Below are 270,214 nucleotides of genomic sequence, written 5' to 3' on the forward strand. Positions count from 1 at the left end.
CGTGTTGTACATGGCTCTCGAAGTTCCCCAACAGAAAAATAAGTTCCAGTTCCCCACAGAGGTACTGGCTTAACACCCGTTCTTGCTCTAGCTGGTTGGCTGAGTGGTTAGAGCATCAGCCTGTGGACTGAAGGGTCCCGGATTTGATTCTGGCCAAGGGCACGTACCTCGGTTGCAGGCTCAGTCCCTGGCCCAGGTTGGGGCACATGCGGGAGGCAATCAATAGATGTGTCTCTCACATCGATGTTTCTCTCCCACTCTCTGAAAAGCAATGAAAATAATAACTAAGAAAATAACACCCTTTCTTGATTGCTTTCCTTTTCCTGTGTTACTTCCTCCTCCCCTACCAATGCACGCCTTTTCCAAATAATCTCAAATCCTTGCCTCAGCCTCTGCTTCTGGAAAAACCCGCACTAAGAAGAGCTCTACAGCCTGGCTGGTGTGGCTCAGCGGTTGAACATCGACCTATGATCCAGGAGATCACGGTTCAGTTCCTGGTCAGGGCACATGCCAGGGTTGTGGACTTGATCCCCAGCGGGGGATGTGCAGGAGGCAGCCGATCAATGACTCATCATTGATGTTTCTATCCCTCCCTCTCCCTTCCTGTCTCTGAAATCAATAAAGACATTATATATATATATATTTAAATCAAAGAATAGATCCACAATGTCCTCTTACGCCTGTCTCACAGCCTCTGCTCTGGCCTCCATCCCAATTTCATCACCAAAGAGCACCCACCCCAGATAGCCTTTTTTAAAATTAAATTTATTGAGGTGACATTGATTAATAGCAGTATGTAAGTCTCAAGTGTACAATTCTATAATCATCTGTAAATTACATTGTGTGCTCACCACCCAAAGTCTAGTCTCCCTCCGTCACCATATAGGGTGGGGCAAAAGTAGGTTTACAATTGTTCACATAGAAAATAATAGTCATTAATAAATCATCCTACAAGAATAAATCATTTTGCGTACTCACAACTATCAGCCTACTTTTGCCCCACCCTGTGTATTTGGACCTCTTACCCTCTTCATCCTGCCCCTAAACCCCTTCCCCTCTGGTGACTTTCATATTGCCATCTGTGTCTATGAGTTTGTTTGTTTTATTTGTTCGTCTCTTGCTTTCTGATTTATATCCCCCATGAGGAAATCCTGTGGTTCTTGTTTCCATCTGTCCGTTGGACTTATTTCACTTTGCGCGATATTCAAGATCCATCCATGTTGTCACAAACGTCAGTATTTCATCTTTTCTTACGGTGGAGTAGTGTTCCGTATATGTGTACCACAGCTTTGCCCAGTTGTTCATCAAAGGACACTTCTTAGGTTGTCTCCATGTCTCGGCCGCTATAAATAATGCTGCAGTGAACATAGGGGTACATATATCTTTATGAAAAAAATGCTTTCAATTTTTTTGGTAGATATCCAGAAGAGCAATTGCTGGGTCATATGTTAACTGTAATTAATTTTTTGAGGAACCTCCATACTGGTTTCCACAGTGGCTGCACCAGTTTACATTCCCAACAGCAGTGAATGAGGGTTCCTTTTCCCCACAACCTCCCCAGCACTTGTTATTACCTGTCTTGTTGATAATAGCCATTCTAATGGGTGTGAGGTGGTATCTCATTGTGGTTTTGATTTGCATTTCCCTTATAGCTAGTGAAGTTGAGCATGTTTTCATATATCTGTTGGCCATTTGTCTTCTTGGGAAAAGTGTTTAGATCCTCTGCCCATTTTATTTATTGTTGACTCTGTTACAGATGTCCCCCATTCCCCCCCTTCTTTGCCTCCCTCCACCCAGCCTCTGCTCTTTCTAGGCCTTCACCACATTATTGTCCGTGTCCATGGGCTATGCATATATGTTTATATATACTTGAGTTGATCTCTTCCCATCCTCACCATCCCCCTCTCCTCTGACCCCTGTCAGTCGATTCCATGTATCCATGCTTCTGGTCCTATTTTGTGTTTATTTTGTTCATTAGATTCCACACATAAGTGAGATCACGTGATATATGTCTTTCTTTGCCTGGCTTATTTCGCTTAGCATAATAACCTCCAGACCCCACCATGCCATCCCAAAGGGTAAGAGATCCTTCTTCTTCACAGCTGCATAGTATTCCATGGTGTAAATGCCCCACAGGTTTTTTTATCCACTCATCTACTGATGGGTGCTTGGACTGTTTCCAGGTCTTAGCTATTGTAAATTGCGCTGCTGTAACATACGGGTGCATATATTTTTTCTGATTAGTGTTTCTTAGGGTATATACCCAGAAGTGGGGTTGATGGGCCAACAGGCAGTTCCATTTTTAATTTTTTGAGGAAACTCCACACTGTTTTCCATAGTGGCTGCACCAGTTTGCATTCCCACCCAACAATGCACTAGGGTTCCCTTTTCTCCACATCCCCGCCAGTACTTGTTGTTTGTTGATTTATTGATGTAGCTGTTCTGACAGACGTGAGGTGATACCTCATTGTAGTTTTAATTTGCATCTCTCTGATGATTAGTGACATTGAACATTTTTTTTCTTTTTTCTTTAATCCTCACCAGAGGATATTTTTTCCATTGCTTTTCAGAGAGTAGAAGGAAGAGAGAGAGAGAGAGAAACATTGATGTGAGACACATCTATTAGTTGCCTCCCGCACTCACCCCTACCGGGGCCAGGGATGAAACCTGCTACTGAGGTACGTGCCCTTGGCTGAAATCAAACCCGGGATCCTTCAGTCCTAGGCTGACGTTCTAACCACTGAGCCAAACCAGCCAGGGCTGTCCATTGAATTTTTATCCTGCAACTTTTACTGTATTTGTTTATTGTTTCTAATAGATCTTTGGTGAAGTCTTTAGGGTTTTCTGTATATAGAATCATGTCGTGTGCCATAAGGACGATTTTACTTTGTCAATCCCAATGTGGATGCCTTTTATCTCTTTCTCTTGCCTGATTGCTCTGACAGTCAGGGGCGAGAGCGGGCATCCTTGTTTTGTTCCTAATCTTAGAGGAAAAGCTTTCAGTTTCCCACCCATGAGTGTGATATTAGCTGAGGGTTTGTCCATATATGGCCTTCATTATGTTGAGGCACTTTCCTCCTATACCCATTCTGTTGACTGTTTTCAGCATCAATAGGTGTACCTTGTCAAATGCTTTTTCTGCATCTATTGATATGATCATATGACTTTATCTTTCATTTTGTTGATGTGACGTGTCATGTTGACCTGCAAATATTAAACCATTCTCGAACCCCTGGAATGAACCCCCTGTGACCACAAAGCATCATCTTTTACACGTATTCGATTTGCTAGTCTTATGTTTCGGATTTGCATCCGTATGCAGCAGAGATACTATTGGTCTTTAGGTCTTTACTGTGTGTGTGTGTGTGTGTGTGTGTGTGTGTGTGTGTGTGTGTGTGGTCCTTGCCAAGTTTTGGTATCAGGGTGCTACTGGCCTAATAAAGTGAGTTAGGAAGTATTGCCTCTTCTTCCATTTTTGGAAAGAGTTTGAGGTCAGGTATTGCCTTCTTTGAATGTTTGGTAGATTCATTTGTGAAGCCATCTGGTCCTGGATGTTTACTTTTGGGGAGGTTTTTAATGACTGTTTCCTTTCTGCAGCTCAGTCTACTTAGATTTTTCAGTTCTTCGTGAATGAGTCTAGGGAGGTTATATGTTTTCTAAGCGCTTGTCCATTTCTTCCATGTGATCTAATTTGGCGGCACATAGCCTTTTAGAGTACTCTTACGTAGTCCTTTGCATTTCTGTTTTTCTTTGTAACTTTCATTTCTGCTTTTGTTTGGGTCCTTTCTCTCTTTGCCTTAGTCTAGCCAAACAAATGTCAATTTTATTAATCTTTTCAAGAACCAATTCTTTCTTGCTTTAATTTTTCTATCGTTTCTTTGTTCTCTATATTAATTCTGCTTTGATTTTCATGGTTTTCTTTCTTCTACGGACTTTGGGCTTTGTTCATTCTTATTTTCCTAAGGTGAAATGTTAGGTTATTTTTAAAAGATTTTGTTGTTGTTGTTTATTGAGGCAGACCTGTAAACTTTCCTCTTATTATTGCTTTTGCTGCATTCCAAAGACTTTGATATGTCATAATGTCATTCTCATTGACCCAGTAGTGTTTCAGTAGCATGTTGTTTAATCTCCACATATTTGCATTTTTTCCAGCTTGCTTTTTGCAGTTGACTTTCAGTTTCAAAACCCTGTGGTCAGAGACTATGCTTTCAATCTTTTTGAATTTGTTGAGACTAGCTTTGTGCTCCAAAATATGGTCTCTCCTTGAGAATATGTCGTGTGCACTAGAGAAAAATGTATATTCTGGTGTTTAGGGATGAAAAGCTCTGTAAATATCAATTATGTCCACTTGGTCTAATATGTCATTGGAGGCTGATATTTCTTTATTGATTTTCTGTTTGGATGATGTACTTGTTGCTGTCAATGAGGTATTTAGCTTCCCTACTATAATTGTATTTTTGTCAGTTTCTTCCTTTAATTCTGTTAATAATTGCTTTATGTATTTTGGTGCTCTCAGGTTGAGTGCATATATATTAATAAGTGTTATGTCGTCTTGATGTATTGTTCCCCTTTATCATTAAAAAATGCCCATCCTTGTCTCTTGTTACCTTCTTTATCTTGAAATCTATATTTTCTGATATAAGTGTGGCTACATCTGCTTTTCTCTGGATGCCATTTGCTTGAAGAATCATTTTCAAACCTTCATGTTGAGTCTACATTTGTCTTTGCAGCTGAGATGGGTCTCCTGAAGGCAGCATATAGTTGGGTTGTTTTTTTAAAAAATCCAATCTGCTACTCTGTGCCTTTTAATGGTGAGTTCAGCCCATTTAAATTTAGGGTGGTTATTGATGTATGAGGATTTCCTATAGCCATTTGGTCTTTTATTTTCTGGTAGCTCTGTGTCTCCATTGTTTCTTTTCCCTTGTATTTCTATAATTTTAGTTTGGTGGTATTCTATGACTTTTCCCCCTTCCGTTTCCTCTTTTTTTATGTTATGTGTCTCAGTTCTAGATTTTAGGTTTATGTACAGTAGTCCTTTTTATTCCGATTGCATCTTATTTCCATTTACCTGTGCAAAGTTTAGTCTCCCTCCTTTTATGTTTTTGTTGTCACAAATTATTCCCTTTTATACCCAATCAGAACAGAAAAAAAAAAAATCCAAAAAATGAGGGTAATGTAAGGAGCCTCTGGGACAACTTCAAGCATACCAACATTCACACCATTTCAGAAGAAGAAGAGAAAGAACAAAGGATTGAAAACCTATGTAAAATAATAATGATGGAAAACTTCCCTAACCTGGTGAAGAAACTACAAGTCCAGGAAGCACAGAGTCCCAATCAAGATGAACCCAAAGACGCCCACAGCAAGACACACCATAAGTAAAATGGCAAAGGTTAAAGACAAAGAGAGAATCTTAAAAGCAGCAAGAGAAAGACAGTTACCAACAAGGGAGTTCCCATAAGACTGTCAGCTGATTTCTAAAGAGTAACATTTCATGCCAGAAGGGTTTGGCACAATATATTCAAAATGATGAGAAGCAAGGACCAACAACCAAGATTACTCGACCTAGCAAAGCTCTCATTTAGAATTGAAGGACATATAAAAAGATTCCCAGACAAGAAAAAGCTAGTGGAGTTCATCACCACCAAACCAGTGTTACATAAAATGTTAAAGGGTCTCCTTTAAGAAGAAGAAAAAAAGATAAGAAATATGAACAATAGTCCTGGCCAGGTGGCTCAGTTGGTTGGAGTGTTGTCCCGTACAGCTAGGCACATATGTAGGCTGCAGGTTCGATTCCCAGTTGGGATGCGTATGGGAGGCAACCGATCAATGTTTCTCACACTGATGTTTCTCTCTCTCTCTCCCTTCCTCTCTCTGTAAGCTCAATAAAAACATATCCTCAGGTGAGGATTAAAAAAATATATATATGAACAACAAAATGGCAATAAAAACATATCTATCAACAATTGAATCTAAAAAACAAAATAAATGAACAAGCAGGACAGAAACAGACTCAAGGATACAGAGAACGTTTTGATGGTTGCCAGGTGGGAGGGGGTTGGGGAAATCGGTAAAAAAGGTGAAGTGATTAAGAAGTACAAATTGGTCCTGGCCGGTTTGGCTCAGGCATTAGAGCGTCGCCCTGTGCACCGAAGGGTCAAGGCTTTGATTCCCAGTCAAGGGCACATACCTCGGTTGCAAGTTCCCCGTCCAGGTGTGTGTGTGTGTGTGGGGGGGGGGGGGGGGGGGCGTGCGGGAGGCAGCCAATCGATGTGTCTCTCTCACATCGATGTTTCTCTCTCTCTCTCTCTCTCTCTCTCTCTTTCCCCCTCCTCCTTCCCTTCTACTCTTTCTAGAAGTCAGTGGAAAACATCCTTGGGTGAGGATTAAAAAAAAGAGAGAAAGTACAAATTGGTAGTTACAGAATAGTCACGGGGATGTAAAGTACAGCATAGGGAATATAGTCAATCATATTGTAATGACTATGTGTGGTGTCAGATGGGTACGAGATCTATCAGGATGATCACTTAGTAAGTTATATAGTGTCTAACCACTGGGGTGTACACCTGAAACTAATATAATATTGTATGTCAACTGTAATTGAAAAAAAAAGTTTTAAAAAAGGAGATTGAGATACCATAGGAGCTCTGGCCTGCCAACTTCCAGATTTCTTTTATGTAAGAAAATAACCATCAAAAAAAGAAATTTATTTAAGTATTTCACTCAACTATTTAGGAGGTTAATAAATAGAAGTTTCTTTTGTTTTCCAGTAGGTGGTGCTGAAGCACAAGTTTTTATTTGCTCTTACCTGCACCAGTGGGGCTTCTGAGATATCTGTGGGGTGGTGTCACCTCTGCCATGGAAAACGTTCATATTTTCCAAGGAGGTGAGCATCTCCTTCACAACCCCATCACCTAGGTCTCAGGGCACCACTCTGTGGCGGGATGTGGCCCTCTATGGATCTCCCAGCCTCCCTGTAGTCAGAAGCCTCTGGCAGAGCTACTCTGTCTGAAGGACCCAGCTGTTTCCACCAGGCTCCTTGCGATGAGTAGGGGAGGGGTAGGCGGGGGAAGCGGTTCAAGTGTCTGCAGCTCTGATTTTTTCAGTGGGTTTTGCCACAATAGTACAGACCACTTACTGTGGAAAGTTTTCTTTGTCTTTTCACAATCTGCTGAGTGAGAATTTTACTGCGACAAACCCATAGGAGGATGGGTGGCTTCCCACATCTGCAGCTTCCTTTGTCCAGTGATGGCAGGTTGTGGAACCCTGCCACCCTTTGCACCACTTCTCTGCCCCTGACCTTGGGCCCAGCCTCAATGTGTGCCGGCCACCCAGGCCTGATTGCTCTCTGCCCCTTCAGTTTTCTCAGTGAGGGCTGTGCCCCAAGCCTTCACTGCTATCACACCTGCTGGCTGCAGCCAGTGCCAGACTGTGTCTGCAGCTCCTGCCTCTGTCCTTCCTTCGTCCTGTCTCTCCTGTTCACTCCCATGTGCCTCCCTTCAGATGTCTCAATGCATGAATCCCTCAGGCATGTTTGTGTGTTCGGCAGGGGATTCTTTATAGAATTATAGTTGTCCAACTTGTAACTTCAAGGGGAGAGACTTAGAGACCCCCTCACACCACCAGGCTGCTAATGTCACTCCCCAGAAAGCCTTTGACCCACCGTAGCCTCCCACTGCTTAGAGCCTCTCATGGACAACAAACCCAGCCCACATGTACCAGTGTCTCCACCCCAAACTTGATGCTTAAAATAACCACCACTTATCATGCATGATTCTGCAGTCTGGGCTGAGCTCACCTGGGCAGTCCCATTATCTTGCTTTGGTCACTCATGTGGCTTGGAACAGTCCCAAAAGGGAGTGTTCCAAGAGAACAAGCCCTTGCTTGCATCAAGCATGCTGACATCCTATTGGTCAACGTGTCACATGGCCAAGCCCAGAATTAATGGGGACAGAGGCACTACACAAGGGCATGGATACTAGGAGGTGGGATCAGGGGCTGCCAGCGTAAGTTTCCTACATCAGCTGCCCTGCACCAGCATACAAGTGCTCTTCTGAGTACTCATATAGTGGCAGCTGACCCATGAATTCCTAAGAATATGTTGTATTTCATTGATTCTAAGAACTTAATTGGAATTCATCTTACAATCAGTCATGTGGCATAGTTTAAATTTTACATTTTTCCCTTTGTGGTACATAAAATAATGGTATTTCCTATCGCTGATGGCACCTTAGATTCTGTTGACATATAAGATGCATATCCCAACATGTATGAACACACACACCACTAACATGATAAAATGTCTAAGAAATTTTGTGTTATTAAAAACAGAACTTATCAAATTATTTCAATGGGAAAATACGAGTGGCTTAGAGGAACAAGAACATCAAATGAGCAATAGCAAAATTATTTTTCCTGATGGAATTACAATAAAATATTTTTAAATTAATTATTCTAAGAATTGCTATTAAAATGTAAACACAACTAAGGAATCGGGCACTGAGCATATTGAGCAAAATGGCCTTTCATTTCCTATCCCACCTAATTAGAGCTCCTTACCTGCTGTTTGCCCATTGCTCATCCTTGCTGTCCAACCACAAAGGCAGCTTTTCCCGCTGCTTGTGGTGCTAGTCACAGGCTTCTGCTAGAGTTGTCGAAGTATAACTGAAGGAATAACCAGCATCAGAACAATACTGCAAACTGGTTCTCTAATGAAGCTGTGGAACTGTATCCAACTTGCATCGTGTAGGCGTCTTCCTTCCAATACCCACCAGGTTTATATTTAATATACAGGACTGGTATTTATATGTGTATATTATGAGCTCATAGGTCCTTTGGGATAATTAGAAATAGGTGTTCCTTCCCTAAGCCATCCGTCAGAAAAGCGTGATGCTGACATTAGAACATGGCACATTACTGCCACCTGCTGGTAAGTTGTGGTAAAATGCAAATCTACAACGTCTAGGAGGTGAGTGGTATCAAGTGGAATTTTACAGCGCACCACCTGAATACCATACCGAACCCAGTGGGGTAGCAAAATGGCCAAGAGTATGGGTGCTAAAGCCAGGTTGATGGGATTGGATTCCTAGCTCCAACCTTTCTTAGATGGTGACCTTAGAAAAGTGACGTAACTTCTTGCCTCTATTTCCTTCTCTATAGATGAGGATTGTCATAGTACCTGCTTCATGGGTATAGGTAATTATGAAGCGTGCCAATGCATATAAAGTCCTTAGAGCAATGCCTGGCACAGGGCGAGTGCCATATGAGTGTTTGTTGCCATACCGTTTTAAAATTTATTCAACAAATACTTGCAAGTGGCAGGCATAGTTCTAATGTCTCCACAATTAACCCTTTTAATGCTCATAGCAACCCTCTTGCGACAGGTAACAACATATGTAGAGGGATGACTATAACATTTCGCAAAGTAGGCACTTGCAGACACCACATAACCCTCTCTGGGACATGACTGAAATTCCCACAGCCCAGGAGAATTCCTATCATCTCCCCAAGAAGACATGAAGACTTGGAAATGGAAAGAGTGGTTCAAGATTCTCAGGCCCTCATCAGGCTTGTGGGGTGCAGGTGGAGGTGGTGTGAGTGATTGTGTATGAGAGAGGGTAGGAGGCAGGAAAACTTGCCAGAACCCAGCCTCCTGAGTTCACCCAGGACCCAGCAGAGAGGTCTAGAAGTACTGGCCCACTCAGCGCCAAGGAAAGCTCTTGGGTGGGCACAAAGTCCTATCCTAGGACTCTGGGTCCTCCCCCCCTCCATCCTCTCCCACCCCCCACCCCCCGCCTTTCCCAGATTTAAAGATCCCTGAGTAGGGATTCACAACAGCGTTCAGAGCTGTGATTACTCATTGGTTCCCCCACAGAGATGCAGGATGGCCTGATGGGGAAGAGAACTTTATTGGGATGTTAGTGGGCAACACGTGGGAAGGTGAATTCCAGGGACCAAGCTGGTGGTCACTTAAAGAACAATAAATTAACTTACAAAATAAATTAAGGTGAGGTGGTCCCAAAGCAAGGAGGCAGCTGGGAATACCTGGGATTTCTTAGGGATAGTATTTGGAACTGGAAAGAGAATTGGAAATGAGAATTTCCAGCCCCCTCATGAGGGTATGAAATTAACTTTTTTGAGACCCTTTATCCAGTCTGGGAGTTGGGGTTCTGGGGTTCCAGGAAGAGGAAGGGTCTGGGTTCAATCAAAGGGGTGAAGGAGGAGAGGTCAGGGTCGTTCCTCCAGGAAGCGGTAAGTGGGGTTCTCATAGCCATGACGCTGCAGCTCACGCAGCTGCTGCTCCTCCAGGGTCAGCATGGGGTCCACCTGCAACAGGGCAAGGGAGGGAGAGTGGGGTGTAGCGACCTGACCACAGATCTTATAGCCCCTCCATGCCCAAGCTCTGGAACTCGTCCCCGAACCACGTCTTTGTGTCTCACCTCCACCACGCCGTGGCTGATAGCCCCATAGGGCTCCTTCCTGCGCAAGAGCAGCATGGAGAGGACGATCAGGGAGCCCCCACCTGCTATAATCAGCAAACCGGACACAGCCTCTCGCGACACTCCTGTCCCAGCTGGTGCCTGCGGGGAGAGGAGATGGGCCAGGGGTCATCTCCAGGCTCACCAGGACCCAGTGTGGCTTTGGAAGTCACAGCTTAGCCACTGACCTCTGACCTTTCCCCCTAGATACCCAAAATATTTCTCCTCTTACCAGCTCATCTCTCTGAATCTCCGACGAGTGGGAAGGAAAACCCCTTGGAACAGACACATTCACCTGGGGGAGCAGAAGTGTCAGGGATCCAGGCATGTGGGCCCCCCTCTCCTCCCCTTGTGCCAGAGAGGGCATCTCCTAGCCCTCTACTTCCCTAGAATCCTGAGGACCATGTCCTCAGTTACCTCTTCCCTTAGTCAAGGAATCCAAACCCCTGGCACCCTCCTCCTTCAGACCTCTGAGTCCAGGCCCCATCCCCAGGCCTCCCTCAGGAGCCCACAGGGCTGACTAGCTTACCTTCCGCTCATACTGTTCCAGGAGGGACAGCTTCTCTTTCCCAGGGGGTACAGCATCTTGTTCTGTGGACCCTACCCCCCAAGTCCTAGCTCATTCCTGAGAGTCCAGAGTGGTACTGCCCCTGCCTGGGGACGGGGTCAGAGGGGCACCAGACTCCACCCCAGGAGGTTTGGGGTTCCCAATATATGGACCCTTTTCCATTTTGAGCTTGGAGACTCAGTAGGATTTGGTGGCTGGGGTCTACTCTGTGAGATAGCTTTTGGAGGGGCCATGGGGGTATCTGCTGGCAGCCAGAGGAGGGGGAACAGTGAGGAGAGGAGGGCTTCATTGGAGAAAGGGTGGAGAAACACCCTCCCAGGGTCCAAAGCAGGAGGGTCAAGGATCCTACAGAGGCCTCCACAACCTTAGACATTGCTCTCCAATCTCTCCCACTCACTGTGGTAGCTGAGGCACCCCCAGACTTTGGGAGATTATAAATTAGGTTGAGGGCTTGTCTCCCAAAGTCTGAGGTTATATGTGGGTTATCTCACCATCCTTGGAATCCAGAGGCTGCAGCCCACCCTTGTCCTCGCTGCTGCTCCCAGGGACAGGGACTTCCAAGTCATTGGGACTCAGGTGTTCAGAGCGAAGGAGTTCCTCTGAGGGGAACATGCAGAAAGGTGGTTGAGGCTGTGAGCATAGGGACTCCACAAAAACTCCCCCAAAAAACACTGTATGAATGGATGGCACCTTAGCAGTGAAGTGATTGGGGGTTGCCGTGTGATCCGGGAAAGAGGGGAGCTGACTGGAGGCAACCCTGGCAGGGAAGATAGAGGCTGAAGTTGCAATGGCCTTAAAGAGCAGGAGAATGGGGGTTAGGTGTGGGACATGCACAGGAAGTCACAAGAGATCTGGGGACTGTGACAAGTCACACTTTCCGGTATTCATGCCACTGTATAGGCTCCTCCCCTTGGATCTGGACTGGGATTGTGACTTGCTTTAACCAATAGAACATGGGCCCCTGTCTTAAGAAGACTGGGAAGCTTCCACTTTCATGTTTGGGGAGCCTGGACCACCATGTGGGAAGTCTAGGCACCCTGTGGAGAGAAGATATGAAGGGTCTTTCTGGAGAAGAGAGGCCTTGAGCCTACATGGAGAGGTTGAGAGGCCCCAAAGTCCCAGCCCCTAGCAGATCTGCTAGCTGAATGTAGCTACATGATGAATGGATGGCATGTAGCTTGACTACTGAAAAGACCAGCAGAAGAAGCACCCAGCAGAACCCAGACTAGATGGCAGAATTATGAGCAAAGAAGATGGCTGATTTAAGTTCTGCTGTTTGTGACAGACGAATAGATAACTAAAGTGTGTGTGGGGGGGGATGTCAAAGACGGGGTCAGGATCTGCCCTTCGAGATCTGGATTAGGAAGCAAGGGTCACATATACTCACGGATCTGGGGCCGCAGCTCCTGAGCCAGGCGCGGGTTCTGGTCGAGCAGCGCCAGGCTCTGGTTCATTCTTTCCTCGATTACTTGCAGGTGTGTCTGCACCTGTGGGGGAGTGATTATGAAGGATGAGCTGGGCAATGTAGGCTAGAGATGGGGAAACTGAGGTCGGGGGAAGGAGGGTATGGGAAGGGCAGCGGGGTTCAAGGAAAAAGCAGCACATTCAGTGGACAGGAAGCAGGGTACAACGGCCAGGAACTGGGCCACAGGAGGAAGGAAATCGAAGGAGGAAAAGCAGAATACAAAGAAAAGGGAAAGGTACAGAAGGCAGGAAGTGAGGGGCTTGGGAAAGGAAGTAAGGCAGAAGGGAGAGGAGTAGTTGCATAGACACACGGTACGTACAGGGTGCCAGGAGCATGGTACAGGGGATAGGAAATGGAGGCAAGTGGGTTGGAGGGGCAGAAAGCAGGATCTGAGGAATAGAAAGTGAGGTTTGAGGGGGTTCCAGAAAAGGAAGCAGGACTGGAGTATCATACAGAAATGATGAGGTTCAAGGGCAAGACTTGGCACTCAAGAGCAGGAAGAGAACATCCAAGAAAAGAGGAATTAGGATCTGAAGGCACAGAACAGGGGTTCCAGGGCAAACAAGTAGGGTCAGGGAGAAAGAGGAATCGAGGACAGGAACAGGGTCCAAGGCACAGGAGGGGGGTTCTGAGAAAGGAAGAAGAAACTCAAGGGACAGAAGGAAGGGCAGTGTTCCAGGGTTAGGAATAAGGGACCCAAGGGACTGGAAAGGGTCCCAAGGCACAAAAGAGGGATTTCGGAGAGAGGAAGACTGTCCAAGAGACAGAAAGAGGGCCTGAGGGAGAAGAAAAGTGTCTGAGGTATGGGGTCTGAGGGGTAGCAGGGTATTTGAGAGCTGGAAGAGTCTGAGCACCTGGAAGCTCATCTGCTGGGCCTTCTCGGGCTCCATGGCAGCCACGTGCTGGTAGTGTCGCAGTGTGTGCCTTTGCTCCTTCTGCTCTGCACGCAGGTAGCGCCGCAGGGCCAGCAGGACACGCTCTGGCTGTGGAAGGGATGGAGGCTGCCTAGGCCCGCCCCAGCCCATCTCATCCTCTGCCCTCTGCCCTCTGCCCCCACGGCCCCCATACCTGAGGTGGATCTCCCTGCAGTGCTGCCAGGAAACCTTCCAAGGCAGCCCGGCGCTGGTCGTTGATAAGGGCGATGACTCGGGTGGCATGGGTCTCCACCAGGCGCTGTCGCTCGCCAGACACCTGTTCCTCCAGGGTCTGCAGAATGGACTGGAAGTGCTATCAAGGAGTGGGCACAAGATCAGGAGAGGTGAAGATGGGTGAAAGCCTAGGTCAGTGGTCTTCTGGAAAGGCAGGGCTATAGGGCCAAGCAGGGTGGGTGCAGTGGATCTAGGTCTGGGCAAAGTCAACCTGGGGGTGGGACTACATTGCAGGATACTTTACTGGAAGGAGTGGGGATACAGGGTAGGACTAGGCCTACTGGGAGCCAAGCTGTACTGGGTAGGGACAATCTAGAAACAGAGTTGGCCTGTGTTAAGGTAAAAGGGAGCAAGTATTGTAATAAAGAGAGAGCTCTAGGTCTGGGCAGGGTAAACTGGAGACAGATTGTGCCTAAATGAGACTAAGGCGGGGGCGGGGATGGGGGTGGGGGGAGCAAAAGTCAGGGAATGGGGCTAACCTGAGTGGGGACTACAGGGGGTAGGGCTGTACCAAGGTGAAGCTGAAAGATGTGAAGACGTGGGATGGAGAAACATGAGGCTGGGCCTACTGAGGAGGGATTGAGTAAAAGTGAGATTAGAGGGGCAGGACCAAAGCCAGGGGCGTGGCCTAACAGGGACAGGAATGCATCAAAGAGGCTGGGAAGGACCTGGCTGTATCTGCAGGAGGCCCGGCTTGGGAGAGGACCCCAGAGCCAGTCCTGGGGTAAGAATGAAGTTAAGACAGGGCAAAACATGGCCAATCTGAGGAGAGCAAGGTCAGATCTGATTTAGGCCAGGAGGGGTGGAGCTAAACAGAGGGGTGGGGCCAAGGGAGGCTGATATAAGTAAGAAGGGGTAGAACTGGAGGCTGGGATGAGGCCTGAGCAAGGCTGAGGCTGGATGTGCCCCAGGTAGTGGACAGGCATGAGTGAGTAGATCTGCTGGAGGCTGTCCTACCTCGTTCAGGGCCTGTCTGTCAGCTTTAGGCAGATTCTTGGACTGGTTGTCCGCCATGGCCCATTCACGCATCACCTGGGGGCAAGGGAACTTCAGGATTCTAAAATCCACCCTGCTCCACCCAGTGAGTTCCCCAATCCTTCTTCAAGACTTTGGAGGCTCCAGATAGATCCCTTAAGTCCCACTGGTTCTTGGGTTCCCAAGAGAGGACTCAGAAGAAATTTAAGGTGGAAGAGAACCATGCACCTGAGTTTCCTTAGAATCTGGTGGTATTTCAATGCGAGTCTATGGGTTACGGATCCCTGGTCATTTTAGGGGTGGCACTGAGGGCTAGAGATTGATAGGGGATTTGGAGAGCTTTTGGAGGTAGTCCCAACTTGTCCCTGAGGAGTTTTCTTATATTTAGGGAGCTCTACATTGTGGGTGATCCTGGGACCCCTACTATCATCACCTCGTTAATCTGGCGCATCCTTCGCTCCTCCAGGTCCATCTTGGCCCGCAGGAAACCCTCGTGCTCACTGATTTCTCCAGGCATGCCAAAGTACACATCCACACCATCTGTGGGCCTTGGAGTGGGAGTCACTGCAACGCCAGGAATCAGGGGGTCAGCCTGAAGCCCATCTCCAGGAAACCTTTCCTACCTGGAGAACTACATTTCCTAGAGTGCACTGGAAACCACCATGTGTCCACTTTAGCCATCGCTGCTGCCTAGCATCATGGAAAATATAGTTCTGGACTAGGCCTGTTCTTGCAAAGCTTAGGAATCTATTATACCATCCTCTAACCCAGGGGTGGGGAATGTCCAGCCTGTGAAATCATTTGGTCCAGCCCAGATGAGGCAACTGCAGGCGGGACTTGAAATTCATTAAATAGGAGCTTGTTTCATAGCTAATTTTTAAGTTGATAATTTTGTATGGCCCACAAATGATGTTATAAATATCCAAATGGCCCTTGCAGAAAAAAGGGTCCCCACCCCTGAAACCCAAAATAATCCTTAGGACCTACCAAATGGCTCCTCCACTTCCAGGTACCCCCAACCACCCTTTTCACTCTTCATAGGCCAGGCCTTCCACCTGTACTTTATCCCAAACTGCTCTCATTTCTTCCGCTCCCTCCAATCAGACATCTCCCCCATAGGTCTCCCTCCCAAAGATGTTCCTCCACCAAGACTCCACAAATCATCCTCCCTCTAGGGTGGAGGAGACTAGGGATTCAGAAATGATCTCACCTTTGCTGGCCCCTGCAGGGGGGTGGGGGCTTGAAGGTGGGACTCCTGCCTCTTCTTCCTCTTCGGCCTTCATGGGCTCCACAAAGTAATCATCTACTGGCTGGAGGAAGAACTCCTCCTCTTTCTCTTCCTCATCTCCCTCTACTCTGCCCCCCAGGGGCCAGGACCGGGTGGAGGGGTCACTGAGGGAGCAGAAGACACAAAGCAATAAAAACCCAGGTCCAGGCCCCCAGGCTTCCACTTCCTCAGAAGCCTTGGGATGGGCATGGAAGATCCCCTCCCACTCACCCAATTTCTGTCCCAGATGGGTCGGGGGTCACTGGAGGGGGGCAGCACACATACTCCACACCTCGGAACCGATCCATGCCACAGGGCAAAAGCATGCCCGAGCCATGCAGGATGAGGCCCTGGGAGCTGCAGGCCTGTAGGAAGAGTGGGTCCAGATGCCAGGACTGTGGGATAGGAGAAGGTAAAGGGGAGGGGCCTGGATGCCTGAGTCTAGGAGGCTGGGAGCCTGGATTCCTGGATCTGTCCCGGTGGGAAGAGGGGGCTGAGGCCCAGACTCTTGGGTTCTGCAGGACGGGGGTGTTTGGGGACTGGAGTCCTGGGTTCTGGGGGTGAGGATAGATGGGCCAGGATTCTGACCTCCTGTGCTTCCTGATGCCTCCGAGTTGAACTCTCACACTGGTCCATGCGCTCCTGGTGCAAGAACCGGCAGCCTTCCGGCACCAGCAGGGCCTCACTCACGAATTCACCCGCTGGGAATGGGGGCACCAGAGTGAGACCATCCCATAGCCACTAGTCTCACCCTCTTCAGAATCCAGGTCTTTTATCCTCAGAGGCTTCTCTGCTCCACTCAGGACCCATGCATCGAGCTTCCCTAATGTGAGCCTCGAAACCAGGGCCCAGAATCTCACCCCCAGAGACCCCCACCTCCATTTCCCTCCCCCAGCCTGTGACTCACGCAGGCATCGGAAAGGCACAACTTGGTGGTGAGGGTGGGCACAGCGGCCACCCTGGGCACCCTCGCACCAGCGCTCCATGGGGATGGCCTGAGTCGCCTGTTCCACACGTGCAATCTGCAGCTCGGGGTACATCTGGGGGGCAGGTGGGGCGATCAATCCACTGTTCCGCTCCTACCAGCCGGGCTTCTCTTCTGGCCATGTCCCTTTTCAAGGCTCCAGTGTTCATAAGGCACTCTCCTCCTTAGGCCCTGCTTCTCCATAGAACCGGTCTTAGATCTCTAAGTCCCATAGGTCCATCGGCCACGACTCCTAGTAACTCTCCCTTACCACGCCCCCACCCCCGCCTCCACCCCCACCTCCGCCCACTACCCTTAGGCCCCTCCTGGGGCCTTTCCATAAACCCATACTCTCAGTTCTTCTAAGCCCACTTCTCTTCTGGTCACCTTGCCCCCTTCTCCAATCAGGTTCATCTCTCTGTAGGTCCTACCAACCTTTAAGTCCCGCCTCTTTCCCCGTTTGGCCAGTAAGTGTCGCCCCTCTCAGTATTAGAGCTCCCTTTCCACAGCCACGCCTCCTAGCCCTCCACTCGCGCACTGGGCTCCGCCCCTTTCCCTACCGTTTCCTACCGTCTTTTTGTCATTGGCTGCCTGCTCCTTTGGCCACGCCCCCTACACGCCTACTTTTTGGGGAGCCACCACTTGAAGGCGCGGATACCTTCCTTAGCCGGTCTTTGCACAGCTCTTTCCTGACCTAGTTTCTCTCTTTCTTTTCTCTCTCTCTCTCTCTTTTTTTTTGGTTCTTTTTTGTTTTGTTTTGTGACCTTTTGTCAGAAACAGGTCCCGCCCGCCCTGTCCTAGCTTCGCCTCTGGCCACGCCCCTGGCGTCCCAGCCTTCTTAGGTCCCGGTCTCCCCGCCTGCCGAGCACCCGGCTTCCCCGCGCCGCGGCCGGCGCGGCCGGGCCTGGGCGCCGCGCGGGGCACGCCCACCTGTCTGCAGTACTCCAGCACGCGCTGCGGGTCCCGGAGGCAGCGCTGCGAGCGCTGAGCGTCTGGTTCCCAGCGGCCCGTGCGCAGGTCCCGATGAAGGGTTAGAAGCCCGCATAGTCCAGCCACCTGAGCCGACCCCCGGGCCTGGGGGTGTGGGCGAAGGGGTCAGTGAGGGCCCGGGAGGCCCCAGAACCAGCCCCCTCTACCAAGTACCGAGCACCCGCCTGGGGAGAGGTACGGTTTCCCCGGATACAGCTCCTACTGGGCGGGGCGCCCTAGCCCTCCTGTTGCTATGGCGACTCGGGTCCCCCAGGATTCTCCAGGCCTTGTTGTGGGCAGGACGAGCTCCACGCCCACCCCAGCGCAGCCGCGCCAGCGTGGAAGGGGTTAAACCCGAATCGCGGGGGAGGAGGTCGGAACCCAGGCGCTCTGGCCCCTCCTCCCTCCATCCCTAGCTCGGGCTCCCATTCTTGGGTGCAAAGATGACAGACGAGGCCTGCTTCAGGCCCTGCAGGCCTGCACGCCAAGCCTTTGAGGGCCGGAGAGCTACCTCCTGGGTCGGGGGGCGGTGGCTGGAGGCCTAAACTCCTGGGTGCTGGGAGGCTGCGGGGCCCTCATATGGGTCCAGAGGATGGAAAGGGACCCAGATTCCTGGAGCTAAGTGTCTTACTGGGTCCTAGGTCCAGGTGGGGAGGGGCTGGGACTGAGTCACTTAGGTCGAGAGGGTCTGAGGAGGCTGGATTTCTGGGACCAGAAGCTCTGGAAAAGCCAGTTCCTATGCTGGGGGCGGGAGGTGGCTGGGACGACACATGATGGGGAGCTGGGGCCTGGACTCCTGGGTCTGTGAATGCCTAGTGCCGTTAGGGGCGCCTGGGGGCCGGCCACCTGGCTGGAAAGGCCGCACGTTCCGCGCCGGGGTCCAGAGGCCGGGTCCCGCCCCTTCCCCCATCCCCCAGGACCCGGCCGGGCCTCACCTCGGCCGCGCCGGGGCTCCCACCGGCCAGGCTCCCGACGGCGAGCTGCGCGCGCAGAAGCAGCAGCAATAGTGGCAGCGACAGCGGCAGCGGCGGCGGGGCCCGGCGGCGGCCCAGACCGCGAGCGGCGGGGCTGATGTGCCCCATGTCTGGGCTCCCGCGCCCTCACGTCCCCTGCGCTCCCGCCCAGCCCGACCCGGCCCCAGCGGTGACAGGAGCTCCCGGCGCCACAGCCTCTGCCTCCTCCTCCCGCCGCCCCCCGGCTGCGCCGGCGCCGCCAGCCCCGCCCCACGCCGGCCCCGCCTTCGCGGCAGGACAATAGCGGGCCCGCTCCGCGCGCCCAGCGCCTCCCGAACGCCGCGCGGGGCCTGCGTCAAGCCCCCGCCCCCTAAGGCGCCAGGTGCCCACCCTGCTCGGGCCTAGCCGGGGTCTGGGTCACGGGCCCGGGGTTGGGGTTTCGTGTCCTTCCTCGGACCCAGACACTCACAGGTCGGCTCCCTCCTCTTCCAGGGATTGTCAGCATTGGAGACAACACCCGCCCCGCCCCCTACCCCCAACAGCATTTCTTCTCTTGAGTTGCCAGGGTACACAGGCCTCTTAAATGTCCCCAATCAAGAGCACAGCAGTTGCGACCCAGTTCTCCCTCCGATCCAGGAGTCTGGGACCCAGGCCCCTTTCCTAGGAGGACCAGAGGCCAAGCCCCCAGCTTTTCCCCCCTAAGGCCCACGAGTCCCAGCCTTCTTCTCTGCTTCTCAAGGGCCTCAGGTGTCTGGAACTTTAATTCCTAGCTCGAAGGTCCATGACAGGAAGTTCCCAGCCTCCCCCCCCCCCCCCCCTTTCTAACCCTTACCCGAGGACAAATTTTCTCCATTGCTTTTCGTAGAGAGTGGAAGGGGAGGGGGGAGAAACATCCATGTGAGAGAGACGCACTGATTGGTTGCCTCCCACACATGCCCCGACTGGGCCTCCAGGATCCAGCCTGCACTGAGGTATGTGCCCTTGGCTAGGATCGAACCTGGGACTCTTCAGCCTGTGGGCTGACGCTCTAACCACTGCGCCACACTGGCCAGGGCTCAGGCTCCCTTTACAAAATGGCCCAATTCAGGTACCCAGCCCTTCAGGACAAGGGTCTGGATCCTCGTCTTTGCTCTAAGGACCAGGGAATTTCTATTTCCTCACCTCTAGCCTCTCCCTCCCAGCCTCCCCTCCAGGGCTTACTGCTTTGTCTCCTCCAACGACCGTGTAGAATTCTGTCTTCCCCAAGCCCAGTGGAGGAGCCCTGTCATGTGTGAGCATGTATGTTTGTGTAGATGTATATTAAAGAGCCTGGAGCACTAAACAGGTAGCAAGGGGCTTGGTTTTGCTCCTACACTCACTTCATAGCCTAGGGTAGATAGAGGAAGGGCCTTGGGGCAGCCTGGATGGATACCTTCATTGATGGAGGGTAATAATGCCAAGAGAATCCTGAAGACAATTTTAATTTTTAAAATTAAACATATATCTTCTCACCCCCAGAGTCCACACCCACCTTCTCCAGTGACAGATCTCACCCTGTCCTCACTCCTTGGACCCAGTTCTACCAGGACCTTTAAGGAAGGTGGAAGTAATGAAGATGGTGGCTCTCTTGGGTTCCCAAGGAGTGAACTGCCATCTCGGCTTCACTTCCGTTGGCCAAGCAAAGGGCGCCTCAGGGAGAGCCGGACAGGGCCTGGCCTGGCCTCCATCTTTATCTGCCCTATGTTACCTTTCTTCTCAATGCAAGTGGTCATCTTGAAATATCTTCCTTCAGTGTCTGGAAACAACTTCTATATCTGCCTCTAACTCCCGTCACCCCCTGTCTCTATTCCTCTGTAAAGGGACCATTTGGCATCTTGAGTCTCTTTTATACAGGGGAATAGGTGGACATAGTGGCCATTTTGCTCCCACTTGGGGCATCTCTTTTGGCTGAGCAAACTGTTCATCAATAACCCAGGCAATAGTAATGCTCTGTCCCTCCCCTCAATGTTTAGTTTTGGAGGAGTAAGGTCGCTAACTTGTTCTAGTTCTTTAGAAATCAGGACAATCAATCCATTATGACAAGTTGAAGATCCCAGCACTTTTCAGTTGGACAGATGCTACACATGAGTTTGGAGACGAGAGTGGCTGGGTGTGGGGAAGGCAGCATAAGGGAAGGGGGGGTCCCTGGGGGCCAGATCTGGGGGCCCAAAGGATGTGGGCTTGATGTAGCTGGTAAAAGCTCGAGAATGGGGTGTGGTGAGATAACCTGCCTGGGCTCTATACAGTTTGCAGGGGGGAGGCATGCCCAGGTGTGAGTTGAAGTCATAGAAAGGAGAGGTTCCCAGAGGTCCAAGGGGGGAGGGGGGTGGTAGGAAGAGGCTTTCTCCGGGGGTATTGCCAAGGCTCAGGCTCACACTGACTCCTCGGACCTTGTAGTAACCGTTGGTTGGGTCCTGAGGAGACAAATGGGATTTGTATGTAAGGTGGGGGGGGGGAGGACCACAGATGGAGATCAAGCCAGACCTAGTGAGAGAAAAAAGACAGAACAGGAGCAGGCAGAGACAGAGAGAGATAGACATATAGACTGGAAGGATGACAAAGTAAGAAAAAACAGAACACAACAGTGACAAAAGACAAAGGAACAGAAGGAGATGGGCAGAAAAAGAGACAGAAGGATATAGGCCTGCTGAGGGGTGGTGGTGTGGAAGGAGGTGCAGAGGGAGAAAGAGAGAGAGAGATTGAGGCCAAGATATTTATTCATACATCTGCCCAACAGCCCCATGGCTTTGATTTTGTGTCATGCCTTGTGCTGCTGCTGCATAGACCTCACCAGACTAGCCCCACCTTTAGGGTCTTTTCTCTCTCTCCTCTGTACCTAGGACATGCTACTCTGCTCTTCTCTTGGCCTAAAACACTCCTGCCTTCCTTCCCATACCTACCTAATGCTCTCCTTCAATTCCAGGCCAAAGGGGAATGACAGATCACCAAACAGAGCCCAGAGGGGCCAGCACTGTAGTGGAGGAAGTACAGGCAGAGTGGCTGGGATTGTGATGATGGGACTTTATGGGGAAGCACAGGCAAGACAACCGGGGCTGTGATGGGGAGGCCTTCAGCACAGTGATCAGGCTCTGCTGGAGAAGCCCAGCTCAGAGTGGTCCTGGCTGTGACAGGCGAAACATGGACAGAATGATGAGAGCTGTGAGCTGGGAAGCATGGGCTTTCTAGAACAAGAAGTGTTTGAGCTGAGACTAGAGGAATTGAAGGAGAGCATTAGGTAGGTATGGGAAGGAAGGCAGGAGTGTTTTAGGCCAAGAGAAGAGCAGAATAGCACGTCCTAGGTACAGAGGAGAGAGAGAAAAGACCCTAAAGGTGGGGCTAGTCTGGGGAGATGTAAGGCCGGTGTGGAACCTGCTAAGTGAGAGAGGCCTAGGGGAGGCAAGCAGGGTGCGGTATCCAGGAGGCCTGAAACATGAGTGTGCTGGGGAAAGCACAGGCAGACTGAACCCTGATCTGGGGCTCAACATGGAGTCCAAGGATAGGACATACATGTGGGCAGAGCCAGCAGATACGCAAACTGAGGGTGTAAGGATGGGTGAGACAGCCCAGGTGGCAGGACAAAGAGGAAAGGGGGCTGGGTCCCTGCTCTTTGGGCAACAGAGTAAAAAAGGAGGGGACAGAAGCAGGGAAAGAGTCGGAGACACAGAGAAGGCAGCCCTTCCCCTTCCAACACTCACCTTGGTCTCCAGAGCCCCCTCCTCATCCAGAACCAGGTCACTGTGCATGATGGGGCCCTGGAGTAGGGTGATTAGTGAGAGGGGGTGGTCAGAGGATCCTTCTGCCCCAGTGCTTGATCCCAAGTGCCCTCAACTGAACAGTGGAGGCCAGGCAGAAGGGAGCTGGGGTAAAGACGCAGGAAAACAAAGGGCCCTGGGGACATATTGGATCTAGGGAATAATTTGCTCAGGGCATATTTGGATTTGGGGGACATTTGGGTCTGGGGTCAATGTTGGGACTAGGGCCCAGTTCGAGTCTAGGGGCCCTGTTGGGATTAGGCTACTATTTGGGTCTAGAGGTACAATTAGGTCTGGGGACCCTGGCTTCCTACCTGGTCCTCACTGCTGCCTGTCTCCTCTTCCTCGGGACCCCGCAAACTGGAACCATTGCTGCCTGGAATTCGCACCAGGTTCTTTTGCTTGGAGAAAGAGGCTGAGGCCAAGGGCAGTGGGTGGGGTGGGGGGAAGGGTGCAGAGGTAAGCGATGTAGCAGGGTCACAGTTTGTGAAGACCAATGAGCAGGAAGAGAGAGGATGGTGTGTGTGTGTGTGTGTGTGCGCGTGTGTGTGTCTATGTGTGTGGTTAGGAGGCTAGGAACCAATGAGAGCCCTGGTTTGGGAGGGCAAGGAGTGTGACCTTGAGGAAGTGGAGTTAGGGCTTCAGGGAGGAACCAGGGCCTAAGCTGAGCCAAGTCCCACCAGGGCCTGGAGAGGCAGCACTGGGGCTAGGTCCGAGGCCAGGCCTGTCAGTGAGCAGGGCGAGTGTGTGCTTGTGGGGGGGAGCATTGGGGTAGGGCCCCGGTACTGACCCTTGCCTTGGCACCAGCAGCAGAGGGCCACCCCAGTGATGATCATGAGGAGAGTCATGGCCGAGGAGGCCACTCCAGCCACAATCCGCACAGTAGGCAGCAAGTCTGCAGGGACAAGAGAGGATGGTCTGAGGAAGCTGAGTGGACAGCTGAGGAGGAACTGGGGAATGGGGGGCTTGGGGCTTGGGTTGGGATCTCTGGGTTCAAAAAGTCACCAGGTTTGGGGATACCCAAGGTATGTAGTACCCTGGGCTTAAGGGCTCATGAAATTGGGGTTCCACGGGTAAACTGCCTGGCTTTAGGGAGTCTTAGAACTTGAGGAAATTTTACTTTGAAGATTCCCATCTTTGGGGCACCGGAATGTGAGGGGTGTCTCAGTTTAGGGTTCTGTATTTGAGGGAATTTATTTTTGGGGGGGTCTCAAGATTCAAGGTACTTATAGTTTTGAGGTTCCCAAGGTTTAGGGGTCTCTGCATTTGGAGGTTCTCGGTTTGTGGGTTGTGGCCTTTTGGGGGTTGGGGGCCTCAGATTTGGGGATCTGCAGGCTCCAGGTCTCACCTCTACGGCCCAGGCTGACCCAGGTACCTCCCTCACCCAACCGGTTACGGGCACTGCAGTTGAAGCCCCGGCTAAAGTCAGACTCCTGGGTTCCCGAAATGTGTAGCACAGAGATCAGGCCTGGACCCTGTCCATCTCGGCCCTCCGGGGCTGGGAACGTCTCCACCAGGAACCGACCCCGCGACCCCTTCTCCAGGAAGCCTTCATCCCAGGACCAGACCTTGGGGCACAAAAGAAGGAGGTCGGAGGAGACTGGGGAGGGAGGGAGGAGGCGGGCAAGCTGTCGGGCAAGTCAGAGATAGTCACGCAGTTTGGGGAGTCCTGCTGGGAAGTCCGGGATCACGGCTGGATGGGTCACGGGAGCAGGGGCATTTCCTTACCACGGTTTCTGGGGCCGGGGAGGCGAAGACTAGACACTGGAGGCGGGCGGGGCCCCTCAGGAAGGCGGGCGCGGAGTGCAGGGCGGTCACTACGGGGGGAGCTGGTTTGGAGATTGCGGTTCAATGAGAGGAGAGGCCCCGCTCTCCCAACCAAAGCCCGTTATCAATGAGGCCGGGCCAGGCGCTCCTCACTAACCCCAACCAACTAGGCCACGCCCCTCAAAAACTGGAACCCCCCGGGAGGCTCCGGGCTCGCCTTCACTAGGTCCCGCTAGCGTCCCCCGGCCCCGCCTCCACGAAGCTTCCACTCTCAAGGCCACGCCCACTCCCTCGGACGTCCGCCCCCCCCCCCCCCCCCCCCCCGCCGCGCATCCCTGCCCCAGGACCTGAGCCGCCGTCTAGGAAGCGCCGGTTTCTCACCGTTCACAGTCAACCTGGCCTCTGCGGCGCCGCCCCCTCGGCCGGGGAGCCCCGGCTCGGCCCTGCACACGTAGTCGCCCGCATCCTCGGGCGCCACCGACGGGAGGCGCAGCGTGGGCCCGTAGCCTAGCACCTGGGGCAGGAAGGGGCGTCAGGGGCAGAGCCTGGGGAGGAAGCTCCGTCCACTGCCCCCCACCAGCGCGAGCCCCAGAGGCAGCGTTACCTGCGCGCCTCCGCGGCGCGTCCAGGTTACCCGGGGGAGCGGGTTCCCGCGCCAGGCACAGCTGAAGGAAGCGTCTTCCCCCAGATCTACAGACATGGGCTCCGGCTTTGCCTGCAGAATCGGCCCGACTAGAGGAAGGGCAGGGTCCAGTGACCGGGGAGAGCTGTAAATTCTGACCCAGAAAAGGCGCCCTCAAGGGCCCAGGTACCCCCGAGTCCGCAACTATGCTCACACCCCCTGGCCCCGCCCTCGCCCCGCCCCTGCTCCACTTTGGCGTCGACCCAGCACAGCCAAACTCCGCCTACATCCTATGCCCGGCCCCCCCCCCCCCCCAGCCCGTCGTGGCCGCGCCCCACTCAATCCCCGCGCGGCCGCCCTTGCCAGCAGGTCCCACTGCCCACACCCACCGCCGCCCCGGCTCACACTGTACATCCAACGCGGTGCTGCGGTTGGCGCTACCCACGGCGTTGCTGACTTCGCAGGACACTGGCGCAGTTAGGAAAGAGGCGTCGGCCACCACCTCCAACATTGGCCCTCGGGCCCCCAGCACTGGGGAGCCCCCCTTTGCCCACCTGCGGAGGTGGTGGGGCTGTAAGTGTCGCCTCAGCTCCCCAGGCACACCTACTTATGTCCCAGCCCCAGCCCTTCCCAAGCCAGCGCTTCTGTGCTTCGAGCTTGGGAGAGGTGATCGTGGTCCTCACCGGTAACCCGTGACAGGAGGCTGGGCCCTGGCCTGGCATAGGAAAGTGACCTTCTCTCCCTCCTGCACAGTCTGTGGTTCTGCAGACAGAGTCACCACTGGGGAGTCTGTGAAGGTGGGCCAATAATCAGCGGTGGTCTGGGGGACCTGGAGTGCCTCCATTGATGACCTAGGAGGCTGATTCACAGCCCCTCCACCCCAGGACTGTGGATCTCCAGTTCCCTCTTCCCTGTGAGCTAGGACTCAGGCAGGCCTCCAGCTTTGTAATCCCTCAGGAGCCACAGGTCCACAGCCCCCTCCTCCCTCACACCCTGGAGTCCAGGTCCCAGGCCCCTGTCCAACTGCACTTACACTGCAGGGTCAGTGTGACAGCTGTGTCCTTTCCTGCAGGCAGGGCCTGGCTCCGGGCCCGGCAGACTAAAGTGGCTCCATCATCATGGCTGGAAGGGGTCAAGGATAAGATGCTCTCCACTGACTCAGTGGCCCCTTTCTTCAGCAGGGTCTGGGGGTTATGAATAATAATAATGATTCATCTCCCCCTACTATATGCTCTGTGTGTCAGGCTCTCTTCCAGGCACTGAAGTATTGCTGTATTTAATCCTCACCATTACCCTATGAGGGGCACGCTGCTATTACCCTCGTTGTACAGAAAAGAAAACCGAGGGACCGAAGAGGCTAAGTTCTTTACTCAAGATCAGTCAGCTAACGAGTGACTGAGCCAGGTAGTATGGACCTAGAGTCCTCACCCTTAATTACACCCCAAAGGTCCCAACCCTTGAGTCCCTGCCCTCCCATGTCCTTATCTTCTCTGGATGAGCCTGTGGTCTGAGTGAATCCCCACATTTCCCTGAACGAGCAAGGGCTGGCAAAGGGGCTTGCATCTGACCTGGTAGAAGGTGGCCCCATCCAGCTGGACCCCATCTCGAAACCACAGCAGCTCAGGGGTGGGCCGGGCATCCCCACGGCTCCGACAGGTCAGATTTGCAGGAACCCCAGCAACCAGAGACACAGAGGGGCCACCAAGCACCTGAGGGGCTTCTGGGGGCACTGTGGGTGGATCTGGGGTCAGAGCTGGATCCTGGGCCCAGAGACCCTGATCTTCCCAGCTCTAAATGACCACCCCTCTGTGCTCCCTGGACTCTGATACTCCCAGCTAGGACTGGCTGTCCCTCTGGGCACCCCTGGGAAGATGAACAGGCTGGACACTCACCCAGCACGTGCAACTGGGCTGGTCGAGAGCGGAGGCCCGCCTGTGTAGCCTGACACTCATAAGATGCTTGATCTTCTAGTTCCACAGGTCTAATGTGGAGGTCGTGCTGGCCACTGGCTGCATTCCCTGACAGCCAGTACCTGGGCCACCCTGAAATCAAGAAAGAGGCAGTCACACCAGAGTTCTGAGTTCCTGGCCCCATCCCAAAAGTGGGTGATGGGCCAGGGAGACACTAACGCTCTCCTGATCCAGAGTCACTTCAAACTTGGTGGTGACAAATTCAGAAAGAAAAAAAAAAAAAAAAGCCAGAAAGCAATTGCCATAAAGGTGAGACTAGATGCTACCTCTGGGGTAAAGAGGGAGGGAGCTATGAGAGGGGAAAGCAATAAGAAAGGCTTCTGGACCCCAGTAGTGGTTTCGTGGGTGCCTACTTTACAGATATTTGTCAAATCTCCCATTTATGTTTCATGCGGTTTTCTGCATTTATGTCATATTTTACAATAAAAATTAAAACCTCAAAACTTATGGGTCACCCCCAAAGCATAAACTAAAAATTCAGGATAGCCCTGGCCAGCGTGGCTCAGTGGTTAGAGTATCCGGCTGCGTGCTGAAAGGTCCAAGGTCAAGGGCAAGCGCACCTGGGTTGCAGGTTTGACCCACTGCTCAGGTAGGGGCTGGCGCGGGAGGCAACCAATGCTGTGTCTCTTTCACATCGATCTCTCTCTCTCTCTTTCTCCCCCCTCCGTCCCTCCCACTCTCTCTAAAAATCAATGGAAGATGTTTAACAGCACCAACCTTTTAGGACCCCCACTTGTTTACCTGAGCCCATTCATTTCCCAGACTCGCAAACGTCAAAATAGATGCTTCAGTTACAGCCGAAGCCCACCACCCAGGAGCTGAGGCCAGCCCCTCCCTGAGTACTGAGAACAGCCTCACCTGGCAGGTCCCTTTCAACCCCCAGAGCCAGCCCATCCTTAGTCCACTGAACCAGCCCCGAGTACGTGCCCAGGGCACAGGGCAGCCGGGCCTCATGCCCTAGCAGTACCACCAGGTCCTTCGGCTGTTGCAGGAAGTGGGGTGATGGGCCTAGGAGAATGGAGGGAGAGCAGAGCTGAGCTTAGCGCATTCAAGAGCGCCCTCGCTCAGGACCCAGGAGTTCAGTCCCCAAGCCCCTCTTCCCTCAGACCCAGAAGCCCAGGCTCCCAGACTCCTGCTCCCTCAGAGCCAGGAGTGCGAGCCCTCAGCCCCGATCAGCCCAGAAAACCGGGAGCTGGCAAACCACCCTCCCCCATAGTTACCGCCTCCCTCGCCCTTCGCGGTACCTGCGCGCCCTCCGAGGCACAGTAAGAGGAGGAGAGCAGGGGCCAGCATCCTGGGGGTGTGTGCCCCAAGATCCGGCAGACTGCGGTCGCTCTGGCTTCCCTGCCAACTGCTTCCTCGACAGCACACCTCCCACCACGCTGGCCTGGAGCCCTCTTTGCGCCCAACTCTTCACCCCAGAATAGAGGAGCCCCTGTCCCTGCCTGGAGTTTCCCAAGTCTGCTCAGCCGCTGGCTCCGACGCTCTGAACCGCCGGCGAATTCCGCGCGCTGCGTCTCCGAGAGGTCCCCGCAGGGTCGGGTCGCATTCGCCCGCGCCCCGCCCCCTGGGGGACCCGCCCGCTTTCCATTGAGAAACTCCCGCGGCCGCAGCGCCAGTGAATGGGGACAAGCGGGCGGGGCTCTCCTCTCGGGCCGGCGCCCCAGCCCAACTGGGATCTGGGAGCCCGAACACCTGGATCGAAGGAGGGGGTCTCGGCTGGGTTGGACACCTGCACCCTGCCGGGGTTGCGGGGACACGGGGGTGAGGGGGAAGGAGGGGAGGGAGTGGAAGAAACTTGCTCAGCCCAGGTCCTGGAGGGACCGCGCTGAGTGGAAACCGAGCTATAAATGGGAATCCCTGGGGCCTCGCTAGTTTCCGCGCCCTGGGGAGGCGGGGCCCTGGGCGGCTCTGAGCCTGCGGGTCAGGAAGAGGGCTCCGGGGTGGCTGGGGGCAGCTAGCACCCCCGAGAAGAGGATGGTTCTGCTCTCCCCGCCTCAAAACCCCTCCTCAAAATATCCCCCTGCCTGTCTAGTTAGCCTCGCAAACCGTAGCACGTCCTAAGATCCAGGAACCCAGGGCCCCGGCCCCTCCTTTCCCAAGACCCCGCCGTCCGGGCTCAGCCCCTCGCCCCCACTCGGCTGTGGTTGCCGGGCGACAGCTGGGAGGCGGCGGTGCCCGGGCTGGGGCTGGCAGGGAGGCTGGGAACCTCGCAGCTTGTCCTGACGGCTGCATGCGTCCCAGCTGGGGCGTTCCCACGCTGCAAGCGGGCGGGTGCGCTGCGCAGCTGCTGGGGCAGGTGGGCGGGACCCCCAGCATGCTGAGGGGCGACCGTGGGCTCGCGACCCTGCTTCTGACATTCCTGAGCTTGTTGGGACTGAGGGTCCACACTCAAGTTGTCCATTGTTCCTGAGCTCAGATTCTCGAGTCCCTCCCTAAGTGGCAGGGACTTGGACTTCCAGAAGGCGAGCAGACCTCTGTTGACTGAGAAGCTCCGAGTTTCCCCGAGGAGCTGGGGACTCAACTAGGTCTTCTGCCTGCAGCAGATGCAGTTGGGAGAGGATGACATGGGGTCAGAAAATCTGATCTTAGGTCTTAGAGTCAGTGGATTTAAGCACCAGTCTCTCTCCCACTCCCTACACATGCCCAGGAGGATTTGAAAATCAACAGACAGTGAACATATGCCCAAGTTCGGGGGTGGGGGGTGGGAGTGTGTGTTGGTGGTGGTGGTGGTGGTGGGGGCTGATCTCTTGGGAATTTGGGAGAAGGGGCTGCAGCCCTATACTGAGTCTGAGAGGGGTGGATCCTTGGGGCCCAGACTTGTGGGTCTTGGTAGCCCAGACTTCTGGGTCTGGGGGCCTGAACTCCTGGCTTCTGTTTTGGGGATCCAGCACCTGGATTTTGAAATAATATGAGCTTGAGGCCAGCATTCCTGAAGCCTGGGGAGGAAGTCAGGCAGTAAGGCTGTTTTTCTAGACACCCGATATCACTTCCCTTTCCTGGCTCTCTGGGGCCAAAGATGGAGAGTCTGAGGTCCCAGGAGAATCCAGAGAAGGAAAACAGCCAAAGTGGAAGGTGGAAGATTTGTGCTAATTAAAGGCCCCAGCAACTGACAGCTATATACCCTGGTGCTGATGGACACCATCTGGTGAGGGCCCCTATGACAGAACCTCCTGCTCTGCATCCAGCCCATTCCCCAGGAGGTGTGGAGGGCAGTTGGGAGAGAAAATGTGGGAGGAGTGCAAGGAGTCAATATGGGAGAAAGAAAGACTAGAGGCAGCATCAAGAATGGAGCTGTGGGGGTTCAGGCCAGATGTCTCATTTTGTTCCTGGAGAAGGACCAGATAGGGGAGTCACGGTATCTGTGTAGGGGGTGGGGGTGGGGCAAGCAGTTCCAATTCCTGCCGGAGATAAGCAGGCTGAAGAAGCTTACCCTGGGTGAGCGTGTATGAGCACAGGGGCCGGGGAGGGCAGGCCAACCAGCATATGCTTATAAAACCCAAAGATGTGGCAATCAGGAGAAACAAGTAAAAGAAAGAGGTATAGTTAAGGGACGACTGAAAACAAATATTTATGGAGCTCCTTGTGTTTGTGAGAGTATGGGGTTGGGGGCAGGGGGAGAGGGAGATGAGAACAGAGACAGAAACAGAAAAGCAGACACACGTAGATGCATAGAGAGGGAGACAATGGCATAGTTAAAGGTTGACTGAGATGTATGTAGCCACCTAATGGAGGGAGATAAGAGGAGAAAAAGACATGGAGGCAGGAGAAACTCAGAGATGGAGGAGTAAAGATAAATCGAGCCCTGGCCAGTGTGGCTCAGTTGGTTGTACATTGTCCTGTGCACCAAAAAGTGGCAGGTTCAGTTCCAGGTCAGGGCACATGCCCAGGTTATGGGCTCGATTCCCGGCAGGGGGCTTGCAGGAGGCAGCCTATCCGATGTTTCACTCTCACATCAATGTTTCTCTCTTCCTCTCCCTTTCTCTCTCTCTAAAAAAGAAAAAAAAAAATCAATAAAAAAAGATAAATTGAGATGGCTGGATGGAGGGAGAGAGACAGACACAGAAGAGACAGGGAGAAACAAGGAAGCTATGTGAACTACTCAGAACTCACAAGGCCCTTGCTGAAGGGTTCCTAGCTGGGTGCAATGCTACACCCACACTTAGTGCTGGGGGTCTTAGACACTACCTTTCACTCCCACCCACTCTGACTGCCTTGCCTCCTGCACACATACACCTTAGACACTCATATACACTCACACACCCTGCAAATGCTTTCACAGATCACAATTCACTCTCACCTCCCCACGCTCACACAAATGCTCACTCACATGCACTTCACACACACATGCACACAGATATCTGCACTCTCCCAGTCTCTCATACACACTCCCCAGCAGACTCAGGGAAGGAAGAGACTTGCCAAGGTCATGTACCAGAGCAAGGAAGAGCTGAGGAGTCAGTCCTAACCCCATGCCAGGCCCAGCCCTCTGCTCTCCATGCTGAGCTGGGATTGCCTGGGTCCAACCTGCATCCCCTCATGCCTGGCCCAAGCCAGGCCCTTGGGGTCATGGGGGCTGGGGAGGCACCGAGGAATATGCCTGGCATGTGCTGACAGGGGATTTCATGCTCCAGCTGGGCTGGGAGGAGCCTGCTGGGCAGAAGTCTGGAGGAAGAGACTTCAGAAGGTGCCTCAGGGAGGTAGCAGTGCAAGGACAAGGCCAGGCTGGATCCCAGAACGAGGCTCGACTCTGCCACTGAACATATCGGCCTCATTGCTCTCCTTGGCTGGTGGGGCCTGCTGGCCTCGGGTCTTCCTTGAGGGGCTGTGAGTGGTGAGAGGAAAGCAGGGGTTGGTGTGGCAGGAGAGAAGAAAGACAAATAGAGACTTATGGGGAGGGGGAGAGAGACTCGGCGAGAACAAGGGTGCACCTGAGGGAGAGAGACAGAGAGAGGGAGAGACAGGAGGAGGTAGAGTGGAAGGGACTGAGGGACAGGGAAAGAGACAGAAAGGCTGACGGGGAAAGAGGGAGAGAGAGTGGGGGAGAGACAGGCTCATGGGAAGAAAGAAAAAGAGAGGAAGGGAAGGAAACAGAAGGCAAAAAAGAGACAAAGAGAAAAGCAAGAGACAGAGACGTAGGGAGAGGGACCCAGAGAAAGCCAGTGGCAGATGCAAGAGGCAGACCATGGGCGCTGCAGGAGCCATAGGCAGAGGACGTGGATCGGCCCCGAGGATCCCCATCCGGGCTTCCCTGCTCCTCATGGGGCTGCTGACCACAGGTGAGTGGGATCCTGGCCTTGTGACCCAGTGTTAAGAGGCCCTCGTTTCCCTCTCGCAGTCTCCAGACAGACACTCTGCCCTCTCCTGCTGACTGTTTTGTGTCCTCAGGCCTGGCTCAGTTGCAGATCCCTGCCTCAGCCTCCAGAGGCTTCTGGGCTCTGCCTGAAAACACGACGGTGGTGGAGGGGACTGCTGCTGAGCTGCAGTGTGGGGTCACTGCCCCTGGCAGTGCAGTGCAATGGGCCAAAGATGGACTACTTCTAGGCCCTGACCCTAGGATCCCCAGCTTCCCGCGGTACCACCTGGCAGGCGACCCTACTAGAGGTAAGGGAGCAAAGCCTGAGACCCTGAGCCACCAGCAGAAGCTGACAGTGGCCCTGACCTGGAGTCTTACCTGCAGGTGAATTCCACCTGCATATTGAAGCATGTGACCTCAGTGACGATGCAGAGTATGAGTGCCAGGTCGGCCGCTCAGAGACAGGGCCTGAGCTCGTGTCTCCCAGAGTGATCCTCTCCGTTCTAGGTATGGGTGAGAGACCCCCCACTCCAGGAACCATGAGCCTGGACTTCTAGCCCTCTCCTACCTCAGATCCAGGGTGCAGAACTCATTTCATGAGCATTGAGGCTCAAAGCCCAAGTCTTCATATCTTCCATGGTGGTGGCCGCTTACCCCAGATCTTTTCTCACCAGTGCCCCCCAAGATGCTTCAGCTGACCCCTGAGGCGGGGAGCACAGTCACGTGGGTAGCTGGGCAGGAGTATGAGGTCATCTGTGTGTCTGGGGATGCAAAGCCAGCACCTGACATCACCTTCCTTCAGAGTGAGTGTGGGTAACCTGCTGGGGGCAGTGTGAGGCCCCTGGAGTTGAAGATCGTGTCCCTGTCCAGTGCCCTCTTAGGGGTCCCAGAAAATATTACATTCCTGAGATGGGGACACAGGTTTGGGGAGATGCTGAGGCCAGCATGGAATCTGGTGGATGGGAGGAGGCACCCAGGGAAGGCACCAAGGAGATCCCAGGGCTGCTGGTCTGGGACTCAGGGAAGAGGCTGAGGCTCCAGATAGAGATACTAAGTGATAAGTGTGGGTGACACACCCAATGAGGAGGGGAGAGGAGGGGAGGGGAGGGGAGGGGAGGGGAGGGGAGGGGAGGGGAGGGGAGGGGAGGGGAGGGGAGGGGAGGGGAGGGGAGGGGAGGGGAGGGGAGGGGAGGGGAGGGGAGGGGAGGGGAGGGTCCAGGCCCAGCCCTGAGGATTCTGGGATTTAGGAAGTCCTGAGTGTGGGGGGGAATGGAGCTAGTGTTTTTCCTCCAGAACCAGGAGAGAGGACAGTATGTGCACCCTGAGGGCTCCCAGCTGTGATCCCCAGGATCCACTTTGGGGAGAACTTGGCACCCTTTCTGCCCTCTTGTTACCCCAAGGTGGACAAATAGTTTCCGACGTCACTGCTAATGTGAATGAGGGATCCCAGGAGAAACTCTTCACCACAGAGGCCACAGCCAGGTATGGGAGGCCACAGTCAGGCCACAACCAGGCCCTACCCTTAGCCTAACACCCAAATTTCTCCATGAAAACCCATGTCCCAGGGATTCAAGCCTGGACACTTGGGTCAGGTATGAATATCTGGGACCCAGTTCTTCACCCTGACACTCCACAACTTCTTCATGGGAACCGCAGTTCCAGAATATCAAGTATGAAGAAATTGGCCAAGTGTGGGCCTCTGGGACCCCAATTCTCATTACTGATCCCCCAAATAAAATCTCTTCCATGGGACTCCAGATCCCAGAGGAAATCAGCATGGAGACTTAGACCAGGTGTGGGGACCTCTTCATCCTAAATCCCCAAATTTCAGATGACTCTGAGTTTAGAACTCCAACTCCCCTCCCCCAGGGTGACACCCCAGAGCTCGGATAATGGGCAGTTACTGGTCTGTGAGGGGTCCAGCCCAGCTTTGGAGACCCCTATCAAGGCCTCAGTCACCATGAATGTTCTGTGTAAGTGGGGAGCTGAGTGATTATGGGCACTGGGGATAGGGCGCAAGAATTGGGGGTCCTGGGAGAACACAGGGATTATGAATGGCTCTGGCTTTCAAAGGGAAACATGAGAGTTCAGAGGCAGATTGTGGAGCCTGGAAAGAGTGGATGGGCTCCCCAGGCCCATCGAGTGACCACTGCTCTCCAGTCCCCCCAGGACCCCCTGTGATTGAGTGGCCAGGTCTGGATGAGGGGCACGTGCGGGCAGGGCAGAGCTTGGAGCTGCTGTGCATGGCCCGAGGAGGGAACCCGCCAGCCACACTGCAGTGGATGAAGGTAAGGGCAGAGGCGGGCAGGAAGGTGGGCAGCAGGGCGGGGACCAGGAACTGGCCCTGAACTGGTCTAGGCCTGTTTCTGTCTCCAGAATGGCCAGCCCCTGTCCACAGCATGGGGCACGGAGCACACTCAGGCAGTGGCCCGAAGCATACTAGCAATGGTCGTCCAGCCAGAAGACCATGGGGCGAGGCTCAGCTGTGAGGCCCACAACAGCGTATCCAAAGGGATCCAGGAACACGGGGTCACGCTGCAGGTTACCTGTGAGTCCTGGTGCTAGCTGCCCATCTGTCAGTTCGTTCACCAGCAAACAATCTGTGTGTGTTCCCAAGTCATGCCTGTCTAATGCTAAAGACATCATCTGTCCCCAGTTCCCTGTCTCTCTGGGCTGGTCTGAGAGGCAACCAGCCCAGTTTAGTGTAACTCCTCTGCCTATCGTTCCCCTGCAGTTCCCCCCAGTGCCATTACTATCCTGGGATCTGCATCCCAGTCTGAGAACAAGAACATGACGCTCTCCTGCATCACCAAGTCCAGTCGCCCAAAGGTCCTGCTGCGGTGGTGGCTGGGCTGGCGGCAACTGCTGCCCACAGAGGAAACGGTCATGGATGTGAGGCAGGGGCCAGGCTCCTGGGTCTGGGGGAGGAGGGAGCTGGGAGAGAACGCCTTGGTCCTTGGGGCACATGAACTGGGGCCTGGGCCTCCTGGGTCCCTGCTGGGTATAGTGTGGACTCAGGCCTCTAGTCCGTGGATGAGGGTCTCTAGTCCCCAGTTCTGAAGCTCTTCCCTGCCAGGGCCTTCATGGTGGCCACATCTCCATGTCCAACCTGACGTTCCTGGCACGACGGGAGGACAATGGTCTGACCCTCACCTGTGAGGCCTTTAGTGAGGCCTTCACCAAGGAGACCTTCAAGAAGTCACTCACTCTGAATGTGAAATGTGAGCTCCCATCCTCGCCCCGGGGGGTGGCAGCGCCCCCTGACTTAGAGACCCTACCCTAAGGCCTAGCCCAGAGAGAAAGGCACTCTTCCTGTCTCAGATCCTGCCCAGAAGCTGTGGATTGAGGGGGCCCCTGAGGGACAGTTCCTGCGGGCTGGAACCCGGGTGAGGCTGGTGTGTTTGGCGATTGGAGGCAACCCAGACCCCTCCCTCACCTGGTACAAGGTCAGTGCCAAGCAAGTGGGGGTGGCCAGGAATGTGGGGAAGGGACGAAGCCCTGTCTCTCTTCCAGAGTCTTGGGAAATCTTGGAAAAAGCTGAGCTTCTTGAAAAATACTGTAGATTTTGAGTTTTGGCAGGGAATTGGAAGAGATACAAATGCCATAAGAATTAAATGGAACTCCAGGAACAGCCTGGGAATTCTGGGAAATCAGTGAGAATCGTAGCTTAAATGGAGTTCTGGGTAAGGATTGGGTATTCTAGAGAAAAGGCAATTATGAAAGGAAGCTCTGGTGAAATCTCAGCATTCAGGGGAGGCGAAATGGCAGAGGTCGTAGGGAAAGACTAAGAATTCCAGGAACAAAGACAGTGATGGGCGGAGGCTAGACATTTGGGGAAAGACTAGTAATTCCACAGAGCATTGAAAATCCATTAATTAACATTAAATTGAATTCTTAGGATGTGGGGGGTAAGTGAATGAAATCCTGGTAAATGAAAAGAAATTCTAACCGAATTCTGGGAAGATCTTGGAAAGGTAGGGAGCCAGTGGAAATTCTAGGGATGAAATGGAACCTCATTTAATCGGGTGGTATTCTGGGGAAATACCAAGACTTTGGGCCACACAGAGGATTCTAGTAAATGACGGGATCATATAAGAATATCGGGGAAGGATTCAGAAATCGGTGGAAAGACAATTGAATTAAGGGAATGATCAAAGGAAATTTTTGAAGAAAGTGAAAATTTTAAGAAAAAGAACTACGAACAGGGAAAAAAAAAGAAAAGAAGGAATTCTGGGAAAGGCTTGGGAATTCCAAGGGAGTTTCCTGGAGTTGGGAGTTTGGTAGCGGGCCTGAGGGTGGGTGGGAGACACCAAGGTTCGCCGGCCGCGGGAAGCAGAGCCGGCGGGCGTGGGTGGGCCCGGAGCCGGCGGAGGGATCCGACGGCAGGGCCGCGGGACGCGGCGCCGGGCCCGAGGGCGGTCGATTCCAGTCTCCTCCTCCGCCCCAGCAAGGTGCCGGCGGAAGGGGGCGCCTTTCCCTCATCCCACAAAGGCCTTATCGGGGCTAGTGGCTGCCAACCCAGCGGGGGCGTCTGGGGGGGGGGAGGCAGGGCGACCGCCGCGCCCTAGTCAGTCTCGCCCGCAGGACTCCCGCACCGTGACCGAGCCGCGGCAGTCCCAGGAGCAGCGGCAGCCCCAGGAACCGCGGAGGGTGCAGCTGGGAAATGTGGAGAAGTCGGGGAACACCTTCTCCCGAGAGCTGGCGCTGGTCACCGGCCCGTCGGACAACCAGGCCAAGTTCACGTGCAAGGCGGGCCAGCTCAGCGCGTCCACGCAGCTCGTGGTGCAGTGTGAGGGCCCCGACGGCCGGGCTGGGCGGGAGGGCTTGGCCGCGGCGGGGTCACGGAGCCAGAGCCGGTGGGGCCACAGTGGATGTCGCAGGACCAGGACTGGCGCAGGGCCTGCCAAGGGACGCGGGGGCTGGGCCGGGCCTGAGGTCAAGGCCCCGGCCGCCTCTTCACCCCTGAGCCTCACTCCTCTGACCCGTTCTCGAAGTTCCTCCAACTAACGTGACGATCCTGGCCAACGCGTCAACGCTGCGCCCCGGGGATGCCTTGAACCTGACGTGCGTCAGCGTTAGCAGCAACCCTCCGGTCAACCTGTCCTGGGACAAGGAAGGCGAGAAGTGAGAGTGCGAGAGGCCCCGCCCTCCCGTGGTCTGGCCCCGCCCCTTCCCTTCGGGGCCCCGCCTGCAGTCCCGCCCAGTACCCACCGCATCTCTGGCTGCGCTCCCACCCCCGCGCCAGCCGGACAGGACCCCGCCACCCCCTGCCCTGTCCGCAGGCTGGAAGGCGTAACCTCATGGCCCCGGAGCGCCCCATTCAAAGGCTCTGCCGCCGTCAGGAGCATCCTTCTGAGAATGTCATCTGGTGACCACGGCCACCGTGTGACCTGCCGCGCCCACAGCCCCGAGCTACGGGAGACCGTGAGCGCCTTCTACCGACTCAACGTGCTGTGTATGTGCGCTGGCCTGGAACCCCTGGATTCCCTCCTGACCTTATATCACTCGGGGTTCACTTTGGCACTGTCCTTGACCTCCATCCTAAACCTTAAACTTTCCTGGCCTTTATCCTGACCCCAGCCTTGCACCAACTCCTATCCTGCCCAAACCCCATCTTGCCTTTGTCCTCTGTCTTAACTCCTGACCATGACCCCCATCCTGAACACTCTCTCCATCCTCAAACCTGGCCCTGGCCTCTACCCCTCTCCTAAATTGGATCCTAACCACTATCCTGAACCTAACCCCCAAGCTCAATTCTGTACTTAACTGTTACCTGGTCCACACCTTGAATCTAGTTCAACCCCGACTTTAAGCCTGCATACCTGTACCTGATCGCAAATGGTCCTGGTCCCCAACCTTAACCACAATCCTGACTCCCCATGGCGCCCCCTCCGCAGACCCTCCAGAGTTCCTGGGGGAGCAGGTGCTTGTGGTGACTGCAGTGGAGCGGGGCGAAGCGCTGCTGCCCGTGTTGGTGTCTGCCAACCCCGCCCCGGAGGCCTTCAACTGGACCTTCCGCGGTTACCGCCTCAGCCCAGGTGCGGGAGTGCGCTCGGAGAGGGGCGCAGGCCTTTGGAAAGGAGCGCCCGCAAACCCCTCTCTCGACTCCCCCAGCTGGCGGGCCCCGGCATCGCATCCTGTCTGGCGGAGCTCTGCAGCTGTGGAACGTGACCCGCGCTGACGACGGCCTCTACCAGCTGCACTGCCAGAACTCAGAAGGCACTGCTGAAGCTCTAGTGCGGCTGGATGTGCACTGTGAGCCCCCTTCATGGCCCGAGGGAGCTAGGCAGCTCTGGGAGCCCCGCCCATCATGGAAACCCCACCCACCCGGGAACCTTGCCCACTGTGGAGTCTCCTTATTGTGGAAGCGCTGCCCACCCAGGCATATTCACCCATCCTGGAAACCTCTCACTCTGGCAGCCCCAACCGTAATGGAACCATGCCCAGTTTGGCTACACTGCCCACTAGAGAGATCCTACAAGGAATCTGCCCAGACTGGGGATCCACTTACATGGGAGTTACTCACATCAAGCCCACTGTGGGAGCCCCACCTCCATGCACGTCTGGAATCCCACCCAACCTACTCTTGTCACCACAGAGGCACAGTACAGAGTGGGACAACCCCGCTAACCCTAGGAATTACCCCAAGTGCTCCACATAGAGGGCAGATTGTGTCATACCCATAACTTCCCTGGACACCTCTATGATACCTCTTCCACCTGGGAACCTCTCTCACCATGGCCTGTCTGGGTCCAAGTGCCTCCCCAAGCCCCTGCCTCCTTCTCCAGATTCTCCCACCATCCGAACTCTCCAGGACCCCACTGAGGTGGATATTGGGGGTTCTACAGACATAGTCTGCACCGTTGATGCCAATCCCATCCTTCCGGGGATGTTCAGCTGGGAGAGACTGGTGAGGATCCAACCTTTGTAAATGGAGGTAGGGCTGGGCAGTGTGGTTTCTTAATTGTCAGCTCCTTGGGAAGAAGGGTCGCATCTATGTGCCATGTATAACTGTACACATGGCAGGGCATTCTCCAAGAACTAACTGTTGAATGGCAGATGAATGGATGGACGAGTGGATAGATAACCAGGTGAGTGGGTGGGCAGGTGGATAGATACGTAGATTGATAGGTAAATGGGTCAATGGCCAGGTGGATGGATGAATAAGTAGATAGAATAATAGATAAACAAATGGACACGTGAATGAATGGATAAAAGGATAAATGGATGGCTAGAGAAATGGTAGACAAATGGGTTAGATTAGAAAGTAGATGGATGGACAGATACTCCATCAGTGTAAAGATGTCTATGGAAGGATGATGGATCAGTGGGTGGAGAGATGGAAAGATGGATGAATTGGTGGACAGATGCATGTACTTATGAGTGTGTACATGTATGAGTGAATAGATAGGACAGATGGGTGGAGACAGGAAAGGGCAAGCAGATGGAAGGATATAAGGAAGACAAATGGTTGGATGAGTGAATGGGTAAATGTATGGATGGATGGAAGGAGAGGTAGATGGGTGGGTAGATAAGTGGGTGAATGGGTGCATGATTAAGTAGATGGATAGGTGGGCAAATGTCTCCATGAATGAATGGTTGGATAAATGGATGGATGGATGGGTGGATGGATGGATGACAGGGGATTTTTTTTCTTTGCTAGCTCTGTGAAGGGTGATTGTGGCTAAGAGAATGAGGCTACAGAAGGGACCAGTTTGGGGGATAATGGAGCTGGGGAAAAACTGGGGGCCATCTCCCTGAGTCTTGGGCATCCAGGGAGAAGATGAAGAGGACCAGAGCCTGGATGACATGGAGGAGATATCAAAGGGATCCACTGGGCGTCTTCATATTCACCACGCCCAGCTGGCTCAAGCGGGTGCTTACCAGTGCATCGTGGACAATGGGGTGGCACCTCCAGCCCGAGGGCTGGTCCGTCTTGTCGTCAGATGTGAGTAACACCCATACCCCTGACTTCAAGGCCTGCTGCTAAAACTACAGCTCTCATGTCCTTCCAAATACCTCATGCTGACCTCCAACCCCTCCTAGTTGCCCCCCAGGTAGAACACCCCACTCCCCTAACTAAGGTGGCTGCAGCTGGAGACAGCACCAGTTCTGCCACCCTCCACTGTCGTGCCCGAGGTGTCCCCAACATTGTCTTCACTTGGACTAAAAATGGAGTCCCTCTGGATCTCCAGGATCCCAGGTGAGCCCATGCCCAGCCAGATAGCACTCCAGCCCCAACTCTGCTCCCCCAGCCCCAGTCACCCTCCCTGAGTTCCTGCCATACCTCCTCTCCAGGTACACAGAGCACACATACCACCAGGGTGTAGTCCATAGCAGCCTCCTGACGATTGCCAACGTTTCTGCAGCCCAGGATTATGCTCTCTTCACATGCACAGCCAGCAACCCCCTCGGCTCAGACCACACCAACATTCAACTTGTCAGCATCAGTATGGTGGGAGAGGGCTGGGAGGGTGTCGGGAGGGTGCTTTCTGGGTCAAGCCCCAAGTCTAGTTGGCCGCATACTGGCAGTGTTTCTGAAACCTGAGAAGTGTTTGAGTAAGAATGGAGTTTTTGCCTGACCTGAAAATTCTAATAGAGACTGGGTCTACAGGGGAACCCACAAAAAATACAAAAAATAAAAGGAGGAGGGGATTTATTGGCCCAAGTAACTTAAAAGTAGCTATTCAGGAGTCACTGGATCTAGGTGCATCTGTCACCAGGAGCTCTTTGCCTATCAGGCCTGCTTTTCTCTGGTTGGCTTTAGTCGAAGGCTTCTCATAGTGGGCTGTTAGACTTCCCAGGGGAAACAGAAAATATCATCCTAACAGTGGTATGAAAGTACTAGAATTAGACTTATTGGCTCTACTTGGCTCCCAGCCCTGAACTAATCATGTGGTCAGGGGAAAGTGACACTCTGGTTGTCCAAGCCCTGTCACATGTGCATCCTATAAGGAGTGGAGTCACTTCTATCAGAAGCATGTGGCCTGAGAATGTGGGCAAATGTTCCTCCAAAGGATACTCAGGGTCCTGTAACCAGAAGAAATAAGGGGAACGGATATGAGATAAGCGCACAAAAAATTCACTACAAGAAACATATACAGTTGGTCCAGTCATCCAGGGCGCTGTACAGACTGGGTGAGAAGTGTGAGTCCCCCAGTGAGCACACGCTCAGCCAGGTAGAACAAAGCCACAGTCTCCCCTCTTGTTTCAGCCCTCGTATGTCAATAAGTGTCCTTTTCGAGGTCTATTAGGTGCCACGTACTTTGTGCTCTTTGTTAGTGGTTTGCTATTTACAATGGCCTCCAAGCATAGCGCTGAGGTGCCATCTGCTGTCCTAAGTGCAAGAAGGCTGTGATGGGCCATATGAGAAAATGCTTCTGCTGTAAAAACTTCTTTCAGGCCTGGGTTAGAGCTGTTGGCTATGAATTCAGTGCTAATGAATCAACAAAAATATATTAAATAAGGTGGAACCTCTCAACAGAAAAAACACATTAAACAAGATCATGTAGTGGCTGTTTAATTAAAACACTCTAGTGTGACTAGAGTCTTGTAGGAACCTAACCTTGCATTTCTCCTAGAAACAATGGTTTGGTATTTGCTAATTCAGCGTTCACAGTAACTTTATAGAACATAACCACCACAAATAATGAGAATGGACTATATATTTTAAATCATTCTTAGGAAGATTCTGGAAGGAATCTTCCAGAATCCTCTTGTATCCTCTGACTACTTTTCCCATCCGTTTCCTTAAAGGCCGCCCTGATCCTCCATCTGGGTTAAAGGTTGTGAGCATGTCCCCACACTCAGTGGGACTGGAGTGGAAGCCTGGCTTCGATGGGGGCTTGCCACAGAGGTTCCAAATCAGGTGGGTCCCGGTTATTAAGGCAGGAAGGGTGGGAGCCAACAGGGCTGGGGCACCCCCTTGAGCGACTCACCTCCCTCTCATGCAGATATGAGGCCCTGGAGACCCCAGGGTTCCTCTACATGGATGTCCTACCACCCCAGGCCACCACCTTCACACTGACTGGGCTGCAGCCTTCTACTCGATACAGGGTCTGGCTGCTGGCCAGCAATGCTCTGGGGGACAGCGGACTAGCTGACAAAGGATCCCACATCTCTGTCACCACCCCAGGTCAGAAGGGACAGTCTTGGGCAGGTCACAGAGTTCCTCAGAGGACTTAAAGGGTGGTATAATGAAGTCAGTACTATTGCTCCCCTTTTACAGATGAAGAAACTGAGGCCCAGGGAGATGAAGCATGTTATCGAAGGTCACACAGCTGAGAGGAGGTAGAGATGAGATTGAAACTCAGGCAGATGATCTCCAGAGACTAGATTTTAGTCACTGAATTAGACTGCCTGAATGCGATTAATGACACAGGGAAACTGGAAAAGAGTTTGAATTGAATAAAAATGAAAACATATGGAAATGGTGGGGTGCAGCTAAAGCAGTGCTTAGCAGGAAATGTATAGCATTAAGTGCTCATATTAGACTGAAAAAAAGTGGCCTCAAGTTGACATTGCAAGTTCCCACCTTAAGAAACTAGAGAAAGAAGAGCATATTAAACACAAAGTAAACAGAAGGAAGGAAATAGTAAAGGTAAGAACAGAAATTTGTGAACTCAAAACCAGAAAACAATAAAGAAAATCAATGAAACCAAAAGCTGCTTCTTTGAAAAGATCAGTAACATTTATAAAGTTAATCAAGGCAAAAGAGAGAAGACACACGTTAAGCAATATCAGGAATGAAAGAGGGGACATTACATTAAGGAGATAACAAGGAAGTATTACGAACAAGTTTAGGCCAAAAAATTCAGCAACTTTGATGAAATGGACAAGTTCTTTCGATACGACAAATGAGAACAATTTGCCCCTGACCAGCCGATAAGTAGTGTCACGGTTAATCACAGAGTCTTATTCAGACAAGCCTGGGCTCAAGTTCCAGCTCTGCCGAGTCCTGGTTGTGAGACCTTAGGTGAGTTACTTGACCTCTTTGAGCCTCAGTTAAACCTCAGTTTCTAAAAATAAGGTATGCCTTAGTTTCTGAGAGTAAGGTTTATCTCAGACGGTTGTGAGGATTAAGTGAATTAATATATCTAAAGTGTTTAAAACAGGGCCCTGTACAAAGTAAGTGCTGTGTAAATGCTGATTTTTAAGAAATTCCCCCTCTCACCTTCTTTGACTTTGCCCCACTACAGCACCCTCTTTCTGCCTTCCCTTTTCCCACAGAGCAGCCTTTTACTCGTGGGTGGAAGGACACTTCCCCATCTCTAAAATATCCCCTTCTCTCTTTTTCCACCCATTCCAGTCTTCCCTTTAAGAACTAAAGCATAAGTCAGCCGGGTGTGGCTCTGTAGTTGAGCATCGACCTATGACCCAGGAGATCTGGGTTCAATTCCTGGTCAGGACACAAGCCTGGGTTGCGGGCCCGATCCCCAGCAGGGGGTGTGTGGGAGGCAGCCGATTGATGACTCTCATCACTGATGTTTCTCTCTCTCCCTCTCCTTTCTTCTCTCTGAAATCAATAAAGATATATTAAAAAAAGAACTAAAGCATAAAGTACAACACTCACCTCCCTTGCTCTAGAATTTATACCTCTATTAAGGGATCCTGAGAGCAAGCATCTTTTTTAGTTAACCTGAAAAATTGACAATTCAGGTTAAAAGAACCTTGCACACCATAAAACACTCATCAACAATTACTATTATTATAGGCATTGGCATGGCTATTGAGAGTATTATCATTCTTATCAGCAATTTCCAGCTCTTCCTGAAATATTCCTAAGAAGCCATAAACCAGTTCCCACGAGTCTCAGAATGGGATGAAAAGCTTAGTAGGAGACTGAGAAATATTTAAGGCTTATCCCAGATTTTTGGTGTTAATTCACAATCTCTTTATCCACCCCCCAGGTCTAGACCAGCCTTCTGGAGAATCTGACTACCAACTGCCCACAGAGCAGCCTGCAGGTGAGCTTTCAATCCCCTGCAAATCCCTCTCTCCCCTGAGAATAGAACTTTCTGGCCTCTAACCCTGTCTCCTCTGCCTCACGGACAGAGTCCATAAGGGACACAGTCCCTTAGTTCTGTTCCTGTAGGCCCTAACCCATTTCCTTAGTTCTTACTTTTCCCTGAAAGAATTAGCTGATTTTATACCCCAGGTAGCCCCTGTATCAGTTGGCTTTTGCTGCATAACAAACCACCCTAAACATGGGCACTTATAGCAACAAACATTATTTCTCATGAATCTATGAGCGGCTGAACAGTTCTGCTCTGGGCTACAGGCAGCTGGCAGCTCAGCTGGGACTGCTCGGTCCAGGCTGGACTCCCCTTTATATGCCTGACGATATGGCTCTTGGTTGGGACAGTGGAGATAACTGGGCCACATAGCTCTCCTTGGCTTGTTCACATGGTGGTCCCAGGAGTCCCAAGAGCAGCAAGAGAGGGCAAGCTCTGATTTACAAGCACCTTTCAAGTTTCTGATTCTGTCCCGTTTGCTATTGTCTCAGTGGCCAAGGCAAGTGACCTGGCTTAACTCCAAGTCATTATGGAAGGGGACTGCTCAGGAGCATGCATACAGGGAGAAAATTGTGACCATTTTGTGAACAATCCCCTTCAGAGCCTGAGGAAAAGGTTGCAAATGACAGAAGTTTGGCTGTTCTTGGCAATAAAAGGAATTGCTTGGCTCAGGAAATTAAAAATTCCAAGTCTGGCTGGATTTTCACCCTCTCTCAACTTTGCCTTCATCTCTGATGGTTTTTTCCTTCTCAGGTTCTTTCATCAAGGGTACAAAGGAGTCCTACACACACTTCCATTGTTCATTCCACTTCTTAGCAGTCTGCAGAGGAGAACACTTTTGCTAGAAAATGTTCTAGCAAAAATCTGCCTTGGGTCAAATGCTGGTCTCTGAACCAATCACTATGAAAAGAGGGATGGGTGCTGGGCCATGTGTCCTTCCATGAGTCCCGCAGAGCCATACAGATTGAGAGCAGGGGAGTGGCTGTTTCCTGAAAGGAAAATGAGAGCTGTTAGCAGAGGATGGGGAATGAATCCTGAACAGATGTCTACTTAGAGGGACTTAGTCTTGTCCTCAGAGATATAGCAGAGGAGTCTGATATTGCCTGGGATATAAAATTGTGCAAAGAGGAAATCATTTAGGATGGAGTTGGAAGGGTGAATGGGAGTTGAGAAGAAAGGACATTTAAGGGCAGACGCTTGACTGTTCCAAAGCTTAGGGGTGTAGGTTTGCCTCAGTGATTCTGCGAAGAGCATTGTTTGTGTCGCTGGAGGGTCTAATACCAGGGTCTATGTTTGGTGGGCAAGGCTGGAGGTGTTGTAAGAGGCCAGATCACAGCAAGTCTTGAATACCCAGCTAAGGAACTGAAGCTCCTGTCTGAGTTCCTACATGGGGCTCAGGCAAAAGTAGGACCCCCTGCTAGTGGCTTGACTTGAGAAAGGAGCCACCTGCCCTGGGGTGGCAAGGACTGGACATGGAAACCCCTGTCCACCTGCTTCCCTGACCTATGAAGAGAGGCTTTGCCTGGTCAGGGATGACCTTTCTCAGAGAACCCTGCTCTGGAGCTACAGCCAGTTGTTTCGAGTTCACTGAGGGGGTGCCTTCTGCCCTCAGGCTCCTTAGAGCTGCCCCTGATGCCTGTGCTGTTCGCTGTTGGGGGTCTTCTGCTGCTTTCTAATGCCTCTTGTGTTGGGGGGTTCCTCTGGCAGAGGAGACTGAGGCATCTTGCTGAAGGTGAGGAGACCCTTGCCCTGCTGGGGTTGAGGCCCAAGGGTGATGGGGAGCCCTGGGGCTACATTGAAGGTCTTCCAGGACCAGGTGGGCTTGGGGGATGTCTCTGACCCCTTTTTTCCTACGTCCCTCAGGCATCTCAGAGAAGATAGAGGCAGAGTAAGTGGGGATACTTTTCTGTAAAAAAGGCTCTGAGGGAGGAGGTTTGGGGGTGATGGGTGTCCGAGGGTCAACACCCACCTGCCCTCCATACCTCCATCCTGGAAGGTCGGAGGAGAGCCCAATCGGGAATGAATATGAAGAGAGTCAGCAGACTGGAGACCTGAACAATCAAAGCTCCACGGTGAGTGGGGGCACCCCTGACAGCCCCACTGACAAGGAACTGGCAGAGACTAAAATTCCATTAGCTTCAGGTTAATTATTGACCTATCCAGGGAGTCAGACTATGAAAAGACTTTATCTTGTTTGGGGGGTGTTGACAGGTTACCACAACAGATGTAGAGCCATATTATCACTCCATGAAGGATTTCAGCACCCAGCTGCCACCAACACTGGAGGAGGTATCTTATCCCAGAGGTGAGTTATGACCACATGAGAACTCCCGGCCTCATACATACTCTGACATCTGGACTGGGTGCCCTGATCATTCCTTCTTTTCACTCCAACTCCAGGTTTCACAGGCTTTGGAGAGGAGAATATGGCCTTTCCTGAGAACCTATATGATGAGGTAGAAAGACTGTATGCCCCATCTGGGGCCTGGGGACCCCTCTATGATGAAGTACCAATGGTGAGGAGATTTGTATCTGCAGAAGTCTTTCTTGGCTAGTGTCAGAAATCCACATCTTACTACTTATATTAATTAGGGTAAGCTAGCTGTGCTATAACAAGCAGGCCTGGCTATAACCCAGTGGCCTAAAGAAGACAGTCTATTTTTTTCTCACACAATAGTCAGGGATGAGTGGCCCTGCTGCACGTGGTTATTACAGAATCCAAGTTCTTTCCATTATGGTCCCCTGCCATCCCTTGGCACATCATCTGAGTTTGCATGGGTGGGCCAATTCATGGGGGGTTTCAACCAGTGGAAGAAGGAAAAAGAGAGTGTGATGGAGGTACAACTCTGCCTTATAGTCAGGCCCAGAAGTTACATGCTCTACTCAACCTCCTGGTGAGAAGAAGGTCGCATGGCCGCATCTAACTGCAAAAGAGGCTGAGAAATGTAGTCTAGCTGGGCAGCTATATGCCTTATGGCATCTATATTCCAGTGGAAGGAAGAGGCATGCATTTTCTTGGATAGTTAGCCTCTCCACTACGTTGGTTAATCAGAGGGATACAGAGAAAAAAATTGTAACTCATTCAATTGCAAAGTCAAGGCACAGAACTGTCTTCAGACCCATACAGCTGGACCAAGAACTTCCTCCTTAGTGATGTCCCCAGAAAATCCAGGTTTGAATCCTATGAGATTGGAAACCTTCAAAGAGAAAGAGTGCCTCTTTCCCAATAACTCCAAAGCCCCGAAGTTGACACTTCTTGGTCTAGCTTGGGTCACATAATTATCACTGAACCACTGAGGCAGGGGATGAAATATGCTAATTAGACAGGCCAGGATCAGTGCCCACTCATGGCATGAGGGAGCAGGAGCCAGCCCCCCTCAGCCGACTGGATTGAGTGGGAGAGGGACAGAGAGCACAGAGAGAGTGAACATGGTGGCAGGACAGGAAAAACAACAGACATTTGACCCTCAACTAACCCCAACCAACTGTCTCAGGGGGGTGGGGCAACACCTGACTTTTGGTGTGGCCTTGGCTAATGCCGGCACCTCTGGGCCAGCGACTTCCCTCTGTAATGTTGTCCCAGATGGGGCACTGTTCTCCCTACCAGGGTGGACAAAACTAGTATAAAATGCTGTCCATGGTGCTGAACCACTTTTTCTGTAAAGGACCAGATAGTAGATATTTTCACTTTGCAGGACCTACTGCCCCCAAAACTACTAAACTCCTCCATTGTAGTGTAAAAGTGGCCATAGATAATACATAGATGAGTGAGGGTGGCTAAGTTCCAATAAAACTTTTTTGGGGGAGACGCTGAATTTGAATTTTGTATGTCACAAATATTCTTCTTCTTTTGATACTTTCCCAGCCATCAAAAAATGTAAAACTGTTCTTAGCTTTTGAACAGTATAAAAGCAGGTAGCAGGCCATATTTTGGCCCATGGAAAATGTGCTGTAAAGTTTGCTGAGCTGCAGCAACCATTTTCTCCCAATCTTAGGGCAAAGCACATCCCCAGTAAGGACCACCCTACGTGGTCTTGTTTCTTTTCTATTTCCACTGATTTTCAGAAAGAGTGGGAGGAAGAGAGAGAGAAAAACGTTGATGTGAGGACACATTGATTTGTTGCCTCTTGCACGTACCCCAACCGGGGCCAGGGGTGGAGCCTGCAACCAAGGTATGTACCTTTGGCTGGAATCGAACCTGGGACCCTCCAGTCTGCAGGCTGATGCTCTAACCACTGAGCCAAACCAGCCAGGCTTCTTTTCTATTTTGATGGGGAAATGTGTTGGCAGTTCATAGCACTAACAGAATCATGACTCACAGTCCACAATTGCCATAGTCGATATCATGGGCTTTTAAGTTTCAGATATCTGACACTTAGATTCTTTTTTTGAATGGAAATCATGAGATATCTTGGACTTGCTTAAAAATAATACAGTTAGTGGAGGTAGAAGATGAGAATATAGAAATATAGATAAATCAAGATTGACCATGTGTTGATATTATCGAAGCTAGGTAATGGTTGCATGGGATCATGATAGGAGTTCATTATAATCACTCTCTTCTTTTTATATGTTGGAATCCCCCTCCCCTGCATAATTAGAAGGAGAAACATTTTTTTCTCTGGAAAGTTGAGTATGAGTGTGTACCCTCCAGAGCTGCAATGATGATCCACAGGGCTTCTCTCTATGGTTCTAACTCCACCTTCATTTGTCAGGGCCCCTCTGACCTCAGCTGGTCTGAGGACAAATATGAGGATTCAAGAGGAATCTATGATCAAGTGGCGGGAGACTTGGACTCTATGGAACCTGATTCTCTACCCTTTGAGCTGAGGGGACATCTGGTGTGACAGGTTTCTCAACACCCTTTTCCTACACCTGCAGGACATAACATTTCAGGGGTACTTTTCATTCCAGCCTGGGCTGAACTTGTTAAGTGAGCTCCATAAGACACAAAGGGACTGGATTTTTTCAGGAGAGGACATGGAGGGGTGTGTCAGTGACAAAAAAGGATCCAAGCTGGTGTCAAAGTATAAACAAAGCTCCTCCTGGAATAACTTTTCATCACAATAATGAAAAGTTATTCTGAGGGTTTTTATGCTTTTTCAGAAGTGGAAAAAGACATATTAAAAACTCAGCTCACTTCGAGTTTAACTGCACCTGAAATAGGTAATAATAAGTGGAATTTATGAACTACTGTTGTGTCCTAATTGTTTTATTATTTTCACAGTTATCGAAAACTTGATGTATAAACAATACATACATGCAAACATAAGTAGACTATAGAAAATAAAATAGACTGTCAAAACAACCTAGATATAAATGAATACATACTGTGTGATTTCACTTACAGAAATTGTAAAATTAGGCCAAGTTAACCTACAGTGAGAAGATCAGTGGCTGTCTTGGGCTATGAAAAGGGAATTGGCTGTAAAGGGCATGGGGGAATTGGGGGGGGGACGTGTGTGATGGAAATGTTCCCCCTCGTGATTGTAGTGGTGGTTACATGGATGTGTAGATTTGTCAAAGAGCATTGAACTGTACAGTTAAGATGAGTGCATTTTGTGGTACATAAATTATGCCTCAATAAAGGTGACTTTAAAAACAGGCTCCATAATATAGCAGCACAGCAAGATAATTCTTATTCTTTATATGGAATAGCAGGAAAAGATAACAGAAATCAATTTCCATGAGAACAGAGTATAGTTAGGTATAATCTTCCTTTAGGTCTCCACTCCTATGTTATTGATAATATTATCAAAACTGTTCTGTTCAAATGCTTGTCCATATATTATTTTTATCACTACAGACCTAAAATAAGTTTTCGATCACAGCACTTGAATACAGAAATACAGTAAAGTTCAAGCGATTTCCCTTCCATTAAAAAATGATTCCATTCCTAAGAGTAGAGTTTTTCCAATCACGCATTTTTCTAAGAAGAAAGCTACAACATTTGTTTCTGCAATAGCTAAGCAGGAACGGTGTATTTATTGGCTTTTCTAGCTGACATTCTTAGGGGAGTGTTAACTTCAAACGCTACTGGGTCCAGTATTGAAGCAAAGCCACGAGAGTCAATCTCTCTGTCTCTTGGCTCTGTTTTCCTCTGTGTTGATTTCATTCTCAGGTAGACTTCATTTGGAAGACGAAGGTGACCATTTCCAGTTCTAGGCTAGCATTCCGCAAGCTCAGTAGCCACAGTGCCTCTTTTGCCAATAGTTTTGGGAAATCCCGGGGCTGTCTTTCATCAGCCTGGCTTGGGTCTTATGCCCATCTCTGAACCAATCATTGTAGCCAGAGAACAAAACATGCTGATAACCCAGGTCCTGGGTTGCTCCACACCACATACACCGTTCGGGCAAGGTTCTCCCAAGGAACCTCACGCTGCGACTGGATCTCTTGATGTACTTCCTACTTCTTCTTTGCCGTTTTCTGAATCAATGTAGCAAATATCTATTGCTCTGTCTGCCCAGGATCTAGTCCCTCTTGATTTATATGGATATTGTTGAATGAGACAAGTTCCTGGTTACAACAAGCCCCTGGATCCAGCTGAACCTGAACTCAGAGCTACTCTTGGGCTATAAATTCCCATCCCACTGAAGTCCATCTGAATGAAGCCTTCAGTTAGTTGCAATCATAAATAACCCTCTTCCTTCTGCCAGTTTGAATGGGGTTTTTAGTTAATTGATACAAACAACTTTTATTCTACTTATATCAGTTTCATTTAAGAAAAAACCAGCATATTTTCATTCATACCAAAATTTTTCATGCGTATATATGTTATATTATTCATTTCAGATCATTATAAAACAATGTTTACCCACATGAGTGCCTTCAGGGACACTTTCCCGTTGTCCAGGTTGCGGACACAGTGTCCAGCATTTCTGGTCCCTGACCTCTAAATGTCTGTAGCGCCCGCCTATCAGTGTGGCAGCCGACGTTTGTGCAAACTGCCCAACTCCCACCAGGGGACGGGACCGCCCCGTTTGAGAAGAGCCCGTCTAGCCTGAGACTCTAAGTAAGCTGCTGTGTATTGGAGCCCAGAGTTCTGAGGAAGGGCCGTGCTGCAGATAAATACTCGGTGGAGCCCGGCCAGCAGGCTCAGTGGGAGCGCCCACCCATGAACCAGGAGGCCCCTGTTCGATTCCCGGTCAGGGCACGTGCCCGGGTTTCCAGCTCCAGCTCCAGTTGGGGGGCGTGCAGGAGGCAGCCGATCGTTGATGTTTCTCTCTCATCATCCATGTTTCTATCTCTCTATCTCCCTCCCTGCCTCTCTCTAAAATTAATTTTTTTAAAACATGTTTAAAAAACAACAACACTGCCCGGCCGGGCGTGGCTCAGCGGTTGAGCATCGACCTGGGATCCAGGAGATCAGGGTTCGATTCCCGGTCAGGGCACATGCCCGGGTTGCGGGCTAGGCAGCTGATCAATGGCTCTCTCATCATTGATGTTTCTATCTCTCTCTCACCCTCCTTTCCTCTCTCTGAAATCAATAAAGATATATTTAAAAAATAAAAAATAAAAAATAAATAAAAAACAACTTGGTGGTGGCGGAAGTGTCCTCTGCCCGTTAAGTGGTCACCAAGCCCCAATAGTAAAGGCCAAGCAGCTGTGGGGGATACGGAGGCAAAGAGGGCTGGAGGGGCGCAAAGTGCAGAGGGATCGCCCCAAATCGTCCCCGGGAAATATGGGTCAAGGCAGGAATGGAGGCCAGTGCTATGGGCAACAATAAATCACGAAGGTCACCTTAGGGCATTTCTCCTTAGCTATGGCTGATAGCAGGCCGCTGAATACTTAACAACCGGCAGACAGCATTTGTGAGCTGTTTCCACATGCCAGTCCCTATTCTAGGTTCTTCCCCTTAAGTGTTTTTTATTGATTTTAGAGAGAGAGGAAAGGAGAGGGGTAGAGATATGGAAAGGTCCATGAGGGAGGACCATCGATTGGCTGCCTCCTGCGCATCCCAGACTGGGGACAGAGCCAGCAACGGGGCAAGTGCCCTGACAGCGAATCAATCCGGGACTTTCTGGTGCGTGGGACGGTGCTCAACCAGAGCCACACCAGCCAGGCCTAAGTTCTTTTTCTGTGTTCTCTCCTGGAACCATCAGAATCGCTCACTAGCCCTGTGGTTCTGCCACCCAGTGTCCATTCACCGCTTTCCATGGTGACTCTCGCAGGAGGCCCTGCTTAGCCCCCACCTCAGCCCGGCTTTCTGTGTTCTAAGTTGCCCGCTCTTCTCGGGGCTCCATGAAAGGGGCATCACCCGGACCTGGCCGGAGTACCTTCTTCTCCAGCCCCAGGGATTGACTCATGGTCATCAGGTGACCCACTCAGACCGATGAGAGGACTCTGACCCCACAGCTGTTCTTCCACTTACAACTGTGCCTCTCGCCACAAAATGTGTGACAACCCACAGAGGGACCATCTGGGAACATTTGTCAAGAAACTTCCATGGCCATAGCTAGTTTGGCTCAGTGGTTAGAGCCTTGGCCTGAGACTGAAATGTCCCGGGTTCAATTCTGGCCAAGGGCACATACCTGGGTTGCAGATTCGATTCCCAGCCCCAGTTGGGGCTCCTGAGGGAGGCAACCAATCGATGTGCCCTCCTCACATCGATGTCTCTCTCTCTCCCCCCCTTCCACTCTCTCTGAAAAGCAATGGAAAAAATATCCCCTAGTGAGGATTAAAAAATGATAATAAAACAAAATAAAAAGAAAGAAACTTCCATGGCTGCTGCTGAGCAGCACACTGTGTTCTGCCTATTCTGCCGGGCACTCAACACTCCCCACCTAGGCCGTCCCCTTCCCACACTGTCTTCTTCAGCTTCGCTTCCCCCCAGTTCTAGTTTTGTGCTTCTGGGAGGTTAGAATAAATGCTTTTCTTCTCTATGAGCCAGTTATTTCTACCTCCTTGCCTTTACTTTGTCTGTGATGATCAACCATTCTTTTCATTAAGAATTTGTGGGGAGTCTAGTCCATGCTATTGTTTAAAAATGAGTAAAGAAGCCCTAGCCCGTTTGGGCATAGAGGGCCTGTGGACTGAAGGGTCCTGGGTTCGATTTCGGTCAAGGGCATGTACTTCGGCTGCAGGCTCAATCCCTGGCCTGCCCAGCCCAGGCTCGTGCGGGAGGCAACCAATCTGTGTGTCTCTCTCACAACGATGCTCCCCCCCTCCCTCTCTCCCTCTCTCCCTCTCTCCCTCCCTCTCTCCCTCTCTCCCTCTCTCCCTCTCTCCCTCTCTCCCTCTCTCCCTCTCTCCCTCTCTCCCTCTTTCCTTCTCTCCCTCTTTCCTTCCACTCTCTCTGAGAAGCAATGGAAAAATATCTTTGGGTGAGGATTTTTTTAAAAATCAATAAAGAAAAAGGAAGAGACATAGAAAATACCTGATTGACTGGGCCACACAGTCAACTTTGTTTGGAACGAGGCGGCCTAAAGTTGGCTTGCTTGGCGCTGGGGGGCTGGCGACTGAATACACTGCGCTCCTGGTCACAGCGTTTACAGGGACATGCAAGTTAACTAAGTTTTGTTTTGCTGAGATGGCACCCCAGGCAGAGCGGCTCCTTCTTGGGCCTAGAAATTTATTTCAATACTGTACTCCAGATGATGCAGAGATAGAGAATAGCTCCAGTTACTGCCAATGTTATACAATTTCATTTTGATGTGTTTAGTCATGAATTTCTTTTATTTCTCTAGTTTAGGATATGCTTGTTTCTTGGGACTATGGATTTATGTTTTTCATCAGTTTGAGAAAATTTTCAGTCATTATTATTTCAAAGATTGCCTTTCCTGCATTCCCTCTAATTTCTGTTTGGAAGACTTTCGTTTGATATTCAATGTATCTTAACCTCTCACACATTCATCTACTTGGCTCTCTGTGCTGTGTAATTTCTTCTGATGTATCTCAATAATTCTGTCTTCAGTTATGTCTAAATGCACTGAGTTTTTCATTTTAATTTTAAGAATTATAATTATTAGAGTTTTCATCTCCAGAAGTTTCATCTTTTGTTTTATTTTTTTCAAATAAACTTTTTTTATTCCTGACACTCTTGTTGTTTGCTTATATTTGTGATTGTGTATTTTATTTTTTTAAACATTTTACAAAGGGCTAGTTTATAGTCTGATTTTGAGAATTCCAATATCTGATACTCTTTCAGGTCTTAATTTATTGTGACAGATTGTATTTTTCAAAAATGACCACAACAAGATTTGCTCCTCTTACAATGTGACTTGACACTATCCACTGAAAGATAAAATAGGAACTATGTTCCTACTTTGATCTGAGCAGGTTTTTGACTGTGGCAGAAATGACGCTGTGTGACTTCCAAGACTAGGTCATAAAAGGCAACACAACTTCATATTTCCCTTAGGATGCTCAGTCTCAGAACTCAACCACCAGGTTGTAAAGAAGCCCAAGTATCTTATAGAGAGGAACTGAGGCCCCCAGCCTGCAGCCTTGACTGAGATTCCAGCCAACTAGCCAGCATCAGGTTGTCAGACGTGCATATAGCAACTTGAAAGTGCACCCTCCGGCCTCAAGTTGAGCTGCTCCTGCTCATAGTACATGGAGCAGAAATAAGATAGCTAGACTGAGTCCTGCACAAATTGCCAATTTGTAAGCAAAATAAAATATTGCAGTTGTTTTAAGCCACCAAGATTATGGATAGTTTATTTTGCAACAGTAAATAACTGGAACAATAGCCTTTTTAATTTAATTTAATTTTTGTTTTTGAGAGAGAGAGTGGAAGGGAAGGAGGGTGGGGGAGAAACATCAGTGTGAGAGATACACGTCGATTGGTTGCCTCTGCTTGGTAGCTTCCTGCACCAGGACCAGGGATTGAACCTGCAACCCAGGTACGCGCCCTTGACCGGGAATGGAACCGGTGACCGTTCAGTGAGAGGGCCCATGCTCTAAACACTGAGCAACACCAGCCAGGGCAGGAGTTCTTATCTTGATTGCAGTGGTGTGTGTGTGTGTACATAAAATCTATACATGTTAAAATTATAAAAAATATTTTTATTGTATAATAATTTTAATAATAAAATTAAAATCTCCCTAGGTGATCTCAATGTGCATCCAAGGTTGAAACATTGATGGGACTTGTAAACCATTTAAAGTTCTTTCTTTTTTCTCAGAAAAATGGGGGCAAGGGTGAGGTGTCCTTGAGATGGGAACCATGCAGGAGGATTCATACATTGAGATTGGTCCAGGGAGTCAAATGCTCATTCGCCTGGAGGTGTCAGAGGGGTGAGACATCACTCTTAGTCTGTTTCATACATTCATTCAACAAATAGTTATAACACCTAATGTGTGCTGCTTGTCCCTGGGGACTGCGGCCTATTAGGAAACCAAACCTGCAGGGAATGGGGAAGGGGTAGTTCAGAGGTTGCAAGGGGAAACCTTGGATGGGCTCAGAAGCAGATGACTCTGAGCCCCGCACTTGACCATAATCTCTGTGCTTGATTCCCTGAACTTGGGGTTCTCATGGGAAAGTTTTGGGGGGTCAGGGTGAGGGGACAGTGTCACTCAGATGCTGCATCTGATCAAAGTCTCCATGTCTGTCACCCTTGGGACTTAGGGTTACCATCACTGATCCACATGGCCTCCTGCGTATCTTTCCCCTCTCCCAGCCCCACTCAGGTTCAGCTTCATCCTTGCACCCTTGTCCCTGCCTCAGCCTCAGCCTCAGCCTCCTCTTTGGCTTCTAGCCTCAGTCTCCTTCTCTGATCTCCTCTCCACTCAGCAGCCAGGGGATCTTCGGAAAGCTTAAATCTGAGAGTCTCTCTTCCCTACCCAAAATCTTCCATGGCTCTCCAGTACACTCGAAGTAAAATCAGCCCTTCATCCCCCAAATGCTCAAGAGATATAACAACCAAATGCAAAGCATGAACCTGGATTGACTCTGTTTTTTTTAAAAAACAACTATAAAAGCCATTTCAGAGACAATTGGGGAAATCTGAACATGAATGAAATATCAGATACTAAGATATTATTGACACTTCTTACATGTGAGAATGGTGGTGTGGAGGGAAATGTTGTTAAGGCATGTGTGCTTATATGTCTGTCATAAGGCCTTTAACTTACTTTCAAATGTTTGGGGGAAACACTGATATTAAAAGACAGTGAAAGCCCGGCCAGGCGTGGCTCAGCGGTTGAGCGTCGACCTAGGATCCAGGCGATTGGGGTTCGATTCCCGGTCAGGGCACATGTGCTGGTTGCGGGCTCGATCCCCAGTCAGGGCTGTGCAGGAGGCAGCTGATCAATGTTTTTCTCTCTTTCCCTCTCCCTCTCTCTCTCACAATCAATAAACTATTTTTAAAAAAAAGAAATCACCAATATCAAGAATAAAAAAGTTATCATTATAAATGCTATAGTCATTAAAAGGACATAAAAAGAATATCATGAATTGTGCCAACAGATTTGACAATTTGATTAAATGACAAGTCTTTGGGAAACAAAAAAAAGTATGAAAGCTGATACAAAATGAAATAGAAAATATAAGGAGCTCCATATTTATTAAAGAAATTGAATTCATGATTAAATACCTCCCCACAAAGAAAACTGCAGGTCCAAATGGCTTTACTGGTGAATTTTATCAAAGATTAAATACTGTAGAATCTTTCAAATTTGAGACAGAAATAAGAGGCATATAAGTTCTAAGATGGGAATTATCTTTCAAAAAGCATTGTTAAGTAAAAAAAAAATTAATGTGCAAAATTATAAGTAATATTTTCTTATGTATATAATAAATAAATGATATGTATAGGTTCATTTTTATGCACAGACTATCTTTGTAAGAATACCCCATTACCTTAAAGGGAGGAAATTGAGAGACTGACATTCAGGAGTGGGAGAAAGACTCATTTGTCACTTTGCCTCCTTTTGTGTTCCTTTATTTTTAAAATAAGAGCTGTGCATGTAATTTTTTAAAAGTTTAAAGACTTTAGCTCAGGTTTTGCTGGATTTATCATCTGAGTCCAGTCACTCAGTTTTGTGAATTGGGTACTAAAGAAAAAACTGTAGAAAGGGGTGGCTAAACTCTTCAGGCCTGGGGTCTAGGAGACAAGGTCATTCAAACCACACTTGGCCACCAGCTCGCTGTGTGACTTCAGGCAGATATCTCTACCTCTCTGAGCCTCTGCTTATAACATCTGTGGTTGGGGGAGGGGGGTTGCTCAGTAAAGGATTAATTTTGCCCAGCTCCTGGGAGGTAACCTCTAAGCCCCTGGAATACCCTGCTCCATGAGTGTCCTGGTTGACCTGGGGGCCTTGCTCTGTGCAGTATCAGCGTGTCCTCTGGAGGGGCTGGAGGCTAAGTTCAGTCATGTGGGAGATCAGCCAAGCCTATGTGACTGACTTCAGTAAAATGCCTGGACACCGAGGCTCATGTGAGCATCCCTGGCTGCAGTGCTCTATGTATGTTGTCACTGTCGCTGAGAGAACCGGGTACTAGTCACTTGATTCTACAGGGAAAGGACAGCTAGACTCTCGTGCCTGGCGTCTCCTGGACCATATGCTCCTCCTTCCTTTTGATACGTTCAATCTGTATCCGTTCAGTGTAATTCACCATAACTGTGAGTAAAAAGCTTTTCTGAGTTCTGTGAGTCCCTCTAGTGAATCATTGAACCTGAGGTGGATTTTGGATCCCCAGACACAGGGATGATTAATGGTATATCCCTCCCAGGGGCACAGGAACCAGTGGGGTTGTGCGTGCCCAGCACGCACTGATCGCAGGCAGCCCTCACTGAGCTCATACTGTGGGCCAGTTTGCGTGAGCCCATGAACTCGAATCTTCCTGACAACTCCGTGAGACCAATAGGTGCTTTTTTTATTCCTACCCTCACCCATGATTAATTTTTTACTTTTTATTGTGAAGTGTATTTTACACTCAGGAGTATAAAATATAGATGTATGGCTTTAACGAATACTTATGCGAGCAACCGTGAATCACCATCACCCTAAGAATAAAGAACATAGCCCGGCATGCGGGGCTCAGGGGCTGAGCATTGACCTAGGATCCAGGAGATCGGGGTTCGATTCCCGGTCAGGCCGGGTTGGGGCTCGATCCCCAGCAGGGAGCGTGCAGGAGGCAGCCGGTCAATGACTCTCATCATTGATGTTTCTATCTCTCTCTTCCTCTCTCTGAAGTCAATGAAAAAAATAAAGGACATAGAAGCCCCCATAAACCCCTACCCAGTGACAGCTCCTCCCACCACCCAAGGTAATCATTTTCTTGCTTTGTCTTCTCTTTATAGCTGGACCACCCATGTATGTGTCCCTAACACTTCATTGCTTCATTTTATTTTCCCTGCTTTCAAGTTTATCGAATGGAACAACAAAGCACGTCCTCTTTGGTGTCTGGCTTCTTTCACTTAACATACGTGTGTGAGATTTACACATGTGGCTGTGTGTGTCACGAGTCTGTTCTTTTCACTGCTGTATAGTATTCCGTTGTATGGATATACCACCATGTATTGATCACTCTGTAGTTGATAGAAGTTGGGTGATTCCCATTCGGAGCTATTGCACACAGTGCTGCTATGAACTTTCCTTCCTGCGCGTATTTCCTGATGCCCATGTTCAAGTTCTCTAGGAACTTGAAACAGCTGGGTTACAGGTTGTATGCTCTTTCAAATTTATTCAATAACGCTGCACTCTTTTTCATTTTAAGATAAAGCGATTGCAACAAGAGATGTCAAGTAACTTGCCCAAGATCTCAAAGCCAAACTGCCTTGAGCCCAGAGATCTTTGCTCCCAGAGCCGAGCTCTCACTCAGGACCCACTGGCATATAGACACCGAATAATTGTGAGCTATTATGCTGAGGGGTTTGAGGGTTGCTATTCGAGGTTTTCCTTTTCCGTCCATGTTATTTTGAACTCTGTCCCCATCAGTTAATAATTAACTGCCCCCCAAGGAGCCTGTGATCCTGAAGATTTGCCTTTCCCTGCCTACTGTCTGGTTAATCAGTCACTGTCCCCAGCTGGTAGCACAGCTGCCTCCAAAGCCCCTTTACCTGGTTGGAAGTGGTGAGGGATTCATGATGTTCCGGACCTGTCCAGTCCTCTACTCCCAGGCTGGCTCCCCAACCCAAGGCTGGCAGCCCCTGAGCTTTGATGGTGGGGCCTTCCACCTCAAGGGCACAGGGGAACTGACGCGGGCATTGCTGGTGCTACGGCTGTGTGCCTGGCCCCCTCTGGTCACCCATGGCCTGGCGGTGAGCAGTGACCTTGGGCACGGGCCTAAGGGCTCCCCAGGGTCTGGCTTTGAGCCCTGGCTCCCTGTCACCCCAGCTCCAGGCCTGGTCTCAGCGACTCCTGGGTTCCCGGTTCTCAGGCGCACTTCTCCGAGCATCCATCTATGGACAGTTTGTGGCTGGTGAGACGGCAGAGGAGGTGAGGGGCTGCGTCCAGCAACTCCAGACCCTAAGCCTCCGGCCCCTGCTGGCAGTGCCCACAGAGGAGGAGCCAGACTCAGCTGTCAAGACTGGGTGAGTGAGCACAGCCACTTCATGGGCAATCACAGTCCACAAGTGCCTAGTCCCTGGCTTGTCATGGGAGTTAGATTAAAAATAAAATTTTAAAAAAGACTGGTTGAGTAGGGGGCCAGGGCCCAGGGAGGCTGGGAGGACGGTGGAAAGGGGTCCGCAGGCTTCGGGACCTGATGCCTGCTGGTTGGGCAGCGAGGCCTGGTATGAGGGGAACCTCAGAGCTATGCTGCGGTGTGTGGACCTGTCACGGAGCCTCCTGGAGACCACTGGCCCAACTGGGAATGTCCTCATGCAGCTGAAGGTGACGGCGCTGACCAGCACTCGGCTCTGTGTAAGGGACTGGCAGGATGTGGGGGGAAGGCGTGGCTGCCCACCGTGTCCCCCTCACCACCCCACCCACATCCCATTCCAGAAGGAGCTAACTTCATGGGTCAGAAGGCCAGAGGCTTCCGTGGAGCTGAGCCCTGAGAGGCTGGCAGAAGCCATGGACTCTGGAAAGGTAAGGACCTCAGGCTGCTGGAAAAATAAATGGCTGCTGGGGAATGTCAGGAGCAGAGTCCCCTGGACTTGGAGGCAGCAGACACCTGCAAGTGGGATGTTCCAACTATTTAACTACCACTACTTTCCAGGTTCAGCACAATTACGATAAATGTGGCTGTAGCCCTGGGGCATGGTTGGAATGGATGGAATAGGGCTCACCTGGGGGCCTAGGAGAGGGGTCTAGGGGAGCTCCTCTGAGCTCTGAGGAGTGATCGAGACAACAGCTTTCTATCAACCAGAAGAAAGTATATCAATATTTTATCAATCGATTCAGTTATGCTAGTGTGTGCTAGCGTGTGAAGTTGTGATTAGACTAATGGGGTTTGATTTAATCATCTGTCCATCCATCCATCCATCCATCCATCCATCCATCCATCCATCCATCCATCCATTCCTTCCTTCATTCCTTTTTATTTTCACATCCTATTTCTGCCTTGCTTACCATTGGCACCCATTCTATCCTGTATAATGTATATCTTTATTATTGTGATATTTTTTTGCCAAGTATGTACTGTTTGGGGGCATATTTTCCCAACATTTCATTATAAAAATTTTCAAACATCGAAAAGTTGAAATAATTTTACAGTGGACACCAATATACCTGCCATTGTTAACATCGAACTATACCTGCTTTAAATCATCTGTCCCTGGCCCGGCCGGTGTGGTTCAGCAGTTGAGCATCGACCTATGATCCAGGAGATCGAGGTTTGATTCCCACTCAGGGCACGTGCCTGGGTTGCGGGCTCGATCCCCAGCTGTGTGATTCATCTCTCCTGGGATGGACACCCTGGTGGCCTCTAAGTCTCTACCACCCTAACCAGTGCTGCAAGGGGCATGTTGATGTTTCCCTTTTGAAACCCTATAACAAGATTGAGTTAGAGGCAGTTACAATTTCCAAGTTACAATTGTATTAATTCCCTAAATGCTTCCAGGTGCTGTGCTAGGGGTGGAGGAGCCGTGACCAAGACAAACAAACTGCCTGCCTTCGAGGCACTCACTTGCTAGGGGGCGGGGAAGGGGGGGTAAGAAACAATAATGAAGACCAATGCCAATATGTAACAACTGAAGGGGGAAATAAGGCTGAGGAAGGGGAAAGGAAAGCCCCAGAGAGGGAGTTGCAAATTTAAACCAGAGAAAAGCTCGTTGAGAAGGGGATATTGGAAGAGATCTGGAGGAGAGGTAAGCGGGCCTCTGCAGGAAGTGTTCCAGGCAGAAGGAACAGCCAGAGCAAAGGCTCAGAGGTGGGAAGGTACCTGGCATGTTCAATAGCAGGGAGGCCAGTGTGCTTGGAGGGCAGAGAGCAAGGCAGAGAGTGGGAGGGGCCAGCCCAGAGGAGCCTAGTGGGCTGCAGTGAGGCCTTGGTATCTGAGGAGGAAACTGAGGTCCTAAGAGACTAATAGGAGGAAACACTATGATGTTTATTGTGAGCTCGCCACTGCTTGGTGAATCCCAGGTCACTTCTCTCTCCGAGCTTCGGTTTCCTCACTGAAAATGGGGCTTGGAATAACGCCTGTCTACTGGGATCATTGTGGAAAGTAAATGAACAAGATAGCATGTGCAGTCACCTACGATCATAATGAAGTAACACCTGTCGAGTAGGATCATTGTACTGGGTGCTTGTTATGTGCTGGCACTGTCCTGCTCTTGTTATGTCCAGGCACATCCCACTTAATAAACCATTTTTATCCACATAACTCCATGAGGAAGCTACTACTATCATCTCCATTTTACAGAGGAGAAAATTGAGGCCCAGAGAGGTTATATGACTTGCTCAAGGCCACACAGTAAGTGGTAAAACCAGGATTCAGACTCAGATTCTGGGCTCTTAACCATTATATTACACTTCAGTAAATTGTATATATGTGATAAAGCAACTTTTCAGATTTCTAAACATTTCTAAACATGTTTCCCTTCCTGGTGGCGGGGGAGAGGAGACAGGCCCTGGAAGAGTGTCCTGAGCTGCTCTCGCCTTCCCTGCTGCCTTCCCCCAGGACTTCCAGGTCTCTGGCCTCAGCACCGAGCAAAACCAGCATCTCCAGGCCTCTCTGAGCCGCTTGCAGCGGGTGGTACAGGTAATGCCTTGCGCCGTGGCCTGGCTGCGCTGCACCTGCTGGGCACCCCTGGGCTCTGACCGTAGCCTCTCTCACCCTCAGCATGCCCGGGCCCAACGCGTGAGGCTCCTGGTGGATGCTGAGTACACCTCGCTGAATCCTGCTCTCTCTCTGCTGGTGGCTTCCCTGGCCTTGCTCTGGAACAGCTCCAGGGAGGGCGGGCCCTGGGTGTGGAACACCTACCAGGCCTATCTGAAGGTGTGTGGTGGGTTCCGGGGAGTTGGCTGGGGTTCCAGCACCCTGACCTGAAGCTGCGCGTGTGCCCTGGCAGGACACCCATGAGCGGCTGAGGCGGGATGCCGAGGCTGCGGATAGGGCCGGCCTGGCCTTCGGAGTGAAGCTGGTACGAGGGGCCTATCTGGACAAGGAGAGGGAGAGGGCTCGGCTTCAAGGGACTGAAGATCCCACTCAGCCCGACTATGAGGCTACCAGTCGGAGGTAGGAATGGGCCAGGCCCTCCTCTGAGACAAATAATAATAACATCTACCGTTAGCGCTCACTGCCCATGATGCTGAGCATCCTGTATGTGTCTACACATCACTCCCTCTTCCTAGGACACCGCCACTTCCCACCTCTGTCCCCTCTTCCCAGTCAGTTCCCCACAAGCAGCCAGTGGGGAACCCAAGTCAAATCATGTCCCTTCTCAGTTTAAAATCCTTCCATGGAGCCCACTGCATCCTCAGAAAACCCCAAATTCTTACAGCAGCCCGCAAGGCCCCATAGGACCTGGTCACTGTCACCTCTCTAACTTTTCTTTCCACTCTTCCCTCACTCACTGCACTCCTTGATGCTCCCAAGCCTTTGCACTCCCTGTCCCACTGCCTAGAATGTTCTCCCTCCGGACAGCCGCATGGCTCAGTCCCTCACCTCCTTCAGTCTTTGTGTGTGGGCACCCTCTCAGGGGACCTTCCCTGACCTACCAATCAAAAGCTAGAACACCTCCTCACCCACCTCTTCCGCGGTATTTTTTTCTCTTTAGCACTTACCAGTAGTTGAGTATAGTTTCATATTAAGTTGCTCACTCTCTGTCTCCCCCACTGGTGTGTGGGCCCAGGAGGGCAGGGGTTTCTGATTTGTTCGGTGCTGAACCTTCAGCGCTTAAAATTGTGCCTGTTGTATGGCCGTGCTCACTCAGTACAGATCTGCTGAATGAATCAACAAACAGCTCCGAGCAGTAGGTACAATGAGGATCATCCCCATTACACACAGGGTGAAACTGAGGCACTGAGAAGTGGAATCACTTATCCAAGGTCACATACCTAGTAAGTGGGAGGGCCAAGATTTGAGCCCAGGCAGACTCACTGTAGAACCTGCACTCTTACCCACCGCAAATCACCCCGTGCTGGGGCAAGAAGTGAGTGAGCTCCTTGGAGCCCCACCCCATCCATGGCTCTGGGAGGAAGGAATTTGTTTCTTTAACACATACTTGCCAACCACCTGATTTAGATCAGGCTGGGTTTTAGACCCTGGTTGCAGTAGCAACCAAGGTGGCCCTAGGTCCTTTCCTCAAGGAGCTTTCAAAGTCTGACTCCATTTCACAGTGGTTCAAGGAGAGGTTTGTACAGCTGCAATGACTTACCCAAGATATCAGGGCAAGTGGTCAAGCCGTGGCTGGAACCTAGGGTTACATCCAAGGCCATGGAGTGTTTCTAGGCAAGTACCATATAATTCACATACCATAAAATTCACCATTTAAAAGTGTACAATTAACTCAGTAGATTTTTTTTTTTTAATTTTAAATATGTCTTTATTGATTCAGAGAGAGGGAGAGAGAGAAACATCAATGAGAAGAGAGTCATTTATCGGCTGCCCCCTGCACGCCCCCTACTGGGGATCGAGCCCACAACAAGGGCATGTGCCCTGACCAGGAATCCAACCACAATCTCCTAGGTCATAGGTCGATGTTCAACCGCTGAGCCACACCAGCCGGGCCATGTACACATTTTTGTGTAAAAATACATTTTCAATTCTCCTGAAAGTTCAATTATCTGGGAGTGGGATTGCAGGGTCACCTGGTAACTTCGTGTTTAAACTTCTGAAGACCTGCCAGATGGTGTTTCAGAGACCTGCACCATTTTTCATTCTTACCAGCACTGTTCCAATTTCTGCACCTCCTCTCTGGCATGGTATTGCTTATATTTTAATATAGATTTTGAAAAATTAATAAACTCACATGGTTCAAAAATCAAAATGATATGAAAATGATTACACTGATATGAAAATGAATACACTGACATATCTCATTTTGACCCAAATCTCCATCTAATCATGAGTCTCCTTGGCCCCGCAGGTAACCCCTTTTGTTAGTTTCTTCCATGTGTTTCCTAAGTTCCTTTACGCACAGAGAGGCCAACACAAAGGCTTTGTATTTGCAAAAGGCATCGTGTCTACATACTGCTCCTTGCTTTTCCACTCAACTGCGTATCTCAAAGGTAAAACAGTCTGGTAATAACGAGCCCAGGCCTTGGAGCATCAGACAGCCGGGGTTCAAATCCCAGCTAGGCCACTTCTAGCTCTGTGGCCTGGGGTCAAGAGGCTTAACCTCTTTCAGCTTCAATCTCTCCCTCTGTAAAATGGGGTAATCAGAACGTCCACCTCACAGGTTGACTTGAGAGTGAGATGAGTGAATATGCGTGTCAGGTGGGGTAAAGGAGACTTAGCGAAGGGACTAAATGATTAGAGTGCGGGCAAGGTCCGAAGAACCCACAGGGGATGTGGGTTCCCAGGAACCCACAAAAGTGGGAAGCTGTTATGACCCTTGTGCTATAGGTGAGGAGGGAGGGCCACACTGAAGAAGGTGTGGCCACACATAGGACAGTCAGGGTGGACCAGGGAGGGGACTAAGGGACAAAACACCTGAGCTACCTTTCCTTCTGATCTCTCACCTCCTGATCTCCTGCCCATGACTCCATGGGTGACACAGGACATAAAAGCAAAGCTCAGGTCTGGAGGGCAATGGAAAATAACCCGCATAGCCTGTGAAGGCCGTAGGCTGGCACCTGGCCTATGGCGGCTGAGGAAACGTTTGCCAGGCTTTTTACCTTTCTGTGTCTGTACCCAGAGCGTCCGTGTTCTTTTTACAGCTGCATGGCCCTCCACTGTCCTCCATGTGCCATCGGTCATCTAGCCAGTCCCCTACTTACAGACGTGTGGGTTGTGGCTAATCTTGTTCTGTAGACGATGCTGCAGTGAATGACCCTGAGAAAGTGTCATCTGCGCGTGGTGTGGCCCTTTGTCGTGAGACTGCCACTGTGCAAAGGCTCCCCGTACATCTTCATCTCACTCACCCTCTCAGTGTCACTGTTCGGTGAACTCGCATTGTTACAAGGCGGGAAAGAGGCTCAGAGAAGGGATGCTCCTTGCAGTGGGTCCGGGTAGAAGTGGGATATTTTATGACCAGAATCCTTGCCCTTAGGCACCCCAAGTCCCAAGGACAGAAATGCCCAGTCCCTGAGGCCTGACCCTTGCTCACCAGGTACCATAGCTGAACGGATCAACTGTCTTCAGTTACAGACGCTGTCTGGAGCTGATGCTGACCCATGTGTCCCACCGTGGCCCCATGTGCCACCTCATGGTGGCTTCCCACAATGAGGAATCTGTTCACCAGGCAACCAAACGGTATGAGGTGGGGACCTCCCTTCCTCTCCCTCACTCACATGCCAGGGATGGGTAGAGGGTGGTAGACATGGAACAAGGGGAGGAGCAGTTTGGAGAAAGGAGGTTCAGAGGAATTCTGGGAAGGGTATTAAAAACATTTAACCCCTGCTATATGTGTAGGTCTGTAGGCCCCAGCTGAATGAGGCATCACCCCTTATTTGTTGGGGCATGGGGAAGTCTGAGGGTGTCAGGAAAGGAGTTGGGACTCACTGGGGAGCTTTCAGGGACCTCAGAGCTGTGGTATTTATCATTAAGTTGAGAAGTATTTCGATATTTAAATAACTGGAATAACCCAATGGGTACCTAATGGCTGACTTTCAGCCCTGGATCCCGCCATTGTCTGGATTGGTGATGTGGCCTTTTCTGCAGCATGTGGGAGCTGGGCATTCCTCCGGACGGGCCTGTCTGTTTTGGACAACTTCTGGGAATGTGTGACCACGTCTCCCTGGCATTGGGTATGGCCCAATCCCCCGCCGCCACCACCATGCCCATCCAGCCCTGGGCCTCCTTCCTTCTCCGCCAGGTCCCCTCTCACATTTTCAACCAATGCCCGGCCATGCTCCTGTCTAGAACCTGCAGGCGGCCCAGTCTCCAGACCCTTCTAGAGAGACCTGTTGCTCCAGTGTCTAAAGGCCTTGCAGGCCCTGGTCTCTGCGCCTGCTGTCTGCTGTTTTGCTGTCCTATTTCCTATGTGCTTCGTTACCTTTCCCGCATTGCTCCCCAGGGACTGAGTCCAGAAAGTTTATGTTTTCCTCTGCCATTGTACCCTAAATTCATAGCTTTAGGTATCTTGAGACATCCCAGGTATGCAAATTTAGACTGCAAATATGTAAGGGACTTACTCACGGCCACAGCCTCTCAGGGATGGATTTTTCTGATGATTTACCTGCTCTGCTATGATCAAGGCCACTCCCTGGGAGTGGGGGACTCCTACTCTGAGGGTGTACACTTTTGCGTTCCAACTTAATGTGGGGGCGTTCTTCTTTACACCTCCACCCCACTCAGACTCTGGGCCTCATTTTCTGTAGCCCCTGGGCTCTGTGAAGTCATCAACTAGCAGCTCAATTTTGCCTTCAGGGCAGAGGAGCTTCTTGTGCATCCCTCCCTCTCTGGTTCTCACTGTCTCTTAATTCTTGGATTAGTAAATTCTTTATTCTCTTGGCAGTATTTTAATAACTTGAAGATTTTTTAGATGTAGACTCCAGAATTTTCAGTTTTCCAGCCGGAAATTTTGTCTAACCCTCTAGTCTGCCATGTTCTCAGAACTGGAAATCCCTTTTCCCGATGGGGCCTAGGGGAACCTCTCTCCGCGCATGAGCCCACATCCTGCCAACACTCTCCCTACAGGGCAGGCCGGCTATGCTGTGTATAAGTCAATCCCCTACGGCTCCCTGGAGGAAGTGATCCCCTACCTGATCCGGAGGGCCCAGGAGAACCGGAGTGTGCTGCGGGGTTCCCGCAGGGAATGGGAGCTGCTCAGTCAAGAACTTCGGAGGAGGCTACTGGGGCGGAGCCTGAGGGGACCCTATTAGCATCCCCAGGGGTTATGTGGTCAATAAAGGTCCTGAGCTATCGCCTAAGCCGCTGCCTTGCTCTGAAGCTGCCTCTTTGGAGAAGGGCTAATCTGAACCTCAGCCAGCCCAGCTAGGGTGCTCTGCAGCTTGGGAGGCCTTTAGGTAATCCTGGAGCAGAGCAAGGGCATTGATCAGAGACTAATGAAACTTCCCCTACCCTGAGCAGTCTATCCTGCGATGCGCCTGGAACTTCCTTCACTGCAGTGGATGCCCGGATGAAGAGCAGACACTGGGGCACTAAAGTCAAGAGGCTGGGCTAAGGCCACAAGTGCAGGAAGAGACGGGGGAAGGGGCAAACCACTTTCTCACTTGATGCCATTTTCTGAGGCGCCTTCTGAGCTAGACTGTGAGGTGAACAAAGCTGGGGACACAACAGAGCCAAAGACAACCCCAGGCCTGGCCTCACAGGGCTCTTAGTCCAGTAGGGGTAGACAGACTCATCTTCAGATGGCGACAGCCCAGAGTGGTCAGGCTGTGATGGGGAAGCCCACGCAGGACATCAGGGTGATGCTGAGGGAAGCTGTAAAAAGCCAGCAGAGACACCCGATAATAAAGAGAGCTTCCCAGAGTACGCATAAGAATAGCCAGGTGAACATTGAGAAGAGCATTCAGAGGCAAGGGCGTGTGCACACGGAGCTGTGAAACAGACGGGGCAGTGGAGACGCGGACGGAGGGTGGGCAGGGCCAGATGATGCAGTTTTAGACGCCAGGCTGCAGGGCTTAGACCTGGCCCCAAGGGCACTGGGGAGTCAGAAGCTTTTCAAATGGGAGGGACAGTCAGGCTTGGCTTTAAAAAAATCCCCTTGGCTGTCATGTGCTGGGTGGACCAGGGTGGGGAGATAAGCTGGGAGCCCAGGGGAACCTGGAATAGGGAATCCCCCCCAGGACTGGGCCAGGGGAAAGAGGGAGGGACATGGGACTGCTAGGCTGGATGGGAAGGAGATGCTCAGGGCAAGGCCTAGGGTTCCAGCTTGAAGAGGGAACAGTGGGGTCAATCCTGAGATAGGGATCCAGGAGGAAATGCAGTTTGGGGAAGATACTGAGGCCAGCGTGTGACCTGGTGAGTATGAAGGCCCAGGGGCTGTCCAGGAGGAGGAGTCTAGGACACCATGGGGCCCCAGCCTTGGGGCAAAGAGGAGAGGCTGAGGCAGGGGCAGGAGAGGAAACAGCCCATGGGGGTGGGTGAGAAGTATGCAAAGAAGACAATCAGGGACCAGGAAGGCCAGCCACCCAAACAAGTCCTGAAGCCCTGGGTTGAGGCGGTAAGAAGGGCTAACTGTAGGGAGCGGCTGACAGCCCTGGGGCAGACACCAGCCTCTTCTCTGTGGCCACCTCAGAGCCCTAGGGGGAGGGAAGCCTCTCACTGCAGAGAGCCTACTGCACAAGCGCAAACGTGGCAGGAAGCCACTGTGCCTAGGGCTCCTGCCCAAATCGCCAGAGCTGGTGCTCCAAGGTCGCGTGGCAGTCACGTGGTGATCAGTGTTGGAGCCCAAAAGTAGGTGCTAAGCCTGCTGGACCCCGGTCTGGGCCCCAGAACCCTCTTAGAGCTTACTGGGTCCTCAGCTCCCCACCAGCCCCTGCTCCTGGCCTGCTGACCCTGTCCTCAGGCCGCCCCTTTCCTCCTCACCCCTCCTGCTGTCCTCGCTGCCCCTCAGCTGTCTAGGCAGATGGGGAGAACCCTGCTGGGAAGACGGGGCTCTTCCTCTCAGCGCTGCTGGGCCCCAGCTCTGCTGGCCTTTGGGGCGACCCAAGCCGGTGAGCGAACAGGTGGTGAAGCCCCACACTCCCAGGGCCCTGAGCCTGAGCCCCAGAGAGCCAGGGCTTTCTTTCCCAGAGGCTTCTCTCCCTCACAACCCCTCCCATTCCCTGATGACCCTCCTGCCCCCGGTGACCCCTCTTGTCCTCTCACTTAACCCCCTCTTGTCCTCCGTGACTATTCCCATTGTCCTGGTCCTCCCATGCTCACATCCTCCTCCCATCCTCTCCAAGACCCCACTGTGTCCCCAGCTATCCCTCCTGTCCCGACACCCACCTCCCACGTTCCCAGTGACGCCTTTCCCGCGCAGTGCTCCCACCCTGCCACCTCTTGCCTCTGTCTCGTCTTTCCTAAGCCGTTCCTGCTCTCCTTGTTCTGCTGCAGCTGCTGCCTTGATGGCGGCGCAGCTGTACTCGCAGATGCCTTCTTGGGCCGCAGCCTGGTGGCGCTGCACCTGCTGCAGGTGGGGAGTGACCAGTGTCTGCATGACCAGCAGCGTCACGCTCCTTGGGACTGGCAGAGCAGGGTGGTGCCAAGCAGAGCCAAGAGGTAAACATCGGCCACCTTCACCCTACCTCCCCCCACATGCCCCTCCTCCAGGTGCTGGAGCTGTTCCAACAATGCTGTGCCCACATATCAGCACTAGGGCACTGCTGGCAGTTGGCACTCACTGCATCCCTGGGCCAACTGCAGGCCTGCTCTGGACATAGCCTATGTGGCTCCCTGTCCTTGCTGCAGCTGGTGCAGGCAGACAGGTAACTGTCCACACTGTGAAGCCCACCCACCCACCGCTCCCAGCTACCCCAGACTTACCCTCAGATTGGTCCTCTACCCCAAGGTAGTAAGGCCAGAGCAGATCAGGGAGCACCCCAAATCCCAGCCTTCAGGTTCAGCCAGGTAAGCTGGAGAGGTTGGGGAACAGGAAGCACCCCTGTCCTCTTCATGCCTCATAGCTCTGTTCCCTTCCCCAGGTGAGCAGCCTGAGGCCACTGGGGCTGGTAGCAGGCATAGCCCTCTGGACCCCAAGGAGCTGCTGCCAGCCTAAATCAGGGGAGCCCTACTGTACCCACGAGAGCAGCTCTCACACACTATGGTCAAGTGAGAGACAGCCCCTCTCACCCCTGCCTGGCTGTCCAGCAGAGAGCTCTGGGAGAGTCCAGATCTCTGCTCCCCTCGCTGGGAAAACCCCTTTGTCTCAGATGTAGGCTCTCTCCCCTCCCCACCTCCGGCCTCCTGTGGAGGGGCCATCAGTCACCCTGTGGCAGCCTAAGGCTCCTGATCCTCAGCACTGTAGGTATGCCACCTCACCCTTCTCCCCAGGCCAGCCTGGTCTCCTGCCTGCCCCCAACTCAAGTATTTATACACAGAAGACCAGGGAGTGTGGCAATGGCCATGGCTACAGTCTTCACCTTGGATCAACACCTGGCATGGAGCCCTCTTACTGAAGTGACCCCCACCACTGAATAGTGAGCACCCAGTTCTGTGTGTTGTGTCTCGTAGGCTGCAGAGAGGAGGTGGGTGTACCACGAACAGGGTGCAAACTGGGTGCTGGCTCTCTGGCAGCCAGGCTGCTTCTCTCCTGACAGTCGCTGGTATAGATCAGCAGCCCCTGGCACATGGTGATCTGTGCCCAGGGGCGGCCTCTACCCCATGCAGATTGGGGCCCCTTTGTGAGTGGCTTGCTTTCCTCCCACCGAGCACCCTGTGCCACCTCGACCTGCTGCTGCTGAGGCACCAAGCCCCTCAGCAGACCTGTTGGGGCTGCACCTTCTCTTCCATACCATGTGGCTGGGCTCCCTGCATGTGGTTCTGCACCCCCAGAGACCGCCGAGAGGCAGCCCTGCCCTGTGCCAGGCCTGCTGCCCACCCACCTGCTGCTGCAGGGACTGGAGGCCCTGTTGCTTCTGCAGGTCCCTTGGCATGTCATGGCCTCTCGGCTTGCAGGCTGTGCAGCTGGTGCGGCCAGGCCTGGCCCAAGCAGGCAGCCTGGAGCATGGGTGCCCACTGCACCAGTGCTGGCTGCAGCCCAGGTGAGTACCTGTCTACCTGCCTGCCCAGTGTCTCTGTCTAGTGACCAATAGCTTAGCAGGCCCTTCAGCCTCCGCAGGTCTCAGCAGGACTACCCCTGGGGAAGCTTAGGCCCAAGGCTGCCCCCACCTCCCAAACTGTACCCATGGCTGCCACTTGAGCTCATCGGCAGTGATTGCCTGCCACCACCTCAGATCTCTACAGCTTCTGCATCCTAACCCAGGAGGTCTTCACTGGTCAGTGACCCTGCACCCTCCCCTATTGAGTTACCCTGCCTGTCTGGTTCCTCTAATCATGCTTCCTCACAGGAGAGCTGCCCTGGGCTGGAAAAGAGGAGCCTGAGGTAAAGGCTAAACTGGAGGCAGGCAAGAGAGCCTGGCCTCAGAACCCCCCATGCCAGCCCCCTGCAAGGCCTTGGTTCGGGCTGGGCTGAGCCAAGAGCCTGCTGACCGCTGGGCAGCCTGCCGAATACCTGACACCTGCTGTGGGAGGCCACGGCCCAAGTACAAGGGCAGGTTGGCAGGGGTGGGCAGTAGCCAGGGAACCTTAGGCAGGGCTCATGTCTCCATAGGCAGCTTCCTTTCCACAGGACTTGGCTCTTTAGCTCTCCAGTGGGTTGGATCACACTGTGCCCTGCACCCCACGGTTCCCCCCAGGTGAGAGGCAAGGAGGGGTGGCAGCAGGTGCTGGGCATAGCTCAGCTGTACTGCCCCAATTCCAACCAACTGGTTTGTACCCCTAGTGACACTGTACTATGAGCTGGCTCCCAGAGGCAAGACTACACCCAGGCCTGTGCCCCCTGTGATGTCCCAAGGTCCCTTCCCATCCCGGGTAGGAGCCAGGGCAGAGATGTGGGAAATCAAGGGAGCTGTGGGGCCACCCATGCCAACTCCCTGCCATCGCTCTCTGCAGGCCCTGGAGACCCCTGAGGTCACAGGCCACAGCAGAGTCCAGAGGGGCTCAGCCTGGGACGCAGGCAGGAGCTTGACTCTAAGCAGCAACCAGGCCACAGCCCCACAGTCAGGGTCAGCCTGCACCACTGCCTGGAACCTGGCTCAACAGTGTGGATATCCCCAAAGCCCTGTGTGACCATTCAATCCCTAACTTGTGACCCTTCCCCCCAGTTGTCACCAACCCGTTTCTCTGGCTGCCTCTCCTTTGAAAAGGGACCCCTTCCTGGGACTCCCAACTGTCCCCTCACTGACCTGTGAGCCCTGACCAACCTTGCTTCCCTCAGGGCTCTGCCCTGCTCTCCAGCCTTCAGAACTCAGCCTTCCTGCTTGGGGAGCCAGGACTCTGTGGTGTAGCTTGAGAGGAAGCTCTCGGCTAAAATCCCAGTTCCGCAGGGGCTTTGGCAGCACGGGACTGCCCTGCTGGACTCCCAGCCCTGGGAGCCCACCCCCTGCCTGCTGACCCACAGGGAGGCTTCCCATACCCTGGAGGCTGCTGGCAGAGGCCACCAGGGCAGGTGAAGCAGGAGACCCTGCGACCATGCCTTGCTTCCCTCACCCGACGCCCACCCCCAGGCCTACCCTGAGCTCCATGGCTACTGGGTGGCAGCTCCAGTCTTTTTCCCTACAGGTGGCCAGCCCTGAGTGGAGAGGAGGTCCCTTCTCCAGCCTGCAGAAGTGAGAAATGGGCCCTGGTGGGAGGGCCCCTTCCTCATACCTGGGTAATCCTCAGGCCATCCTTACCCCACTGCTCCACAGGATGGATCTACTGGAGATTATAGCAGAGCTTCAAGTTGGCATCCAAACTAAGACAGGCCCAGCTTCAACCCCACTTCTGACAGATTCTTAGGACATCCATGGCCCCCTCTGCAGTTAGTGCCCCTAAGAGCTCTCAGGAGGGACTCTCCATTCAGTGCCCGCAGAAGTGAAATGATAAAACAGCCCATTGCCTCTTTATTCACTGAGCGTAGTCCCAGCATGGCACGAGCAGCCACATTTTCACCATTTTTATTCATTAATTTTGTCAGATGGTTTAGTGGGGCATGTGGGAGATGGGCAGGAGCTGTCCCCCCACCCCTGTGCACAGGTGAGGACATGCTGGGGGCTCCTGGAAGGAGAGGGAGGACAGTGTCAGCCTAGCCCTCAGGTTTGTGTGAGAGCCCCGGTGGAGGTTGATGGGGGGATAGGTGGGCTCTTCAGCCTGGGGTAGGGAAACCATACAGGTTAGGGACCCACATCAGAAGCAAGTTACAAAGTTAGAAACCTGGGATAGGGGTTGGGAGCTCAAGAAAATACAAAACAAGGGATCAGGTTGGGCCAAGATCAATGAGGCAGAAGGGAAGGGAGAAATGTCTCAGCTCTGGCTCAGCAGTAGCTCCGGGTCTGGCCCTCAGAGTGGAGCGACCAGCTGGGAGTGGGGTAAGGGGGTGGGGGACCAGCCCCCTCCCTTCCTTGGCCCCCATTCCTATACAAGGACCCTCGGTGGAGCTCACCTCCCCGCCCATAGACTGGTGGGGCTGCCCTATAGAACAGGAGAGGCTCAGGAGGGCCCCAGGGCCCAGGCACCCTGTGAGGGGTGTGGGGTTCCCAGGAGGCCCTCTGTTTCTGGGGGAGGCGGGGAGCTGCAGGGCCAGGATCTGAACGGCTATGAGGATGGGCAGGAGGGGAAGAGGAGCTGGAAGAGGTGGATGAGGGGCCCCTGGGACCTAAGGCTAGGTTGACATAGAGGGGCTCGGGCCGAGTGGGGCATCGGGCAGGGTGCCGAAGGGCTGAATAGCCCAGGTGGTTATGGGGAAAGCAGGAGGGGGGCGGGTAGCTGAGTAGGAAGTTGGGAGACCTGTGGAGCGGTGGTGACTGGCCGAGCAGGCCGTAAGAGGCGTGGAGCCTGTCTGGGGGCATGGAGTGAAAGGGGCTCCAGGACTGGGTGGGGCCAGAGTAAGGGGCCCCCTCCCCAGGCTCAATCTCATAGTACAGGTTCTCTCCCCTGTCAAGTGGTGCAGGGGGACCCAGGGGGCTCCTCCAGACTGGGGTTGGGGAGCTGGGCTGGAAAGATGAGGATGCCAGTGGGTACAAGCCTGGTTTGGGGACCCCAAGAAAGGGTGGCACACACTCCTGGGGAGCCGAGGAGAAACAGCTGGGCGTTCTCACAGAAGAAAGAACCTGTGAGGAGACAGAACATGGGAACTGGGCGGGGGTCCCTGGCACACCCCTGAAGGCCCCACCCATCCCGAGCTGGGCACTGACCTGGGCAGAGCCTCTGCGTCCCCTCCTTGAGATCCCCATGGGCCGCTGGCTCCTCACCAGGCTCCCAACACTTTGTTGCCTTGGCAGGGAGGGTGGGGGCCCTGGAGCCCAGACACCAGGGTGGGCTAGGGAGGGGGGGCGTGGCCCACTCCCTGAGGTCCCTAGGGGCTCACCGCCCACCTCCAGGGACAGTGAGCAGTAGAAAGGGGAGTGGGGAGCAGACGGGGTGCTCCCATGTTCCTGTTGGCTCTGTCTCTGGGCCACCTGCTGAGCCCGCTCAGCCAGGGCCAGGGCCATGAGGCGTGCTGGGTTCTTGGGGGGTGGAGGTGGGGCCCCCCCAGGGCGCAGGAGGGACAGGGGTGGGGGCAGCAGCGGTGAATCCGTGACAGGCCCTACACAGAGAGGAATGGGAAGGGTGTCAGCCAGGTCTTGGCGCAGCCTCAGGGTGTGTTTGGGTGTTGGATGGGTTAAGTAGGACTCACCACGCTGCCCTTGGGCTTCCCGGGGACCAGGTGGTGTCAGGTTGCTGCAGACCTCCTGTTGGCAGGTGTCACTCAGCTGGGCCTCAGCTCCATGTGGCAGCAGGGGGATGAGATGGGGGCCCAGGCCAGGGCTGGGGCTGAGTGCTGTTGTTTGGGTGACCGAGGCAGGTTTTCCCCCAGCCCCCAGCAGCTCCAGGACAGCAGGTGGCACTGATACAGCCAAGGGCTCTGAGATGTCCAGGGCAGCGGATGAGGCAGGGCTGGTGGGCCCATGGGACGAAAGGGCCTCAGGGGTTGCCCTGGGTGGGAAGGCAGAAGCAGGGGCTGGGGGTGCCGGGCTGGCAGGAGGTGCAGGGTCCCCTGGGGTAGGGCTGCTGCAGCGAAAGGTAAGGGGATCAAAGTCGAGTCCTCGGAGCCCCTCCAGGCAGTGGGGTGGGCTGAAGTCCAGATCATCACCGTCATCTAGCCAGGCAGAGGTTCGGTGAGAGGGGGAACCGGAGAGTGGCCCGAGCCCAGCTGCTGAGGAGGAGGAGGGTGAGGAGGAAGAGGAGGAGGCGGACTCGGAGGATGACAGGCTCTCGCAGGAGCCAGCAGGTGCTGGGCCCACGGGGAAAGCGTCGCTGCTGGAGTGGGGTCGCCGCAGCCGGTTCAGCCTCTGGAGGCCTGGAAGGGTGGGGGGTGGGGGGCAGTTAGGGGTCAGGACTCAAAACTTTACACACCCATACGTCAATGAGAACAGGGCAGGCAGCCCAGGAAGCTGGGGAAGCAACAGGCAGAGGCACTCCCCTGGACAGGGCCGCAACGGCTGTGAATCCGGGGAGAGCTGCTCAGACTCACTGTGACAAAGGAAATTAATGGCAAGTCCCTGAGGGGAACCATCCCAGACCCAAAGGCCAGCATAAAGTCTGATAACCCCACGGGCTGTGGGCACGAGACCAACAGGATCCTAAACAAGGCTGCTGGGAGCACAGGCTGGGGCGACTACGCTGGGAAACAACTGGGCCTTTTCTTGTTCAGTTGAACACAAGTGTACCCTAGAGTATGCACCTGCATGGGATAAAACCTTAAAAACGAGGCTGGTGACCATGGAATTTAGAGGATGCCTCTGGTGGGGAGGCAGCAGGCAGGAGAGGGGAGGAGCTTGCAGGTAAGGCAGGGGGCTCTTTTAGTTCTGGCCAGTGGGTACATGGGTGTTCATCATATTGTTTACATTTTTTTCCAAAGGAATGAGTCAGACTGTTTGAAAGGACCCCGTATGGACCAATGATCACAGTGTGTCATGAACTGAGAGTGATGCTTTATCCAGCTCATAATATGCAATGTCCAAATTAAAACTAAAAAACCCCAAGACCCCCCAAACTGAAGGACAGCATTTGGAGGCCAACTCGGGGCCTCAGTTCCTCCCAGCTCCACCCAGCACGGGCCAGGCCACCCTGAGCTCACCAGCCCCGCTGGCCTGCGATGACAGAGACTCCTCGCTCTTGGCAGATCTCAGTGTGACTGTGTCAGGTCGGCTGCCTGCAAGGAGAGTAGCAGGGTCTCAGGGGCGCTCCAGAGTGCCTCTCCCACCACCATGGTGACCGCCCGACCTCTGACCTGAAGGCTGCGGTGGGGCGCGCGTGCCCCCCAGCCAGGGAAGAGGCTTCTTTCGGGGGATGCTAGGGCCCCGGCCCAGTGCAAAGAAAGTCTTCCAGCTGCTACCCCCTGGCTTCCGCTGTTTCTCGCCTCTTTCCCCTTTCCTCCTGGGGTTCAGGTGAGACACAGGAGGCAGTCTGAGTAGCTGGGACCTCGAGGCTAGCCCCTCCTCTCCCAGGCATCCCGCGCACCTTTCCACAGGTGAAGCTGAGGCCTTGGGAGCTGTGGATTCAGTGGGTGTCCCCAGTCGGCCCTGGGTGCGAGCCTGGGCTTCCTCCAGCGTCAGCAGGCGGGTGGAGGGGCCACTGCCCGCAAGGGACTTGGGCCTGGGGAGGAGGCAGCGGCCTGGGGAGTTGGGAAAGTGGGCAGCTATCAGCCCAGGGGACATTCAAGGCCACAGGCAAAGCCAAGCGCTACTGCCCAAGCCCCGACCCCAAAGCGTGCCCCCCAACCCCGGGCTGGCAAGGCAGGGGACTAGAGAGGACCAGGCGGGAATGGGCGGGCAGCAGGCAGGTGAGCAGAAATGAGGCAGAACCAGCTGATGAGGCAGCTCCCAGCAGCCAGCGAAGGCAGTGGCTCTGGCTTCAGTTACCTCGGGCCAGAGGGCCCTCCGATGTGCTGAATCCTGATTGGGCTGGGGTCCGGGGCAGGGTGGGGAGTCTGGGTGGGGCCTGGGCAGGGTCAAGTCTGGGGACCTCCCACCTCCTCCCAGGTGGACCCCTGGCGCCTAGCACCCCCAGGAGCTACAGGGGGTGAAGGAAGAACGATGTCCAGGCCAAGAAGTGGGGATCCTGAGCGTAGGAGCTGAAATGAGAAGGGTGGGGAGGGGAGGGAGAGGCCGGGGCGGGGTCCTCAAGGAGCCAGGAGGGAGGTCCAGCTTCAGTGGGTAGGGACAGGGCTGGGAGCCCACCTACCCTCCCACTGCAGCCCTGACAATAAGGCAGTAGCCAGGACATCAGGAGATGGGACGAGCATACCTGCAGGGTCGAGGCCAGCAGAAGTGAAGGTGTCACTGAACAGGACATCCACGTGGGTGAGCAGGAATTCCACCACCACCGACTGCACCCGCACCTCCCGGAAGGCTGCTGCCCCACCCAGCCCCACTGACTCCAGCTCCATGGACCTGAATGGGAGGAGGGAGAGGGAGGTCAGGTGCCCTGAGCCACAGCGGGGGTGGGGGGTGTTTAGGTGGAAAGCCCAAGGAAGCAATGACCATCATTCAACACCTCTGACTTCATCAAACTGATCACATCTAGAACTGGATTCACAACCTTTCCCCAAACCTGCTCCCTCATCACCTTCCCCATCTCAGTCAACGCAGTTCTTCAGTGGTTCAGGCAAGATACCTTGGAACTGTCCTTGGCTTCTCTCTTTCCCTTACACCCACATCCAATCTGCTCCACCCACAAAATCTGTCCAGAATCTAAACTCTTCTCCCCCTCCACTGCCCCATCCTGGCCCAGCCCCCATCTCTCCCTCCTGGACATCACAGCCACCTCCTCCCTGGTCTCCTGCTCCCATCCCCACCCCCACAGTCTGCTTCTCATGCACAGCTGGAGGGAGCTGTGAGCACCTGAGTCATATCAGGGCCCTCCTGGCTCAGAGTCCTCTCCTGGCTGCACCTCACTCCTGGTGAAAAGCAAAGTCCTCATGTGACAGAACCCATAAGTAACTCCTTCTTTCTCTGGTCTCCCCATCACCTAGCTGACCTCATCATCTCCCCCTCAACCCCTTAGTCACTCACTCACTCAGCTCCAGCCACAATGGCCTCGCTACTGTTCCTCCTGACCTAGCCCCAGGACCTTTGCACTTACTGTTCCTGCTGCCTAGTTTGCTATTCCCCAGAAATTCACATGGCTCCATCTCTCACCTACAGATCTTGACTCATATGTTACCTTCGAAGAGGAGCCTTCCTCATCCACCTTGTTAAAAACTGTAAACCATCTCTATTCCGGGTCTGTCTTTGTTTCTTCCCCCCCTAGTTCTTACACTCACCATCTGATGGACCACCTATTTTATTTAGGACAGAGAGCTTGCCTATTTCAGTCACCATCAAGTCCTCTGGGGCATACTGTGCTGCTGGCTACAGAAGACTTTTTACTGAAGCCTTCCCTGACAATGCACATTCCAAAATGCCACGGCTGTGCATGCCCTTCCTCGCTTCATCATCTTTCTCCTTGCCACTCATACCATCAGACCACGCTCTGTATTTTCTTCTTGCCAGTTCAGTGTCCATCTCCCCCAGAGAATGTGAGCCCAGGAGCGCAAGGCCTTGCTCACTACTCTGTCCCCAGTGCTGAGAATAGGAGCTGGCACACTGAAGATACTTAATAAATATATGTTAAATGAAATGAACAAGAGAACCAAAGTTGGGTAGGGGAGACTTGGGGCTCAGCCCATGGGAAGGAGCTGTGAGTGACAAGCTGGTGAGCTGCCAGCTTACCGTAGCAGGTTGGGCGCCCAGACAATGGCCAGGTTGCGGGCATGCATGCTGGTGTTGGCACTGTGTCTTGCCATGCGGGCCAAGTGCCTCAGCAGGTACTCCAGGGTCCTGGGGATGGGAGTGGAGGGGGACGTCTGAGCCTCAACTCCTTTGTGAGCCACCAAAGCCCCTCCCTACCCTTCCTGGTTTACCTATAATGTGGCGGGGGCAGCTGCTGGATCACATCGTGGACACGCACCAGGCGTTCCTCCTCCCCAGGCACTGACATGGCCTCCTGAGATTGTGCACAGGCATGATGGGGGCTGGGCCCGATGCACCCCAGCACCCTCCAACCTCACCATCTCCTTTACTCACGCTGAACTTCCCGTAGAGCTGATATGTGAGCAGGGGGTTGGGCAGCTCTCGGAAGTAGAGCTTGCAGAGAGAAGACACACTGTGGATGTCCTGTAGGAAGGTGGGGCCAGACAGCTCAGGGATCCTCTCACTGTCAAACTCATGCCTGAGGCCACCAGGTCAAAGAGGAGAAAGACTCTGTCAGAGCTGGCCTACCTGGCGGTGCGCCCCGCACCCCCGCACTGTCCACAGATGGATGCAACCCTCTTCCTGCACTGTGCTCTTCAAAGGCAGACTTACTTCATCTGCAATACCCCTGTGTGCTCCGTTTCACAGAGGACGACACTGGGGCTCAGGTGGGAGGTGTCCCTGCCTGTAGCTACCCAAGGCTATCCGATTCCAGAGCATGACCAACTTATGCCCTTCTCCTGGCTTCAAGAGGTCACTGGAAAATTGGCTGAAATCCTGGTAGCCCCTGCTCACAGCTGTCTGGTGGTGTCCCACTGCTCGAGGCTGAAAGCTCAATGCACGTGAACTTGTGCCGCGTCTCTCACACCCCTGGCTCCATACCCTCACTTCCTGGCCTCGGGTCGGTGTCTACACTGTGCCTCACTGCTTGCCACCTCTTAGACTGTCTGCGTGCTGTCTCCCCTCAGTTCAGAACCCGCCAGTGTAAAAGCCAAAATCCAAAGAGTTGTCAAAAGGCCCTGCACACTCTGCCCCTAATTACCTCTCAGACATCATCTCCTGCTACCTTCCCTTTTGGACTGGCTGTTCCCTCCACCGTGAATGCTTTTCCCGGGATATCCACAGGGCTGGCTCACTCTCTCCCACCCTCCAAAAGGAGCTCTCCCCCAGGAGGTCTTCTCTGCCCACCTTATTTAAAACTGCGCTATCCTCCCCAGATTTATTACGATGATCCCCCTTAGCCCCAATCTCGTTTTCCATAGCACTTGTCACCTACTAGTAAGCTCTCTCATTTCCTTGTTTTTCTCTGCCTCTGGCATGTGAGGCCCACGAGGGTGGGAGTCTCTGGTTGTCTCATGGACCACTGTGTCCCCATGCCTAGTGCTTGGCATGTAGCAAGTACTCAATGAAGGTGATTTCTCTACTTCCAGTATTTATCCTACTCTCACCTTTCAGGCCTCAGCTGGGGCGTCACTTCCTCAAAGAAGCCCTCCCTGCCTCCAGTCCTGATCCAACCCATTAGATGCCCTCTCAACTCCCGAGAATTCTGTGTCCCCAGCACATGGCATAGGTCCTAGACTAGAGACAATGCTCAGTAAATGTTTGTTGGGGGGGGGGAGTGGAGGGAAGGGGTCGGTGGAGGGCCCTCACCGTAGCCTCTGGATATTGGATGACACGCCCGAGAGCCGGTAGATTCCATCCACCACCCCATGGGCCTCGATAAACTCAGAGCAGCAGCGAAGCACCTGGGGCACTGGGAGAAAGCAGTGGGGTCAGGGCTGGGCGGCTCAGATCCTGCGTGGGAGGGGTGGGTGAGGCAGGTGGGCCCGGGCCTCAGGGCCTCACCATCCTGGCCTGAGTTGCTGAGGTGCTCTCCGAGGTCGCAGCCAAACACTCTCTGCCGTAGGATACCCCGCTGTCGCAGCCGCTGCCGAGAGGGGCGGGAGCGCATGAAGGTGCGCAAGAGGCCAGCCAGCTTCCCACGTGGCCGGGGCACAGCTGTGAGGGCAAAGGGAAGCCACACGGGGTCAGCGCAGTTACTAGTCCGGTGGGAGGGGGGCAGGGGCCTGGCCTCTTGCTTCCATTACCTGAGGTCAAAGAGGAGACACCCTGGGGAGCCGGAACACCACACAGGGGACCATCGGCATCTGTGGGGCAAATGATGGGTGGACAGGATGGATGGCAGGCAAAGGCTGCAGAAAGGACTCCCCACTTTGCCCCTGGAACTTACCCCCCTTGAGTCCTGGACAGGGCCGCTCTGTGAATAGCTCCACACACTCGCTCGGGAAGAAACCGACCTGAGCAGGGTTCAGGGTCAGTGCCTGGGCCACCCCAGCTAGCACGGTGCCCTAGCCCCACCAGTCTACCCCAACCCAGGCTCACCTGGAAGCCTCGCTTGCCCCGCCACCAGCTCCGATCCTCTGTGGGTGGCATGTCGATCACTGAGACAATGTCTCCCACCTAAGAGTGGGCAGACGAGATGAGGGAGGGTCAGAAGTGGCCGGGAAGTGGGGAGTCTCACTGGAGTCTGCCCCCTCCCAAAGCCTCACCTCGAAGGACAGCTCGTCTGGTGCCTGGGCTGTGTACCGTTTCACCACGTGGGCAGCAGCCACCGCAGGGATATTGAGGGAGGCCTCCTCGCTGAGGAGCAGTCGTCTGCCATGGTTGTCCAGCTGAGGTGGAGGTTAGATGTGGCAGAGAGAGGCCAGAAGGTAATAAATAATTAAGGCAGAGAAGGTTCTTCCATGTCCAGTGGAGGCCACCACTTGCTCCCTATCTAAGAGCCCCAATCACTCAGGGCTATTGGTCAAACACCTAAATTCATGACCCTTCAAAAACAAGGCCTCTTTCTTCCCCTCACATGTCCCAGGACTCCTCTGCCCTGAAACCCACCTGACACACCCCTGAGCCCTCACCCTCCATAGCAGATACTGCACATCTGCTATCTAAAAAGCTACTGGTTGCCCAGCCGGTGTGGCTCAGTGTTTGAGCACCTGCTATCCAAAAAGCTACTGGTTGCCCAGCTGGTGTGGCTCAGTGTTTGAGCACCTGCTATCCAAAAAACTGCTGATTGCCCAGCTGGTGTGGCTCAGTGGTTGAGCATCAGGCGGTGAACCAAGAGGTCACCAGTTGGATTCCTGGTCAGGGCACATGGCCGGGGTTATGGGCTTGATCCCCACTACAGGACATGCAGGAGGCAGCAGTTTCTATCTCTCTATCCCTCCCCCTTCCTCTCTCTCTAAAAATTAATAAAAAACACATTTAAAACAAACCAAAAATTTTTGAAAGTGCAAATTTGAGCACTCAACCTTTTAAAAAATAAATAAATAAAAAGCTGCTGGCTTAAGCGACTCTTAGCCAGGTGTTCTGTGAGTTACAGCCAGAAAACTATTTCTGATATACCTTGAAATTCTCATGTCCCCACAGCCCAACACCTGCTAAATCACACACACACACACACACACACACTCATTCTCTCTCACAGACATACACCCAGACACTGAAATGCCAGTGCCTCCTCCTGTGCCCACACACACTGCCAGGCTGGTTCTCACTCCGCAGACACCCTCACTCACTCCCAACTCCAAGCCCTGCTGCCCAGGCCCACCTCCATCCAGGTGAGCACAGGCCCACAGTTGAGGTTGCTGTCCACCAGTCCTGACAGGGTCTCCAGGTATTGCAGCAGCAGCGGCACCAGCATCTGTGGTCAGGGTGGGCTCTTGTGAGGAGACCCCGAGAGAGCCCATTGACTACTATACTGCCTTAGCTTGCCTCTAAGCAGGACAGAAGTTCAGCCTCAATGCATGGGTGCCACTCCACTGTTAAGTACTAAAATATTGTTGTATTAGTTTGGTAAACAGGCTACACCGAGCTCTTGTGTGCTTCCATTGGTCTGGCCACATTGACCCTTCCATGGGAACCCCTAGAACTCCCCATGATGCTAAAACTAAACCTCCAGAACCCTGCTACTGTCCTAGGGCCTCTCCATTCTGATTGGTTGGGACTCGGGTCATGCCTATGTTTAAATATTTATCAATCCCTCCTGCCTTGATGGTTTCACACATCAATGATGAGGACCACCATGGCTGAGGCAGGGGCGGGATAGCAGTTTACCTGGGCAGCCCTGTCACCTTCTGGGGGTGGGGGAAGCTCTGGGAGGCAGGAAAATCTCCGATCAAATATGCACCGGTGCAGGTGGGCATCCAGGGAGCGGAAGTCATCGTAACTGCGAAGAACTGGCCAAGAACGGCCCTGTGGGAGAGGAGAGACAAAAAGGTGCGGTGGTCCCAGTTCATGGCAACCAGTCTGACAGCCTAGATGAGAGGCAGGGGTGGCCTTACCTGACAGGTCACCTGCACCCCAAACACCAGCTCGTTCTCCCCAGAGTAGCTAGAGCCATCACGCTCTGGAGACAGTAGGAGCTGTAGAGGGAAAGAAAGGCCCAGGAGAGGGCATCACTTTTGTTCCAGCCTTAACCTCTCCAGGTTGGCACTATCTAGGGATGGGGCTGTGTTTCCCAAGGGCAGGGCCTGGTGATGTTTCAATCAGAGTATAGGGGCCTGGCACAGAGCATACACCTAACAAAAAGTTGTTGCTGCCCAGTGGCTGTGGCTCAGCGGTTTATCATCGACCTAGGATCCAGGAGATCTCGGTTCGATTCCTGGTCAGGGCACATGCCTGGGTTGCAGGCTCGATCCCCAGTAGGGGGGTTGCAGGGGGCAGCCGATCAATGACTCTCTCAACATTGATGTTTCTCTCTCTCTCTCCCTCTCCCTTCCTCTCTCTGAAATCAATAAAGATATGTTTTAAAAAGTTGCTGCTGAAGGAATAAAGGAACGAATGAATGATGAACAGCTCTCCCCTCCCCGCCTGCAACTCCTGCCACTGACTGCTCAGATGGGTGGAGCAGCCAGTCCCAGAGACAGGTCTCAGGGGTAGGGTGGCTGACATTGCTTCATGGTTGGGTGGGATCTCATCTTTCCACCTGGGTGCAAACCCTCATACCTGAATGTGGCCAAAGTCAACATTCTCATAGTGGAAATGGGCACAGTCAGCCAGCCGGGGAAAGGGACCTCGAGGAGCTGAGAGCCTGGGGGACAAGTGACACATTATTAGTGGCCCCTGTGCTTGGCCCTCTCCTAAGCTGAGCCTCTCCCTCACCTCTCACCTCTTCCCAGGCTTCCCCTTCACACTGGGCCCCCCAGTCGGGGGCAGAGGCTGCACTGAGCCGTCCCCTGGGCCATCCAGGCTGTCAGTGCTGCGAGCCTGTAGAGCAGAAAGAAGAATCAGAGGTCCCCGGAGATGGGAGCAGGAAGACAACAGGAGCATTGTTATCTGCCAACGTGAGTCTAGAGGCCTGAATCACTCCATACACTGCCCTGTAGGTCAGGGGGAGGTGCAGGCCGGGTGAGGGTAGGCCTTCATCTTCCTGTGTGGTCAGGGGTGGGAGGCTGGAGGAGCAGGGGCCAAGGGCGAGGCAGTGAGAGAGCATGCTGGTACCATCTCTCTGGCTTTAAACTCTTCCTGTAGCCCCTGTAGAGGATAGTCATCTTCCAGTTGTGCCTCTGCCCACCTCTCGTTGCTGTCTGGACAACTACAGCTCCCATTTTGTCAGTCTCCCTGCTTCCAACCTCTCCCCTTCTACCAGCAGTTTCACAGCAAGCACCAGTATAATTTTCACACAACACAAATCTGCCTCTGTCTCTCCATAGATCATGAACCTTCAATGGCTCCCTGTTGTCTTCAAGATAATTCTCTGGTTTCTGTTTACCTCTCCACCCTTATCTCTTCCCATTGCCTCCACTCTCAGAGCTCTCAAATTTCTAAGAGTCCAACAAAAGCACCATCTTCTCACTTCCTTCTAGGCCTTTGCAAAGGCTGTTCCCTCTGCATGGAACTCTCATTATTTCACTAGGCTCACTCTTCCTCACCCTTCAGGTCTCAACTCTCCAAGTTTCCTCCTCTTGGAAGTTCTCCCTGACCCTTCAGGCTGTAACAGTCACCTCTTCTGGACTCTTCCATCCCCTGGGGTTCCCCCATCCTAGGCTTGATGACTCTGCCTGGGCTTCCCCCACCATAGCCCTGAGCGCTCTGAGACGTCACTATCTGGTGACAAGTCCATCTCCCCCAGTGACCTTCCAGGATCAGAGCCTGGGGCTAAGCACCCCAGCTCCCCAGCGTTGCCCAGCATAGAGGTGGGCACAGAATTGGTTCACCTCACAGGTAAGGTTGTGCCTGATTCCTCACCGGGTCCCAATACCCAGTGTCAGCCCAGCTGCCAGCAGGGACCGGGTAAAATCCGAAGAATAAATTAACCAGCTGCCAGATGGGTACTCCTCAGGCTGGGCTCTAGCTTCCTTCTAGTTCATCCTGGGGTCTCACCCTGGGACCTGTCCCTCTCCAACCCATGAAACTCCCCAGGCAGGATGGGGTCTGACTGCCTGGAGCATGGGCGCGGGGAGGGCTCAGTGAATGTCTGCCAAGCGAGCGAGCGAGGGCGTGGACGCAGGGCAGGGGCAGCCCGTGGGAGGGGCACGGGGCCGGCACCGAGAGGACCGGAGGATCGCCCGGCCGGAGGTGGGCAGGAGTACGGGGAGGGGAGCAGCCGGAGAGGCCGAGGCAAAGGTTCGGGTGATGCGGGCAGAGGAGCGTTGGCAGAGAGGAGCTGGGATGGGGTGAGCGTCACGAGAGAGAGAAGAAAAGGGTTAGCGGCGGATGGAGCTGCGTGGGGGTGGGGCTCGGCTACGAGAAAGGGGCTGGTGGTAGGAGAGGGCGCGGGCCAGTCCTGCGAGGGGCGGAGGCTGCGATGGGGTCCGCGGAGAGGCTGCGGAACGGGGACTGGCGAGGACCAGGAGCTCCAGCAGGCCCCTGCGGGGGCCACCTCGGGGATGCCGGGTCCCCCCTGGACCAGCCCCTCCTCCCCCCGAGTCGAAGCCTCCCGCCACAGTCACCCCACCCGGGGCGTGGAAGGAGATGCGCGAGAGGGCGGGGCCGGGGTGAGGGCTGGGGACCCAGACCCGGCCCGGGGACCAGAGGACCCGAGACGGGGGGGGGGGGGGATGCGCAGGCCTGGGGCTCGGGCGGGGCCGGGGGCGGGGCGCGCGGGGCGGGGCCGTGCATGGACAGACTGCCGCGCGGGCGGACTGACGGCCGCGTGGGCCCCTCACCACCATGGTCGCGTGGCCTCCTCAGGCGCTGGCGGCGCCAGACCCCTCGGTCGTCGTCTTCGTCGCCGATGCCGCCGCCATGGCGACACAAAGGGGAGGGCGCGAGCCGCGCGCGGGCGGCTGCAGGCTCCGCCTCTAACCGCTGCCCGGAGCTCGCGCTCTGCCCCACGGGGGCGGGGACCGTGGGTAGGACGCCCCACCCACCCGGCGGCTTCTCATTGGCTTCGGCTTGAGTACCATTCCCGGCTGGAGCTCTTCGGCCCCGCCCGAGAAGTTTGACAGCGCCACGCCCGCGATTGCTCCCGCCGCCTGTCACTCCCCTCGGGAGACGCCCTCCCCGGGTTCTGGCAGCTTCGCTGCTCTTAGCGCACCCTCAGCCGCCGCTCGCGCGGCTCTCCCACGGGCTCGGGGCTTTTCTCCATCCCCAAGCAGCTTTTCAAAGTTCAGTCCTCTAGGCCCCACCTTGTCAGTCTAGACCCCAACCCTGTTCACAGAATACTGAGGACATGGGCCGTGGACAGTTTCTGCTGGCCCAGATGCCCTGCCTGGGACATAATCCTGGGCACTCTGCAGCTTGGCCCTGCCCACTGGATATTCCCCTTGCCTTCCCTACTGCTTATTACAGGCTGGCATCCAGCCTTGAATCCTTTTTCCTAGGAATAAGTTTAGCCCAAAATGCCAGAACATAGCCATCCTTCCGTAAAGCCAATCCCAATCGTTCCTGCTGCTCACTGTACCGGGTTCAGGAAACACTAACAATGCTCTTTCCAAGAAACCCCTCTCATTGTTCGTGCCCTCAACAAGGTTCTCACCTAAGAAGGTACATCCTTGACCCATCTACTCATTCATTCCAAAACTCCCATCACTTATCTAATTTGTGGACACACCAGTAAACAAAACTGGAAAATATACCCTGCCCACATGAAACTCAAAAGCTAGTGGGAGAAAACAATGAACAAAATAAATATTTAAAAATACAGAATATTAGGAGGTGGTAAGTTCTACGGGTAAAAGTTAAGCAGGGATTGGGGAAAGGGAACGCTGGGGGAGGGGCCAACTTACAGTTACTTCAATTTATTAAATTTGCAGACCTCGCTCCCATCACAGATACCTCCCATGTGATGTTCCCACTACCTGGAATAGTCCTCTCTCCCCATCAACCTCTGGTGGCTCCAAATTCTTTTGACACTTCTCTCATGAAAAGGTAGAGTGTGCATCCCCCCCCCCCCCTTGAATCTGAGCAGAATTGTGACAACTTCAACTCATAGAGAATGTGACTTCGAAGGCTAGGTAGTAAGATGCATTGCAGCTGCCTCCTTGTCTACTGGAGTGACTAGCTCTAGGCTTGTTGAGCATGTGGGAAATGTGATTATCCTGAGGTAGTTATGTTTGTTGTTGCTGTGTGTGTGTTTTTAGTGTTGGCAGAGCCAGCTGAGGCTTTATTTGGGGGGGGGGGAACTCACTTGATTTGGCTTTTAGTTGGGGATATGGGAAAGAGGTGGTCCCCCAGGCAGTAAGCTCCCCCACCCCAAGAGTGAGCTAAGAACTGGGGCTGAGCCTCAGGCAGGTCTCCTGGGCCTGCCATTCCCCTCCACAGCTCCTTTCCCACAGGCTTGGAGGACAGGGGGAACCACAGTAGTCATTCACTTGGGCAAGACATCAGATGACTCAGACACCAGCATCCATCAAGGATCTCAATCTTCTTCATAACTACCATCTTGGAGGAGCTGATGCGGCTGAAGGAGCCAGAGCTCCTGCCAGAGCCCAAGTTGGCCTGGAAGCCCAGACCATAGCTGAGGTTCCCATAAGATGGGTTCAGCACACCTGAGTAGCTGCTGGTGGTCTTGGTGTGGATACTCATGTTCTACATCCCAGAATCCAGCCAGTTCTCCTCGCCCTCAAGCAGCTTTCCGTAGGTGGCGATCTCCACGTCCAGGACCAGCTTGATGTTCATGAGTTCCTGGTACCCATGCAGCTGCCAGGCCATGTCCTGCCTGACGTTTTACAGAGCACCTTCTAGCTCAGCCACCTTGGCCTGAGCATCCTTGATAGCCAGCTCCCCACAGGGCTCAGCATCAGCAGTGGTGGCCTCCAGGAAAGCTCTCTGGCCTTTAAACCCTCCATCTCAGCCTGATGTTCTGGTTTTGGTTCATCTCAGCTGATGTTCTGGTTTTGGTTCATCTCAGAAGTCTGTATTCATGTGATGGAGGTCATCCCCATGCTTCCCAGCCAACGTCTGTAGCTCCTAATACTTTATCTGGTACATGGTCTCAGTGTCAGCCTGGCTTCAGTTGGCAATCTCCTTGTATTGGGCCTTGACCTCGGTGATGATGCCATTCAGGTCCAGGGAATGGTTGTTGTCTGTGGACAGAACCACGGATGTGTTGGAGATCTGGGACTGCAGTTCACAAATCTCCCCTTCATACAGCTGCCTGTAGAATCAGTCTCATCAGTCAACCCTTCCAGGCGGGACTCCAGCTCTACCTTTGTTCATGTAAGTTTCAGCCACATCCTTGTGGCAAATTCATTCTCCATCTCTGAATGCTTGTTGATCTCATCCATGTACTGATTCTTCAAGTCCTCCACCACTCCCTGCATGTTGCCAAATTCTGCCCCCAGCCTCACTTTCTCCTGGGCCAGTGTGTCCAGCTGCCGCCAAAGATTGTTGATATAGCTCTTGAGCATGTTGTCCCTGTTACTTTGAGTCACCTGCTGCTGCTGCAGGAGGTTCCATTTGGTCTCCAGAACCTTATTTTGCTGTTCCAGGCTCAGCACCTTATCGATGAAGGAAGCAAATTTGTTGCTGTGGGTCTTGATAGTCTCCTCTTTCTGGTTGCACATGGCCTGGATGTTAGGGTCCACCTCCAGCTTCAGGGGGCTCAGCGGGCTCTGGTTCACTTGGAGAGCTGTGATGCTCCCCATGCTCCCAACCCTGCCGAACCCCCCAGCCAGACTCTTGTTGGTGCCCAGGCCACCCCAGTAGCTGCTGCCCACCTGAAAAAAGGACAAGGAGCTGGGTGCCAGGGCCACTTGGGTACAAGTGGCTGCTGAAGGCCCAGGGGCCCAAGGTGGACACCTTTTAGGTCTTCTGGGTCACCCTTGTGGATATGGTGGAGGCTGGAGTGGAGGCAAAGAGGCTGAACCAGACGAGATTTGAGAAAGAGCCAAAAAGCTGCTTCTTTTGTTTGGTTTTGGGGTTTTTTTTGAGGCAGTCATGTTTTGAGGAAGCCCAAGCCACATGGAAATCATGTGTAGGTACTATAGCCCATAGTTCCAGCTCATCATCTGAGACCTGGTGCCAGATTGTTTTATGTCACTAAGCTTTGGGAGTGGTTTGTAACCTAGCAATAGTAATTGAAATGGCACTTTGTCAACTAGTTAATTTCTACCTGTCTCAGTTTAAATGTAACTTCTTCAGGAATCCTTTTAGGCCCTACTCACCCTGCAGCTAGATCAGGTTCTTCTACTATAAACATCTTTTATTTCTTCTTATATCTAAACTTCTATTTTCTTCTTGTGGGTTTAATTTAAATTTGTGGTTTGTTCAAAAAGGCTAAAAACAAATATTTATCATGTCTCTGATGTACAGAAGCTACTTTTTATAGAAATCTATTTCACCCTCCCTTTTTAAAATAGATGTCAATTACCCTGATTATATATTCTTCAACATTTTATTATGAAAAGTTTCTAACATACAGCACAGTTGAACAATTTACAATGGACACTCAAATATCCACCACTTAGATCTTACATTAACATTTTACTGTTTGCTTTATCTCACATCCACCTATTACTCTATTCATCCATTAATCTAATTTTTAAATGTATTTCAAAATAAAATAGACATTGGTATACTGTCCCCTAAATACTTCAGTATGCATATCTTTAACTAGAGTTCAATATTTGTTTTTCTTGAGGTAAACTTTACATACAATGAAATTCAAAAATTTCGCTGCATTTTGACAATGTGCACACACCTGTATAACACAAATCCCTACCCCGCATGGGACTTTTTATATGGCAGCCCAGGGCTCCAAAGAGAAAGGGAGAGAAACAGGTGGAAATTGTATCATCTTTTCTAATCCAGTTTAGAAATTTAAAGCAGTATCACTTCCTCTGCATTCTGTTTATGGAGGCGGTCGAAGTCCTACCCAATTTCAAGAAGAAGAAACCTAGATTCTACCTTTTGATAGGAAATGTTTCAAAGAGCTCACAGAGAAAACAATTGGTTTTTAATAGTCCAGATGGATAATGATAGCCTAGACTAGGGTGAAGGCCATGAAAAGGGCAGAAGGGGTTAAAATCTGGATAGATTTTAAAGGCAGGCGTGACGGGACTTGCTGGCCAACTGACTGTGGGTGCGAGGAAAAGGGAGGAGTCGAGGATGACCATGAGGCTTTTGGACTGAGCAGGAAGAATGAAGCTGAGGAGAGTGTGGGAGGGGCAGGTTTAGGGGAAGACTGGGAGCTCAGTTTAAGACCTGTGTAGTTTAAGACATCCCTTAGACCTTTGAGTGAGGACAGTGAGCTACAGGTAGCAGGATATAGAGGCCTGACGTTTAGTGGCCAGGACTAGGCTAAAGATAGAAATTTAGGGACTATCAGAACAGAGATAGGGTTTAGAGCCATGAAGCTACAACAGCACCTGGGGATGAGTGTAGATGGAGAAGTCAAGGCCTGAGCCCTGGGACACGCCAAAGTGACAGGTTGCTGATGTTAGAAGCAGGGAAGGAAATGCTTCAAGGGGGAAGGGATCCATGCACCAAATGCTGCTGCTGGTTCAAGTAGGATGTGGACTGAGGACAACCATCGTCCAACACTCTGATAACCCCATTAGCTTCATGCCAAGAGGACAGTCCTTCTGTCTCATCTGAGACAGGAGGATCCATTCTTGAGTCAAGGCGAGTCCCAGTCTTGCCTGAAGTCTTGCCTAGATCCTCTCCCCTGCCTTGCCCTCAAAGAGGGTGAAATCAGAGGAGATTCTGTGTCACAGATCAGTGACTAGGGTGGGGGTAGGGCAGGACCCGGGGAGGAGCAGGGAGGAGTCATTTTCCTAAATTAGCATGACTCTTGGCCTTTCCAGAACTCTTTTCTCAGACACAACTTGTAACTTGAAAAGAGCATTTCATTGAGAAAAACAATTTGTACACTTCAAAGTCTTCTGGCCTCAAGTGAGGCTCCTTCCCTCCTCAGCCGCATCTTTGGGGATCTGGGGGATGATGTAGCTGGAGGAGACCAAGACCCTGGGTCTTCAGTATAGCCCAGCAGGAGGGATAATTGGGCATCCACTTTCCTGGAAAAAAGAAGCCAGGCAGTAGAGGCTGAGGTATGTGCTCAGGAATGGGGTCTGGAGCTGTGGACGGCTCTGGGAAAGGGGTTCAAGAGATGTGGGTGCCCAGCCGGGTATGGCTCAGCAGTTGAGCATCGATCTAAGATCCAGGAGATTTAGGTTTGATTCCCAGTCTGGACACATGCTGAGGTTGCGGGCTGGATCCCCAGTCGGGGCGTGCAGGAAGCAGCCGATCAATGACTCTCTCCATCATTGATGTTTCTCTCTCTCTCTCCCTTCCTCTCTCTGAAATAAATATCTATTTTTTTAAAAAAGAGAGAGACAGGTGGGCACTCGACTGTAGTCTCAGAAGATTCAAGGGCCTGGTGTCGTAAATCCTGGAGATAGTCACCTTTTCTGCCGCCGCAGCTCCGCCCTCTGAACCCTTAGCACCTGCAGTACAGGGTCCTCCTGGAACTCGCTGCCGTCGGAGTCTGGGGGGAAAAGAGCGAGCTCCCGGGGGCTGGCCTCACAGCGTGAGGGGCAGCCGTCGGGACCCCAGCAGCCTCGCCTCCGCTCACCTTCAGCAGCCTGCAGCAGCCGGGCGGCCTGCAGGAGCAGGTCCTCCGGGGGGGCGTGGCCAGCAGCCGGGGAGGAGGTGACCGCAGGCTCCGGAGACCCTGCCTCGAGCAGAGGGGGCGGGGCCTCGACCCGTGTGGAAGCAACTTCAGCCGGAGGGGGCGGGGCCTTGCGCTGAGGCTGCGGGCCTTCCCGGCAAAGGGCCGGCCCCGCTGCGGGGGGCGTGGCCTGGGCACCCCGAGGCTCAGCCTCAGGCCCACAGGGTGGGGTCTCCGCCGCAGGAAACCGTGAATTAGATGGAGCGGAGGCGACTTCAGAGCAAGGGGGCATAACCTTGGTTTGGGGGTGTGCGGTCTTGATTTTCGGAGATTCAGCCAGGGGTGGAGGCAGGTCCTTGAGGGGAGGGGGCGTGTCCTCCAGGCCGTCGGGAAAGAGCCGAGCGGTCACTACTTGACCTAGAGGGCCTTGGAGCTGCGGGCCAGGCCCCTGGTCAGCCACCCTGACTGGCCCAGAAGATTCTGGACGCCGGGCTCTACCCTTCCGAGGCCTGGGGCTCTGCTTCTGGAGCGGGGCGGGGCTGCACTGCGCAGGGGTAGGCAGGGCCTGAGGGGCGGTAGGGGGAGCAGGAGTAGAGACCCAGGGCGCGGGGGGGATGCCCCCAAAAGGTACCCAGGGTGCGGTCTGTGGGGCCCAGAAAAACCCATGGGGGTAGGGGCCCTGAAAGATGTGTGGAAAGAACCCTGGGGGGATGGGCGGCCTCTCTGCACAGATGGCTTCCTGGGGACCAGGCCGGGCCACACTGCCCCAAAGTGGGATGCAGTTAGGCTGTGTTCCCAGGGAACCAAGGGTCTCCACAGGGGCAGGTGAGTTCTGCTGACAGATGGGGACAGGGACCTGAGGGGGAGAGAGAGTGTCCTCAGTCCCACTCAGGCCCCCCTTCCTCCAACTTCCCTTAGGATCCCCCTCAGCCCCTCAGGTGCCTCCCTCCCCCAGCTCACCGGAGTAGTGAGGGCAGAGGTCCCTGGCGGCACCCAGGTTCCGTCACCCTGACCTCCTCGAGCCTGTTCAAGCTTCCGCCGCTGCCGCCACTGGTACAGAATGTCATCCTCTGGCCGCAGGGGTGCCTGGGAGGAGACCAGGGCTGGAGCAGGAATGAGGGCTGGTGCCGGAGTTGCTGTGCGGTAAGTAGAGGGAAGAATGGGTAAGACGGGAGCCGGGGGATGAGAAACCAGGTGACAGCCTATGCACACACCCTTCAACTGTGCCAGTATTCACACAGGCTCTCCGGATAACGTCCCAACTCCCGTCTGGAGTGGAAGTGGGGAAGGGGTAGAGTCAGAGGAGAGAGGACTCATGGACTTTCCACCTTGTCATCATTCAATTCTTCCTTCATCAACAAATGCTTATGAACTCTTACTGTTGAGCCAGGCAGTGTTCTGGCTCAGGACAGGGCCACTGGCTTCCTCAGTCCAGGAGGGCAAAAGGACATCTTTCCCATTACCCAGAGCATTATTTCTACAGCGATGATCAGTAGGGCTACCACTGTCTTTCAGAGAAGCCTGACCATGTGGTGCTGCACAGAGAAGGGGGCATCATCTCGGACCTCTCTCTCCTCACCTCACCTCTATATCCCCCAAAAACATGTGTGAAGAGAATCCTGTGATTCTACTTCCCACTTCCCTTTACTCTGCTCCTCAGGCTCTGGCCCAAGCCAAACTATCAGCATCTCTCACTGGCATTGATAGCAGCCAGGGGGTTTGTTAACACTCAAGGAAGATCATGTACCGTCCCCGCTCAGAAAGCTCTCGTGGCTCCCTAGTCCTAAAATAATGGCCAAATGCCTCCCCAGGCCTACATGGCCCAATGTAATCTGACCCCTGCCAATCCTTCCCTCATCCCATACTACTCTCACCTCTGGCTCTTGCCTTTTCTCGTTCATTGTCTGCACCACGCTTCCTCCCACTTCAGGTCCTCTGTTCATCCTAGAGGGCTCTTGTCCCCACCTTCATCATTCAGGTCTCCACTTAGATAGCATCTCTCTTGGGAAGGCCTTCTCTGAATTCCCAGCATCACAATCCTCTCCTGCTTACATTTCACATTTGTTTGTGGGGTTATGGAGCTTCTCTCTGCCCTACACTCACTATGCTGTGAGAAGCCTGAAGATAAGACTAGGAATGGTTGGTTCACTGTGGAATCTAACCCTGCTCACAGGGCCTCATACACAGTAGGCAGCATACACATGATTGAATGAATAAATTTGACCTGCAAAAAACATCATGAAGTAGGTGCTAGTTTTATCCCCATTTTACAGAAGAGAAAACTGAGGCTCCGAAAGGAAAGGTGAAGCTTAGATGCAAGGAAGAATCAGACAGGCAAGTGCTTGAGCAGGATCACACAACATGCATGAACACCTCTCTGGTTACTTGTGCTTGCCTGTCCCCACTCATGGGAGCCCTATGAGACACACAGAGCACCTGTCCTGTGCTCCACTGCATCCCAGGACCTGGGCACAGAGTAAAAGTGACAACAATGATGGCAGTAATAGTAAGCCAGGTCCTTAATCTTATCTCGGAAATCTTGGGGGCAGATATTTGTGAGTTCAACAGTTTGCATGTTTTAGCAAAATTGCATGGTATGCACAGTGCAGACAGGGGTCTGATGCAGTACACCTGACTCAAACACACTGGTATTTGGTTGAACAATATGCAATTGCCAATATTTAATCATTTTTTACTTACAAAGGCAAAATTTCATATGGTTCAATGTAATATATCCATAGCAAAAAGTATGAAGTTGCCCAAAATGATAGGTAGATAGGTAGGTAGATAGACAGACAGACAGACAGATAGATTATAAATATCCTTCTTATTGTTGAGATCAGATTTTGCTGTCAAATCAAGCCTGGTGCCAAATTTGCAAAAAGCCTTCTGATTTTGGAGCTTTGAGTTCAGAGAGGCAGAGAGGATAGAGAGAACCTGTCATATTAATGATCGCTACTATTAGCAGAGTGGTGCTAGGAACTCCTTGTATTCACCAACTAATTTAACCTTCACAGCACCCAAAGCAGAAGAGTACAATTATTATCCCTGTTTTAAAGTTGGGGACACAAGGAAGGCCCAGAGAGGCCCAAGGTCACATGGCTGGTTAGTGGCAGAAGTGGGATTCACACTGACTGCCCTCAATCCTTGCTCTCCAGAACTCACCATGTGCCGTGCAGTCAGAGCCCTTGCTGGAGTCAGGGGTGACGGTCATAGAGGAGGGAGAAAGACCATCAGAGCTGTCAGGGAATAAGGAATTGCTGGAATTGCTGGGGCTGCGGGAGGAGGAGGAGACCGAGGCCTTGCTGTAGGAAGAAGACAGAAGTGAGGCAACAGGGGTCTCAGAGGCAGTGGGTGGGGCCTGGAGTTGTAGGAGTGGGAGGGTGATGGGGGCAGGGAAAGCACCTGTGTTTCAGCAGCCTGGCAGCTCTGCTTTGCAGGCTCAGCATCTCCAGGTCCAGCAGGGATGAGTTCCATGTGTTGAGGCTCTGTGAGGTGAGAGGGTCAGAGGCCAGCCGCCATCCGAAGGCTGCTCACAAAAGGGCTCCAGACAGAGGGCCTGGAGCACACATCTGCACTCCACCTGGTACCCTCACATGCTGGCTTAGAATCTGCTCTTCCTCCTCAGGGAAGTGTGACACCGTTTTCCTCTGTGGATCCACCTCCCTCCCCTAATGCAATTATTGTCGTAGGAGAAGGGTTGGCCCTACCTTCCTGATCAGGCATGGCTAATCACAACATTCTATCCTCTGTTTTACAGTGACTGTGAGCCAATGAGAGTAAGCCCTAGGGCTTTGGATGGAGCTAATGGAAAAGTCTCCTCTTTCCTAAGGACTAAATAAGTTAGAAGACTAAAACTACTGGGGCCATCTTAGCTACTTTGAGGGGAAAGCCTGCCTGAGACTGAGCCCAACAAAAAAGAACAGAAAGCCAAAACAGCTGAGTTCTTCCCAATAGTGTTCAAACACCTGGATCCAGCCATGCCTGAAAGCACCTACTTTTGGACTTTTTAATTGCATTAGCAAAAAAATCCTCTTTTTTGTTTTTGTTGTTGTTTTTTGTTTGTTTATGCTTCCTTGAATTGGGGATTGACTCTAATTCTATCCCAGGGCTGGTGCTGTCAGTTCAGGTAACACAGGGGAAGGAGGAGATGGGGATGTCACCTGCTTTATTTCCTGAAGGGGGGCCATAGCCTTAGCCTGTGATGCACTGGAAACCTTGGCAAAAGTTGGGACTGCTGTGTTGAGTCTTCCTTCTGGTTTACTGGCTCCTGCTGAGAAGCCCCAATTGACTTAGGAAGACCAGGAGGAGTGGCTACTGAGAGCACTGAACAAGGAAGGTTTTAAGCCAGGAGGTGGATGGGACTGAAGCAAATACCTGCTGCAAGTTGGCTACTAGGGTCTGGACATTCAGGCCGCAGCCACCAAAAGTCAGCTGGGGTTGGGCCTGCAGGCTGGCGTTCCTCTCGGCTTGTGGGCTGAGCCTGGCGGAACCGGTTTATGAACCTGTGGGCATCAGAGAATGGGAGGCAGGTGGGGTAAGGAGAGTCAAATAATAATAACAATAATAATCACAATAGCCAATGCTTACTGAACACCATGGCAGCACCTGATAGTTGTCCCTCAATATCCATTCTCTTTTCTTATATAGTAATACAATATTAGGTAAGACTTGTAGTGGACACACAGCCACTCTTCCATAGATACATTTACCAGGTGCCCTTGTAGCTTTATGGCCATGTAACTGGGTTCTTGACTAACAGGGTATAAAGAGATGTGATTCTGAATAATGGATGTTGGGAGCCATTTTGGTCCATGAAGGAAAGGGCAACAGCCTGAGGGTTGGAGGGCAACAAGATAGAAGGAAACCATTTCTGACACCTCAACTAGGGGCTGTCATATCAACCCTGGTTGCTTCTGCCTGTTAGGTGAGGGAGAAATAAATACTATCTTGTTTAAGCCACAATTAATTTTGGACTCTTTGTTATGGCAGCTGAACTTGTGTCTTACAAATCCAAGTGCTCACTATGTGACAAGCATTGTTGTTTTTTTAAATATATCTTTATTGATTTCAGAGAGAGGAAAGGAGGGGGAGAGAGAGAGGCAGAAACATCAACGATGAGAGAGTCATTGATCAAGCCCACAACCGGGCATGTGCCCTGACCGGGAATCGAACCCCGATCGCCTGGATCCTAGGTCGACGCTCAACCGCTGAGCCACGCCTGGCCGGGCTGTGACAAGCATTGTTATAGAAGCTTTACAGACAGTAAGGAACTCACCGAAAACTTAAACAGCCCTAGGGGAAATGTTATTCATATCCCCAATTTACAGTCAAAAAAACTTAAGCCAAGATCATACAGAGAATGAAAGAGCTGGGATTTGAACCTAGGCAGCCTAGCTCCAGAGCTCTTAACACACATGAAGTATGGTCCTGAAAATGCTATATAAATAGCATTGGCTGTGGTGATTATTACAGGATGCCTCCCCCCACCCTCCAACCTTTCTTGCCCTCAGGGCTGATGGTACTTACTTGGCCACCACAGAGTCACCAGTGTCAATCAGGGTGGGTGGTGGGGAGGCACCCATCTGTTCCTCAGTGGTGCTGGGTGGGGATGGGGTCCCTGAGCTGGATGGCCAGGACTTCTCAAACAGCTCATGGGAGTTGGGATCCGTGGCCAGAGCCTTGGAAGTTTCTGGGATCCTGGATCTCTGGGACCTGGATGGGCTCAGGATCTAAGATAGGAGAAGTGGGGAGAAGAAAAGGTGACATCCCTGTAGGGAACAAAGACATACATGAAGTCTTAGTCCAGAGGGGAGGAAATGCATCTCACAATGGTAACAACTCAGAGTAAATGAGGCTGTGATGGTGGTAGAGGACTGGATAAGGGAGGGCCACGGGGAGGGGAGGAGGGAGTGTCCCTTAATCTCTTACCCGCATCTCTTATCACAGATCTTCACTCCCTTGCTACTGGGCTGGCACACAGGACTCTCCGTGGGGTGTCCTCACCTTGGGGTACCACGTCTAGCTTTGACCCAGGGGAGCATCCCCAAAGGGGCAGTCTTGAGTGGAGAAAGCTGGGAGGCTGCAAGGGGAGAGTGAGATCAGCCCGGGAGGAGTAGGAGGTGGGGGGTGTAGAGGGTGCATCAGGGTGGGAGGATAGGAAGAGGAGAGCAGAACAGACTACAGTTCCCATGGATTCCTGGAAGAGATGGACTATAATTCCCACGAAGCACCGCTGCACGTTCAAGATAATGATACTGGAGGCAGGATTCCCACTAGCCCTCGGAGCAGTCTCAAAAGAGAACCCAGGAACTGCTAACCGGTGGTTCTCAACACCGGATCCAGCCTAGTTGTCTTTGAAAAAACAAACAAACAAAAAACAGATGCATGGTCCTCACCCCAGACCAAAAGAATAAGAATTATCTGGAAGCAGGAGCTAGGCATCTGTATCTTTTTCGTAGCTAAACCCAAGGGTCGTACATTTCCCATAAGTCCTGGGGACACTAAAGAAAAAAAGGTAGATGGACTACAATCCCCATCAGCCACTGGGCTCTGCTTAAGCAAGAAAGTCAGAAAACAACACCCATGAGAGTCTGGGGGAAACTTCAAAATTAAGAAACTTAATTCCTAAGATACCCATGAACACTCTTAGAAGAAAAAAAAAACAAAAACAAACCCTTGAGGCCACTAAGAGGGCTGGACGGTAAGACGCTATCGGACCCCCGGGATGGTGAAGTCTAAGACTGGAGCAGCCAAAGCTGCGGAACAGCTTGGGAGTTGTAGTTCCTCGCGACTGAGGAGCCACTCCGGACCCCGGCAAACCTGACCGAGGTTGTGTTGCTCTCACCCTGGTCTTACCCAGGCCTGCTGTGGTCCCCGGAAGAGGGATCGGACTCACCTGCGGTTCATCCCGCAGCTGCCTCAGCGTTTCCGCCTGCTCCCCTCCGGCAGCGTGCGGCTCTCGGTCGCTTAGCAAAGCCTCTCCGTCGCTTAGCAATGCTCTACCAGCCCCGCCCCTCCCCGCCGGTGCCCTCGCGGGAAGATCGCAGCCTCCAAAGCAACCAATGATAAAAATCGGAAAGCGGCCAAAGGGAGGGTGTCTCACAATTGGCTGTACCGCCAGCCTGACTGAGAGAGCGTGTTTGATTGGAGAACCATCCAGAGCAGCGGTAATTGGCAAGCCTGTGGACCAATGGAAAGAATGAGAAACTGTGCTCGAGGTTAGGCGGGGCTTCTAAAAGTACTGCTTCCAGGCAGCCTGGTCTTCCAGCCACGCCCCCTCTTGCTGCGGGAATTTCGTACAGACTCCATTCCAACAGCCGTTTTTCCCGTTGCAGGGAGAATCGGGGAGACTCTCTGTCCCCTCTAACGGACGTCCCTCCATCAGTCGGACCCGCAGGCCCGTCCCGCCCGGTCACCTAACTACTTCCGTCTTGCTGCAGGAGCAGCTGGTTGCGCCAAGTGCCAGGTCTGGGCTCCTGGCCAGGTGGCGGGATCAAAACGAGCTATTTCGGGCCAGGCGCGCGGCCCCCGGGGGGTCAGCCTGGACTCTTCTTGTCCACGTCCTCTGGCCGCTGCTCACCTGGCAGACCCCGCTACCCCGCGCATCCGAGGCTGAGTCAGAGGCACAGAATTAGGCCCGGCTTGCCGGGGGTGGGGCTGGAAATAGGGTCTGTCCTCTGTCCTCCTGACAGTTTGGCTGGTCCACCGCATTCCCTGTACCCAGGATTCTGCTCTTAAGACTGCCATCTGCGTCATCTCCAGAGCTGCCTGCGGGGCGGGGGTGGAGTAAAGGGACTGGGAGCTCTGCAGAGGGTTTCTCCGGCCCTGGGTCCCAAATGCCGCGCGGTACTCCCCATTCCGGCAAGGCTCCGCCTCCTCAGCCTTAGTTTCCCCTTTGGGAAATAGGAGAATCTTGATACCTCTCTGGCATCCAGCAGGAGCTTAATAAATGGCCAAGTCATTGTTGGCTTTCTAAATAAGGCTCTGTTAGTGGCTGGGCTGGCCGCGGTCCGAGTGTCCCCGGGCGGCCCGCTGAGGGGCGGACACCGGGCATGCTATAAAGCAGCGGCGGCGCACGCGGGAGCACCGCAGAGCTAGAGCGGAGGAGGAGTAGGATGGAGATCCCCGTGCCCGTGCAGCCGTCTTGGCTGCGCCGCGCCTCGGCCCCGCTGCCCGGGTTTTCGGCGCCCGGGCGCCTCTTCGACCAGCGCTTCGGCGAGGGACTGCTGGAGGCGGAGCTCGCTGCGCTCTGCCCCGCGGCGCTGGCGCCCTACTACCTGCGCGCCCCCAGCGTGGCGCTGCCTGCCGCCCAGGTGCCAGGCCTGGGGAGGGGCTCTAACCCGACCACTTCCAAGGCTTGGGGTCGTGGTCACCCGGAGGGCGGTGAGGGAATGCCCTTGGCTTTAGGAGGGATGAAAAGTCCGGCCACTCAGAGGGGCTTCCGGAGTTCCCCGAGTACGGAATCTTAGAGGCCAGATTAGAGGGGTCGGAGGTCCCCGTCGGTCTGAGGAGGGCCTCAGTTCTAAAGGGACTGATAGGGTGAGGTGGTCACTCTGAGGGAGGTGTTTTGGAGACTTTGAAGGAGGCTAGTAATCCAGGGAATCTGGAGTGGGGGGCCGGGAATGGGAGCCCAGTCATTTTGAAGGGCGGGCGTAGGGGCTCCCAGTGACTCCTGCGGGGAGGAAATGTTTTGTTCTTGGGGATGAGAGTTTGGAGACTGTATGGGGTGACCCCATGTATCCTGGAGAGGCAGAGGGGAGGGTCTTATGACTTGAGAAAGGGGGAGGTGGCTGGCCACTCTGAGAAGTGGGGGAGGAGTACTAGTAACTGCTGTGGTCCCGTGACTCGAGTGGGAGGTTATGACTCTGGCGTTGGGAGAAGCATCTTGTCATTTTCTGGAGAGGGGGCGGAGCGTGTGTGGCTGTAAGGGCCTCAGGGGCTCTAAGATAAAAGGACTTGAGGAGTCAGTGTCCACGACTATGGTGTCCTTGACACTGGGGGTGGCGCTCACTTTGTGAGGGCGGAGGTCCCTGACCTGGCAGGTAAAGGGTGCCTCATTCCTCTGGGTAAGAGGATGATGAGACTAGTTATTTGGGATCAGGATGAGGCCATCCACAGCTACGAGTAGGAAAGGGGGCTCCCCAGTTTCGGAGGCCAGGGTAAGCTGCACTAGAACCTACAGGGGAGAGGCCTTGCTTGGGTCCTGGGAGCCCTGCCCCGCTCCGTGACAATGGGGCTGTGCGCAGGTGCCCACCGACCCCGGGCATTTCTCGGTGCTGCTGGATGTCAAGCACTTCTCGCCGGAGGAAATCGCCGTCAAGGTGGTTGGTGAACACGTGGAGGTGCACGCTCGCCATGAGGAGCGCCCGGTGAGCCCGCTGCTACTGGCCGGGGCAGAGCCAGAACCCGGGACAGGACCTGCTGGCCTAAAGGAGGGGGGTAGCAATAGGGAAGGGCTGGACATTCAAGCCTCTCTGCTTCCAGGATGAGCACGGATATGTGGCTCGAGAGTTCCACCGCCGCTATCGTTTGCCGCCTGGAGTGGACCCTGCTGCCGTGACGTCAGCGTTGTCCCCTGAGGGCGTTCTGTCCATCCAGGCCGCACCAGTGCCCGCCCAGGCCCCACTGCCGCAGACACCCGCTGCTGCCAAATAGGGGTCTGGGTACGCCTGAACCCTGGGATCCACCTCAAGCCACCTCTTTTAAAGCCGACCTGACTCCGCCCAACCAGATATCCCCAGCTCGCCAAGACTACCCCCCACACACCCAATCTGGGATCCAGCGCAGACCCTTCCAAGCTAGACTCAGCCCTGGTAACCTAGGCCTTCCCACTGACCTCCTCTCACACCCCCTTGTTTTCAAACCCCAACACCACCTTCCTAGCTTCCAGACCCTACAAGCACAACCCCTCAGCCTAGTCTCCCATCCTCACTAACCCCTTTCATGGCATATAAACCCACTCAAAACTCCGTTTCCTTCTCACTCGTCTATGAAAACATCTCCACTCTGACACCACTTTATGATATAGACAGCCCTGTCCCCACCCTAGGCCAGTCAAGCACAGTCCCCCCACTCCCAAAGTCCCAGACTGTAGACTTCCAACACCAGACCATCCAGGCCTGGTCTTCCCCTCATTCCAACCAGACACTCCATTCCTTGCCCCCCACCCCCCACCCCCATCTTCTGACTTGAAACCTCAGCCAGCCACCTTCAGACTCCTGAATCTTTTCTGACCTTCACCCTTGGAAACCTATTCTAGGCCAACCAGGACCCTCAACCTCAAAATGTAGATACCCTGCCCATCTCCCCAGACTCTACAATGTCCTAACCGCCATCTCTAACTTTACCAAAGACACCCCAGTCTTGACCCCTAAGTCTCTAAACACAGGCAATCCACCTTCCACACGCCTCCTCTTATTTTTCCAACACCCAGCCCAGCAGCCACTTTCTTTGATTCCCCACAATCTTTCTTTCTCTGCGAATTCCCTACTGCCCCATCTACTCACTCCCCCAATAAATATGCTAGAGCTGTGCCAACTGCTTTATGTCTGGGCTGGGAAGGATGGGCTGGAGCAATCAGAGGACAGCGAGAAGAGGGGAAATGTTTATTGGAGTGGGGTGGGGTCAGGGGAACATCACTGTCGCTCATACATCTCCCGTAGGATCTTCATGCTTTCTGAGTAACGAAGCTGGTTCCGATGAGATGCCTCCTTCCACCTGCAGTGGGAGAGGGGAACCAGAGGGAGGACTCAGCAATTGGGGCAGAAGCCACAGAGGAACAAGCAGGCTGGGGATGCTCACCTCTGGCGGATGCGTTTCCAGCGCTGCATGTTGCGGTAGATGAGTGTGGAGGGTGAGGGCTCAGGCTCAGAGGGCTGTGTGGACAGACAAATTAGGCTGGGTGGCCATGCCCAAGCCCCACAACATATGTCCCATAGCCCCAGGCAAGCCTTGCAGACCCACCTCATCATCAGGGGTACTCTGTGTCTCGGGCTGCAGTGGGGATGGAATTCGGGATCTGCAGGCATCTCCTGGTGACCCAGGGGCTGTGGGAGGAGGCAACTTGTACACGTCACGACTCTTGCTGTTGGTGACTTCTGAACCCTGGGGACACAAGAGCCCCATACCAGGCCCCAAAGAGTCAGAGCCCAGGGCCAGGGGTATACATTTTACCCCTCCTGCCTGTGACAACAAACATAAGGGTCTCACCAGGGTCCTGTACTTAGGAGTCACGTCTGAAGGATGGGGACCTTACCCAGCTTGGGGGTCAGGTTTGTCTGCCCCAGGGATCCCTGTCTTCTCATGTCCAGCCCAGGGATCCCCATCCACCCCTGCCCAGCCACACCACAGACTCCCATCTATGCTTGCATAGCCCAGGACATCCCCATCTGCTCCCTTAGATCAGGTGGCTACACCTGTTTACTCTAAAGACCCCTCTCCAGCCCCCCAGCTCTTGGGGATCCCGATCTCAGAGGTCACACATATCTGCCCAGGTGAATTCTGTCCCTTTTTCTCCCAGAACAGTTAACCATGTCTGTCTGCTCTGGTGAGCTCTATCTATACCCTCAGTCTAAGGGTTCATATCTGTGTGTCTCACTGGATCCAGGAGACATTTAAGGGACACACAAATCTGTGCCTGTCTATCCTACAAGGAGGATACCGTGTGACCATCTACCCACTCCCTCCCTGGTTGTTGGGCAGGGGCCTACCACCCATCCCACCTCCTCATCCTCAGGCAGTGGGGGCAGCGGTGAGCTGGGTGAGCGTTCGCGCTCACGCACTGTGGGGCTGTTGCGCATCCAGGCACGGCAGATTGGGTACAGCGGTGTGTTCTCACTGAACTGAGCCAAGTCCACACTCCGGTCAAACAGCTTAATCACATACGTGTCTAGGGTGGTGGGAGCGGGAGGTATGTGAACATGCTTACATAGCCCCCTATCGCTGACCGCCCTCTAGGGCTACCACCTACTCACTAGATCGCTGTGGCCCTCCTTCAGCCAGCCCATCATCCATCTCCCTCCTCTTCTTCCTCCGCTGGTGTGGGAAGCGGGCTGATGGCCTGTGTGGGTTGGGAGAACATCAGGACCAGAGCTGGGGACCTCTCGTCACCTGGCTGAAACCCCTGCCACCTTACCGTTTGCCGGTGGCCACAATGGAGCAATCCCTGTGGGGAGAGACAGGCTATCAGCAGGCTGACCCTGGAACAAGTGCTTGCTCAAAACTCCCCAAAGGACACCATAGGGCTACTGAGATCAAGCCTGAAATGCTCACATGGACCCCACTAACCCTGTAGGCTTTGTGTCCCACCCACACCCCTGGGGCTCTATTTGCCAACCATGAGGGGACCTAAGTTTCTGCTGCCCCAGGGTTTCATACACATAGAGCGGTTAAAACTGTGGTGGAGGAAGTACAGGGCAGAGCGGTCAGTGCTTGGTTGAGTGAAGCCATTCACTACAAGCCCTCAGATACGGATTCCACCAACAAAACTTACTTGCTGTGGGTGTCTGAGGGGGTCTTCCTGGCTTCCTCATCCAGACGCTCCCTGGTAGCAGAAGAGAACTGTGGGCTTAGGGTTCCAAGGGCCCAAAGTGGGAAGGCAATGAGTGGCCTCTCCGTTGGGCTCCTTCCTCCCTAAGCCAGGTTCTGGGGTCCCACCCAGATCTACCCAGGACCAGAGGGCCCAACCTGCCAGGGTCCCCAACCCTCTCTGGCCCCATGCCGGTCCAGGTCCCAACCTGTCCATGTGACTCTTCTCCAGTAAACACTGCAGAACAGCATCCAGTTGGTTCCGGGCCTTGGCCATCTCCAACTCTGGGGAAGAGGGTACCAAGCAGGAGTCAGTTCCCAGGCCCAAGCAGGTGGGCAGCCAACTGGGCTGTGGAACGGCATGCACAGCCAATCCTATGGCCAGGCCCAGGCATGCTAAGAATGCAGTGGGCAGACTACTGAAGCAATGAGCAAGAGCTCTGGGTTCCTGGGCTGTTCCACCTAACGCAAGTCACCTTACCTCACTGAGCCCATTTCCTCATCTTGAAAAATGGGTCTCCAAATGACACCTATTTGCTAGGGCTGCTCTGATATTTAAATAAACCTATGTTGTATGTGAATCTCTTAGCAAAATGCAATAATAAGTAACATGCACACAGTGCTTATTATGTGCCAAGCATTGTTCCGAGCATATCACACATATTAACCCACTGAATTCTCACAATAACACTGGTAGGTACATATGATTTTTATCGCCATTTTATAGATCATGAAACTGAGGCACAGAGATGTCAGGTAGCTGCCCAAAGTCACACAGCTAGGAAATTTCAGGGCTAAGGACTTGCACCCAGGCCAGCTGGCTCCACAGCTGAAATTAAAAGGCAGGGACTCCAACTGGGTGCAGAATCTAGGCCCCAGATATGCTTCGTTTGGATAAGGCAGTGGTGTTACTTTAAATCCAAATTAAATCTGAATCAGCTCACAACATTTAATTGGGAGACTTCACCCCAAATACCCATTTTTGGCTTTTTCCCCCCACACGGGAAATAAAATCTGGGCCCACTTTCCTGATCAATGAGGTAAGGTGACTTGTCTTAGGTGGGACAGCTCAGGAACCCAGAGCTCTTGCTCACTGCTTCAGTAGTCTGCCCACTGTCACATGCCTGCAGCCTATGTATTTGCCTCCCATCATCACAGAACTTAAGGAGTTAATGATGTTATAAATATTCTCCTCTCACCCTGGGAGGTGTTTGCTCTCCTCTTCCAACTAGTATGTGCTCTGGCTCAGTGCTCAGAGCCTGGAAGGACACTTGGGGATATGCTTTGACCAGCCCTGGGACTTCCTGAGGAGACCAGAAGATGCAGGGATTCCTGACATCACTCAGAGGAGAGACAGGGTAGGGGGGTGGGAGCAGCTGGGATTCTAGCAAAAAGCCTTGTTCAGGAGCCAAGGTATGGATCATGCCCACATCTCTTTCCCTACCCTCCACTTCTCTCCTGAACCTCAGACCTTGGGATCCCATGGACTCCTGGACACCTCCTCCTGGATGCTGCACAAGCTCCTTCCTCCTACTGGGTCCCACACTGGCCTCAGTGTTTCTCTAAACTTACCCTCTTTCCTGCCCCCATCTCAGGGTAGCCCCACTGTCCCCCAGTCCCTTCCTGGGACTCAACATGGACACCCCCTCCCTCCTCCTTTCCAACCCATCAACCCCTGTCCACCTAGCCTCCTGAGTTTTTCTCCCACCTATCCCAACCCTCCCCTCCCCACCCTGGTCCTTTTCCTTCCTTCTTCCCCTGGGCTCCTAACCTCAGTCTCCCCTTCTGATCCACCCTCCACAAGGTGGCCAGTGAAATCTTCCTAAAACCAACCCTGATCCTGATCCTGCCCTTAGAACCCTTCATGACTCCACAGCATCCCCAGGACAGAGCCTGAGCTCTTCAGCCTGGTGTTCACAAGCCTCCATGACCGACCTACCCACACCATCATCGTGGTCAGGACCCCTATACTTTTCCACCCACAATTTTTTTTTTCCCATTTGAGAGGCATCTTTATTAACTCACGCCTCAGTTCAAAACCCTCCCTTGGCTTCCCATTTCCCTCAGAGCAAAAGCCAAAGTTCTAACCAGGGCCCACAAGATCTGTTCCTCTCCCCTCCCCTCTTTGCCTCTATCTCCTCACACTCTCTACCTCACTCACTCTGTTCCAGCCACACTGGCCTCCTGGCTGGTCCTGGAACAGGCCAGACAAGGCTTCCACCTCAGGGCTTTTTCAAAGCTATTTCCTTTGTCTCACTTGCTGTTCACTCACATATTCTCATGGCTCTCTCCCTCACCTTGCCTCACTCCAGATCTCACGTTTTCTCTCCTGCTTCATTTTATTACCACTTATACCACCTAACATCCTACACCATTTTATTATATTTTGCCTGTATCCTGTGCCTCTCCCACCGCCCTAACATGCCAGTCCTGGGTTCCCATGAGCTCAGCCCCAAACCAAAATGACTTCCTCTCTCTCAGCTTCTGTTTCCCCATCTACCACATTTCCGATTTCTAGGATTCTTGGGATACAGTGACTGCGAGGAGTAAAAACTTCCTTGTACTTCAGGCACTGAGTACAATGCTTGACTCATAACCACCGCTGGCAATGTAAAAACTGAGGTACAGCCAAGAAAAGAGTCCTTCTCAGAGTCACTGGGCTTGGAATCCCATGTCTTACCGCACCACACTGCCCAAGCCACCACCATTCAATCTCAAAGCTATCTTGAGCAAAGACCGGAAAGGTATGCAGGTGGCAGAAATCGCTCGATGCCCGACACTGCGATAGTCAGAAGCGCTGCAAGGAGAAGTCGAGTCGCAACAACCCTGTCTATCGGGACTCCCATACCCTGATCAGTCCCGTGCTCCTCTACGGGCCCCTGATCTCGGAGTCCTCACCTGATTTCTCCACTTTCACCTTCACCGGGAACATGGTTCGGGTCTGGGGTCTGGCTAGCTGGGTCAGAGGAGCCCAAAAGGGCCTAGGGTCACAAGTCTAGGCCGGAGGCAGACGGAGATTGGTCTAAAGACAAGCTTCGTGTGCCCGAGGTTTTCCGCCCTGAGCAGCATCGGACCGGGACTGCCGCCGCAGCCACCACCTCTAGTTCCCCTCTGGTGCTCCGCCCCCACCGGCAGTCGCTTGTCCCCATTAGTCAGTGCAACCGTCGATCTTAAACCCTGACCAATTGACAGCTACCGCCATCTGCTCTTAGCTCTAAGCCCCACCTTGCTGAGGACCCGTTTCCGGAAACAAACCAACGACATCCCGGAACGCTTTCTGGGAGATGTAGTTCTCAGGAGACTCAGCCGGAGTAACAGCGCCTGCGCCGCGCGAGGCACGGTGGGAGACACAGGATCCGCGCATCGCGAGGACTCACGGAACTTGTAGCTCTGAATAAAACCCACTTAGGTATTAACGGTACTTATTTAACTGTGGAAGTACCTCTTGCTCCGAATTGGAAGACAAGTCTGGAGTTAGGCTTCGTTCCCTCTGAGCACTCGCTAGGTGCCAGCTACCTATTAATCTCTTTTCAGGCACAACTTCATTCACTTAGCAAATATTAGTGTGCGAGTAACTCTTACAGGCATTGGGGACCAGCAGTGTACAAAATAAACAAAAATATTTGTCCTAATAGAGTTTACGTTTTGAGGATGGGTTAAACAATAAAACCCTGAAATTTTAAATAGTTTGGTTTAAGGAAGCTTTCTCTAATAAAGCAGACATCTCCTTCAGAAAATGGGAAACTTCATTTTACCGCGTATGTCTTGACCCAGATAAACTCCAGGCAGTAGCACTGTGGTCCACTATGCAGATGAGAATACTTAGGCCAAATGGGAAAGTAATGTTTTCAAACTCACATACTACCAGTACAGGATAGCAGCCCCTAGTAATAGAAACATTATTCCTTTCTTACAGATTTCCCATCTGTAAAATAGGTTTCCAAAGCAGAATAGTTCCTATTTCAGGGGGTTCTGAGTAGCAGTCAGTGAAAAAATGCACATAACATGTGAAGCACTAACCCTGGAACAAAGTAAGCATTCAATGAATGTTTCTGACTATTAATAATCATTTTCTGTTTCAATGTCCAAAAGATCCCAGGAAGTCAACATAGAGAATTAGGGTCATTTATTGGGGGATGTCAACAGTATATAGGAGACAGGAACAGTATTAGGGGCTTGAGATTGGGCTCAGAGTAGAGGAGTCCATCCTGGGAGAATTTGATCAGGTCCCAAGCCTGTGCTGAAGAAGTTGTCATGGGGTACCCAGGGGTATGGTGAAGGAGAGGTAGTCCCCAAGAGCGCCCCAACGGGGCCGGTAGATCTGGAATATGGTGATCCAGGTGGTGAGTATAATCACCCAGAAGAGGAAGCCCACAGCTGAGCGCCAGACATCTGTAAGAGGTAACAGGAGTGGGGAACGTTGGCTTCCACCTGCTCTCTGGTCACCTCCGGACCAGTTTTCTCTTCTCTTCCACAGACCCTTGGAATTCTGGAACTTCCATCATCCCATCCTACCAAAGCTCCACATCGCCCCCCTCCCCAGTGGCCGCCTTTCAACAGTGCCCTGGACTCACAGCCTTTGATTTGGCTCTGCTCTGTGTATGCCGGGACAAGGAAGGCCTCTCGGAAGAACCAGAAGATGTTGACCAGCCAGAGAAAAGGGAGGAAAGCAAACCCACCTAAAGAGAAAAAAACCAAACTGGGACATAAGGCAATGAGTATTCTCCCCAACGCCCACCTAGAGGACTTATTTGGAAGATCCTCTCCCACACCCAAGTTCAAATTGAGATCTCTGCTATTAGGGACTTAGGTATTGAAGCTCCTCCCTGGGATCCAGGAATCTGATTCCTCAGCCAACTTTCTCAGGATCCAGGAGTCCAGTCCCCAACTCCCCCTCCTCTCTTGGGACCAAGAAGCTCTTAAGGCCCAGCCTTCTCCTTCCTCAGGACCCAGGCCCTTCCCTCAGAACCAGCGCTCCCAGCCGCTTCATCCCTTAGATCCAAGAATCCAGCACCCCAGACCTTATTCCCGTCCCCTCTCGTCTCCTGGGACCCTAGGAGACGCCCTTACCCAGGTAGTACTTCCGGCACAGGTTCAACTTCTCCTCGTTGGACACCCGCTCCAAGTTCATAGTTGCGCTGGGGCCGGGTCGTCCCGAGGGTCTGAGGGGCAAGACCCAAGTCTTCACACTGTGAGATGCAAGGATCGCGAAACACGCCCCTTTTACGACAAAACAGAGATAAATTGAAGGGTGCGTTTGCTGAAAGTAAGGCACCCCCGCCCACACCAGCAAGCTGATTGCGTTGAGACGCTCTTTACGTTTATAGGGGTACGTGAAACGTCCCCCATCTCACCAGTGGAGTTTACTTCCGAGGGGTGGATGCCTTTGCCGCTTTCAACTACGGAAGTTTGCGTGAGATGCCGCAAGTATCTCTGGAGTTTGTAGTCTTTTTTGATAGGCAGCGATGCACGCATGCGCTTTCAGGGAATTTCGATCGGTGATTTTGCGGATAAGGCGCAGGCCTCCAGCGCGCAAGCGCACTAGGGGGGTTTCTGAGCGCGTGCCGAAGGCAGCGAAGAACTACGCTTCCCAATGCTCTTAAGCAACGGAAGTGACTTAGGGCCCACCGAGTTGGAGGATTCGGGCAAAAATGGCTGAATATTTAGCTTCGATATTCGAGACTGAGAAAGACAAGTGAGAACGGGCCCATCGGGGTTGCTGGGCCGCGTGGCACGGTGTTTCTGGGGTATCCCGCCCTCGGTTCACCTATGTCTTTGCACCTCTTCCAGGGTTAACTGCTCTTTTTACTTTAAGATCGGGGCCTGCCGGCATGGGGACCGCTGCTCCCGGCTGCACAACAAACCAACTTTCAGCCAGGTGAGCCTTGGCACGGCGCCTGAGGGGTTAACGCCTCCCTGCCGTTCCCCTCTGTTGTCCACCGTCACGAGGTCCCGCCTTTTCCGGATTTCTTAGGCCCACCCCACCCTGCCGCCCGGCTTTTCCCTAGTCGGACCTTTGCAAGTTCCTCCCCCGGTCTACACCCCTGGGTTGTCTTTCACTTCTCGGTCTTCCCTCTTCTTGGTTTCCTTAGGGACAAGCCTGGCTGATGCACTCCAGAGGCTTCCCCAACTCCTTTGTACATAGCCCTGCCCTCTTTGCTCAGGCCCTGCCCCTCTTAACTCTATTCAGACCCTAGTGCTGCTCAACCTGCATAGGAGTCCTCGGAACACCGCCCAAACTGCAAAGGGATTGCTCTGTGAGGGACCGTTTGTTGGAGGCAAGCCGGACAGCCCTCATCAGGCCACTCTCTGATTCCACCCTACCCCCTCAGGTCATGTGAGCGACGTGGAGGTGCAAGAACATTATGATAACTTTGAGGTGAGGGTTGGCAGAGGTGGGCTGAGTTTTTTGTCGTCCAGGAACTCAGCTGAACACCTCCTGGTCTTCGCAGGAGGTGTTCATGGAACTGCAGAAGTATGGGGATATTGAAAAGATGAACTTAGGGGACCACCCCGTGGGCAATGTCTATGTCAAGGTGCCTGCTTTCCTCCCATTAGAGCCCAGAGGTAGAGGCATTTCAATACCTAAAGGTCACCACTGAAGCCTCATAGCTTGAGGTCCATCACTAAATCCAGTGTAGCCCCAGAGCTGCTAACTAATCCCCTGAGGTTTCTGAATCTGAATGCTGACCCTTACCGACTTCCCCCTCAGTTTCCGAGTGAAGAGGATGCTGATCGGGCAGTAGATGAACTCAATAACTGCTGGTTCAATGGGCAGACTGCATGCTGAGCTGTCTCCTGTCACCGGCATCCAGGAGTCATGCTATCTGCAGTATGAAATGGGGTATGGCAGTAAAGGGGCGGGATAGGCACCTGAAGTCCCAGACTCCTGTGTGTGTGTGTGTTGGTGGGCTGTCAGTGATAATGGCCCCCTCCATTCATCTATCCTCAGCCCAGAGAATGTACCCACGGTGGCTTCTGCAACTTCATGCACCTGCAACCCATCTCCGGGAACCTCCCGTGGCCGCTCTGTGGGTGGGAACCCAGGTGCAGGTATCTCAGGACCAGCCTGCCAAGACTTCTCATACCCTAAGGCTCCTATATCCTGAGATGAACCTGATCCTTTGCGTCAATAACAGTATCTCAAACCTTTGGTATCCTAAGACTAACACTGAGCCCCGTTCCAGGACCAGCATCTAAGTCCCAACCCCCAAACCACCCTGAATCCCAAACCCAAGACCAGCTTGGATCTCTTAATCTTGAGGTCGGCCCCTGAGCACCTATCCTAGACCACCCCCAGGAACTCTAGTTACTTCATCACCTGCTCTGCCCCATGCCTCTAACCCACCTCTCCCCACTCCTATCCCCATACCCGGCACCATTCCCAAGGAAGAAACCCACGACATCCCCTAGACCACCAGCATGGCCAATTCTGAGATCCTGGCCCTCTTGCCCTCCACCCCTAATGGGTAGAAGTGTTCCTGGCCAGGACCTCTTCTCAAAGCTCCCCCAACTCCACAGGGCCATCTTCCACAGCCTCTGGGGTCTACCACCCCACCCTGAATAAAGTTCTGTATTGCAGATTTTAAGCTTTGAGCGTAGCTTGGGTTGGAGTTTCCTTCCACCCCCACATCTGACGAAAAGGGGAAGTAGGTGGGGCTCTAGCCACAACTACAGCCGAAGAACTTAAATTTTATCAGACTCAGAGTCCAACGCCCTAGAAACCCCCAAGTGGGACTGTTGGGGGTGGGGGCGCCTTCGTGCTGGAAACTTCAGTACATCCATCTGAGGCTTTTCAAGGGGAAGACGCCTGGTTGTGGCAGATTGGAGGAATCCCAGTACAGAAGAGATTGGGGTTAGAAGTTAAGGTAAGGTTGCTCGAAGTTGAGTGGGAATCTTCAGTAGATGAGGGCTGGGTCCTCCATCCCCAGTTCCCTGAAATAGGAGTCAGTAATACCTAATACTTAAGCTTACCATATGCCAGGTCCTGTCCTAAGGAGCTTCATTTCTAGTAAGGATTTTTTTTTTAATCATTTTTTACTTTTCAGTTACAGTTGACTCTAGTAAGAGTTTTAATTCTCCACAATAACCCTATCAGACAGGTGGTATTCTCCTACTATATGGATGGAACATGGCAGAGATGGGATATGAAATCCAGGCAGTCTGGCTTCAGAGCCCTTGTTCCAGCAATCTTAAGGCCTTGTGGCCTCTGATAATGGTCCAGGAGCTGGACTGGGAGCTTGGGGTAGATTCCTGGCTTTTGCAGGAGCCTGGGGGTCCTATGCCCCCACATCCACTGTTTCCTTCTCCCTGGTTTCCTGTTAAAGTGGCAAAGGTGCTTGGCCGGAAACCCTGTGGTCGTGGTCCCCCAGGCTGCCTGCTGGGATGGGGCCCCAACGCCTCCTGTCTGCTGTGCTGTTCCTGGCCCAGGTGGTGCCTCAGGAAGCCTCCCAGCACTGCAGCCGGCTCGAGTACTGGAACCCTGACAACCTGTGCTGTGGAAGCTGCCTGCAGCGCTTTGGGCCACCCCCGTGCCCAGGTGAGAAGGGACAGGGTATATATCCATGTTTGGGCGGAGTAGGGGGTGGTAGGAAGCTGGTGAAGGAGCAAGGTTTGGGGGGCCTGCTTCGGAGTTGGGGTGATGATAAGGCAGGTATGGAGGCTGAGCCTGTGAAAAAGGGTTACATGAGGGCCACCGAAGGGTTGTGGCCTGTTAGGTGGGATCCAGGCAGTGAGGAAGGGGTGAGCTATACAGATCAATCCCAACATGGGCAGAGTGTGGAAGCAGATGGGGTGTGAAGGGTACAGAGCCTATGGAGAGGGTTTTTTGTTTTTTTTTAATATATCTTTATTGATTTCAGTGAGAGGAAGGGAGAGAGAAACATCAGTGATGAATCATTGATCAGCTGCCTCCTGCACACCCCCGACTGGGGATCAAGCCCATGATCGGGGCATGTGCCCTGACCGGGAATCGAACCTGGATCTCCTGGATCCTAGGTCGATGCTCTATCGCTGAGCCATGCCCGGTGGTGCTGCAGAGGAGGTTTTGAGAGAGACTGGCAGGGCTAGTGTAGGGATGGGAGAATGGAGGGGTGAGCACTTCCCACTGATGGGTGGGATGAGAAGTTCTGGGATAGGACAAAAGGGGAAAGGTCCTGTTAGAGGAGGTGGGGCTTGGAAGCCACTTATAAGACCCTGTCTCCAACTAGACTATGAGTTTTCGGAAAATTGCGGGCTCAATGACCTTGGTGATCACGTAACGCACTACTTCAAAAAGTGTCCTCCTGGGCAGTGCAACCCCCACAACGAAGAGCTATGTAGCCTCTGTGGCGGAGGAGCCAGGGCCCCCATTCCAGCGAGAACCCAGCCGCGCTGCAGAGAGGTGCTGGTCCGGGGTCGGGCTGCTTGGGCAAGGGTTCAGCCTGCCAGAGGTGGGGTGGGGTGTGGAGGGCATGGTTTGGGATTGGGTGGGCAGAGTCTGGGTCAAAGGTGGTGGTATAGCCCCACTGAAGAGGATAGAGGTGGGGGCATTGTATCTGGGGGTGACAGCTAGGATTATAGTAGTATGGGGGTCTGGATCAGGTGGGGATGTGGCTCTATGGAGGGCTTATAAGGATGGGAGATTTGGGCAGAGGGGGCAGGAGCAGGGTTTGCCTCCTGCTTTACTCCAACCCCCTATTCCCAGAGGCCGGCCCCTGCTAAGGAGACCTGCCTTCTGAAGCCTGAAACAACCAGCATCCTAAGCTCCCAGGAGCCCAGCTCACCAGCAATTTCCATCCCCTCACCGACATCTGAGCACACCGTGCAGTGGCAGGCCCTGCTGACCTTTACCCTGCCTCTGGTGTTGGTTCTGCTCATGACCTCAGCAGCCATCCTTCTGTTCGCCCTGCAGAGGCGCAGCCCCTACCACCCCTATCCTGGCTTGCTTTGCAGTGACTCCAACACCTCTCAAGGCCCTCTGGAGACATCAAAGACAGGTGACTCATGGAAGGTTTCTCTGCTTCCACTCCTGGGGGGGTTAGTCCCCGACATGCCAAGGGGAAGGACTGGAAGCCCCTAATTCTCCCCCTCACTCCTCTGTCTCCTAGAGCTGCCAAATCTGGCATCACAGCCCCTGTCCCGTCTCCTGGATGAACTGGAGGTGCTGGAGGAACTGATTGTGCTGCTGGACCCTGAGCCTGGACCAGGTGGGCCACTGTCCTGTGGTACCACTCGACACCTGGCTGCAAGATATGGACTGCCTGCTGCCTGGTCCACCTTTGCCTACTCACTGCGACCTAGTCACTCGCCTCTGCGTGCCCTGATTGAGATGGTGGTGGCAAGGGAGCCCTCCGCTTCTCTGGGCCAGCTTGGCGCACACCTGGCTCAGCTAGGACGGGCAGATGCCCTGCAGGTGCTGTCCAAGCTTGCCTGACCTGGGGCTCACCCAGCCTAGTTCTCTACAGTAAAGGTTCCCTTGAAATAAGTGCCTGCTGTGTCCTAGACTCATTATGAGCCCTCTTGAAATAGTCTTAATTGGGCCAAGACTCAACAGACATCCTCAACCCCACCCCCCGAAACGGGCCCATTCTGTCCCACACAAGACCAGGTGTGGGAGAGCTGGCTTCATGTGCCTCTGGGCAACCCAAGAGACTTCATCCACAGACACCCAGCTGGATTCTAATTTATAATATGTAGAACATTTGTTGCTCTGAAGCCTCGACAGACCCCATAATTTACTTCTGATTCAAATAATGGCCTCTCACCCACCTGTTGGGGCTGATGGGCTTCCTTGGCTCAGAATGGGTGTGGGGCACAGAGAAATAAGAGCTCCTACATGCCCCCAGTACCATACAAACTAAGACCACCTCTCCAAACATTGACAGACTTTATTGTGGGGGGGTTCCCACCCGGGATCCCACCTCTTAAATAAAAAAGTGCATAGAAAAGAAGGGATTTAGAAACCTTTGTACAATATCTACATTCTGGGCCCCCAGGGCAAGGAGGGGGCAATTGCTGAGTGGGCTGGAGGGGTGGGGACAGGGCCCTGGCCACCTGCACACCCACATCCACCCTGAACATGAGGGTGGGGGTGAGATGCTCTGGGAGGGACAAGGGAGCCCCCAGACCAGGGGCAAGATGGCAGCAGGGGGGCGTGGGCAGCCACAGCTTCAGTTAAGGAACCGACGGCAGCGCTTGGCGCCACAGTTGCAGGGCAGCTTGTTGCTGGCATCCTCGATGGGGAACTTATAGTCATAGGTGAGCTCCTCACCACGCAGGATGCGGCGCAGGGCGAAGATGACGATGTGCTTCTGGCCCTCCACGTGAATGACTCGAGAGAAGCAGTTGGGCTCACACGAGTGGTTGATGAAGCGGGCAGCGTTGCCATGCATTGTGGCATCCACCACGTCGAAGTCATCCATGCGGAACATGTAGCACCCAATACCCTACAGGGACAAAGTGGGGGCAGTTAGGTGCCCTGTTCCCATGGGTAGGCCCTGCTTCACCCACCTCATTCCCATGACCTGGCAAAGCCCACCTTCCCATCGTAGAACTTCTCCCGCTTGTCAGTCAGCACAGAGCGAATGACAATACCAGAGTACTCAATGACCATCTCGCCAGCATCGATGTTGCGCTTACAGAACAGGCCCCGCCCATGGATGGCAGATCTGCAGGGTAGGATGGGCAAGGGGAGCTCAGGGGGCAGGGGGACAGAAACCAAGGCAGCCCCACACCAGGGCACCTGTCATCCACCCAAGGGGCATCTTCCCCCCAACCCCACTAACCTGTAGACACCCACAGCCTCTTTGGATGTCTTCTTGAGGTGGCGAAAGCGCATAGCCATGGGCAGCTCCAGGCTGGTGGCACGTCTGATAGGGGGCAACAGTGTTACACAGGCTGGTACCCAGAAATGATCTCTTCTGCCTCCGGTCAGCCTCTTTAGGGGCCTTCCAGACCACCCCTGCGCCCTGGCCTGGCCCCCATACCTGGTTGACCTGAGCTGCACCTCATCCTCTTCCTCATCGCAGGTGGCCCCCTCAGGGAGCACCCTGTGCTGGGAGGCCAGGAAGTTGAACATGTCAAAGGTGCACTTCCTGCAGAGGAAGAGAAGGGAGGGAGGTTCAGAGCCATTCCTTCGAGGTGCTACCCCCTATTCTTGGCCTGGGCCTGCTGCTGGCAGAGTGGGAGGAAAACCACTGCAATGGAGACAAAGCAAAAGGGCACTAAAAGGTTAATTCTGAGATGAACTGTAGTAATTCCGGGAATGGCCTAGTATCTCTTCCCCGGCCTGTTTCCCACCTGTGCAGACTTAATTTTTACCCTTGAGACTGTCCATAGGGTTCCCCCAACCCAGGCGTCATACCCCAGACCTCTCACCGAAGATAGACCTCGGCACGGGCTGCCCCATGGGGATTCAGGGGTGGCTCCTCCTGGCCTTCTCCCTGCTGGTGGTAGCGGAACTTATAGTGCTGGCAGTGCTGGGCCCCAGGCAGCTGCTCTGCCAGGAAGATGACAGCGTCATGGTGGATGCCCAGGAGCCTTGCCCCACTCATTCCTGAAGAAAATCAAAGGTCATGTCAGTGGCCCACCTTGCCCTCAGGAAGTGATCCCAGCCCCCTGGGCCCCTGTGGATCCCCCACTTACCACTAAAGGAGAGATGTCTGAGCCGGGCATGCCCTCGGGCCTCTTGCACCTTCTCAATCAGAGTTCTCCATGCCCCTAAGGAGAGGGCGGAGCCACAGCAGAGTCAGGATGGTATTTTATGAGACACCTTCCCTCCCTGCCACCACTACTCCAAACTCACCCTCCAAGCTCTCTGCCTCCACGCTGAACCCATCCTCACTGCTGATCTCAAACCGCAGATGCGGGCCAGCCCGTCTCGGAGCGTGGTTCTCTTTATCCTCTGGAGATGGAGGCTCTTCCTCAGAGCTTGAAGCCTCACCTGGTCCCAGGGAGCAGGTCAGAGTAGGTAAGAATCACCCCTCCTGGAGTCAAAACCTCCAGGTTCCCGACCGCCCTCCCTCCCTGGGCACAAGCACATACTCTGGATCTAAATGCCCAGTGAAGGCTAGATGAGCAGTTCCACGGAAGCTTGGAGTGTTTTGGCCCCACAAGACACACTATGGCTTACCCAAACACCCAATCTACCATAAACACCCACCCCTCATTCTTTTGTCTCATATAAAATTAAAAATACTGAAAAACTATATTTTGCACGTGAATATTTTTATATGCAGCATATTTCTGTATTACAAATATGTTATTAATATATAGGACCATACAGAATCAAACACATGTACATTACGAGCTATTTAAGAGATTTCTCATGGGCTAAAGATTTTAAAGATACAGCAGAAAGGACTTACTGATGCAAGAGATATAGATGTAAGAAAGGGAGGTGGGGGTGACGGTCGAGGAAAACTCTGAGGTTTGGGGCCCGAATAATTGGAAGGATAGTGACAGTGAGGGTGCAGGAGAAAGCAGTTTGGGGAAAAGGTTGAAAGTTCAGTTTGGAACTTGTTGAGTCTGAGATTCCCCTTAGAAAACTTCCCTGCAACTTGCTGGTGGAGATGGAGAGCAGGCACCAGGATAAAGGAGTGTGGCTAGCAACTTGGGGGCTATCAGAATTAGAAATGGGATTTAGGGCTATGAAATTAGATGAGAGCACCCTGGACACGCCAAAGTTGACAGGTTGGGGCACTGAGGAGGCACAACTAGAGAGGTCAGGAGAGGGTGGGCTTCCGGAAGCCAGGAAAGAGAGTGCTTCAAAGAGGGGAGGGATCAGCACACCGAAAGCTGCTGGTTCAAGCAGGATATGGACTGAGGACTGACCATTATATCTGGCGGAGTGGGGGTAACGTAAGTTTCAGTGCACCATACTTTAAAGAGAGGCAGGACTCACAAGGTCACTATTTCCCCACATCACTTCTCTGGGCCAACCTACCCACATGTTCTCCCAGTCCTAACAATTCTAAACTGGACTTGCTGTGTGACTCACATCACCTCTAGGCCTCAGTGCCCCTGGGTCCACCTCTGATAACTTCTCCCACCTCTTCTTAGCCCTCCCATCCTCACCTCCGTTCTGTTCTCTGAACACACTAGGGTAATGTACATGTTTGTTTCCTCTACCAAAGTGTGGTACGCTCCCTAAGGGCAGTCAGGGACCTGCCTGTCATGGTCACTGCCATATTCTCATGCCCTCTCTGACCCCATAAGTAGTCTTTCAGTTAAGCAGTCTCACTCTACCTCACTCCACTTCCGTGCTCAGCAGCTGCGTTCTACACAATGAGAAAATCCACATATCAGAACAGGACTGGGGCCACTGAAAATTCCAAACCTCAGGCTGCTAATTACCAACTTGCTTGGCTGCAGCCCCCTCTCTGCCCTCCCCGAACTACAGAGTACTTATCTTCTGGCTTCACTGAGATTTCAGCCAAACGATTCCAAGTGCCCTCATCCTGTATACTGATGTCTACAGATACAACTAATCTCCCCTTTCCTCCATCTCAGGGGTCTCCTATTCAACCTGACCACATGCCTCCTCTCACCCCCTTTGCCTTCACCCTTGGCTTTGCTGTCTCAGCCCTCACACCAAACCCCTCTAAGCTGTTGGCCCACCTCCTCCTCCCAGACTCTTAGCTGAGCTTTTTGGCAAAGCGCCTAGGTGCTGTTCTGGCTTCCTCACTAACCACCGTCTTTGATTCTGGACTCCGACACAGCATCCTCCCAACCTGTGCCACTGGCCTACATGGTACACACCAATCCTAGACCCTGCATGCCTGGGGCCCTCCATGGCAGTTGGGACTACTGACTACTCCCTTCCTTGGGCCTCTAGGACACTGCTCTCCTCTGATGTCCTTCCTACTGTTCCTGACCCTCCTCTGGATCCATCCTCTCTGGATAATCCCCTGAACTTCATCTTCAGCTTTACTAGGTACCTGACCCTCTGACCCTGGCAGACTAGGCTCTGAAGCTCTCCCTGGGGCTCTTGGCATGCTGGGCAAGGCACTTTTAGAGACCCTCTCACATCGAGCTAAAACTTCTTATCTCTGTCTATTTCTGTCACAGGCCATAAACTCCTTGCGGGCATCTCTATAACTCTAATGCTGAGCCTTAGGCCTGTTCCCAGATCGGTGTGCAATGTGCAACACCCAGTAGGTGTCTTTTGAAGTGTACCAATTCTCCACTGTACCTGTCAGTCATTCAGCTGAGCAAGCACAGGAAAGAACGTGGTGAGAAGAAAAGGCTGGTCCCTACCTGAGTAGTGGTGCCACTGGGATTCAAGCAGAAGGTCAGGGGGACCATCAAGACCCTGGGGAGGACCACCTTCTGGAAGTGGCAGCAGAGGGGACTGGTCCTGGAGGGGCCTGTGAGGAGAGACCTGTCAGAAGAGGGAAGGGACAAAGATCCCAGAGCTTCCAGGGAAAAGGGACTGGCCACTCACCTCAGGCTTTCCTCCCCAGTGGGCTCCCCAGAATCATCCATGTTGAGAACTCCACGCACTGTAGGCGTTTTCATCCTCACTCGGCTAAACCTGGTAGGGGGCGGGGGGTGAGGGAAACCACAAGAAGCCTGAGCTGCCTTCTCCTGCCCAACTCTCTTGCCCACCTCTAACCTCAGCATACTCACTCACCCGCTGCTACTAAGCCCTGGACCCTGGGTGGGATCCTCCAAGGCCTCTCCATCTTCCTCCAGCCGGGGTGTCTTGCTCGGGGGAGGCACTGGTGGGGAACGGCCAGAGAAGGTGGACACCCTTTTGACACGGATGGCCTGGCGGGGCGGGCTGGAGGGCCCACTGCTCAACACTAGTGTCAATGGAGGGGGGGGTGGAGGCGGTGCAGGACGGACCACCCCCACCACTGGCAACACACCCAGCAGGGGTCCTGAGGGCAGAGTCCAGGAAGTGGGGGCTGTGGGGGGGATGGGAGGAGGAAGAGGCAGCTGCTTCACTGCTGGGGAGACAGGCTCACCCTCCCCAGCCATCTTCACAAACACTTGCCCCAGCTTGTTGACAAGGATGATTTTGGATGTGGCAGGTTTGGGGGGCTCAGGGGCAGGGCCCAGGCTCAATACTCGAACCCCTGGAGCCCCAGGGAGCCAGGCAAATGTCCGAGTGGGATCAGCAGGGCTAGGGGGCAAGCCCTGGGGGGGTTGGCTGCCATTGGCCAGGGGAGGCGCTGGGGGGAGTGGCTCCTCTCTGGGCCCAGTACCCCCGTCCCCAGGCCCCCCTAAGTTCTTCAACACAAAATCCACAATTTCTGATGGCAAGTCCTCAGGAGGTCGGGCCCTGTCCCCTGCAGCCCCGATGACCCCAGCGCGGCCTGCCCCTGGCCCCGAAGGAGTCTCCTGACCCCGAGGCTGCTGGACTGCCTCAGCCTCGCTGTCTGTGCCATCATCCACTCCGTCCAGCTGTTCGATGCGAGGGGCTCCAGGGAGAGTGCCAGGGGCCAAGGGAGGGCCAGACACCACAGTCACAGGGAAGTGGATATAGTGGGGGATAGGGCTGGCTTCCTCCTCTGAGCTGTCCCCTGGGCCCCCATGGCTGCTCCCCACTGTCCCTGCAGCCACAATCTCTTCCTGAAAGGGCTCAGTCCCCAGCAGGCTGGCCGCAAAGTCCAGGTCAGCAGCACTCAGTCCTGACACCACTTCCATGTCCTCAAAGTCTGGGCCCAGGTCTTCAGGGGGTAGTGGAGATGAGGCAGGGCCAGGGGGAGCCAGCTCCCCTGAGGTAGGTGTAAGGGCTCTAAGGAATGAGGTAGGAGGGGGCACCCTGAGCTGAGGAGAGGTTCTGAGAGGGGAGGAGGCCCGCCGTGATGGTGGCAGCCTGGGAGTCAGGGGGCTGGGACGACGGGAGCGTCTGGGGGGAGCTGGGAAGTCCGGGTCTCCCACTGTAGGAATGTGGTGGGTCAGAGAAGATGGACTTCCTGTGGGAGGAAGAGTCATTGTCAGCCAGGTGCTCCTGCCTCACCTGCCCCATCCCTCCCCTGAATACTCCCAAGTACTCACCAGGGGAGGGCAGGGGTCCAAAGGAGACACCCCCCAAGGGCCTCCGGGATGGTGAGTAGTTGGGCACTTTGATTCGAGCCCCCGAAAAGGAGCGGGGAGCCGGAGGAGGGGCGCTGCTTGGATCTGGCCGAAGAGTGGGGTCCAAGTTCTGAATAGGTGAGTGGTGCTCAGGAGCTCCAGGGATAAGGGCATCTGTATCTGGTGGGGGGTTGACATGATCTGGGGGCTCTAAAGAGGCAAGAAAATGGCATCAGGGGTGGCGAGAGCTCTTTATTAAAGCCTTTCCTCACATGTCCTTCCTTCTTTTGGGCCAACTGCATCTTCTCCATCCCTGCCCCTGCTCCAGTCACAATGGGCACTGGTCCCCAGTCGTCAGTCAGACTGCAACCCTCTGCATAGCTTCTGTAAAGCCTCCACATGCACCGGGACCAGGGCCCCTTTGTGACCCTTCCTCAGCCATCCTTTGCCATCTCCCCACATGGCTATCTATGGCTCTGATTCAGGCCCTACATGCATGAGTGGCACTGCTCTCTCTCCAGCCCAGCCAGTCCTACCACTTTCTTACCTGCTCTGTGCATCCCTGCCACATCAAACGCATCCGCCCCATCCTGGCACTTTTGGCTCCCCATTACTTGGTTCCACCCAACCTGTGCAAGCTGATCTCTGCCGCCTCCTCCCAACATTCCCTTGTTTCCATCCAGGACAGATGTACCCTCCTCCCCTCTCTACTTCATGTCAGACTCTAACCTGGAACAAACTCCTTACCTGCAAACACAATCCCAATCTCTTCCTCCTCCCATTCAGCCCCCAATGGCCTCTCCCTTTACCAATCTCCAAGCCCATTCTTTGCTCTGTGCCATCCAGTCCTCAGCTACATCCCTCAGTGCCAACGTGGCTGTGAAGGTGCCAGATTGGGAATTGAGCAGATCAGGTTAGAATCCTGGCTCCACCACTATGTTACTATGGAGAGCGACTACCCTTTTGAGCTGCAGTACAGCGGAGCTTGTACCTTCCTCAGAGAGCTGTAGGGAGCATTATATAAGCATGGAGCCCCGAGTCAGGTGGCCCTAAAGGCTCCTTACATTTGACAGAAGTTGTCACCACCTCCCCCCACCCCAAAGCAGGAAGCACGGTACTCTCCCCTCAATTCCTGTGAAATCTGTGAAATGCTGGCATATAATGCGCAGTCATTAAGTTATGTTATTGCCATTACAATGAGAAAAGAACAAGCAATCTGGAATTTCTTTAGGAGAGAGGAGGATAAAAATGAGAGGGTGGCACTCAGGAAAGAAAATGTAGTTCTAAGGCCATACCAGTGGAAGGGGTGGGGCTGTGCACAATGGTCTGGTTCTCCTCCGCTGCCTCCAGGTGAACTGGCTCTTCCCTTGGCCCCCATGGCCGATACTCAAGAATTCGGCACCGATACCAGCAGCGCCGCCTAGCATCCACCGTGCTCCAGTACAGACGGGAGCACCTGTTGGGTGGGCATGTAGGACATAGGGTCAGGACAACTTGGGAAATGAGATCTAGTCCTGGAGTCCCGAACCCCACCAACTTCCCCTGGGCTGCTCACTGGTAGCCAACGGGGAAGAGCCGTCCCTCGCAGTCCGAGAGATCAGAGAGAGTACCCAAGGAGTCAATTCGAATGGAGCCTATGGGCAGAGGAGAGATCAGGAGGGTGGGGCCAGGCAAGGTCAGGAAGAGCACAGTAGAGAGCAAGCAGCTTACCAATGAGCACATTGATGGCATCAGGTTCGAGCCCTGTCAAGAACTTCCGCTTGAAGTTGATGCCCTCAAAGTCCACATAGACTCGGCGGAGAACATCAAAACCATCGGGAGTCACGATCTCCTGGGAAGTGGGTGGCAAGTGGGGTTGCTGGACTGGAGGGGTGTGAGAGGGATGCAAGGGACGTCTCCGTAGGCAGGGACTTGTAGGCAGGAGGCTTGACTAAAGGGCTCAAGGAGAGCGAGGAGACACTGAGAGGCAGGCAGGGACTGGGCCTGAGGGGCTGTGGGGGTCCCTAAGTGGAAGGGGGAAGAGAGCAGTGGGGAGGTGTCTCCCCCACGGTAATGGCCCACCTTGCCATCCAGCAGATCTGTATGTTTCTGACAGAAAACTTTCTTGTCATCCTGGAAGATGCAGTAGCTGGCCCGGGCACACATGAAGTGGAAGTTGCTGAGGCAGGAGGAAAGGCAGCAGCCCACCGTGGCTCCAGGCTTTAGGCAGAGTTCACAGCGCTGTGGGTGGAAGGGGTTGCTGAGGGGAGAAGCCAGCAACCAGGGCCAGGGCCTGACACTCAGCATCACTGTCCTTTAGATTCTGCTTGGCCCCGTCTAGCCCAGCACTTCACAAAGGGCACTCATGGAACATAATCTCTTACCTAGCTGCATCGAGGGCCAAGTTCACATCAAAGCTATTTCAGATTTTCTGAAGCAGAATGTTGCAGTAGAAAAAAATAACAGCTAATATTGCTGAGTGGCATTTACCATATTTCTCACGTGAGTCTAACATAGAACCTGTGTCATTTCACTTAATATTCACATGTGCCCCCCACAGCAGGTACCTCTATCATTCCATTTCCTGACAATGAGCTGATTCTAACCCAGGCAACACCTCACCTCACAGGGATGCATTAAAAGATAAGTGCCAAGTTGTATGGAAAGCACTCAGCACAGGATCAATCAAAAGGAGGTCTTTTAACCTTTAGTCTCCCAGGCCAGAGGGCTCTAAAAAGGGGAAAAAAGCCACTATGTCTCCTGCACCAGAGTCCTAGGTACCAAAAAAGACACTGAAACAAGAGCTGTATCCACTGAAGGAGGGGCCCCCGAGACCCCGAAAGCTGCCCACCTCTCCAGGCCCGTGCCCTCACCATCTGCCTCCCTCGAGCCACAGCAGCGTGCACATTCTTGAGGGAACCATCATTTTCCTCAAATACTTCGGCTGACCAAATGGCACAGTTAACGTGTGTCCACTCATTCTGCCCGATGTACAGGAGCCGCCCTGCCTCCTAGGTGCAGAGGAGTGATGTGAGGAGAGGCCTCAGGGACTAGGCCCCACAACCTGGGGCTTCATGCAGTAGTCCTCACCTTAGAATCTGCATCCCCATATTTGAGGCAGAGCGCACACTGACGAGGGTCCTCCAAGTGCGAGAAAGCAACTGGATCCTTGCCCTGGAAAGCTGGAGGGAGTGTGGGAAGGGAGGTCTAAGAATTAGGACGGGATCACCGACTCAGGGGCTCTAGTTTCCAGTTCCCACTTCCCAGTACCTGCTGAGGGGTCCCCTGGAGGTTGCCCTGATTCTGGGGTCTCTGGTTCCTGTTGCCTCCACTGAGCGTAGACATGGTCCAAGGATGGGGGTAACACAGCATTGGGAAGGACTCCGCTGTGGATAGGCTGGGTCAGTATCTGACACATCTAGCAGGATGGCTGGACTAGAGCCCACCCACAATCTCAGCTTAAATATTCCATGACACCCTTTGTCCTCTTGCCATGTGGCATTTCTCTCAGTCTCCCAAATAACCAGGCCCACCTTTGGCACATGAAATGCTTGTTGTTCCTCATGCCTGGAATATTCTTCCTTCACATCTCATCCCTTGGGCTTCCTCATCGCCACTCTGACTGTCTGGGTCATCAGTGCCTACCCAACCCCTCCAACACAGCTCACTGCTGTCCCCAACAATGGCTTGCATGAAATAGAAACAAAGTAAGAGCTAACTCCACAGTCTGAATCTTTGCTAGTCTACAACCACTAGGGACTGTCATCCTGGTTCTGCCACCCTCCAGACCCTAACTCTGCTCATCTATTCTCAGCCCAGTTGGAACCTGAATTCCCCTCAGGTGCCCTTGGCCTTTGCCCTCATTCCCTGGTTCCCCTTCTGCTACCCAGCCTTGCTCACTTCGGCAGCCGGGTACTCCGTCGCCAGTACTTGGGGTCATGGGCGTCGAACCAGCCGAACGTAGACTCTAGCAGCTGGGGAGTGGGTAACAGGATGAGAAGAACTGGCTTCCCCAGGAGAAATGGAAGGGAGTGGGTCTAAAGGACCCACTCTCTCCTCCCCACTACCACTGAAGCCACCCTATAATAAATACCCCCAAAGAGCTCACCTTTAGTAGGAGCCCCTTCATTTGGCCTCCAACACGATGCTCTGAGGTCTCTCCTTCTTCCGAGTGCCTCATCAGGATGCTCACCACGTCCTCCATGAAGCTGTGCTGTAAGGGGTTTTGTCAGGACCCAAGCCCCTGCCCAACCCCAGCCTCCTGGCATCCACCTGTTCCTCTCAGTGTCCCACTCACCACAGACTTGTAGTGGCCTTCCTCAAAGCGCTGACTCACAGCTTGCAGGTTGCAGGGCCCTGGGTGCAGCTGCTTTCCATCTTGGCCACACTGCAAAGAGGGAAGTCAGCAAGGCTAGTGCTAGTCTGGCCCCACCCCATCCTGACCCCCGAGCCCTCCAGACCTGGGTGCACAGCAGCAGTGGGACCGCCACCTTGGAGCTCAATAGGCCCTGGAGCACCTGTCGCAAGCCACCCTGCAAGGCCCCACTCAAGGCCTCTCGCCAGCGGGGGTGCGTGGCCCCAGCACACGGTCCACAGGTGTACAACACTGAGTCTGGCAGCCCCGAAAGAATCTCATAGTCTTCATCTAGAACAGCCAGGGCGAGAAACGAGAAAATGTTTGGGGGCTCTCAGCAGCCCCTAGGTCACTAAGAACATTTAGCCCACCTGTCCTCTGAGGGCTTGAGGTGGGGGACAGGACAGGGATCCCCAAAGGGCTGAGGTCACACCCTGGTACTCCACCCACTCACCTGAGAGCCCCTCACACTTGGCATGCACCCAGTGATCACACTGTGCACACTGCATCATCTTGCTCTCATAGTCGTTGTCTTCATAGCAGCGCGTACAGATTGGGCAGTAGTTTCCTGAAGGAAGAGGAAAGAAGAGGGCAAGTCAGAGTTTCTGTCGCGGGGGTGGGAGTGCCATCCCTTGACTGCTACATGGGCTGCCTCCGTTATGCTCCAGTTGGGTCCCTAGCATTCCCAAACAGCTGGCTGAAGAAAAGCCTCTTTTCTAACCCTGCAGTCCCAATGCTTCACTAGGAATAGGGTCTTGCTAAACACGATGACTAAATAAATGAGAAAAGGCCAGGTTTTCAAAGTGCTCAGTGGAGATCAAGGTTCCAGGAAGCATCTCAGGGAACACATGAGGGTGGGGTCCCAAGCCCTCCACTTCCATTGCCCTCAGAAGCTGTGTCCCTGCTTCGTGTACCGGATAAGCCTCTGTGGAAGAGTACCCTAAACAGAAGGAAAGAGTCCACGGCGAAGAGAGGGTGGAAAGCCACTAGAAAAGAGCATCTGTTCTAATTGCCCTTGCAGGAGACTGGCCCACTCCCCGGTGGACCCCCAGGACCCAGGGCCCAGGGCCCCTGCCAAGTCCCCACCTTTCTCATAGAGCTGGGTGCACCTGGGGCAGAGGCTGTAATCTCCAGACCACTCGACGTCCCAGTTCTTGCCTGGAGTCGCCCCACAGCTTTTACAGCGAACACAGGCTGAGCAGATCTGGGGGGCAGGGCAAGATTAGGGGTACAGCCAGACACCAGGCTAGAGTAGTGCAAGGGGAGGATGAACAAAGAGGAGTGAACAGTAGGCAGGAGACAGGTAAGGAAGGCAGGCAGGCAGGGTAAGAGGAGAACAGGAAAGGAACGAGGTGGAGAGACTGGTGATGGGGAAACTGAGCGGAGTAGAGGTTAGGCTAGAGCAAGGGATGATATGAGCCTGGGACTGTGGAATCCATGAGCCTCTAAATCATTACACCTAATTTCTTGTCTATGTGAAATTCCTGAAGAAAAAATGTTATATTTATCAAACTCTCAAAAGAACCTTCAACCTTCAACCTTCCCCTCCTCATGAGAGCCCTGGCCTACAGCAAGGCTGGGGCGGGGGCAGCATTAATTGGAACTCCAAAGCAAGGGGTTTGGGCCTCATCTCTCACCCAGTGGCGCCTTTTGCGTGTGGCCCGGGTTGGATAGCTGGGCCCCAGGCAGGCTGGGTGGTAAGCATGGCGGCAGCGCTCACACTCCAGGAGATGCTGTTGGATATTGGAGAAAAACAGCAATGGCAGGACCTACTGCCATAGGGACACCCCTCTCCTTCATTCCTCCACCCACCCCATGGCTCCAGTGCCTAAACCTTGGATCCCCGGCCTTTTCGCCCACAGACATGGCAGAACTTGCAGCGGCGGCAGCACCAGGTGTCATGATGTTGGGGCAAGGGCCGCTCGGCTTCCTCCAGGCAGAATGGGTGGAAAGGATCACAGCAGACTTGGCAGAACACCAGCTGGGGGTGGGAGAGTGAAGGATGAACACAGGGTGAGCCAGGAGGCCAGGGCATGAGACCCAGCTGAGAGGGCCCAAGAAATCAATAAGAGCTAATGGAGACTTCAGGAGTTGTGAAAAAAGGTGGGGATCCAACCTCATGCAGGCCTTTGCTGGCACATAGCAAGCACACCATAGGTGGGCCCCCCGGCACAGAGGTGAGCACACTCAGGCCTCCCATCAGCCATACATTCTCCAGGTCACAATCCTCCTGAGGCAAGAGAGAACAAAGGGTTTAGAGAGCAGTCAGGGACTTAAGTCAGATCCATCCATCTTAAAGCCCTGGCTTCTCAGACACAATCAGTAACTTTCTTCCAACCACAGTCCTTGCCATCCTCCCCCTCAAAGCCATACCTTAAAATCCACACGGACCCGGTGCACACCATCAGGGGACTTCTGTTTTCCAGTCCAGCCATTGGGAAAAGAAGCAAAGGGACCAGGGGCCAAAGTATCCTAGGGAGGGACAGTGATGGTCAGAAGGTGGCGCACCCCATCTCTGCAGGCTTCTCTCCTAGCTGCCCTCTCCCCCAGTTTGCCAGACCCTGTTTTGCCCAGATCCTCTGCTTTCCAGAGGATAGGCTGTCTCACCCATCAGGGTCTGTTTTCCAGTGTGGATACACCACGGAACTCAGGTGAGCCCGTTACCCTGACTTGCCAGGAAGCTCCTGGAGGGCGGGAGCCATGCCTTCCACAGAGCTCAGGGTTCTTGGTGTGGGGCCATGCTGACCTTGTCCAGGCGCCTTCGGGCCTTGAGCTGCAACACAGGCTGCAGGGTGGGTTTGCGGGGCCGGCTCTGCTCCTCAGGTTCTGGCACTGGTAGCTCTAGGCAGGATACATGAGCGGTGAGGTTCCCTCCTCTTGCCTGTCCCACTGCCCCTCTTTTACAACTCCCAAATGTTACCTGGATCCCCAGGGCATTCTTCAACCAACCAAGGTCTGCTAGGGTGATCCTTAGTTAGGACTTGCTCAATAAGCTACTAAATACCTCACACACCAGTTTCCCCATCCACCTGAGACTACCTCCTTCTCTGGACACTGCTACTCTCTGTCACACAGAACCCTGGGGTCAGAGCCCCATCACTTCCACACAAAAGACACAAGGCTGACTGACCGACAGGCAAAGCAACAAGCAATTCGTACCATTCTCTCGGGGAGTCCGACGCCGGGGAGCAGGGGGACCCCCAGGCTCTGAGTCATCCGAGTCCTCGAAGATATCATAGGAGGGTCGCTGTTTGACGCAGCGCCTGGCTGACTTGCGCTGCAGTAGGAGGGAGTCCTGCTCCTCGGGCCCTGGTGGGGCCACCACCTCCTCCCGGGGCCCCCCAGCTCCCGCCCCCCGGCGTGGGCCTGGAGGACCAGGGGAGGCCTCAGGAGATTCATCGGAATCCCAGGGCAACAGCGTCTTCACTATCGTCCGGCCTGTGGGAACAGGGGACTGAGTAGAATCTGATCTCAGCCAGGGACATGGGACATTTGGATGGAGAAAAGCCAGAAAGTGGGGCAGAAGAGAACAGGAAGGAGAGATACAGAACACACGATGGAAAAAAGACAAAGGTGGTGGACTGCAAAGATAAGGGGAGGAGAGCGAGAAAACATGTTTTCCTCCATACCAGGAGTCTAAATAAGGTTGTGTAAAGAAATGCTCCTCAAAACTTACCTTTTTTAGCCAGCCGCTCCATCTTCCGAGCCTCTATCTTGTCACACTTCCGGTATCTGGGGAGGGGAGCAGCACGTCACCAGGGTAGGGGACTGGTGGTCTGGGGGGAAGAGAGGAAGCTCTCCACAAGGATGCCAATCCCACTGCTCTGGTGGGGCAGGGGGCCTTGGTGACAGACAACCATGGGTGGGAATGGAGGCTGAATCTCAGCTACTCACACACAGCACTGCTTCTTGGTGTTAGGGCCCCCAAACTTGGGCTTGTCCAGACAGTTGACACAGGAGCCACAGTCCTGCACACGCAGGCAGCCCCGACAGTGTCCACACCGTGCCATCCGTATCTTCTTGCCATGATGGGAGGGCAGTGAGCGCCGGGGTGTATGGACTAGGGGTCCTCCAGACCCTGTGGGCTCTGAATCTCCCCCAGGCCCTGATGAATCCACCTTTCCCTGCTGTGACCGTGATGGGACACTCTCAGTCTCAGATGCTGATGACGTATCTAATGCAGTGAAGAGGAGGGGATGGAGCAACAAAGCCACTTCATCTGGTCTCTCCTAGGCTTCATTCAATTGGCCCTCTGGCCACTACTTTTGCAGTGCTCAGGTTCCACATGCCCCCAAACCCATTTTGTCTAAGACCTAGCATGTACTCTAACCTCTTTGCCACCTAGCCTTAAGCACTCAACTCAGCTCCCACTCTCCCAGGCTCTTGGTGGATTCACTCACTCCCAGACTTGACATGGCTGTCTAATTTCCCCACAAGACACCTGCCCCTACCCTCTGCGGCAAGGTCCTGCCGATCCCGGAGAGGGAGAGCACTGAGGCGGGGGACGTCTTCAGGCACCATGGCCCGGGCCTGACCCAGGGCCACAGCAGCATGACGGCAGACATGTTTGATGCGGGGGCCTTGCACAGGGGACTCGGGGCCCTGGGGAAGGAGAAACCAGGAATACATGTAGGGAGTTGCTACTTGTGCTATTGCAACCAGCCTCCTTCTGAGGGCCCTCCATCCACTCCCTACCGATGGTCTCTCTCTTTTAGTTTCCACCGATTCATCTTCAGACCTGACAGAACCTCTATCTGAGATTTGCTTGACAGTCCCCATGACCTCCTCCATCTGCCCTCCAGGGTTTGGCTGGTGGGGAAATAATAAGCAGGGTTAAAGGCTGAAAAGTGAGCAAAGACAGGGCCAGAGAAGGAATACAGGAAGCTGGGGCACAGGGAATGGACTGGTTGAGAGTGTTCCCTGCAATGCTGGAGGGAGGCAGGAGTTTAAGAGACTGAAAGGAATCGAGGCTGTATGACTGGGTGCAGGGGCCCAATTAAAGCGCCATGCTTACCGGCATCAAAGATGCCACCTTCTGCTGCTGTTGCTGGTCGATCTTGAATAGCTGCACCTTGGCTCTCTTGAGGAGGCTGAACATTTTCTCCTCTACACCAGACAGTGGTAAGGAACCCAGGCCTGCAATCCGGGCCTTTTCCAGTGGTGGCGGCTGCTGTGGTGGTGGCTGCTGTGGTGGTGGCTGCTGTGGTGGTGGCGGCGGCGGCTGTGGCTGTAACTGTGGTTGCAGTGGTGGTAGTGCCTGGGGCAGCAGCTGGGTTTGCAAGGCCTGTAGGGGCTGCTGTAGCTGAGCCTGAGGCTGCTGCCCATTGCTCAGAGCTGCAGCTGGGGGCACCTCTGCCTTAACAGGAGTGGGGACCACAGGGGCAAAACGAGGCAGGCTGAGATGGTTGGTGCGGCCCACTGCCCGTGGCTCAGGCTCAGCTGGAGATTCATCAGCGGGAGGTGGCTCTGGCTCAGGGGCTTCAGGGGCCCCAAGTGGAGGAGTAGTAAGCACCGATTCATAGATCTTCAAGTGGGCTTCACTTGGGGTAAACTGAGGGGCCCGAAGGAGCAGGGGCCTCCGGGATGGAGTGAAAGGAGCAGGGGGTGGGGGTGGGGGTGGGGCTGGTGGAGGAGCAGGGGGAGGAGGGGGCAGTTCTCGGGTCAGCGAGGTCCAGCGAAATGTGGGTTCCCTTAAGATGGACCGTCTCTTTTCAGGAAGTGGGACTGGGACAGATAGGGGAGTTGGAGCACACGGTGGAGAGGGGGCTGGTGCTGGTTCCTGGGGAGCGAGTGGTGAGATGGCAACTGGAGGCCGCAGAGTAGGTGAGACTTCCACCTTTAGGGGTTTGGGGGGGTCTTCATCCATAAATCGTCGGGGTGTCTTGATGACACGGGAGGACCGGGCACTCACCACAGGCATAATAAACTGCCGGATATTCTTTAGGAAGGTGGTACTTTTGGGAGCCACAGTGGGACTGTCTTCCAGAGGGCCTCCTGTGGTGGTGCTGGGGGTTGGAGTGGTAGGAGAGGTGCCCTCTGGCCCTGCCCGAGCAGCTTCCCGCTCCGCCCGTTGGCTGGGAGTCAGGGGAGGCCGGCCTCTCTTCCTAGAGCATGTAGCTAGGACAACAGGAGGGGATTCTTCCTGCTCCTCTGGGGCAGGAGGTGGTGGAGGGGATGGTGGGGTCACTAAGGGTGGTGGAGGGCAAAGTGGGGATGGAGGAGATGTTGAGGGAGATGGAAGAGGTGGGGGAGGGGCTGGAGGAGTCAGGGGTGGTGAGGGTGGCTTTGCCTGTTCCTTTTCCTCCTCTAACGTATCTTTCTCAGCTACAGCTCGCTCTTCCTTCCCTTCCCCTTCCTCCTTGTCTTTCTCCGTCTCTCCCTCCTCTTTTAACTTCTGCTCCTTGCTCCAGCAAGGGCCCTCTCCCTGTCCAGATTCAATTTTTCCTTGGGGGGCATCCTGCCAGCTTTCCTCATGTTGATCTTGACCCTGACCTGATTCAAGTCCCAAGGACAATCGTCCCATCTTCAGTCTTTTGGCCTTTGAAACAAACTTGATCACAAGGGGGAGTCCACCTCGGCCTCGGCCCCTGCCTCCACGGCCTCCTCGCCCAGACTGTCCTCCACACTTGGGGGTCCCAGGTCCTGGGCCAGGCCCCTCCTTGCACTTCCAGCTGCCAGTTCGATGTTTTACTGGAATCACAGGAGGTGGAGGCTCAGGTTTGGGGATTGTCACAGCTGCTTCTGCCACCACTACTGCTTGTTGCTTCTTCCTGCAGGGGCCTGCTGGCCGTCCTGGGGGCCGCCCCCGAGACCGACGGGGGGTGGAGGGCTCACATGCCCGGCTCCGGGGGGCTGGGGGTGCCTGGGCCCGCCGAAGAAGTTCAGTCAGTGCTTGCACCATCCGTTCTGTACCCTCCTCACCCCGTTTCCGGGCAGGAGTCTTTGGGGGGGTAGGAGTCACATCTGCTAGGCGAGGAGGCGGAAGGGGGATCGTCTTATGCTTGCGGCCCCGACCTCGAGGGGCTCGACCTAAAAGAATAGGTGTGGGGAGAGATGGGTCAAGCCAGCCCTTTGGACTATGAAAGGCATTGCAGGAGGGCCAGGACTAGTCTTACTTGTCTGTTTCCCCCACAGCCCAGCCTAGCTTGGGCTCTGAACACAGAACACACTCAGTAACTGATGGAGACTCTAGTTGAACAGGGAAAAGCTGACACAAAGAGTGAGAATAACATTCCTGTAAAGCTACAGAGGTAGAGTTTCCCCGTCACTCACCTCGCTGGGACCGGAGCGCAGAGCGCAGGGAACTGGGGGCCACATCTTCATCTGAATGAAAACCCTGAAACTCCTGATTTAGGGGACCAGAGGTGGAGGGGAGAAACAGCAGTCAGTGCCAAAACCCTTATTCCACCTGAGACTCAGCTACCAAGGAATATCCCCAGCTTCCCCCTTAACAGACCCCTGCCTATTTACAGAAGAACTAAAAAGAATAGAAGGGGAGGGGAATAGAAAAACAGGGTTTCTCCTTAGGGATGAAAACACAGGGTATTTTGAACCTCCACTTCCTATGCCAAATCACACCAGCACAGAAGGACGCAGAACAGGGTATTCTCAGGCCAAGCACTAGCCACTACCCTCAGATTCCCTTACATTCCAACTCAGAAAAAAGTGGGACCTCTGTTTACACCCTCTTGGGCCGTAGTTTCTTCCAGAATGAAGATGGGAATAGGGCCACCCAAGCGTGGTGTCTGTGTACATCAAATGGTTTATCGGATCCCCACACCTTCCTCCCTTTCCCAGAGGCGGGGTTATAAATCATGAGCTGAACTCAAGACCTGCTGGAGTGCTCAGTCTCAGTCTTCATTCCATTTCTCTTCAACCTGGGCCCCTAAGAGGAAGCCCTCCACCATTCTACCCTCTCTCCACTTTAGGTCAGAAGAGGAAATGGGGCACTGGTGAAACCAGAGGTTATGAGGCTGGGCGGGGCAGCTCACAGGTAAGAGCCCAGAGAGCCCTAGCTTGGGTCCACTAAAGTCAAGCTGCTGCTGTCAACCACCACTGGTTGGGCATGCGGTGCCCATAGCTCCCTTGCTCAAACCTCTACTGCCCTAGCTTTGCCGACTACCAAGAAAGATCAGCCCAGGACACTTCAGTATGACCCGCCACAGGCCGAAGTGCCTAGCTGTAGCTTGGGCTTCTCTACTCACTTATAAAAGCCCCTTTCACCAACAGCTCCATGCAGCCCACCTCCTCCCCGGACTATTTCCAGGGCCCTTTCTCTCCGCAGGGGCCCCGAGGACCCCGCTTCCCCACGTCACTCCTCGGGGCCACCCAGAGCCCTGGAAGCCCCGGGCCTCCGCCCCGCCAGGCGCTGGGGACGCCTCCGACCGCCTCACCTCCTCGTCGGATTCCCCGTCACTGCTCTCCTCCTCCGGCGCGCAGTCCCGGCTCAGGCCCCAGCCCCGGCCCCGGCCCCTGCCCCGCGGAACGCGCGGGCCGGCCCACAGGCGGCGGAGCCGGCGCAGGCCCCGGCGGAGCCCCAGCAAACGGAGCAGGGCCGTGTCCTCCCCGGGCTCGGCTGCGCCCGGCCCCGCCGCGCCGCCGCCGCGCCGCAGAGCTACCCGCACTCTCTCGGCCCCGTTGCCCCGTCCGCCGCGGCCCCCTCCCCCGCCCGAGCCCCGCGGCCGGCCCGGGAAGCGGCCCCGCGCGGAGCCAGGCCCCGGGCAACTGCCGCCGCCCGCCGCCGCCGCCATCTTGGCACCGTGAGAGGGGCCGGGGAGGCAGGGGGAGGGGCGGCCCGAGAGCAGGGCCGGGGGGAGGGGAGAGCGGGGAGGGGCGGTGCGGCTGCGGCTCACGACAACAACCGGCGCCGCCGCGGGTCTGGCGGGAGCCGGGGGCTGGGCCGGCCACGCGCGGGGCACCACGGGAGCGGGAGTCCGAGGCCCGTCGGCCGTCACCTTAGACCGCGCCTGAAGAGCATAGACCCCGCGTCGCGGCCGAAGAGGGGTGCGGCGCAGGGGCCTCAGGGAAATGTAGTCCTGGCGTCTCGCTTCTTCCGCCGGGAGCTAAGGCCGCGAGAGCTGGGTCTGTGGGGTGCCTATCAGACCCAGAAAGCTAGCTCGGGAGCCGCCGGGAGGTGTGGTTTTCGCCCCCGACTCCTCCCATCGTTCCAGTGAAGGCCAGCGGCCCGCCGAACTACGACTCCCAGGGTGCACGGGGCTCCTTACCCTGGGAACCCCGAAGACACTGGGAAATGAAGTTCACGCCTGCTGGAGGCTTGGGCTGGAGAAGGGGCGGCGGCCAGGGGTTAGTCTCAGTTTGAGGTACGACCCGGCCGCCGTTCCACACAGCGTGGAGGAAAGATGCCACAGAAGCCGCGGCACCTGTCCTCAAGGAGAGGAGGCGCGTGGTCGAAAGCACAGCAGAGCACGCGTACTCCTCGAGTCCCTAGCCAGGGGTCCCCAGACTCAGACTCCGTGCGCCTTTGCTTGCTGTGGAAGGAGCAGTAACTTGGGTACTTACAGCCTGCCCCCGCAGGGCTTGCTGCTAAGTCAGCGGGATCACCTAGCCCTCCGGGCTCGCAGCCTCCTGGGGAGGGGAGGGAGATGGAGGAGGTGGCCGCCGCGCGGAACAGCGGATGTACCCCCACTAGGGGCCGCTACAGGACTAGGGGCTAGGCTGCGCGCACCCCCACCCCGGCGCAGACTAAAGTCTGGACTCTGCTTTCTCGTCCTGAGAGGAAGGCACAGAAAACGCTTTATTTTGGTGAGGAAGTCAACACTCCCCGCACAGTTAAGATGCACTTGCGCAAACTTCACTACCCTCACCCTACACGAGATCGCTGGTCCAGGCTTCTGCAGTCCGCAGTCATCTGGGGGAGGGCTCTCGGCGCCCTTCTTGCGATGCTTCTTAGAGCCGAATTTGCTAGACTACCGAAGCCAGGGTGCCGGTTCAGAAGCATAGCCAGCCCACCAGCCCATCTTTAATTCTTTTATTCTTTGGTTTCAGCCAAAGAAGCTACTGACACCCCGTTAGGTGGAGGAGGAAAGGGGCCTACATGGTGGGTGAGGCCCGGGATGTCCTGGAGGAGGAGGAGGAGTAGAGGAAGGTGGAGCGAATGGTCCATCCCGGCGGGAGCTGGCTGGGCGAGTGGCCCCGCATGTGTGCCTGCATGGAGGCCAGGCTGGGGCAGCCAGCCCCGCACAGAGAGCAGCGGTAGGGTGCAGCCCCGTGTGTCCGCAGGTGCTTGGTCATGGCTGAGAAGTCCCGGGAACGTTGGGGACAGAGGCCACAGGAGAAGGGCTTCTCTCCTAGGGCGGGTGGAGGGGAAGGCTGGTGAAGATAAGGGGATGAAGGCTGGCCTAGGGGTAGACCAGGGCAACTGGACAAAGGAGTTGCGTTAGAGCCAGGCACACAGAGAGGGACTTAAGGGCAGGCAGATCAGTGTTTAGAGAGAAGCAGACAATTTACACTGGGCCAGGTGCCTGTACCTGTGTGGACTCGGTAGTGTGTCTCCATCTGGTGCTTGAGTGCAAACCTCTTTCCACAGACAGAACAAGAATAGGGCCTCGACCGAGCAGGAGGGGGCGGGGGAGGGTGTTGGCGAGATGGGTGGCCTGCTTTGCCCACAAAACCTGCACAGGTTGCAAGTGCACCTGTGGGGACAAAGAAGGCAAAGGAGGGCAGAGCTGGGAATCCCAGGGGCAGATCACTGGAACACTCAGGCAAGACATCAGGGGCTACACTAAGACTGGAGCAAAAGCATCCTCACCCTACTCACCTGTGTGCCTCTGATCAGATTCTTCCATCTCCCCAGGGCTGAGCTTTGTGGGCGCCCGGGGGAGGGAACCTGGAGGGAGCAGAGTGAAGTAGGGGCCCTATTCAGGCTGAACTTCTGCAGCCCCAGCCCCAGCAGGGAGACCCTATTACAGGGTTCATGCAGGCTAGTGAGGGGCTTACCTGATGTAGGGCTAGAGAAGGCCAACTGATTCTGGCTCCAGAACCCTTTGTGGAGGTTAAGGGACAGTGGGATCCTGGGGGTGGGATGGGGAAGAGTAACAGACTTGGCAAAACTAGGGATCCTGACCGATCCCATCCTGAAGAGGAAGGTGTCATTAGTTTTCAGGGGCTGGGCTTTGGCTTCCCCTGTGTTGGGAGCTTCTTGTCCTATCTCCAGCTCAGGAAATGTACAATAGAGATAAAAGATGTGGTACCCTTCCACCCATCACCACTGCCTCACCTGAACCACTCCCCCTCCCAGCTAGGCTTCCATTAGACCCTTCACTCACCTCTGGTCCTGAGGCCAGACCTCTTGCCAGGCTGCAGTGATGGGCGTACTATGGGAGAAGGGAGTGCCATATCTGTGTGGCAATAGCAGGAAGCTCCACAGGGCAGGCTGGCCCTCCCTCAACCAAGGGGTCTCAGCCCACCAGGGCCTAGAAGTGACGCTGGTTTGGAGGGAACCTGGTAGGGGTGGGGGGCCAGGCAACTCCCCTAGACTTTCCTCAGAGCCCCCTGCACTCTCCCTCACCCACATGATCACTTCTTGTTTCCCATCTACTCCCCTGTGGTCAAGAAGGGATTGGTTGAGTTTCTCCTCTGATTTCATCTGCTCCCTCTGACCCTCCTGCATTGCCTCTGCTATCTCAGGATTCTCTTTTGGTGGCCTGTGCTTGGGCACTGTCTCCTGTTCTCTCCCACCAGCTCTAATAAACATCTCTGGTCTCTGCTCTCCAAGGTCCCCCCCTCCTCTCTCAGAATCCCTTGTGGGTCTCTCTGGCTTCTCCTGATGTTCCTTCAGCTCTTGATTCAACTCTACTCCAGCTCTGTCTCTTCGAGCCTTCCTGCATGCCTCTTCCAGGGACTGCACCCCCAAGGCCCTGGCCGCCTCCTCAAGGGGCCCCAGTTCCCCAGGTTGCAGCTCAACACTCTCTCCATAGACAAAGTACAGAAGTTGTGCGAAAGTGGAAGGGCTGATTCCTTTCACCAGAGTCCAGTGGCCCCTGCGGCCCAGCTGCTGGCTCACACCTGCCAGCACCAGGCTGTGGGCAGGGAACTCCTGGCTCCCCACTGTGATCATGGTATCACATAGTGCTGGCCGGAGCCTGGCTGCTAGCCGTACCAGCCGATCAGAGCCGTAGGGGCTAGGCAGTCTTGTTGGGGACAGGGGCATTTTATCTTGCCTGGATACCAATCTCAGAAGTTCTGAGACAGAGGCCACAGTGTGAGGTCCGTAGTGGAAAGGGGAGGGAGGAACAGCATATTTCCAAGCCTGTGGAGGTGAGGGGAGAAAGAGTGAGTTGCTTGTTCTGGATGAGAGCTCTCTATCTTGAGCAAATAAACTAATCCAAGAGAGGGCTTGAGCTTATCCAGAACCATAACAGGGGCCAGGGGCATGGGGTTGGGTGGAAAGAAAATGGAAATTAGACCAAAGTGAGGACTTAAAGAGCAAGGACCAGGTACTTAACAACTGTATCAAGCAGTGGGTTTAAGACTCTATAGATGGATTTTGCCAGTTAGCAATCTCTGACTTAAAGGATAGCAGACACTGACACTTCTGCTTCTCTGAGCCCCTCTGCAGGGAAAGACTTCTGAGCAGGCCAGGCTCTCTTCATTCCACACAAAGAGATCACCTCAAGACCCAGTCAGTCCTGGCAATTAGGGACGGAGCAAGACGCTGCTTCATGGGAGAGTTAAAGAGCTAGTGTGTCCCCACACAAGTCCATTGTGTGGAGCCAATGGTCTTGAGGAGCAGAAAAGTCAGCGATATGGGGATCATAGCTGCAGGAGGGCAGGCTCCAAGGCATCAATCGATCATCTTGAGGCTGAAGCATCTAGAACACATCCTCAGAAGGAACTGGGAGAGACCAAAGATGCCTGTCTAGTGAGTTAAGAGAGCAAGTACAGAAGCCACCGGAGACCAGGCTCTTGACCCAAGGATGGAGAGAGGTTTTGGAGAAGACTTTGACCCCTGAGGAAGTGAGAGGAAGGGAAATGAGAACTGTAGAAAAGAGACTATTTCGTTTCAAGGTTAAGATAAGGAGATGGTTTAATTTTGTTTTTCATAAGCCAAAAGTGAAGAATAAAAAAAGACAGAACCCAACAGGACAGAAATTTATCACACATCAAAACCACCGCACTGGCTTTTAAGAAGAGAACTGGGAACCCAGATACAAAGAGATAGACCCAAATGTCTCAGTGCCCAGTGGAAACACTCCTAGGTGTGGTGAGGACCCTTGTGGGAGGAAGGATTATTACTTGGGCACCTCAGGGAGAGGGCTACAGATTGGCAGGAAGCGGACAGAAAGAGGAGTATAATGGGAGGAAAGTCTCAGCTGGGGAGAAGAAACCACTCACCAGTTGTAGCTTCCTCCTGAACACCGCATGTTCTGAACTGCTGTTTGGGCTCCTGCCCACCCCCCACCCCGGTAACCCCGCCCCTGACCTCACAGTCTTCCATTGGGTGTCCCAAGTATCAGTCTGCCGCAGTTCCCCCACGGGGTGTGGTCTTATACCCCTGCTCTGACTCACCCCTCCAGGAAAGACCACCCTTCTATCCCAGAATCCAGGCATTCTGCCTCCTAACCTCCTATCCTCTTATTTCATCTGTGAACTTCTAGAGTCAAAGAAGTGTATCTGAAGCAACAAAAACCTTGGACTGATCAGACCTGCCTTTGAGTCTCATCTCTGCCATTTACTGGTTGAGTCACCTTGGGCAAGTCATCTCTCTGAGCCTCCCTTACCTCGTCCATGAAATAGGGTAAACCTCTGCTTACCTCATTTGGAGGGGGGTCAAGATGAACTGGTGACTGTTAAAGTGGTTTGTCACAACCTGCACCATTCACATAGTCTTAATTTTGTTTCTTAGAGGTGTCAGCAGAGCTCAGGCAGATGGAAGCCACTCTCTCAAGTAAAACAGACTAAGTACCTGATTCCAAGGAGGGGGAAGGAGGGCCGACAGCATGCCTGTCCTGGTACTGGGAAGCCTTGACTGCTCTGTGGAATGACCTGTCATCTGGGCCACCGTTGCGGACGGGTGTGAGTGACTCAAGTCCTCCCATCAATCTCTGAAGGGGGCAACCCCAGAAAGGGTCTGTGGTGGTCTTCGAAGAGAAAAACTCCTTTCCTTGGGTTGATGACAAATGACATTTCTCTGAAATCAGGACTCCGGGGTTTCTTTTACTTCCTGCCCAGAGGGTCAAGGTCCTCGGAGATTTCCCCTCTTCACACTTTAACACTTGTTAACCCAGGGAAAGGATGAGACCTGAGAAACTCAAATTTCTTTTTCTGTTTCTTTATTTCATGATCCCTCATCCTTTGGCCAATTCTCATTCATTTGACAAGTGATATAACTTATATGTGCCTGGCGTGTCATATATGCCCAATAAATACGGGAAGATAAACTAGTCAGGCACTGGAAGGCTGCTCTGGTAACAAGACATAGTCTGGTCATCCCCCCCCCCCCCCGGGCGTCTCCCTTAGATCCTGGTCCCCTCCTAGACTCAAATATTATGTCCCTAAACTCCTGTTTCTCCCTTTGGCTCCAGGACCCCAAAATGTTCAGACCAACCTTCCACTTTCTCTCTCCAGACCTAACATGCTTTCTCTCTACCTCTCACTCTAGCTTGGGTGCAGGTAGAAGTTAACCCTTCCTAGATCAGGCAGGGTGTGCCAATGGGTGGGGCTGGTGGAGGGGCAATAATAGGGTGGGGAGAGGGGAAAATGAGTCAGAGTGAAAGGGAAAATGCAAATGGGCAAGCTGTATTCATTTGCTGCTCTGAAGGTTAAATGTTTTCCATTTCTGAGCTTTCGAACTCCTCACACCACCACACCCAGAAGCTCCCTAGACACCCATATAAAAGACACTTGGCCTGGACACATAAAAGCACCAATGACAGGTATTTACATATACACAGAAATCCTCGATCCCTGAAGATATAGAATAAGTGCAGAGAGCCATGAGGGAGAAACCCCAAGTGTATAAAGAGAGGTACAGAGGTCTGTCACCACCCAGTGGAGTATGGCCCCCTTCTCACCTCTCAGCCCTCTATCTTGTGTCTGTGACTCAGTGCCCCCACTGGGGTGGTTTTCCCATTGATGATCAAGAGAGTTGGAGACAGCTTAAAAGGCAGCATCCTCTGTAAGCCAAATGTAGTGACAGGAGTGTCAGTGGGTGTTTAAGAAGTCTAAAAGGGAGCAGAAGAGGCAAAGGAACTCCCCATTCAGTGAACAAAAGCTCCCAAGAATGGGAAACCCTTATCTTGCCTCCCACTTGGGGTCTACTCCATCTAAGAGTATCCCTTTAGAGACTTCCTCCCTCCTTAGAGGTATCTCTAGGGCTGCCTACACCTCAGCCCTTAGGCTGGTGACACCATTCTAGGCCATATCTCTCTCTCTCTCTCTCTCATATATATATATATATATATATATATATATATATATATATATATATATATATATATATATATGACTTCTTATATATTTTTAGAAGGAGAGGAAGGGAGAAAGAAACAGTGATGTGATATCAAAACATTGATTGGCTGCCTCCTGCATGCCCCCTGCTGGGGATCAAGCCCACAACCTGGGCATGTGCCCTGACCTCGAATCACACCAGCAACCTTTTCAATGCACAGCATGATGCCCAACCAACTGAGCAACACCAGCCAGGGCTCTCTCTTTACATTTTTTACTGCATAGCCCAGGCTTTCTTGCATGGAGTAAGCAGTGACCACAGAAGCAATTCATGCTTTGACTTGGAAGGACAGGGCCACTGCCCTTTTAATTTTTGAAAGGTCTCCCCTCCTCAGTCTCAAAAACCTTGTTCACCTTCCACTTCCCAAGCTGACTCAGTAGGAATCACCTGCAATTTTCTCCCTGAGGACCACAGGTTATGGGGACACAAGCCTGGACCCTGGTAGAGGGTGGAGTAGGTAGGAGAGATTAGGTAGGACATAACTGGAAGAGAAGTATGTGGGGAAAGGAGGTATGATTTTTGCCTCTCAGTCCTTTATAATACTCATATTACTAAGTAAAGTTTGAAATCTGGTATTTTTTATTCTCACTGATGAGCTTGACCAAGAGCCCTTTCAGGCACAACCCAGCTTGATATAAATATAGGCTGTCTCGACAAAATGTATACACTACTAAAAGCCGATAGCTCAGTTGATGTTTCTTTCTTTTCAGATTAACCCATTGGAATTAATAATTATTCAAAGTGTGTATACATTTTTTGGGACACCCTATATTATAATTCAAAAGTAATCAGAATAGACCAGATAGAGGGATGGTTATTTTATGAAAACATCCTCCCTTTACCTCTCTTATTTTAAATATTGAGTAACTCCAAAGCTAAGTTTTAACAAGATTCTGTTCAGAAAAATTCTATGAACTTTCAACTTTCCCCAGGAACACATCTCTACCCAAATTATGGTGGTTAACACCCCACACACACACACACACATTTTTAAGGTGGTTAACACCCCCACACACACACTGCATTTTTTATAGATTAAGACCAATTATCCAATTCTCACATAAACTTTTAAATGTTCAAGCATTCTGGTTAAATACATCCAACATACCAGAGAAGAGACACCACAAAGTGAATTCATTTTTTTCTTCCCTTAAATCTATATTGTACATACCCAAGAGTCAGATACAGTCATAGCCACGTGAGCTAAATCTAGGTCACAGAGAACCTATCATAGCACACCTTTTGAGGATTACGTGGAAAAAGAACTAGACTAGAAGTAAACACACACACACACACACACACACACACACAACTTAGGTTCCACTGCATCCTCACAGTGAAGGGCCTTTTTCTTCAGCCCTAACATGGGGCTAATTCTTCTAAGACTCTCAACTTCCCCACAGGGACTGTTTTCAAGACTAGTACTGAATACCAGTATTGCCTTAAACCCAGGGAGAGAGCCCCACTCTGACATCTTCTGGCTGTGTCCTTCCCATGGCCTTAGGGGTCCAAGAGCATCTAGGAAGTACCCACCTGGAACCTGTGCCCACCCCCCAATTCTAGACCATGCTCTGGGAACTCAGAACCCTTGGACATCCTAGCCCAAATGGCCCACTTCCAGGGCCTACATGGGCCTCAGCCCCAGATCTGTATTCATGAGAGTGGATTGTGGGACTGATGTAACTTTAGACCCTGACTGTGTGTGAGAGGCAGGTAGACTAAGCTTGGACATGCAGGCTAGTATATGTGAGATACCTTGAAATGTGTGCCAACAACAGGTGTAGGAAGAAAAAGGGGAATTTTCATTTCTAGTCATGCCAAAGCCCCATAAATAATATGGAAGCCTACTTTATTCCAATAGTCTTTAAACTCTTAGGGGAGTCATCATCCCTTTGAAAATGTAAGCTATAGAATCAACTCTACATCACAAAATTGTAGACTCTCATACCATTTTGCATGTGAATGATAAGGAATTCACAGACTGTTCTGAAGCCCAAACTTGGACAGGCCAAATACTCCTCACTTATCCCTGTGACCGCTTTTGTCCCCCACTCCTCCCCAAATCCAAATCCAAATCCAAATCCAAATCCAACATGCATACAGTTTTTTTTGTGATTTCCAAGAGTTCACAAACTCTTGAAATCCACTCATAGACCACCACTCCCTTGTATTCCCCATCCTTGGTTTAAGAGCTCTGGGCGTACATGAAAACACTCTGAAAGCTTTAATACCATGTAATGCTGGAAAAGCTGAGTGAAAATAGATATCAATACCCTGCCTCATAAATATAAAAAGCCTTCAGCAAAGACAACCTGGGTGATTTCCTAATGAGCAGGATATTTCACACACCTCTTCCTGTGCTCCGGTACAGCATCCATCTTTCCCATGCACCTACCCCATGCTTACAGCCTGATGTCTTCTGGGAGTCACCAGAAAGGATTTGGGGAAGAGGTGGGGACAGGACTAAAATGCCCCGGATATGACCCAATCTGGGTTTTGTCTAGAGCGACCACAGGCAATGATATTCATGCAGGACAAACAACTTGGCTGGGGTTTGGAGACATCCCCCCTTCCTCAAAACCTCCAGAAGGCCATGGGCCTAACCTCCTAGCCACATTGTCCAACCTGGACTCAAATACTGGAAAATCTGCCAAGAGCACCTCAACCCAGGAGTCCAGAGACCTCAAAAAGCCTGCAGACACATGTTCCCAGCACAGCCTGGATGCAGTGACCCTTGACAACTTCCCATTGGGCTTTTGAGCTCATCAACACTCACTCTTCAACCCAGGAAATCTCTCAAGTGCACACTAGTTTCATCTCTTGGCCAGTGACTCCCAATAACCTATGGAGAGTCACAGGCTTCTCGCTCCAGTCACCAGATCCAGACACAGTCCAGAGACCCCAGACAGCCTCTCACAGTTCAGACGCCATACTTCATGGCCAGTGACCCCACACAGGGCTCCAAGGGCCTCCAACTGCCCCACAACACACTTCCAAATCAGGCTGGCATCAGGAACCACGGACTAATTCATAGGGCTTGCTGGCCTGGCCTCTGCCCAGCCAGGTCTCAAAGTTGCCCAGGAGGCCCCATTTCCAGTCTCCCCAAGGCAGAGGGAGTTCTGAGGGCCTAAAGCCCTCGGCCCTTACTTCCTAACCCTCACGGCGACCGCTCAGTCCCCTATATCCCAGCTGTGCCCGGGCCAGGCCCGAGCTCGAAGAAGAGTAAGAAAAACCATGGCACTCACCAGCTCAGACCCTGTTCCTCTCCCCACTCGGCCTCACATACACTCGGGGCGGCGCAAGCCCGAGTGGCCGTTAGAAAGCGGGGACTGTCGCTAGGCCAGGAATGGGAGGCCCCGGCGCGCGCTCTTCGCGCCTGGATCCCGAGGCGGATGCTGATTGGTTGCAGCTCCGGCTGCATCCTCTTTCCAGGATCTCGAGCCCGCCTCTCGCCCGCCGCTGATTGGCTGAGATCGAAACCTCAAGCCTGCCTCCAATGCTGATTGGCTGCGGAATGTGCCCTCTCCCACCGTTTCTACAAGGTGACTGGGACTTGAATTTCCTCCACCTGAGTAGCCCTGCACTCTCCCATCCCAGGAGTTCAGGGATACCACCGCTTTCTTGCTTCTGCCTTGCCACGCTGAGTAGCTCTTGTTGCAAAGCCTTTCACCTTTCTCTCAACTCCTTACAATCTGTTGAGGGGTGTGTGTGTGTTTGACTGGGACGCACTCGAGAGCCAGCCCGACTTCAGGTGCCCGTGGGCAGCTCCCCTGTGCCACCACTGACTGGCTGCAGAACGCACCCTGCCTCATCAGGAAGTATGCGGGGACAGGGGAGACACAAGAGGGGGCAGTGCCTTGACCCGCGCATGAATGGCCTAGGCCTAGATACTCGCTCTTCAACTGCTCATTGACACCTCAACCGTCAGCTGAGCCAGGATTACCTGCGAACTTCGTGTGCCAGTCCCCCCACCACACTGTAGAGAAAATGGCCCATAGCGCTGCCCGGCCATTAGCTGGCCCGGGCTTCGGGCCCGACCAACGGCCTTTGTGCCTCGGCAGGGTTTTGGAGCTGACAGACTGCAAGCTCGCACGGCCGCGGTCTGCAAGGGCCAACTGCCTCCTTTCTCCCACCGGCCCTTCAGCGGTTGCTTCGCTGATTGGCTGGCCCCACTAAGCGGGGTTCGAGCCTCGTCCAATGAGGTGCAAGGGCGCTTGGAAGAGGCGGGCATTGCTCAACCGCTGTCACTTCTGATTGGTCCCGAGGCTGGCTTCTTCGCTTTTAATCGATTAGCGGGCCGGGAGGCGGGAGCCCAGCTCCGCTGTTTCGGACTTTTGGGGGTCTGTCCCTGAGCTTCGGCTCAGCTCCCGGGCTCCGCGGAGTGTGTTGTGGAGGCTCCTTCCGCGCGACTAGCTGTGGGGCTGGGGGTGGCGCGGGTGTTGGCGCAGGAGAAGCCTGGAGAGGGCGGGCGGAGGCGCCCGGACAGCAGGCGGGGAACCGCCTAAGGAGAGGGTCCGCTACTATACGATACGCGGGAGCAAGCCCCTGACAAGGCAGGGCAAAGACGGGCGTTGTGACAGCGGTGACAGCAGCTTCCGCTTACGGAGCCCTTAACTGGTACCACGCTTTCTGCGTCATCTCATTGGCTCCTAAGGGAGCCGATTGCTATGCTGGGTTAGCCTCTCGGTCAGAAGCAAAGTTGCTTGTCCAGCAGTGAGTAAGGGCGTTGCTGAGCCTCCGCCCTTGTTCTGGGGAGAGTCCAGCATTCAAGGGACACTACGATTAAGCAGAGTTGATCTTGTAGATGTGGGGTGGGGTTTGATGTGGTCACATGGGCTCTGGTTTACCTCATTATAAATGAGGGTGGGAGTTGGTTTTTTATTTTTGTTTTGGACTTGAATCTGATCCTGAAGTCTCCAGCACTCAGCACATCTTTGCAACTCCTCAGGCAGTTGGACAAATGCATTTGCATTCTAGAAAAGGGTATTTAAAATGTCAGCCTCATCGTATCTGCCACTTAGTCATCACTTAACGCTGAGCCGGGCCAGTTTTAAATGCTTTGCATGCATCGTTTGGTTGAATCCTCATAGCAAGCTCTGTCATACTTACTGTTACTTTTCTCACTTCACAGATAAGCAAATTGAGGCTGGGAGAAGAAATTGATTTCCCCTAAGATCTCACCAGAGCTGGAATTTGAACAAAGCCTGTTTCAATCTGACTGCAGAGCCTAAGCTCCTAACCATTGTTATACACTGCCTCCCATCCTAACAGCTACAGGGTCTACAGTGTGGGCACCCATGGTCCTGGGCAGTCCTCAGCCACCCTAGGAAGAGGAATGATGACAAAACCCACTGGAGCAGACAACCAAGGTGCAAGGAGGTGACGACACTCAGCTTACATAGCCCACCCTTGGCAGAGCAAGGAGTAGAATGATACGTAACCTTCTGAATTCAAACCCTCATTCCTAATCACTCCTCGCACTGCTCCTTTCCCACTTCACAGATGAAGAAAATGAGGCTGTCAGGAGAAATCAAAGCTGGCAGACTTAGGTCTTTCAGACCCGAGAGATCATGCCCGGAACCACACTGCGTCCAGGAAGTACTTGTCTGGTAGATCCTGGGTTGGATCAGGTGGGAGGTCTTCTGATCCAGCCAGCCTTGTCTGCAAACAGTGAGTTATTCTGGTCCCAACTTTGGCCCTAAAGGTGGTTGGGAGTGTATTTTACAGCCTCAGACCATTGGGAGCTTCTCATTGAGAAGCCCTACTCATAATTGCTACCGTTTATCAAACACTTCTTATGGTCCAGGAAAGGTGAAAGCGTTCACATTTTACAGGTGAGAAAACAGACCCAGGGAGGGATGTAACATTTCTTTGTTTACAGATCTAGTGAATGGTAGAAACTGTGGATGGGAACCCAGGGACCCTTACTCTAGAGCCCTGAAATCCAGCTACACAGTGTGTGCAAGCATGAGAAGATGACGTGAGGGACCCTGGGCTCTGGCAAGGTGGAGTAGGAAGGGTTGTTGGCTTCATTCTGGGGGCCGGATTATAAGATGAGAACCAAATGCCTGAGAAGAGTGGAGAAATAACTATAGATTTTTGAGTAACTATCCCGTGCCAGACCCTACGTTAAATAAGTTTTACAACAGGATGCCCCCCCAAAAATGTATACACACTTTAACAGCTGATAGCTCAATTTTGAAAATGAAATGTATTTTAATAAACTGCCTTTATAATTATTCAGAGCGTGTATACATTTTTGGGGACACCCTGTATACACTGAGAAACAACCTCATAGTTAAGAAGCTGAACACTAGATCCAAACTGCCTGGATTTATATCCTAGCCCTACTACCTGATAGTTGTGAGACCGTTGGCAACTTATTTAACCTCTCTTGGCCTCAATTTCCTCATCTATAAAATGGGGATAATGATAATGAATACCTGCCAGGGCTGTTGAGAGGATTCAATGAAATAATAGAATAGTAGCATCTCTTCCCCAAAGCCCTGAAACTGAGTTGCTTCTTCACAGTCACCATTACCTGATTTCACTCTGGTGTAGACACTGAAAATTAAGGCCATATATTTGCCATGGGAAAGTTGGGGAAGTGTGCTCCCAGAACAGGTAGCAGGTGCAAAGGCCCTGAGACAAGAGTGAACTTAGTATGTCTGAGGTACAGCAAGAAGTCAGATGAGCCAGGCAGTTGACTAAGGCTCAAGAGTTCAGCTCAACTGCACAAATGTTCATAAAAGACACAAAAATGACCCTGTACTTTTCAGAACAGGGTCTGTAGGACCTTCCCCAAGCTTTGATCTCTGGATAAACCCAGGGTCATGATTACTTTAGAGGCTCAAAGCTTAGAACTCCATTCTTCCTGCTCCCTATCCAGGGCTCATTTGTCAGCAGACTTGCATTCACTCAAATTATTTATTAAACTGTCAGTATATGCTACCTGTGATGAGCCCTGGATAAGACTAGCCTCTTTGAAATATTTAAATTCAAAGATTTAACCTTAAAATTTTTTATTAATTGATTTTAGAGAAAGAGGAAAGGAGAGAGAGAGAGAGAGAGAGAGAGAGAAGCACACTGACTTGTTCCACTTATTTATACTTTCATTGGTTGACTCCTACATGTGCTCTGATGGAGGACCAAACCTGCAACCTTGGCATATAGGAACAGTGCTCTAACCAACTGAGCTACCCAGCCAGGAACAAAGATTTAAGTTTTTAGAAAGGAATTATCCTTCCAGAACCAAATGGAAAGTATAGCAGCTGAAATCCAGAAGGGGCATTTAAGCCAGGGGAAGGAGAGAGAGTAGGATGAGGGAAGACTTTCCAGAAAAGGTGGTGATGCCTGAGTATATATTTTTGGAGTACTTCCTATATGCTAGACATGGTGCTTAGTAGAAAGTATATAATAGCAAGCAAGAAGAGACTGAACATATTAGTCTGCTACGACTGACACACAAAATATCACAGACTGTGTGGTTTAAACAACAGAAGTTAATTTCTCACAGCTCTGGAGACTGGAAGTCCAAGATCAAGGTGGTGGCAGGGTTGGTTTCTCCTGAGGCCTCTCTCCTTGGCTTGCAGATGACTGCCTTCTCACTTTGTCCTCACATGGCCTTTCCTCTGTGCATGCACACCCCTGGCGTCTCTTCCTCTTCTTATAAGGTACCATAGGCTGAATGTTTGCCCCCACAAATATCCATATGTTAAAATCCTAACTCCCAATATGCTGGTATTGAGAAATGGGACCTTTGGGAGGTGATTAGGTCACAAGGGTGGAGCCCTCATGAACGGATTAGTGCCCTTATAAAAGAAGCCTCTTATACCATGTGCTGTTACAGTGAGAAGACAGCCATCTATGAACCAGGAAGCAGGCCCTCACCAGACCTGCTAGAGCCTTGATCTTGGACTTCTCAGTCTCCAGAACCGTGTGCGATAAATTTCTGTTTTTTATAAGTACCCAGCCTGTGGTGTTCTATTATAGCATCCCTAATGGACTAAGATATAAGGACACCATTCCTATTGAATTAGGGCCCTACCCTTATGACTTCATTCAACCTTGATTTCTTTCTTAAAGGCCCTATCTCCAAATGCATTTGCATTGAGGGTTAGAACTTCAACATATGAATTGGGGGGGTGGGGACAATTCAGTCCATAACACTGAATATCTGCCACTGAGGGGATCACAGTCTGGTAGGGGGAATGCATATTCTCACTTCAGCGGAAGGAAAAGAGCAGAATGATTAAGATGTCAGCTCTGACAGGGTTTGGATCTGACCTGTACCACTTACCAACTGTGTAACCTTGAGCAGCTTTCACTTTCTGTACCTTGAAAGGATCAAATGAGTAGACCCCTATGAAGTTCTTAGAACAGCTCTAGCACAAAGTAAGTGCTCATTAAGTGTTGGCCTTTATTAATTGCAAGTAAAACCGCACTAAGTGCTATGTGGAAAAAACACAAGGTAGACACTTTAAGAAAGTAAAACAAGATTCTGATCTCGCCAGGGTTTTTAAGGATGACTTCCTGGAGGAAATGATGCTTGCACTGAGATTTGAAGGATGAATACTTGCTAATCAGACTAGGGATTAGGGAGAGTTTCCAGGCAGTAGAAAAGGAGGTTCCAGAGCTGTGGGAATCATGGCCTGGAAGTTCAATGTTGATGGAGCACAGAGCAAAGCAAGGGGAAACAGGGGAGAGGAGGGTGGGCATGTTTGGCAGGATGTGGCCTAATAGGCCATGCTCAGGATTGCTTGCATCTCCTAGGATCCATGCAAAGTCACAGAAGGAGGTGTTTCTTTTATACAGAGGATGGTTTAATGAACCCATATGTACCTATCACCCAGGTGCTACAGTTACCAACATTTTCCCTCTCCTATTTCATCAATACTCCCTCAATTTTAGAAAAAAAATTGTTTTTCTCCTTGAATACATTCTAGTAATGAAAGCTGTTAGGACAAACATTTCTTGAGAAGGAGAAACATAATAAACATACTTGACTTCATTATTAGGCAACACTTGGACTTGCAATGTGATCTGTTGTATCCAGCCTTGCTGTAATTGCTTATTAGTTCCAGGAGTTTTTCCTTTTTATTGATTTTTTGGGATTTTCTAAATAGACAATCATGTCACCTATGAGCAAAGAGAGTTTTATTTCTTCCTTTTCTATCAGTATATTTGTTATTTCCTTTTCTTCTCTTATTGCATTAGCTAAGACTTCCAGTATGGTGTTGAAAAGGAGTGGTGAGATGGGACATCCTTGGCAATTTGATCTTAATATTCCTTTTGTACAGCAAGAAGAACTTGAACACTTTAATTATGTGTTCAACAGTACTAAAGAACTCCAAAGAGACCATTTTCTTAACCATTAACCTTTTCTATTTTATTGCATTCTATTCCAGTGCCCATGACATCTAAGAAGGCATCTAAGAGGCATCTAAGGGATTCTTCACATCTTTAATGTCTCCTGCTTGAGTTTTGAAACATGAACTTAGTTAAAGCATTGTCTCTTTAATCTTCTGTGATATATGAAATTTGGGAAAAGGCACCTATTCATAGGGCAGCTTTTTGGTTACTGAAGGAATGGCCCAAGGTCTAGGCTGCTGTTAGCATCAACTATCTCCCATCTGGCTTCAGCCTGGAACAAAGGCTGTTTGAGATCACAACTGTAGAACACTCTCAAATAGAGGCATTTGATTACTTCTCTTGGGGACTGCTGGCATCTTTGTATCATCCTGGATCCCATGTTTGGCAATTGCCTGTTAAAATGGCCTCCATAATTCTCTTCCCTTTTGCGCACCTCACACACTAATCCTGGCCCTAGTCATTGACTTGTTTTAACCAATTGGACAATAGCAAATGTGATAAAAGCAGACACTAACAAATCTTTGTTCACTTTGGGACTTGTCTTCTCTTGCGGGTCTTGGGAACCCTGCAAGCACCACCATATGAATAAGCTTGGGCCAGCCTGCTGTAGACACATTACCCACTCAGACCCATCATCCCAGCCACCTATACAATTGTCAGCCAGCCATAAATGTGAGGGGGGCCACCCTAGACCAACCAGCTCCCAGTCACCCCACTAGCTGACTGTACCTGCATAAGTGAGCCCAGGTGAGACTAACAGAAGAACTGCCCAGCTCAGCTCAGCTCAAATGATCCCACAGAATCAGGAGCTAAAAAATCAGTATTTTAATGCCCTGGCCTGTGTGGCTCAGTTGGTTGGGTGCTGTCTGGTACACCAAAAGGTTGCTGGTTCATTCCGGGTCAGGGCACATGCCCAGGTTGTGGGCTCAATCCCCAGTAGGGGGCGTGCAAGAGGCAGCCTATCGATGTTATGCTCTCACATCAGTGTTTCTCTCCCTCTCCCTTCCTCTCTAAAAATCAAGAATATATTTTCAGAAATCAGTATTTTAGCCCAGCCAGCATGGCTCAGTGGTTGAGCATTGATAATGAACCAGGAGATCATGGTTCGATTCCCAGTCAGGGTACATGCCCGGGTTTCTGGCTCGATCCCCAGTAGGGGACGTGCAGGAGGCAGCCAACCAATGGCTCATCATTGATGTTTGTAGCTCTCCCTCTCTCTGAAATAAAATTAAAAAAAAAAAAAATCAGTATTTTAAACCACTGTGTTTTGGGAGTGGTTAACAAAAGCTAACCAAGATACCCCAGACCAGAGTAGTTTCTAGGCAACAAATATCACTTGCCTTGACTCTGGGTATAGATCCTGAAAGTTGAAAAATTCCTTCAGTTTCCAGACATGTTTCCTTAATTTTCTTAATGAATTTTTATGAGATAAACTTTAATGCCAGGGATCTTTTTTTAAAAAAAAATAATAATTTTCCCAGCAGGACTGGAAATGGTTCTTCAAAAAGACCATTGTCTCTGTTTTGCATCTTTCTATTTCCATTTGCAGAACATCTGAAAAGACAGTCAATTCAGTGAGAAGTCATGATTCTCAGTAGATCTCTTACTTGGGTTAAGTGATGTGTCCCTAGCTGAGCTCAAGCAGGTGCTGGGGGTGGTGAACTGCAGTGTGGAGGGGAATCACAGCCACCTCCTGGTCTCAGCGAAGGAGGAAGGAGACCAAAGCACTGGAATCTCAGGGAAGCCCCTAACTCCTGCAATGTCCTTCCAGCGCCCCCTACCGACAAGGCCTAACCCGTGCCAGCTGATAAATTTTGGAATTAAGAGACAATAAATTGATAACTGGCACAGGTGAGTGATGGGGCCCCCTTTTATTAATAAAAATGGCAGCAGTGATATGGCCAACATTAAATTCTCAGTGCTTTCTGTGTTATTTCTGGTCAGGAGGAAGGTTGATGCAGAGGGAGGATAGTGGTCCTTTCTGCCTCCAGGGTCTATTTAACTCTACAATACTATAGCTGATTTAATTTGCTGTACAGAGCAGAGTGTGTTCTCAACGTTAAAAATACTTAACAGAACTTGTTCTTGTGTTTTGAATATTTTAGTTATGAAACACTCAAACACTTTACCAAGTGATGAGTAGGCGATGGTGATTAAACTTGTTTGCTAAATGAATATTTGTTTACATCTGTACAGTTTCAGTGTTTATAGAGAGTGTAATACTATCAAGTGATTTAAAATGCTTTATATTATTTGGCTAGAAATGGCTGTTTTTAATAAATGTGAATTTTTTAAAAATAAAGATTGTTGCTTTCCCCCTTGTCTCTTCCCTTGATCATTGGATGAGACTCACTCCATCCCAAGGCAGGCATGTGTCCCAGGAGTGGTCAGTCAGTCAGAGCCCCCTCCAGCAATGAGACAGCACAGCATCCAACTAAGACAATGGGAAACAATCCAGAGGGGCCACATGCCACTGTGGGAAGCCCACACACCCAGTTGGTGATGAAAATATCTGCCTCCCTTCCCCACTAGTTTTTAAATTATTTTTACATTTTATTTCTCTCTTTAGCACTTACTGTTCTCTAATATGTCTATTTCCCTTATTGGTTTTCTCCGTCTCCCCCTCCAGAAGGTAAGCTTTATAAAGGGGGAGAGCAAGGTCTTGAATTGTTCCCTGCTGGATCCCCAGAGCCTAGAGCAAGGCCTACTGCACTTGAGAGGCAAGCAGTAAATATTAGAAAGCATGAACAAGTTGGCGGTATTCCCAAGAGTGCTGGAAAGATATTTATACTTTTACCACCTCGGCGGGGGCAGAAGCAATCTGTCTCAACAAAGCTTCCTGGGCCCTCTGGGACATGGGCATGGTGACATTGTCTGTGTAAGATAGGTTCTCAGTGGATCTGGAAAGTTGCCTCTTATAATCCTACAGCCCTTGGATCCCCTCAAAACCTTACATAACAATGTAAGCTTTTCCGTATAAGGCGGGTTAACCCACCCTGGACTCCGGGTTCTCACCCATAACTCAGGATCACAGGCCACCCTGCAAAACCAGCCAAGTCAGTGACCAGCTTTCCTGAAGACTGTTGCTGTCTCCCAGTTCTCACCTTTCTGAGAAGCCCGTTCCCTGCTGTCTGCTTTGTCTCTGACCCAGGACACTTTTAGCTCTGTTGTTCTGAGGGGACCTAAGTAAAAAAAAAAAAAAAAAAAAAAAAAAAAAAAAAATCCATTTCCCTACAGTCTGTTAAACCATTTTTGTTAACACTGTTAAAAATATTTTTGATAAATAAGTAAGCCATTTGGTGCTATGAATATATTTTTTTTGAGTTGGTTTCTCGTAAATTGCCCTGTTTCCATACTTTCACTCCATTCCTCGGCCCTGTGCAATTTCTAACTGCAATCCAAAATGAAGACATTTGGATCGGAAATAATGCCATCAGATTAAAAATCTCAAATAATGACATTGGGTACTCTGAAAACATCATGATGCAAGTGTGGGTGTAAATCATTTTACAAATATTCATCAATTGTCAAACTGGATAACCATTCCTGAATTAAGAAAAATTAACCATCATAAGACAATTTATAAGAAAGGATGTATCCTGTGCATACACAAATTAATTTTTTTCCTCTGCTGTAGAGATTTACAGATATAGAAACATACAGTCATGTGTTTTTCCCCAAATGAACTTTTTATCTTGGAAGAATTTTAGATTTATAAAAAAGATGCAAAGATAGTACAGAGCATTCTTATGTACCCTTCTCCCCGTTTCCCCTAACGTTAGCATATTACATAGACATGGTACATTTGTCCAAACCATGAAATTAACATTGGTACAATACCATTAATTAAACTCCAGATTTTATTCAGATTGTACTAGTTTTTCCACTAATGTCTTTTTTACTCTCTTCCAGGTTCCGGTCTAAGATGGCATTTAGCATACATTTAGTTTTGTGCTTTGCATTTTTCCCAGTGAACAGTCTATCTTGGAGATGGTTTCATATAAGCAAATATAAATGTGGCACCCTTTAAACTTAGCTGTGTAGTAGCCCATGGTGTGAATAAATGAATTATATAACTAGTTCCCTTCTGACATGATTTAGGATGTTCCTCAGTTATTGCTTTTCAGTTACTCCTGTACATAGGTCTTTGTACAAACTTGTGAGGCTATATGCAGGATAGATTCCCAGGGGTGGAACCAGTTGAGTCGAAGAGGTGCAACTTTCACATTTTCGTGGATAAGCCAACTTGCCCTTATAGAAGGTACAGTGGATGTAGTCAGAGGTATGTTCCTGCTTGACTGCTATATAACATTGTAGTTTATTTGTTCCGTTCTATGATCTCAGATGGTGAAAGAAAGATTGGCTCAGTGGGGCAGGAGAGAGAGATAAGCCTGGGGAGGTGGCAAGGAGACAGGCCATAAGGGCCCTTCAGGGACTGACTGAGGAGCTGGACTTTGTGCTGAGGGCACTGGGGAGCCATGGAGGGTTAGAGGCTGGATTGAGCCATGGACAGATGTAGTCATTTGGAACAACCATTGAATGACTGCCTCTCTCTTGGGTGTCTTGACACTCATGTCTTTGCTCCCCTCTCACCCACAGGAGTGGGCCTCTGAGTGGAGGGACCAGGGCAGACTAACCTGTCCTACCGGCTGAGGCCCGCCTTGGACAGGTTACGCTGCTACCAGTCTGGCCGAGCCATGCTCCTCAGGTATGTGGCCAGGCGAAGCCAGAGAGGTTAGTGGCACGCATGGCACAGATGGAGAGAGAGGCCTGCCTAATTTTTTCCCAGAGGCCAGCTTGACCCCAAGGCCTGGCCTGTTTTGACTGCTCAGTGCAAGTTTGAGAAGATTTAGTGGGTAACTCTTTTCTCAATATATATCTCATATCCAACAGCGACATTTTTATAAATATTTATTTCCTGGTTTTTGTTGGAGAACAAAAGCAATAATTATCATAGAATATTTGGAAAACACCAAAATGCCCAAGGAAAGAAGTAAAAATCCCCTGCAAGTGTCTCCTCTCCCTTAAGGACCAATGTTAGCCTTTGGGAGACTTTAAATTGATTTCAGAGAGAGGAAGTGAGGGAGAGAGAGATAGAAACACCAATGATGAGAGTCATTGATCGGCTGCCTCCTGCACACCCACAACTGGGATGGAGCCCAAAACCTGGGCACGTGCCCTGACTGGGAGTCAAACCATGACCTGCAGGTTCATAGGTCTATGCTCTACCACTGAGCCATGCTGGCCGGGCTTTGTTAACAATTTTAATGCAAATGTGCACATACTTATATTTTTATCAGAAAAACAATCGTACTTGGCATGTTATTTTGTAATCTTTTTTCCCTACATCACAATGTTACAAGTATTTTCCCATGACGTTAAATATTCTTTTGCAGTGTGATTTTTAAGGGCAAAACTGATTTTATGCATATTAGTTTTCATTAATTCCACAAACATTCTTGAAACACCCTCAAGCCAAAACAAAAACCCCAACATATTAATTCTAACATATGCTGAGCCCGTCTCTCAGAGAAAGCACCAGTCATTTTCAAGTATGACTAAATGCAAATATCTGAGTCACTTCGGAGAATCAGCTTCTATATGAGGATAGTAGAGCCCTTAACATTTGAAATTGGGTTTTACCAGAGACAGTTGCAGCTGCAGCAGACAGCTTATTTCTACATTTGATTCTGATTACACAGAGTTGAGAAAATTCCTGATTCATAATAAAAAGACCTACCAGTTCCTGAGCTTTTAGTATGTTTGGGCTGTATGCTATGAGGTAGGGTCGGTTGGAAGCCCCATTTTACAGAGGGGCACACTGAGGCTCAGAGTGTGGTGAGGCTGGTGAGAAGCCAGTGGTGCCTCTTTGCCTCTCTCAGAGAATCCTCGTCACAGACTAGGTCACTGTGAACTTGCTCATGAGGACATACCTAAATTTAAAAGTAAGTAGATTAGGAATCGACACGTTTATGAGGCAGCCTAGGGATGGAGGAGAAGTTTCATTCCAAGGCCTGCAGAAAAGCCAGTTAGGCCAGTTAACCCGGAGGGGCTTTTGTGTGTTAAAATACGGTGCATATCACATCTAAGTGGTGTTTTAAAATTCTGGCTTCAAAAGTAAAGCTGTATATTATTTAGTATTTTAGAAACCCCTTTACTAGTCTTTGTTTTTGAAAAGTAATAGATGATCTTTAGGGAACTATTTTCAAACGCTATAAAGATACATGTGATGTGACCGTTCTTCCTCTTTTCAGCTCTCCACCCTACTCTCCCTCTCAAAAGATTCCTTCCTGGGAAATATGCATACACAATTTTTATAAAAATGAAATCACTTATGCCTACTGTTTTTGCCTTGTTTACTTAACAACAGATCATGATGATCTAGGATACATCTATCCTCTGAAATACATTACAATAGTAAAAAATAAATAAAAAAGAGATGAATTCATATCTACTGCCAAGGAGAGAGGGCCATAATATACATAGTTAAGTGCAGAAAGCAAGTTGCAAAGCAATATTTAAAGCATGTTCTATTAAACATATGTGTTTGCTTATATAAGTATATATAGATCTGTTGATATAAACTTTTGAAAAGTCAAAAAGGAATTTTATTATGTGTTAATAGCAGTTATCCAGGTAGAGTGTTGGACCAGATTTGGGATGGGGGGGATTTACTATGGAGCGAAACATAGGAAACTTCTAAGGCAGGATGGTGGGAAGCTAGGAAAATTTCTGGGCAAGTGGAAAGGGGAAGCTGAGACAAAATAATTAAACAAGGCCAAACAATTTGACTAACAGCCAGCCAGTGAATCGCAAGACCTTATCTTCCCTAACCAAGGACACTTGAGAGCAAATGGTTTATATCTTCCTCCCTAACCAAAAAATGAATAGTTTAGATCACCCTGGTCAGAGAGATAGGTAGCAGGGACCCAATTAGTGCCATTTGTGCCAGCTAAACCCAAGGACGGATGAAGTCAAGAGAACAAATAACAGAAAACCTGATTAGAGCCAGACAAACACAAGATAAAAGTAAAACAGTAAAGCAGACCAAAGAATAATCCCAATACACTCCCCTCTACACTCATTTTAATGCATCAGCACATTTAAAATGCACCTGGAGCCTGGCCGGGCGTGGCTCAGCTGTTGAGCATCGACCTAGGATCCAGGCAATTGGGGTTCGATTCCCAGTCAGGGCACATGCCCAGGTTGTAGGTGGTTTGATCCCCAGTCGGGGGCGTGCAGGAGGCAGCCAGTCAATGACTCTCATCATTGATGTTTCTATCTCTCTCTTCCTCTCCTTTCCTCTCTCTGAAATCAATAAAGATATATTTTAAAAAATTAAAAAATAAAATAAAATGCACCTGGAAAGCTGACAAATATCCTACTGAAACCCTCCCCTAAGATTCTCGAAGACAGATAAAAACCCTCAAGATAAAGGCCTGGTGCAAGCTCGCTCTAGAGCAGGGGCCATTTGGATATTTATAACATCATTCTAGGTCCATACAAAATTATCAACTTAAAAATTAGCTATGAGAAAAGCTCCTAAATGTATTGAATTTTGAATCCCACCTGCGGTTGCCTTGGCAGGGCCAGACCAAATGATTTCCCGGGCTGCATACAGCCCCTCCGGCCAGACTTCCCCACCCCTGCTCCAGAGCACGCCAGGCCCCTTCCTGGGCATGAACTCTTTATTTCTTCCTAATTTCTAAGGGTCCCCACGAGACTTGCAGCCAGGGGAGCAGTGGCCAGAGGGAGCTTATCCTGGGCTCACCCCCGATCCTGCCTCCAACACCCCTTTTCTCTGACTTCCCAGCGAGCTAACGCAGCCCGCCCAGGCTCACTTCTTTCCTATACCGTTTCTAGGGAGCCAAAGCGGAGAACCGCCTGGGCTCTGCCCTGTTGTTTCTTCTGCCCTAAGTCCTTCCTTTGTTTCACTGTCCCCAGCATTAATAAATGTGCTCTCAAAATTACCTGAACTTGTATTGTGAAATCTTTCCTACATGAAGTCAAGAATCCACTCTGCAGGCTGGCCTGAGGCAGACCTGCTCTGGGCCTGAGGCCCAGTCCAGTAATGCTTCTATTTCTAAATGTTTATAAACTTTTAAGTGAAAGGGTTACAAACGATTTTTACTTTTTAAAAAGTATTTTCCCTATTCTTTTAAACATTTTAAAAAATATCTTGACCCATTAAAAAAAAACAACCCTACATATGTATCTACAAGAACAAAAGTACTGTATGCGGTTAGCAAGTTTTTCTATTTTACATTTCTTGGAGGTTTTTCCATGTTAAAACATTATTTTTTACTACTCTGTGGTGCTCTAAAGTAGAGATATAGCATAGTTAATTTAATTGGTTCCCTACTGATGTTCATTTAGGTTACTAGAATAAACATCTTTATATATGCTTTCTGATTATACCATTATGACATCTTTTTATATCAGCTCACATAAATCTATTTTCTTTTTTTAATGTTTTTTTTAAAAATTGATTTTAGAGAGAGAGGAAGGGAGAGAGATAGAAACACCAATGAGAGAGAAACATCTATTCGATGCCTCCTGCACACCCCCTACTGGGGATCAAGCCCGCAATCAGGGCATGTGCCCTGACTGGGAATTGAACCAGTGACCTCTTGGTTCATGGGTTGACACACAACCACTGAGCCACACCAGCTGGGCATAGATCTATCTTGTTTTTAACAGCCACTGAGAATTTCAGTCCAAGGATATAACATGAGTTGTAAAACCCAACCCCTGCTGATGGATATTAGGTTGTTTCCACTTTTTCACTCCAATAGACTTCTTTGACCATTACAGATTTAAAAAAACTAATATGTGAATTTAGCATTCGCAGACCATCGGCAGACCAGTGGAGTAAACAAGGATCCCGAGAAACTTTATTTTACAGGGCAGGAAGCCAGGCTTTCCTGGTAGAGTCTACTTGCTGTCACATGGCCAGAGGATGAGCTTGCTTCAGAAAGGACAAAAGAGCAGTGATGAGAGTCTTAAAGTGTGCTGTCTGTCATGCACCCCTTAGAGAACTTGCTGGAAGCTTTAGTCCCTAATAGGAGGATGTCTATCACCTGTACTGGTCCATCAGCCATGCCCTCTGATTTTCTTTTAATAAACCACCCCCTTCTCAACACCACCCCTGGATGCATCCTTAGCAGGATCATTGGTCCAGGGTTCTCCCTACCCTAACCAAAGGGTGGGCCTAGAACCAAGACCAACACAGTAAAATTTTTTAAAAATATATCTTTATTGATTTCAAAGAGAGGAAAGGAGAGGGAGAGAGAGAGATAGAAACATCAATGATGAGAGAGTCATTGATCGAGCCCACAACCCAGGCATGTGCCCCTACAGGGAACCGAACCCCGATCGCCTGGATCCTAGGTCGATGCTCAACCGCTGAGCCATGCCTGCCGGGCAGCACAGTAAAATGTGATCCTTGACCTTGACTAAAGCTATTGGGACAGAGGCCCTTTCTCACCCCTGTGCTGCTTAGCTATAAAGATGTAAGTCTGGTGTCGCAGAGAAATCCTGCCTTAGAATGAAACAGGTTTCCTGGAAACCTAGGCTGAACTCCTGGATCCAGCCCTATTGACTTGGTTACAAGAGCCAATGAACTTCATTTTATACTTCAGTCAGTGCCAGTTGGGTTTCTGCCATTCCCACTGGAAGAGTTCTTGTCCATTCACCTTTGTCCCAAAAGAAAACAAATTAACTCATGCAAACAGTATTTATTGAAAATCTGTGCTCAGCCCAGTGCTGGGTGATGCCGGGGACAATAAATGACCATGACAGAACTTGTCCCTCCCCTCATAGCAATCCCAGTCTACCAGAGCTTCAAGAGACAATCACGAACCACTCAATAATAATAGTAACATCCACTGTGAAGGAGGCATCTGTGAACGGGGTGGTGAGATCTAAGGACAGGACTTCAAATTGACACTGATAAATGGGCCAGGAGTCAATCAAATGAAATGAGGCTAAGGGCTAAGGGTTCATGCATGCATGTCTGGGGGTTTCAGGGCACCCCCAATTCCTGGTAGAGCTCAGAAACCTGGTAAAAGGTCTTGGGAGTAGAAGGAGGGAAGGGTGAAGGTGCTGGAAAGGGGAGAGGCGAGGCAGCCAACCAAGGCCCAGCCGGAGGAAGGAGGGTCAGGAGGAGGCCAAGGTGTGCAGTGGCCATCCCTTCTCGTTGCTCACAGTGTGGTGTAGAAATACATGGCTATCAGCATCACGGGGAGCTGGAGGAGGCAGTCAGGTTAGGGGTGCTCCAGCCCCGCACCCACATCCCACCCAACCCATAGGCTCCCGGCCTCTCACCGTCCACATCAGGATGGCAAACCCAAACCACGAGATGCCCCACGTGTAGCTGTCGATGGCATGGCCAATGTGTTCAAAGCAGCCCTGAGCAGGGAAAGATAGAGGGTTTCAGAAAATTCCCAGGGAGCCTGGCCGCTGAAAGCAAGCGTCGCTGTATGCCCTCAGGAAAGGCCTTCCTTCCTCAAGCCTGGCCTTTCCCTTGCGCAGTGGGGACCCGGGCAGGGTGGTTTCAGGGAGCAGGGATGTGGCCTTGGATCGGGGCCTGTATAAGTAGGTGCTGCCACAAGGCTGACTCTGACAGCCTGAGGGGGATTTTTTTTAGAGCCCGCCTTCCTTGCTGCCCCAAGTTCCAAGGGCTTGAAATAGGCCTTTCGGATCAGTCCACTTCTGACACCTCATTTAGCGATGACGCTGAGCTGGTCCAGGGCCCCCGCCTTCATGCAGACCCCTGCCCCAGCTTGGAAGCAGCCAAGAAGAAAGGTTCAGGGTGTGCGCCCTGGGGTCAGGCAGGGCTGGGTGGGGGGCTAGCTCTACCCTTGGTTCGCTCTGGGGCCTGTATGACTCTGACCCTCTGAGCCTCGGTTTTCCCATCTGCAAAGAGGTCATCTTAACAGCACCGCCCCCTGAAAGCAGCTGTGAAGATTCCATGAGGATGCAGGTCAGCACTCTGCACAGAGTCAGGGCTGGAGACAAGGCTGTCCGATTGTGAGAGTGGTGATGGTTCCCACACCTAATCTAAGACATGCTGCCCAAGGGCCCCAGGCAAGAGCAGCCAGAGGACCACCGGGACCAGTTCTCCCGGCCTAACCTCCTCGACTTTCCTTCTCTGCCTCTGCACTCCCCTTGCAGTAGTTAAAGCATCCGGTTGGGGCCTAACTGCCTGAACTCAAACCCCAGCTCCATCCCTCACTAGCGAGTGACTCTCAGTTTCATCATCTGTAAAATGGGATAATTATCGTCTTTACCTCATCAGGCTGTGGTGAGAAATAAGATAAAAACTTAAAGCACTTAGAAGGATGCCTGGTACAAAGTATAAGTTCAATAAACGTGGGTTGTTATTGGTGCTGTGTTATCGCTGTTATCATCATTGCTCATATTCCCCGACAACCTGAGGAAAATCGCAGGCTCCAGGTCTAAATCAGACAGGCCCCGTGTGCATCCCGCTGGCTTTCAGAGCGAGGGAGAGATGGAGGGAGAGTTGAGAGAAGGGGGAGATAGAGAAAGCCAGAGAGGGGTGGAGAAAATAATAGGCAGTGGGAGGGAGGAAGAGACAGAAGAATCAGGGCCAGAGAGACCACAGACGGGTGCAGCAGGAGGGAGGGGACACACCTTGGTGAATAGGTAGTCCAGGTGGCCCAGGCGACAGCCTTCTTCATTGAGGGGAATGAAGTTGCCCGTCCGCCGACAGCACAGTGGGGGCCAGGGAAACACCACCTCCGGGGTGGCCGCCCGGAAGGCTGATGTGTAGTTCACCCAGTCCATGGGGCCAGATGTGCCACAGCACTCTTGCTGGAGAGAAAGGCAGGGGTCAGGCTCCAGGTCAGAGCAGACTACCTTGCCTGAGGTCAGACTGTGAGAAAGGGCAACTTTGTCCCGTGCCACTGCTGGGCCTAGCTTCCCCAGGCCCTGGGCCTCAAAGAGGGGGGGCAGTGTCTGTGTGTGTGAGCAAGGACCAGAAGATATTTGTTCCAGGACCCAGAGGCTGTTGGAGGTTTGACCAAACCCACACTCGTGATTTATTTTTAAATTCTTTTGAATTAGCTGTTAACAAAACCTGAGCTAAAAGACATCAAAAGGCAGATTTCTGTTTTTTTCTAGTCTCTGTGGGTCTTTCCTTTGTGGTCCCTGAAAGATGAAAAACATAGGCCCTTTCAAACATGGGTTCCAATCCAGGCCAGCGGTATGACTCGAGCCGAATTGGGACCTCAGTTTCCCTTGAATCCTCAATGCTCTTTCCTGTGCTGCCAAGTCAAGTTGGGCTTAGCTAAGAATGCACTTTCTGGAACCCGGCATCCTGGGTTTGAAGCCTTCTGGTTCTGTGACCTATCTGCTGTGGGACCTTGTGCAAGCCCCTCAACCCCTTGCCTCAGTTTCCTCATTGCTAAAAAGCTGATCTCCCTTATGGAGCAGTTGTGAGGATTAAATAAACTTTCGAAGTGCTTTGGACAGTGCTAAACAGAAGTTAGTGCTCATTAAATGTTTGCTGTTAACACAATATACTCCACGATTAAAGACAGGGATGCTGGATCCAGGCTGCCAGGTTTGGATCCCAGCTCAGCCAGGTACTCTGGGCTACTTTTGGGGGGCCCTGTTTACTCATCTGGAAAATGACAATGACCAGAGCCCCCCTCGTAAGAACGAAATGAGTGGAAATGCTATACCAGTGGGCACAGTGGGAGCCCTCTGTACCCCTGTAGTCAGAGCCTCGGGTCCTCCAGGCCCCCCTGCCCACCCCGCTCACCTCGATCATGATGCGGTCCCAGAGGCGAGTCAGTTCTTGGCCCTGGTCCGAGTCCGCACTGTAGAAAGTCAGCATCTGCTTGGTGATCAGGGATGGGTTGGACACCATCTGTGGAGGGCCGGAGAGAATAGGGTCCGGGGGGGTCGGTGGGGAGGAAATCGGCCTCCACCCTGGGTCCGAGACCCTCACCACACCCACTCCCCCCCCCCCGGAGCCGCGCCCTCCCGGCCTCCCCTTGGCTCACGTAGTCTCGGTGGGTGTAGGACGTGATGCAGGAGGCGCACTCGAAGATGTACACCACGAGCATGAGCACCAGGTACTGCGGAGAGACAGAGGGACGGACAGACAGCGCCACCAGGGTAACGCGGTGAGATCACCCCCTCAGGGGTGGCTCGATGGGTAGAAATACAGCTTTACAAAAACATCTAGAGCAAGGTGAATGGCAGCACCCATGTGATGGGCGTACAGGTGCTCGCTGCTCAAGTCTTTCGTCTTCTCTGTATGTTTGAAATTTTCCATAAGAAAATGTTAGGGGGAAATGAAATGAAAATATATGTAAAGTATTTCCTGAGGTCAAGGATACGCTTGGATGCAGTAAAATAAATGTCTGCTCTAGAAAGGAAAAAAAAAAAAAGACATTCTCGAGACAACCAGGGACGTTTGAACACAGGCTGGCATTGGAAGACGGATTTGAAGGAATGAGGGCGAATTTTGCAGGGGTGCCAGCAGCGTCGTGGTTGTGCGGAAAGAAAGAAAAATTATTTGACTGGTGCTTAATGAAAAGTATTTTCCTGTCTCCATCCCTTCCCCTCACCCTTTCAACCACCAGGGAGCAGGGCGTGGGCTGTGGGCTGTGGGCTGTGGGGCGTGGGGCATGGGGCGTGGGCTGTGGGCTGTGGGCTGTGGGGCATGGGGCGTGGGCTGTGGGCTGTGGGGCGTGGGCTGTGGGCTGTGGGGCGTGGAGTGTGGGCTGTGGACTGTGGGGCGTGGGGCATGGGGCGTGGGCTGTGGGGCGTGGGCTGTGGGCTGTGGGCTGTGGGGCATGGGGCGTGGGCTGTGGGCTGTGGACTGTGGGGCGTGGGGCATGGGGCGTGGGCTGTGGGGCGTGGGGCGTGGGCTGTGGGCTGTGGGGCGTGGGGTGTGGGCTGTGGGCTGTGGACTGTGGGGCGTGGGGCATGGGGCGTGGGCTGTGGGGCGTGGGGCGTGGGCTGTGGGCTGTGGGCTGTGGGCTGTGGGCTGTGGGCTGTGGGCTGTGGGCCGTGGGTCTGCCAGCTCCACCCGAGAGAGGAGACGTGGTGACACCCCGCTGCTTTAAAGGGCGGCCTCGCCGCTCTGAGAAAGGCGCACTCAGGCACCTGCAGGTCAGCGCCCGCGCCCTGGGCGGCCCCCGGATGCCCCGGGACAGGAGAAGGCGGGCGGAGGGGCCCAGCGGCCAGCCCGGCTCATCGCCTGGGAACCAGGTGGCAGGCGCACAGGGCTCCTCAGGCCCCTCTCTCCACTCTTGGCTGTGTTTGAAACTGCCCATAATAATGTTTTAAAACCTTCTAGGTCTTAGCTAATGACAAACTAATAGACAGATGCAAACTTTTTTTTACTAGTTGGATGAACTTTTAGGGCTTTGGTGAAATTGTTATGCCAGAGAATTAAATGCAGGAAAGAAATTTTTAAAAAGAAGAAAAACAGGAAAGGAAAGAAAAGGAACCTTTCCATGGCTCCGTCTTAGGGCGAAGCCCAAGTATTTACCAAGGCTCGGAAGCCCACCTGACAGGCCGGTCTTCCCTTTCTTCCCTCACCCCCCATGCCCACTGCCTACTGTTCTCTCCCCCTCCCCACCTGCCCTCCCCTCGTCTCCTCTCTCACCCTCACCCCCACTTGGTTCCAGCCACACTGGCCTCCTGGCCAACTTGGGCTTCAGAGCCTTTGCTCTTGCTGTTCCCTCCACCTGGAATGTTCTTCCTGCAGATACGCACACAGGCTCACTCCTCACCTCCCCCAGGCCTTTACTTTCACTGGCTGCAAGCCTCCCCCACTTCCCCAGTTCCAGCTCGCCCTTCCTTGGTCACTGTCTTCTCCCCTCAAGGCATCCTCCCCTATGACAAGGGCTTTACGTTTTGCTCACTAGATAGGCCTGGTGCCTGGCATAGGGTTTGGCACATGGCTCTTGCTCGATTAGCATTTGTTGATTGAATAAGTAGGTGTTCCTGGGGATTTAAAGGGCCTTCAACTATTCCGATCCTGTGTCATTGAGGCCAGGATTGGAATCCCTGCTCTCTCTGCCACCTGCGCTTTGGCCTCTTTGAACCTCAGTTTCCTCATCTAGTAAATGGGTAGAGAAGCAGTAACTTCAGAGGGCTTCTGGGAGGATTGAGGGGGCTCATTTTCTAAACTGCTTAGCCTAGCATCAGGCACATGAGAGGTCCTTGGGAAGTGTGGATATTGTCGTTGCAATTACCGTTGCTGGCAGAGACTGAGAGCACAGGCTCAGGTGCTGAATTTCTCAGGTTTAAATCCTGGCTCTGTCCCTTACTTGCTGTGAGACCCTGGATAAGTGACTTTACTTCTACAAGCCTCAATTTCAACTGTCAAGTGTGCTCAAGATGATGATGATGATGATGATGGTATCTCATAATGAGTTGTGAGGAATAAATAACTAATCCATGTAAAGCATCTAGAAAGTAGTGAGCACTCATTGAATGGTGGCTGTACCACTATTATTGTCGTTATCAACAGCACTCATGGGCACAGACCAACTACTCAAGAGCGATCCTCCTGTGCAGGGAACTTTCTTCCCTTCCTCCCCTGTGCCCCAGTTTTCTTTTTGAAATGTTGGCGACAGCGAGCCTGGGTTTTGGGGTTATGGGAAGGTGAAATAAAATGCTTGCCACGAGGCCCGAGTGTGGTGCCATGCTGCACACAGCCTAGTGGCTGCAGTGGCGGTTGTCATGACCCTCTGAGGGTGTTCTTTGTGCCGACCTGTCCCCATCCCCTCCTGCTGGGGCCTCACCGTGAGGATCATGGACCGCTGGCGGCAGAGCGCTGCGCCCACACCCAAGCTGGCCACGACGAAGAAAGAAAAGCCGCAGAAGATGGCAATCCAGGCGCCAGCGAACACGTCATCCTTGCCTGAGACGCCCATCAGCGGGTACACGCGGTACTGGTCAGCCGTCACCCATACTGTCTCGGCAAACAGGGCCAGGCCTGACAGCTAGACAGAGCAGCGGATTAGAAAGACCAGCGCAGGGACAGCAGCCCCGGCTGGGGGCCTCCTGAGCAAGCTCCGTCCGCACTCGGAGGCTCCGCCGCCTGCTCAGTAAGGACATCGCCTTTCATGCGCAGGCATGAGGCTAGGCAGGGGCCAAGAAGAAGGGGGGGCAGTCGGGACTCCCCCCACTTCCAGTTGCTTCAAGGGCAAAAGGAGATGCCACATGCAAAGCTTAGAGCGAATGACCGAGCACATAGGAGACGCTCGGTCAACCTGTCCCCCCTTACTAGTGTTACTCCCTGCAGAGGGGAATCTGGCCATGACCAGAACTACAAATACATCAGCCCTTTGGTTCAGCAATTCCACTTGCAGAGCTCAACCCTACACATACCCCTGCCCGTCAGAAAAATCACACACCCGCCAGGTGATCCCCTGGAGCACTGTGGGGAGAGGAACCAGGATGCCACACAGTGGAGTGCTATGCGGTTGTGAAAAAGGGGAGGAAGGCTCTCTTGAGGACTCCTGTGGAGTGGCCTGCAGGCTATGTGAGCGGGGGAAAATCGGAGGCATGACAAAAGACATGGAATGGGCTACATTTTGAGCAAGAAAGAAGAGAAAATAGTTACATATGCTCCTATTGCTTGCGTTTGTTGCATGTTGGAAAAACTAAACATTAAGCCCTAGCTGGTTTGGCTCAGTGGTTAGAGCATCGACCCTCGGACTGAAGAGTCCTAGGTTCAATTCCAGCCAAGGGCATGTACCTAGATTATAGGCTCGATCCCCAGGCCTGGTTGAGGCAAGTGCGGGAGGCAACCAATCGATGTGTCTCTCTCACATCGATGTTTTTCTCTCTCTCTCTCCCTTCCACTCTCTCTGAAAAACAATGGGGGGGGGAATTGAATATTAAGGAAAAGACATTGTTATTATTTATTATTATGGGTCTCCTGTGTGCCAAGCAGGCACTTTATGTCCATAATCATGTTAATGTTGTAGCTAGCATCTGTTATTCACTTTTTCTGAGCTGAGGGTCATACATGGATTGAGCTACACAAATATCCCCACAATGAGGACATAATCTATAGATGGGGAAACAGGAGCAGAGAATTAAAATCACTTGCTCAAGATCACACAGTTGGGAGAGGCAGAGCTGAGGTTGGAATCCAGGCTGCAGAGAGCCTGCAGCGCTGGCCTGCTGGGGAGTCCTGGGCCCTCAGCCTCCACCCCCAGGCTCAGGACTGCCCCCTTCTCCCCACCTGCCCACTTGGCTCCCAGCACTGGGGGATGTCTCACCAGAATAATGATGTTGCCCACGACCAGCAGCCCCACCACAATCGGAGATCCCTTCTCCTCCTCTGCTGCTGCAGAAGCCATAGTTGTGCCTGGGACACATGGGCAGGGATGAGGCCAGGCAAAGGCCAGGAGGGGAGGGATGGCCCAGCTCGACCCACTGCCCCCACTCCACACCCCAGCTGCCAGCGCTGCTCCTTGCTCTCTGCTGGGCCCTGGCAGGTACTGAGTGTGCCCAGCTTCCCACAGCCCCAGTTGGTGGGCCATTTTACAGAAAGGATAGTGAGGCCCAGGCAGGGAAGTCACCAGCCAGGGCTCAGCGCTGGCCCTCCTTCAGCCTCAAACCACCCTAGTTCCTCTGCCCATCCAGATCTCCAGAGTTCCCTCCTCACCTTCTCTGCCTTAAGCTTCTCTGGCCAGCCCCTCCCGCAGTGGCTCCCTATATATGCCCAGGCCCCTCCTTAGGCCAGTCTCCCAGGAGGGGAGGAGGGTGTCTGGAGAAAGGGACAGAGGTCAGGCAGGCAGACCAGCATGAGAGAACAGCTTTATGTGCCTCACCCCCAAGTGATTTATAGACCTGCCATTCCAGATTGTGTTGTATGTGGCCACCTGGGCAGGGTGATGTGCCCCTGGGAAGGCTCCGTGGTGGTGGAGAGGGGTGGGGTTGGGAGTGAGTGCACCACCTGATGCCCCTCCTTAAGACATGGGCCTTCCTGGGAGCAGAAGAGAGATCCAAGTCGGACCTGATTGTGAATCCTGACCCCAGAACTGCCTCTTCTGCTGGCGGCTCCACCTCTCCACGGCTAGGATCCCAGGGCGAGGCCCAGGGAGGGGCCCTGGCAGGTGAGGATAGGGCTAGACGAAGGCAGGGGGGTGGGGAGGAGGTGAGGGGACAGGTGGGCTCAGAGGCTGATTATGGGCTGTGGGCTGAGGGAGAGGGTGGCAGGAGATGGGTGTGTGGGGGCAGTTTGAGATGAGTGTAGAAGGAGGGGGAAGAGAATTGTGCTAGAAAAAGGGAGGGGGCACACTGAATGGAGCCATTGTTGTGGAAACATCTTCAGGCTGCAGAATCAAAGAGACTTAGGTTCAAATCCCAGTGCCGTTTCCTCTGTGCTGCGCGACTTGGCAGTGCATTTGCCCATCTGCGGAATGGGTATCAATTAACAGACCACTTTGCTGGGCAACAGTGGGAACTGAGTGCAGGGATGCGTTCCAAGGCCATCTTTCAGTCCTGGTGTGCAAGCTGCCACGTCACCAGCAGCGCTCCTGAGAGGCCCACGTTCTCTGCGATGGCGTCCCCTAGTGTCAAGAGGCTGGTTCTGCAGGCGAAAGTGGCGGCTCGAGGAACCCCAGTCCTTGTCCTGAACTTCTCAACCCAGAGGGCCAGGACATCTACTGTGTTCTTTCTCTGAGCTGCAGCTCCGGGGAGTATGTGCAATGGGGCTAACAAATAGAACTTAAAATTCTATTGTCAAGACACTGGCTTGGTAGTAAAACACATGAGATGTTTTCCATTAATATAAATAATTAGGTTTTTAGTCAATCCACTTTACATTTAAAGTAGTTTTTCTCTGTTGATTCACATTTATATTAAGGACTAATGAGAAAATTTAAGTAATGTGCATGACCCATGAAGTACATCTTATAAGTTTTAGCTAAAATAACTTGCCAAATAATAAGGCCAGGCTAATAATATGAAATGTTTTTATTTTCAAATAGCTGGTGTTAGTAGTTAGAAGTTAAATAAAACATCTAGTAAAGGCAAAAAGGTGTCATCAACGGGGAATAAATATGTCACAGGTCATAAAAATGGGTCGATGCACTAACCACTGAGCAAAACCAGCCAGGGCTATTCTTACTTTTCTTGCTCAGCACTATGATTTCAAAATCTATCCATGTTACTCTGGGCACACTGACCCCATGGCTTCTTGGCTGCTCAGGACACCGACGGTGTGCAATAGTCCACAGTTTACTGTCTCCTCCCCAATCAGGACACCCAGACTCCTTCCAACTCCCCTCCACACACACCCACTCACTATAATGCTGCAGTGAGCACCTTGTGCACGGCCCTTTAGAGACCTGTATATCTTTTTCTTAGGGAGAATTGCTGGGTCATGGATATGCATGTGCCAGGCTGCTTTTCACAATGGCTGTCCCCTTCTACCTTCCAACCAAGAATTCATGGGGGCTCCTGTACCCTCCAATCATCACCTACACTTGGCATTATCCAGCATTCTAGCTTTTGACAGAGTAATTCAGTGTAAAGTGATACCTGCCATTATTTCAACTCTCACTTATTAATGATGATTTCGAGCATCTTTTCAAATGTTTGTCAGCATTTAAAGTTTTCACTCCCATACACATTTTTGTTTTTAACATATATGCATATGTTCATCAACAATGTATAGGATAGTTTTAGATGTTTTGGTAAACTTTATGCATATAATCTGTACATATCCTCATGCAATTGACTTTTTTCTCTTCAACATTATGCTTTTGAGGTTTATTCATCACATATGTGGCTCTAGCTCATCCACTTTTCTTTGCAAGAATACTTCATAGGTTATGCCCAGCGGGCGTGGCTCAGCAGTTGAGCATTGACCTAGGATCCAGGAGATCAGGGTTCGATTCCCAGTCAGGGCACATGCCCAGGTTGCAGGCCTGATCCCCAGCAGGGGGCGTGCAGGAGGCAGTTGATCAATGACTCTCTCATCATTGATGTTTCTATCTGTCTCTCTCCCTTCCTCTCTCGGAAATCAACAAAGACATATTAAAAAACAACAACAAAACTTCATAGGTTAAATTTTCCTTTCCAAATAAATTCATTTGAGCAAAGATGTCATCAATGGCAGCACAGAGGTATGCAGACTTAGCAACACTGAAAACTCAAGTTTGGGCACTAAGGTAATATGTAAAGGCTGGAATCTCAGGTGCTCCTTTGGGTCAGCTGAGCAAAGGAGGGCCTGAAATTCACAGGTACAGGTGGGACATTGAGATGAGGAGAGGGAAAAAGGGAGGGAGAAAGAGAGATCTGGGGAGGGGAGGACATGGTGTGCAGTGGTGAAACAAAGAGGAAAGCACTAGTGCGGGAGTAGTCAAAAGATCTTTTTATTTTTTCTCTCAAATTTATTGAGCACCAAGTATATATGATCAGGCCTAAACTAAGCTGCTCTTCTACAGCATGCTTAGTAGACTACAAGTTCCTTGTTAACAACAATAATTAATAAATAGCGACACCTACAAAACATATGTCTTTATGAACACTTCTAGATGTATGGGCTACCTCTAGAAGAATACATGGGAAACTGCTAATGGCGGCAGCCTCTGGGGAGAATTAGGTGACTGGGGTGAGGGAAGTCCTAAATCCTAACCTTTCACTACATGTCGTGTTTCATTTGAAATTTTCACCATGTTCCTTTTAAGTTCTTTGCTCTTTCCAAGGCAGACATAAGCTTCACAGCCTCTCCAAACCCTGTTTAAAGCCCCTCCTCCTCAGAGGCAGCCGCTGGAGATCCCTCCCTAGGGCCATTTTCCTCAATACAAGAATCATCTTTCTGCACATGAAGGAACACCAACTTGGCCTCAACACGGTGCTCTAGCTGCTAACACTCTCAGGAGTTCCCTGCTGACAGGTTTGGTGGATGATCTTTTGGGCTGTCTTGTACGGCAATTCTTTTGGGGGCGTTGAAAAGGAACATTTCTTAATTCAGCTTAATTAAAAGACATCCAATCATCACCACAAGCAACATGAAAGAGGCCCAGAGCACAGAGAGAATTTACACATTGTGCAGAAGACTGCTTATCAGATGGTATTAAGTATTGTTCATTCCTTAGGTGTAATAGAAGTGTGATTACTTTAGAAAATATGTATCTCTAAGAGATATGTATACTTATTTCTAGATAAACTATGATCTCAAAGATTTACTTTAAAATTACCTAGAGGGAGGAGGCGAGTAATTAAAGATGAAACTGGTCATTTGTTGGTAATTGTTGAAGGTAGGTGAGGTACATATGTGTTTTTATTATACTAGTTCCATTACCTAAGAAAAGTTTTAAAAAATTATACAGATAATTAAGGGAACATACAGATAAATTTTAGCACAGACAGGGGCTTGAGGCTATTTCATACAATCACTCACTCTATTGTCTGGCAGAGGAGGTGGTCAAGTTTTGATAAAATAAAAATTAAAAACAAAACAAAACATGCCCTGGCCAATTTGGCTCAGTGGTCAGAGCGTCGGCTGCAGACCAAAGGGTCATGGGTTCGATTCCTGATCAAGGGCACGTACATCGGTTGCAGGTTCCCTGTCTGTGGTTGGAGTGAGTGTGGGAGACAACCAATCAATGTGTCTCTCTCACGTCAATGTTTCTCTTTCTCTCTTTCTCTTCCTCCTCTTCCCTCCCTTCCACTCTCTCTAGAAATCAATGGAAAATACACTCAGGTGAGGATTAAAAAAAAAGAAGAAAGAAAAAGTACTCAACTCTGAAGGCCCTCTTGCTGGTCCAGGTACTATTCCAACCCAGCGTCTTGCCCAATCATCCAGCTCTTTTACTCACACACAGTCTTGCACTTTTCCAACAAGTATTTATTATTAGTTAAGCCATGATTCAGGACCTTAGGGTGGGATATGCTCAGGTCACCCCCCCTCACCTCCCTGGGAGAAAGATGGAGGACAGAGGACAGGTGGGGTGCAGCCAGTTCAGATCTTCCCAGGAAACGTGCCTTCTGCCCGGCGATCATCCCAGGTCGACACCTGTGGACAGAAGCCAGTGTTACTCTCCTCCTCTGTGGGGAAGCCAGATGGGGGGCTTCTTAATCTTCCTCACTTTGCCCACCTGTTCATTTCTTCAGTCAACAAGTAACCCCAGTACCTACACTGTTCCAGGAGCTGGGGAGCCAGCAGTGACCCAGGCAGATAAGAATCACTGTCCTGAATGAGCTGGCGCAAGCTGAACTACTGAAGGGGTGGGGGGAGAAGCGACACACAGAAAAATCCCAGGCTCACTGCAGGGCTGCCCAAGGAGATATGCGAGGTACAGAGCTTCAAGAGTGGTTCTGCCCTGCTTCAAGAACCCTAGAGTCAACACTCTGATGTTCGTCAGAATGGAGGAAAGAATACTAGGCAGCTGTGAAAAAAGGAAGGCTGATCTATGCTCCAGCACGCCTGGATCTCCAGGATATAGTCAAGTGCAAAAAGATGCCAAATGGAACAGAGTGGGATACTGGTGTTGATAACAGATGTACAGTCAAACCTCAACATCTCCAACAATTCGGTTCTCAACCAAGCTGTGCACTTGGAACAAAAACTTCAGTTCTCAATCTGACAACCCTTTCAGGCTGACACATGAGCATGACAAAAAGCATCTCTAGGCCACAAACAAAGGAGAGAATGCAGTCAGTTTAGCAATAAACCTCCTTGTTAACATCTCAAGAAATTGTACTGTGAATACTTTTGTGGGGTTTTTTTGTTTTTTGCTTTTGTTGCTGGCAAAATGGACTGTTAGCACAATTTTAAAACATAAAGAGGCCATCAAGAGTGCTAATGTTGCTAAGGGCTTGAAAGTGATCACAAATCACAGGCAATTGAATAGATGGAAAAACTGTTCCTTGGATAAAGGAAAAGCATTTAGCAGGTGACAGCATTTCTGAGGCAGTGATATGTGAAAAAGTGAAGATGCCACACGCAGACCTCCTTAAAGACACTCCTGGAACGAGTGCTGAAAGTGATTCCTTTAAGGCTAATAGGGGTGGTTTAATAAATTTAAGAACATAAGTGTTTGTTTATAGATTAAACAGTACATTAGACATGTGCTGTACATAAGAAAGATTAAACCAGGGAATCATTTGGGGTCTGGAATGAATTAATTCAATTTACACTATTTCTTATGGGGGAAAATGATTTGGTTTTTGAACAAATTGCTTCTCAAACAGACTTCTGGAATGAATTAAGTTTGAGAACCAAGGTTCCACTGTATGCATACACATAAAAAATGATGGAAAGGCCGATATTATACTGTTACGCTCCCCAGAAGTAACACTCTGCTCCTTGTGGACCCTCCTACAGGCTGTTAAAGCATATTCATTTTTATATACACACATACACAAACACACATTTACATGCTATAGAGGCAGTGGGGAAAAGCACGGATCAGAGAGACTGAATCTGAACACCCACTCTATCACTTCATCGCTGTGTGGCCTTGGGCCTCACTTCCCAACTCTGTAAAACGAGGATACGGATAATAGCACTTACCGCATCCTATTTTTCAGCGTGTTTGCCCTTATATGCTATAAAGTGCTTACAATACAGTTGGCCCATACAGTAAGTGCCCTGCATGTGCCTATTTTCTTTACATACTCATACGCATCACAAATACTCTGTACTTTATATACAAACTGGGCCATCCTAGATGGTCCTGCAACTTGCTTTTTCCCACAAGCCTCAAAGCTCTTTCTGTATTCTGTCATGTAGATCAAGATAAATGGATCATTTTGAAGATTCTACAAAAAGCCACTGCTATTTTTTTTATGGAGAAATTAAAGATTTTTTTAAACTAGAAAATGAAACAAATTAATGCTTCTCTCTCTCTCTCTTTAAATCAATCAAAAGGATGCTTAAATTACTGAAAAATTAAAAAAACATAATCTTCATCACCCGGTATGACTCAGTTGGTTGAGCATTGACCCATGCACCAGGAGGAAGCCAGTTTGATTCCTGGTGAGGGCACATGCTGGGGTTGGGGGCTCGATCCCCAGTAGGTGGCATGCAGGAGGCAGCCAATCAATGTTTCTCTTTCATGGGATGTTCCCATCTCTCCCTCTCCCTTCCTCTCTCTGAAATCAATAAAAACATATATTAAAACACACATACACAAAACCCACATACAATCTCCATCAAAAGGAGGCCAGTTAAATAAAAGCATCTGTAAGGTATCAAAATTAATAAGGCAGATGTATGCATTGTCATAAAAAAGGTTCCAAGACACACTGATAAGCCAATGCAAGTCATAGAACAGAGCAGTATGAACTGTTCATACATAGAAAAGGCCGCAGGCTTATGCATGATAAATTCATGTAGGGAGAAAAGAGAATCAATTAACAGTAGTTACCACAAAGAACAGAGACTGGGGAACACGAGAGGACTTCTACTTTTTATTTTACTGTTCTGCTCACATCTGTTGTTTTTTAAAATGAGCACTATTAAATACTTTTGCAATAGTATCATATTTGATTCTAAGACAAATGGTTATTTCATTTTAACCATTTGAAAAGTAGTATGCTTGATACATTCATTTCCAGCATTTAAATAAAGGTTTGAACATCTCTCAGTGTTTCTTGCAGTTGATGGGGGCTTTGACTTGATGAAATAAAATAATGTTAAACATAAATTTTTTATTAAAAAAGAGGATATGGCCCAGCCAGCATGGCTCAGCGGTTGAGCACTGACCTATGATCCAGAAGACAGCGGTTCAATTCCTGGTCAGGGTCAATGCCCGGGTTGCAGGCCTGATCCCCGGGGGGGGGTGGGGGGGGGGTGTGCGGGAGGCAGCCGATCAACGACTCTCTCATCATTGATGTTTCTCTCTCTCTCCCTTCCTCTTTCTGAAATCAATAAAGATAGATTACAAAAGAAAAGAGGATATGGCAGCCCTGGCCTTGTTAGCTCAGTTGGTTAGAGCAGCACCCCTATATGCCAAGGTTGCAGGTTCAATCTCCAGTCAGGGCACATACAAAAAGCAACCAATGAATGCAAAAATAAGTGGAACAAATCAATCTCCCCCTCTCCCTGTCTCCCCACCCCTCAAATCAATCAATAAAATTGGGCTTGGCTGGCATGGCTCAGTTGGTTAAGCATAGCCCCATGCACCAAAAGGTCAGTGGTTTGATTCTGGTCAGGGCACATGTGGGGGTTGAAGGCTCGATCCCCAGTAGGGGGCATGCAGGAGGCAGCCAACTGATATTTCTGACTTCCTCTCTCAATAAAAACATATTAAAATAAACTAATTAATTAATTAAAATGAAGAATTTCAGTTAAAAAATAATTAATTCAAAAATAAAATTAAAAAGAGGGTATAGCAGAGAGTATTAAATGGTGACAAAAGGTCTGGTCAGATTGGGGCTAAAAGAACTGACTGCCTTATTGTGTCCATACATTTTAGAGATACACACTGGAGTAAGGAGGGGTGAAATGACATATCTGGGATTCGCTTCAAAATACTTCAGCAGCAAATGAAAGGAAAAAAAGGGATAGATGAAGGAAATGTGGAAAAATCTTGACATCATTCAGTTTGGGTAATGGGTATATTTGGCGGCCACTGAATCATTCCCTCTACTTTTATGTATATTTGAAAATGTCCGTAATTAAAAAGGACAGGATTGCACAAAATGGTGAGCTCCACAGGGACAGGGACCCAGCACTGAGTATGTATCTGTAGAGTGCATGAGAGATGGCTTTAGCAAGAAGACAGCCGTGGTCACCTTGGCTGAGAGCTCTGACTTACTGCGAGTATCAGTGAAAGAAAAGGGAGGCCATTCTAGGAAGGAAAGGCCAAGTCCCACAGACAGTGTGATGCTGTCTTCCCTCCGCCTCTTGCAGCGGAGCTCCTACCAAGTCACCAAACTCCCCTCTCCTAAGACCCCACCCCAGCACCCCAAGGGCCCCAGTAGGAGTCACTTACCCAGGATATGGGGCAGAGGGACTTGTACACACGCCGGTACCATTCGCACACGGAGACATCACCCCCTTTAGCAGTCATTGCCTTCTCACAGCGGTGGAAGTCTGTGAAAAAGGGGGTTCAGGGTCAGCCCGGACAAAGGGCTGGAGCACATTTTTGAACAAAAATCACAGAAATACTTTTTATCTCACAACCAGTTACACACACACACACATTTTATAAAGAATGTATGCCCTTACAAGTGTACTAAAAAGGGCTAGATATACCTCTAGTATAGGCATATCTAGTTAGGGCTAGTATACTAAATTAACTTTGTAACCCCTAGAGAACTGCTGTTTAACTTGAAAGCTCTGCAATCACAACTGATGGGGTAATATGAGGGGCATGTGTAAGGATTATGGAAATCCAAAACCAGGGCAAGGGAAGGGGAAGAAAGTCTTGATGCTAAGATGCTGGAGTCCAAGAGAGGAAGACAGAGTGGGATAATCTGGTTTTTAAAAGTAAGCAATTAATTAGCCCTGGCCAGGTAACTCAGTTGGTTAGAACATCATCCCGATATGCCAAGGTTGTAGGTTCGATCCCAGTCAGGGCACGAACAAGAATCAGCCAATGAATGCATAAATATGTGGAACAATGAATTGATATTTTCTCTCTCTCAAGTAAATAAAAAATAAGTGAATAAATAAATAAAAGTAGGCAATTAATTTTTAAAAATTTGATCCCAGTATTCCACTTCTGGACACATTCCCTAGAGAAAAGCATTCACATGGACATCAAATTACATCTACAAGAATGTATACAGCAGCATTATTCATAAGAGCTCCAAACTTGAAACCACACAAGTGTCCATGAATAAACTGTGGAAAACTTTACAGCTATAAAAATGAGCAAACTACATGTCACAGCACAGCTGAATCTTCAAAACTGTTGATTTAAAAAATCTAAACACAAGAGAATACCTACAGTATTTATAAAGTTCGCAAAGAGGCAAACCTAAACGTGGTGAGAAAATAAAAATGTGATTGCCTCAGTCAGTGGGGTTACATCTCTACTGGGGAGAGGAGGGTGTTGTGATTAATACAGGGTGTGCAGTAGGTAGGGGAGTTCAGAGTTCAGGCAATATCTACTTTTTATCCAGGTTATAGTTACACAGGGGTTCACTTCAGAATTATTCATTTAGCTGTATGTTATGTTTTCTGTACTTCCCATATGTATGTTCCATCATACACACAAATAAATCTTTTTTTTAAATTGATTTTAGAGAAAGAGAGAGACTGAGAAAGAAACAGAGAGAGAGAGAAACATCGATTTGTTGTTCTACTTGTTTATGCATTTATTGGTTGCTTCTTGTATGTGCCCTGACCAGGGATTGAACCCACAACCTTGGCCTATCAGAACAATGCTCTAACCAACTGAGCTTTATTTTTTATTGATTTTTAGAGATAGGAAGGGAGAGGGATAGAGGGAAACATCGATGAGAGAGAAACATCACTGACCAAGCTGCCTCCTGCATGCCCTCTACTGTGGATTGAGTCCACAATGGGGCATGTGCCCTGATGGGGAATAAAACCAGTGACCTCTGGTTCATAGGTTGACACTCAACCATTGAGACACACTGGCCGAGCTCAAATAAACCTTTTAAAAAAGAAATCATTGTAGGAAACAAAGTTTGTGGCACTGGCCCAGATCTTGAACATAGTTGATGACAAGGAGCCTAGGCCCTGTGAGGTAGGATGTCCAAAAGTAAAAAAGGCCTGAGATTTGTGGGTCCCCAAAGAGGCGAGGTGAACAGCTTCAGGTGTGGGAACAGGGGGAGATCTGTATTCCCCCCACTACCATTCCTGCTTACCCAGGTAGTTCTGCCAACAGTTCCTGGTCTGGTTCTGGTTGGGGAAGCGGCTGTCAAAAGGAGCAGTCCGGTAGTTCTTGATTTTGGTCTTGATGTCTTCTGCCATGTTGCTGACTCCTAGAGGCAAAGAGAATGGGTGTTAGCAGGGGTTCTATGGGGCCTGAACCTGGACATGTCAACCACCCAGGCCCAAAGGGGTCCCAGATACAGATGGGGTGAGTGTCAATAAGCCACCATCCCCTCCCTCTCAACATACACAGAGGTGAAGGACGGGGCAAATCCATATATCTAAGTGTGTAAGTCACAGCAAGGTTTGGAGGGAGGGTCAACTCCTTGGTAAAATCAGGCCTTATGTCACAAAATAACACTTGCTAACACTCACTGAGTGCTTACTACAGGCCAGGTGCTGTCCTATACTCTTACAGCTTCACTCATTCAGCCAGTCTAATAAAAGGTAAGAACTATTACTATCACTGTTCCTCAGACAAGGGACAACCAGTGTCTAAATGATTTCTCAAGGTCATACAGCACAAGAGTGGAGGAGCTGCACTCAATCATTAACACGAGGCACAATGCAGAGATTCTTAAAGTCTTTGGTGCCATGAACTCTTCAGAGGGGTCTAATGATTACTTTCTCAGAACATGTTTAAATGCATTAAAAAATTGCACAGGCTAGCAAAGATAACCAGTTATATGTAGCTGAGGATTTATTAACTACCACAGTTTTGAAGTAATGGTGAGTAAAAATATTTTGTACTATCTGCAACTATAATGTGAGATAAGATGATCTGTGATTTTGATTGCTGACAAAGTCACAAATGCTGCTAATACCAAATGCTGCTAATACTCCTGAGGTTGTTGCCTCCATGCCTAAATGAAGCAAATGCTACATTTCAATTAAGGTTAGTAAAAACACAGATGTAATTTCCTGCCATTTGCCAGTCGAGTACTAGAACCCCTTGAATTCTACAGATCCAGTGGACCCAGGGTTAAAGACTTCTGCTACAATGTCTCTTAGGAGGTGACACACAGTTTTTACCAGAGAATCTGAGAGAAACTGCCTCTATTCCAGAGATTTCGAGGAGTCCTGGGTTTACACTGAGGTAGGCAAGCTAGTGTTAAATTGAAGCTATCCACGGTAGTGGTGGGGATCTGGGCCACCGGAGTAGCCTGGGGAAGGAGTGACGACGGGGTCGGGGGGGTTGTAGAACACCAGCCGCTGGGACAACAGACGCGGTCGGAATCGTAATTTGGGGCGAGATCTTGACCCGCTATCTGGGAATGAGGGTGGGTCGGGATGACACCGTGGACCCTCCAACGCCCAAGGGGAGAGGAGGGTCCAGACACCAGGCAGCTAGGCTGCAGCCCAGGCGAGCTGCGGGCAGCCACGCCTGCGCCCTGAAGACTAAGGGCACCGCAGTTCAAACTAGAGTCCAAATCCTGGTCGCTGGCTAAGCAGCTTAACCTGAGCCTCGGTTGCCTCGCTGTCAAAAGGGACAATCACAGGCTGGGGGAGGACTAAATGAATTAATATAAGTCACTTGGAATGTTGCCCGGCATTAAGGAACTAAATAATCGTTAGTTATCACTAATAACACAACAGGACTCCAGGGCTCCCCCCAGGAGGCCGAAGCCGCCGGCCGGAAACCTCACCTCGTCCTGGGGGAAGCTAGGGTCCGTCCCTCAGTCCCCCAGGATGGGATGCCAGGCTCCCGAACTCTCAACACTCACCTAAAGCTGCCCCTGAAGCCGCTCGCAGCTCAATGTGACCCTCAGCAAAGACGCCTCGGTCTGCCCGGAAGCGGAATTAAGGAGGACCGGAAGCCTGACGGGGTATAAGTGAGTCTTCCACTCGGCTAGAGCGCCCTCTGGGAGGCGGCCCCTGAGGCCAGTAAGGCTACGCCCATTCATGAGAACTCCAATCTTCTATTGGACTAAATAGCTGTTCATCATCACTCCAGGCCCAATCATGAGCTTGTGTAGCATTTGGAGGGATTCAGAGCTGGGTTCGGGACGCCGACTCGTTACAGGGTCTCGTTACTCCCTTGGCTTTACCTCGAGAGGGAAGTTGTCTGGGTCCTGGTGCTGGCCCGAGAGTGGGCCTGGGGAAACACCCGAGCGGAAGGACTCTATTCGTGCAAGTATTATTTATTGAATGCCAGGTACTTCTGTAAGGCTGGGGATATATCATTGAACAAAAGACTACAATCCATACCCTCATTACGACAATTATTGGGGGGTATTGAAAAAGAACCAGCCTTTCCCCCAGGGTCAGTTGTTATGTTAAGAGGAATGTCCAGCCCTGGTGAGTTTTGTTAAGTGGTTAGAGCGTCGGCCCGCGGACCGAAGGAAGGGTCGAGGGTTCGATCCCCTGTCAAGGGCACGTACCTCGTTCGCTGGTTCGATTCCCCGGCTCCCGTCGTGGTGCGTGCGGGAGGCAACCGAGCGCTGTGCCTCTCTCACGTCGTCAGTGTTTCTCTCTCCCCCTCCTCCCTTGCCCTCCTCCTTCCCTTCTACTCTCTAAAAATCAATGCAAAAAATATCCTCGGGTGAGGGTTAAGAAAAAATAAAAAGAGGAATGCCCATACTCCACCTCCAAACCCCAGAAAGATTTGGGTGACTGAGGACTCAGAAATCAGTCCTGCACCACAGAGAGTAGGGGTTAAGAATGTGAAGAGTCTGGCGGAAAGTGGTGCATCTCAGAGAGACTTGTCCTTGGATCCTGTCTTTCTCACCCCATAGCAAATCCCATTGGCTTTCCCCTTAAAAATATGCTCAGAATCTAACCCACCAGCACCTCCAGCCTGGACGGTTGCAGTAGCCCACTCCCTGGCCTCCTGGCTTCCCTACTGCCCTCCACAATCAGTCCACTCAGCCAGAGGGACCCTGCTAATGCCTCAGTCAGATCATTTCCCTTCCTTAGCCTAGAACCCTACCTTGGTGTTGGTCTGACTTTTAGTCTAAAGCAAAAGTCCTTACAAATGACCTACATAGTTGGGCCCTCTTTATACCCTCATCTCTGTAAAAACTGATAAAGGAAACCGTATTCAAGGTGGAGCTGGGAATCCCTGAAGGGAGGGCTCTCATGCACTGCACCATCCATTGCAGCATGCATAACGAAAAAGAAAGGTAAGAATTATTTTAATAAGGTCTGTTTCTCAACGTCTTGTCTGTAATAATAAGAATGTTACTTTTCATCTGGTTCAAAGGAGGACATTTTTCACATGAGAATTTATTTATTTTTATTGATTTCAGAGAGAGGAAGGGAGAAAGAGAGAGAGATCAATGAGAGAGTCATTGATCGGCTGCCTTCTGCACACCCCCAGTTGGGAATCAAGCCTACAACCCGGGCAGATGCCCTGATGGGGAATTGAACTACGATTTCCTGGATCCTAGGTCAATGCTCAACCGCTGAGCCATGCAGACTGGGCTCACATAGGGATTTTATCTCCTGCTAAAAAGAACGGGGGAGGGGGGGAGGTCCGTTCCTGCCCCAGCAATACACTAGCCACCGCTTGCAGCCAATGAGAAACCACCTCCTCCAATGGACTTTTGTTCAAAACAACCCTCCCTAATTTCCTCCTAAAACCTAATAAACACTGATCTTCCCTTTGCCTGTCCTGAATTAGAATTCCTTTGTTCTTCCTGAATAAACTCATTTTCTGAGCTCACCTCCATTTACCCCTTTGTTTAAGTCAGCATCTCCTAACCTCTTCTCACTCCCACTGCTCCAGCCTGGGAGCTGGCCTCCTCAAAGGTCCTTAAACATGTGGACTGGCTTCCTCCAAAGGGCCTTGGCACTTCTTGTCCTTTTGGCCTGTAATACTCCTCCCACGGCTGGCTCCCTGCCTCACCCCCTTCAGTTTTTTGCTCAAATGTCACCTTCTTGGTGAGCCCCTTCTCAGATCAAATATTTGAAGTTGCCACCTGTCAGCCTCTATCTCCCCTGCTTTATTTCTCCAAAGCACTCATCTTCTCAGGTATGATATCCTTCCTTTTATTGTGTTTACCTTCTTTTGTCTTCCTCAATGTAATAGAAGATCCTAAAGGAGCAATTATTGTCTTACCATTGTATCTCCGGCACCTGAAACAGCCCTGGCGCATAGGAGGCGCTCTATAAGTATTTGTTGAAGGAGTGAATTTCTTGTGTGAATAAAGTGCCTAACGGGGACTGGACAGAGAACTGCTTGCATCCTCTGGCCTCCAAAACCTCCCTTATACTGTGCTGGGTGCAGTGCCCAGGCCTTATTGAGTCAGGGCCTTCTTACACATTCTGTGTCCATCAACACTGGAACTATTTGTGGAACTACCTGTTTATATGCCCTTATTCACTCCCTTCAATGAGATCTGCGTAAAGCCCAAATCCTTTCCCTGCTTAACCCTTCCGTGGCTCCCCTGTGACCTCAGGACAGAATCCAGGCTCCTCAGCATGGCCCCACAGATCTTTGTGAACTGACCCATGGCCCCCTCTCCAACCACAGTGATATTTTAGTTCATTGAACCTCGCTGTGAGTTCTACCTCCAAGCCTCTGCTCACACTGCTTCTGCCTGGAACATTCTTCGCCTGGCTTCTAAAATTAGCTGGTTTTCCCTCCAGGAAGCCTTCCTGACCTTCTCTTCCCTGCCGAGGAAAGGTTCCTCCTTTTGGGTCCCCTCCATCCCCTGGAATTTCCCCACCCCAGCCCTGACCACTCTGGGCTGTCCCTGCCTGGTGATGGGTCTGTCTCCCTTAAGGGCAGGGTCCAGAGTTGCCTTGGTCCCCGCTGAATCCCCAGCATTGTCCCCAGGAGGACCACTCAGCAGGCTCTCTTTGGGGGCTCAGTGGTTCCCAGGATGGGGTAGGCTCTTCTTGGGGTCTAGTCTGAGTTCCATGTCTTCAGCTTGGGTGGAGAAACAGAGTAGGTGGTTTGGGGGTGGGGGTGGGGCTTAGTAAGCACTCGGCCTAATTCCTTGATAGTCCCTAGCACTGTGACAGCGCACAGTAAGTAACCCTTTTTGGAGCCCCAGTCCCCTTTTCAAGGGGGACAGGGTAGGTGAACGCACAAGTTAGTGCATGGGCCTGATTCCTTTGCAAATTCCAGCACAGGGCAGGCACACCGTGCACGGCAAGTCCCCTAAGGGTCTGGGTCTATTTTGGTCGAGGCGTGTCTGAGGATCACACGGGCAGGGAGGGGTTGGGTGGGCGAGGCAGGGAGGCAGGGAGGGTGTGCACAGGCTCCCAGCGGGTCTGGGGGGTCTAGTCAGTATCGCTGAGGATGGAGACAGCACGCGGAGGAGGTTTGACCCGGTGTTTTTATTGGGTTGCTGCTCCCGGCCGCGCCGCAGCGCGGAGGGGAGGCGCTAGGCCGGGCACGCGGCCCCCGAAGCGGTAGGTGTACTTGCGCCCCCCGCTCTTGCGCACTATGTCGCGGCGGTAGTAGTAACGCAGGCCTCGGCTCAGCTTCTCGTAATTCATGCCGGGTTTCCTCTTGCGCTCGCCCCACAGTCGCGCCACCTAGAAGGTGGGAGCAGGGGGGTCTTAGCAATAGACGGCGGGGTGCGGGGTGGAGGGTGCGGGGTGCGGGCACAGCCCCGACGCGGGTTGGGTAGGGCCCAGCGGGGCTGAGGCGAGGGCGCGGCCAGGGCTGGACCAAGGGCGAGGCGAGGGGACCGCAGGGCTAAGTGGAACGAGGGGAGACTGAGGCCGGCCTCGGGGGTCGGGCAGCGCCCACCTCTTTGGGGTCGCACAGCTGGAACTCGAGGCTGTTGCCCGTCCAGCGGATGCAGCTGCTGCGCGCCCCGTCTTGGAGCAGCTCCAGGAGGAACTGCCACAGCTGAATGGGACCTGCGGGGTGGAGGCGGGTGAACGCTCAGGTGTTCCGGCCCCGGCCCCAGTCATTTCGACGACCCAGGAGTCCCGCTCCCTCACCTCGAAGGTCCAAGGGTTCAAGTCTCCCCAAATCGGAAACGAGGAGTCCGGATCCCCTCCTCCTCGGGGACCGGGGAGTCCAAATCCCTCCATACAAGGGACCCAAGAGTCGGCCTCGGAGACCCCGGGGATTTAGGAGTTTGGCTGCCCCACCTCGGAGACTCGGCACCCAGGCCCTCACGTCTTCCCTCCCCCCTAATTCGGGAGCCTAGGTCTTGTTCCTTGCTCCCTGGAAGACTGCCAGGGCCCTCATCCTGCCCCCCCTTAGGATCAGGACTGAGGGCCACCGCCGCCTCCTCTCCCGAGCCGAGGTGTCTAAGCGCCCCCTTGGGCGCCTCGGCCCCGCCTCACTGGACTTAGGCTTCGCTCCCTCCCGACCACGTCCCGCGGGCCTCTCACCTCGGTGGTTAGTTTTGGGGTAACGAGCCAGATTTGCACGGTCCGACGGCAGCTTCGGTTCGGAGGGGGCGGTGAGATCTGAACTCGGGCGCTCCTTTGGAGAGGTGGTGAGACCCCCGCGCAGCCCCAAGTCCCAGGAGGTGGGACAGTCCGAGCCCCCAGGCCCGCCCCAGTATTTGGCGCCGTCGGAGCCAGCAGAACAGTCCCAGCTGGTGGAGCTGGCTGTGGTGGGGGCGCACGACCACGCGCTGGTCCCGCCGGAGCACGGGGTGGTGTTCTGGCCGGTGACCCCCAGGGGCCCGGCGAAGGGGGCGGGGCCCGGGGCTGGAGAGACTCGGCTGCAGGCGTCCCAGCCGGTGCTCCCCAGCTGCGTCCAGTCTCCCGACCGCGGCGGAGCCTGCGAGCCGTGCTCTGTGCGGGGGAACGGACCCCAAGTGAGCGGAGCCCAGGCGCCCCGCTCCCGGGCCCCTCGGGAGTTCTAGAAGCGGAAGCTCGAGGCCCTGGCTCCGGAGGCCCTGGCTCCCGGATCTGGGCCCGGCCACCTGGAGGGACACAGCGTCCCCAGTCCTATCTCTGTTCTCCCTCAAAGATCAGGAAACTTAAACTTCAACCGCGGTGGGAGACCCCAGTCCCCGCTGCCTCTCCGCGCGCTCACCTGCGGCCCATGGAGTTTCTGGGTGCGGTGGCCCGGAGCTGCAGTCCCACTGCGGGGGTCCTGCGAGGAGTGAAGAGGTAGCTGAGTTCAGGGAAGGGTGTGAGCTAAGACTGGAGAACCCCCTCAACCACTCACCCAGGAGTCTTTATTTGTCAGGGACTGAGAGTCATTATTACCCCAGCCCCTAATCACTCAGACCTAGGACTGGGGACCCCAGCCCCCTCCTCTTTCAGCCTCAGGAGTTCAGGCCCGCAGCCCTCTCCCCACTAAATGTCAGGAGTCCGGGCACCCCCTCCCTCCCTCAGACCTAACCTTCCCCAGCACCCAGGGGTCCCAGCTCACAAACACCTTTCCAGCACGTCTCCTCCGTCAGCGTGTCCCCTTGGAGCGCCACTTCAGGGAAATAGAAGCCAAGCTCAGCTCCTTCTGCAGGCAGTCAGGGTAGGGCTGGTCAGGGTCAGCGGAGGCCCCCCACCTGGGCACCGACCCCCGCACGCATTGTTTCAGCCCCAGCAGCCTACCCAGCCTTGACAGCCTGTTCCCCAGGGACACTTCCTGCAGTGATGCCTCATCCCAGTTCCACAAGTCCATGGATGCTGGTTGTGAATGTTCTGGGGGGGGGGGGGGGGAAGGCACAGGGTGAGCTGGTGACACTTAGGGACCCTGCGGTCTGGGCCCCAGCCCTTGCTTCCCTCAGACCCAGTAGTCCAGGCGGCTGCTCCTTTCTTCCCCAGGACCCTGGAATCTTGGCCCCCAGGGTCCTTTTCTCTCAGACTGGGAGTGAGGGACCTCAGCCCTCTTTTTCCTCAGACCCAGGTGTCCAGGTCCCCACACCTCCAGTCCCCAGTTCATGGCTCACCTCTGGCGGGATCCTCTGCCCCCAGCTGGGGGTCTCAGCCCCATTTCATACCATGCATCCCCTCCCTTGGGGGCCTGGGCAGGGGGGAATTTTCCAAGACGTCAGAGCTGGGGGTTGAAGGGAGGGTCGAGTTGCAGGGGGCTTGGGCGGGGCTGAGCTACACTCCCCCTGCCCCCCACCCCAGGGATGGCTGCCTGCTTCCTGGTAGCTGGGGCTTTCTTGCTGCAGGGGTGGCTTGGACATGGACCAGAGCTTGGGGAACAGCAGGCTGGGTGATGGGGTGCAAGTAGTGGAGCAGGGGGCTTGGTGGACAGGTTCTCATCTTGGGGACTTGATCCTGAGACATGGGTGGTAGTGGTGGGGAGGAGGGTCTGGGTACAGCTGGGCTGCTCCGGGCTTATCTGCAACAGGAAGGGGGATTTCCGGCCAGACCCTTGGTCTGCCTACGTCACAATCCACAGGGGGGCTGAGGGGGATGGGGGGGGTGCGGGGGAGGCCTGACCAGGGCTTTGAGGGCATTCTGGGGCTGCTCTGGAGGAGTGTCAATCATAACAATAGCATCAACAAAATAAATGATAACAGTAATATTGATAGCTAACATTTATTGAGGGCTCATTGCATGCCACCAACAGTACCATGGGCCTTTGTTTAATTTTCTTAGGAGGTAGGTACTAGTCTTATCTCCATTATTATTTTTTAGAAACTTTTTAAAATATATATATATCTTTATTGATTTCAGAGAGAGGAAGGGAGAGAAAGAAACATCAATGATGAGAGTCACTGATCGGCTGCCTCCTGCACGCCCCCGACTGGGGATCGAGCCCGCAACCCCGGCATGTGCCCTGACAGGGAATCAAACCACCATCTCCTGGATCCTAGGTGGATGCTCAACCGCTGAGCCACGCCCGGCTGGGCTTATCTCCATTTTATGAAAGGAAATTGAGGCAGGCTTCCTTCCACTTTCTTTCATCCCGAGTCCATGCCCTTCCTTGGTGTAATAGTTTGGGACAAATAGGAAATTTGAGTGTAAACTGATATGATGTATAGAATTATTAATTTTCTTAGATGTGTCAATGGCATCATGATATGAAAGATGTCTCTTTCATGAAGTGAACACTGAGATATTTAGGGGTGAAGTGTTGTCTGTAACTTGCTTCAAATGGCTCAGTAACCCTCCCTTTGTCTGTTTTTGAGCCTCTCTCCTGCCCATCTCCAGCCCCACTGTACGGCCTCACAGTTCTCACCTCTCTTCATCCTCCTGCCTCCAACCCCACCCCTCCATTCTGTCCATCTGTCTCTCAACCCACAATCAATCTCTCTCCCTGTCCTCAGGAAGACTTAAATGCACTCTAAAACCCTACTTTCTGGCAGTATTCTCCTTCCCATCCCCTTCTTTGCCCCCATGGTTAGTGAGCAGAAGTGAGGCAGGAGTAGGGAGGGCTGGGATGTGGGGGTAGAGCTTGAGGGTCCCCAGGCTGGGTGGTCCAGCCCAGGTGGCAGGAGACTGAAGGGCACTTCCTGCTGGGGTAGGAGGCCCTTACCCTCTGACCAGACTGGAAAATGTGACATCAGAGAGGGGGCAGTAAAGGAGACAGGAAGAGAGGAAATTTGACACCTCTCCGGGGTGACTGAGAGGCCTTCGCAGTGTTTCCCACCTCCCGTTGCCCCTACCAATCCAGGGTTCTGACCACTGCACCCCTGGGAGACCCTCATCCCTTGCTCATGCTGGAACCATGCAATCTCCCTCCTCTGCTTCATCTCTGCCCCAGCCTCTTTCCCGACCTCCAGCCCACAGGTCTCTGGGCTCTTTCTAAAGTGCAGATTTGCCCGGCTTGCGTGGCTCAGGGGTTGAGCGTTGATCTATGAACCACGTCATGGTTCCATTTCTGGTCAGGGCACATGCCCAGACTGTGGGCTCCAGCCCCAGTGGGCGGCGTGCAGGAGGCAGCTGATCAATGACTCTCTCTCATCATTGATGTTTCCATCTCTCTCCCTCTCCCTTCCTCTCTGAAATCAACAAAAAAACAAAAAGTACAGATGCGTGATGCCAGTTCCTTGCTTAAACTCTCAGCTTCTTGGGGCTGGCTGCTGCCTTCTGGATAAAGTCTAAGCTTACTCTGGTGTTCAAGGCCCTGCAGTGGACAATTCAGACAGGCAGAAATAAGCTTGGAGCTGGGAAAAGAGATGGGAGGAGAGACCCACAGAGAGAGAGAATTGATTCAGAGATACAGATGCATAGAATAGAAAGAGACAAACAGAGGGACACTCACAGAGGAACAGAGACAGAGAAACACTCAAGGAGACCCCAGACACACAGAGCAAGAGAAGTCGCCTGGGGTTCAACAGAGTGAAGAAACTGGGAAACAGACTCAGATCCAGAGGGTGAGAACTGCAGACTGGGAGAGACAATGACAGGAGAATAAGACAGTCTCAGAAGTGACCAGTTCCTCCAGGAAGCCCCCTCGACTCCCAGGTTGCACCCTGAGCTCCCCCATCCCAACCCTGACCACTCTGAGCTGTCAGTCTGGCAGTGGGCCTGTCTTCTGCCACTGGACCAGGAGCTCTGAGGAAACAGGGCCTGGGTCTGTTTCAGTCACCAATGTGTCTCCAACACTGTGTAGGCCCTAGGTGAGTTTGCTGAAAGCCTAGAAGGGCAGGGCGCAGAAGACCCCCTACGCTGGTGCTGAGAACACAGGCTACAGTCAGACGAGCATGGGTCTGGGCCTCAGCTTCCTCTTCTGTGAAATGGGCTGCACTCAGTGTGCACTTATGAGGTTTCCAGATGTTACAGGCCCATCTGCATTTCTGTCTGGGTAAATTTTCAAGGCTCCCCATTATTCCCAGGTAGGGGATGCTAAGCCTTGCACCCCAGAGTGCTCCCAAGCCCAGCCAGGGATGGAAATGAACAAAAATTTATTGACACTGGTTTTGGGGAAGATAGGTAGTGGGGGGTTTTCCAAAGAGAACTGTGGGGAGGAGCCAGCGCCCGGCCAGGTGGGAGCGGGTGCCCAGCCACAGACCCTATCTTAGGCCCAACTTCTTCTTCTCTTTCTGCTTTTTGCGCACCACATCCAGGTTCCGGTCTTTCCACATGCTCTTGCGCAGCTTGATGGGGCGCGAGCCCACGTACTTCCCTGTGGGAATGGAGGGTTCAAGGTCAGGTTTGGAGTCTGACTTAGGCCAGATGCCTACCACACCCACTGTCCTTAGGGGAGGCCTCACCCACCATTCATTTCACGCATGGCTCGCACGTAGTCGCTGGGGTCCTTAAAGCTAACGAAGCCATAGCCCTTGGTCTTGCCTGTGCGCTTGTCGCGGATCACCTTAGCCTTAAGGAAGGATGGGAAGCGGCTGAAGGCGCGTGCCAAGATGTCATCATTCACCTCATTGCCCAGATCCCCACAGAAGATCCGGAAGTCATCTGCGGTTGGGAGAGAGAGGTCAGAGGACGCAGATGCCTGGCCAGGGTTTGCTTTATTTAAAGAGCCCCACCTTCTCTGGAGGCACCCCCCAGCCAACCTTCCTCTGTATCCTCAGCAGTGGCCCCCTTAGTAATAACAGCCAACACCTGTATAGTATCTACCCTGTACTAAGCTCTGCACTAAGCACTCATGAGGTTTTAACACACTTGGCACTCCCAACAGCCCTTACTCCCAACGACCCTTTTATACTGAGAGTTCAAGTGACTCAACCAGGAAGTGGTAGAGCTGGGACAAGAACTCAGGCATCTGGCTCCAGAGTTCTTACTTTTAATTAATTGCACTACCTTTCCCCACCCTAGGGTCATCTTACCCATTCCCTGTCCCAGCCCTGGCCTCTTCTCTAAGCCCTTGGCCTCCCTTGGTCTCCTGGACAGTTCCCCATGGACATTCCCTGGGTCCCTGACACCGCTGGCTCCCATAATGGCACCCTAGTACCACAGACTTCATCTTTCCTCAACTCTGCTTCCTCTGCAAAGCCCACTCTTAATTCCCACTTGAATCTCTGAAACCTGGACATCACCCGATCTTTCTCCAAGGCTGACCTCAGTTGCCATCTCCAGACATATCCTCTGCGCTGGGCCTGAGCCTCAACCGAATATGCTTACCCCAAAGAATAATCCTTTCCCCACAAAGCTCATATTATCCCTTGTTGATGAGGAAAATGACTGGAAGGGTTAAGTGACTTGCCCAATGTCACAAATCTAGGGTCTACATCCTGTACTGGCCACATCTGGGCCCAGGCTGCCATGACCCTTGTCTGGGGTGATAGACTGTCCCAGCAGAAGAGGCAGAAGTCTAGGACTGGGATGGGAGGTAGCTACCTTCCCTTGGCTACAGCTGGGGTTACCCCATGGTTTCTGTGGTAATTAAGGACACTCTGAGAACAAGTTAGGCCAACCCAGGAGAAAATAATCTGACAAACTCAGAGGGTGAGACCTTCTACTAGACAACTGGTCTGAACACTTCATATAACTATTATACACAAGACAAGGCAGTAGGAGGGAGACCATTCTCATTAAAAGATAATCTCATTAAAAGATAATAAAACTGCATGTATCCTGATTTAGGGGAAAATGGCTATAACAGATAGTGTGAGGGAAAGCTGAGTAAATTTGAATATAAATGGAACATGAGATCCCATAGAATTATTGTGATAATTTTCTTACATGTGTTTATGGTATTATGACATGAAAGAATGTCATTTTTCTTAGGAGACGAATACTGAGGTATTTAGGACCAAAGTGGTAATTTATAGCTTGCTTCAAATGATTGAGCAAACCACCCAAAAACACATAAACACACAGAGATATAAAATAAATATAGCAAAATATTAATTGCTGAATCTAGGTGGTGTATATATGGCTGTTCACGGTGCAGTTCAGCGTTTAACATTTTTCATAAGTTGGGAGAAAAAAGAATGTTCTTTTACCTTTGGCAAGCCAGGCCCCTCATGAATGAAACAGGCCAGAAGTCCTAGGTGCCAATCACCTCCACCAAGTTCTGTTCAGTGGCTGGGTAAGGGCCTGCCCCTCAGAGCCACAGCCTAGTCCTCCATGAGGTGCTAACAACCGTGCCTGCCCTACAGAGAGGAGGCATTTGGGGAGTTACCTGGTTCACCTTCCCTGTTTCTGCCCCAAGGAAGAGAGCTTGGCCTGACTCTGGCTGAGCAATGCCTGACCTGGACTCTGGCTCACTTACCTGCATCCCACTCCAGCAGGCTGGGGTCTTCCCAGCTGCTCCCAGCCGCTGTGCGAATGCAGCGCTTCAATTTCTCTGGCTTTCCTTTCTTCTTGTCCTCACCCAGAGGCTCCGGGACCTGCAGAAGAAAGAGGAGCGAAGGTTTGGTGTGGGAGTCTTTTGGACCCACCTGCCGCCCTCCCAACCTTCCTTTGCCTCTTGCCCTCCTGCCTCCATAGTTAAAGGACTGGATGTGCTCCCATGTGTGGGTATATGTTTCTGCCACCCTATCCCCCATGTCCTTCTAGCCCCTCCAACTTCCCGGGCCCCTCCTCCCTCCATCGATAGAGGACTACTGTGTTTGTGTGTGTGGAAGCCCATAGGCTCCTGTCTACCCTCCCAGTTCTTTCTATCCCCCCCACTGTTGTGTTCCTTGCTTACCTCAAGAGCCATGAGGCCAGGGGGTGGCTCAGGCCGTGGGGGCCGGGGTCGTGGACGCAAGGACAGGAGCTCAGGAATGCGTAGTGGGGGCAGCAGGCCTCGAACAACTTCCAGAGGGAGGGGCAAGGGCTCAGGCTCAGGCAAAGGCATGGCCAGAGCCAGTGGTAGGCTGGGCCCAATGACGGCAGGGCCGGTTGGGGCGCCTCCTGCCCCCACAGCTACTGCTGCGCTAGCGTCCTCCAGTCCAGCTGCTGCCACCACTGCCTCCTCCTTCTCTTTCAGGCCCAACCCCAAGCCTAGGCCCAGCTCTCGGGGTGTTGCTGGCTCTTCCTGTGGGCAAGGGGTGGGAATGAGGGGGTCAGCTCGAGGCTCAGCCCTTACTCCCATTCCAATCCTATACAACAAAGCAAGGGCCTGGGGGCCAGAGCACAGGCAAGAGATACTGAGACAGAGAAAGGAGTCTCTAGTCAGAGACAGACACAGGGACACAGACATACAGACACAAGGACAAAGAGAGGCATCAAGACAGAAAAACAGAGAGGGACAATCAAAGGGAAAAAGGAGATACAGAGATAGAAATACACCCATAGCATATATTTCTCTCTACACTTTTCTCAAAAAAAGAAAGAAAAAGATTTGACCACAGAAATACAAGGAAAGATAGACGGAGATAGAGAGTGAGAAGGCAGAGACACAAAAAGGCAGACTTAGACACAGTCCATCAGGCCAGGATCAAGGATCTCCCCACCCACTGCACCCCTGACCATCAGCTCCCTGTCCATACTTACCAGGGGAGGCCTCAGAGCAGCCATGGAACCCAGGGGAGGCCCCGGGGCCCGAGCCATCGGTGGTAGCATCATAGGTGGTCCAGGGGGCCCAGGCAGAGGGGGGCCCACAAGGGCCTGGTGAGGGGGCCGCAGGGCCATAGGGCGAGGACCACCTGCTGCAGAAGAAAGAGCAGAATCTGTCAGGGTGTTAGTGGGGGAGTTAGAGGGCATAGGGGGGATTATGTGGCAGGGATGATGACCCTTGCCCCTCACCTGCTCTCTGAAGCACATGGGGGACGAAGGCCGGACGCAGGATAGGGGCCCTCTGGGGGGCCACAGCTGTGGGAGAGAGAGATGGGGGTGTGTGTCATGGGGGACCAGGGTACTTGGGGCAAGGTGTGTGTGTGTGAGGGTGGTACTCTCAGCATCCAAAAAATCCTGGAGAAGGGTGTGGGGAGCCATCTGGAAGAGGCAGGGGTCTTTTCATTTGTGCATTCAGCAGAAATTTACCATTGAGGATCTCCTCTGTGCCTGTTCCTCACCTGGGCAATGCCAGGGACACACCAAAAGACCAAGGGCTCTTCAGGAGCTCCTGGTCCAGAGTAGGAGGGAATAAACCCATTACCAGAGAGTGTCAGCCCAGAGTGATTAGGTCCAGGATGGGAGAAAGTCCAGGCACAGTGACTGGGGCTAGAAGAAAGCCCACAGAGTAGTGGGAGCCCAGAGGAACCCTCTGACCTATCCAGGGGAACTAGAGAAGGTTTCCTGAAGAAAGGGACCTGGGAGCTGAAATCCAAAAGATAATGAAGAATCAGGCGAGAGATGAGTGGAAAAAGTACTGGCAAAGAAGAACACTTATAAACAAAACCTTTCCCCCTTTTTGGTTTGGTATAATTGTAGTAGAGGAAGCTGTGGTTAGAGAACATAAAAGAATGGTTGAGAGGTCAGCAGGCACCCAAGCATAGCCTTATTAGCTGAGCCATGAATGTCCTCCTGAGGGCACCAAGGAGTCACAGCAGGGTTGGAAGCTGGGCAGGGTGACAAGGCCAGATTTGTATTTTGATCAAAACCATACTAAAGAGTAAGAGATGTTAAAATTTCTCAGATACCAGATTTAAAAAAGTACAACAGAATTTAAGTAACATGTTTGATCTGATATTGCACCTGAACTTTAGAGAACACATATCCTTTCACATACATAAGGAAGTAATACCACAAAAGTTGACTATGTATATAAAGTTCACCTCAACAACATAAAGTAAGAATGGCCTATGGAGAGGTTAGATTTTAGCTGACTTTGGTTAGTTTGATTTTGGTTTAGTTGATAGGTTTTAAAAGGTTATAGTTGGGTGACACAACAGCAAGCAGAAGAGAGAACATGAGCATTGCTGGCACATCCCAACAATGTTTAAGGCTTCTGGGGAGGAGGTAGGAATCTCTCTCTGCAAGGGACCAGGTGATGTAGGGTCTTGACTGGCAGGTGAAGAGCTTGGTGCTTGTTTGATGGTTTGTTCATCTCAACAACAGAAAGCATATAATGCTTATTATGTGGCGGACATGAAGACTTCTGCCCCTCATGGAGCTTATATTTTAGAGGAAGCAAAAGATAATAAATAAGTAAATTGTACAGCTTGTTATAAGGTGTTAAGTGCTATAAAGAAACAGTAAAGGGTAGGGATTAAGAGTGATGGAAGGACGTTGGTTTGCAATGATCAGGTTAAGCCTTATTAAGGCCAAAATAATTTGAAATACATAATCAGGTTTGTGCTTTAGGAAGGTGACAACATCAGGTTGGGGATGAAATGAACAGGATGAGTTGGAGCAATGAATCAGGTAAGAGGCTGAAGTAGTTGAAATATGAGTGCTTGTTTAAATGTGGGTTTCCTGGCCCAAGACCTACCTGCTCGTCGCAAAAACATGGCTTCTCGAGCCTCTGGACTGTCCAGGTGACTCCGATCACCAGGGCCAAAGCCAACTGTTGGGAGAGGAGAGACAAGGATGGTGGGAGGAGAGTCCTGGGCATCCCTTTTTACCACTCTACCTAAAACCCTGGCTTCCTCACCCCACCACTCCTTACTTACCTGGGCCCACAAAAGGAGGGCCACCCACCATGGGAGAAACCACTGTGGCTGCCGCGGCTGCCCGGGCCTCCAGAGTCTGTTGGACCTGTTGGGAAGGAGGTTGGGGTAAGTCTGACTCAGTGCTCCCAAACTGCCCTGGCTGGCTGTCTGTCAAGCTTTAGGGCTTAGTTAAAATGGCACTTTTCAGGGAGGCTTTTGGGATCACACCAGCTAAAACTGTCCTTAGCCCATCCTTAGCAGCAACTTCTCTCACTATCATGCTGCTTCACCTGCCCCATAGCACTTAGCACTATCTGAAATTATGTCCAGCCTGTCCTCCCCATCTCCCATGCCACCACTCTGGTCTAAGCCGCCATTGTCTCTTGCCTTGATCATTACAGTAGCCTCTTCCTCAGACTCCTTGATTCTGCCCTTGCCCTCCTGTAGTCTGTTCTCCAAACACAGCCAGAATGACCCTGTAACATCTAAGTTGGATCATATCACCCCTCTGCTCTAAATCCCTCAGTGGTTTCCCATCTCAGAGTGAAAACCAAGGTCCTTATGGTGGCCTACAAAGCCCTACCAGATCTGGTGTTCCTGTCCTCATCTCCTCCCATTCTCCATCGCTCACTCCACTCCTGCCACACTGTTCTCCTTGCTGTTCCTTGAACATGCAGGTATGCACCTGCTTCACGGCCCTTGCACTAGCAGTTTTCTCTACTGGAAGTGCTCTTCCCCCAGATATCTACATGGTTCCCTTCATTATGTCCTTTATATCTTTGCTTAAATGTCACCTCTTCCAAAAGGCCTGCCCTGACTGCGCTGATAATCCTCTGTCCTTCTGACTGTACTTTCATCTGTCTCTTCCAAGTAAAATGTAAACTCCAAAAAGGTTGTTCTCTGCTATATATGCCTAATTCCTAGAATAGTGCCTGGTGCATAGAAGGCAACCAATAATTATTTGTTGACAGAATGAACAAGTTTCATTTAACTGTCTTCTTTTTAGTAGTCTCTCTCTTCACTAGTCATATATAGCTAGCTATTGAGCACTTGAATATGACTAATAAGACTGGGGCACTATCTAACTCAAATATATATTTTAAATAGACATTTCCATCATTGCATGAAGTTCTTCTAAACAACATGCTCTAGAGCTTTCAAAGGGCAGAAATATTGTCTTAGTCATTACTGTGTCCTCAGTGCCTGATACATAAAATGTGTCATGCAAATTAATCAACAAGCCTACATGTCATTAAGTCTCTGTATACAAACACTGTTCCAGGCCTTGTGCTCTCTGACTTAGATGCCAGAGTTCAGACGTACCTGCTGGTATGTGTTGGTCGCGATAATTGGGCGGATCACAGGAGCTGTTGGGATCTGCATCGCTTCTACCGTGGGGACTGTAGGCACTGCAGGCATGGCAGCTGGGATTCCAGTTACCGGAGCCCCCAGAACTTCCTGCTCAAACCTGGGGGAACAGGGCACCAAAGTTCAGGACCTTGCACCAATTCTGGGACGCTGGCTATATCGAACCAGCGCCTTCATCCCTACCAACCTCTCTTTACTCCAGCCCCCACATCCCGAAGGTCCCATTTCCCCAAGATAGAGCCATATGTCGGGCCTATTGCAGCCTGGAGGCTCCAGAGTTCGGCGGCCCCGGCTCTGGGACGACTTTTATCCCGCCCTGTCGCGGGCCTTACAGGGCCATCTCCGCCTCCATCTCCTTCAGGCGTTCTTCCCCACTCTTGCCCGGAATGACGGCGCCAGGTCCCGTAACCACAGGTCCTCCTGCACCCGGGAGTCCCGGGGCCGGCCCCGCCCCAGCCATCGCTGCTGCCTTCGCTGTCGCCGCTACTGCCGTCGGGCCTCCACTGGTTCCGCTGTCTGCTCTCTGGCTTCGTCGGTGTAGGCGCCCACAGATGACCTAAAGCGAAAGCGACGGACGCTGGTGCATGACATTATATGCCAGTCTTTAGAAAGGGACCAATGAGAATCTGTCCGCACCCGGAGGGCCCACCCAAGGAAGAATTTAGACCAATCAGAGTGCTGGAAAAACGAACCAATGAAGAACCTCAGTCTGTGAGCCTCCCGGGCCACCACCAGGCCCATTCCGGAAGTTTTGAACACTTAGGTGGAGGCAGCTGGGCCGGTGGGCTCCCAGTCTGGGGTTGACAGGCAAGGTACCAGTGACTCCCGGAAAGACTAGGGACAGATGGGAGCTCCGACGAGGCGCTTCCTGGAGGATATGACAGCTGAAGGCTTTTGCTAGGTGAAAATTGGATGAGATGTTCTGGGTAGGAGGAATAGTTCACGTAAAGGCCGAGGCGGTAGTTAAGAATGTCAGCTCGGGTCACGTGTGTAGGTTTGGCCTGTGTCCTTTCTTGCGACACAGCTGACCCCTCCTGTTTTGGTAGTCCTCAAAATGCTTTATTATGGATATTTTAAACAATATGCAGCAGTAGAGAAAATAACATAACGAACCTCCCCTACCTCTCCACAATTGCTAACATTCTACCCTCGTTTCATCTATTTCTTATTTTTTGTTTAGTTTTTTGCTGAAGTGTATTAAATTCCAGCCATTTGTCAATTCACGCTTCATGATGTTTCTCTAACAGATAAGGACTCTTAAAAAAACGTTTTCAAACCCAAGAAAATTAATTTCTAAGTATCGATTTTCTCTGCCTCAAAATGTCTTTAAACAATAGTATTGTAAAATCAGGATCCAAATAAGAACCACACATTGCACTTGGTTGGCTGGTCTTTTTTTTTTCCCAAAACAATTTTATTGTCTACCTTGGTTTCTTGAGGTTTCAGTCTGTCAGCACAAATGAATGCTTTGTTAAAATACTGGCTTTTGTTTGTTTCTGTGCTAGAGATATAAGAATAGGAAGCCTTTTAAAAACGTTAACTAGAGTTCATATTTTATTCAGATTTCCTTAGTGTTTACCTAGTCTCTCTTTTCTTTTTGAGCATTATTACATTTAGTTGTTTCCTTCAGCTTCTCTGCTTGACAATTTCTCACACTTTGTTTTTCATGACTTTAGCAGTTTTGAGTACTGGTCAGGTATTTTTGTAGAATCTTCCTAATTTGGGATTTGGCTGATGTTTTTATCATCATTAGACTGGGTTTATGTTTGGTTTGTGAAAAGACCACCGAAATAAAGTGCAATTCTCACCATATTACATCAAGGATAAACACTATCAACATGACTGACCACTGCACGTTAACTTTGATCTCCTGGCTAAGGTAGCATTTGTCAGGTTTCTCCACTATAAAGTTTCTTAAAACAAAAACAAAACCCCAACTCCCTTTCCATGCTCTTTGAAAGGAAGTCATTATTTGTTCCCTCACACGGGGAGGGGGAGTTAAGCTCCATCTGGAGAGTGGAATATCTGCATAAATTATTTGGAATTCTTCTGCACGTGGGATTTGCCTATTCTCTGCCGTTTATTTTTAAACCATACCAATATGGACTCATGGGTCTGTTATACTTTGAGTTGTAATTCAATATGTATTTTGTTGCTCAAATTGTTCCAGCTTTTAAAATCTTGTCTTTTTAAATCTATACATTTCCTTTTCCTTGCCGTTTTCTTCCTTCCTCCTTCTCTTTCTCCCCTCCCCACTTTTGGGTCTTCCATGTGTTGAGGAAACTGGATCAGTTTTCCTTTTGGATTTAACTAATTACAGTACATTGTTTCACTTGTTCCTCAGTATCCCTTAGCCCTTTTATTATATATTGTAACAGCTAGAAACTTGATTTGATTTAGGTTTAATTGGGTGAAAGAATACTTCATAGGCAATGCTGTTGTAATATATCCCGTCAGCACCTGTCTGGTTGTCCTTTTTTGGTGATGCCAAAATTGATCAGCAGTGTAATCCTGTTGTATCTGTTTTATGAAGCCCAATCAACCTTTCCACTGTTTTAGCAGCCATCATTACATCTATTATTTCATTAATGTAATGAAAATAGTGGTTTTTGAATTTTATCATTCTCTTTGCAATTATCAGTGATTCTTTCATACATTTTCAAATAATTCCCTACTCATCAGGAATTTGGTTACTTGTTCACGTACAGGAAAGACAGAGAACATGCTTCTTTCCCTATTTTATGAACTACAAAAAAAAGTGAAAATGAGTTGGTTCCTAGCACCTTTCAAAGGTGACCAATGAGGTATGTGTTTATAAGTACCAATATAAACTTACATTTTCAAACATATTTGATGTGCTTCAAACCATTGCAGTCACTTTTTAAAATACATATATATATATTGATTTCAGAGAAGAGGAAGGGAGAGGGGGAGAGAAAGAGAAACATCAATGATGAGAGTCATTGATCGGCTGCCTCCTGCACGCCCCTGACTGGGGATCGAGCCTGCAACCCGGGCATGTGCCCTGACCAGGAACTGAACACTGATCTCTTGGATCCTAGGTCGATGCTCAACCGCTGAGCCACGCCCGGCCGGGCATCTATAAGATTCTTAATGCCAAGGACCATGTGTTGTTAGTGCCGTCATTCCATTGCAGTCATTCTTATTGCTACTCAGTATCTTTGGCAAGTGGCAGCCCCTTTGGATTGCCTCCTGAGTTCTTTTGACTCAATTCCAGTAGTGCTGGAGGTCTTCCTTGCTTTCTGGAACAGGATGCCCCATACTCATTTTGTACATTTTCTGCTCCAAACCTGGAATCAGCCTTTTCCCCATAGATTCCGGGTTCCTTCTAGTCAGAAACAGTAGAGACCACAATCTGGGCACTAGGGTTGCTCATTGTTACTGGGTTATTATATCTAGACCTTTTCTGTGGACTTAGCTAGGGAAATATATTTTTTAAAAGACCCATGAATGTTCATTCTGATATTTCCAATTCAAATGCAAGATTACAGGGTATTCACTTCTTTGATTTTATGTATGTATCTCCTTTTATTTACATAAAAAATTTTGGTCTCCAGGAACATTAGCAAAGCTACTTATCTGCTTTAGTCTAATATATAATTTTGTATTTATTTTAAAATTTCATTGATTTCGGGGGGGGGCATCGATTTGTTTCACTTATTTATGTATTCATTGGTTGATTCTTGTATGTGCCCTGATGAGGGACTGAACCTGCAACCTTGGCGTATCAGGACAACTAACCAACTGAGCTACCCGGTCAGGGCTATATAATTTCAAAATAAGATAATGTAGGGTCTCGAAACTTTAAACCATATGTTTTTTCAAAGTAAAAATTCCAGTATTATAATACACAATAAAAGCTATTGAATTCAGTTTCAAATTTCACTGCAGTTCTTTTTTTGTTAGGATCTATTTACCACTGGAGGCAATCAACTAAAACTACTGTTTTAACATCACCTGAAATAATTCTTACCTGAAACAATTGTGCCACCAATTTGAGACAAAATTAGGATCATTTATTTCAGTTTGTTTTGAATTTTTAGGGATTTCTTTCTTTTCTCTTTTTCTCACTTTTAAAAATCATCATGTTTCCACAGTCAAAAGTATGAAACAGGAACATTTGAGATCGTGCTTCCAGGCAATTATCAGTTTGGGCTCAAATAAACTCATAAAAATTCAACAGAAAAAAGTATGAAACAGGACATTTAGAGATGTCTGGCTTCTATCCCTCTACTTCCTACCTTACTGTCTCCTGGCCTGAATTATTTGGAAGTTGCAGATATCACCCTTAATACTTTCACACACATCCTCTAAGAACATTTTCCCCTATAACCACAATATCATTATCCCACCAAAGAAAAAAAAAAAAAAAAATCCTCACCCAAGGATACATTCCCATTGATTTTTAGAGAAACACTGATGTGAGAAACATCAATGGGTTGCCTCCCGTATGTGCCCCAACTGGGGATTGAACCTGCAATCTAGGTTATGTGCCCTGACTGGGAAAACAAACCCACAACCTTTTGGCATATGGGACTGATGCTCTAACCAACTGAGCCACCCAGCCAGGGCCCACCAAAGAAATTTAATGAAGATATAATATTAAAAAATCCATGATTCAATCAAGATCCCACACTGCATTTGGCTGTCAATCTGAACCAGTCCTCAGCGTATCTCCATTGACCTTCTGAAGAATAGTCTAGTTGTTTTGTACAAAGTCCCACAACTTGTATTTCACCCAGGATAGATTCCTAACAGTGGGACTGTTTGGGCAAAAGGGTAAATGCATATGTATTTTTGCTGGAGATTTTCTCATAGGTCATGTTTTATGTTCACTGAAGTATCAGAGTGCTGTTTTCTCTTAGTCTTGCAAACAAAGCGAGCTGCCAAAATTCTGGGTTTTCTTTTTCCCAGTCTGATAGATGGGAAATGTATCCAAGTGTGGTTTCAATTTGCTATTGTCTTATGATTGAGTTTGAGTATATTTTCTGAAAATAGTCCATTCATATATTTTGCCAGTTTGTCCATGGACTTGGAATTTTTCTTCTCACCTTTGATATTACACACACATGTGCCTGCGCACACACACCCCTGTAGGGTGTGAATTGCAAAATTTATTCCTAGTTTGTCATTTCTTTTTACTTTTTTTTTTTTGCCATGAAAAAGTTTGTTTTTGTCAGTATTTCCCTTTATTGCATCTAGATTTTGAATCATATTTCAGAAAATTTGCCCAATGAAAGATAAAGTAAAATACAGATTGTTAGAAGATGTGCTATGGAGAAAAATTAAGCAGAGATGGGGAAGGACCCCACGTTCAGTAGGGAGGTGGGGTTTGTGAGCCAAAGTAGAGAAGGGGGGGGCACATGGGAAAGCAACTGTCAGGGACAGAACTGAGAGCATGAGGATACTCTGAGGTCAAGAGAGGAGTTGTGAGAAGGGAGGGGAAGCCAGGTTCAAAAACTTACTGCAACCCCAATAAACCTCCCATCTGTGTTTCTATTTCTTAAGCAAGTTGGGTATAAAGTTCATTTCATTGGGCAAAAACATTAGCAAGAGATTGGAAAACCTTGAAAAATAAGAACAAGATAGCAACTAGCCATTTCAGATACTAAAAGGTATTACAAAGCCTGTATAATTACACCACCATGGGGATGGCACACACAAGTCAGACACTGGGCTTGGAGAGAACCCAGATACAGCCCAATTACTCATGAAAATTTAGTGTATGAAAAGGTAGCATCTCTAATCACCTAAAGTTTTGCTTCATAAAGTGTAGATAGGTAAAGTTTTACTTTATAAATTGAATAATTCACACAGTGAAATGCAGACCTAAAAAAGTACAGCTTGATGAGTTCTGACAAATCTATACACCTGTGTAACTCTACTACTCTCATCATATACAGTTGACCTTTGTACAATACAGGTTTGAGTGGTGTGGGTCCACTTATACGTGGATTTTTTTGAATACATACAGTACTGTAAATGTATTTTCTCTTCCTTATGATTTTCTTAATAACATTTTTTTTCTAGCTTACTTTATTGTTAGAATACAGTGTATAATACATAAAACATACAAAATATGTATTAATCAACTGTAAGGCTTTTAGTCAAGAGCAGGCTAATAGTAGTTTTTGAGGAGTCCAAAGTAAAAGTTCTATGTGGGTTTTCAATTCCACCTGGTGGTTGGCACCCCTAACCCCAGTATTGCTCAAGGGTCAACTGTAATACATTTCTAATTCTAGAAAGTTTCCTTGGCTCTTCCTTTGTTGATCCCTGCCACCTACAACTCCTTCAGAGGTAACCACTGCTCTGAGTTGTTTTGTTAATCCTCACCGAGGATATTTTTCCCATTGATTTTTAGAGAGTGGAAGGGATGGAGGGACGGGTGTGGGAGAGAGACAGAGAGAAACATCGATGTGAGAAAGATTGGTTGCCTCCTTCACGCGCCCTGACTGGCCTGGGGATCAAACCTGCAACGTAGGTACATTACTTTGACCGGTAATTAAACCCACGGCCCTTTGGTACATGGGCCAACACTCTAACCATTGAGCCACACCAGCCAGGGCCTGAGTATTTTAGTAAGTGCTATTGGGGTATATGTAAAATAAGACAAAAATGGATCCATTTGCATAAATTCCAAATGGCTGAGACTTAAATGTAAAAAAACTATATAAAAACTAGAAGACAATCTCATCTCTTAACTTCCCCCATTCCACCCCAAGCTGCACTGACTCCTTGGCTGTCACACTAGCACATTTGCGCTCAGGGCCTTTGCATGCCTCTCACATTTACCGAGTGTCACCTTTGCTGTGTAGCCCTCTATTTAAAATCTCACCTCCTACAGCCTGCTTTATTTTTTTCTCTATAGCTGTTATCTTCCAACATACTAGATATTTTGCTTACTTGTCAGTGGTCTGTTTCCTTGTCCTAGAACGACAACTCCCTGAAAGTAGGGAATTTTGTCCATTTTGTTTAGTGCTGGATCCTCAGTGTTTAGAGCAGGGGCTCAATTACTCCTTGCCAAGGGTGGAAGTGATGAGGAGAGTTTCAGGGGGACCTGGGATGTGGTCCAGAGCACCCCATTCTCTTGGCTTTGGTGGGATGGAAGGACAGGGCTAAGGCGCTTGAGAGGAACAGCAGGACAGCCTGTGAGGAGGAGGGCAGGTGTGTGTAGACAATGGGCGACACACCCAGGTGATGCTTTCTTCCATATTGAGGGAGGGAAGGTTCCAGGGTGAACAAATGTGAAGCTCTTGATTCCTGTTTGAGTCCCCTCTTCATCTGCACAGCTGCTGCAGGGTGCCTTGGGCCTGGACCCAGCGCAACCGCCACTGGGGCAGGGACAGGCCCTGGCAGAGCTCCCCTGAGAGGGCGGCTTGGCCTGGCTGATCCCACCTGGGGAGGGGGATGGTGTCAGAGGGAAGGCCTGAGTCTCCAGACCCTCACTGGCTTCCACACAACATGGCCTGCTTATCACCAGACTCCTCCACAACCCCCCCCATGACCAGTCCTTCCCCCCGGCCCTAAGTTTGGCCTGTTCCACCCAGCTCAGCCCTGCCCCCATCACCAGTCCCCCACAACCCCCTCTCACCAGTCCCCCACAACCCCCTGCAGCTCGGGGATTCGTTCCAGGGCTTGTTCCAGCAGGTTCTCCAGCTGCTTCAGAGCCTGCCCCACATTCTCCTTCTGCTCCTTTTCCTGGGATACACAGATCCGCAGCAACTCTGCAAGTTAGAAGCCCAGGAGGTAGCACTGAGTCCTCTGGTTCCCTGGTTACTTGCAGTCAATGTGTCACCAAGTTAATCTCCAGTCACCTAATCTTGACCTCAGCTGCTCTCCCAAACCTCTCCTTCCTACCAGGTCCTCATCTCAGGGACAAGCCCACTGTCTCCCCCTCTGTCACCTCATCCTGGATGCCTCCCTCCCCCTAACAGACCACCAATGTCCGTGGCCTATCCCTCAGCTTCCTCTCCCTTCCCTACTCATCCCCCACCCCAGCCTCCCTCTTAGGCTCCAGGTCTCAGCTTCTCATTCTGCTCCATCTCTACATGGCAGCCAAAGTGATCTTCCTGAAGCCTAAACCTGATCCTTTCCCTCTCTTCCCTGGAACCCTCCAAGGCTCCCCAGTGCCTCCAAGACAGAGTCCAAGCTCCTTAACATAGTACTTGAGGGCTTGCATCATATGGCTGCTGCTCACTATTCCTGAGCAAAACCTCACCTACCCCCCAGGGACACTTGAGACACCATTTTTCCTCCTGGTAGTCCTTCCCAGCATTCCTCACCCCAAGGCTTCCTCCTCAGACTGCTGTGGCCATTCACTCTAGCAGTGTTTTCCCCTGGGGACTGTGACTAGGTCTAGTCCCTCTCCACAGGCCCAAAACAGGCCCAGATCAGACCTGCAGTGTGATCAGACCCCTTGGGTGTGAATCCTCACTCCAATCCATCCTTGCCTTGTGACATTGGGCATGACACTTGCCCTTTCTTCAGCCACTTCTGTGGTCAGGTGTCATTATCTGAGCCACAGGCTAGTGGGGTGGGGGCAGATTAGAGCACTCTGGAGATGGGACTCAGGGCTTACTGACAGGTTGCAGGTGGGTGGGTGGGGTTAGGGGCCTAGGAGGAATTAAGGAAGACTTCTGGGTTTCTGGCTTAGGCACCTGGATAAGGAGGGTAGGATCATTTATTGAGGAAAGGAGACCAAGCAGAAGAAAAACAAAACTGCTTTTGGAGTAGAGGGAACTAAGTCCCATTTAGGCTTGTTCAAGTCCATAATGCCCGTAAGTGGCTTGTGCTGGCTCCTGCACACCACTCCCTGCCTAATGGAAGGGGAAGGCACAGAGCCTGAAACTCAAAGGCCTGAAAATGATCTCTTCCTACTTTGCTGATGGCACCCTGATTTATTTCTCATCAATTCAACTCTTCTATCTATTTATCCTTTGATTCTTTGCTCTTTGATTCTACCACAAGGATACCCCTGGGGCTGTATCACCTCTCTCCCCATTGAGCTCTTGGGGCCAGCACCTGGTAGGTACCCAGTAAGTGCTTGCTGAGCGAATCCAGGAATGAACAACTTTTCTTAGTTTCCTCATCTGTAAACTGAGTCTTAACAGTCTTTCCATCCCTCATGGTAAGCACTGAAAGAGACTGCGCATGAGCAGACAAAATGACTGTAATCTCATTGTTCAGTGCCCTGTTTGGGTCACCTGACTGTGTCTTCCCAGCAATTCTGCAAGGTACTATCCTTATGCTTACTCCACTGAGGAGGAAACTGAGGCACAGGGAGACCACACAAGAGGCAGTGCTGAGAAGAGAATCCAGGTAGTTTAACTTACAGCCCAACTTTTAACTATTCAAGTATACTATTGGACAGTGACAAATGAGTACTTGGCAATTAGATGGGCAGTATCTATTGGTTAGCACAGACCCATCAGAAGTCATACTGGCTGGAGTCAAATCCTAGCTCTGCCATCTGGGCAGCTACCAAGGCCTCTGTGTCCAGGTCCCTCCTCTGTAAAAGGGAGAATGGCAGCACTAACCCATGGGGCTGCTGTGCAGATGAAACTAGTGAACATGCTTAAAGCACTCCGAGCTCAGAAGGCTCTGTGTCAGCACTGGGTGTTGTTTGTGATTAGCTCTGGAGGCTGATGGTCCTGGGAATGGGCAGGATTGCTAGATATAGAAGCAGGGCAGGCCTACCCTGGGTGGATGGTCCTGGTGGTAGGCTGGTCTTCATGTGGAGCAGATCCCAGCACCGAAGACTCCACTGGTCCTGGAAGAACAGAAGGTCCTGGCGAAGAGAGGCAGCCTTTGGAAGGAGAAGCTCTGGCGCCTAGAGGGAGGGTGAAAGGACAATCACCTCGGGCAGGGGTAGGCATGGAAAGAAAGGTCCTAGGAAACAGGCACTCACCTTCCCTGTGGGCAGCCCCAGCATGTGGCTAAGCACTATGAGGTTGGAGCCCCTTGAGGACGCAGGATGCAGCTGGTGGATGGATGGCAGGACTGTGGGCAGGGGCTGCAATCTGGGGGGAAGTCCAGGTTGGGTGGGGCACTGAGAGGGAGGTTTGGGTTGCAGAGGCTGTGGGGGCTGAGGGGTAGGCCTGGGAGGTCCAGGAACTTGGAAGTGGTCTGGAGACTAGGATTCCAGAGTGGGGCTGAGGACTTGAGGGTGAGTTCTGGCAGCCTGGGAACACTGGTGTCTGGGATTATTTTTTTGGAGTGAGACAGTCAACCAAGGAAGGGGATATAGGGGATGACCCTAGCTTTACCCTCCAGGGCTGCGCCGCAGCAGGGTGCCCAGCAAAAGGTGGGGCAGATGCTGGGCCTCCTTCTCTAGACAGCGAAGCAGCTCCTGGCTCTGTGGTGCCACCGCCTCAGACATGGGGACCACTTTTCGCTGAATCAGAGCCAGCACCTATGGGGAAGGGAAGGGAAGGGATGGGAGAGGCAGCCTGAGGTCACCCAGCCCCATCCCTAGGAGACCTGGCCCAACCCAGGCCTCATTCCAAATGCCAACTCACCTCCCCAGGGCTCCGACACAGGCGCGTCTTGCTGGCTGAGTTGCTCTTGATGAGCAGGCGGACCTGTTCCTGTGTCTCCCCCTGAACAACCAGGAGGCCCCCAAGATGGGCTGCTTTTCCTTCCCAACTCCCAGCCTCCTACCCTGCCCCTCCCTTTCCACAGGTCCTGCTTCCTCTTGGGAGACTCACCCTGGACCTCTCCCCTGACCAGGAGGCCCAGTTCTGGATCATAAGGCTCCCGGCTTCACTCTCACCCTCCACCAGGCCCTGCCATTTCTCCCAGAATCCTGCTTCTCACCACCAGCTGGCGCCAGTGCAAGATCCGTTGCTGTTTGGCCTGTAGCTCTTGCAGCAGAAGCTGCCTCCGTCCAGCCGCCTCCTCTAGCTCCTGGCTCTGGGCACACAGGGCCTTGAGCTCTGCCCACAGGCCATAGCCCCGGAGCCCCAGCACCAATGCCTGCCTGGAGAGCAAGCAGAAGAGAGCAATGGAGAGGAAGGTGACTAAGACTCACAGTGGAGAGGGGAGATAAGATCTGCAAGGATGCACAAGGAACCACAAACTCAAGGACAGCAGGGAGGCAGAGACAAGAGCCACAAGGGCAGAAAAAGTCCAATATCTTGAGACGCCAGCAGAGAGATGGTCTAGGGAACTCTGCCCAGGGAGCCTCCTCACCTCTTGCTGGATCCCAGGGTACTTCTCTCCACCTCCTCCATCAGGCTTTGGAGGCGCTGGGTCAGGATGTGATGCTCCTTCAGGAGGGGGCCCCGCTGGGTGACCAGCACACTCACAGCTTGCCAGCCCTCCTGAGGAAGGGGGACAAAGTCAGGGTGGGCATTGTCCCTGGAGGTGAGGGGATGGAGTGGGTCAGGATGGGAAGGGGATAGTCTGAGAAGGGTGCCTGGGGGGTCACCTGGATGAGATGCATCACAGACGGCAGGGCCTTGCTGGAGTCTGACTGGTCTGGTACCTGGGACCTGGGGATGGGGCAAAATTGGTGAAGAAGGAGCCCTGTCCCCTTGCGTCGACTCTTGAGGGTAGCCAATGTCAACCCACCTGGGTTTGGTCCCTGGATTTCAGTTCTACCCCTATCAGCAGATCACTGTGCCTGGTCCTGGCCCTGTCCCAGCTCACCCAGCCACCCACCCTACCTGCCTATGGAAGCACTCTACTACACACCCGGCCATCTCTGCATCTTGGAGCCTGTCCGGACTGCACAGGGACCGAATCTCTGCCTCCCGTTCTGCAGCCAGGTGTTCCAAGGCAGCCAAGAGGTGGCTGGGAGGGTGGTTTGTCAGCAGTGTCTGGTGGGGGGAAGGGTGAAGTCAGGGCAGGATGGGGCAGGGCTGTGAGCTGGGACCATATGGGGAAGGGACAAGGATGAACAATGAGGTCCTGGTACCCTGAAGTTTGATCATAGGCAGTGGATATGGCTTTTTCCAAGAGCCCCCCTCACCTCCACTGAACTAAGCCACTTCTGGTAGGACGTTCCAAAGTGGTCATCTTGAGGGGTTCTGTGGGGTTGGGGGAGGGGACACAGAATGTTATAAGACACATCAATCCTTCCTCTAATGATGACCACCACCCTGTGCCCAGTTTACAGATGAGGAAACCAAGTCCATCTATGCTTGCTAGACTTGACTTCCCCTCTTATACGAACTCACTAACCATGGGCCCTTTCACATGTGCTGCTTGCTTGAAACACCCCTCAGTCTTTTACCTTTGCTAAGCCTCCTCGCCAGAGATGCGTCCTCCAGGCTTCCTTAGCTGGGTAGGGTGTCTCCTCTCGGTACCGACCTCTCAGGCTTCCCCACCCCCCCTTAGCCCAAACTGCCTGGGTTATCACTGTCTGTGATGGGTCTGTCTCTACCTCTTCCCAGCCTGGGAGCCCTGAGAGGGCAGTCCCTGGGGTTGACACAGCCCAGAGACCCAGTGTCTGAGGAATTAACAGAGAAGTAACTCCTCACCCAGGTTCTTTGTAGGGTTTTTGAGGGCTGGGTGACACTCACAGGATGCTGCCTCCTTTGGTCTGAGGAATCAGGAGGCTCTGCAGGAACTGGGTTCGGAGGGTGCAGGCTGTTCGGACATCACTCTGGGAACAAGAGGATAGGAAATAAAGGGGACCCAAGGGTCCACCTGACCCCTGACTCTCCTCCCCTACCCCCATGGTCCAGGACTCTTACCAGGACCACAGGCTCCAGGCCCAGGGCTGCTGATGTCAAGGGTCCAAAGGTTATATCCACTTTAGCCTTCCTGGAAAGAGTGCAGTTGGGGCTCAGTCCCTGGAAGGAGGGAGCCGGGAGAACAGATGTCTGTGTCTCCTCCTGCTGCCAGCAAAGCTAGTCACAGGGAACCCTGAGCCTGAATCTCAGGGGCCACCTCCAAAATTAGGCCACTGTCATCTCCTGGCTGGATGACTCCATTAGCCTCCTCACTGGTCTTCCTTACTTTAGCTCTCTGCAGTCTATTCTCCACCCAACAGTTAAATGATCTTGTTAAAACCTGCTCAAAACACTTGTAAACAATGTGATGTATCCTCATCACCCTCTGAATAATAACAATGGGTAACAGAAACTCTTCTAAGCACTTTGCACGATTTAACTCAATTATTATACCTACCATGCAAAGTAGGTAATATTATCCCCATTCTATAGATCTTTGAAACTGAGGTACAAACTTTGCCTGAGATCACACAGCTATAAGTCGCCAAGCCCGGGCATAAACTCAGCCTGAGACTTCCAGTGCCTCCACGGTGCGGTGCCCACCTACCCAACCTCACCTCCTCAAGCTCTCCCTCTGGCCTGTGAAACAGGCTGAACATGCCCTCCTGGCTGCTCTTCCCACATGTCAAGTTCAGCGCCTCTGCTCCTGCTGTCCTTCTTCATGGAAATTCCTTCCCCAACTCAAATGTTACCTCCTCAGAGAGGCCTTCTCTGACCATCCTACCTAGAGTAGCGTCTCCTTCTCCCCTTCTATCACATCACCTTTTCTTCATAGCACTCATCTCTACCTGCAATTATAGGGTTTGTTTGCTTCCTAGTTTACCACCTCTTCTCTGCATCAGTAAGTCCCATGAGGACAGGGTTGTCCCTTGTTTACTGTTCTTTCCCAGCAGTGGTGTTCTAGATATACAGGTGGCACCATTCTAGGCACAAATACAGGTGGCTAAGATGACAAAACTTCCTGGCCTCATGGACTTTAAATCCTAAAGAGTAGAGCCCAGAATTCTGGAACTCAAGAATGGGTCAGGGCAGAGTACTGGGTCTCTAAGGAAAATGTCTCTCCACCCAGCCTCGTGAGCACCTGAGGCCCACCTCTCTATGTCCTGCTGGTGCCTCAGCTGATTCTGTAGCCACTGCATGGGACGTTGGAGTCCACGCTGCTGTCTTCGCATGGCCCCAGCTTGGGCCTGGAGGAGGAGAGCATGCCGCTGGGTGTCTTGTATGCTCTGCAGGGCCTGCTCCATGGCCATATCTGTGGGAGGAACAGGGTGGTCATCAGTACCTCCCCAATACCCTTTCTGCTGCCCATCTGTCCAGCCCCATGAGTCACCCTGAGCCTCCGTCTCTTGATCCATCAGCTCCAAGCTTTGGTCTAACTCCTGGATCTCTGCCCGTAGGTGGGCAACAGCAGCTTCTAGCTCCAACTTCCGACAGGCCTGGTGGGATCAGGTACAGGGTCAGATACATGGCCTGGCCACAGCTCAGCCTGGCCTGACTGTCCTTTGCGGAGCACCAGTCTCTTCACCTGCCCAGGGGGGTGGCAGAGGGTTTTTCCTAGGCAGTTACTGTGTCTGAACCTCTAGGCCCAGAGGAACACTAGGGTACTATCCTGGACCCTCTCCTTCCTCCTGGAATTATATCACTCTCCAACCTGTTTCCTGTCTCTGCACTGATGACATCATATCTCTGTCCCAGTCCTCATCTCCTCATGAGCCCCTCATCTAGGAGTCCCAAGGTCTCCTGGAAGTATCCCCCTGGATGTCACCTGGACCGATACTGAGTCCCACACTCGCCTCAGCATCTCTCCCAAATTAGTCCATTCTCCCACCTTCCTTCACAGGCTTTGATGCCTCATATCTATGCCCTCCCCTTTCTCCTAGCTCATGCCTGTCTCCCCTGGACTGTAAACCCTGAGTGCATGGATCAGGGCTGTTCTGTGATCCAGTGTCCTCATTATCACCCAGGACAAGGCTGGGCCTAGAGCAGAAGATCTACAATTCCTCTTTTTTGATGAAAGAAAATCTGGTAGCACATAGTTCTCACCTCTGGACTGGATTGGTGGCCATACCTGAGGAAATGAGGCCAGAGTCAGGGGATGACAGAGGCTTCCAGGAGGTGAGGCTGTGGGCGGGGACAGGGATGGATGGGACTGGGGAAGATAGGAAGGGCTAGCTTTGAGGACTAGTTACCAGAGTAGGTTTCCGCGGATCTTCTTGACATTCCTACAGTGGAGAAGTAGGAGGAAGAGGAGTTACTGTGGGACTTGCCTGTGTCCCCTCCCCTGCCACAGCCTCCCTTATGCAGCCAGGCTCACCTCTGGCTGTGCACATGCCGTAAGACATAGGCCCAGATGTCAGCTCCCTGGCCCAGACACAGCCTGTGGGGACAGCATGTAAGGGTACGCCTGGGAGGGTTGTCATTCCCAGGGCAGTGGGGGTGGGGGGTGGGGAGATCTTTACCAGGGAATTCTCACTTCTGGCTGGGAGGGAGGATTCCTATTTTTGGCGCTAAGATATTCCTTCCTGGGTGGGTCACTGAGAGGGTGGGCTTCTCACTGGGTGTGGGGGTAGTCTTATTCCCTCCCTGGTGGGGTGCTTCCCTTCTCTTGGGAGAGGGTTACTTCCAGTCACTTCCAGGGGTGGGGGTGGGGGATATACTGCCAGGAAGTGCTCTGTCATGACTGGATGTGAGCTACCACTCCTACAGATTTAATCTCCAGTGGGGTGGTCTTTGTGGACTCGAGTCCTCACTGGCTGGGCTGGGTGGTGGGTGGTGAGGTGCTGCAGGGATGCCTTCTTTACCCAGATCCTATTTACACACGGGAAGAAGGGCTTCATTAACTCTGGAGGATCCTCACGGATGCCAAGGACCACTGGCGGCCTCACGGGGTGGGGGTGGAGTGTGAGGGTTACCGCCAGGCGTCCTCACTCAGACCCAGGGTCCTCTGCCTGGACGTACTACTCGGGAGGTAGGGGACGGGCCCTTGGAGGGTATTCACACAGGCGCGGAGGAGGAAGGCGCGTCTGTAGAAAAGATGGGGTTCTCGCTGGGAGAGACACTCTCTCCAGGAGGCGGCGGCCCTCACCTGCGCAGCGTCGACTCGGGGGCCCGGGCTGCCTCCGGCGCCTCCATCTCTTCCGCAGCCCAGCGAGCCAGTTCCCGCGCCTCCTGCGCTAACTCCATGGCAGCGCCTCCGCCGCCAGCGCCCGAGCTCCCGCCTCCGCTTGAAGGGCGGCGCCCACCACTGACGTCACGAGCGCGCCGGCAGAGACCTGCTCCGCTTCCGGGCAGACCCGCGCCGGGGGCTTTGCGGGGTCCTGCGTGTCCCACTCCTGGGGGATGGATCCTGTTGAATGAAGATGGAAGGGGTGTGGGAAAACGGTGGGGCTCGCTTGCTTTCTGCGTCCTCCCTCTCACTACTAGCTGTTCCCTAAAAGGCAAAAGCCCCTGTTCTGGCCACAGTGGCCAGAAGAATATACCTAAGGAACTAACAGTAAAGGTAGAGCAAGATCCCGACTGTACAAGACAAGGCTCGACAAGCCAGCCCAATAATCGCCGCTCCCCCTGAGTTCCCATACAAAGAGCAAACCAGTCAGACTCCGGCCAAGCATAACCCCATCACTCATTGTAAGACATTGTGTTTAAATTGTTCCTTTTGTGTTGCTAAAGGTCCCCCCTTGTTTCCTGTACGAAAAGCTGACAGCCTGACAAATTATTGGAAAGCCCTTTACTGCAGTGCCTTTGTGGTTACTGAGCATAAAGTAAGAGAAGAACTGAGGGTTAGTGCTGCAGTTCGGCTCTTACGTGAGACGCCGCAACTGTAGCCGCTGGCCAGCTAATAAAGGCTCCAAAATTCAAACACAAACTCTGGTGGTCGTCTGTCGCGGGCCACCCCAGAACAGCCCCCTAATGCCTCGCTTGATTTTCTTCACGAAATGAGACTTTCATCCTAGGAGGATGGAAACTAGGCAAGGAGATGCCAAACTTGCTGCTCTTTGATTTTAGAAACAGGGTATTTCAGGTCTGAGTGAGGGATAGAGGGCAGATAGCATGACCCTAATATGTCTCACTTCCTTCCCCAGATCAGACGAAGGGAGCTCCCTCCTTCCAGCTCCTGACACCATGAGGCAATGAACTGAGAGCAAAAGTGCATGGCAAGGTTTAATTGTAACAATCCCTGCCCCCTTTACTGAGGTATAACTGCCCAATGAAATTGCAATATATTTAAAGTGCACAACCTGGTGATTTGATATATGTATATGTTGTGAAATTATTACCATAGTCAAGTTCATTAACACAGCCGTCACCTCACATAGTTACTTTTTGTTTTTTATTTTGGTGAGAACCCTTAAGACCTACTCTCTTAGCATATTTTAGTATACAATAAGGTATCGTTCATCATGGATACCATGTTGTACATTAGACCCTACGGTATCGTTCATCATGGATACCATGTTGTACATTAGGCCCTCATAACTGAAAGGGACCTTTTTACGAGCTTGTTCCCACTCCTCCTGCCCTCCAGCCCCGAGCAACCATCATTCTACGTTGGTTTTAGGATTCCACGTGTGATATCGCAGAGTATTTGTCTTTCTCTGACTTACTGCACTTAGTATAACACCCTAAGGCCCACATATATTGCCAAAATGGCAGGATTTCATATTTCTCATGGCTGAATAACAGCCCTCTGTGTATATATACATTTCTTTACCCACTTATTCATTGTCAGACACTGAGGTTGTTTCCAGATCTTGGCTGTTGTGCATAGTGCTGCAATGACCACAGGAGTCCAGCTACCTCTGTGAGGCAGTGACTTTATTTCCTTTGGGTATATTCCCAGAAGTGGGATTGCTGGATCATATGGTACTTCTATTTTTAATTTTGTGAGGAACCTCTATACTGTTTTCCATGGGGGTTGTACGTCCCACTACAGTGCACAAAGGTTCACTTTTGGGCCAGGCTTTTAAGAGCAAGTGTGCATTTTTCTACTCTCTCTTCCTCTGCCTGGAAGAGACTCTGAGCCCTTAGGCGTAATCACTAAGTGGACGGAGCCTGGACCCCTGCCTTAATATGTGGATCACCAGAAATGCCCACATTGGTAGGTTCTGTGAGTGAGAAGTAAACTATTTTGTGAGCTACTGATATGAAGTTTGTTACAGCTGCTGGCAAGACCCTAAATGATATACCCTGTAGATCTCATTGCTCCCCCCCCAGTGCATTTCAAACTCTTTGTGGACTCATTTTTTGATATCTCCAATGTGTCATGGACTGATCCTTTTGGTCTATAGCCTGTTGGACAAGTCTCTTGATCATATACTTGGATGTAATGGCAATGTCAAATTGCTGTAAGTTTCAAAACATTTATTGGCAATTTCTGCACTTACCTTGTTGCAGACCATCAACAGCGGTGGGCAAGTACTGGCACTGCTTCAGCTTATGACATTGGTCTTTTTCTCCATAGGGTTTTCCATTCTCTGTAATTACCTTGCTTATTTAGAAGTCTGTTTGTTTATGGTTTTCTTCCTCACTAGAATGTAGGCTCCTTCAGAAAGGCGTCTTATTTCTTTTTCTCTGTTGTGCTTCTAGTCCCTAGTGCAGTGCCTGGTATGTCTTAGGTGTTCAGAAAGTATTTGTTCAATGATGAATAAATCACGAACTTGATGGCTGGGGGAGCAGGTGAGGCGGGGGAGAAGAGGCAACCCAGACCTGTCACAGAAGTTCTCTACAATCAGAATATGAACCAGATTCTAACCAGTTCACTGACAGCTGCTTGGCTTCCTTTTTTGCTGGTTTGCACCCCAGATTAGGTCTGGCCTTTACAATCCACCTTCCTTAGTTTCCCCCATTAGAGATTATAGGTTTAATCTTTATTGTTGAAAGTATTACAGATAGTCCCTCTTTTCCCCCCATCGGCCCCTCCACCCTGCTCTCGCACCCTTCCCCCATTAGAGATTAGACTGCTCTGAATTGTCACTCTTTGGTGATATGCCTGTCTTCCACCCTGGATTATAAGTTCTGTGGGGGTGAAGTTGGAACTTAACTGGTGACTGCTATGTCCCCAGAGTCAGGCGGCACAGTAACACCCTTTGTTAACATGAATAAATTTGTGGCATGAATGTATGAATGTGGCACGAGGGGAGGCTGCCCTTGGGAAACAATACTCTAACCTTTCTCCCATGGCCCCCATCCCTTGGCAGGGTCCCAGGGTTGGCCTTGAGCTCTGGTCCATTGGGCTGTGCGAGTTACCATTGCTTTCCCATCAACCACCTCACATTGCAGGCTCAGACTGGCAACATTGGGCTCTCTGGACATGGAGGAGCAGAAGTCTCATTTGGCCCACCGATACTTAATAGCCAAGGTCAGTAACGCAGTTGTATATATATTTGTTGGTTTGTTCATGAACTGAAGATGATGTTACCGAGAAAATAAGTCCATCATGTAGAAAGTCAAGATGATGAGTATGATGGAACTTCCCATAAGAATCCCCAAGACTGCGATGTAGAAGACTTGGTGGGAGGTCTCAGCTGCTAAGGCTCGTTCGTTCCATTTGTTGCTGTGCCTTGTCTGATTTGAGGGGAGAGGTAGAACAGGTGGGCTTAAAAGGATTATTGTATAAGAGTAAACTATGGAACTGTATGGACATGAACCCACAGGAGAGAAACAAGGAAGAATTTGAGTCAGGGTTCTGACCCGGAGGAAGACAGAGGGGAGGGCGAGCATTCAGGAGGGGAGGGCATGACTCAGATTCCCACCTGGATGGAGAAGATCAAAGCTATAATGCCTATGGGGAAACACAAGAGGAAGGCACAAATCGACAGGCACATGTAATCTTTGGGGGGCTTGACAGACGAAACTTCAAATGTCTGAGGGGCAGAGAGTGGGTTATGGCTTAGTATGGTTTCTGGACTCTACCATCCCCTATGACATCCCTTTTCACACTAATATCTCTCCTTGGCTCCTATAAATTCTGTTTAAAACTCTCACTGACTATCTAACTCCCACCCTATCACCTCTAACGCTCCCTATCCCCTTTAATATCTCCCTGTCCCCTAGAACTCCCTGCCCCCCCATGCCCTAATTCCTCACTGTTCCTTGTAACCCTTTCCATGTCTCCTATAACCTCCTTCCTGTTTTCTCTAACTGCCTTGCAGTCCCCTACAGCATGTCTTTCTTGGCCCCATCCTATCCACCCAATCCCTTTCTGACTCTGATGACTCTCACTCATCCTCCCTGAAACCTCCACTAATCCTCTATCACCCCCCCATAATTGCCTCATTGTCACACAAGCAACTGTGTCTTTGCCTCTATAAAACACCCTACTAAGAAGACCCTCAACTCAACCCTGTAACAGCCTCACTTTATCTGTAAAACCTTCGTTGCTCCTTATAAAAACTGTCATCCTATAAAACTTCTAATGCCACCCATAGCTCTCCTCTTGTCCCATTCATAACATCCCACACTTTGTCCCTGTGAATCTGTCTGGTCCGGCTTGATCCATAAAGTCTCACTAGGCTTCTCTAAGCCATCCTTTGAGCACCTATGAACTCCAAGTCCTCCTCATGCCACTCGTAGCCTTTTCTCTGACCCTTTATAAAGGGCTGCCCTTCCTACCTCGGAGACCTTCTCTCTGCCTCTCCGCCTAGCTTTCTGCCCCTACAGTTCCTTCTGGTCCACGCATTCCAGCCCCCCTGTTCTAAAGCTGTGCTCCCTCTAAATAGTCATCTATTTTTAACGGCCCCTTTGCCCGCTTCTGAAGCCCTCCTTGCCCCCTCACTCCCTCTCTAACTCCTTCCCACCTGCCCCCATACATTCCCTCCCTGCCCCCCTCAAACACCCCCATCTGGGTATCTGGCTCTGGCCACAAGCAGCCTCTCCCTCACTCCAACCCGCTGGGGATTGCCATGGAGACCACGCAGGCCCCGCCTCCCACCCTGGCTTTCTCCTGCTATTGGCTGATTGGAGGTTGGCCGTCCCACCGCGAAGCCGCTGGCACTCGCCCGGCTGCTGATTGGGCGGATGGAGTGCCGGTCCTTCCTACTTTCTTGTGTGATTGATCAATCCAGGGAGATTTATTTATTTATTTATTTATTTATTTATTTATTTATTTATTTATTTATTTTTGGTGTTGAGTTTTTATAAGTTCTTTATAAATTTTGGAAATTAAGCCCTTATCAGATGTATCATTGGCGAATATGTTCTCCCCAGGGAGTTTTTATTACAGCTTAGTTTTGAGGGTCATTTATATATTTTGGATACAGGTCTTTTGTCAGATATGTGATTTGCAAATATTTTTTCTTGGTCTGTAGCTTTTCATTTTCTAAAAGTGTTATTTGCAGAGCAAAAGTTTTTGATATTTATGGAATCTAAATTATTTTTTCTTTTAGGGATGTGCTTTTGGTGTCATGTCTAGAACTCTTTGCTTAACCCAGGGTCAGGAAGATTTCCTTCTATGTTTTCTTCTAAATTTTGATAGCTCACTTATTATTTGTTTTTAAATATGTCTTCATTGATTTCAGAGAGAGGAAGGGAGAGGGAGAGAGAGAGAGAAACATCAGTGATGAGAGAGTCATTGATCGGCTGCCTCCTGCACGTCCCCTGCTGGGAATCGAGCCTGCAACCCAGGCATGTGCCCTGACCAGGAATGGAACCGTGATCTCCTGGATCCTAGGTCGATGCTCAACCGCTGAGCCATGCCGGCTGGATGATAGTTTACTTTATAAATTTAGGCCTATGACTCACATTGAGTTAATATTTGTATAAGATGTGAGGTTTTAGTGGAGATTAATTTTTTCATATGACCTTTCACTGAATTTAAACCATTACAGAAAAAACCAATTCTTTCTCCAGTAAATTGTCTTTGGATTTCTTTTTAAAATAAATTGGCCATATTTATGTGAATTTCTTTCTGCAGTCCTTATTCTTATGTTCTGTTGGTATAGGTATATATCTATTTGACAATAACAAACTGCCTTAGTAATGTAGCATTACAGTGATTCTTAAAATTGGGTGGTGTGAATACTCCAACTTTATTTTTCTTTTCAACATTGTTTTGACTGCACCTGTCTAGATCAACAAATCTTGTTGGTCTTTTAATAGGAGTTGCGTTAGAATTATATGTCAGTTTGGGAGAGATGTTGAGTCTCCCAATTCATGTCAGTTGGAAGGTTCTCCACTTCTTTAGGGTTTCTTTATTTCTATAATCAGCAGCTGTAGTTTAAACATAATAACTCATACATAAGACATTTTAGATTTATACCCACCTACTTGGTTTTTCGGAGCTATTGAAATGATATTTCAAAAAATTTTTGATTCCTGATCATTCATTGCTAGTATATAAAAATACAATAGTTTGGGGGTTTTTCTTTGTTTTGTGTGTGTATGTTGATATTTCTTAAAATTTTTTTTTAAAATATATTTTTATTGATTTTAGAGAGAGGAAGGGAGAGGGAGAGGAAGAGATAGAAAAATCAATGATGAGTCACTGATTGGCTGCCTCCTGCACGCCCCCTGCTGGGGATGGAGCCCGCAGCCCAGGCAGGTGTCCTGACCAGGAATGGAACCTTGATCTCTTGGATCCTAGGTCCACGCTCAACCACTGAGCCACACCTGGCCAGGCATGATATTTCAACCTGAGATTTTGCTAAAGTCATTTTATTAATTCTAGGGTTTGTTTGTTTGTCTTATAGATTTCTTGTGATTTTCTACATAGACAATCATGTCATATGCAAGTAAGGTTAATTTCATTTCTTCCTTTATAATTTGTATACCCTTTCTTTTTCTGGCATCTTGTGCTTAGGACTTCCATTCTGATGTGGAATTGGAATGATGAGAGTAGACATCTTTGTCTTATTGCACATTTTAGGGAGAACCCCTACCCTTTTCCTTGGAGAAAACCCAGTTGGTGATAGTGTATTCTATTTATATACTTCTGTTTTTGATTTTCTAATATTTCATTAAGAAATTTTCTGTCTATATTCATGAGAGATATTGGTCTGTAGTGTTCTGTACAGAGTATCTGGTTTTAGTATTAAGATAATGATGGCTTGAGATGAGTTGGGAAATATTCCCTACTCTTCTATTTTCTGGAAGAGATTTTGTGGAGGTGATGGTATTTATTTGGTATAATTTACAAAAAAAATCATCTGGGTCTGGAGATTTCTTTTCCAGAAAGTTTTTAGTTACAGAATCAATTTCTTTAATAGGTATAAAATCACTCAGATAATCTCTTCATCCTTGATCAGTTTTTGGATTTTTATTTTTGAAAACTGGTTCAATTTTCATCTAAGTTGTAAAATTTATATATGAAGAGTTGTTTGTAATGGTCCCTTGTTTTTACATTAATGTTTCAGGGGTCTGTAGTGATAATCTCTCCTTCACTTTTCATATTGGTCATATGTGTCTTCCCTCTTGTTTTGCCAGTCTTACAAGAGGCTTATACATTTTATTGGTCTTTTCAAAAAAACAACTTTTGGTTTCATTAATTTTGTTTTTCCCCTTTCAACTTTACTGCTTTCCAACCTTAGCTCTTACTTCCTCTCTTTGCTTTGGCTTTATTTTGCTCTTTTCTGGTTTCTAAAGTTAGGAGCTTTTCCATTTGACTTATTTCACTTTTCCAGTTTCTTAAGTTGCTAACTGGAGACATTTCTTTTTCAAATTAAATGTATTGGGGTGACATTGGTTAATAACTGGGTGAGTTTCAAGTGTACAGTTCTATAATACATGACCTGTATACTGCATTGTGTGCTCACCACCCAAAAGTCCACTCTCCTTCCACCACCATGTAGGTGGCCCCCTCTGCCCTCTTGATCCCCCCCCACCTGCCTTTCCCTCTGGCAACCACCCTACTGTTATCTATGTCTGTGAGCTTGTTCTGTTTGTTTGTTGTTTCTTTCTGTTGTATATCACACTGAGTCAAACTGGCCAGGAAAAATGACTTTATTTTTAATGTCAGGATTACATATTAGACAACAGAAGTCCATTAGAGCAGAAGGGTTACAGAGGGGTTGTTGGAACTGTTACTGCTTCCCAGTAGTTTACAGGTATTTTGTAGATGACAAACAGGGCATTTCCAAAAAGTAGAAATAATACTGCACCATTACAAACAACTCTTCATATATAAATTTTACAACTTAGATGAAAATTGAACCAGTTCACCAAAATTCAAGATTCGTTTCCACCTAGCGGATGACATGGAGCTGGAATTTCCCACTTGCTGGCAAACAGACTTGCCCTCCAGTGGGTCCTTCTTAAGGGACTTAAAGTGGACTCATTCCAGTGACATGGCCACAAAAGCCTGGCATTATTTTTGCCAATAACTCCTCTGGTCCAAAGTAGGTAAGTTGCATGCCCACTGCCATACTGTGGGAACAATTTCTCAGGCTCCCTTCTCTGGAATTGAACCACAATTCCTTGCCTCCCATAGTCACCATGGTTGGTACTGTGACTTTCAAGGGGACACAGCCGACATTCCAGTGGGTCGTTGCTGCCAGGTGGGGCTATGGCGAGCCCAGGTTCTCCAGAGTCTCCAAAGTCTCCTGTGGGTGGGTGGGGGTGTGGGAGGCTGAAGGGGTTGGTGTTGATCTGAAAAATGTCAGCAACCGTTGGCATGTATTAGCACTGGAATTACCAGCCATCTAAGTCCAACATTGAGCTACCAAAGGTAATTCTAGAGTGCCTCCACCATTTGCAGTATCACTGCTCCAGCCCCCCCCCCCCATACCTGGTTTCATCTTTGAGACAAACAGGTGTTGCTGGCAGGGTGGGCCAGGTAGGAGTGTGGAGGGCCGGAGAGCACACTGGCTGACAGTGTCCTGGAGGCCCGGGCCTGCCCAGTGAGGTGTTCACGCGGCGATCCCGCACACAGAGCGAAGGAAACATCCAGACTGCCTGCCCCCACCCCCTGGCGCCCCGCGCCGCCCCACGAGGCTGAGACACTGTCTGCCGAGGACGGTGGGCGGTTGGCCAGGCGCTGGTTCGCCCTCGGCGGGCGCGTCACCGGGGCACCGCGGGGACAGGCGGCGCTGCCCCAGGGTGGATGTGGAGCTGCCCGCAGCAGCCCGGGAGCCACGTACTCAAGTCGGTCAACAGACACAAGAGGCCTCAGCATAGAGCCCTCAGCACAAGGTGACCCCGCGACACCAGGACGCCAACTGGCTTCTGGGACCTTTCATCTCACAAGGCTCGTCCCAGATGGGACTCCAGCGCACACGCCGACGACATCCAGATCGGCTGGCCATCCACGTGGGGCTCCATCAGGCCCGGGACACTTTGCCTGGGCCATCAGGGGCCGTGGCCGCCGGAGGTGACCCACCCCCACGAGGCGAGGACGGTTTCGGTCCAGGCTGGGGAGTGTCGCCGGGGACAGAAGGGGCGCACATAGGCGATGCCGAGGGGAATGCTCCGAGAAAGGCCTCGGGTCGCCGGGAGAACGCCGTGGAATCCACCGGCACCGACGCAGGGCGGCCCCGGGACGCCTGGGACCTCGGCACCCGGAGCCTCTCTGGTCTGCTCACCGTTCACGCTGCAGTCACATCGCGGGAGCGCATCCCTCGCCTGCCGCCTGTGGCTCAGGACCGAGCTGGAGAGAAGCTGCGCACGTTGAGAACTGGCGGTTGGGGTGGGAGTGGGGGCGGGTGGTGCGTGTCCCGTGTCCGCGCGCTGCGGCGGGAGGCAAACGGCTGGCTCCGCTGGCCAGGCCGCCTGGACCCCCCGGCGGACCGGCTTCCGTGCGCGTGCGATGGGGGCCGCACAGGTGGTAACCGCGGGGAGAGGCGGCCGGGGTGCGGGCCCCGAGGCCACCCCCCGCATCGCCGGAGGCCCTCCTGGGGCGTACCCCACGCGCTGGCCCACGGCGCGCAGAGGCCTCCAGACGCTGCGCAGTGGCTCGCGGGGCGGGGACGGGGCCGGGAGTCCGCGCTGCTTGCGGCTCCTCAGGTCCGCAGGACCCTTGTGTTGCTCCTAATCAGTGTTTTCATTTTAAAAGAAACCCAACGAAGTTGAGACACGCGTACTAACTGACAAAACAGCAGTTTCCAAAGATGCGGGCGCCCAGTTGCTCGCTTAACTGCCGCGCTCGCTCCCCCGCGGGCGGCAGAGGGCACTCGGAGCGCCGGCCGTCGGTCCCCTCGAGGGGCTGTGCGCCTCCCTCAACGCCTGGGCCCCGGCTCCTCGACTTAGCCTCAGACTTCGCCCCCGCTTAGCCTCGGGCAGCCGAGGGGCGATCTGAAGTCTCGGGGAATCAGGGACCCGGCGGGGGGTGGGGGGTGGGGGTGGCTCACCACCTCGGGGGTACAAGGCTGTGGGTCGAGTGAGTGACCGCGAGGCCGGCTACCTCCGCCTCCCAGCCTCCCACGCACCACCCCGGGCCCGGGAGGTGCGGCGAGAGCCCGCAGGCAGAGCACGGAGAGCACCCGGTTCGCCCACGAACGCCCACCGAGTCAGGCCCGAGCTTGGCGAGCAGGGGCGCGGCGCGGATCGCTCTGCAACGCTGCGCGGGGCGGGGGGGACAAGAGGACGCCGACGACACACAAATGGAGGGGCTGCATCAGCCTCACATCCCTTTTCCCAGACTGAACAGCCAACAACCCCTGGAGGAGGTCGCCCGATGGGGGCTCAGGGCCTGTGGGGTGGGGTCGGTGGGACCGCGCAGGAGTGGAGCGCTCCGGGTGAGGACCGCCCACCCTTGGGCACTGGAGCCTGGCCCTAGCTCCAGCAGGAGGGTAGGGCCCAGTGATGGGTCGTGGTCAAGCATGGAGACTTGTGCCCCAGAAAGCCAACCGCATTGGCCACAATCACCAGAGACGGTGGCCAAATTGTTTGCATATCTCAGCTATGGTCAATAATGCTTCAAGGATCATGAGTGCACAGCTATAACCTTTAGACAGTGACTTTATTTCCTTTGGGTATGTACCCAGAGCTGGAATCGTTGGATCACATATATATATATATTTAATCCTCACCTGAGGATATTTTTTTCATTACTTTTCAGAGAAGGAGTGGAAGGGGGGGGAGAGAGAGAGAGAGAAACATCGATGTGAGAGAGACACATAGATTGGTTGCCTCCTACATGAGCCCTGATCAGGGCTGGGGATCAAGCCAGCAACCCAGGTACCTGCCCTTCGGCTGGAATCGAGCCCAGGACCCTTCAGTCCGTGGGCTGACACTCTAACCACTGAGCCAAACGGGCTGGAGCTACCCCCACCCTTTTTAAGTACTCACATTAGGGCATCTGGATCTGGCACCATCAAGGCTATATAGAGCCACTCTCTCACTTCAACCTGGCAGGGATCACCATGGAGATCGTGCAGGTTCTACCTCCTGTTTTATTTTTCTGTTTATTAGCTGATTGGAGGTTATGCATGATAGGAAGGGGAAACCAATACTCACATGGGTGCTGATTGGCCTAAAGGAGTTCAGGCTCTTCCTACTCTTTCAGAGAATTGATCAATTCTGGCAATGTTTGGGAGGGCGGAGAGCACCATTTGGTCAAAAGTGACATGGGTTTAGGAGTCTTGGGTGGTTTCAGACACCTTGAAAGTGGTCACTTAACAACTTGTAGTCAGGTTCTCTAGCATTGGAGGGTGATATTTGTGAGAACTAACATCTTTTCATGTGCATATCTGCCACCTGTATATCCTCTTTGGTGAAGTGCTAGTTTAAGTCTTTTGCCCATTAAAAAATTGGTTTGTTGTAAACAAACTCATAGATCCAGGCAGCAGAATGGTGACTTTCAGAGGGGAAAGGGGCGGGGAAGATGGAGTAGGTAAAGGGGATCAATATATGTTAATGGCAGGAAACTAGGCTTCAGTGATGAGCTCACAATAGAGTATTCAGATGTCATAGTATAATGTTGTACATGTGAAATTTATATAATGTCTACATATATACAATGGAACATTGGTTGGCCATAAAAAAGAATGAAATCTTACCATCTCTGACAGCAGAGGTGAACATAGAGGATATTATGCTAAATGAAATAAGTCAGAGAAAGACAAATACCATACGATTTCACTTATACGTGGAATCCAAAGAGCAAAATAAATGACCGAAGAACTCATTACATATATGTATAACCAATGGACACAGACAATTGTGTGGTGAAGGCCTGGGGTGGGGCAGGGGCTGGGAGGAAGGGGTAAAGTGGGGGGACTGGGGACGTCTGTAATACTGTCAAAAAAATAATAAAATAAAATAAAATAAAATAAAATAAAATAAAATAAAATAAAATAAAATAAAATAAATCAGTTTGCCCTGGCTGGTTTTACTCAGTGGTTAGAGAGTTGGCCTGTGCACTTAAGGGTCGTCCGTTCGATTCCCAGTCAAGGGCATGTACCTGGGTTTCAGGTTTGATCCTTCACCCCTGTTGGAGCACATTCAAGAGGCAGCCAATCCATGTCTTTCTCTCTCTTCCCCTCATCCTTGGGTGAGGATTATCAATCAATCAATCAATCAATCAATCAATCAATCAATCAAAATAATTCTTATGCCAAAGAAGCATATTTTGGGGTGACATGTTCTGCTCCCCTTCACAGGATGTACCCTAATGGGCTTATGCATTCATCTACTGAAGGACATCCTAATTTAAGTTTTTAGCCATTATGAATAAAACTGCTGTGCATAATTGCATGCAAGTTTTTATTTGGATATAGTTTTTCAAAGCAGCTGCATAAACACTAAAGGCAAGATTGTTGGACTATAAGGGGCAAGCTGTTTAGCTTTGGGAAAAACTGCCCAGCTATCTTTCAAAGTGGCTGTACATTCCATCAGTAATGAACAGGACTTCCTGCAGTTTCTCACCCTCCAGAATTTGGTCTTGTCATTTGTTTTGGATTTAGCAGATCTAATAGATAAGCAGTGCCATCTAATTGTTGCTTTAGAAGGAGTAGTCTGCCAGGGGGCATTTCAAAAGTATGTTAATATAGATGCACAGAAACAATGCACAGAGCTTCCTTAAGGCAAAGATAAGCCTTTTATTAATGAAGTTATATTCCTACCATGCTCAATTAGGGATTTATGATCAGATCACCAAATGCTTACGTTCCATAGAATCCCTTTTTTGTACAAACTGCATATCTGCCTTGGCCAGGTGTCTGTTTTTTAATTTTTTTATTGTTTTGCAGAGAATTTCTATGTTTATTTGAGCCAAAGTGATGACATATGCTGGAAAGCAAGATCTAAAATGCTCCCCTGGCCAGGCATCTGTTTAGATATTTACCCATTTTTAGTGGGGTTGTTTGCTTTAGAGGCCTTTGTGTATTTTGAGCAGAAACTTTTGATCAGATTTGTGTTTGGCAAAGATTTTTGTTCCAGTTTGTGGCTTGTCTTTTTATTTTCTGAACGAGTTCTTTTACAGAGGAGTTTTTAACTTTGTAAAGTCTACATTATTAATTGCCTTCCTTCATTAAACTTCAGGTCCACAACTAAAATAAATAAATAAATAAATAAATAAATAAATAAATGCCAAGGTTGTTTATGGCACACATCACTTCTGATCACATTCCATAGAGCCTGTTAATGTAAGAAGTCACTCAAACCTGTGAAGAATTTTTGTGAGTTTATTTGAGCCAAACTGTCGGCAATTGCCAGGAAGCCAAAACCTCACCGGACTGAGAGAGTGCTCCAGAGAATGGAGTTTTGCACCTTGCTTTATAGATTACTATAAAAGGGGGAGACGTAAGTGGGTTGCATGAAATCCATTGGTGATAGGTTAGGGAGGCGGGAGAAAGCAAAGCAGGGAAACCTCTGGGACTGGCTAAAAAGTAAAATGATAGACACACACTTCTTTTACATAGGTGGGTACAGGATAGTTAACAGTCAAAATTAACAAGATATCAATAACAATGAAAAGATTCCTGGTCTCTGCCCTGGTGCACTGAGGGCCCCAGAAAAAGGGGAAATTACTTTGTTTTGCAGAGCTCGTGTTAATCAGGCATGTTATCGCAGATGCAAAAGACAACCAACAGACTTATTTAAGGTGAAACTTCACCTTTGTGAAGGAAAAATACTGCCTCAGGACATGGCCACCAAGCATAAACTGCTTATGTTTAAAAAATTTTAATTTCAGACCATCCTTTGTAGTTATTTTAGGACTCTGAGTTTGGAAGGCTGCTGTGTAGGCCTTGCCGGAGCTTGTGGGTTTAGCATGTGGCCCTTTTTTGTCCACAAGCCATACGGAGGGACCTAGGAACTGTGTAGTGCTCACAGGAAGAAGGGAGATGACCTGTGGTAAAGAGCAGTCTTTCCCACAGTTACTCAGTTTCTACTGATAATCCACATTCTCTTTGGTTGTGGGATTTTTTATTTTCTTTTTTAAAAAATATATCTTTATTGATTTCAGAGAGAAAAAAGGAGAAGAAGAGATAGAAACATCAATAAGAGAATCATTGATCGGCTGCCTCCTGCACGGTCCCGACTGGGGATCGTGCCCACAACCCAGGCATGTGCCCTGACCGGGCATCGAACCCCGATCGCCTGGATCCTAGGTCGACGCTCAACCGCTGAGCCACACCCGGCCAGGCAGGTTGTGGGATCTTAATTCTGCTAATTCTAGAGTTTGTGGGTCTGAATTTGGGGTTGTCTGTAAAACAAGGGCACCAGAAGGAAGCCTTGGGTGTCTGTTGTCCATGATATCAACCTAGATATCTGTTTTTATTTATCCTGGATGGTTCCTGTGTTACCCCTGGTTCCTGTCTTATAGTTCCTCTCACCCTGGTACTTAGCATTTTTATAGCCCCCACCTCCTCACCAAACTGGGACATATGTGATATTCTGCTTGGCTGTCTGAAGTAATTTCCTCCTAGACCCCCATACTATGCAGCATATTTTCTTTGAGATCTTGGAGCCTCTCTAAAATTTACCTGTGAAGAGGGAATATAGGTAGTATCTGGGGTCTTTGACACCTGCCCCTGCCTGAGATGTAGGCTACAGGGACCTCCTTATGGATATACTGGTATCTAATCTCTCTCTACTTCTATGAATAGGGGACCATTGATCTTTCAGGATTGGGGGAGAGGTGGTCTTCATCAGCTCTTTTGCTAACTCTACTGTTCCTTTTGATACTGGAATTTCTTGTTGGGTTCGGGTTCATTGTCTTGCGAAGCGGAAGCGTGAGTTTCACGGACAAGAAGGTAAGGGAAAGCAAAGTTTATTGAGTGCAGAAAAACTTCGCTCAACAGGGAGGGGTCCCAAACAGGTTTCTGCCTGAGTTTCTTTGTCCAGGGGTTTATATTTGCCTAGGTAACTTTCTATTGGTTACTTCTAAAACTCTGCCTTAGCAGCATCCACTCATTTTAAAATTCAGGGTCCCCTCCTAGGCCCCCCCCCCCCCCCCCCCCCCCTGTGCACAGGGTCCTTCGTTCCTGAGCTGTGCTATGCATACTGGCCTCGAGTCAGGACCACAAGCCTCGCTTCACTTCCTTACCTACGTTCCTCCTCGGTCCTGTCCCTAACTGTCTAGCAGCTTCTAACTCCTCAATTCCTTGAGGCCTTTCCATTTTCCCCTTAGGAGTTTGCTTTTGGATCTCAAAAGCTGGAGGTTTTTGTTTTCCTACCTCTGCTCTCAGACAGTAAAATTTCAAGTCAAATCAGGGAAACACCTAGAGAACAGTGATTCAATGGGCAATTATTATGCCCATTTTACAGACAAAGGAACCAGGCTCCAGAAATTCATCTTGTTCAAGGATATACAGTTTTTAAGTGTTAGAGGTGAAATGTAAACCCACAATCTGTCTGATTTCCGTGTCCCTGAGCTTCACTATTTGGACATTCTGATTATCACATGGTCTGGTAAACAGGTAGCCCCAGCGAAACACAGACACTGACTCCGAAACACATACACAGGCATACAAATGAAAAGCTGGAACATTCCCTTCAATTTTATTGACTTAAATAAATGTGTGTGGGGTTTTTTTTTGTTTTGTTTGTTTTTTTTTCCCCCCTGAAAGAGCAGCCCAGTATCAAGTAGCTAAGAGCATTAAGGGAAGGAAACTGAGGACCCCCGAGGCGGATGAGGGCTCTGGAGGCCAGTTGGGTGAAGTAGCATGGTGTTTCTGGGCTAGTGGATTGCTGGATGTTGAGTTCCTTGGCTAGTGGCTTTCCAGGTTAGGAATGTCTCGGCTGTCGGTTTCTTGCGTGGTGCCTGATTTGGCTTGTTAGTGTTTTGGTGGTGGGTCCTGTTGGGGGTGAACCCAAGGCCACTGGGTCTGGCCTTCATGCAAATAGAGTTAAGTAATAGAGGAGGCCTAACCCGATTAGTATGGCGAATGTATCCAGCCAACCTGTTCGGTTTGAGTGGGCGTAAGCTTCATCCCAATTGCTCTCCTTGTTAGCCTGCGAAGTCTGTAGAGATGGGAGCTTTAGATGTGGGTTTCTGGATTCAGCTTAGTGACACCATGGGGGAATGGCTGGAGGCATGCTGTCACTGAGGGAAAACCCCTACCCAGGTCCCAGGATGGAAGCACACGCAAGGGCCAGGTAAAGGACAGGATGGGTCGAGGCTTAGGCGTTATTTTACCTTTTGACTGTAGAGTAGGGCTATTATTCCCAAAGGAGGGAAACAAACGACGGCCAGGCAGGTCAGAATAAAGTAATTCGGCGCATAAAATGCTAATTCTTCTTCTGTCTGGGTTGGCTCTTGCGGTTTCGCCTCCCCAGGTGCGGCTCCTGGGGCAGGTGCGGCTCCTGGGGCAGGTGCGGCTCCTGGGGCAGGTGCGGCTCCTGGGGCAGGTGCGTCGCCCGGGGCTTCTGGCATGATGTTTCCTCCCAGACAAAGGCGGACCCCGAGTGTCTTGAAACCAGAGAGCCAAACTCTGATTTCTACGCCTCCCCTTGTTCTAGCCAGAATCCCAAGACCCACACCGTCAAAACCCAATTCTTCACAATGGAGAAGCCAGCACCTGATTGGCTGCCCCTGGAAGGGGCGTGGTCTCGGGGTCCCCAGCTCCTCCCAGACTCAGAGGAGGAAGCCAGGCTCCGCCCTTTCCCTGGACACTGGCTCCGCCCACCCAGGCAGGGATTGCTTGGAAGCCTTCAGGTTGGACCCTGGCTTCTATTCCGTCTTCCTCCTACCCCTACCTGCAGGTAGGCCTGGAAGGCAGTCACCGGGAGGCTCCCAGAGCAGCAGGAGAGAGGAAGTAGACAGGCCCCGTAAAAAAACGAATTTTGTAACTAGATTATGGAAGGGAAATGAATTTTGTCAGATTATAAAATATTAAATTAAAAAAGAATTCTTTCGTCTATGCTGCCAGAAAGAACAGAGACAGGTAAAAAAGAGGGAAGGTCTTTCTTAAAGCCGAATGTCACCTAATAAATGTGGATGGAATGGGGGCCACACGGTGTAGGCAGGATTCTAAGGTGGTCCCAGGATTTCTGCTCCCTGCTACACGCACCTTCTCCCAGTTACTCATTTAAGTACTAATCTATGTGTTGCTAGGAAGGGACTTTGCAGATATAGTTAAGGTTCTCAATCAGTTAACTTTAAGAATGGGAGAATATCCAGAGTGGGCCTAACCTAATCAGGGTAGTTCTTAAAAGGGACTGGGTCTCACCGGCAAAAAGGATTTAAAGCATGAGATGGATTGCAGGCAAGGGAGATTTTCCATTGCTGGCTTGAAGATGAATAGTGCCATGTGGCAAGGAATGCAGGCAGCCTCTAGCTGAGAGTGGCTCCCAGCTGACAGCAAGGCAATTGTTAGTTCTACAACAATAAAGATCCGAATCCTGCCATAACCATATTGTTTGGAAGAGTATCCTAACTCCAAATGACTTTGGACAACACCTTGACTTTATTTATTTATTTATTTTAAAAAATATATCTTTATTGATTTCAGAGAGAGGAAAGGAGAGCGAGAGAGAGAGATAGAAACATCAATGATGAGAGTCATTGATCGGCTGCAGCCTGCAACACGGGCATGTGCCCTGACCGGGAATCAAACCCTGATCGCCTGGATCCTAGATCGACGCTTAACCGTTGAGCCACGCCCAGCCAGGCTGGAGATTTTTTATTTTGCAGTTGATTTCTAATTTCAAGGCATTGTGGTCAGAGAATATGTTTTGTATTGTTTCAATCTTTTTGAGTTCGTTGAGGTTAGTTTTGTGGCCCAACAGATGGCCTATCCTTGAGAATGTTTCATGTGGACCAGGGAAGAATGTATTTTCTTCCTGAGCTGCCTGCTACCTTGGCTCTTTATGGTATTTGATGGGTTCCTTCTCTGTGGGCATCAATGTGCCCTGCTCTTCTCTACCAGATTAACACGAAGAGGCCTTTCTATTTTTTCCAGTAGGTGGCGCTGAATCACAAGCTTTTTTTTTTTAGCTCTCTAGATCCCAGTGCGGTGGTCTTTCGCAGCCTCTGAGGTCAGTGTGGCCTTGGTGCAGCCATCTATTGGGTTGGGAGTAGGCTGGGGGTCCCCTTCATGTTCTTTGATGCTTTCCCCTCCCAGTCATGTCAGCTTCGGTTCTCCCCCAGGTCACCCCATCTCCCAGTCACAGAGTGTGTACCCTTTGCTCAGAGAGCAATGTGATTCTGTAGCACGGAGTTAACGTGCTCCACAACCTGACACCAAGGGCAAAAGAAGGTGACGTCTGGGAGGTTAAGGAGAGGCGGCCAGGCTTTGTGGTTTTGTTTCACTGTCTGAGCTGCCAGCCATCGGACAGCTGCGGCCGCCCTCCTGGGCTGTGTTCTTGCCTAGGCCTTGGGCCCAGCTGCCTGCCTCTGCAGGAGTGCCCGCCGAGCCTCTGCGGTTCCCGTCGAAGACGGTGCGAGCAGCAGCCAGATCCGCCCCTCCCCAGGCTGAGCCCCGCCGCCACCTCCCGGCTGCCTGCCAGGCTGTGTCCCTGGCTCACATCAGCTCCACCCCCTTTCGCCTCCCCCTTTTGCTCCACGTGCCCGCCTTTAGGAATTTCAATGTGTGGCTCTCTCAGGCATCTCTGCGTGTTGGTCAGGGACTCTGTTGACATATGGCTGTTCAGATGGTTGTAACATCAAACGGGGAGATTAAGGGGATCTCTCACGCCGCCCTTCCCCCGACCTCACCCCATTGCTGTTTTTTTCCTTCCCTCCTCTGTCGCTCCCACTTGCCCACTTTCGGATGTTTAAATGCGCAGATCTCTCAGATATGTTTGTGTGTGGAACAGGGAATCTTTTGTTGAATATTAGTTGTTCAAATTATTGTAACTTCAAGGGGAGAGACCCAGGGAAGCTTTCATGCCACCATTCCTTTGATGTTACTAGTAGCAAACATTGTTTTTAATAAGTAGAAAGGGAACACTTTAAAATAACAGTAAAAAGTATAGTAAATACATAAACCAGTAGTATATTTATTTTCATTATCAAGTATTATATACTCTACGTAATTATACGTGCCTTATTTTTATCCAAATGGCAGCGCAATAGGTTTGTTTACACCAGCCTGACCACAAACACGTGCATACTATGACATGTGTTGTGCTATGACATTATGATGCTACAATGTCACTAGGCATAGGAATTTTTCAGCTTCATTATTATCTCATGGGACCACTGTTGTATATGCAGTTCATTGTTGACCAAAACTTATATGATACATCACTGCATATAACATAATGAATGCATAAATCCCATTTTTCGTACTCATGGAACCCATCTGTACCCAAAATAGCAGCCAGTTATTGAGGCCCACCCATTTTATATTTAGGGAACAATCTGCAGTTGAATTTGAGAAAGGAAAAAACAAATATCTGAATTCCTAACCCTTTATTCATCAAGCCAGTCAGGAGATAGGGGAGGGCCAAGAAAACAGTCTTTGTGTTAATTGAGCCAATTAGAAGCCCAGACTAGAACAAAAACTTCGAAACTCCTCTCCCCTCTTTGAGAGAAGCCAATCACAATCACAACGAAAGGGAAGTGGATTCAAAGGGGAGTGGATGGAGAGAGGCCACACCTTTGTGACATCACTCCCCTGGCACCCTAGGGGTAGGGTTCAGACGATGAGTTGATTGGCTGACCAGAGACTGTGGGCATGTTAAAGGGGGTAAAAAGAGGATTCTAGAAGGATAGGTTGAGACTTACAGGTTAAGGGCATAAAGAAAGGTTCATAGGACCAGGGAGAGTTACTGGGCTGGAGGAGACAGTTATGGGGAGACTTGGAGGGCTTGATGGGTAACCTGGATGGGATTATGGGGGTGGGGAGGAAGTTACCAGGAAAGGGAGGAGGTATGGGAACAGGCTGCTACGGGCTCAGGAAATGTCTGAGGGTCCTGAGGTGGGGATTATGGGGCTGTGCAGAGAGGATTATGAGAGATGGAAGTACAAAGTAAAGATTATTGGCAGATAATTGGGCCTATCGGAGGGCAGTGGAACATTATAGATGATTAGGGAGAGAGTTCATGGTCCAGGAGGGAGGTGATAGCACAGTGTTTTATGAATACAGTGCTGCACCATCACTGGGATCAGTATGACCTTTGCTGGGGGTCAGCTTCCAGGTCTCTCTCCTGACTTCTGGGGTTAGGGTCCAGCCTAGAGCAGGTCTGCCCAGGCTGGTCTGCAGTGTGTGGGACCTTGACTTCATGTAGGAAAGATTTAGCAACACAAGTCCAGATGGGTTTGAGAGCACATTTATTAATGCTGGGGACAGTGAAACAAAGGAAGAAATTAGGGCAGAAGAAACAACAGGGCAGAGCCCAGGCGGTTCTCCGCTTTGGCTCCCTAGAAACGGTATAGGAAAGAAGTGAGCCGAGGTGGGGCTGCCATAGCTCACTGGGAAGTGAAGGTCACAGTGACAGAAGTGAGCCTGGGCGGGCTGCGTTAGCTCGCTGGGAAGTCAGAGAAAAGGGGTGTTGGAGGCAGGATCGGGGGTGAGCCCAGGATAAGCTGCCTCTGGCCACTGCTCCCCTGGCTGCAAGTCTCGTGGGGACCCTTAGAAATTAGGAAGAAATAAAGAGTTCATGCCCAGGAAGGGGCCTGGCGTGCTCTAGAGCGAGCCCACAGTGAGTCTTTGTCCTGAGGGCTTTTTCTCCATCTTTTTCTCTGCAGGCCAGACTCTTAGGGGAGGGTTTCAGTAGAATATTCATCAGCTTTCCAGGTGCATTTTTAATATGCTGAGGCATCAAAATGAGTGTAGAGGGCAGTTTTGAGTAATTCTTTGGTCTGTATTACTGTTTTACTTTTGTCTTAGGTCTGTCTGGCTTTACTGGAGTTTTTGTTATTTGTCCCAATTTCATTTGTCCTTGGGTTTAGCTGGCACAAATGGCATTAACTGGGTCTCTGTCCCCTGTCTCCCTGACCAGGGGGATTTAAGCTGTGTATTAGCTGGTTAGGGAGGAGGGTATAAGTCATTTGCTCTCGAGTGTCCTTGGTTGAGGAAGATTAGGTCTTGCAGTTCATAAGCCTGCTGCAAGCTGCACAAATTGTTTGGCCTTGTTTGATTGCCTCAGTTTCCCCATTCCACTTGCCCAGGGATTTTCCTAGCTTCTTACTATCCTGCTACAGCTCAACCCCCACCCCACCCCCATTCCTCAGCCGCCCCCTCTCTCCATTTGCTGTCTGCAGACCCTGTCTCTGCTGGTCTGCCTGCTGTGGGCCTAAAGTATGTAGCTGCAGCTCCCTGGGCTCTGTAGGCCTCATTAGGCTGTGTGGTGATGTCTGTGGAGCCCCCTCTGGGCCTTCCCTTGGAAGGCTTCCTACTTCTGTCCATCTTATCCATCCTCTGCTCTTTCCCCTTTGGGATCGCAGCCCTTGTTTTCAAGGTACAACCCCTTGTCCCCCACCCCAGGGGAATCCCTTTATCCCCTAACCCATTTCTTTCCCTCTTCCCCGTTTTCTCCAGCCTACCCCCCATTGTTCTTTCAGTCTCTCAGAGAGACACCTGCCTGTGTCTCTCCCCTTCTCCTTCCCCCTGCCCCTTTCACATGCACCACTCTGCTGCTTCCCAGAACCCCATTTTTATTTTCCTGTGTCCTTTGTCTTTTATACCCCCCCTTGTCCCCCTTTCTTCTTGGGTTCTGCCCCGGCCCTCATCCTTACCCTGGCTCCTGGTTTCTCCCCAGGGAAGCCCCTCTGGCTTCCCTTCAGCCCTACCCCAACCAAGGACCTTTCTTTTCTCTGGCTCAACTCCTTCTGCACCCCTCTTTTGAAGACACTCTCACCAACCTGCCTCTCCTGTCCCCACAGACCTGGGATGTCAACAGCGATGGAGACAAGAGTCAGGGCAGAGAGGAATGTCAATGTGGCCTTAGCCATGGGCATCATGAGTGTGAGCCTGGGACTGCGGCTCAGGTCCTTCACTTCCTTCTTCCACTTCGCCTGGTGACAGATGCCTCCACATTCCAGGGGACTCCAAGGGTGACCTGGTCCCCTCTTCCTCAGTGTGTCAGGGCTGGACGGCTCTCCTTGCTCTTTGCAGACTCTTTGGAATCAGATGTCCATGCCCGGACTCTGTCCCCTGGACAAAGTCTCCCCTCCACCAGCACTTTGGAAGATAATAAATCACATAAGGCGATTTCTGCCTTCTGGGTGGTCCTTCTGTTTCTCTGTGTGTGAGTCCCCTCCGGGTTCATTCATTCACTGAATAGACATCTACTGAGTACATACTGTGTGCCAGGTGCTGTTCTAAGCCCAGAATTACCGAACAGAGTCCTGCCTGTAGAACTTACATTATCTCACAGATGAGAAGAAAATAAACAAGACATAAGTAAGATAATTTCAGGCAGGAGTAAGCACTACAAAGGAAATAGAGTAATGTGACCGTAATCAGTGTGTGCTGCTTAAGATGGAGATCTGCTAAGATCCGTAGGACGAAAAGCAGCCTCCACATTGGAGACCTAGAGAAGGGAGTCCCAGCAGATGGTGCAGCACATGCAAAGGTTCCGAGGAGTTTAGCAATGGGAGGATGTTGAGATGAGTTTGGAGAGAGTGTGCTAGCCAGATGTTATAACATCTTGCAGGTCAGAGGAGGGTGCTGGGGTTATAAGTGTGAAGGAAAGGCACCAGAGGATTTAAAGAAGTGATATCCTGTGGTTTTTATATTTTGAAGTTCCACTCTAGCTGCTGAGATTGGAGTGGCAGAGGGCGGGGTGGAAGCAAAGAGACAGTTGGGCAGCTGTCGCAGTTGTTCAGGGCTGGCCCCAGCCTGGAGTGGCTGTTAGCAGCAGGCAAAGGTTTGGAACACATCTTGAGGATGGAAGGAGTAATGACTTCTAGTTCAGCGTTGCAGATTAGAGACTTACAATCTTTCCCTGTCCGTACCAAATCCCCCTGAAATAAAAGCAAATTTAGGTCTGTCCTTCGTATTACTTGGTTATTGGGGAGTTTTACTGCCTTTTAATTTCCACTCTTCCCCTTTAATCTGCTGGGAGAGTTCCTCTGTCTCACTTTCCAACTCAGCTGTATCCATCCTTGGCTTTGTCCCATCTGTTTTGTATTTGATTCCACTTCTGTTTTTCAGAGCTATATATAAACATTTGGCTTTCTAAGAATTTTTTTTATTCATGTTGTAAGATGTTCTTTTATCCCCTTAATTATTGTTTCAAATTCCTAGTCCATCCCGTTCCAATAATTTGTCTTCAGAGGATATAGGTGTTAAGTTCTAAACTTTGGCAGCATGAGCTGAGTTTTCTAGCTGTACATCAACGAAGCATCGAAGCCATGCCGATCCAGGTGCATTTTAGGAGTTACCGGAGATGGCTGAGCCCCAAGTGGGAGCCTCGGGCAGCATAGCACCCCAGTTGTTCACCCCTATTTGTTATCCTCCCACACAGCAGGAAAAGCAGCTCTAGAGGTGGTGGTCTCTCTAAATTGTAATTACTCAATTTTGGAAGTTTGAAGGCAGAAGTAGGTGGAGTGAGTGAATGTCCAAAGGCCACTGCTTAATCCCTGACTCTGTCTCGGACACTGGCAGCCTGGATTCTTGCTGTTGATTTCTTTGGTGAAGGGACAGGAGATGATTTTCTCAAGGCAGCTATGGCAAAGTCAAGGGCAGAATCTGAAAAGTTTTCTCCCAGTAACCCATGAATTCCATCTATAGATTTACTCCCATTGGAATTCATATATATATTCACCAAAAGATGGGCTGGAATGTTCATAGCAACTTTATTCATAATAGCCCCCAACTAGAACTACTCAAATGCCCATCAATAGCAGAAAGCCAAATAAATTGGGGCATATCCACAAATGGTATACTACCCAGCAATCAGAACAAATGACCCGCTACCGCACACAACATGGATGAACTGCACAGGACAAAGTTGGGCAAAAGAGGGCAGGCTGGTGGCTGGGGTGTCCCTCAGCAGGTGGGTCTCTTGAGTGTTGAACCCCTGAGCTGGGACCCGAGGTTGGTGGGAGCCCTGGCTGGAAAATCCCTTGGCTGGTATGCCCCTTGGCTAAAGAGTCCTTTGTTGTGCCCTGGGCTGGTAAACCAGGCATTAAGAGCACAAAATGGTGAGAAAATACAGACAGTGGCTATGCTTATAGTGACGCCAGCAACAATCAAAGCCAGTGCTAGCTGAGAATATTCCCTGTTGTCATTTTCCTTGGCATCCCTGGTTTGTGAGGGGAGGGTAAGAGGGTAGAAGTGGGGGGGTCTAGGAGGAAGGGAGCCGCTGAGGGAAGCCCCCTCCCCAAGCTCATTATCTGATGAAGGGGTGGGGGTTAAGGGAGAGAAAGGACAAGCAGCTGGGGGCCTTGCACTTTCGAAACTGGAGAGTGAGCGGCGCCCCCAGATCTTGGCTACGGTAAATAACGCTGCAGTGAACACAGGCCTGCATATGTTCTTTTGAGTTAGTATTTTGGGTTTCTTCAGATAGATTCTCAGAAGGGGAATCGCTGGGGCATAAGGCAGCTCCGTTCTTAATTTTTGAGGAAACCCCGTTCTGCTTTCCACGGTGGCTCCCAGCCTGCACTCCCACCCACAGTGCATGAGGCTCCCCTGTCCCCACACCCTCACCAGCACTTGTTGTTTGTTGATTTATTGATGGTAGACATTCTGACAGGTGCGAGGTGATATAATTTTATTAACCAATGTCACCGCAATAAATTAAATAGAAATTAAAAAAATAAGGCCCCCCTTGAAAAACACTGCTGGTTGTATTATAAAAAAATGATTAGGGAGCCCGGCCGAGTGTGGCTCTGCAGTTGAGCATCGACCTAGGATCCAGGAGACTGAGGTTCGATTCCCAGTCAGAGCACAAACCTGGGTGGTGGGCTCGATCCCCAGTCCAGGGCATGCAGGAGGCAGCCGATCAATGGCTCTCATCATTGATGTTTCTATCTCTCTCTCTCCCTCTCCCTTCCTCTCTCTGAGATCAATAAAGATATATTTTTAAAAAATGTTTAAGGAGTTTTCAGCCAAAAAGTATAGTGAAAATACATATACTATAGGTGTATCAAACGGTTAATTAATATAAACATTTTACTATTGTTTTTGAAAAAAGAAAAAAGTGACGCGGTGCTTGCCTTCCTAAGGGGAGGAACACGCGCAAAGCGATCCAGGACGCGGGGTGGTACGCTGCCAGCCCCCCAAAGTCGTATTCGGATGTCTTGGGGCTCAGGTGTCTGTGCAGGAGGCTGGGCGCCGCGACCCAGACCTGGGGTCCCCTCCCTCGCAGGCCTCCACGCCCAGCCAGCTAGGAGCTTCCTGGGCTTCAAAGTCCAGGCTGCACCCTGGGAAACAGCCCTTCCTCCGCTCTGCTCCTGATGGGCTGGAAAGCCAAGGGGCTAACTAGCAGTTCCCCCTGGCCAATGCTGGTCCGGCCCCATCACTTTTTTAAAACAAAATATATCTTTATTGATTTCAGAGAGAGGAAGGGAGAGGGAGAGAGAGAGAGAAACATCAATGATGAGAGAGTCATTGACTGGCTGCCTCCCACACGGCCTGGACTGGGGATGGAGCCCGCAACCCGGGCCTGTGCCCTGACCGGGAATCGAACCCTGATCGCCTGGATCCTAGGTCCCTGCTCAAGCGCTGGGCCACACCGGCCAGGGCCAGATTACCTTTTCTAACTCTCTGATTTTGTCAAGCCTCCCGCCAGGGTTGGGGAGAGGGGAGTTGGCCTGCCCTAAGCGCAGAATGCAGCCCTTGACTTCTCACGGTTTGTATCAAAAATCTGTGTGAGTTTTGCCTTCAACTCCTCCATCTATGCCTTCATTCAGCAAATACTGAACCATGTGCTGTGTGCCAGGCTGTGCTGGGCACTGGGGGCATTCAAGACAGGACACTGCTGCACCTGCCCCCCTTCACGAGGCTCCCTTTTTCTTTGCCCTCCCAGCCACCCCCAGCGCCCCTTTTCTGACTCTCCTCACACTTCTGACTGTACTTTCATCTCCTTTAATAGCATGACTCCCAGTGCTGTGTCGTTAACCTTGCTCCAGCCTTTCGACCACCCTCCTTGCCAATCGTGACACAACTCACCCTGTTCCCAACTCAAGGCTGCCTGTTCCTTCATCCAGATCATTCCTGCTGTCTCATCTTTAAGCCCAGCTCCAATGTTCCTTCCTCAGACACCCTTCTCTGATGAAACCTCAGCCTGATTCAGGACCCTCCCCTCTGCCTCTCTCCTCAAGGACCCTGTTTCTTTCCTTCACCTTCTCACAATTTGCAAATATTTATTTCTCTGATTACGTGGTAATGCTTGCCTCACCCCCTAGTGTGCAAGCACTGTGCATAGGACCCATGGCTGTTTTGTTCATGGCAAACCCCAGTGCTCAACAAAAAGCTTGGCACATAATAGATGCTCAATAAATACTCAGTAAATAATTAAATGAAGAAGAGTTGTAATGAGAGGCCTGTTTGTCAAATGGTGTCTGGTAGGATTCAGTGTTTCAAAGGTCTGTGAGGACTCTCCAGCCAGGCTGCCTTGGTTCTGATCCTGGCTCTGCCACTTCTTAGCTGTGTGACCTTGGGTAAGTCATTTAACCTCTCTGCACCTCAGTTTCTCCATAGTGAAATAGGAATAAAAATAACCTTGCTCGTGAGGTTATTGTGAGGATGAAACATACTCATACATATAAAGCATGGGAGACAGGGCTGAGCTCAGGGAGTTCTAATGAGTGTCAGCCGTTGTCATCAGCTTGCTGTCATTGTGCCTGTCCCTCTGTGTATGTTTGGGCCGTGTTGGACAAAGAACATCATTCCAAGGCAGGACCCTGTCTCCATGTTCATATTTGTGGCCATGACAGTTGCTGCATGCTGTTGAGTGTCACAAGGACCCTGAGATTTATCCAGTCGACCAAAGTTTAAATGCCTACTATTTGCTGTTTTAGGCACTAGGGACATGTCAATTCAAAAAAACAAAACCCTCCAAAAAAATAAAATAAAATCACACAAAACCCCTGCCCTCATGAAGTTCATATTCTATTGGGGGGTTCAGAAAATTCACAAGCAACCCAATAAGAAAAAATATATAGTATGTCAGAGGGTGCTAAGTGCTATGGGGGAAAGCAGAGAGGGTAATGGAGATGGAGAGGGCTGGAGGGAGACTGCCGCCTACAATTTTGTTTTATTTTATTTTTAATATGTTTTTATTGATTTCAGAGAAAGGAAGGAAGAGGGAAAGAGAGAGGAAACATCAGTGATGAGACAGTTATTGATCAGCTGCCTCCTGCTTGCCCCTGACTGGGGATCGAGCCCGCAATCCGGGCATGCGCCCTGACCATGAATGGAACAGTGATCTCCTGGATCCTAGGTCCATGCTCAACCGCTGAGCTATGCCGGCCAGGCTGCAGCCTACAATTTTAATTAGTCAAGGAGGTCTCACTGGGAAGGCAACATTTGTGTAAAGACTTGATGAAAGGAGAGAAGATATCTCTTCATGAAGATATCTGGGGGAAGGACATTCCAAGGAGAGGAAAAGCAAACGCAGAGGCCAGGAGGCAGGAGGCTGCTGTGTCAGGCATAGCAGGGAGCCAGTGTGGCTGGGATGGAGCAGGTCAGGTGGAGATTGGGAGGTGAGGTCAGGGAGGCCACAGGGTAGATCCTTAAGGGTTTAGGCTACAATGTGGGGACTTTGCTTTTACCAGGAGTGAGGTGCAGCTGGGGAGGCTCTAAGCCCAGAGCGCCCTGACCTGATCCTGGATTCACAGGCTCCCTCTGTCTGCATGTGGGGAGCAGACTGTGGGGACCAGGGCAGGAGCCGGGGCAGGAGGCAGCTGAGATATCCATGAGGGAGAGGCTGGAGGCTGCGCCAGGGCGAGAACAGAGGAAACTGGAGAGATGGCTGCATTCTGGATATAATTTAAAATCCTAGATAAGCACAGTCTGGCAGTTTTCTGAGGATGGTTGACCTTTCACATCTGGACATAAGCGGGAGAGGAGCAGAGCACAGGAGACCTTGACCCCCACTTGTTGACCCTCCGCCTGCTCCTGTGCTGGCTTAAAGAGGAGGGAGAGGTCCCTGCCTGGCCAACGCCTAGCTTCAGCCTTCCCAGGGTCTGCGGGTGGGGTGGGGGTGACCTGCCCGGGAAGTGAAGGGCATCGCTAACTCCACTATCTTATCAGAGAGACCAAACACGTACCAAAAGTCACGTCACAGTGAGTCCTTTCACTCAGCAAACACTCCCTGAGGCCAGCCCGGGCCGGCCCTGGGCTGGGCAATGCAGGGCACGGTGGGGACCGAGACATCCTGGATCCTGTCCTCATGAGTCCAGGGGGCAGATGAAATGTCACTGAATAGTGACAGGCAGAGCAGTCAGAGCTGTGATGGGGAAATTACGGATCAGCGTGGTCAGAGCTGGGATGGGGTCCATGACAGCCCAGGGGGAGGTACCTGGCCCAGCCTGTGGATGGTCCGGGGCTTCCTGGAGGAAGAAACACTTGCACTAGGACAGGAAAGAGGAGGAGCACTTGAACATGGGAGGATGCCCAGTGAATGTTGCAGGGAGAGGAAACTGAGAGTGCCAAGGTCTTGACAAGCAGAAGGCGGGGGGGGGGGGGGGGGGGGGGGAGTGTGCACGCTGAGCCCTAAAGCACTGAAGGGCGACATGGCATCAGGCCTTGTAGGGCTGAATCCCCAAAGTGCGTTTCATCACGATTCCAGGAGACTCATCGAATTCCCCTGGAAACCCACTCAGTCTTCACCATTTAATAGTGTGCCCTCTGCCCTGTCTTTCTCAGGGGGAAAAAATTGTTTTTAAAATCCTGGCTGTCCGTTGTTCTCAGAAATCTCCAATGAAGCATGTGCCCAGGCTCAGAGACATCTTGCAGACCTGCGCTAAATGGATCGTGTCACACTTGCAACATTCTTGTGAGAAGCTTGGGACCCCAGGTCGTGTCAGGAGTTGCCCATCAGCCTGAGATGGCATGGCACAGTCCACCCGGGGTCCGCTTCAGGGTGCCCAAGATGTTGGCGCGTCCCTCGCTTCACCCAGATTCTGCCTGTGGCAACAGCCCGTATCCACCCCCGACAGCTGAGGATTGCACAAGCACCCCCTCCCCAAAATACACAGAACTTCAGTAGCTTCAGAAGCCCGTACAATCAAAGGGGCTGGTAAAAATATTTAACCGTCAACAGGGCTGGGCATTGACCAGTCGGAGTGGACAAGGCCGGGGGACTGGAACAGGGTGGGCCTGGGCCTGCAGCCCCGGAGGTGGTCGGGTGTGGGAGGTCTGGGGGCTCAGGCAGTGGCTGTTTAATTACCTTAATCATCAGTACAGCTGAGCACCAGAGTGGCTGTGACAATGTTTTCAATAGAAAATAAAGAGATCGTAGAATAGCCCTATGGTCATTCCCTAAACCTCTTGATATCCCCAAAGGTCCGCCCTCTTCCAGACTCAAAACGAGGTTTGTCCCGACAAGAGGCTCGGTGAAGGGCACATATCACGGTATGTTCTGGCCGAAAGTGCTCAACCTGAATCTCATCACGCGGAATCAGCAAACCCCAACTGAGGGGAATTCTACGTAATAACTGATACTCTTTCAAAATGTCAAGGTCATAAAAGACGGGAGACTGAGAAAATGTCACAGATTGAGGAGACTCAGGAGATGTGACAATCTAAATGCAAAGTGTGATCCTGGACCGAGAAAAGGACCTGAGTGGGAAAACTGGGGAAATTCAAGTAGATTCGGTAGGTTAGTTAACCACGTCTTATCAATGTTAATTTCTGAATTTAGTCTTTGGGCTACGGTTATGTAAGAGAGTGGTCTTATTCACAGGAGACACATGCCCGAGCATTTATGGATAAGCATCCTGTCTCCACTTACTCTCAGAGGATTCAACCAAGACTTTAAAAAATCTCTTATCATCTGGTACAAATGTGGTAAGATCATTAAATTTAGGTGAAGGGTAGGCAGGTGGTCATTTTATTATTCCTGTAACTTGTAGGTTTGAAATATTTAAAATAAAAAGTTGGAAATTAACATAAAATAATAAAAGAAATGAGAAATGAAACAAATGAGGCAGAGACCAGAGAAGGACTGTCCCTGAGTTTTGACAAAGGTTTGCACAGTATTGCATGCAGGTCAGCCATCTGCTGCCGGTGACAGTGCCTCAGTCTCTACATCTGTGATGTAGGTCGCGGGGTTCCCTAATCTGTGCAGACACGACCCTGTATTTGATTGTCACCAAATAAATGAAAATAAAACACAATATCACACTGGGAGAAGGGGTATGAGTTAAGCAGGGTGAGTGGATGGAGCCTCATGGGGGTGCAATATACAAATGAGGATTCTCTGAAGGTAACATTTGAGCTGAGACCTGGAGGTGAGAAAGAGCCATGCAGATATCTAAGGAAGAGAACCAGGCAGAAAAAGCTTCAAGTGCAAAGGCCCTGGGGCAGGAATGACCATGGTCTCTAAAAAGCATAGCAACGAGGCCAGTGCCAGTGGAACCACAATAGACACTGAATCTGAAGACGTGAGCTGGAGCCAGATTTCATAGGAATGATTCTGGTGTTTATTCTGAGAGAAAAGGGAAGCTGCTGGAGGGCTGTTAGCAGGGGAGTGACACAAGCTGTTTTCCATGTGGGGCCCAGAGAGATGAAATCCCAGTGAGACACATTGAAAGGGGAGTCAATGTGACTGTGGCCCCACCCCTCTCTTTTGAGGTTTCCTGTAGCAGGCTGGGGGTCACCAGCTGGATGGGTGTGGGGAGGAGCTGGTCAACAGCTTTGACTTTCTCAGGTGACCTGCCCTGGAGAAGGACATCACCATGGCAATTATCTTATCGGATAGACCTACACTTGGCCCTGGAGACATGCCCACCCCTGAGGCCCCAGCATGAGATATCAGGACCCACTATGCAACCAGTCCAGCCTCTCATTGCTGCCCACAGAGGTCCCTGCCCGGGGGACTGGGAGGAGGTCCCCACACCTCAAACCTGGCACTAAGCACCAAGTGCAAGATCAAGCCAGGACCCTTGGACACACCTTTTCCCCACTTTGTATCTGGGCAGGTTGGGTGCAGATGGGAGTGACCGAAAGCTGTGATGGCTACAGCTGGATGTGTGGATTCCTCCAGGAATCCTCCGCGAGCCTCTCTGAACCTGTTTCCCCCTCTGCTCAATGGGAACACTAGTGGCACCTCCACAGGGGTTTGTCGCAAGCACCCATGTGGTTCCGTGTGTGTGGTACCGGGACATACTTGGCACTGCGGTTGTGAAATTTTGGGTTTTCCATTGGCGATCCCTTGTGAGAACCAGGCCCTAGGGTCCAACGTGGGCTGGGACCTTCTTCCTGATGAGTGGTACAACCTTAGGCAAAGTTCCTAACCTCTCTGTGCCTCAGTTTCCTCATTTGTACACTGGAACATAACTTCATAGGGCTGTTATGAGGAGTCAATGAAATGTTTGCACAAAGCACCTGGAGGGAGCACCGCACTCAGTAAGTGCTCCCTGAAGGACAGCCATTATAGCCACCCCTCCCCTCCAGGGCTGGCACAAGCAATATGTTCTAAAAATGGACACTGCGACCAACCTGTCTGGCTCTGACTCTTTCACACCCTATCTTGGGGACCATGAACAAGTGACCCCACCCTTTGTGCCTCAGTTTCCCCATCTATAAGGCAGGTAAAGATAGTCATCATTCAAAGGGTTGTTGAGGGGTTAACACATGCAAGTCCTCGGCACAGTGTTTGCTGTTTTTCTTGTTACTATGGACGTTCTCGCTGATTCCCTGATCTCAGTGGCAGGTTGCAATGGGGTCTGGGCAGGTTGGGCAGCCCAGTAAAGAATGCCTGAGCTGTGCAAGCCTAGAGGTCACCCCCAGGAGCCCCTAATCAGCTGCAATCAGGCCAGCCCTGCCCCACCTCCTCCCTCCCTGGGTATATTAGGGCTGGTCCAGGCCCAGGCTCTGTCTAGGTGAAGGAGGGAGGCTGTGCTGGGAGCCATGGGGAAGGCGGTGCGTGGGGCCCTGGGCCCGGTGGGGCACGTTGGAGGTTGGAGGCTGGGGTTCCCGGGGGATCTGATGCCTCTCATCTTCCCTGTCCCCAGGAGAGTTACGAGCTGTACTCAGTAGAGCTGGGTCCTGGCCCTGGTGGGGACATGGCAGCCAAGCTGAGCAAGAAGGCGGCAGGCGGCGGAGGGGGCAGGAGGAAGGAGAAGCTGGAGAACATGAAGAAGGAGATGGAGATCGTGAGCCTGGGGCGGGGGCGGGCTGGGGGCGGGCTGGGGGCGGCAGGGGCCGGCAAGAGCTGGGCACCCACCGTCCTGCCTCGACCCCCAGAATGACCACCAGCTGTCAGTAGCCGAGCTGGAGCAGAAATACCAGACCAGTGCGACCAGGGTGAGTTGGGGGCCAAGGGAGGAGTGGGTGCAGAGAAGGGGGAGGGAAGGGGGAGAAACAAGGGAAAATGCATTAGAGAGAGAGCAGCAGATAAAGAGACAGAAAGAGAGGCAGAGAAATGGGCAGAGACAACAGGGAGACAGGGACAGAAAGGTGAGAGAGGCGAGAGACAGAGCCATTCAGGATGGAAGGGGAAAGGGACAGGAATTGAGAGAAAGGGGGGAAAGAAATGACGAGGCACGTGGCAGATGGGGGAGCGAGAGGGAAACGGGGGGAGAGACAGAAGAGCCCCTCCCTGAAGAGTGGATGGGGAGAGGAAAGCCCTTAGCGGCCACTGCCACCCCGTCCTGTCCCCAGGGCCTGTCTGCCAGCTTGGCCGCGGAGCTGCTGCTGCGGGACGGGCCCAACGCGCTGCGGCCGCCGAAGGGAACCCCAGAGTATGTCAAGTTCGCGCGGCAGCTGGCAGGCGGTCTGCAGTGCCTCATGTGGGTAGCTGCTGCCATCTGCCTCATTGCCTTCGGCATCCAGGCCAGCGAGGGTGACCTCACCACTGACGACAATGTGAGTGTCGGGTGCTGGGGGGCAGACACTGGACACAGGGACCTGGAGGCCAGAGGACATTAAGCATGGGTCTCAGGTCACCAGGGATATAGGGTGGGGATACAGAGACACAGAAATGCAGTTCCAAGACACGGTCATGGGGTGGGGATGAAGGACAGACCCAAGATCACAGGAGACACAGCGGAGAATGCGTCTCAGATATGGGGGACATAGGTGGAGTCACAAAGACAAAGAAATGCGGTACTTAAGATAGGGGGCCTGGGAAATGGAGGACATGGGACAGATCAAGGACAGAGGGCACAGGGGACATTGGGACTCAGACATACGACACAAGGGCATAGGGACATAAGGGACAAGACTCAGGACACAGTCCATGGAGAGACATGACATCAGACATGGAAGCACAGAGACACAGGACATTAGATATATGACAGGGGCCAGAACAAGAGACGGGGATTTAGGGACATGTGACATTGAGTATGACATAGGATGGGGACTCAGAACTATATAGACATGGAAGACACGGGATATAGGGACTTGGGACTTGGAACCTGAGACACTGATCGTGGAGTTCACAGATCATGAACATGAAGCATAACAGGATCGACAGCACACAGACCCATGGAAACGGGGACACGGGGGCACAGGAACCATTGCCCATAGGGGACACAGAGGGTGGCAGGTGGATTATGAAAACAGAACATGAAACTTGGAGCACAGGGAATACAGGACATGGGAGCATGAGGAGACAAATGGCAGGGGACATGTGGACCAAGGTACTTGGTGACATAGGGCACAGTCATAGGATATGGGGACTTTGGATTCAGGGGTTCGAGAATATGGGATACAGGGACACAGGAACACACGACACTGAGAACACAGGGCAGTGGGATATGAGGGATATGAGGATAGGAGACGAAGGCCACAGGGAATAGTGTGCGAGGGTCCTAGTAGAGTGGCGAAAACCATGGCGGAAGTGACCCTGAGAACACCATGGGACCCGTAGCAGGCAGGTGGCCCTGTACAGGGAGCTTCCAGCCCCTACTCATAAGCGGCCCCCTCCCCTCCTCCCCAGCTGTACCTGGCACTGGCCCTCATTGCTGTGGTCGTGGTCACCGGCTGCTTCGGCTACTACCAGGAATTTAAGAGCACCAACATCATCGCCAGCTTCAAGAACCTTGTGCCCCAGGTGGGTCCCACAGCCCTGCACCACTCCAGATTCCAGCGCCCATATGAGCGCAGGCAGGCTCCCGGCATCTGTGTGGCCCCTCCCATCGGGCCCAGCCTGCCCTTTGCCCTTGGCCTCCATCTCTCCCCACAGGTCCTCAACTCACCCCTTGTTCCTCTCCCCACATCCCCATTGCACTCAGCAACTCCCACCCCACCCTTTGCTCACCACAACTCTGGTCCCCCTGCCTCACAGCAAGCAACTGTTATCCGAGATGGGGACAAGTTCCAGATCAATGCAGATCAGCTGGTGGTGGGTGACCTGGTGGAGATGAAAGGTGGCGATCGAGTGCCAGCCGACATCCGCATCCTCCAGGCCCAGGGCTGCAAGGTGGACAACTCCTCGCTGACTGGAGAGTCTGAGCCACAGACCCGCTCCCCCGAATGTACACACGAGAGCCCACTGGAGACCCGCAACATCGCCTTCTTCTCCACCATGTGCCTTGAGGGTGTGTGAGGCCCCTGCCTGCCCGCCCAGCTGACCACACTGCCTCCACTCCCCCTTCCGCTGGCTCTGCCACCTTCCGCGACACACTGCCTCCCATTTCACGACTGCCACCTCTGTAGGCCATCCTACCCCCCCAGCTCCCATGCTGCCCTCTTCCGAGGTCACACTGCCTCCTTCGGTCCGCACTGCTGTGCACGGCCCGCTGCTGCCCTCCCAGCCCTGAGTCACCCTCTGGCCCCACTGCAGGGACAGCACAGGGTCTGGTGGTGAACACGGGCGACCGCACCATCATTGGGCGCATCGCGTCACTGGCATCCGGAGTAGAAAACGAGAAAACGCCCATTGCTATCGAGATTGAACATTTTGTGGACATCATCGCGGGCTTGGCCATCCTCTTTGGTGCCACGTTTTTTGTGGTGGCCATGTGCATCGGCTACACCTTCCTGCGGGCCATGGTCTTCTTCATGGCCATTGTGGTAGCCTATGTACCTGAGGGGCTGCTGGCCACTGTCACGGTGAGTTGGGGAAGCAGAAGAGGGGTCCGTCCGCCCATTCATCCAGGCTTCCCTCCCCACGTCCCCACCTCCCTATCTGTCCATCTATTCATTCACCTCCCAGCCACCCTCTCACCATCTTTCCCTCCCACCCCCCATCTCCCCACCTACCCATCCACTCAGCAGACACTCACTGAGGCTGCTGGGGCCATGTCCTGTGCCACAGCTGAGGACTCAGAGATGAATCGCAGGGGCAGGGTCCTTGACTGGAGGAGGCTGAGGCTTCAGGGTATGGACAGCCTTCAACTGTCAGCTCAGAGGAGGCTGAGGGGATGTTCGTTTTCTCATTTATTTGTTAATCCTCACCTAAAGGTATATTTTTCCCCACTGATTTAGAGAGAGTGAAGGGGGGCGGGAGAGAGAAACATTGGTGTGTCGATGGGTTGCCTCCCACATGTGCCTGGACCACCAGGGACTGAACCTGCAGCCCAGGTATGTGCCCTTGACCGTGACTCGAACCTGTGACTCTCCAGTGTGCAGGCCGGCTCTCTAACCACTGAGCCATGTCGGCCAGGGCACGTTTTCTCATTTTAATTGTGCTGACAGTGAACTCACAGAACCTTAGCTAGGACAGCTTACAGAGGGGCCTGGCTACATTTATCTGGGGGAATTGGGGAGGCATCCCACGTAGGAAGCACAGGTTGGGCAAAAGGGTGGAGGCAAGAAAAGCCTGGGTTTTGCCGAGAAATGCTGCATAATCAGTACTGTGGGAAAGGATCCCCAGTGCTGAGAGGAGGGAACTGGGGCTGGAAGCAAAGACTGGCCCCCGCATGCTTTGCTCACCCGCCCCGCAGGTCTGCCTGTCTCTGACAGCCAAGAGGCTGGCCAGCAAGAACTGTGTAGTCAAGAACCTGGAAGCGGTGGAGACCCTGGGCTCCACGTCAGTGATCTGCTCTGACAAGACGGGGACCCTCACTCAGAACCGCATGACTGTGTCCCACCTGTGGTTCGACAACCACATCCACTCCGCCGACACCACGGAGGATCAGTCAGGTTTGGGCGCGGGAGGAGACCCGCGCCGGGGCAGGACGTGGTGGAGGCTGAGGTGGGAGCTCTGAGTGACTGAAGGGGACCGGGGAGGGCTTTGCATCAATGGAGAGGGGTCCAGATGGGTCCAGAGTCCGGGAGGGGCTTGGTATGGAGCCTCGCAGGACTCTCCTAGGGACTCGATACTGGGTCTGGACAGAAGGCTCCGTCCCAGGTGTGAAGGAAGGGCTCGGTCTCACACTAGTCCGGGAGGGGGATCCTGTCCTGAATCTAGGGCTCGGGGCTCGGCTGTGGCGTGGGAGAGCCGCTCTGGCTCTGGCGCAGTCTGGTGTAGTCGCCTCCCGGCCCCAGCCTGGACGTCTGTCCTCCAGGGCAGACGTTTGACCAGTCCTCGGAGACATGGCGGGCCCTGTGTCGCGTGCTCACCCTGTGCAACCGAGCTGCCTTCAAGTCCGGCCAGGACGCGGTGCCCGTGCCAAAGGTGAGAGCGGGGGACTCGGGGGATAACGGGGACCTGGTACAGCCTGGCTCGCAGCTGACGCTGGCCCCGCTCCCAGCGCATCGTGATCGGGGACGCGTCGGAGACGGCGCTGCTGAAATTCTCGGAGCTGACGCTGGGCAACGCCATGGGCTACCGCGAGCGCTTCCCCAAAGTCTGCGAGATCCCCTTCAACTCCACCAACAAGTTCCAGGTGCGAGCCCGCGGGGCCGGCCCCGCCCACACAAGCCCCGCCCACCGCGGGCCCCGCCCGCCCGCCGGCTGGCCCAGGGGCGGGGCTTCGCGCTCAGTCTCCTCCCACCCACAGCTCCCGCCCCGCCCGCAGGCGGCACCCGGCCACGCCCACAGCGCCTTAGCTCCCTGCCGTCGGGCCCTCGGTGGGTCACAGCTCGCAGTCCAAATCCCGCGAGCCCACGCCGGCGCTAATTCAGTCCGTTCCCCGCGCCCGGGCCCCGAACGACAGCCCCGCCCCAAACCTCGGCCTCTGGCGAGGACCTGCCCAGCCCCAACCTTATCCCCCGAGGCTCCTCGGCAGCGCCCCGCGCCGTCAGCCCCGCCCACCCCCTGACCGCGCCCACTACGCTGTCCGCTGACCCGCCCACAGCTGTCCATTCACACACTGGAGGACCCGCGGGACCCGCGGCACGTGCTGGTGATGAAGGGCGCCCCCGAGCGCGTGCTGGAGCGCTGTAGCTCCATCCTCATCAAGGGCCAGGAGCTGCCGCTGGACGAGCAATGGCGCGAGGCCTTCCAGACTGCGTATCTCAGCCTGGGAGGCCTGGGCGAACGCGTGCTGGGTGAGACCCAGGGCGGGCCGGGGAGAGGTAAACCGGGGTGTGAGGAGCTAGCAGAGACCAAGGCCAATCTTCCCGGGACTGCCCTGCCCTGCCCTTTCCCATCCCTGGCGGACTGATGACCTGCCCCAGTCTCCACGCTCACCTTTGTTTTTCTCTATCTCAATCCTGACCCCTGTCCATCCTCAATTCCTACCTTGACTCAGCCTCTCCAGACCTGTCCTCACCTGGACTTTCCCTGCCCTGCCCTGACCTTTGACCCATTGTTTTTCCCAGCTCTTGCCCCAACTGATGATCTGCCTTTGCTTTCACCTCCACCTGTCAGAGTCCTCTTGACCCTTGACCTTCCCCAGTCCCTGCCTGAACTCAAGGCTTCTTTCCCCAATCCTAGTCCTGACCTCTCACCTCCTCCAATTTTGTCCTGACTCCTTAAACTTCCCTAACCCCTGCCTCAACCCTGGAAGGCAAAGACCTGTGGTCCAATTCTGGAGTTTTCATTTTACTTGCTGTATGACTACTGGCAAGAATTGTCCCTTAAGCCTCAGTTTTTTCATGCACAAGGTGAGGACATTAGTAGGCTCATAGGGTGGGTGTGAGGATGGATTCAGATAATGTGAATGAAGGATTCAGGAGAGTCAGGCATCCACCAGGGCTTGGTGCAAGGGGCCTGGTTATTTCATCACCTGACCTTGTTAGCAAAGGGTCCGCCCAGAGCTCTTCTCTGACTTTCCTGTTTTCTGATCAGGCTTCTGCCAGCTCTACCTGAGTGAGAAGGACTACCCGCCTGGCTATGCCTTCGACGTGGAGGCCATGAACTTTCCAACTAGTGGCCTGTGCTTTGCCGGACTTGTATCCATGATAGACCCACCCCGTGCCACTGTCCCTGATGCTGTGCTCAAGTGTCGCACAGCAGGCATCCGGGTATGCCATTTGGGAAAGGACCAGGCAGGGGCAAGGACAGAGGATGGCAGTATTTGGGGATGAGGAACCCTGTAATATCTAATAGCTTGAACCAAAAAGGGAATATATTGGTTCATGAAACTACAAAGTTCTGGAATGAAGCTTCAGATATAGCTGGATTCATGTTTAGTGGCAGGAATTTGCCGTTATGTGTCAGCTCTGCCTTTCTCTCTGCTGGCTTTATTCTCAAGCAGTCCCCCCTTTTGGTAGACAAAGGTGACCATCCCCCAGCAGCTCCAATTTACCTGTTTAGCCACTCACTCTTTCTGTGCTTCTTCTGCAGTTACACTAGACTGGGTCACATGCTCATCCCTGAACCAGTCACTGTGGCTGGGGGATGACCAGGTCTGGGCTTACTTGCCCAATCTTGGCCAGGGACCTCAACTTGAAGCTGAGGGGAGGGGTGATTCCCAAAGACAAACTGAGGGTGGGGGAGCTAATGCTGAGCAAGCATCACCCTTGTCATTCCCATGGTCTGTAAGACCCTATAAGATCTGGCAGTTACTTTCCTAAGCTCATTCCTTAGCCCTCTACCTCTTGTTCACTCCTTTCCAGTTATGTTGACTTGCCTGTTGTTCCTCCAATAGTTCAGGCATGTTCTCACCTCTCTCATTTTGCATTGGCTGTTTCCTCTGCGAGGAAAATTCTTCCCCCAGATTTCCATGTGGACAACTCTCACCTCTTCCAGGTGTCTGCTCAAATGTCACCTTCTTGATGAGGCTTTCCCTGGACATACTTAAAATTGAACCACCACTTTTTTACCCAATGCTTGCAATCCCCTTTACCCAGTTTAATTTTCCCCCTCCTTCTAACATGCTATGTCATTTATTTCTAATTTAAAAATTTTTCTGTCTCCCACACCAGAATGTCAGCTCTGTGAGGACAGGGATTTTTGTCTGTTTTGTTCCTGCTACTTCCAAGGCACATAGCAGGTGGTCCCAATTCATTGAATAAATGAATGAGTATATCACCAGGGAAGACAGTGCAATTGGGCTGATCTGAAGGAGTCAAGGGTCTGCTGGTCCTTCCCACAGGTGATCATGGTGACAGGTGACCACCCCATCACGGCCAAGGCCATTGCGGCCAGCGTGGGCATCATCTCGGAAGGCAGCGAGACAGTGGAGGACATCGCTGCTCGCCTCCGTGTGCCTGTGGAGCAGGTTAATAGGAAGTAAGCCCTCTTCAGTCCTCCTCATGGTTCTTCCCACACCCTGCACAGACTGAGCCCCCAGCGGTGCCCTCCCACCTTCCTCCCCAGGGATGCCCGTGCTTGTGTGATCAATGGTATGCAGCTGAAGGACATGGACCCATCCGAGCTGGTCGAGGTGCTGCGCACCCACCCTGAGATGGTGTTTGCTCGCACTAGTCCCCAGCAGAAGCTAGTGATTGTGGAGAGCTGCCAGCGACTGGTGCGGCCCTGCTGATGGAGGTGGGCAGATGGGTTGGGCTGGCCCTCGGATGGCCTTTCACTGACCACCTGCCACCTCCACCCACTCCCTGCAGGGTGCAATCGTGGCTGTGACAGGGGATGGAGTGAATGACTCCCCAGCCCTGAAGAAGGCAGACATTGGTGTGGCCATGGGCATTGCCGGCTCAGATGCTGCCAAAAATGCAGCCGACATGATCTTGCTGGATGACAACTTCGCCTCCATTGTGACGGGAGTGGAGCAGGGTCAGGGCTGGGTCAGAGATAAGGGCAGGCAGTGTGGGCACAGAAGGAAGTGGGCTGTGAGGAGGCTGAGGTGCCTGCTGTACTCCCACAGGCCGACTGATCTTTGACAACCTGAAGAAGTCCATTGCCTACACATTGACCAAGAATATCCCTGAACTGACGCCATACCTCATTTATATCACTGTCAGTGTGCCCTTGCCCCTCGGGTGCATCACCATCCTCTTCATAGAACTCTGCACTGACATTGTGAGTCTACAGCCCCAATGCCCTCACCTACACATACGTGTGCCATAGACGTATGCCCATAGACAGACACAGTGGGCAGAGACCACCACGGATACTCTTAGACACAGATCAACACAGATAAGACATGTGAACAACAGCCAGATGTGGAGACACAGACAGAACTATGAACATGGACAAACCGGTGGCAGTCAAGTAGGCACGGGCAAAACCCATGGACACACATGGACTGAGATACAGACACTCAGATGAACAAAGGTATTAACAGATACAGACGTCTGGCTAAACTTGGCTCACAGACAGACATCTCTCAATAGGTATGGGCAAATGAATACCATCGGATAGACCCAAGGCAGAGAGATGTGAAAGAGCCACAGATACAGCCACAAATGTAGCCAGGGCCTGGCCATGTTGACATGTTTATTCAACAACTTACATAGTGCCTAGTCTGGACCAGGCACACATTAATTTACTTAATTTTGCCCTCATAACCACTCTATGACGTGGGCTTCATCACCCTCATTTTGCTGATGAGCTCATTGAGGCACAGGTAGGTTGAGTAGCTTGCCCCAGGTCACAACAGCTAATGAGCGAGTGACATAGCTGGGATCGGAGGCCAGGCGTAGTTGCCCCAGAGCCTGTGCTCTCAATCAGTACACTCTGCTGTCACTCTGCTGTCACACATGTATGGGCTGGGGAAGGGGAGGATACAGAGAGAGATAATGATGGACATAGAGACAGGAATACAGAGACACAAAAGCAGAGACACAGTCACAGAGAAAGAGACCAGAGACAGGACAAAGAAACAAAGCAAGGAGAGAAAGAGGGGGGCCAAGACTACAGTACCCCAGAGAAAAAAGCACAGAGACGGAGAAAGGAGGAGGAAGCGGAGGAGGCAGCAGCAAGGGAGGGCACAGGCGGGGAAGGAGCACGCAGATGTAGATAAATGCAGGTGTTCTGATGGAGATGGACACCGGGACATATGTGGACCCAGATGTGGAGATGTGCCAACACTCCTGATGGGCGGCTGCGCCTAGGCTGTCCAGGCAGGTGTGGCTGTTGTGGTCACTGCAGGTCCTGTTTCCTAACCTCAGTCCTATCCCTGCCCACTGGGGGGGAGGGGGGAAAGAGCTCCAGGGAGTAGGGGACAGGGGCCCAGGCAAACCCTTAACCCGGGCTCCTTCTGCTTCTGGCAGTTCCCATCTGTGTCCCTGGCATATGAGAAGGCTGAGAGTGACATCATGCATCTGCGTCCACGGAACCCAAAGCGTGACCGATTAGTCAACGAGCCCCTGGCTGCCTACTCCTACTTCCAGATCGGTGAGTCTCATGGGGCTGCTCACCTGCCTTGGGGTCTCTAACTGGGGTTCTGGCTTGTTCTGGATCTTGGCATCTGCATTTGATCCTGGGTCTCTGTCATTCTGAGTTCTTATCTGTACATAATGGTCTCTAGTTCCCATGTCCCTTCTCTGTCTCTGGCCCTATTCTCCATGACCCTATCTGGGTTGTTGCCTTCTTCTGGAATTTTTTACTTCTCTGGGTGTTTCTGTCACTCTGTACCCTGTCTTTAGTGTCCTTATCAATCTCTCTTGGGGCCCTTGTCTCTCTGTGTCTGTCACTGCCTATGTTCCTACCGTTCTCATGTCACTGTTCCTGTGTCCCTGACTATGTATGTCTCCCTGCCTCTCCCAGGTGCCATCCAGTCATTTGCTGGCTTCACTGACTACTTCACCGCCATGGCCCAGGAGGGCTGGTTCCCACTGCTGTGTGTGGGGCTGCGGCCGCAATGGGAGAACCACCACCTACAAGATCTGCAGGACAGCTATGGCCAGGAGTGGGTGAGTCCCATGACTCCCTCATTTCCAATGCTACCTATCTAAACTGTGGTACACATGCAAACGGAGCTCAGCAAGAGCATCCCAGACACACAGACTCTCTGCCAGTTCTGGGGCAAAGGGCCTTTTTTATTACCGTATTGAGCTCCAAACTCCTGCTTCTGATGATCCCAGCTGCAGGTGGGTTCTCTCCCTGCCCTGACAGTAACATCATCTCAGGTGTGAAACCAGGCCCTCATTCTGTTATTTTCCCTGCATCACACAGAGTACATGCATTTGTAGCTGACCTTAATGGAGGTTTGGAGCACAGAGAGGCCAGACCTGACTGGCAGGTGTGTTTAGCTTGCCCTGTAGAGTTACAGATCAGAATATTCCCCTTAAACATTTACTCCAAGGTTAAGAATGTAGACCCTGGAGCCAGGCTGCCTTGGATTCATGGTATGTCATGGTTCCTCACTGCTGTGTAACCCTACGCGAGCTGCTGGCCTCACTGTGCCTGTTTTCTCACCTATAAAGTGGAGAGAACACTGATGTCTACCTCAGTGATGTTCAGTGTAGCCCCTAGACCAGCAGCATCAGCATCACGTGGGAACTTACTTGAAATGCAAATTATCAGCTCCCACCCCAGACCTCTGGGGTCAGAAACTCTGGGGGTGGGGCCTGGATTCTTTTAATGAGCCCTTCTGGGGTTCTGAGGTACACTGAAGTTTGGGTACCACCAATCTACCTCATGGCAATATTGGATTAAATGAGATAAAACATGTGAAACACTTGGTACCTGGAGCATAGGAAGTGTTTCCTACACAATTAGCTGGTATAAAAAAATAGTTATATTGAGGAAATGAACTGAATACTCACTGCCCCTTTAAGTGCCCTGTTCCCCATAGGCCCACCTGGTCCACCTCACTTATTTTTGCCATCTGCCTGGGCCCTGGAATCACTGAACTTTGCAAATCCTGCCTTGGGATTCCAATTCCTTTTTCCTATGTCCCTTCTTTCGGGCGCCCAGGAAATTCTCCCTCCCTTCTTTCATTATGAAAGCACCTGGCCTGACCTGTTGCCTACCCACGCACTGACATCCAAGCTCTGCTAGACTGTTTCTGGGCCTCACACTGTGGGGTCCTGCAAACCTGGCAGACCCTGCACCTCTCCTTTGCCCCCACCTTAGGCTCTGAAGCAGGGGAAAGAGCAGATATGGGTTCCTGGCCCCAGGACCTGAGTGCCCGGCTGGCTGCAGAGGCTCTCCATCTCAGCTCAGGCTGCTTTTTTGTTCCCCCATCCCACAGACATTTGGGCAGCGCCTGTACCAGCAGTACACTTGCTACACCGTGTTCTTCATCAGCATCGAGATGTGCCAGATCGCTGACGTTCTCATTCGAAAGACACGCCGCCTCTCTGCCTTCCAACAGGGCTTCTTCAGGTGTCCCCAGCCCTGCCCTCAAGCCCTAGTCCCAACTTCCATCATGTCCTAACCAGGGCTTACTGCAGGGAGCAAGCACCAGCACCGAATGTGCAGATGTGCCGGTGCCAGGCGCTAATATTCTTTATCGATAGCTGTTCAGCAGCTCCCACCATGTGCCTTTCAACTGGCCGCTCCAGGTTTCATCACGTAAAGGGATGATGCTGGCAGGGCCAGCATCCCATTGCAGAGGTGCAGGCCACTCCCATGTTAAATGTTTAGAACATCTCCCTGCTGCTAATGACATCTGACCTCCTCTGACCCAGTACCTTATTTCTATCTGGCTCCCAATTCTGATGGCTGTCTGAGCCTGTTCTACCCTGTGCCACCTGCAGGAACAAGATCCTGGTGCTTGCCATCGTGTTCCAGGTCTGCATCGGCTGCTTCCTGTGCTACTGCCCCGGAATGCCCAATATCTTCAACTTCATGCCCATTCGGTGAGGGGGTCATGAGGTGTGAATAGAAGGATGGGCATCAGGATGCAGACCTGCAGAGAGCCTTCACCTTGTCACCTCCCCTGTGCCTTCAGGTTCCAGTGGTGGCTGGTCCCCATGCCCTTTGGCCTCCTCATCTTCGTCTATGATGAGATTCGGAAACTTGGAGTTCGCTGTTGCCCAGGGAGTGAGTGTGGAGACTGGGGGCCTGGGGATGGGGGGCTGAAATGTTCTCAGAGCAGCTGTCCTGACCTTTGATCTTCAACACTTGACCTCCAAGTCAAACTGTCATAACCTCTGAGACCTTGGCCCCACCTCCTAACCCCCCCCCCCCCCGCTTCCCCCCTGCCCCAGCACTGAGTCTTTGTTCTTTCTCCCAGGCTGGTGGGACCAGGAACTCTATTATTAGAGGGACCCTTGCCTTCAAGTCATCCTTGCTCCACCACAGCCAGATGGGGGCAAGACTCATAGGACTGTCTGGACAGCCACCAAAACATCTCAGCAATCAAGAGGCCTAGCCTGACCTGTGTCTGTTCCTATAGCCCACGGCACCCCAACCTTGGACGGACCCTTCCTACTCCCCTCCTCCATCCAAAAGGGGCCCAACTTTCTGGAGAAAGTTCCTAGGCCCAGTCCTCTGAGCTGGCCTGGAGAAGCCCCCATCTGAGGGGGGGCGGTTTGATGGGGAGTAGGAACTAGTGGCTCCTGTGAGGTGGGGTGCCTGGGGATTATTCTTTAAAACACACTTGTCTGTATAATAGTAATAAACCAGCTCACAGTGACTGCTTTTTAATTTGGTGGCACCATCTTGTAGTTTTCAAGAGCCCCTTTGGTTCCACAATCCTACAATTTAGTGGCTATTTATTCAGTTCCTAAAACACAGCCTGGCACACAGTAGGTACTCAATAACCCTTCCTTGGGGAAATGAATTCCCATTTCTTGGTCTAGGGTTACAGCTAAAGGTGAGATGAATGTGACTATAGGCACCCTCGAGCACTTGTTCACCATTCCTCTAATTACACTGCCTCTGGGCTCCCTGACACAGTGTCAAAATCTTTTCCACCTCAGGCAGCCCTCACCTTCCAACCTTCACGGGTGTCTCCACTCTGATTCCACTTGTTCACTCCTTTGCCGAAGCAGGCTCCTCCTTACGCTCTTACCTGACAAGCTTCCAACTGCCAGAAAATCCCGCCAGGTGCCCTCCACCTCCCTCTGGCCACACCCTCTCACCTCTTTTCCCTTTTTAATGACTCTCTAGCTGGGCCTCTGGCTTTTCTCTTCACCACAGTACCCCCTGCCCACATCTCAGTTCTGTTTCTGCAGTGACACCCACATCTGTCTCTAGCCTCCCCTGGCATGTCCAAGGTCTCTATATCATCCTCCAAACCTGATCCCATCCACTGTTCCATCGGTGGGCTCCTTCTCCTTGGAAAATGTGATGAATCCTTGGGAAGGGCTCTTCACTCCTTCCTCACCTGTCATCTCCCCAAACCTCTACTACATGGGGGAAACCCCCCCAGCCTATTGGTCACCACCACCTCCACTTTGCTTATAGCTACTCTCCTACTTCTGCCATCCCTGTCCTGGTCCAGTCCTGGTCTTCTGGCCTGTCTCCCCACCCACAGTGGTCACAGAGATTTTCCCAAAGCCAAATCTGACCCTGTCTTCCCCTTACCTAGAACTCTCTGTGGTTCCCCACTGCCCCTAGTCAACTCCTCAGCTCAACCCTCAGAGCCTTCTGGGATCTGCACCCTGCTGACTTCTTTCTCACAATACCCCTTGACCTTATTCCAATCAGTTATGCTTTGCTGGAAAGGGAAGGCCCTGACTTCAAGGCCTTTACACAGTCCTTGACACCTGCTTTTCTCCTCTTTGCCCCACTAATTCATCTTTCAGGTCTCAGCCCATACATCTCTCTTCCAGGGAAGCCAGCCTGCCCCTGTCTGGATCAGCTGGCTCCTCTGGGCCATCACAGCACTAATCACTGTAGTTTAGCTCATCAATCCTACCACTCCAACCAGGCTTCACCCATCAAAGCCCCGATCCCTCTGGCCTGTGTTCCCCCCTCTCCCACCTCCCCTCACCTCTACCCCAACCACTCTGGTTTGTTTGTATCCCATGAAAGCTGGGCTTAGTTCACAGCTGGCACCAGAAGGGGGCCTGAATCAGAGTCCCTGCTCAGCGAATAGTTGTCAAATACTTTCTGCAAACTTCACCTGTCCCAATACGTATAAAGAGCTAGATGGTGCATTGGATAAAGGTATGGGAGAAAGTGACTCCATTACGTATCTGCCTACCTGGGCTGCGGGAGTGTCTGCATTAATCCCTTTCCAAGTCAAAGTCAGGGTGACCAATCAATTACTTCCCCACTCCTCACCCAAGACACCTGTGGACCCTGTCTTAAGTAGGGGCAAGGAGGGGGTGGGGCTAGATAATGGTTGTATGTTTCCTCTGAAAACACCAAGGCTGCCATAGCAGAGCTGAACACAGCTGTGAATGGTGCTTTCCTAGGCCCAGGGTTAAATAACATTATGGCAGGACTTCCACAGTCTGGTAGAGTGAGAGGGGGCAGGCAACAGCCCTATCCCACACCCTGGGGGATTCCACTGGGAATACCAGGGCTGGGGAGCACTTTCCTGAGTGAGCAGGATTTGCATCAAGGTGGAGATTAAACATGAGATTAAAAGCCCTGTTTCTGACATCCCTTTCAGGGAGGGGGAAGAAATGGGGCAAGAAGCTGACCCCACTGGACCAAGGAAGGGCTGGGGATGGGGAGGGTGGCATCCAGGACAACATCCAAATTGAGGGGCTCAAAAGCTCTATTTGGCTGCAGCTGTCTCTGAACTCCATCCTAAGAAGACTCAGGCCAGGATTTGATCTGAGGTCCACAGTACTGAGGAGCTCAGAATCACAGAAGTCTGCCCCAGAAGTGTGCAATGGGGAGCTCTAGATAGCTGTAAGGAGGGTGAATTAGTAAAACTGGGGTTTCAGATAGATCCCCTTGGATGCCATAGAAAGGGTGGATGAAAGGAGATTAGGGACAGGTGTCTAGGAGGTGAACAGCAAGGGAAGGACCTGTGTGGGAAAGGGCAGGTTAAGCCTGTGAGAAGTCCTCAAGGACCCTCTCTTGGATTCTAGCTCCTTTCTATCACCTGTTCTCTGATTTGCCACTGCTCAAAGATTATATACACTTCAAGCCCTCAGTCTACCCTGGGAAAATAAGGAGCTGAGAAATGGCTTCAGGAACACAGGACAAACCAGGGCCAGGCTGTTTACTTGGTTCCAAAGCCAGAACAAGGGCCTCTGGGATGCAAGTGAGTGTGGTATTGGTACAGTTCCAGAGAGAGATGTAGGCGGAAACAACTTTCCAAATACTGTTTACTTCACTAAAACCTGTAGACAAGGAAAAGTATGTGAATGCCTGGGACACCAAGTCTAGGAATGCGCATTGACAACGGCGACATACAAGGCCAGGGTGCTGAGGGCCAGCAGTCCTGTCACTACTGCTCGGGCCAGAAGTGCTGTCCAGCTGCCCAAGGAACAAAGGTGGACGAAGGTCCTACGGGGAAACATTACAATGAAAGAAGGAAAACAGATAACCCATCTCCATTTGGTCCCGGCCTTGAACCCTACCCAACTCACTCCATGACAAAGGCCTTATAGACGCTGAGAAACATCAGCAGGAGAACAGCTGGCCGGAAAGTGTGGTATAGGTCGTAGCGTGTTATCATCCACACCTGGGCAGATGCGACGATGTAATGGACCTGAAGGGAGGCAGGAAGTCAGGACCAGGCCCTGGGGATGAGTACTGCCACCAGCAAAAAGGTGTGTAAGGGAGAGTAGAACTGCATACCAGACTGATGTTGGAGTCAATGCTCATCTGGATGTATTTCCAGTCAAACTCAATGCCCCGGGCTCCAACCCAGAGAGGGATGCAACTGAAAAAGGCAAAGGGAATGATTCTCCAGTACCCAGAAACCCTCAGCACCCAGAATCAGCCCCCACCCTCCAGAACCTTCCTGAAACCTAGGTGTCCTTTCTCAGGAATCTGGGTTTCAGGCTGCTTAACACACCGGGACATAATGAGCTCCGCCGTGGCCCAGCCCAGGGCAGCAACCATGATCTTGTACTCCCCTTTGCCGGCATTCCGAGACATGACAAGGTTTAGGCCTACTAGGTCTGCCACATCCACGCTGGCCTTCATGAACTCCTGTGGGTCAGGTTGAGGCTTGAGTAAGCACAGACGCCAGGGGGCCTCACTTCTGCACTCCCTCCCCTCTCCCTTGCCCCACTCACCCCAATGAAGTCATAGATGCCACCTTCCCAGGTGGGAAAGAAAGTGGCCAGGAACAACATCTGAGAACACAAAACAGAGGTCACCTCAAGGTGAGGGGGATAAACTGTGTGGGTTTTGTGGGAAGTTAGTGTGTACATGGTTCTAGGGTTCCCATGTGGAGAAGGACCACCAGATTGGGAGGGGAGGGGGCGCCAAGATTACAGGACCAAGGGAGATAGAAGGTAGAGACCTGGAAGTTTTTCTATGGTGACCACAGGGGATCAAGGTCGGACCTGGAGGTGCCTAGGCTGGCACCCACCAGCAGCATCTGCACCTCCATCTGCTGGTTAGTGGTTTTCAACCACACAAAACCCCTCAGAACTATATAACAGAGTCTTCTCCATTTTACAAAAATAGCTATGCAAAAGCTGCTTGGAGGCCTCTCCTTCGGGTCCCCCCTTCCAAAGTCCGTCTTCTATATGCAGTGTTGAGGACCATCCCACACAGCGGGATCCGGACAGGGTGGAGGTCTGGGTCCGGCGAGCCCGGGGCCACATGCGCGGCTCCGGGCGCCCTCACCTTGCACAGCTGCACGAAGAGGTAGGTGACCCCAGCTTGCACGCACTTCCAGAAGGCATTGTACTCCGACCTGCAGGAGCGGGCGGTGAGGGCTCGTCCGGGCCCGCGCCCCCCGCCCCGCGGCCGCCCCGCACTCACAGGCCGCTGCACTTGTAGGTGATGAAGTAGGGAAAGTAGGCCAGGGCGAAGCAGTTCCCGAAGTGAAACAAGGTCATGGCGCCGCCCCCGGCCCGCCGGAGCGCAGGACTCTACCTCGCCCGCCTGGCGCCCGTGCCCGAATCTGGCGCCCGGGCCTCCGCCGAGGCCCGCGCGGCCTCCTGGGAGCGGAGGCCACGGCGCCGGCGCGCTGACGTCATGAGCGCCGACACCGCGCGGAGCGCGGATGTTAGCGCCTGCGCGGGCCCACCCTCGAGGGCCCGGAGTCGCCGCCGAGCCCAGGCGCCGGGCCTTGGGCGCTCGCTACTGGAGGACCTAGGGACTGTCCCCCTCGCCGCCCCCACCCCCTCCCCTCCCCTCCCCGGCCCCCGGGAACCGCGCAGAAACACGGGGCGCAGCTGTGAGCGCTCTGTTTTTATTTCTGGTGGCGCAGCGGCGCGAGTCTCTCGCGCAGGGCGCCCTACTTCCCCTGGGGAGCCGAGGGATGGAATGGTTCTGGACTGGGAGCTCAGGGAAGCAGAGGAGGGGCTCTCCCACTTCACTTCTCTCGGCTAAACATGTAGCGGAGGAGGTCCACCACCCGGTGGCTGTAGGCGTATTCGTTGTCGTACCTGAGGAGGGCAGTCGAGGGGTCAGGGGATCCCTCCCCATCACCTCCGGCTTCCCCTACGTTTTCCGACTCCTTCCCCCTTACCAGGAAATGAGCTTCACGAAATTGTCGTTGAGCGCGATGCCAGCTTTAGCATCAAAGATGGACGAGTGGGTATCGCCGATAAAGTCCGTAGAGACAACCTGGGTGTCAGAATTTTGAAGGTAAGTTTGGGTCGCAGAGGAAAGATGGCCAGGAGTCCAGGTTCTGCCTCAGGCGTATTGGCCATGCATTCGCTTACAGTATTGGATGGAATCCTACTGTGTGGGGATGGGATATGAAGAGGGCACATGGGGGCTCTGCTGGTGGGGGACTGGCCAAAGGACACAGACCATAAACACCCTGATGCTGTACCAATAAATATCATTTCCTGCCTGGCTGGTGTGGCTCAGTGGACTGAGCATCCTCCCATGCACCAAGAAGGCACTGGTTGAATTCCCATCAGGGCACATGCCCAGGTTTCAGCTGGATCCATAGTAGGAGGCAGCCTATCGATGATTCTCTCTCTCATCAATATTTCTTTCCTCCCTTTCCCTTCCTCTTTCTCTGAAAAATCAATAAAAAACATTAAAAAAAAATAATTTCCTGGGAATAATTCAGGTACTTGGAATGGGCTGGCACAGAGGGCCCCAAGTGGAGGCAGCCAGGCTGGGTCTGGATGACTAGGAGGGTCTGGCCAACTCAGGCCCTCAGCAGGCTCTGAGGTAGAAGGAGCCTGCAGCACAGGCTCTGAGGGGGTTGTCCCTGGTGTGGTGGAAGGTCACAGGAAGGTTCCCAGCAGTGCGGGGTGATGTGATCCAATTTCGTTAAAACAAGAGGTCCTGGTGTAAGGGTGGACCTGCAGGAGCTAAAGCAGGGAGACAGCACCAGAGATGGCACTGCTGGGAGCAAAGGGACAGTGATATCTGTTCCTCACAGGAAGGCACCTGCCCATGGCCTGCCCTGAGCAAATGTTGAAAAATGGTATCTTTTGTCTTGTTCACGAAGCATGTATTGAGCACCTGCCGTGTGCCAGGCCCTGGGAAGATGACTGGAGCTATGGAAGTGAAAACATAGTCCCTAAATCCTTGCCTTCTTGGAGTATATGTGCTAGCAGGACCAACAGTGATTATGAAATGAAATTTCAGCTGAGGTAAAGGGCCACAAAAAGAAATCTTGCTGAGGAGGGAGGCTGAAGTAAAGAATTGGAGGTGAGGACATACATGGCCACCTGGGGGAAAAGCTTTCTAGACCAAAGGAGCAGCAAGTGCAGAGTGTCCGAGGCAGGGAGATCTGACCTTCCCAGCCCTGCAGTTCCTATCTTGATACATTGCGAGCAGCTCCTTGGCAAGTGGGAAGGCACACTCTCCCCCCAAAGGGTTCCTCTCAGGGTCTCTTTTCAGACCCTACCTCATCCTCGGTGTAGGCAAGGATGCCAGCCATGGGTCCCTTGGCTGCTGCTTTTATGGCATCCTGGATGGCCGAGTAGGGGGTGGACTGGGCCAGGCGGCAGGTCAGGTCCACGACAGACACGTCTGGGGTTGGCACCCGGAACGCCATTCCTGTTAGCTTCCTGGAGAATACCACATCGAGGTGGGAGTCAGAACCAGAGACTTCTCCATCCATCCCCCTCACCTTCCACCTTCCTCTCATTAGAACCTCAAGGATTGGGACCAGTCTGCTCTTCCCAGGGTGTGTCCCCCATGCTGGTTGCAGCTTCTTTCCCTCATACCCTTTGAGGTCTGGAATGACTTTGCCCACGGCCTTGGCAGCCCCTGTAGAGGCTGGGATGATGTTCTGGTGGGCTCCTCGTCCATCTCGCCAGGCCTTCTTTGATGGCCCGTCCACTGTCTTCTGGGTGGCCGTGTAGGAGTGGACTGTGGTCTTGGGAAGAAGGGGGCTGAGGTGAGGCCTTCCTGCTCCTAAGCTCCCATGCCTCTTTTTTCCAAGCTTGGGGTGATGAGCCAGGTGTGAAGGTTGGTGGGGCCACCACCACAGACCATAGGAGGGGCACCTGCAAGCCAGGGTCAAGCCTTGCCTGAGAGTTACAGTGTCTTAAAAGACTTCACCACTGGCAGGCCTTTCCTCCTGAAACCAGTCTCTTCCTGTTAACTTCACACACTAAGCAAGTCCTGACAGGAGGAGGTATAGTTTCCCTGCCATCCATCCTGCCCAGCCCTCTCCCGAACTCACCATCAGTCCTTCCACGATCCCAAATCGCTCATGAATGACCTTGGCAAGGGGGGCGAGGCAGTTGGTGGTGCAGGATGCATTGCTGAAACAGCCCAGCATGCAAGGGGACTGTGAGGTGAGCGTCAGAGCCACCCTACCACCCGTACTTCATTTGGGGGGTATGCTTATAGGCGTGGTTTTGTGAAGAGGCAGGATGGGGATGAGAAAGATCACTGGCGATGCCTTCAGACTGAAGGAGGCACCAGAGGAATAGCTGGGGGAAGCTCCCCAAGCATGTTCTTCAGAAGCTGTGCATTTCTAACAGTTTTAGGTGAACTTTAAAATGGTGGCTGTTAAGACTTTGGGAAGGAGAAGCAGATGGATGTGAAAGAAGCACCAGTGGGAGTGAGGGTGGGGAGGCTGAGTCTGATCCCTTCCCCTCACCAACTTCAGGATGTTGCTGCCCGTTACCTGACAATTTTCATGGAGCTAGGGTTATATTCCTTTTCATTCACCCCCATGACAAACATAGGTGCATCTGGTGAGGGTGCGGAGATGACCACACGTGAGGCACCTGCCTCGATGTGGCTCTAGGGAAGGAGGAAGGAGCACTGGTGTCATTAATTTATGAGATTCAAGTGTCACACCCCCTGGCCAGCCCTGGGCACCTCTCCCCCACTTACGTAAGATGCCTCCAAGGACAGGTACATGCCTGTGGACTCTACCACAAAGGGGCTCCCGACAGACTTCCAGGGTATATCTTTGGGCTGCTTGCTGTGAAGGGGTGGCAGGGCTGTGCATCAGTCTCCCTTGCATGGTCTTGCCTTCATAGTCCATGGCCTTTACCGTTTGAAAGGCTAACCAGACACCTTCACACCTGACTTGCAGCCATCTGTTCTCCCCACCCACACATACTTAGCTATCCCAGATAGATTTGACCCTGCTGGTCTTTGACCCTCACCCCAAAACTGCTTTGTGCCCTGCCCCACCCCTGCTATGCCCAGGTATATACAAGCTGCTACCTCCTCAGGCCTCATTCACCCCCTGTTCCCAGGGACCCATCCCTGACTACTGCCAACCAGGTCAGGCCCTTTCTACATAGACTGCCCAGAATGTAGACCCCAAGAGAGTGAGGCCTGCTTTACTGCTTCTGGTTCCCTGCCCTTGCAACCTCACCATGGCCCTCCTTGCCTCTCTTGTCTTTACCACTCAGCTTCTACAACAGGGAGCCTACTGCAAGAGGCTGGGCAAGTCCCTGAAGACAGGCACTACATCCTGGGAGCAATGGGGGAGAGGGATGTGACTAAAGCCTGAGGCCCCTCTGGGGTCAGCAGTGGTTAGTGGTTTACATTAGAAAGGTAAGACCTTTTCTGTTTGATGTTTTATAAATTTTTATTTTTACTTGCTAGTTTATCAAACGTTTGCATTGGAAACATTAAACATTATTGCTGTTTTCTACTTGTATAGGAGTCTTTTCCCTCACAGGGCTTATCACAACTTCAGTATTTGCTTTTGTGATTTTTTTCTTAGCATCTGCCTCGTCTTTTAGACAACTCTGTGGCAACAAGGCTTGGTCTCTTTCCTTTGTCATTGAGTCTGCTCTCCCCAGAGGGGTTCAGACAGTGTTTGTGGGTTGGTTTTTTATTAGTTAGCCCACACATGTTTACTGAACACCTGCCATGTGCCCATGTTCTAAGTGCTTCACCTTTACTGAATCATTTATCCCTCAAAACCTGAGGAGGGTTAGATGCCTCATTGGCATTCTCCAGAGAAGCCAGGGCAGAGGTGAAGGGGTAGGAGGCAGGAGGCAGAGCTGGCTGGGAGCACAGGCAGGCTGGCCTAGGATCTGTACTGGCCGCATACCAGAATAAATGAATGAATGAGACACTTCCTATCCTCTCCCTGGGCCACCACACGACTCTTTTCCTGGTCATCTGCTCTGTCGGGTCACACCTTTTATCATCTGGTTCAACTAGCTCTTCTCTGAGCCCCCCCCCCCCCATTTCCTGCCTTCTGAGTTGGGGAAGAGGGCTACTCAACAAACTCCTCTGTAGCAATTGTTAAGTTGTCATGGGGCAAAGAGTTGGCACCTCAGGGACTCTGGCCCTTTCCTCGAGAAAGAGGCTGGACCCCCGTCCTTGCCCTCTTTGCACCCTCCATTAATGCATTGCATGCGGGTGTCAGCCCGCTGCCCTTACCACTGGAAGACACTGATCTCCTGGTTATTCACAACCAGCCGTCCACTCCTGTGCTCCACAGTCCCCTTGTATCGGCCGTGGGTGGAGTCGTACTTAAACATGTACACCTGCGGGAGACAGAATGGCTCCTTATCTTGGGGGTGGCATGGTTGGGAGAGCGGGTATCCCTGAGGAATCCCTGCCTTGGGGAAGGTTCCACATTGCAGCTGGGAGCCTCCCAGAGCGCCCCCATGAGCCCTCCCACCCCGCTCCCACCCTCTACCTGCTGCTCACCATGTATTCTGGGTCAATGAATGGATCGTTGACTGCCACCACCTTAATGCCTTTCTCCACACAGGCTCGCAGCACCAGGCGACCGATGCGTCCAAATCTGTCCAGGGACAAGGGTTGTAGGGTTGTCTTCAGAATCCTCAGCCAGCAGGCAGAGGAGGGGACGGGAGAGAAGGGGTAACAGGAGGCTCCTCAAGGGGACTGGGTGGGACTCCTCAGTCTGGGGGAAGAAGGCAGCCAACACTGTGCTGGCCGCTATCATCTTGCTTAGATGACCTCACCAGTTTAACTGATTTACCTGCTTTCTCACCCATCCATCCTCTATCCCATTCCTAACTGTGTAGCTGGACAGATCCTGTAGAATTTCAGGTCCTGTTATCTTGGCCTGAAAACCTCCACAGCTCTATCAGTAAAACCAGATCCAAACTCCTTAGCAGGGCCCACCAGGCCCCCGTCTGCATGCCACCACACTCCTTCCTCTCCTGCCTTGTTTGCTCCACACCAGCGCATTGAGCTGCCCCTTCTGCCCCACAGCCAGTGCTTGCTGCACAGCTGCCACTCAGGCTTCACTCCAGTGTCACCTCCCAGAGGTCTTTCCTGACACCCCAGCTAATTCTGGCCTCTCCAGTTTTACTATACTCCATGCTGTTCATACACATCACCCAACCGAATGTTCCAGGTGATGCCCTGTACCTTTTCCCTCTTTCTCCAGGGTGGACAGAATGAAAGCATTGATGGTGAGAAATGTGGAGATGCCTCATCCAGCAACTAGCAGAAAGTCTGGGTCCTATGGCTTCCAGAAGGCTCAGGGGCCAGGGCTGACTCACCCATTGATGCCAACAGTCAGTTCGGGACTCGGAGGAACCTTCTTAGGTGGAGGAGGCGGAGGAGGTGGGACTTCCTCCTTGATAGGCTGTGGTGGTGGTGATGGCGGCGGTGACTCAACTTTGGGTGGTGGCGGAGGTGGTGGCGGGGGTGGTGGTCTGGCCACTGTTGGAGGGAGTAGGGGCAGCAATGAACTGCACCATCACAGGACCTGTTGCCACCCAGGACCTGTTGCTGGCGTCTGGCCCCTAGTGGCCAACCATCTAGCCCAGTGTTTCCTAAACCTACCTGATCCACAGAATGAGCAGGGGATGGGCTTGCTTTAAAATGTCAATGCCAGGGCCACTTCCCTGGAGATTCTAATTCAGTGGGTACTATATATTTTTAACAGTTGCTTGGGGTGACACTCTCTGACTCAGTTTCCTCATTTCTAAAATGGAGGTAATAGTACTTCTCTCAGAGGGTCACTGTGTAGATTAAATGAGGTAATATATGTAGTGCTTATGACAAGAGTCTGGGAACATTCCACATACATTAGTATTTCAAAGATCTTTTCCTGAATGATCTGATAATTCATGTAGCCCAGTGATCCCCAAACTGTTCTGATAAACATCCTCCAGGAACCCTCTCCTAGGAAAACCTGACTGAATAGGTCTGTTCTGAGGCCCCAGTGTTTCTAACAAGCACTTCAGGTGATTTTTATTCTCAGAGAAGTTTAGAAAATACCGGGTACTATAACATAAAACAGATGGAGACCTTTATTAGCTTCCACCTCTCTAAACACATACTCCCACTCCCATGCTGTGCTTGGAGGTGTGCTACCTGAGTTGCAGGTGAAGGCTTGAGAGGAGGGGAGATGTGGTGATAGCAGTCGGGGGCCTGCCTGGCAGAGGGTTCATACTGGGGATCAGGCCTGATTAGCCCTGGCTCAGCTACCTGACATGTGTGTGACCTTGGGCAAGTTAATGAGCCTCTCTGGCTTGTTTCCTGTCATCACATCTGACCCTCCACTTGGGGACTTCTGTGAGGACTCACTGAGATCTCAAGGCCCAGTAGGTGCTGATTTTAATAGAGGGGAGGAAGTCCGATACGAAGTATTCATGAGGAAAGAGAGAGAGCAGGGTTTAGAGAGAGGCCTGAGGATGAAGGTGGGAGTTAGGTTTGGCACTAGAATTGAAGGCGCCTGGGAGGTGGTGGGGCTAGATGCCAGGGGCCAGCTGGCCTATTGTCTCCCTGAACTCTCTGGGCTGCCACAGACCTCGTGGCCTGAGGCTGGGCTGTGGGTGTTTATAGTAGCAGAACAAGTTCATAAAAGTAATAGTGTTTATTGGTGGCAGAGACCCTGTGATTGTTGGTGACCTTAAGGATGTTTGCATTCCTTGGGGTTCTGTTTCTGCTATAATGGAAAGGAGATTTGTCCATCTGGGGTAAGAGTAGGGATGAGTCCACTCTACCACCGGAAAACTTGGATAGTCTTCCTCTCCCAACTTCCCTCAGCCTTCCCCTCCCCTCTCCTCTAGGGGGTGGGTTACATGGGCTGTAGAAAAGTTGCTGCACTGTGAAGGAGGAGCCCAGAGGAGCTTCATCCATGGAGCATCACCTGGTAGGTGAAACACGCACAAGCGGGCTCTCCCAACTACAATGACACTCCCATTACCTGGGTTCCACTAAGTACTAGGTGCTGTGCTGAGCTCCACGTGCATCTGCTCACAGATTCCTGTGAGATATGCGCTACAAATCCACTTTACAGAGGGAAAACTGAGGCCCGAAGTCACAGAGCTGGTGCCGAGCAGTGAGGGGGATTAAGGCCCACAGCCATTACGTTGTCCGCTGCTGCATCTTGCAGGCTTTCCCCCGCTCGAGCCAAGCCTAAGACTCGGCCACGGCCAGCCCCGTGGGGCGGAGCTTCCCTGCTGCGCCCCTCCCACCTCCTCCGGAGACCTGGGTTCGTCGCTTGGGGGTGTGTGCGCGCACCTCTGGCTGGGCGAGGTAGGGCTGCCCAGTGGTTGCAAGCAGGGGCTCGGAGCCCCAACTCCGCTATTCCAGTGTGAGAGACCTAAGGGACGTGGTTTGCGATCTTTGAAAAGGGGGCAGTAAATACATTGACCTCAGCAGGTGGTTGTGAGGCTTCAACGAGTGCACGCTTGTCAGGCGCTTGGCACAGCCCTGGCAGGTTGCAGATGTCCTATCTTCGCGCAATACAGGGAGGGACAAAGCCCATCAACTCTCTAGCGGCCGCTCCGCCCTGGTCGGCAGGAGCGTCAGTTTTATGTGAAACCCCGTTCGCTGAGCTGCTTAACCCCGGCGGCTGTCATCAGAGCTGCCCCCGTGTCAACTCGCTCCAGCCTCGGTCCGGCCCCTGCTCCTATCCTTCCGCCGCGCGGGAGGCGCACAGCCCACCCTCAGGTTGGGGGTCCCCGTCCCTTCCTCCACGGCCATAGAAACCACTTTGCCAGCAAACTCCGGTGGCCGACGGGAGAGGGGCGGCGGGGACAAGGGGCTCTGGGTGAGGACCCCGCCGGCCAGCCCGCGCCTGCGGTCCCTCTCTGGCGGACGCTGGACGAAGGGGGCTCCGACCCTGCGAGCGCGGCTCCCCGGCCTCCCTCTCGTCCCCTGCGCGGGCCCCTCCGCCGCCCCCCTCACCGGGGCACGGCTGTCGCAGCAGCTGGACAACGGTG

At 51.7% G+C, this 270,214-nt stretch overlaps 22 protein-coding genes, 1 long non-coding RNA gene and 1 pseudogene across 36 annotated transcripts in view; 7 read left to right on the forward strand and 17 right to left on the reverse strand.

Annotated features, from left to right (window-relative positions):
* Positions 1 to 9,896: 9,896 nt before the first annotated feature.
* On the reverse strand, positions 9,897 to 18,916 carry APLP1 (amyloid beta precursor like protein 1). Its single transcript, XM_087826866.1, has 16 exons — positions 18,770 to 18,916; positions 17,796 to 17,939; positions 16,809 to 16,941; positions 16,490 to 16,602; positions 16,133 to 16,266; positions 15,845 to 16,026; positions 15,068 to 15,198; positions 14,617 to 14,691; positions 13,580 to 13,738; positions 13,366 to 13,494; positions 12,434 to 12,533; positions 11,538 to 11,645; positions 11,008 to 11,078; positions 10,711 to 10,773; positions 10,440 to 10,580; positions 9,897 to 10,326 (listed from the first exon to the last, which is right to left on the reverse strand). Exons 1-16 carry the CDS (start codon positions 18,914 to 18,916, stop codon positions 10,228 to 10,230), a joined length of 1,929 nt encoding a protein of 642 aa, XP_087682992.1. The 3' UTR covers positions 9,897 to 10,227.
* A 1,750-nt stretch (positions 18,917 to 20,666) lies between these two features.
* KIRREL2 (kirre like nephrin family adhesion molecule 2) lies at positions 20,667 to 28,209 on the reverse strand. The gene is made up of 15 exons (XM_087827557.1): positions 28,161 to 28,209; positions 27,775 to 27,924; positions 26,839 to 26,988; positions 26,515 to 26,675; positions 25,980 to 26,130; positions 25,630 to 25,735; positions 25,352 to 25,500; positions 24,929 to 25,056; positions 24,706 to 24,838; positions 24,286 to 24,386; positions 23,906 to 24,125; positions 23,348 to 23,452; positions 22,872 to 22,972; positions 22,501 to 22,557; positions 20,667 to 21,219 (listed from the first exon to the last, which is right to left on the reverse strand). The coding sequence occupies exons 1-15, from the start codon at positions 28,207 to 28,209 to the stop codon at positions 20,884 to 20,886; spliced, it is 2,097 nt and encodes a 698-aa protein (XP_087683683.1). The 3' UTR covers positions 20,667 to 20,883.
* Positions 28,210 to 31,972: 3,763 nt separating this feature from the next.
* NPHS1 (NPHS1 adhesion molecule, nephrin) lies at positions 31,973 to 49,073 on the forward strand. Its single transcript, XM_016220863.2, has 29 exons — positions 31,973 to 32,195; positions 32,305 to 32,520; positions 32,597 to 32,719; positions 32,887 to 33,015; positions 33,613 to 33,694; positions 34,082 to 34,185; positions 34,373 to 34,500; positions 34,589 to 34,760; positions 34,947 to 35,104; positions 35,289 to 35,433; positions 35,534 to 35,658; positions 36,797 to 37,001; positions 37,207 to 37,336; positions 37,495 to 37,667; positions 38,110 to 38,250; positions 38,327 to 38,467; positions 39,001 to 39,122; positions 39,989 to 40,160; positions 40,259 to 40,415; positions 40,511 to 40,662; positions 41,969 to 42,080; positions 42,166 to 42,347; positions 44,122 to 44,178; positions 45,839 to 45,958; positions 46,090 to 46,114; positions 46,223 to 46,298; positions 46,438 to 46,531; positions 46,627 to 46,742; positions 48,942 to 49,073. The coding sequence occupies exons 1-29, from the start codon at positions 31,973 to 31,975 to the stop codon at positions 49,071 to 49,073; spliced, it is 3,912 nt and encodes a 1,303-aa protein (XP_016076349.2).
* Positions 49,074 to 59,255: 10,182 nt separating this feature from the next.
* PRODH2 (proline dehydrogenase 2) lies at positions 59,256 to 67,545 on the forward strand. 3 transcript variants are annotated; one of them, XM_016220945.2, is made up of 10 exons: positions 59,256 to 59,432; positions 59,509 to 59,705; positions 59,898 to 60,036; positions 60,118 to 60,204; positions 62,237 to 62,317; positions 62,399 to 62,554; positions 62,628 to 62,794; positions 65,864 to 65,974; positions 66,383 to 66,468; positions 67,361 to 67,545. In XM_016220945.2, the coding sequence occupies exons 1-10, from the start codon at positions 59,256 to 59,258 to the stop codon at positions 67,543 to 67,545; spliced, it is 1,386 nt and encodes a 461-aa protein (XP_016076431.2). The 3 variants fall into 3 exon arrangements, with proteins under 3 accessions (XP_016076431.2, XP_087683637.1, XP_087683638.1); XM_087827511.1 differs by lacking the exon at positions 66,383 to 66,468 and having other exon boundaries at positions 59,259 to 59,432; positions 67,361 to 67,385; XM_087827512.1 differs by lacking the exons at positions 62,399 to 62,554; positions 66,383 to 66,468 and having other exon boundaries at positions 59,259 to 59,432; positions 67,361 to 67,385.
* Positions 67,546 to 73,250: 5,705 nt separating this feature from the next.
* On the reverse strand, positions 73,251 to 86,401 carry ARHGAP33 (Rho GTPase activating protein 33). Of its 3 annotated transcripts, none has more exons than XM_016220889.2 (21): positions 86,313 to 86,401; positions 84,314 to 84,411; positions 84,151 to 84,235; positions 83,487 to 83,567; positions 83,260 to 83,397; positions 82,754 to 82,846; positions 81,696 to 81,818; positions 81,529 to 81,606; positions 81,377 to 81,443; positions 81,234 to 81,293; positions 80,992 to 81,144; positions 80,797 to 80,899; positions 79,480 to 79,624; positions 79,317 to 79,399; positions 79,126 to 79,233; positions 77,660 to 77,805; positions 76,874 to 77,027; positions 76,644 to 76,789; positions 76,491 to 76,565; positions 75,048 to 75,710; positions 73,251 to 74,957 (listed from the first exon to the last, which is right to left on the reverse strand). In XM_016220889.2, the coding sequence occupies exons 1-21, from the start codon at positions 86,316 to 86,318 to the stop codon at positions 73,687 to 73,689; spliced, it is 3,876 nt and encodes a 1,291-aa protein (XP_016076375.2). In that variant the 5' UTR covers positions 86,319 to 86,401; the 3' UTR covers positions 73,251 to 73,686. The 3 variants fall into 3 exon arrangements, with proteins under 3 accessions (XP_016076375.2, XP_016076377.2, XP_016076374.2); XM_016220891.2 differs by lacking the exon at positions 86,313 to 86,401 and having other exon boundaries at positions 73,251 to 74,481; positions 74,566 to 74,957; positions 84,314 to 85,185; XM_016220888.2 differs by lacking the exon at positions 86,313 to 86,401 and having other exon boundaries at positions 84,314 to 85,186.
* A 1,554-nt stretch (positions 86,402 to 87,955) lies between these two features.
* LOC107543371 (keratin, type II cytoskeletal 8 pseudogene) lies at positions 87,956 to 89,788 on the reverse strand (annotated as a pseudogene).
* Positions 89,789 to 91,404: 1,616 nt separating this feature from the next.
* PROSER3 (proline and serine rich 3) lies at positions 91,405 to 99,209 on the reverse strand. 3 transcript variants are annotated; one of them, XM_087826702.1, is made up of 11 exons: positions 99,096 to 99,209; positions 98,129 to 98,279; positions 97,727 to 97,929; positions 96,575 to 96,702; positions 96,361 to 96,467; positions 95,603 to 95,685; positions 95,363 to 95,502; positions 93,158 to 93,333; positions 92,162 to 93,053; positions 91,993 to 92,074; positions 91,405 to 91,604 (listed from the first exon to the last, which is right to left on the reverse strand). In XM_087826702.1, the coding sequence occupies exons 2-11, from the start codon at positions 98,132 to 98,134 to the stop codon at positions 91,463 to 91,465; spliced, it is 1,959 nt and encodes a 652-aa protein (XP_087682828.1). In that variant the 5' UTR covers positions 98,135 to 98,279; positions 99,096 to 99,209; the 3' UTR covers positions 91,405 to 91,462. The 3 variants fall into 3 exon arrangements, with proteins under 3 accessions (XP_087682828.1, XP_087682827.1, XP_087682826.1); XM_087826701.1 differs by having other exon boundaries at positions 96,361 to 96,470; XM_087826700.1 differs by having other exon boundaries at positions 96,361 to 96,488.
* Positions 99,210 to 100,314: 1,105 nt separating this feature from the next.
* HSPB6 (heat shock protein family B (small) member 6) lies at positions 100,315 to 102,121 on the forward strand. Its single transcript, XM_016220977.2, has 3 exons — positions 100,315 to 100,512; positions 101,446 to 101,568; positions 101,684 to 102,121. Exons 1-3 carry the CDS (start codon positions 100,315 to 100,317, stop codon positions 101,852 to 101,854), a joined length of 492 nt encoding a protein of 163 aa, XP_016076463.1. The 3' UTR covers positions 101,855 to 102,121.
* Positions 102,122 to 102,627: 506 nt separating this feature from the next.
* Positions 102,628 to 107,779, reverse strand: LIN37 (lin-37 DREAM MuvB core complex component). Its single transcript, XM_016220967.2, has 9 exons — positions 107,624 to 107,779; positions 104,935 to 105,010; positions 104,691 to 104,741; positions 104,334 to 104,363; positions 104,173 to 104,258; positions 103,921 to 104,087; positions 103,163 to 103,303; positions 103,001 to 103,074; positions 102,628 to 102,916 (listed from the first exon to the last, which is right to left on the reverse strand). Exons 1-9 carry the CDS (start codon positions 107,655 to 107,657, stop codon positions 102,835 to 102,837), a joined length of 741 nt encoding a protein of 246 aa, XP_016076453.1. The 5' UTR covers positions 107,658 to 107,779; the 3' UTR covers positions 102,628 to 102,834.
* Positions 107,780 to 108,834: 1,055 nt separating this feature from the next.
* PSENEN (presenilin enhancer, gamma-secretase subunit) lies at positions 108,835 to 110,147 on the reverse strand. Of its 3 annotated transcripts, none has more exons than XM_016220982.2 (4): positions 110,080 to 110,147; positions 109,796 to 109,945; positions 109,300 to 109,404; positions 108,835 to 109,117 (listed from the first exon to the last, which is right to left on the reverse strand). In XM_016220982.2, the coding sequence occupies exons 2-4, from the start codon at positions 109,854 to 109,856 to the stop codon at positions 108,978 to 108,980; spliced, it is 306 nt and encodes a 101-aa protein (XP_016076468.1). In that variant the 5' UTR covers positions 109,857 to 109,945; positions 110,080 to 110,147; the 3' UTR covers positions 108,835 to 108,977. The 3 variants fall into 3 exon arrangements, with proteins under 3 accessions (XP_016076468.1, XP_016076469.1, XP_087682756.1); XM_016220983.2 differs by lacking the exon at positions 110,080 to 110,147 and adding an exon at positions 110,045 to 110,069; XM_087826630.1 differs by lacking the exon at positions 110,080 to 110,147 and having other exon boundaries at positions 109,796 to 110,038.
* Positions 110,148 to 110,376: 229 nt separating this feature from the next.
* U2AF1L4 (U2 small nuclear RNA auxiliary factor 1 like 4) lies at positions 110,377 to 111,515 on the forward strand. Its single transcript, XM_087827388.1, has 6 exons — positions 110,377 to 110,420; positions 110,516 to 110,603; positions 110,916 to 110,982; positions 111,058 to 111,104; positions 111,178 to 111,261; positions 111,438 to 111,515. Exons 1-6 carry the CDS (start codon positions 110,377 to 110,379, stop codon positions 111,513 to 111,515), a joined length of 408 nt encoding a protein of 135 aa, XP_087683514.1.
* On the forward strand, positions 110,629 to 115,190 carry IGFLR1 (IGF like family receptor 1). Of its 2 annotated transcripts, XM_016220957.2 has the most exons (6): positions 110,629 to 111,569; positions 111,678 to 111,778; positions 113,053 to 113,264; positions 113,935 to 114,107; positions 114,411 to 114,702; positions 114,814 to 115,190. In XM_016220957.2, exons 2-6 carry the CDS (start codon positions 111,714 to 111,716, stop codon positions 115,137 to 115,139), a joined length of 1,068 nt encoding a protein of 355 aa, XP_016076443.2. In that variant the 5' UTR covers positions 110,629 to 111,569; positions 111,678 to 111,713; the 3' UTR covers positions 115,140 to 115,190. The 2 variants fall into 2 exon arrangements, with proteins under 2 accessions (XP_016076443.2, XP_016076442.2); XM_016220956.2 differs by lacking the exons at positions 110,629 to 111,569; positions 111,678 to 111,778 and having other exon boundaries at positions 112,639 to 113,264; positions 114,018 to 114,107.
* A 385-nt stretch (positions 115,191 to 115,575) lies between these two features.
* KMT2B (lysine methyltransferase 2B) lies at positions 115,576 to 134,812 on the reverse strand. Its single transcript, XM_087827141.1, has 37 exons — positions 134,456 to 134,812; positions 133,335 to 133,407; positions 131,077 to 133,091; positions 130,758 to 130,871; positions 130,514 to 130,664; positions 129,957 to 130,236; positions 129,739 to 129,794; positions 129,222 to 129,500; positions 128,809 to 128,903; positions 128,436 to 128,534; positions 128,179 to 128,292; positions 127,897 to 128,043; positions 127,700 to 127,795; positions 127,149 to 127,266; positions 126,517 to 126,630; positions 126,169 to 126,353; positions 126,006 to 126,095; positions 125,817 to 125,921; positions 125,609 to 125,682; positions 124,979 to 125,094; positions 124,799 to 124,890; positions 124,582 to 124,719; positions 123,791 to 123,949; positions 123,440 to 123,560; positions 123,285 to 123,363; positions 123,025 to 123,185; positions 121,712 to 121,939; positions 120,339 to 121,629; positions 120,150 to 120,239; positions 119,963 to 120,072; positions 117,510 to 117,647; positions 117,350 to 117,424; positions 117,083 to 117,260; positions 116,692 to 116,799; positions 116,491 to 116,574; positions 116,244 to 116,373; positions 115,576 to 116,151 (listed from the first exon to the last, which is right to left on the reverse strand). Exons 1-37 carry the CDS (start codon positions 134,810 to 134,812, stop codon positions 115,876 to 115,878), a joined length of 8,136 nt encoding a protein of 2,711 aa, XP_087683267.1. The 3' UTR covers positions 115,576 to 115,875.
* Positions 134,813 to 135,766: 954 nt separating this feature from the next.
* LOC148090997 (uncharacterized) lies at positions 135,767 to 139,948 on the forward strand. The gene is made up of 3 exons (XR_015716050.1): positions 135,767 to 135,824; positions 139,679 to 139,818; positions 139,927 to 139,948. It is a non-coding gene; the product is annotated as an uncharacterized LOC148090997 (long non-coding RNA).
* On the reverse strand, positions 136,113 to 138,231 carry ZBTB32 (zinc finger and BTB domain containing 32). Of its 2 annotated transcripts, XM_016220865.2 has the most exons (5): positions 137,348 to 138,231; positions 137,019 to 137,092; positions 136,840 to 136,908; positions 136,550 to 136,714; positions 136,113 to 136,369 (listed from the first exon to the last, which is right to left on the reverse strand). In XM_016220865.2, exons 1-5 carry the CDS (start codon positions 138,229 to 138,231, stop codon positions 136,113 to 136,115), a joined length of 1,449 nt encoding a protein of 482 aa, XP_016076351.2. The 2 variants fall into 2 exon arrangements, with proteins under 2 accessions (XP_016076351.2, XP_087683221.1); XM_087827095.1 differs by having other exon boundaries at positions 136,840 to 137,155.
* A 21,157-nt stretch (positions 139,949 to 161,105) lies between the features above and the next one.
* Positions 161,106 to 168,263, reverse strand: UPK1A (uroplakin 1A). The gene is made up of 7 exons (XM_016220966.2): positions 168,183 to 168,263; positions 166,695 to 166,895; positions 163,935 to 164,009; positions 163,691 to 163,798; positions 162,559 to 162,738; positions 161,230 to 161,313; positions 161,106 to 161,150 (listed from the first exon to the last, which is right to left on the reverse strand). Exons 1-7 carry the CDS (start codon positions 168,261 to 168,263, stop codon positions 161,106 to 161,108), a joined length of 774 nt encoding a protein of 257 aa, XP_016076452.2.
* A 4,481-nt stretch (positions 168,264 to 172,744) lies between these two features.
* COX6B1 (cytochrome c oxidase subunit 6B1) lies at positions 172,745 to 180,506 on the reverse strand. The gene is made up of 4 exons (XM_016220987.2): positions 180,436 to 180,506; positions 178,705 to 178,821; positions 176,859 to 176,959; positions 172,745 to 172,933 (listed from the first exon to the last, which is right to left on the reverse strand). Exons 2-4 carry the CDS (start codon positions 178,808 to 178,810, stop codon positions 172,880 to 172,882), a joined length of 261 nt encoding a protein of 86 aa, XP_016076473.1. The 5' UTR covers positions 178,811 to 178,821; positions 180,436 to 180,506; the 3' UTR covers positions 172,745 to 172,879.
* A 3,491-nt stretch (positions 180,507 to 183,997) lies between these two features.
* On the reverse strand, positions 183,998 to 186,257 carry ETV2 (ETS variant transcription factor 2). Its single transcript, XM_087827389.1, has 6 exons — positions 186,188 to 186,257; positions 185,979 to 186,092; positions 185,667 to 185,726; positions 185,012 to 185,422; positions 184,416 to 184,528; positions 183,998 to 184,198 (listed from the first exon to the last, which is right to left on the reverse strand). Exons 1-6 carry the CDS (start codon positions 186,255 to 186,257, stop codon positions 183,998 to 184,000), a joined length of 969 nt encoding a protein of 322 aa, XP_087683515.1.
* Positions 186,258 to 188,494: 2,237 nt separating this feature from the next.
* Positions 188,495 to 196,863, reverse strand: RBM42 (RNA binding motif protein 42). Of its 3 annotated transcripts, none has more exons than XM_016220943.2 (10): positions 196,653 to 196,863; positions 196,276 to 196,420; positions 194,974 to 195,058; positions 194,793 to 194,867; positions 193,166 to 193,231; positions 192,914 to 193,068; positions 192,126 to 192,455; positions 191,706 to 191,823; positions 189,752 to 189,946; positions 188,495 to 189,659 (listed from the first exon to the last, which is right to left on the reverse strand). In XM_016220943.2, exons 1-10 carry the CDS (start codon positions 196,778 to 196,780, stop codon positions 189,547 to 189,549), a joined length of 1,410 nt encoding a protein of 469 aa, XP_016076429.1. In that variant the 5' UTR covers positions 196,781 to 196,863; the 3' UTR covers positions 188,495 to 189,546. The 3 variants fall into 3 exon arrangements, with proteins under 3 accessions (XP_016076429.1, XP_016076430.1, XP_016076428.1); XM_016220942.2 differs by having other exon boundaries at positions 188,496 to 189,659; positions 192,914 to 193,089; positions 196,653 to 196,844; XM_016220944.2 differs by lacking the exon at positions 193,166 to 193,231 and having other exon boundaries at positions 196,653 to 196,862.
* Positions 196,864 to 200,335: 3,472 nt separating this feature from the next.
* On the reverse strand, positions 200,336 to 212,261 carry HAUS5 (HAUS augmin like complex subunit 5). 2 transcript variants are annotated; one of them, XM_016220905.2, is made up of 19 exons: positions 212,164 to 212,261; positions 211,393 to 211,455; positions 211,268 to 211,300; positions 211,122 to 211,146; positions 210,409 to 210,514; positions 210,171 to 210,330; positions 209,040 to 209,109; positions 208,866 to 208,948; positions 208,313 to 208,370; positions 208,036 to 208,160; positions 207,770 to 207,833; positions 207,532 to 207,662; positions 207,157 to 207,319; positions 206,859 to 206,939; positions 206,607 to 206,752; positions 206,249 to 206,360; positions 206,038 to 206,170; positions 203,933 to 204,065; positions 200,336 to 203,736 (listed from the first exon to the last, which is right to left on the reverse strand). In XM_016220905.2, exons 1-19 carry the CDS (start codon positions 212,259 to 212,261, stop codon positions 203,619 to 203,621), a joined length of 1,902 nt encoding a protein of 633 aa, XP_016076391.1. In that variant the 3' UTR covers positions 200,336 to 203,618. The 2 variants fall into 2 exon arrangements, with proteins under 2 accessions (XP_016076391.1, XP_016076392.1); XM_016220906.2 differs by lacking the exons at positions 211,122 to 211,146; positions 212,164 to 212,261 and having other exon boundaries at positions 211,393 to 211,446.
* Positions 212,262 to 228,284: 16,023 nt separating this feature from the next.
* PMIS2 (PMIS2 transmembrane protein) lies at positions 228,285 to 228,825 on the reverse strand. Its single transcript, XM_087827390.1, has 2 exons — positions 228,589 to 228,825; positions 228,285 to 228,413 (listed from the first exon to the last, which is right to left on the reverse strand). The coding sequence occupies exons 1-2, from the start codon at positions 228,823 to 228,825 to the stop codon at positions 228,285 to 228,287; spliced, it is 366 nt and encodes a 121-aa protein (XP_087683516.1).
* A 15,538-nt stretch (positions 228,826 to 244,363) lies between these two features.
* Positions 244,364 to 257,206, forward strand: ATP4A (ATPase H+/K+ transporting subunit alpha). Its single transcript, XM_016220892.2, has 22 exons — positions 244,364 to 244,375; positions 244,468 to 244,608; positions 244,700 to 244,759; positions 245,117 to 245,320; positions 246,396 to 246,509; positions 246,744 to 246,996; positions 247,242 to 247,510; positions 248,344 to 248,542; positions 248,908 to 249,017; positions 249,094 to 249,228; positions 249,640 to 249,832; positions 250,575 to 250,750; positions 251,824 to 251,960; positions 252,048 to 252,198; positions 252,293 to 252,461; positions 252,553 to 252,707; positions 253,901 to 254,024; positions 254,397 to 254,542; positions 255,826 to 255,959; positions 256,334 to 256,435; positions 256,528 to 256,619; positions 256,813 to 257,206. The coding sequence occupies exons 1-22, from the start codon at positions 244,364 to 244,366 to the stop codon at positions 256,839 to 256,841; spliced, it is 3,105 nt and encodes a 1,034-aa protein (XP_016076378.1). The 3' UTR covers positions 256,842 to 257,206.
* A 2,587-nt stretch (positions 257,207 to 259,793) lies between these two features.
* TMEM147 (transmembrane protein 147) lies at positions 259,794 to 261,570 on the reverse strand. Its single transcript, XM_016220970.2, has 7 exons — positions 261,426 to 261,570; positions 261,288 to 261,357; positions 260,729 to 260,788; positions 260,506 to 260,642; positions 260,286 to 260,370; positions 260,075 to 260,196; positions 259,794 to 259,991 (listed from the first exon to the last, which is right to left on the reverse strand). Exons 1-7 carry the CDS (start codon positions 261,500 to 261,502, stop codon positions 259,868 to 259,870), a joined length of 675 nt encoding a protein of 224 aa, XP_016076456.1. The 5' UTR covers positions 261,503 to 261,570; the 3' UTR covers positions 259,794 to 259,867.
* Positions 261,571 to 261,971: 401 nt separating this feature from the next.
* GAPDHS (glyceraldehyde-3-phosphate dehydrogenase, spermatogenic) overlaps positions 261,972 to 270,214 on the reverse strand; it is an 8,275-nt gene continuing 32 nt past the window's right edge. The window contains exons 1-11 of the mRNA XM_016220954.2: positions 270,180 to 270,214; positions 267,539 to 267,701; positions 266,715 to 266,811; positions 266,442 to 266,548; positions 264,927 to 265,017; positions 264,715 to 264,833; positions 264,265 to 264,346; positions 263,804 to 263,955; positions 263,482 to 263,644; positions 262,138 to 262,235; positions 261,972 to 262,054 (exon numbers count right to left, since the gene is read on the reverse strand). The exon at positions 270,180 to 270,214 is cut by the window's right edge and continues 32 nt beyond it. Coding sequence (XP_016076440.2) covers positions 261,982 to 262,054; positions 262,138 to 262,235; positions 263,482 to 263,644; positions 263,804 to 263,955; positions 264,265 to 264,346; positions 264,715 to 264,833; positions 264,927 to 265,017; positions 266,442 to 266,548; positions 266,715 to 266,811; positions 267,539 to 267,701; positions 270,180 to 270,214 — 1,180 coding nt within the window. The 3' untranslated portion in view covers positions 261,972 to 261,981. The remainder of the gene's footprint in view (positions 262,055 to 262,137; positions 262,236 to 263,481; positions 263,645 to 263,803; positions 263,956 to 264,264; positions 264,347 to 264,714; positions 264,834 to 264,926; positions 265,018 to 266,441; positions 266,549 to 266,714; positions 266,812 to 267,538; positions 267,702 to 270,179) is intronic.

This window comes from Miniopterus natalensis, chromosome 18 (genome assembly GCF_054644295.1).
Source record: "Miniopterus natalensis isolate mMinNat1 chromosome 18, mMinNat1.hap1, whole genome shotgun sequence".
NCBI classification, from domain to species: domain Eukaryota; kingdom Metazoa; phylum Chordata; class Mammalia; order Chiroptera; family Miniopteridae; genus Miniopterus; species Miniopterus natalensis.

Excerpts from the sequence above, each read along its gene's own strand:
- APLP1 (XM_087826866.1), bottom strand. The coding sequence starts at position 18,916 with ATGGGGCACATCAGCCCCGCCGCTCGCGGTCTGGGCCGCCGCCGGGCC. Across the intron at positions 17,940-18,769 it reads GGAGCCCCGGCGCGGCCGAG|GCCCGGGGGTCGGCTCAGGT; the intron begins GTGAGGCCCGGC and ends CCACACCCCCAG. Across the intron at positions 10,327-10,439 it reads TCAGCCACGGCGTGGTGGAG|GTGGACCCCATGCTGACCCT; the intron begins GTGAGACACAAA and ends GCCCTGTTGCAG.
- KIRREL2 (XM_087827557.1), bottom strand. The coding sequence starts at position 28,209 with ATGCTGGCCCCTGCTCTCCTCCTCTTACTGTGCCTCGGAGGGCGCGCA. Across the intron at positions 23,453-23,905 it reads GGTCAGCCTGGGCCGTAGAG|ACTTGCTGCCTACTGTGCGG; the intron begins GTGAGACCTGGA and ends TTGTCCCTGCAG. Across the intron at positions 22,973-23,347 it reads CTGCTGGTGCCAAGGCAAGG|CCTCTTTCTCCAAGCAAAAG; the intron begins GTCAGTACCGGG and ends CCTTGGCCTCAG.
- NPHS1 (XM_016220863.2), top strand. The coding sequence starts at position 31,973 with ATGGGAAGAAAGAAAAAGAGAGGAAGGGAAGGAAACAGAAGGCAAAAA. Across the intron at positions 34,186-34,372 it reads AGTCACCATGAATGTTCTGT|TCCCCCCAGGACCCCCTGTG; the intron begins GTAAGTGGGGAG and ends ACTGCTCTCCAG. Across the intron at positions 34,761-34,946 it reads GGTCACGCTGCAGGTTACCT|TTCCCCCCAGTGCCATTACT; the intron begins GTGAGTCCTGGT and ends GTTCCCCTGCAG.
- PRODH2 (XM_016220945.2), top strand. The coding sequence starts at position 59,256 with ATGATGTTCCGGACCTGTCCAGTCCTCTACTCCCAGGCTGGCTCCCCA. Across the intron at positions 60,037-60,117 it reads TGACCAGCACTCGGCTCTGT|AAGGAGCTAACTTCATGGGT; the intron begins GTAAGGGACTGG and ends ATCCCATTCCAG. Across the intron at positions 62,555-62,627 it reads CCTACCAGGCCTATCTGAAG|GACACCCATGAGCGGCTGAG; the intron begins GTGTGTGGTGGG and ends GTGCCCTGGCAG.
- ARHGAP33 (XM_016220888.2), bottom strand. The coding sequence starts at position 84,474 with ATGCTCCTGTTGTCTTCCTGCTCCCATCTCCGGGGACCTCTGATTCTT. Across the intron at positions 76,790-76,873 it reads TCAGCTTCACCTGTGGAAAG|GAGGAAAGGGGAAAGAGGCG; the intron begins GTGCGCGGGATG and ends CCTGAACCCCAG. Across the intron at positions 76,566-76,643 it reads CGCCCCACCGCAGCCTTCAG|GCAGCCGACCTGACACAGTC; the intron begins GTCAGAGGTCGG and ends CTCTCCTTGCAG.
- PROSER3 (XM_087826700.1), bottom strand. Across the intron at positions 96,703-97,726 it reads GGTGACTCTGTGGTGGCCAA|GTTCATAAACCGGTTCCGCC; the intron begins GTAAGTACCATC and ends TGATGCCCACAG. Across the intron at positions 93,334-95,362 it reads CTCTGACTGCACGGCACATG|CAACTCCGGCACCAGCCCTC; the intron begins GTGAGTTCTGGA and ends CTTACCGCACAG.
- HSPB6 (XM_016220977.2), top strand. The coding sequence starts at position 100,315 with ATGGAGATCCCCGTGCCCGTGCAGCCGTCTTGGCTGCGCCGCGCCTCG. Across the intron at positions 100,513-101,445 it reads TGGCGCTGCCTGCCGCCCAG|GTGCCCACCGACCCCGGGCA; the intron begins GTGCCAGGCCTG and ends GGCTGTGCGCAG. Across the intron at positions 101,569-101,683 it reads CTCGCCATGAGGAGCGCCCG|GATGAGCACGGATATGTGGC; the intron begins GTGAGCCCGCTG and ends CTCTGCTTCCAG.
- LIN37 (XM_016220967.2), bottom strand. The coding sequence starts at position 107,657 with ATGTTCCCGGTGAAGGTGAAAGTGGAGAAATCAG. Across the intron at positions 104,364-104,690 it reads CCCTCAGACACCCACAGCAA|GGATTGCTCCATTGTGGCCA; the intron begins GTAAGTTTTGTT and ends CTCTCCCCACAG. Across the intron at positions 104,259-104,333 it reads ATTGTGGCCACCGGCAAACG|GCCATCAGCCCGCTTCCCAC; the intron begins GTAAGGTGGCAG and ends CAACCCACACAG.
- PSENEN (XM_016220982.2), bottom strand. The coding sequence starts at position 109,856 with ATGAACTTGGAGCGGGTGTCCAACGAGGAGAAGTTGAACCTGTGCCGG. Across the intron at positions 109,405-109,795 it reads GTGCCGGAAGTACTACCTGG|GTGGGTTTGCTTTCCTCCCT; the intron begins GTAAGGGCGTCT and ends TTTTCTCTTTAG. Across the intron at positions 109,118-109,299 it reads GCAGAGCCAAATCAAAGGCT|ATGTCTGGCGCTCAGCTGTG; the intron begins GTGAGTCCAGGG and ends TACCTCTTACAG.
- U2AF1L4 (XM_087827388.1), top strand. The coding sequence starts at position 110,377 with ATGGCTGAATATTTAGCTTCGATATTCGAGACTGAGAAAGACAA. Across the intron at positions 110,983-111,057 it reads AACTGCAAAGGGATTGCTCT|GTCATGTGAGCGACGTGGAG; the intron begins GTGAGGGACCGT and ends CTACCCCCTCAG. Across the intron at positions 111,262-111,437 it reads TGGGCAATGTCTATGTCAAG|TTTCCGAGTGAAGAGGATGC; the intron begins GTGCCTGCTTTC and ends CTTCCCCCTCAG.
- IGFLR1 (XM_016220956.2), top strand. The coding sequence starts at position 112,857 with ATGGCAGAGATGGGATATGAAATCCAGGCAGTCTGGCTTCAGAGCCCT. Across the intron at positions 113,265-114,017 it reads TGGGCCACCCCCGTGCCCAG|TGCAACCCCCACAACGAAGA; the intron begins GTGAGAAGGGAC and ends CCTCCTGGGCAG. Across the intron at positions 114,108-114,410 it reads CCCAGCCGCGCTGCAGAGAG|AGGCCGGCCCCTGCTAAGGA; the intron begins GTGCTGGTCCGG and ends CCCTATTCCCAG.
- KMT2B (XM_087827141.1), bottom strand. The coding sequence starts at position 134,812 with ATGGCGGCGGCGGCGGGCGGCGGCAGTTGCCCGGGGCCTGGCTCCGCG. Across the intron at positions 129,795-129,956 it reads ACCAAGAAGCAGTGCTGTGT|ATACCGGAAGTGTGACAAGA; the intron begins GTGAGTAGCTGA and ends TCCCCTCCCCAG. Across the intron at positions 123,950-124,581 it reads TGGCTCGAGGGAGGCAGATG|CGCTGTGAACTCTGCCTAAA; the intron begins GTGAGGGCACGG and ends TTCCACCCACAG.
- ZBTB32 (XM_016220865.2), bottom strand. The coding sequence starts at position 138,231 with ATGCCCCTGTCCCCAACAAGACTGCCTAGCCCCTACGGCTCTGATCGG. Across the intron at positions 137,093-137,347 it reads GTCTGGCCTCAGGACCAGAG|GATCCCACTGTCCCTTAACC; the intron begins GTGAGTGAAGGG and ends TCCCACCCCCAG. Across the intron at positions 136,909-137,018 it reads CTTCTCTAGCCCTACATCAG|GTTCCCTCCCCCGGGCGCCC; the intron begins GTAAGCCCCTCA and ends TGCTCCCTCCAG.
- UPK1A (XM_016220966.2), bottom strand. The coding sequence starts at position 168,263 with ATGGCTTCTGCAGCAGCAGAGGAGGAGAAGGGATCTCCGATTGTGGTG. Across the intron at positions 166,896-168,182 it reads TGGGCAACATCATTATTCTG|CTGTCAGGCCTGGCCCTGTT; the intron begins GTGAGACATCCC and ends TGCTCTGTCTAG. Across the intron at positions 163,799-163,934 it reads CCTACACCCACCGAGACTAC|ATGGTGTCCAACCCATCCCT; the intron begins GTGAGCCAAGGG and ends GGCCCTCCACAG.
- COX6B1 (XM_016220987.2), bottom strand. The coding sequence starts at position 178,810 with ATGGCAGAAGACATCAAGACCAAAATCAAGAACTACCGGACTGCTCCT. Across the intron at positions 176,960-178,704 it reads CTGTTGGCAGAACTACCTGG|ACTTCCACCGCTGTGAGAAG; the intron begins GTAAGCAGGAAT and ends CCTTTTTCACAG. Across the intron at positions 172,934-176,858 it reads CCCTCTGCCCCATATCCTGG|GTGTCGACCTGGGATGATCG; the intron begins GTAAGTGACTCC and ends TTCTGTCCACAG.
- ETV2 (XM_087827389.1), bottom strand. The coding sequence starts at position 186,257 with ATGGACTTGTGGAACTGGGATGAGGCATCACTGCAGGAAGTGTCCCTG. Across the intron at positions 185,423-185,666 it reads AGAAACTCCATGGGCCGCAG|AGCACGGCTCGCAGGCTCCG; the intron begins GTGAGCGCGCGG and ends TCCCCCGCACAG. Across the intron at positions 184,529-185,011 it reads CCCCAAAACTAACCACCGAG|GTCCCATTCAGCTGTGGCAG; the intron begins GTGAGAGGCCCG and ends TCCACCCCGCAG.
- RBM42 (XM_016220942.2), bottom strand. The coding sequence starts at position 196,780 with ATGGCTGGGGCGGGGCCGGCCCCGGGACTCCCGGGTGCAGGAGGACCT. Across the intron at positions 192,456-192,913 it reads CTGCTCTGAGGCCTCCCCTG|GAAGAGCCAGCAACACCCCG; the intron begins GTAAGTATGGAC and ends CCTTGCCCACAG. Across the intron at positions 189,947-191,705 it reads CCTGCTGGAGTGGGATGCAG|ATGACTTCCGGATCTTCTGT; the intron begins GTAAGTGAGCCA and ends TCCCAACCGCAG.
- HAUS5 (XM_016220905.2), bottom strand. The coding sequence starts at position 212,261 with ATGGAGTTAGCGCAGGAGGCGCGGGAACTGGCTCGCTGGGCTGCGGAA. Across the intron at positions 211,147-211,267 it reads ATCCGCGGAAACCTACTCTG|GTATGGCCACCAATCCAGTC; the intron begins GTAACTAGTCCT and ends TCATTTCCTCAG. Across the intron at positions 206,753-206,858 it reads TGTGTCGGAGCCCTGGGGAG|GTGCTGGCTCTGATTCAGCG; the intron begins GTGAGTTGGCAT and ends CCTTCCCCATAG.
- PMIS2 (XM_087827390.1), bottom strand. The coding sequence starts at position 228,825 with ATGCCAGAAGCCCCGGGCGACGCACCTGCCCCAGGAGCCGCACCTGCC. Across the intron at positions 228,414-228,588 it reads CCCTACTCTACAGTCAAAAG|ACTTCGCAGGCTAACAAGGA; the intron begins GTAAAATAACGC and ends CCATCTCTACAG.
- ATP4A (XM_016220892.2), top strand. Across the intron at positions 249,833-250,574 it reads CCTGGGCGAACGCGTGCTGG|GCTTCTGCCAGCTCTACCTG; the intron begins GTGAGACCCAGG and ends TTTTCTGATCAG. Across the intron at positions 254,543-255,825 it reads ACAGCTATGGCCAGGAGTGG|ACATTTGGGCAGCGCCTGTA; the intron begins GTGAGTCCCATG and ends CCCATCCCACAG.
- TMEM147 (XM_016220970.2), bottom strand. The coding sequence starts at position 261,502 with ATGACCTTGTTTCACTTCGGGAACTGCTTCGCCCTGGCCTACTTTCCC. Across the intron at positions 260,197-260,285 it reads TTGACTCCAACATCAGTCTG|GTCCATTACATCGTCGCATC; the intron begins GTATGCAGTTCT and ends GCCTCCCTTCAG. Across the intron at positions 259,992-260,074 it reads TATAAGGCCTTTGTCATGGA|GACCTTCGTCCACCTTTGTT; the intron begins GTGAGTTGGGTA and ends GTTTCCCCGTAG.